At 39.7% G+C, this 254,547-nt stretch overlaps 1 protein-coding gene across 1 annotated transcript; it reads right to left on the bottom strand.

The window, feature by feature from the left end:
* Positions 1-31,158: 31,158 nt before the first annotated feature.
* On the bottom strand, positions 31,159-150,391 carry NXPH2 (neurexophilin 2). The gene is made up of 2 exons (XM_043894901.1): positions 150,205-150,391; positions 31,159-33,661 (listed from the first exon to the last, which is right to left on the bottom strand). Exons 1-2 carry the CDS (start codon positions 150,253-150,255, stop codon positions 32,918-32,920), a joined length of 795 nt encoding a protein of 264 aa, XP_043750836.1. The 5' UTR covers positions 150,256-150,391; the 3' UTR covers positions 31,159-32,917.
* Positions 150,392-254,547: the final 104,156 nt, after the last annotated feature.

The following is a 254,547-nucleotide window of genomic DNA, read 5'->3' as shown; positions in this document are numbered from 1 at the left end:
ATGGGCTGTGTAACTTTATTTAAGATACTTAACTTCTCTGAGCCTCAGTTTCATTCTGTAAAATAAAGGTAATAAAATCCATCCACTTCCTAGTTGTCATGAATTACCAAATGGTTGACCCCAGTAAAGGCCTAATGAAAGGAGGCTGCTCTTGAACCATTTGTCACCTGTGAAAGGACTTGGAAGATCATCAGAGCAAATGTTCCGTAAATGTCATTTAAAAAAATTAGTTGAGTCCTACAGCTGTTCATATTCATTCACTGAATTGAAGTAGAAATAGAAGAGAAAGAGAGCATTGGAGAGAGTTGGTTCTAATGTTTGGTTGGTTATGAATGTTTCTGCTTCCGGGCATAGTCTGAAATGTTCTGTGCCAAGAACATAGCTCCTGTCACTCTCTGACTCACAGTACAATGTTTTCCATCTTGCCTTGACACTCAAGAGTAAAAGCCAACTCCTCCCTCACGTGGTCTAGCATCCACTCCTACCACACTCAGCTGGGTTCCAGCCTCAGTCTTTGAGCTGCTCCTAGAACAAGCCAAGTGAATGCACTTCAGGGTCTTTATGATTCTTTGGTCCCCTCTGCCTGCAATCCCCTTTCCCCATCACCATGTTTACGGCCATCTTCCTGACTCCACTCCTTGGCCATTCTATTAATACACGAAACAGCAGCCTGCCACCTCTCCTCCTCACCCTGCTCTATTCATTTTCTTGCTGTTTAGCTAGAGCACTGTCTGTGTATTTTGTTATCTGTCTACTCCTTTAGCAAGTAAACTCCACAAGAGCAGTGACTTGGTGGGTTCACTGGTGTATCTAGAAGAGCGCTTGGCATATGTTGAATAATTAATAAAGGAAGGCTGGGAGTGAAAAGAGAAAGTTGAACATTTCCTCTACTGGGTCCTAAGCCAGGCTTCATAGTCACTCTTAAGGAAAGTAATGTCCTCACCATGGCACATGTGGGCTCCCACTCTGTGGTTGCAAAGTCACAATGTCCAAAGTCATCATCATGATCTTTCTCCTCAGCCGGCCTTGCTTCCAGAGAATCTTATCTCAGTGAAATGGCAGCAGCATCTTCTGAGTTGTTCGAATTAGAAACTGAGGGGTCTTCCACGGTGCACCTGCTCCTTCATTGCCTAGATCCAATCCATCACAACGTCTTACTGATTTTGCCTCCTAAATATCTCTCAGGTTCATCTGCCTCTCTCCATCTTTATTGTTAATGCTCTTGTCCAAGGAATTCTTATTTTTCACTTGGATTTTGCAATAGCTTCCTACATGATTGACTCCCCTTTTCTATGCTTTTTCCTCTAACAATCCATTCTCTTCATGGAAACCCGAGTAATCATCATAAAACACAGAACTGATTATACCCTGGCCTCCCTCTCTTGCTTAGGTACTGCAATGATTTCCCATTGTTCTTAGCATAACACCAATGTCCTAACCTTGGCTTACCTAGTTGGGTACCATCTTACCTCTCTTCATCAGTTTCCACTCTGTTTACTGTGTGCTGGCCATTGAGGCTTGGGCCTTGTTTATTACACTCCAGGTGCCTTCCGAGCTCCACCCATGTACTCTCATCATCCTTCTGCCTTGTTGCCTTGTGATTAACTTCTCATCCTTTAAGTTTCAGTCCAGTTATAGTTTGAAAACGTGTCCTGATCCCACAGACTACAGACTGATGTGAAGCATGATATAACAAGTGACTTCTCTGTCAGGGAGTGTGTCACATTATAACCAAGGGATCGTGAAATTTTACCTATCTTTCCTACTAGATTATAAACTCCTTGAAATAGCATCCTATACATCTTTTTAAAAATTTCACTGAACTTGTAGGAAATCATGTATATTTATTATTTTGTTTATGCTTATAGAAAAGATAATACATTAAGTTAATTTTATTTTTTATTTTTGATTGCCCTTGCAGTAGAAACTCAGAGTCTTAACCACTGGACTGCCAGGGAATTCCAAAATTTTTGTTTAAAGTACTTGAGGCTATGAATTAATGAAGATGAAGAAATAGCATGTACCAACTCCTTTCACATGCTGTCATGTTTAGTTCTTAAAGATGAATGAAGCTGGTTTCTGGCCCATTTTGTAGCTAGAGAAACTGAGCCTCAGAGGGGCTAAGTATCTTGCCCAAGATTCCTTATATACATTTATTTTATAGCTGCTTTTCCATCACTTAGAATCACATAGAGAAAGCGCTCAGTAAAAATCACTGAATTAATGAATGTGACCTAACCTTGAATGGTGGACCTGATGAGGTTAGATCCTGGCTTTGAACCTGAGGCTGTCCGACTCCTATTCTCACCAACATTCTTTCCAAAAGTGTCCCAGTCCAAAGCCTACCAAGGGCCAGAGAGGAGAGGAGGACTGGAGTTCTAGCAGACTGAGAAATTCTGCCTGAAAGTAGAGGTTGGGAGGCAGCCAGCTGTGGGGCCACTCTTGCTCCAGGTCCACCGAAGTGCTGTGTTCTCAGCCCTCATCCAGCCTCCAAGACTGGTTTCGATTCTCCTTGTTGGAGTTTACATTTGATTTCTCACTTCTCTCAGCTTTTGAAGCCGTGACAGAATATCACCTTTCAGGAGGCGCACTGCCTCATTTGGAGCTGTTAAGATAAGCTTAATTGATGGGAGAGAGACAAGACAGGTGCTGTGGGACAGCTGAAAATGAGGTGTGTGAGAGGCACCTGGATCTATGGTGCCAGCAGCAGCTCAGACAGGGCCATGCTGCTAAAAAGCAGGGAAAACCCAGTCACTTATTCATCATTCATTCATTCATTAGCAGCATTCACCATTCAGTACTGACAGAGCTCTTACTATGAGCTATGCACTGATCTAGCACAAGTATACACAAGGTATCTACAAAAAAAAAAATTAAAAAAAGAACAGCTGGCATTGTTCTAATGCGTTTTATATTTCAGTGTGAGAAACCGATAAACAAATAATAAATATATACCCACATTAGCTGATGATATACGCTTTGAAGAAAAGTAGTGTGTGGTAAGGGGATGGTAGACAGGGATGGAAGAGGGACTAGATTATTTTAGATGAGTAATCAGAAAAGGCAGACCTTTTGGAGTGGATGGCATTTAAATAAAGATGTAATGAATAGGCAGTATTAATACAGAAAGGTTTCAAGCAAAGGAAGTAAATGACACAGAAAGAAGTTTGTATCTGATTTAGTTAGGAGAGGACAATGCTTTAATAAATATCATTCATTCCCATCATGGAAACTCAGTGGTTTGATACAGGCTTAGTGGTTTAAAATAGGCTTAGTTCTTGCTCACAGCAGAGGCTAGGGTGTATTTAAGGGATGTGCTTTCATGTAGGGCTTCCCAGGTGGTGCAGTGGTAAAGAACCCACCTGCCAATGCAGGAGATGCAAGAGGTATGGGTTTGATCCCTGAGTTGCAAAGATCCCCTGGAGGAGGGCATGGCAACCCTCTCCAGTATCCTTGCCTGGAAAATCCCATGGACAGAAGAACCTGGCAGGTTACAGTGTATGGGGCTGCAAAAGAGTTGGACATGACTGAAACGACTTGGCATGCATGCATGTGTGCACTGTATAGACCAGGGAATTCTGCTCAATGTTATGTGGCAGCCTGGATGGAAGGGGCATTTGGGGGAGGATGGATACATGTATATATATGACTGAGTCCCTTCGCTGTTCTCCTGAAACTATCACAACATTGTTAATTGACTATACCTCAATACAAAATAAAAAGTTTAAAAAAAGTAAGTCTAAATGTTAAAAAAAAGAAGTTATTAGGTTAAATCTGTAGTTTTTCAGTGAAAACACCAAGGTTCAAATGATTAAATTGCTCATGTCAGATTCCATAATTTGTGCTGGCAGAATTAACTACTATCCAGATGCAGGGGCCGCTTGCCCACTGCTTCTTCATCTATATTATAGTCAAAATAATAATTTTGTAATTATCCAGTAAGGGATAAAAAGAAGAATCTATGAGATGAAAGAAAAAAAAGAGGGAAACAAAGTGTGTTTGGATGTTTCCCCCTCTATATCTGCTCTTCACCCTTCTAGTAGGTGCAGAGCACATTCTATGGAAAGGAAAGAGTATTCAATCATGTTTGTAATATTTCAACTAGGAAGGGACTGGAAGAGTCCTGAACAGTACCCAGTACCATAGTATTGTGTCAGGAAACACATTTCAGATTGAATGGGGAAAGTAGGATGAGCTATTGGAAGAAAATGAAGGAAAAACTCTATCTGTTACCCTTATATTGGGAAGCAGAAATTATTCTGGTTTTGCCTCTGCTTGAGAGCTCTAGACCTGGGCTAGATTTTTGGCTGGAGGTGAGGGAAGGTGGCTTCCATGGTGGCTCAGTGGTAAAGAATCTGCCTGCCAGTGCAGGAGACGTGGATTCAGTCTCTGGGTCAGCAAGATCCCCTGGAGTAGGAAATGACAACCTACTCCATTATTCTTGCCCGGAAAATTCCTTGGGCAGAGGAACCTGGTGGGCTACAGTCCATGGGGTTGCAAAAGAGTTGGACACAACTGAATAACGAAGTGTGCACGAAGGAGGGTACAAGAGGTCAAACCCATGGTGGAGGTGATGGACGTGGTGGCAAAGGGTAGGAAAGCTTCAAAGGGCAAGTCCCATTTAATCCGAGTGTGAAGAGGTCAAATTCAGGGGCTGAAAAATAACTGTAGATGATGGGAAAATAGATGGGACTGACCAAAAAACATCCAGAATAATAAATAAGGTACATATAGTACTTTATTACAAGAGAAAGATGAACCTCACCATGGAAGAGAGTGAGAACAGCCCATCTATCTATTTACCCAGTGGTGAAACCAGGCCGTGTCAGACAGAGATCTTCTAACTCCATCATCCCTTTTAGATTTACGAACTGGCGATCTACTGTAGGGTGGAATTTTCCCTTTTCCTCCATTTATTGATTTGTTTGTATCAGCATGTACTCAATGCTTTCCATTTTACTCAAGGAGTTACAGTATGTTACAGTTATCAAGTTTATATTCAAATTGACATGGGCTTCACCAGAGGGAACCTATTTAAACTGACTCGTGTGCCCTTCTGATGTCTCCATTATCCTTCAGCAATTCATTACTTTCTGGCACAAAAGGTATTAGTTTTATTATATATTTTTCTTGCTCCAGTCCTGGAGAGAGCCATTTCTTCAAGAAGCCCAGGTTCCTTTTAATGGAAAATAATATTAACAAAGCAAGATCAGTTTTCAGAGTGTTGCTGCTTCCAGGACCTCTGAATGTTTGTATCAATCACTGCATGTATGTACACACATACACCTATACCTGTTTAATCCATTATCTACCTGCCTACCTACTTATCTATCTATTATGGGCCAATTCAGGCCAGTCTAGCAGTATAAGTGATTAGCATTCCCATTTTCTTAATAGTAACTCCTTTATTCTACAATGAAAAACCTGGGTCCCCTTATTCTCAATGTATTTATTTGCTCAATCTCCTGACCACACCAGCTGAAAACTTGACCCTGGGCAACATGATCCTTCCCATCACACTTCAGCCCCACCAAGCACTCTAGCCAACAGCTTGGAGCCAATGAAGGGAAGGTACTTCTCTGCCTCTTTCCATCTCTTGGCCTGAAGGCCACTCAGCTTGAGCTCAGGAGTATCAGGTTCCACCAGCTTCTGGTTTTTACCCCTTATGTCTCCTCAGTACTTCCATTAAATAAACAGTCACATGAACAAAAGCAGTTCTGTTTCTGGTCCTTCCATTTTGCCACAGAGACGCTAGCCTAGTTTCTTGGCTGAATGCGGTGTGATGGTTTTCTGTTCCTACTTTCTTAGCACCTCCTCAGACCTTTCTCATCTACTCCCCACTCTTCTAACATTCAAATTTCACCCTCTTTTCTGAATAACAAAACATGCACCAACCATATTGATGGATATGAATATATCCAGGAGGAGAGAGGGTGGAGTGACCTCAGATCCAGAGCTCAGTCCACCCCAGGTGCCCATCTCCCTGATCAGACCATCTCGTGCTGCTTTCAGCACCCCAAAGACAGGCTGACAGCGATGCTGAAAGAAAGGGCTTGTCACCTCCCACATCCAGCCAAGCCCCGTGGTACTTTGGAGAGAAACACATTGTTCCAAAGCTGGGCCAGCCCTAAGCAACTCACACTACTACAGGGGGCCAGACTGCATGGAGCAACAGAGTAACATCCCCAGCAATGTGGGGATTGATGGATCATGCTTGGATTACACCATGAGGGTGGGTGGCTTCCAGGTCTCCTCAGTTTAAGACACAGTTCTGAGTATGTCCTGCATTCCAGATGTTGCTAAAGGGCGAGGTTACAGGGTCTAATATTAGTATTAAAAATAACAGGAAATAGTCCTTTTGATTGACATGTACACATTGCTGTATTTAAAGCAGATAACTAACAAGGACCTGTATAGCACAGGGACCACAGCTCAACATTCTGTAACCTAAATAAGGAAAGATTTTGAAAAAGAATAGATACAAGTATACACATAACTGAATCACTTTGCTGTGCACCCAAGACTAACATAACAGTGTTAATCAACTATTCTCAAATATTAAAAAAAAAATTAAAAATAAGTAAATAGTCCTTTTCCTCGAATGATTCACTACCTAGTTTAAGGGACAGGAAAATGAACAAATCATTGTAATGCATTGTATTTGGCGGGATGTCAGAGTATGATAGAAAGGTAGAACAAAGAGGAGCTGTCAGATTGGTGAGGATATGTGTTCTACACATGTTCATAAGCTCTGTAAGGGGAGTAACAGTAGCCGGGCTGAGTTTACAATGGAAACAAAGGCATGGAGGTGGCAGAGAATCTGACATTTGGTGGATGGGAAGGGGGGTGGGGTATGTGTCAAGCAAGGAAACTAGGAAACCAGCCCAGCCACACACTCAAGGTCTGCTGTAGAGTCCAAATTGGTATAATCTTCCCAGAGGACAATTTATATTTCAGTAACCTGGGTCTTTGACCCATTAATCTCACCTTTATGAATTTATCCCAGGGAAATAACCAGAGAGGTAGGAAAATACTTAAGCACAAAACCATGTTTATCTCAGTATTATTTATAATAGCTATTATGATAGATAAATAAAGTGCCCATGGTGAAAAGAAAGATGAACCTCGCAAAGGAAGAGACGGAGAATAATCACTGAAATAATAATATTTCAAAACATTGAAAATGACTTCTTTGTCTAATAAATTACAGTGGCATATTCATGGGTTCTTGAAATGTAACATTACACCATGGAGACTGTGAAGATATCAAATGCAATGTTTTAGCACAGGATTGAATGAGGTGGGGAAATGTTCACAGTTTATTACTGTAGAGATACAATACAGTAAGATGTGGTTTTCCAGGCATCCAGGTCTCTGCTCCTTCTGCCAAAGTAGCTTGCTCTTTCATTTATAAAGTCAATCCTTCCCTAGGCAGAGCAGCTATGGAGTTTGGGGAGAACTCCATGGGGAGTGGGCACTCCCCAGCTGCCCGCTCCAGGACGGGCTCTCATGGATTCAAGTCCATCAGCTTGCCCAATTTGTCACTTGGAGGACCACTTCCCCTCAGTGGGGCCTTGAGAATGAAGCTATGGGCTTCCTCTTAATGATTCAGAGAGAATTCTCTTGATTCCCTTCCGGATGGTGTGGAATATGGGTTCCAAGTTTGAAACAGAAATGGTTATTTTTGCTGCTGTAAACAATGAAGTGAGCCTGAGCATGAAGCCAGTCCATGTGAATGGCAGAGGTGATCGAACTGCAGAAAAAGGGAGCTGGATTTCTGAAAAAGCCCTACTTTGGGCATTTTCTATTATTGGAATAAAGAAATGTCTTTGATGGTTCCAGCCAGTCTGATTTGCAATTTTGGTTGCTTACAGGCTTCCTTGGTGGCTCAGAGGGTAAAGCATCTGCCTGCAATGTGGGAGACCTGGGTTAAATCCCTGAGTTGGGAAGATCCCCTGGAGAAGGAAATGGCAACCCATTGCAGTACTCTTGCCTGGAGAATCCCATGGACCGAGGAGCCTGGTAGGCTGCAGTGCACAGGGTCGCATAGAGTCGACACGACACTTTCACTTTCACACATGTAAACACCTTACCTGATACAATTAAGTGAAAATAGCAATAAATGAAGCTGCAAACACACACAATTAATTTGCTATTTTTGTACCTAGTGTGTTCCTCAACATGTTTTTAGAAGTCAAGTAATAGGAGGAGATGACATTTAAATGGATGCAGGAAGTTTTGATGTGAGTTCAAAAAGCAAAGGAGAAAAGGAAAGATATACCACCCATTTGAATGCAGAGTTCCAAAGAATAGCAAGGAGAGATAAGAAAGCCTTCCTCAGTGATCAATGCAAAGAAATAGAGAAGACAATAGAATGGGAAAGACTAGAGATCTCTTCAAGAAAATTAGAGATACCAAGGGAATATTTCATGCAAAGATGGGCTCAAAAAGGACAGAAATGGTATGGACCTAACAGAAGCAGAAGATATTAAGAAAAGGTGGCAAGAATACACAGAAGAACTGTACAAAAAAGATCTTCATGACCCAGATAATCACGAAGGTGTGATCACTCACACTCACCTACAGCCGAACATCCTGGAATGTGAAGTCAGGTGGGCCTTAGGAAGCATCACTACGAACAAAGCTAGTGGAGGCGATGGAATTCCAGTTGAGCTATTTCAAATCCTAAAAGATGATGCTGTGAAAGTGCTGCACTCAATATGTCAGCAAATTTGCAGAACTCAGCGGTGGGCACAGGACTGGAAAAGGTCAGTTTTCATTCCAATCCCTAAGAAAGGCAATGCCAAAGAATGCTCAAACTACTGCACAATTGCACTCATCTCACATGCTAGTAAAGTAATGCTCAAAATTCTCCAAGCCAGGCTTCAGCAATATGTGAACTGTGAACTTCCAGATGTTCAAGCTGGATTTAGAAAAGGCAGAGGAACCAGAGATCAAATTGCCAACATCCGCTGGATCATCGAAAAAGCAAGAGAATTCCAGAAAAATGTCTATTTCTGCCTTATTGACTATGCCAAAGCCTTTGACTGTGTGGATCACAATAAACTGTGGAAAATTCTTCAAGAGATGGGAATACCAGACCGCCTGATCTGCCTCTTGAGAAACCTGTATACAGGTCAGGAAGCAACAGTTAGAACTAGACATAGAACAACAGACTAGTTCCAAATAGGAAAAGGAGTACATCAAGGCTGTATATTGTCACCCTGCTTATTTAACTTATATGCAGAGTACATCATGAGAAATGCAGGGCTGGAGGAAGCACAAGCTGGAATCAAGATTGCTGGGAGAAATATCAATAAGTCAGATATGCAGATAACATCACCCTTATGGCAGAAAGTGAAGAACTAAAAAGCCTCTTGATGAAAGTGAAAGAGGAGAGCGAAAAAGTTGGCTTAAAGCTCAACATTCAGAAAACTGAGATCATGGCATCCGGTCCCATCACTTCATGGCAAACAGATGAGGAAACAGTGACTGACTTTATTTTTCTGGGCTCCCAAATCACTGCAGATGGTGATTGCAACCATGAAATTAAAAGACGCTTACTCCTTGGAAGGAAAGTTATGACCAACCTAGACAACATATTAAAAAGCAGAGACATTACTTTGTCAACAAAGGTCTGTCTAGTCAAGGCTATGGTTTTTCCAGTGGTCATGTATGGATGTGAGAGTTGGACTATAAAGAAAGCTGAGGGCCGAATAATCGATGCTTTTCAACTGTGGTGTTAGAGAAGACTCTTGAGAGTCCCTTGGACTGCAAGGAGATCCAACCAGTCCATCCTAAAGGAGATCAGTCCTGGGTGTTCATTGGAGGGACTGATGTTGAAGCTGAAACTCCAATACTTTGGCCACCTCATGCGGAGAGTGACTCATTTGAAAAGACCCTGATGCTGGGAAAGATTGAGGGCAGGAGGAGAAGGGGATGACAGAGAATGAGATGGTTGGATGGCATCACTGACACAATGGACGTGAGTTTGGGTGGACTCCGGGAGTTTGTGATGGACAGGGAGGCCTGGCGTGCTGCGGTTCATGGGATCGTAAAGTGTAGTTCACAACTGAGTGACTGAACTGAACTGATGGAGGGAAGTGCAGAGAGGGAGTGTGTGGACAGATGTGGGTTAGAGACCTTGGATGGGAAAGAGGTGGAGCGCAGGAGTGAAGTACAACCAGTGTGGATGAGGGGATCGGGTACCAAGATGGCCTGGAAGGCTGGGAGGTCAGATCAAGCCAAAATTATCCTTTAAGTCAGGAGGAGTATCAATTCTCAGAGCAAATGCCAAGCCAGCAAAGGTTTTAAAGGAAGTTTGGGGAGCAAAGACTAAGTGGATCTTGAGAGAGGATCCAGTTTAGATTTTGAAGTGGAAAGAAGATTCTCTCTGTAGAGTAGAGAATAAATTCAAGCGGGGAGGTCAAGAAGGAGTGAAGTGATTATTTAGTGCCCAGGTCAGTGCACACAGCTGTGGGTGATGGCTGTGTCATGGCATGGTGGGTGGATGATTTGGGAGTAAAATCAAAGAAACTTTCTCATCAAAGGAACATGGGGAGGTAAGAAGACTCAGTCTGGTGTGTACAATATTTAGTACTTACTATCGATACAGGCATACTGTTTTATTATGCTTCATAAAATTGAGCTTTTTACAAATCTTTAGTTTGTGGCAACCCTACTTTGAACATGTCTATGAGCCTTTTCTAAAAGCATCTGCTCACTTTCCATCTCTGTGTCACATTTTGATAATTGTCACAATATTTCAAATGTTTTCATAACTATATCTGCTTTGATGGTCTCTGATCAGTGATCTTTGCTCTTACCGTTACTGTTGAAATCTATCGATTTCAGCTTGCTGAAGGCTCCAGTGATAGTTAACATTTTTTAACAATAAAGTTTATTTTTTAAGGCTCAGTGGTAAACAATCTACCTGCAATGCAGGAGATGTGGGTTTGATCCCTGGTTGGGAACACCCCCTGGAGAAGGAAATGGCAACCCACTCTAGTATTCTTCCCTGGGAAACCCCACGGACAGAGGAACCTGGCAGGTTACAGTCCATGGGTCACAAAAGGGTTGGACACCACTTAGGGAAAAAGATACAAAACATGAAACTACATGGCAGGATATATTAGCAAAATTAATACACAGACTAGGGACAACACTGAAGCTGGAATGGAATAGGAGCTGGAAGGGTGCTATAGGCTTTAATGACCAGAGGGGTCTAGGGAGGAGGAGGGCCCTGAAGGAATAAGATAGTTCAGACAGGTGATGCAGCTATGTGTTTAAAATGCTGAACTCTACTCAATGCTCTATGGTGATCTAAATGGGAAAGAAATCCAAGGAAGAGGGGATATACATTGTAAACCAAACATAATTAAGTTAAATTTCAAAATAAATTATTTAAGCAATTGAAATTTAATTTTTAAAATTAATTAAAATGCTATTATACAACAGTAAAATAAAAACTTTTTCATGCTTAAATTAAAAAAAAAAGTAATGAACTTTTTGCTATCTCAAAGGGTTCAGAGAATGACTGAATATGAGACTGACTGAAAAAACTATAGAATCAGTCTGAAATTTCATCCAGGGGTGAGAAAAGAAAACAGTTTGTAGAGCAGACTGGAAGGCAGTGAGGGCAAGCATGAAGTTGGTTTCTGCTCAGATTCTACTGTTGAGCATATTCAAACACTGATAGCTTTTGGCAGAGGTAGTGACTTGTGGTAATCTATATCCCAGGATTAGTAACAAATCTGTTGGGATTTCATCTACAGCAGGGGTTGACAAACTGCAGCCCAAGAACCAAATCTGATTCACAGCTGCTTTTGTAAATAGATTCTCAATGGCTTCCAGCCATACACTTCTGTTTAGTATTGTACCCAGCGCAGATTTAGCAATACAGTGGGAGGGTTGAGTACTTGTGACAGAGACCCTTTGGCCTGCAAAGCTAAACATACTTCCTACTTGACCTTAAAGAAAAAAAGTGCTGATCTTCAATCTAGAGAAACTGAGAAATGAGAAGGTCACTTCCTAATGCAGCGTAATTTTAGAGAGAGATAGATATACTGATTTAAATGAAAAACAATTTCAAACAATTTTTTATTGAAAACTGTAAGAAGTCAAATAAGACATTTAGAAAAAAAGAAGTGAGGTTTTATCCGTATCAGTACTATAGTCTTATTTTACTATTCATTCCATCTTTCATTCATCTAATAATTGCTTATCAAATATATACCATGTGCCAGGCACACACAGCTAGCTGGGAAAAACCCCAGTCATATCAAAGCTTTATTCTTAGGAGTGGGTACAGAGGTGATGGAAAGATAAAATAAAAATGAAAGTAAAAATATGTAGAATGTTGATGGTGATGCATACTATGAAGAATAATAGAGCAGGAAAGGAGAAAAGTGAGGGTGGGTGGGTATTTAAAATAGTGTGATTAGGGAAAGCCTCATTAAAATTTTTTTTTAAATTGATGTATAGTTGATTTACAGTGTTGTGTTCGTTTCAGGTGTATAGCAGAGTAAATCAGTTATACACATACATATACCCACTCTTTTTAAGATTCTTTACCCATATAAGCCATTACAGAGTACTGTATATAATTCCCTATGCTATACAGTAGGTCCTTATTATTTATCTATTTTATAAGAGTAGTGTGTATATGTCAGTTCAGATTGCATAATTTATCCCTCATCTCTCCCCTGTTTTACCCTCAAGTAACTGTTTTTTTTTCCTTTACATCAGTGACTCTATTTCTGTTTTGTAATTAAGTTCATTTGTGCCATTTTTTTAGATTCCACATATAAACAATATCATATATTTAGCTTTTTCTGTCTATCTTCACTCGGTACGACAATCTTTGGGCCTATCCATGTTGCTGCAAATGACATTATTTCATTCTTTTCTTTGGCTGAGTAATATTCCATTGTATAAACGCACAATACCACATCTTCTTTATCCATTAATCTGTCGATGGACATTTAGGTTGCTTCCATGTCTTGGCTATTGCAAATAGTGCTGCAATGAACACTGGGCTACATGAATGCTTTAAAATTCTTCCCAGGTGGTGCTAGTGGTAAAGAACCTGCCTGCTAATGCAGGAGACATAAGAGACATGGGTTCGATCCCTGGGTTGGGAAGATCTCCTGGAGAAGGACATGGCAACCCACTCCAGTATTCTTGCCTAGAGAATCCCATGGACAGAGGAGCCTGGTGGGTTACAGTCCATAGGGTCACAAAGAGTTGGATACAACTGAAGTGATTTAGCATGGCACAGCATGTTTTCAAATTATATGCCCAGGAGTGGGGTTGCAGGATCATATGGTAGTTCTATTATTAGTTTTTAAAGGAACTTCCACACTGTTCTCCTTAATGATTGTACTAACTTACATTCCCACTAACATGTAGGAGAATTCCCTCTTCTCCATACCATCTCCAGCCTTTATTGTTTGTAGATTTTTTGATGATGGCCATTCTAACCTGTGTGAGGTGATACCTCGTTGTAGTTTTGATTTGTATTTCTCTAATAATTGGAAGGACTGATGCTGAAGCTGAAACTCCAGTACTTTGGCCACCTCATGCAAACAGATGACTCATTGGAAAAAGCCCTGATGCTGGGAGGGATTGGGGGCAGGAGGAGAAGGGGATGACAGAGGATGAGATGGTTGAATGGCATCACCAACTGGATGGACATGGGTTTGAGTAAACTCCAGGAGTTGGTGATGGACAGAGAGACCTGGCGCGCTGCGATTCACGGGGTCGCAAAGAGTTGGACACGACTGAGTGACTGAACTGAACTGAACTTAAATAAATAATTAGTGATGTTGAACATCTTTTCTTGTGCTTTTTGGCCATCTGTATGGCTTCTTTTCATATGGGATTTTTGTCCTGGAAAATCCCATGGACGGAGAAGTGTGGTAGGCTACAGTCCATGGGGTTGCAAAGAGTCGGACACGACTGAGCCACTTCACTTTATGGCTTCTTTGGAGAAATATCTATTTAGATCTTCTGCCAACTTTTTTGATTGGGTTGTTTATTTTTTTCATGTTGAGCTGGATGAGCTGTTTGTATATTAATCCCTTGTCAGGGGCTTCATTTGCAAATATTCTTTTCCCATAGGAAAAGCCTCACTTGATAAGGAGACATTTGAATTGAGACCTGATGGAGGTGGAGGAAGATTGTGGTGTGGGCTCTGAGGCTGAAGCCCCCAAGGAGGGAGCCAGAGGGCAAATGAACATGCCCACTGAGTTAGCAGAACCTGAGCAAGCAAGTGTTTCTGCTGTGGGGTGAAGCTAAGGGAAATAAGGTGAGAGGAGAAATAGCAAAGTCAGATGATGAGAGACCATTGTAGAGACTTTGGTTTTTCTTTGAATGACAAGGTGGGACTTGCAAAAGAGTAGTATGACCTGATTTAACGTTTTAAAGGCTTTTTCTGCCTGCTACTTGAGAACAGACCGTCAAAGCCTGGATAGATGGAGGAGAGCCAGGTAGGAGGCAATAATCCAGGCCAGAGGGGATGTGATTTAGAACAGGGTGGGCAGTTGAATGGGCAGCTCTAATAGGATTTGCAATTGGGTTGGATATGAAGTATGAGAAAAACGCACAGTACAAGTATGACTCCAAGGTTTTGGGGATGAGTGATGGGAAAGATGATGGAAGTCTGTGGGAGAAACCAATTTGGGTTGAAGATTAGGAGACTGAATTTGGATTTATTAAGATTGAGATGCCTATGGCATCCACATGGAGATGTCAAATAGATAGAGGGGTGCATGTGTCTGGAGTTCAGGGGAGAGGTCCCTTTTGTTTTAGTCCTGGATATAGCTGTTCCAAAAATTTAGGGAGACCACAGGTCTGAGAAGGGCAAGATGTTATTGAATATGATGAATTCAAAGACTTTCAGACTTAAGGTTAAATAAAATTTGACTTTAGACACCTAGAGGTAGAGATTTCTTTCTTTTAAAGGAACCGAATATTGAAAATCATTTAAAACTGATTTTACCCAACTACTATGTCTCAATAAATATGATTTCAATATCCTATTGCTTGACTTTTCCTAAGAGACTTTGTAGCTAAAAAGTTAAAGCAAAACAAACAAACAAGCAAACAAAAAACAAACCAATTGATGGCATTCAGGGCAGGCCATTCCCAAGTCTACCACTTTGGCATTTTGATTATTTTGAATTAAAGTCATTTAAGAAATAGCTGGTGCAAGGACACTCTGAAGCTCCTTTGTCCCCTTGAAAGTAGGAGATAAATCTCTCATGTGAAGTGCACGCTCCTGTACCAGGGGAGAGGAGTCATCCTTATCACCAGGGACAGGGAATTCAGGTCCTGGAAGACTCCATAAACAAACTTTGTTACCTTCTCACTAATTTATTACCCTAAGGTCAAACTTTTCTGTCTTACCAATTCTTCGCAAGTTTATTGTTCCTTTGTCTAAAAAGTATTGAAAAACTGCCTGCTTTGCCACTTCTTTGAGTCTCATATCTTTAATGTACATACAACATTAAATTAAATTTGTTTTCTCTTGTTAATCTTTCTTTCATTATGGGGAGGGGGCAGTCTTCAGCCAAAAACCTAGAAGTCAGAGGGGAAGTCATTTTTTCTCTCCTACACACCCAAGCAAAAACAAAAACAAAGTGCAGCTTTTAAAAATTAGTCTAAAGGGTTTTTGCAAAACTTAAATCATGTTATAAATTTCTCTTTAAAATGCAGAGTAACAACTTGCAGAGAACCCAAGTTTAGTAGTCCTTTTTCAAGTGAAAAAAGAGATGGTAAAGCATGGTCTGGTGAGTAATGTTTAGAAAACCATATAACATTGCAGTTCACCTGAATCTCATACCTTCCTCCCACCCTCTGTCTTGAATTAACTTCCTTCTTTCCTGCCCTCTGCCTGCCTCCCTCCTTCCTTCCTTTGAATTGCAGGTTCATGTTCATGGCAGATGCCGTATCTGGCTTTCCCCAATCCCAGTCTCCCCTTCAATTGTAGTGAAACAACTTCAGTTTTATTCAGGGCTCAAATTTTATTCACTTTATTCAACTTCAATGTTATTCATCTGCCAAATTAAACTACAACGACAACAGTATCAACAGTGGTTTTCTCAGCCCATCGTGCAGCTGCGTATGTGCGGTCCTAGCTAAGGAGATGTGGACTTCACAGGGAGGGGCTTCGAGGAAAGCCCTTTAAAAGGGGGTAGATAAGCCAGCTTGTTACATTTTTCTTCTGGCTTTGCCCTGTCTTTTCTCTTCGTCCTCCCTGATGTAAGCGTGCATTGCTGCAAGCCTTTTCACTGTGTGGTGAGGAGGAGAGGGAGGCCAACTGCAAAGGAAGGCCCAGCAGAGAGTCTGGTCCCTATTGGTGAGATTACATCATGATGCTTCCACAGCAGCTCCAGATTTCCGTACTTACCTCCAGACTAGTTTTACATGAAAACAACATGTTTGCTTAAGCCATTCTAAGCCAGGTATTTTTTTTTTTTAGGTGCAGCTGATGTGTTCTCTGTCTCTAATGATGAAGACTATATTTTGGCTATTAATGTAGAGGAGCTCTTTCGAGTTAAGAGGGTATAAATACCTTATTTAGTGAGTATTGGGAAATATTTTCTAGTTTCTCATTTCTTTAAATGTATTTTTGTATAGTCTGTTTTGATATTTTAAAAAATTCAATTATCAAATTTATCAGTTTTTTGTTTTATAGTTTCTGCCTTAGTGTTATATTTGGGGAAACTTTCTCCAGTACATGATTTATTTATTTACTTACGTTTTCATTTAAAACTTAGATTTCATTTTTTCATGTAAAAAAAACTATGATGGTATATCTGTTTTCCCCTGAAACACTCATGACAAACATTGCTAATTGATTGTGTCACTCATTCTTAGTGAGCAGCAAGGCAGGCTGCAAATCCTTTTTAACACCATTTCCTGGGCCTCCACTACCAAACAATAAAGTTTCAAGTAGCATAAAAGTCATCTGTCATCTCTGATTTACAGCATTTTGTATTAAAACAAATCTTTCCCTCTAAGACACTTTAAATAATTTTTTGGACAAGATGAAACATGAGTAAAGAGAAAGACTGATCTACTAGTACTTTTAATAATATTGGTCAAGCATCACTGAGGGCAGATGACCAGCTATTAATATTTCATAGACTAGAAAAGAAGCAGAGAAGAAACATTAAGAAAAGTTGTGTAGCTTCCAGTCTCAAAAGAAGTTAGTGCAACTCAAATGATGATATCCTTCAAATGACAAAATCACTGATCTATCTAAAGAAATCAACAATTATTTAGATAGTTTTTTTTTTTTTTTTTTTTGCCTCTCACTTCTAAAATATAGGCTAGTGTTTGGGTATTCTAAGCATTTGTGGGGGAGTCTAGGTTTCTGGGGTGTTTAGAACGATGCCAGTTTAATGGGAGGACTTAAGAGAAAGATGAACATCTTTGCACAATAGCTCCGAAATAGGGAGAAGTAACTCAAGAATTAGAAACAATAAATACACATCTTTAGGGAGCAAAAAGTTCTTCAGCAAGATTGAAGGAGCTAAAAGTAAGGGGGACATTGTGAGTGAACCCTAAAAATAAATTGTCAGAGGCCTTTGGGAGTCATGGTGATTTTTCTTTGACCTTCAGCTAGGCCCATTCCCTTCACGTTCTCTTGGAACCTGCCTGCCTCCTAACTAACAGAGAAGGTGTTGCTACCTATTATGACTTTCCTTCTTGCTCTGTCTGCTGAATGCAAACCAAGGGGCACTGCGGATGTAGATGCATGTAACATTGAAAGGAAATAATTCTTTAAAATATGCTTTCTGTAGTTCCTTTCAGGGTTTAATTTATATTATTAGATGCTGAAAGGAAATGCCTAGACAGCCTCTAAAATCCTCCCTCTAGCTAGTGTCTGCCACAGAGCTACTAACTGAAGATGAGTGGCTGGCCGCTCTGAGGTTATCGATGGTGATACCACAGCATAAAGTAGGAAGAAATAAATGGGACCGGGCTTCATTGGTTTAACCTCTAGAAGAATCATGGAGCTAAGAAGAGAGGTTGTGGGAGGGGATCAATAGTTGACAAATGAAAAGAGTCTCAGTCAGTTGGAAAGAGCATTTATTTTCCCATGATGTAGCAGAATAAATCACTTGTAGAATCCCACAACTCAGGATTGTCTTTTGCAAAATAACACTATTTTTTGTTACCTAAAATCTTTGAGAACCACAGTACAAAGTTTCTTTTTATTCTACATTAAGTAATAGGGAAAATAGAAATACAGCTCTCTAAATTCATGCTGGAGGAGAAGCAAATCTATCATTGCTGTCATTGTCCTGATCCAGTACTTATGTAATGTATAAATTATGGGTAACAACCTTAGGTACCATGGAATCAGCTTAGATAAAATATGACTCCTCCTCCTATCAAGTTATTTCCTTTCAATAAAGTAACTTATAGCTTACTAGTAACCTATGGTCTCTAAGTTCTTTTCTATTGAGAGAATGATCTCAGATCTTCATGTATCTCTCATTAATTCTTTGTGTAAGTAAAATTTATGTTTCACATTTGTAGGACTCTGGGCTATGTGACACATAAATATGTTTGAGTTATTTTGGAGTTAATCTATATTCTTTTTTCCATCCTTTCACTGCCATTATGGCTAATGGCTAGTTTCTGCCTTCTCATGTCGCTTTATGCTCTGGGGTGCTGAGCCTTCTGGACTTCTTTTCATGGGTCCTCTCACTGACTGACTTCTGGTTGACTTTGACAGTGGGAGATGCTGTCAAATATGAACAAGGATAAGAGGAGGGAGAGACCTGGATATTCATTTCTTTCCTCTGCTCTTCTTTGAGCAGTGGCTACATGTCTTGGACCGCAGCTTTTCCTCATTCCTGCAGCTTTCATTGGCTCTCAATATACTACTTCTTCCTTTATTTCTTAACGTAAGGTACTGAAAGCCTCTAGCTATTATCCCTCACTGTATTTATTAGTTTTTACTGTGGCAACAAACAGCTGCAAAGTTTCAGTAGCTTAAAACAATTTGTTGTTGTTCCAGTCGCTCAGTTGTGTCTGACTCTCTGCAACCCCATGGACTGCAGCACGCCAAACTTCTGTGTCCTTCACCATCTCCTGGAGCTTGCTCAAACTCACGTCCATTGAATCAGTGAAGCTTAAAACCATAGACACTTGTTTATGCTCATGTTAATGGGAGGTATGAGTCAGCTGTGGCTCAAATTCCAAGTGTCTTCTCATTTTAAATTCCAGATTGAAAGGGTATGACACTTTCATGACAGAGGGTAGAAACTCCAAAGACAGCCAACACAGCCCCCACAATTACATGGAAATGTTCTGCTTGGATAGGACAGAGGTCAAGTCTATCCACATTCAAGTGGCCAAAACATGTAACATGGCCAAGGCTAAAGTCAAATAAGTCAGGACATTTACTTCTTCCCTAGGATTCTCAGATGATCTGAGTGACCTTTATATCTTGCTTTGACTCTGGATAATAGAGTTATCTATAGGGGGAAAAAAGAATATTTATTAAAATGATACATAGTCTCTCTGAACTCAAAGGCAAGGATTGCAGGTAGCCCCTGGAATGAGCTGGAATTAGAGACTTGCGTGCTAGCTATTTCTCATCTCTGCTTCTTTCTGTTTGCTTACCTCTTTCTGTTTCTGTAGGACAGTTTCATTTGCTTCTTTACCTGCATGATGGAAACATCATGGCCAGCAGTCCCTAAGTGTCTCTAGGTCCTACCTTGTAAAGGTAGGACTTCTGACAGGCTTAGAATGCAAGAGGTGCTCATTTCCAGCACTATCAAAAGACTCCAACTGGCAGGACCATGTTGCACAAAATAGCTTCTGGGATTCAGCAATGAAATTACATTGATTATAGCAAAGTAAAATTGATAGGAGATGGTGGGGGTGGCAAGACCATCCACTAGGTGCTCAGTATACAAATAATGTTTTGGTCATAGGCTTTCCTTTAGTCATCAGTATTTTGTTAAACAGCATTTATAAATAAATAAAAATCAATTTACTTTTGCTTTATCTTTTATTTAGTGAAATATCTATTCCCTACTTAAGAAATCTGGACTTTAAGAATTTAGCTGTAGTTTGTTTTTAAAATTGACTTTCTCCATGCAAGGCACCATGTCTAAATATTCAACTTCTCCCAAAGAAAGAAAGGAAACGTCTTGAGTAGATATCTCTCCGAAGATGCCTGAGAAGTTCAACTACCTGTTTCCTGCATATATTGCTTTAAACCTGGTATTAAGGACATTTTCACTGATATACCAAGTATGTTAGAGGCAGAGATTTTGAATAAAAACAATGAAATATAATTATTTACACAGGCTTTGTTATGACGGCATTTTATAAAAGTAATAGTAACAAGAAAATAATAAAAAGAATGTTGTGCTTTAGGGTTCTTATTGTTCCTTATGTTTCATAATCTATGTGAAATTTACTTTCACCTCAACACTGCTGTGAGCCAGGTATTCTAACTCCATTTTGAAGATGAGAAAACTCAGAGAAGTTCAGCAAATGACTCAAGGGCATGCATGCATGCGTTTATGCTGTACTAAGTTGCTTCGATCATGTCTGACTCTTTGCAACACTATGGACTGTAGTCCCCCAGGCTCCTCTGTCCATGGGATTCTCCAGGTGACAATACTAGAGTGGGTTGCCATGCCCTCCTCCAGGGGATCTTCCTGACCCAGGGACTGAACCTGTGCATTGGTAGGCATGTTCTTTACCACTAGCGCCCACCAGGTCACACAGCTATTCAATGGCAGGCCCAAGACACAAACCTAGGCTGAACTGACTTCAAAGTTGGTACTTATTTGAAAAGTATCTAGGATGGTGTCAAAGCCATGTGTCAAGTTGCGTTAGTCATGTCTGACTCTTTGTGATCCCATGTACTGTAGCCAGCCAGGCTCCTCTGTCCGTGGGATTTCCCAGGCAAGAATACCAGGCCCATAGTAAACATCAATAAACATTAGCTCTCCTTTCCTGTAAAGACTCTTTGACTTTGTTATACTGTGATTTGAATGGTTCTTTCAAGAAACTAGTGGAGTGGGACTATGCTAGTGATAGACTGCATTTGCCTCATTAGTGCTAGTGGGGATCCAAGATTGAGCTTGCTTCCCAGACGCCATTGAGCTCAACTCTCTTAATTAAGGTTTGTAATTTCTCTTTGGCCAAGTTCTGCAAAATTGTTTTATGTTTTTGGTACTAGAATAATTCCATGGGACCTCTGTTACAGTGTGGATGACAAGAAAGAGAAAGTAGAGATGGTCCCATCACTCATACAATCCTGGGGTTATTCCATTTCTGAGGACATATTGAGCCATACAGCATTTCTCATATGATTTACTGAGGAAATGTATTTAGTGTCTTTATATTCCAGTCAAAAATTTTGTATATAAGATATAATGGCATATTTATCATGTTACCATACTGTACCTATAGCAACTACATAAAAACTGGTGTATACGCATGTATACACACATATCTCTATATATGGGGTACAGACAAGAAAAGTATATTTAATTTATTGGTGATGAGATTCTTATTATTTTAAGAATATTTTAAAATTAATAATACTTTTGCATTAACAGTATTTAATGTTTTTAAATTATATGGAATCTAGAAAGATGGTACTGATGACCCTATCTGCAGGGCTGCAAAGGAGACGTAGATGTAAAGGACAGAATTTTGGACACAGTATGGGATGATTTGAGAGAGTAACATTGAAACATATACATGACCATAAGTAAAATAGATAGCCAGTGGGAATTTGCTGTATAAGGCAGGGAACCCAAAGCTGGTGCTCTGTGACAACTTACAGGGGTGGGGTGTGGAGGGAGGTTCAAGAGGGAGGGGACATACGTGTATAGATCACTGATTCATGTTGATGTATGGCAGAAACCATCACAATATTGTAAAGCAATTATCCTCCAATTAAAAATAAAATAAAATGAAAAGTAAATTGATTTTTTAAATTAAAAATACTTGATATTTGAAAGTGATTTGTTAAATTAAAAAAGGAGACAATAACAAATAAACATCATAAAGCTTCAACTAAACAAATACACACAAAAGGGAGAATCTGGGGAAACTGAAGAAAACGTTTTGAATCGTTTAAAACACTTCTGAACGTATTCATTCATCTCTGCCAGGATACACATGGTTTTTATACAATAGTTTTCCTCTGGAGAGGAAGCAGAGTGGTGGGAGTGAGGGCTTCATTGTGTATCATGTTGATATCTTTGGAATTATGAATCTATGTAAGCGTGTCACTGACAAAAAACAAAGACAAGAAAGAAAAATATACTCTTCTTTCTTGTTTTATTAGGTGAAGTAGAATTAGCATGATTCTTAAAATGCTGTTTTTATTATCTTTTAAGAATTCTCCATCTTTATTTTTTTAATGAGTCATTAGAGCCAATGCTTTAAGTACATAATTTCCTATGTTAATTTATTATTTATTATTTTTATTTTTGTTTTTTAGATTTGCTTTGAAAAATCTTTTATTTATCTATTTTTTGCTGCTTAATTTTTTAAGAAATTAATTTATTTATTTATTTTACTTTACAACTTTGTGTTGGTTTTGCCATTCATTGATTTGAACCTGCGATGGGTGTACATGTGTTCCCCATCCTGAACCCCCCTCCCACCTCCCTACCCATCCCATCCCTCTGGGTCATCCCAGTGCACCAGCCCCGAGCATCCTGTATCATGCATCGGACCAAAGCAGTATAACATCAGATAGAAATCACTTAAAGGGCAACAACTTTATTTGGGCATTGTGGGACATTCCAAAAAAGTATAAAATGTGATCTCTGGCTTTGGTGAACTTACTTTTTCTTCTTTGATGATGGAACACATGAAATATAAACAGTAAGGCAAGACAAAAGTTGTGTGTATGAAATTATTACTGTAAAGCCTAAGAGACTGAAATAATTCAAACAGAGATCCAAGTGAGCACACAGATAGAGATCTCATGCACCATTTGTATTACTGTTACTGAAGAGAGTGTTATGTGTGGGTTCACACTGCTTTGCTGCTCAAAAGCCAATAAATATTCATTGATTAGCTCTAATAATTTTCTAGTGGAGTCTTTAGGGTTTTGTATGTAGAGGATCATGTCATCTGCAAACAGTGAGAGTTTTACTTCTTCATTTCCAATCTGGATTCCTTTTGTTTCTTTTTCTTCTCTGATTGCTGTGGCTAAAATTTCAAAAACTATGTTGAATAGTAGTGGTGAGAGTGGGCACCCTTGTCTTGTTCCTGACTTTAGGGGAAATGCTTTCAATTTTTCACCATTGAGGATAATGTTTGCTGTGGGTTTGTCACATATAGCTTTTACTATGTTGAGGTATGTTCCTTCTATTCCTGCTTTCTGGAGGGTTTTTATCATAAATGGATGTTGAATTTTGTCAAAGGCTTTCTCTGCATCTATTGAGATAATCATATGGTTTTTATCTTTCAATTTGTTAATGTGGTGTATTACATTGATTGATTTGTGAATATTGAAGAATTCTTGCATCCCTGGGATAAAGATCACTTGGTCATGATGTATGATCTTTTTAATATGTTGTTGGATTCTGTTTGCTAGGATTTTGTTAAGGACTTTTGTATCAATGTTCATCAGTGATATTGGCCTGTAGTTTCCTTTTATTTGGTGGCATCTTTGTCTGGTTTTGGTATTAGGGTGATGGTGGCCTCATAGAATGAGTTTGGAAGTTAACCTTCCTCTGCAATTTTCTGGAAGAGTTTGAGTAGGATAGGTGTTAGCTCTTTTCGAAATTTTTGGTAAAATTCAGCTATGAAGCTGTCTGGTCCTGGGCTTTTGTTTGCTGGAAGATTTCTGATTACAGTTTTGATTTCCAGGCTTGTGATGGGTCTGTTAGGATTTCCTGTTTCTTCCTGGTTCAGTTTTGAAAAGTTATACTTTTCTAAGAATTTGTCCATTTCTTCTGAGTTGTCCATTTTATTGGCATATAGTTGCTGATACTAGTCTCTTATGATCCTTTGTATTTCTGTGTTTTCTGTTGTGATTTCTCCATTTTCATTTCTAATTTTGTTGATTTGATTCTTCTCTCTTTGTTTCTTGATGAGTCTGGCTAATGGTTTGTCTATTTTGTTTATCTTCTCAAAGAACCAGCTTTTGGCTTTGTTGATTTTTGCTATACTCTCTTTTGTGTCTTTTGCATTTGTTTCTGCCATAATTTTTATGATTTCTTTCCTACTAACCCTGGGGTTCTTCATTTCTTCCTTTTCTAATTGTAGGATATAAAATTAATACACAGAAATCCCTTGCATTCCTATACACTAACAATGAGAAAACAGAAAGAGAAATTAAGGAAACAATTCCATTCACCATTGCAATGAAAAGAATAAAATACTTAGGAATAAATCTACCTAAAGAAACAAAAGACCTATATATAGAAAACTATAAAACATTGATGAAAGAAATCAAAGATGACACAAATAGATGGAGAAATATACCATGTTTATGGATAGGAAGAATCAATATAGTGAAAATGAGTATACCACCCAAAGCAATCTATAGATTCAGTGCAATCCCTATCAAGCTACCAACAGTATTTTTCACAGAACTAGAATAAATAATTTCACAACTTGTATGGAAATACAAAAAACCTTGAATAGCCAAAGCAATCTTGAGAAAGAAGAATGGACCTGGAGAAATCAACCTGCCTGACTTCAGGCTACACTACAAAGCTACAGTCATCAATACAATATGGTACAGGCACAAAGACTGAAATATAGATAAATGGAACAAAATAGAAAGCCCAGAGATAAATCCATGCACCTATGGACACCTTATCTTTGCGAAGGAGGCAAGAATATACAATGGAGAAAAGACAATCTCTTTAACAAGTGGTGCTGGGAACACTGGTCAACCACTTGTAAAAGAATGAAACTAGAACACTTTCTAACACCATACACAAAAATAAACTCAAAATGGATTAAAGATCTAAACATAAGACCAGAAACTATAAAACTCCTAGAGGAAAACATAGGCAAAACACTCTCTGACATAAATCACAGCAAGATCCTCTATGACCCACCTCCCAGAGTAATGGAGAAAAAAACAAAACAAAACAAAACAAATGGGACCTAGTTAAACTTAAAAGCTTTTGCACAACGAAGGAAACTATAAACAAGGTGAAAAGACAGCCTTCAGAATGGGAGAAAATAATAGCAAATGAAGCACTGACAAAGAACAAATCTCAAAAATATACAAGCAGCTCCTGCTCAATTCCAGAAAAATAAGTGATCCAATCAGAAAATAGACCAAAGAACTAAACAGATATTTTTCCAAAGATGAAATACAGATGGCTAACATACACATGAGAAGATGCTCAACATCACTCATTATCAGAGAACTGCAAATCAAAACCACAATGAGGTATACCATCTCACGCTGGTCAGAATGCTGCTATCCAAAAGTCTACAAACAATAAATGCTGGAGAGGGTGTGGAGTAAAAGGAACCCTCTTACACTGTTGGTGGGAATGCAAACTAGTACAGCCACTATGGAGAACAGTGTGGAGATTCCTTAAAAAACTGGAAATAGAGCTGCCATATGACCCAGCAGTCCCACTGCTGGGCATACACACTGAGGAAACCAGAATTGAAAGAGACACGTGTACCGCAATGTTCATTGCAGCACTGTTTATAATAGCCAGGACATGGAAGCAACCTAGATGCTCATCAGCAGATGAATGGATAAGGAAGCTGTGGTACATATACACCATGGAATATTACTCAGCCGTTAAAAAGAATTCATTTGGATCAGTTCTAATGAGCTGGATGAAACTGGAGCCCATTATACAGAGTGAAGTAAGCCAGAAAGATAAAGATCATTACAGCATACTAACACATTTATATGGAATTTAGAAAGATGGTAACAATAACCCTATATGCAAAACAGAAAAAGAAACACTGATGTACAGTACAGACTTTTGGACTCTGTGGGAGAAGGCGAGGGTGGGATGTTTCGAGAGAACAGCATGTATATTATCTATGGTGAAACAGATCACCAGCCCAGGTGGGATGCATGAGACAAGTGCTCGGGCATGGTGCACTGGGAAGACCCAGAGGAATCGGGTGGAGAGGGAGGTGGGAGGGGGGATCGGGATGGGGAATACATGTAACTCCATGGCTGATTCATGTCAATGAATGACAAAACCCACTGCAATGTTGTGAAGTAATTAGCCTCCAACTAATAAAAAAAAAAAAAAGAAAGCTGTGGTACATATACACAATGGAATATTACTCAGCCATTAAAAAGAATACATTTGGATCAGTTCTAATAAGGTGGATGAAACTGGAGCCTATTATACAGAGTGAAGTAAGTCAGAAAGAAAAACACCAATACAGTATACTAAAGCATATATATGGAAGTTAGAAAGATGGTAATGATTACCCTATATGGGAGACAACAAAAGAGACACAGATGTGTAGAACAGTCTTTTGGACTCTGTGGGAGAAGGCGAGGGTGGGATGATTTGAAAGAATAGCATTGAAACGTATATTATCATATGTGAAACAGATCGCCAATCCAGGTTCGATGCATGAAACAGGGTGCTCAGGGCTGGTGCACTGGGATGACCCTGAGGGATGGGATGGGGAGGGAGGTGGGAGGGGGGGTTCAGGATGGGGAACACATGTACACCCATGGCTGATTTTCATGTCAATGTATGGCAAAAACCACTACAATATTGTAAAGTAATTAGTCTCCAATTAAAAGAAATAAATTAAAAATTAAAAAAAAAAGCCATTTATTAAAATAAACAGGCCAGGTTTATGGAAAGGAAAGTTTGTTTTATTTCAGATGCCAGGAACGTGAGGGGGAGGGTGGTGGACATTTGTCCACCTGACTCTAACCCCCGCCCACAATAAAGTGGTGAAGAACATCGTGTGGAGCAGGGGCTACATGAAGAAACAGTACAATCATCTAACAGTCATCTTCAAATTGGTCATTAGTGGTCTGACCAGCATCATCTTGAATGTTTCAGGTTAATCTTCAGTTCCAGGGTCCATTTGTTCCCATTTCTTTGCGGTCACTTCTCAGAATTGTGGCTGCTCAAGTCCTCAAGTCTGGTCATCATGTAGTTAACTTCTTCACCTGAGGCTTTAGTATCTGTAAGACAGCTCACAGGATATGGCTCAGAATATTATTTACAGCCCTTGAGAAGGAACTAAATGTCTTTGACAATGCTTAATGACTACATTATTATTTAGTCTCCTTTGGCTGTTTTCCTTTGCTTCAGCATTTCTCACTTCTCAGATTAAACTTGTTCTTTGAAGTTTTCCACAGGCAAAAGGCAGACAGAAGACATGCGGGGTGTGTGTGTGTGTGGGGGGGGGGGTGGCATGGTGCAAGGACCATACAGTCCTGCTCCATTTCATTAGTTAACTCACGCTAAGATGCAGTAACAAATCCATCCCAGTAATTCAATGGCTTAAAGAATAACATACATGTTTATTTCTCCTGTAGAAGTCCAGGGTGGGCTTTTGGTTAGCTGGGTGGCTCTCCTTCATGGTTGGAAAGACACTCAGATGGACAGTTGCTTTGCCCCCTTTACTGGGCAGCATTTCAGGTCCTTTTAGTCATCTATCTGAAACAGTAGAAGGGAAAATAGCACGGACAGGCCTGATGTGCTTTTACATAAGTTGACACATCCCTTGCTCTCATATCCTACCAGCTCCAGCTCAGCAACCAGGCCATACACCTCACTGCTTGAGGGGTAGGGGCATGCAGTCTAGCAGGCCTGCCATACCGTTGACCCTCCCACTTCAACAGAAGAAGGCAGAGGTTCCATGCTGGTGGCCAGCTGACAATCTCTTAACACAAATATAGAACATCAGTGATTTGGAATAATAAAGAAGAGAAAGAATGGCTTTATCCAGGCAGGAAGAACAATTTAAATAACCAGGCTGTTAAACCTCACCAGGTCCCCAATTCTTTCCTTTCCTTCTTTTTTGGTCCTCTGCTTACTCCCTTTTTAAGAAAATGTTAATTAATTAATTAATTAATTTGGCTAAACTGCATGACATGCAAGATAGATCTGAACAGGGATTGAACCCATGCCCCCTGCAGTGGAAGCACAGAGTCTCAATCACTGGACTGCCAGGGAAGTCTCTCCAATTATCTGATAAACAAAACCTATTCTAAATCACTTCCAAACATGTTTCCATCTTTTACATTTCAGTGGTTCTGGGAGCTAGCATTCAATGGGTATCACATGATGCTGGGGCAGTTTCTTCATCTTGGAAATGGTGCAAGAAAATTCATGTTAGGTGGGTAAAGCGAGTCTTGAAAAATCACTGTTTTTTGTTGGAGATTTAAAAAAAATCAAGTGACAAATAATGATCAAGTATGTACTACATACCAGATACTTTGTCCCATGCTGTAGAGGGCACAGTCAACTCATTCCTTCTGAGAAGAGATTATAGACTATTTATGGGGGAGCTGAGTGGGATGATGAAAAGGGAAGATTACAAATGAAGCAGAATGGGATACGTTCCCAGGGTTCTAGACCTTGCAGTAGGGGGTAAGACATGAGGTGAATATTAAATGACCCCTGAATATATTTTACAGATTTTATGAAGGAAAAAAACCTCTAGCAAAAGTTTGTTTGCCTGTAATTTGTCACTGACAATGGGAGACATGAAATTTCCATTCATTGAAAGTTCTGATTAATTAACATGAGGTTAACTATAGTTTTAACTGCAAATAAAAATGCATGATGCCACCCTCTATTTTATAGGCAATGAATTAACTTAAGATTCTTTATGAAGTAAAGTTGGACCTTTAGGCTATGAAGGCATTCCACTCCCTTTACTTATTTCTATGAAAATATATTCTCAGGTGTTAAAATCTGTTGAAAATTCTGTCAACTCCCGTGCTCTACTGCTGTTAATTCTTAGCCAGTCATACCTTTAATATATCCCAGGATGCTCATCTTTGGACAAAATGGCCTTATTCTGACTTTACTTTTGTGTAGTTTAAGCTTTAAAAAATTTGTTTTCATAGACATATCACAATCCTGAGGATTTTGCAGAGAGAGTGTTTCTAGCCATTTTCATGCTTAGTTTTGGCTTCTGAGTCATGTCTTCTTATAAACTCACTGCAGTTATTTTTTGTTTTCTTTTGAATATCTGCTTCAAGTTACCTTTCTACTGTAACACAAGACCTGGGACAAGGAGGCAGGAGACTTACATTTCACTTGACTTTGTCACTTACTAAGTGGGCATGTCCTTGACTCTGATGGGGCCCTGGTTTTGCTTATCTGTCAAATGAGAAGTCTGAGCCAGAAGAGGCTGTCCTCTCTTTGAAACACTATTCTTCTATACATTAATATTGGTTTATTTTTCTTTATTTTGTTGTCAATCCACTCGATTAATTTTCATTTTTAAAAGGGTCTCTTCCTTCAGCCATTTTCAAAAGTATTGTCAGAAGCCCATTTGAACCACTATAACCAAAGGTTCTTAAGATGCAGATTTTTAATTCCTAATTTACTAACTCCATTTACTAAATCAGTTTCTAAGGAAGTACCTCTCAGTCTTTAATGTAAATACAAGTCATGTGGTGATCTTGTTAGAATGAAAACTCCAATTCAGTGTCGGAGGCAGGACCTGTGAGTCTGTATTTCCAACAAGCTTACAGGTAATACTGCTAATGTGACAACTGCACTTTGAATATTTAAGTTTTGAATCCCTAAGTCATAATGGCAGCTCCCACCCAGCAGAACCATGTCTCTAATGGAGATAGGATTAGCCAGTTGTGGAATGTACAGGATGTAGCAGTTGTGCCTAAAATGTAGCATGTAGCATCTGGGTCATATAAAGTAAAGAAGAAAGGTGTTGCAGAATAACAGTGTTGGAGAATAAAGATTACAGGACATAGTATGCTATGAATCAGGTTCTCTTATGAATAGTCATGTTGGAGAACCACACTCATTACTGCTGGGGTATTTTAGATCAGGAGAATGTGTTGAAATTCCAAGTACCAAGTAGAAGGAAGAAGGAAAATTGTTTTCTTTTCCTTGATTACTGCTGTGCTACATGGTGTCCAAAAGTTTTGTCTTTTTTATTTCTCTTCCCCAGATTTTACAGCAGCTATGGCTGGTATGATCACCTTGTTCATAGTCATGAAAATACAGCCTCTTTCCTGATTCTGTGTGGTGATGAGTAATAAGATTGTTTCTGTAGAGGGGTGAAAAGGTCTTAAAACTAGTTTGCTTTCTCATAAATAGAGAGATCCTGAGACGATGCCTAACATCTCCCTGAAGATTAAATTTCTGCTAGTGTTTTTTAAAAATTTTTTATTTTTTTTCATTTATTTTTATTAGTTGGAGGCTAATTACTTCACAACTTTGCAGTGGGTTTTGTCATACATTTAACAATTTTTTAAATTAATTGACACACAACATTATATTGTTTTCAGGTGTTCACTCTATTAGTTTAAATCTCATTTTAAAAGGGTCTGTTTCTTTACATTTTGAACAATTTGTGATTGGGCATAAAATTAGCTTACATGAATGTCCTTTTCCTCAACTGCAGTACTCTAGGGCAAAAATGGTTTTGTAGAAATGTGTGCATTTGCATGTTTAAATGGGATCTGATTTATATTGTGCCAAGCACCATTACTGACAATTATGTAGGCTCTGAAATGAAATTATGTCTAAAAAATACATGTGGCATATGTTCTACGCCAATTAAAAAACATGCCTGAGGAACTTTCTTTCTTTATTTTTTAATTCCACAAATCCTGCTAAAATCTAAGAATTGTGCAAACCGATTTAGTGTTTTTTTCTTTATATAGATATAGTGTTTATACCACTTAACTTTTGAACACTAGACAATTTAAAATCACCTTTCATTTGTAATAATAAATCTCAAAGGAAGCTCACAGAATTCTTACTAGACACCAAGCTATGTGCCAAGTGGTTTGTATGGATTATTATTTTCCTCTGCTTTACAAGCTCCATGGCCTAATTGCTCTGTTTAATATGAACATATGGAAGATCTGAATGCTCAGTTGATAATGCATACACACACGAGCACACACACACTAAACCATTGTGAAGAAAAGAAACAAGAACAATCTTTAAAAAAACAAAAACTTAAACTCATGTGACAGATTTAGGAAATTCTTTTTATTTACATAGAAATGTGTACACATACTTTCTCTGTACACAGAAAACCTAAGTGTATATACACATATGGTTCCCACATATTTTACAATAAATAGTAGTTTAATCTTGTTCCTAGGTTAAAATAAAATGATGTCTCAAAGTATTTCACACCAACCACAAAATTACAAAAGCACCCGATGAACTCAGAGCAAAAATTTCAAGCCTGTACTACCACACACTAAGCCTAGTACAATTTTTACAAAAGACAAAAAACACTGTGCAGGCATCACCAGCCAAAGGAAAGGACTAGAGATGCAAAATGGAGACAGGAGCTGTTGGCTTTTTGAACAACGTAGTAAGAGCATTTTACAGTAAGAGCATTTTGTTCTTCCTTCAGCTGTCAGTTCAGTGTTTTACTTTGATATTTTACAGATAAGAAGGGGGGAAAAAGTTGACGGCTATCGTAAAAGGAGTAACCATTCCACGAATCTTCCAGGTTCTACAAACATTTTTTTTTACTGGTCAGCCAGATTCTCTCTCTACACTAATTCGAAGATCATCCAGTTCTATGACACAGATGACATCTGACCCCCTCAGAGAAGATGAAGAGGATGTTGTTATGAGACAACATTCATTAGGAAGTTATCCCAAAAGCCTAGGGAGTCATGTGTCTTGGTTATTAGCATGATGATAATTAGCATTGTTTAAATATACTCTTTATTTCCACAATCTGATCCCTCATTTAAATAGCTAAATGCAAGGAGAACTTAATCTAACAGGCTAGAAATAATGAATACATCATCCTGGAATTTTCTCCTTCCAATTCCAATCTTTCTTCCATTATAGCTAGCCTAGGAAACAATTGCTTTCTCTCAATTTCAAAGTTGTTTTACACAGGTTTACAAAAATCATACCACCAAATGAATAGAATTAGGTTACAGGGGGAAAACAGAGTTGTGCTATTTTTGACAACCTCACATCATTGAATCTGGCAAAATATCTAAAAACATTCTGATCGTCATCATTGTTGAACTGACTTACAATACACCCAGATTTGCTTTTTTAATATACCAATATTACTACTCAGATGAGAATCCTAAGGATGGTGACCAACCCAAGGGTAGGTGTTTAAATCCCACTCCACTCAACTCTAGCTCAGATAATAATGTGTTTCATTCTACTGTGGCATTGTAACTTCACACATGAGTTTTGAAGCACATTTACCCCTTCATCTCTCATATCACTAACAGCACAGACATGGGGAAAAAGACAGCAATAAAAAAGAATTCAATGTCAGAAATGTTATTCATCTATCAAATACAATCTTTTCAGTTACTTTACTGGATCTGCTATTTTTAAGGTAACTTTCCAAAACATACTTCAAAGGCAGGTTCATTTCAAGAGCAATGTTTATCACATGCATTATTTGGTTCTTTCCTGTTCCATCTTGCTACTATCGACTCAGAGAAACAAGAATAGCTGAAGGAGTCAGCCTCAGGAGAAAGAGATCTTACGAGAGAATGATGGTTTCATACACAGTTTGACTGTTTAGATTAAGGTACTTATGATCATAACAAACACATTTCAACTTTTAAGATGTTTCTTTTTCTTTTCTAAATTTGAAAACCTTATAGGGAATGAAGGTTCATTGCCAGAAACAAAAGGGATCCTTTGCCATGGAGAGCTGAGCTTGGTTCTTGGTGGTTCTATTAATAATTGAGTATATATTTATCCTTCCTTTTTATTGGCCATGGGAAGATTCAGCCAGAAGATAAGTAGGGAGTCTCACTATGGTAATTGTAGTCAGGACAGACCTTTTGCACAAGTTTATAATCAACACTGTAAAAGGCAATGTAGATGCAAATGACCTTGAAGGGCTTGGAACACAACCAGGATACATGGCTCTGAGTCTGCTCCTGGTAGCAGATCTTGGATGGGTCAAAATTGCACAGGGCGGTCTTCTTGGCCCGATCTGTTTTTTCATACTCAATGCGACAGTTGAAAGATTTGGATTCCTTGGTCTCCAAGGTAGACTGTGGGGAAACTTCAAACTCCACCACTTTGGAGGGGGGTACCAAACTCACTGAAACATTGCCCAGGCCGGTGGAATTATGTCGAAAATAAACACTGAAGGTTCCATTTCCATGGTCAACGATTTTCCCCGTGATGAGGAGGTTGAGTTTCACAGTTTTAATGTTGGAATGGAAGTCACCCCATCCAAACATTTTCTTAAATTTTCCTGTTTTCACTATCGGCCTCCTTTTAGTTCTTGCCAATGGCTCCTGAACCTCCGTGATGTTGGCCAGCCAATCCCAAAAGTTCTCCATGCTGTCCGCATAGGCCAAATGTCCAGGCTTGGGGACTGGAGACTGTTTAACAAACAGGCGCAGAGGGTTGATGATCCTTGAGTGCACCACATTACCCACCAGGGTCCCTGCGGCATCTTTGTCTTCCCAATCCAGTCCCTCCGTGGCATGCACCACCTTCTCACTGTCACAAAACAGCTGTTCAAAAGGAAGAAAGAAAAATATACTTTAGGTTGGGCTGTGAGTCCACACATACCAAAGCCAAAGCACTGGGGCAATTCTTGTAGTATTATTTCGCTTCCTGCTAAATACCATTTCACATACACAGTTGGGCTCTGCAGTATAACAAAATGATCATGTCATTCGAGCAGTATAAATCTGTGAGTACAAACATGGAAATGATGAGATTAGGAAGAGAGGACAGTTGGTTATTTGTATACGCAGGTTCTGAAACTACTGGATTCAGCCAACACTGAATTGAAATTAAAACTAAACAGAAAATCCCAACTGCCCCCAACTCAAACACAGAAATTTCCAAAAAGCAAAACTTGAATTTGTCACATTCTGGCAATTATTTACATAGTATTAGGCATTATAAATAATCTAGAGAAGTTTTAAAATATACAGAAGTATGTGCCTAGGTAATATGCAAATACTAAACTATCTTATATAAGGAGTTTAAACATCCCTGGATTTTGGTATCCAAGGGGATCTTGAAACCAATCCCCCATGGATACCAAAGGATGACTGCAATTCATTTTAATGGGTTGATGTGGCTTTAGTCTCTGTCTCCTAATCTTTACAATTCTATCTTCCCAGACCAGGGGATATAGTATTTTTTGGTCTCTTATTGGATAAAAACATTCAATTTGTAAGGTCTTTTTTTTTTAAGTAGAAAATAACTCTAGTAAGCTGAGATTTCTACCATGGAGCTAGAAACCATCTGAATATAAGATATTGATAAGATTCTTAAAATATATTTGTAGATAGCAAGCATATTATTATATTCAAAAGCTTATGTCATATAATTTCATAACTTGATATAATTCAATTTTAAATTCTATAATTAAAAGTAGCATAAATAATAATATGAAGTTCCATAAAAGATTTAGTTGAAAAAATATAATTTCAAATTATCTGCCTTTATAGAAGCAGAAATAAATTGGAAATGTATATTTTGAATTAAGTAATTGTTGATAAATAAATTTTATTACAACTGAATAATACCCTGAAAGATAGGATTGCTAAGAAAGAATCATGTGCCTGTGTTTTATGGATTCCACAGTATTTTGATTCAAATCATTCCCCCTGAAACACAGTACTTTATTTGCATTTGATTTTCTTTTAACTCTCTTTGCAGTGTAAGAGTCCTCATGATTTCTAAAAATCATTTAGTTAAGTCAATATGAATTTTGAGAGACAGATTCATAATATATGAAACTGCTGCTTGGAGTGGATATTTATAGATGAATTATGAAGTCTGGAAAATAGAGGTTTCTCGTGGAAACACAGATAGCCTCTTATCTCTAACGGCACAAACCACTCTGGTAATGATTCTCTGGAAAACTGTCAGCGTGATGAAAAGGATGAGAAGGAAGTGGGGCTGTTTTTATGTACTGTTTCCCCAACCCTTTCAAACTTGGCGAAGTACCTGGTAAAACCAGTCTCAGATTATTACAAGAATTATTGCTTTCAATTCAGTTTTGAGAAAAAAAAAAACTGGCATAGCTTGGATTGTAAATATTGCACTTGACTATATGGTAGAGTTTAATAATATGAGGTTATATTTTATACATTCATAAAAGTTTAAGTTCTAATAGAGTTTCACGAGAAGTGTTTTCACCTATAACTTGTCCCTGAATACTTTAGAGGAGGAATGCAAGGACTTAAATGTATGTGTGTATTTTTCTTTTTTGTTTTTTGCTTTGGTGGGGATGGGGCACATAATATATACTTGATCCCTTTGATTAATTCTTGAAGGCTTTTCCCACTCATGTCTAGTATTTTCAAAAATTCTCTTCTCTACTTAAATTACTGAGGTTTGGCAGAAGGGCAAACTGATATTCTGCACATTCTTATTGTTTTGAGAATCTGAATTCATACTCTTTGTTCCTAGGGTCTCGCACATCCTGAGTCGATACTTCTTTCTCTCTCCTGGTGTTGAAGGACTGGCATAGTCACCAGAAAAAGAAGGATCATTACTCAGCATTTCTGGCTCAAAATATTCTGGGTATTTCTGATACTGTCACTAGTTTTCTGACTTTGAACATTCTTCATTACAACCTGCACAGAGCCTTATTGAGATCAACTGGTCAGACAGCCATGGAAGTCAGTACTGGCTACAGATAGGACTTGAGGTTGCTAAGAACTAATGCAACCTGGTCCAAGTGACTTGTCCTGTCCTCTCTCCAAGGAGACAGTTAAGGACACATGGACAGATAAGAAACCCCTTGCTGATCAAGGTCCAGTTTCTCTTCTCTGTGATTATGATTCTTGCTATTATTATTTTTCACCTTTTCCCAATATTTCACGAGATGTGCCTTGCTTGGTCAATGTTGACAGCCACACCTATCAATCCTGAGAACGGCCGGTACTAAAGAACTTAATTTCCTGATCTCTATTCCCCAATTTGTCCAATTTCCTAACCTCTTCCTTCACTCCTGTCTTTCTTCCTATCGTTTACAAGATAAATCCCTTCTAGCTTGCTTAAAAAAAAAAAAAAACACCTCAATTCTTACTCATACACAATATGCTTGTGCTCAAAGGCTTAGTTGTGTCCAACTCTTTGGGACCCCATGGATTAACATATACACACTAGAGACAGTGACTCTCACTCAGTCATATCCGACTTTTTGTGATCCCGTGGACTGCAGCCTGCCAGGCTCCTCGGTCCATGGGATTTCCCAGGCAAGAATACTGGAGCAGGTTGCCATTTTCTACTCCAGGGGATCTTCCTGACTCAGGAATTGAACCGCTGTCTCTTGGGTCTCCTGCATTGGCAGGTGGATTCTTTACCACATGCTTTAGCTCTGGGCAGTGCTCCCAATTAATACTGTGTTAGTAGAGTAAAGATCTATTTTCCATTCAAAAACACTTTTTTTTTTTTTTTTGGCACAAGTATGACAACACTCTGTACTACCAGCACCAATATGCTCTTTTTATCTTAAAATGCTTGTTTCACATTGCACATTTTTCTGAGTTTTCTCTGCTTGGGTCATTTTTCTTGATGCTTTGCCTGATTTTCTCCTTTTTCTGTTATTGAAAACCTATCAACGTTAAACTTATTGTACAGTGACAAGTTTTCAATCATGTAGAGTCTCAGGCTAGCTGATATTGGTGCATTTTAAAATACATGATGAGTTCTATCGTGAGATGGACATTATGAGATCCTTGGGCTTCCCTGGTAGTTCAGATGGTAAAGCGTCTGCCTGCAATGCGGGAGACCTGGGTTCAATCCCTGGGTCGGGAAGATCCCCTGGAGAAGGAAATGGCAACCCACTCCAGTATTCTTGCCTGGAAAATCCCATGGACTGAGGATCCTGGTAGGCTACAGCCCATGGGGTCTCAAAGAGTCGACACCACTGAGCAACTTCACTTCACTTTCTCTTATCTCTAGGACTTCTGATGTGATAGTTCTAAGATGACTCCATAATAATTACTGAAAAAGTCACTTGTTAATTTTCAAAAATACTACAGATTTTCATTGTAGTAACTGATGTTGTAACAATTTGACCCAAATGTAGGTAACTCATCCTAAGAAAGTGCAAAAAAAAAAAGAAAACAAAACTTACCAAACAGATAAATTAGATGTAATTATTTGCTTTTATAAACACTCTTCTATTCTTTAGGAAAGATTCTACAGATGACAATTGAAAATGAAATTTGATTCTTAAAAAGTATATTCTAGCACAATACTCTTTATTTTCAACTCTGCTCAAGTTGCCTTTGATTTTAAGGTTTGCCTATGTAAAAATAATGCAATTTAACTCTTAAGCACAGATCTATGACTGTTCTCTGTTTCAGTGAAAACTGTCATTGAGGATTCCTTAGATAAAAAGTTCCCTGGTGGCTCAGAGGTTAAAGTGTCTGCCTGGAATGTGGGAGACCCCGGTTCGATCCCTGAGTTGGGAAGATCCCCTGGAGGAGGAAATGGCAACCCACTCCAGTACTCTTGCCTGGAGAATCCCATGGAGGGAGGAGCCTGGTAGGCTACAGTCCATGGGGTCACAAAGAGTTGGACACGACTGAGTGACTTCACTTTCACTTTCTTAGATAAAAAGTAGATGTATACATCTTTTAATTTTTTTGCTTTGCCCTAGACTCTACTTTGACAACATTAAACAAATTGAGAAAACCTGGGTGATGGCAACCCGCTCCAATATTCTTGCCTGGAAGATCCCATGGATGGAGAAACTTGGTAGGCTACAGTCCATGGGGTTGCAAAGAGTCGGACATGACCGAGCAACTTCACTTCACTTCTTCAACTTATTTATTACTCTAAAATGTATGGGCAGTTCTTACAAGTACTGTTTTCCAAATCTAAACTCAAATTTCAAAAAGTTATTGGATGATGATGTATATAGGTAGAAGAGTGTAATTAAAAAAACAAATATATTTCTAGTTGTCTTAAAAAGCTGCTAGTTGTACCTCTTCTCCCAACTTCCTCTCCCTGGGGTATAACTTGTTCAGCCTTCTCCCTAGAATGCTGCTTAAACGCGTGCATCACTACTGAGAAGACATCCTCTCCTAAACAGGTCTACATAGATAGTTGTGTGACCAAGTTCCCAAGGCTCATGCTTAACCTCAAAAGACCTACTGAGGGATGACTGTGATTTGAATGAACCACAACCCCATCCACACTCATCCAATATACTCCCAATATGGAAGCAGCATGGTGGAAAAAGGATAGGACTTGCTGCCTGATGACCTCATTGTCCCTTGACATAAGCCCCAATTTTCTCACCTATACCTCCTTTGTTGGTTGATTGAAAGGACTAAATTTAAAAAATGGATGGAAATTACTGAGCCCAACCTCTGGCAAAAGACACTCAGAAAGTGATGGGTCTTACATTATCCAGTGGATAGTTCCATGCCTCCTATTCAAAAATTATCTTCAAAAGATGATATGGATTCTCAGGTCTCCAGGGAACTGATTAGTGATCAATCAAGCAACTTGTTCAGTGCCATAGGATAAATTAATGAGTAGAAATCAACCCTAGAGCATCAATCAAATGCTTCTTCGTGCTTCCCGTCTCACTGACATCTGAGTCATACCCAAATCACAGGGACAGGTGAGCATTCTTAGCTAACAAAATGTGTTTGTGGATCTTTGATTTCAGCCTACCAAATGAGTCAGCGAAGGATCTGAAAGTGCAGTGTCTGGCAGGACGCTCATTCCTCTGTAGACAATTTCAGTGATACAACATGCTGGGAGAGGACTGAGGTGGATCTGAACCTGTTGGCAAACCAGTCTGTCCAAGGAAAGGTTGTTAAATGTTATCTGCAAAACACAAGGCTGTATCCCCCACTGCTTTTGTACTTGCTGGGGTTCTCTATGCTACTATCAATATCATGGCTGTCTTTTGTCCCATCATATTACAATAATAATGCAAAAACATTTAACTGCTTGCACGAAATGGAGTTTAAAAAAGGGAGAAAAAGAGGAATTGCTGTGCTTTATCTGTTTGAACATTCCCTGATTTCAACACATTTATCAAAGCTTAAGTAATTTATGTCTTGGCAGGGTGTATCAATTTCACAAAGCACACACATTAGCCAGATACAATGATATCATATTAGCTTTTTCTGCATCTTACAGCGGAGCTCAAAAAGATTAATAAAAGCTCAAACCTTCATCAGTTAAATGAAACAGGTGGAAGGAAGGAAGTAAAGGAGGAAGACTGTCTTTCATTTCATTTCTTTTGTTTTTAGGGAGAAAAAAAAGTTGACAGGTTCAAATCATTCATCATAACAAGCTGGAGTTGAATTTCACTGATAATTAAATGCATTTTTTCCCAAGAGGCAGAGAAGCTGCAATGAATTTTATAGTAGCAGATGTGAGAACTGTCACAAATTATGGAAATAATTTATAAACTAAAAAGCATCTTTCTCTGCAAATACTATATCAGAAGATCTTTAAAAAATATATCTGTTATGTATTTTTCAGGAAAACATTTTATATTAGAATAGTTTTAGTTTACTGGACAGTTGTGTGGTACAGAGTTATAATACCCTAGTTTCCTATATTATTAACATCTTATATATCTTACACTTGTTACAACTAAAGATCCAACACATGCTTGCATGCTCGTTCACTTCAGTCGTGTCTGACTCTGTGACCCTATGGATGGTAGCCTGCCAGACTCTTCATTCCATGGGATTTTCCAGGCAAGAAGGCTGGAGTGGGCTGCCTTGCTCTCCTCCAGGGGATCTTCTGACCCAGGGATCAAACCTGTGTCTCTTATGTCTCTTGCCTTGGCAGGCAGGTTCTTTACCACTAGTGCGACCTGAGAAGCCCAAAGATCCAATACTTACACCTTATTGCTAACTAAAGTCCATGCTTTATTCAGATTTCCTTCATTTTGCCTTAATGTCCTTTATATGTTCCAAGATCCCATCTAGGATCCCACATTATATTTGGTCATCATGAATTGTTAAGCTTGTTTTGGCTGTGACCATTTCTCAGTTGTTCCTTGTTTTTGGTGACCTTGAACATTTCAAGGAGCCCTGGCTAGGCCTTTCAGTTTGAGTTTGTCTGATGTCTTTCTTATGATTAGAGTAGGCTTTGAGGAGGAAGAACACAGAAGTAAGGTACCATTTTCATCCCTTCAAGGGTACTCTCTAGCAACAAGACTTAATCACTGCTTATGTTAATCTCTGATTCAGGCAGAGAAGATCTGTTTAAGTTTCGCTTTCAGAATTCTCACAAGGCTTGTACATTTTTGTTATTGTAAGCTTAGTCTAATTTACATTTAATTCAGTGGGACTTGGTTTAGGATTGATTTTTTGTTTTTAAAGTCAGGAATTCAAGCATTTCAATTTATAATTCTTTACTGCATCACTGAATTCTCTCAAGTAACCTCAGAGTTGCTTAGGAATTCCTATACTATTTATACATTATTCTGGCACTATTATGTGATATAAGTATGTCTGTCATCATCAATTATTATTGTTGTTATTTCACATTCATTTAGTATTTATTTCTTAAAAATGGTGCTCATTTAGATAATTGATAATTCAATAAAGAAGAGCTTAGTCTATAAATATCTCACATGGAGTTGGAATTACCTGCTTAATGTATTAGATTCAGATATCCTCCTCAGTTTTGGATCAGGTCTATTGTCCTTGACTGTATACATCCAATGAGTCAGGATCAGCATTTACGTGGGGCTTTCTTTGCAGGTGGGTGATGAGGATGAAGCTAAGCCAAGCCTCACAAAGCAGTGTTCTTCACAGTAAACTGGGTGCTGTGGGGCCATGACCATTACTAGGGTTCCCTTGGGATCTGAGACAGTCAGACCTTTGCCATAATTATGGGATAATCATCTTCTACATGGGCTTCCCAGGTGGTGCAGTGGTAAAATCCGCCTGCCAATGCAGGAGATACAAGAGAAACAGGTTTGATTCCTGGGTTGGGAAGATCCCCTGGATTAGGAAATGGCAATCCATTCCAGTACTCTTGCTGGGATAATCCCATGGTCAGAGGACGCTGGTGGGCTACAGTCCATGGGGTCACAAAGAGTCAGACATGACTGAGCATGCATGCTATGCTATGATACATCTATATATCCATCATTGTGATAGCTTTGCTTCTTCTCTGTCACTGCATGTGGGGATGGGTCCTAAACTGCACGTGACGGGGCATGGGGGTGGGGAGAAGAGGAGGAGGAGATGACTTGTCTACACCCATAAGTAATACCAAGGAAGTGAAAGGCATTTAAAATGTGAGCTTATGGGGTTCAAATTCCATTCAATGTACACGATGCCATTATCAGTTCAGAATACCCTATCCTACTGCAGTCCCAACAGGGGGTGTTTTTATTATTTGAAGAAATACCTGTGGATGAAGTAAGAAAACCAGGCTTGCTGTTCTACTCCAGTGTTTATCAGTTCTAACTGACACATTTTATTTAGCGCCATTGACTCTTCACTTGCAAGGTTGGAGTTGCACTTTAAGGAGACAAAGGAGGCTTTGAGGTAGAAAGTGAGCTAGAGTGAAGTGGTCCACGCCCAGGAACATCTGTAACAAACACTGTGTAATCTAGGGGAGAAGTGAGGGGGTCAGGAACTTTGGTCATAAATTCATGTGTTCTCTTTTTTTGTTAAATTGAATTATAGCCGATTTACAATATTGTGTGGTTTCAAGTATTATAAAGTGATTCAGTTTTATATAATTATACATAATATATGTAATATATAATTTTTCAGATTCTTTTCCATTATAGATTTATTGCATGTGTGCATGCTCAGTTGCTTTAGTTATGTCTGACTCTTGGCAACTCGATGGACTGTAGGCTTCCAGGCTCCTTTGTCCCTGGGATTCTCCAGGCAAGCATACTGGAATGGGCTGCCATGCAGTTCCCCAGAGGATCCTCCCAATCAAGGGACTCAACCTGTGTCTCCTGCATCTCCTGCACTACAGTTGGATTCTTTTACCACTGAGCTGCCTGGGAAGCCCCATAGGTTTATTACAATATATCAAATACATAACCTTGTTATTTATCTCTTTTATATATAGCAGTGTGTATCTGTTAACCCCTCCCAACCTTCCACTTTGGTAAACATAACGTTGTTTTCTATGTCTGTGAGTCTGTATATTTTGTAAAACAGTTCGTCTGTGCCATATTTTAGATTCCACTTGTAACTGATATGGTATTTGTTTTCTTCTGACTTACTTCACTTAGTGTGATAATCTCTAGATCCATCCATGTTGCTGAAAATGGTATTATTTATTCTTTTTTATGGTTGAGTAATATGCCATTATGTATGTATGTTTGTATATGTACATACATACATATATATATACATATTTTATATATATACACCATATCTTCTTTATCCATTCATCTGTTGATGGAAATTTAGGTTGTTTTCATGCCTTGGCTACTGTGAATAGTGTTGCTATGAACATGAGGATATGCATATCTTTTGAATGCATTCATCTTTAATCACTGATTTAACATGTATCTATCACATGCCTTTTAGGTACAGCATCTGTGCTCTGGGCAGTGGGAACATACTGCTGAACAAGGTAGATAAAGTGCCTGCCTTAATGTGATTTACAGGAAATTAAGGAAAAGAACATCAAGATAGTCAGGTCATGGTGGAGAGGCCTGACAAAATGTGGTCCCCTGGAGAAGGGAATGGCAAACCACTTCAGTATTCTTGGGTTAAGAACCCCATAAACAGTATGAAAAGGCGAAAAGATAGGACAGTGAAAGGAACTCCCCAGGTTGGTAGATGCCCAATATGCTACTGGAGATCAGTGGAGAAATAACTCCAGAAAGAATGAAGAGACGGAGCCAAAGCAAAAACAATACCCAGTTGTGGATGTGACTGGTGATGGGAGCAAGGTCCGATGCTGTAAAGAGCAATATTGCATAGGAACCTGGAATGTTAGGCCCATGAATCAAGGCAAATTGGAAGAGGTCAAACAGAGGATGGCAAGAGTGAATATCGACATTTTAGGAATCAGCAAGCTAAAATGGTCTGGAATGGGTGAATTTAACTCAGATGACCATTATATCTACTACTGTGGGCAAGAATTCCTTAGAAGAAATGGAGTAGCCATCAGAGTTAACAAAAGAGTCCGAAATGCAGTACTTGGATGCAATTTCAAAAACAGAATGATCGCTGTTCGTTTCCAGGCAAGCCACTCAATATCACAGTAATCCAAGTCTATGTCCTGACCACTAATGTTGAAGAAGCTGAAGTTGAATGGTTCTATGAAGACCTACAAGACCTTCTAAAACCAACACCCAAAAAAGATGTCCTTTTCATTATAGGGGACTGGAATGCAAATGTAGGAAGTCAAGAAAATCCTGGAATACCAGGCAAATTTGGCCTTGGAGTACAGAATGAAGCAGGACAAACGCTAATAGAGTTTTGCCAAGAGAACGCACTGGTCATAGCAAACACCCTCTTCCAACAACACAAGAGAAGACTCTACACATGGACATGGTCAATACCAAAATCAGATTGATTATATTCTTTGCAGCTAAAGATGGAGAAGCTCTACAGAGCCAGAAAAACAAGACTGGGAGTGGACTGTGGCTCAGATCATGAACTCTTTATTGCCAAATTCATACTGAAATTGAAGAAAGTAGGGAAAGTCACTAGACCATTGAGGTATGACCTAAATCAAATCCCTTACGATTATACAGTGGAAGTGAGAAATAGATTCAAGGGATTAGATCTGATAGATAGAGTGCCTGAAGAACTATGGACAGAGGTTCATGACATTGAACAGGAGACAGTGATCAAGACTATCCCCAATAAAAAGAAATGCAAAAAAGCAAAATGACTGTCTGAGGAGGCCTTACAAATACCTTTGAAAAGAAGAGAAGCAAAAACCAAAGGAGAAAAGGAAAGATATACCTATTTGAATGCAGAGTTCCAAAGAATTAGCAAGGAGAGATAAGAAAGCCTTCCTCAGCTATCAATGCAAAGAAATAGAGGAAAACAATAGAATGGGAAATACTAGAGATCTCTTCAAGAACAACGGAGATACCAAGGGAACATTTCATGCAAAGATGGGCACAATAAAGGACAGAAATGGTATGGACCTCACAGAAGCAGAAGATATTAAGAAGAGCTGGCAAGAAAACACAGAACTATACAAAAAGAACTTCATGACCCAGATAATCATGATGGTGTGATCACTCACCTAGAGCCAGACATCCTGGAATGTGAAGTCAAGTGGGCCTTAGGAAGCATCACTACGAACAAAGCTAGTGGAGGTCATGGAATTCCAGCTGAGCTATTTCAAATCCTAAAGATGATGCTGTGAAAGTGCTGCACTGAATATGTCAGCAAATTTGGAAAACTCAGCAGTGGCCACAGGACTAGAAAAGGTCAGTTTTCATTCAAATCCCAAAGAAAGACAATGAATGTCAAAGAATGCTCAAACTACTGCACAATTGCACTCATCTCACACACTAGTAAAGTAATGCTCAAAATTCTCCAAGCCAGGCTTCAGCAATACATGAACCATGAACTTCCAGATGTTCAAGCTGGTTTTAGAAAAGGCAGAGGAACCAGAGATCAAATTGCCAACATCTGTTGGATCATCGAAAAAGCAAAAGAGTTCCAGAAAAATATCTACTTCTGCTTTATTGACTATGCCAAAGCCTTTGACTGTGTGGATCACTACAGACTCTGGAAAATTCTGAAAGAGATGGGAATATCAGACCACCTGACCTGCCTCTTGAGAAATCTGTATGCAGGTCAGGAAGCAACAGCTAAAACTGGACATGGAATAACAGACTGGTTCCAAATTGGGAAAGGAGTACGTCAAGGCTGTATATTGTCACCCTGCTTATTTAACCTATATGCAGAGTACATCATGAGAAAGGCTGGGCTGGATGAAGCACAAGCTGGAATCAAGATTGTCAGGAGAAATACCAATAACATCAGATATGCAGTTGACACCACCCTTATGGCAGAAAGCGAAGAACCTCTTGATGAAAGTGAAAGAGAAGAGTGAAAAAATTGGTTTAAATCTCAACATTCAGAAGACTAAATCATGGCATCTGGTCCCATCACTTCATGGCAAATAGATGGGGAAACAGTGACAGACTTATTTTCTTGGGCTCCAAAATCACTGCAGATGGTGATTGCAGCCATGAAATTAGAAGATGCTTAATCCTTAGAAGAAAAGTTATGACCAACCTAGACAGCATTTTAAAATGTAGAGACATTACTTTGCCAACAAAGTTTGGTCTAGTCAAATATACTTTTTTTCCAATAATCATGTATGGATGTGAGAGTTGGACTCTAAAGAAAGCTGAGCACAGAAGAATTGATGCTTTTGAACTGTGGTGTTAGAGAAGACTCTTGAGAGTCCCTTAGATTGCAAGGAGATCCATCCAGTTCACCCTAAAGGAAATCAGTCCTGAATATTCATTGGAAAGATGGATGCTGAAGCTGAAACTTCAATACTTTGGCCACCTGATGCAAAGAACTGCCTAATTTGGAAAGACCCAGAGGATGAGATGGTTGGATGGCATCACCGACTCAATGGACATGAGTTTGAGTAAACTCTGGGAGTTGGTGATGAATATGGAGGCCTGGTGTGCTGCAGTCCATGGGGTGCAGAGTCAGACATGACTGAGCAACTGAACTTAACTGAAGGAAAACAAACTTTACATAAATAATCATAAATAATATCCCACTGACATATTTCATAAGCGTCTGAAATATGTGTATATATAATATGTATATATACAGATAGATATAGATACATCGAGCAGGTGGCACTAGTCCTAAACAGGGAGGCAACAGAGCAGAGCGTGAGCAGAATTGAGTTTTATTTTGATGAGAAAAATTAAACCCAGGATGTATTCACTGATCGTTGAAAATGAATGAATTCATGACAAGGAAATGAATCGATCTTGGTATTTATATTCTTCTTTACCTAGTTCCAAATTGTATATTGATTTGTTTATAATTACTAATGAGTGTGATAGCATTATAAGACAATAGTTATATTTTTCCTAGTAGAAGACTCATTTTTTCTTTACTTTTCCAGCTTTATTGAGGTATAATTGACAAATAAAATTGTAATATATTTAAACTGTACAACATGTTTACATTGTGAAAGGATTCCTATCATCAAGTAATTAAATTAACACACCCATCCCCTCACATGGTTACCCCCTCCTTTTTTGAGAGTGAGAACCCTTAAGAAAGGATTCTTAGTAAATTTCAATCAGGACTTATTCATCTTATAACTGAAAGTACATGTACACTTCTCCTAATGATAAATAGGGTCCAAGGATCAGTCATTGCTAAATTTCTGACTTGGAGGTCTTGTGCTCAGGGTGGCAGCCCGAGTAGCCTTGTGTTTCACCCTTAAATCTCCTAAGAGCTGTTGAAGGTTATAATAGATATTTTTGGGCTCTGAGACAATCAAATCTTTGACATACTTGTGGTATAACCCTTTTCTATTATCTTATATAATTATTACAATGTATATTAGTATTTCTTGATAATGAACCACATAGGTTCCAGGTAAATAACATTTTGAATAATGTAGCTTGTCTGCATGTTTATGGGTGTGTTATGATATGTTAATAGACAACAAATCTGGCTTATGTCTATGATTTTCACAAGAACTGATGAATACTCTAAATGAAAGGTAAAACACAACAACTGAATTTTTTTCCCCCCCCGGTAATCAGAGCACTGAAGAGGCATCTATATCTCAAGTGGATGTTTTCAGTTTTTAGTGTTATACTGAATATAAGGTATTTATAGCCCATACTAGTTTTCTGTGACATGCTTGCCATAATAGAAATAACTTACCAAGGATAGATTGAAAAGATCACCTACCATTAACAAGAAGGCCACACCCTTAACTATTCTATAGTACATCAAAAATACATAGTCCTCTTGTCTGTCAAAGAAAAAAAATGTATGGTTTTCCAGGATCAAGCAGAATAAACTGAATGCTCCAAACTTGTGAATTTATATCAAGCTGGGAGGGTTTGCTTTTCCTTGATAACATGACTGGCAGATGTTACTAGAGATAAATTGATACAGATATGTACAAATATTTTTAAAGACGGCTGTCTTGCTCCACTTGGATATCCTGAAAGGATTTATTAACTTTTTTTTTTCCACAGAGATAATCATCGCTGAGTGCCAGTTTGGAAGAGTAACTGGTTTGTTTAATGGATCTGTTTATCACGTTCTTCCTGATGCACTCTGGATAGCTAGCTATTAATTATTTCACTGGGGGTATCAGTTCATGCTAAGAACCCCCAAAGTGACCAGTGTTATACAGTGTGGAGGTGGCCGGCAGATCCCATGCTAGCTGAACAACTGTAGAACAAGTAATGAAAAGCGATCTAAGGCTTCCTTTATGTTGTATATATATATACATACATACATACATACATATATATATATATATATAGCTTATATAATTGGACTGCTTTAACAATTCTGTCCCACATCCTGTAGTTAAAATAAAACAACGATCTGCTCAGCAGGAAGGAAAAAAAAAACTCTGTTATGATCAAACTTAGCTTCCCATTAAATTTTCTCCTTGTAAACAAATCTTGGAAAGCATTTTCTCTGGGTAGAAATTTTGCAGACTATCATCCCTGCTGACAAAAGAACACGTATTTCTGAACAACATAGAATGCTGTATTGGTGATTAGTAATATGGCTTGCCCTCAAATCATATTTCTGGGGCTCCATTACAGAACTGTCACAGCAGATTAAAAGAAGAATGACATAAAGGGGATGAAGAATGACAGAATCAAACATGTATCAATGTATTAATTGTATCTATTAATATTTTGTGTCATAATGTGGCAGTGTTTCAAAATTCATTTTGCAAGTTGAAAAACAAATGATTGCTTAGGAGAACAAAGCTAAACAATGGACAACCTTAGTGCTGAGAGTAGCAAATTCATTTTACCTTCCAGATATCTTTTAATAGCTGCCCTTTACATTTTTCTAAATTGATACAGGAACTAACAGGAAACATAAATGTGAAGACAGAAATCTTAGCAGTAAGAGCCAAAAAGCTAGATTGCGATGCTTGGCAGTAGTTTTATTGCTAAGGTTAAATATGGCAATTCTTATTTTATCTTGAAGACAGTAATCTGGAAAATCAATGACATAACCTCTGCAAAAAATCTTATACACAAGCACACATCCTGACATGCAGAACTATCATGTGTAAAAATGCATGTGTGCATGCACATACCATAATTTCTGTAAACATTTCAAAGAAATGGTGTGATACTAAGTGATGGAAGCCAGAGTGAGAAAGACAAATATAATATCATTTATATGTAGAATCCTAAAAAGTTGATACAAATGAACTTAAATCCAGAACAGAAACAGACCTACAGACATAGAAAATAAAGTTTTCTACGGTTACCAAAGTGGAGAGGAGGGGAGGAATGAATTAGGAGTTTGGGATTAACAGATGTATACTATTATATATAAAATAGATAACCAACAAGGACCTACTGTATATACAGAGCTATACTCAACACTTTGTAACAACTTATAATGAAAAAGAATCTGAAAAAGAATACATATTATATACATATTAATATATATAAGTGAATCACTTTGCTGTATATCTGAAACCAACACAAAATTGTAAATCAACTATATTGCAATAAAAAAATTGAAAAAAGAAATGATGTGGAAGAAAAAGATTTCATTTTGTATTTGCAAGCTGCATAAAAAGGGCTCTTTAACAAATTACAAACAGACTAGAAGTGAATGGTAAAATGCCCTGTGGTAGGGGGCTGCTAAATACTAGGCTACAGCCACAGGTTCCAAGTAAAACAGAGTCAGAGTGCAATCTCATTTAACTCGAGTTTTGCAAAGTCAAAAAAGGTGTTCTTTTGACCATCTAATAGAAACAATCCTTTCTCTGTTTAGGAATAAATGGCTCAGCATGGTAAGTGGCACTGTCTTTTTTCACCCCTTTGTCTTCGGACGCCCTGTCCAAGTCTTCAGTGAGAGAGAAGGGCTTTCCATGATAGGAACACAAAAATGACCCTAAAATATAATGGTCTGGGAGAGACAACATGCGCCTGTTTCTTGACCCCTAAAAGTTGGCATTTGAAAAAGAAAGTTGCAACAGAAGAAAGAGCAGTGAACGGAGAAGTGGAAATGGCAGATACTGTACTTTTAAGACAGCTTAAGCAGCTTCAATGCAGGATGAGGAAACGTGGACAGATGGGAGGGTGGATAGCGCAGGGCTTCGGAGAGGTGCAGTGTATATGACTTTGTACATTACCATCATATCCATTTGATAGTTCTATCTTCAGCTACCAATAACCTAGCAATTAGCACATACTGCCTGTGATGGGCAGTTTTAATTTCCAATTTGGAACGCTAGTACTCCGTGTTCAAACACTAGGTGCAAATTCCAGGTGCTGTGATGCAGATATTTTGTAGATATGGTAAACATTGCCAATCAGTTGATTTTTTTTTTTCAGTTCAAAATATCAGCACTTATTGATTACATCTTGCATCTAACATGACATTAAGTTTAAATATTTTTCAAATTGTCTTAGATATAGAGTGTGATATTTTAATTAAATGTAAACAATCATAGTCTGTTGGAGATTTTTACAGGCTCCTACATAAATGTGGTGCTTTATGATGACCCAATATAAGTATGTTTTGTAAGATCAATATCAGTTTTCCACACTATAAACACTTACTTAATAAAAAAGCCAATGTATATTGCTTGTGTATATGAAGCAGGTAATTGTGACAAAAATTATGTTTTGCAATAATCATTCCTGACATTTATACTGAGAATTATAGAGTCCCTGTAGCCTTAGAGAATTTAAGAGACTTGTCCAAAGTCCAAACATTGAGAGGCAGCAATAAGTTTAGAAATCAGGTCTTTCGTATCAAGTAACTGCTCTTTCCACACTAATACTGTAATATATTTGACACATAAAAAAGCTTGAGCGATGTAACATAAATAATAATACAATAAAAATAAAATAATAGAAATACAATTTTTTATCATTAAAAGAGGAAGATTACTTTAGCAAATGAAGCTAAGAAAACAGGAAAATTAAAGTCAGCAGTTGCTAATATTTTAATATTTATTCATATTTTCTCTCTATGTAATATAAATAATATATGTCATATATTATCTTTATTTCCGAGGAAAATACTATATTGTATTTTGTATTGTATTTTGCTTGATGGCAGCTTCTGTATCTTCCTCAGCTCTATGTCTCCAACACTCATAGTGCTTGTTTCACACTAAGTGTCTAGTAGAAACTGAATACATATATGTGACTGGCACAAATACACAGAGTCAGAAAGTACGCTGGTAGATGCCGGGGGCCGGGGGTAGGGGTGAATGGGGAGGGGTATGGAGAGTTACTGTTTCATGGGGATAGAGTTTCAGTTTAAGAAGGTGACAAACTGGGGAGACGGATGATGGTGAGAGTTGCACAACAACGTGAATGTACTTAGGGCCACCGAGATGCATAGTTAAATATGGTTAAAATAGAATGTTTTCTATTATGTGACTTTTACCATAATTTTAAAAAAACCTTAAAAAATCTGACTGGCAGTGTAGAGTATCCTGGACTTTTCACATCTTTTTATATCTTTAGGCTTCAAACAGGCCACTTGGGAAAATGCTTTACATCTCAAATAAAATGTGGTCAGTAAAGAAGTCAAGTAGGAAAGACAATGGAAATGGAGAAAAAAGGGTTACAAGTTGGGGGGATGGAACTAAATAATAAGTAATGATAATTGGATAAAAGAAAATGAACCTAAATTAAAACATTAAAAAATAATATTTGAAAAAGTAGCAATTATTAAAAGAATTAATGTATACAATGTTATAAAAAAAAAAGACAGAATTGTCTTATTTTCAAGAGGTCCTCATTCCTATGACCTCAATCTAATACCTATAGGCTGATAAAAATTCACAGGATCCCACCTTCAGCCCAGATTCTCTGAAGTTCACTATTCGGACATCTAGTTTCTTAACAGACAGGCTGACTTTAATTGAACCATGAAAATTATACAGCACCAGTTCTGCATTTTGTAAAACATAAGGTGATGCCTTCATGAGTGTGGTGGTAGCAGCTAACAACGAGGCTGGAAGGGGAGTCAGAAGACTTGAGTTCTTTGTTAGAACTCAACTGACCACGACGCTTCCTCATCCGACCTCCGGCCTCACCTTCCGTCTGCACAGCCCCCGGAACTGTACCTCGCCAACTGGCACAGCCAGGCATACATACTGGGGTCTCTTTTTCAGTCGTCTGATACTTGGCTAGGATCAATTGTGGCTTCTTTCTTGGCATCTACCAGCATTTGCAAACAAGATCAAAATCAAAGTCTCCCCTGTCCCTCTTCCCTCAGCGCCTCTGGGCACACTTGGTCCAGAAGTCCTGGGAAAGGTCGAACAGGACAGTCCTGGGATGAGGAGCTGGTTCCAGACCACAGGCAGTGGGCCAGGCTCTGCCTTGCAATCATTTCTTGTCAGACCACATCCATCAGGTATCTGGCCTGGTGAATTTTGTAAGATCTGACTTGTGAGTCTTTAAATAGCTTCTGATTACTCAGAGCTGTGTTTTCACACTTTCAGAGATACGGAACCTTTTCCCCTTAAAGTAAGCCTTTGTAGAATCTCAACACGTGCAAGAGACAATTATGCTATTTACATGCATTCTACAATTATACATGAGTTCACGTGTGTAACCATTATTATTAAAAGCTTCATGAGTGAGTGTAATATGGATCTGAAGACAAACATGAAATCAGTGGTAACAGATGATTGTTGCAGTCTTATCAGCCTCAAAATAGCTCATGGTAGCATCTCCTCCATAAAGTATCTGTGATAATCTGATGGACTGGGGTGTTCTCCTTTTGGGCCCCCCACCATTATACTCCTATAATAGCACCCAGAGTCGTTGGTCTCCCTTCACTAGGCTGAATTCTTTAAAGACAGGGACATTTTCTTATCCTTTGTTGTATACACAAGGCTCACCATGGTGTCTAAAATAAAGTACACATACTTGGTAAACATATGTTGCTAAAAAGGTGCAACCCTTCCCGTAAAGCACTATCATTTCAGTGGGTTTCCCCAGTGGCTCAGTGGTAAAGAACCCACTGCCAGTGCAGGAGATGCGGGTTCAATCCTTGGGTTGGGAAGAGTCCCTGGAGAAGGAAATATTAATCACTCCAGTATTTTTGCCTGGGACATCCCATGGACAGAGGAGCCTGGTGGGCTACAGTCCATGGGGTTGCAAAAGAGTCAGTCACAGCTTGGCAACTAAACCACAACACAACATAAATTTCAATACTGACTAAATGTCTTGGTTAAACTTCCCTTGAGATTTTTTTTTTTTTGATGTGGACCATTCTTTTAAACTTTATTGAATTTGTTACATTATTGTTTCTGCCCTATGTTTTGTTTTTTGGCCGAGAGGCATGTGGGAATCTTAGCTCCCTGACTAGGACTCAACCTGCAACTCCTGCATTGGAAGGCAGTCTTAATCACTGGTCCACCAGATAAGCCCCCCTCCCTCCTGAGATTTTTATATATTGCAATGTCGTTCCTGGCTTGTACCCAAATACCCATACAATATTTTTAAATTATTGGGAATCAAATACATCAAGTTTAATTGACTGTGGTTTCCGTAGACAGCCTGGATAGAAAAGCTATGTTTGAGGAAGGAAAATATGGGCTGCTACAAGCAATTCCTGAGGCATCCAGGCCACTCTGGCCCTTGGAGACTCAAGCATAATCCCAGCCTCTGGGATCCAGAGGAGAAGGGACTTGGTTGGGGAGCATGGTCAGATTCAGGAAGGGACCTGGAAAGTGGTGCTGTGGCTTACCCTATTTAAACAGGAAAAGGGAGAAGAAGATTCCTATAAAGGGTATCTTCCTGGGCATTGGGGGAGAATTAGTAGAAGATCCACTGATGTATCAAGGAGCTTGTATGTGAGCTCAGTAGTGTCTGACCCTGTGACCCCATGGACTGTAGTCGCCAGCCTTCTCTTGCCAGGAGGGATTCTCCAGGTAAGAATACTGGAGAGTGTTGCCATTTCCTTCTCCAGCAGATCTTCCCCACCCAGGGATTGAACCCGGGTCTCTTGCGTGTCCTGCATTGGCCGGTGATTCTTTACCGCTAGTGCCACCAGGAAGCACCCACTGAAGTAACAAGGAGAGAGGATGCTTTTTCAGGAGCAACCATGTCAAAGTAAAGAACTAAGGAAGATGTTATTCAGGTAAGTTACAGTGTTGTGGAAAGATCTGGTGCTTTCAGACTGAAAGTGATCTGAGCCTCATTCATATATATATTCCATTGCTCACTGTATTGTGTTTGGCTTTTGCAGACATATTTAACAACCCATTAAGTAAGGCAGAATACTTAATAACTCATGAAGACCTTTTCAGTGTGTTACTAGGGAAGGAGGATCAATCAGGATTCACTAGATCTTTATGTGCAAAAACCTGTTGAGAACTTTTCAGTCTGTTGAGTAACTTCGGTTCAGCTTGGTGCTTACTGAGCAACTAGCATGTGCAGATCATGCAGCTAACAGCCCCTCCTCATGAACTTGCAGTGGAATCAGTGGGGATGCTCATGTGGGAAGGAGCTTGTAGAGTGGCAGAGGGAGAAAGTGGTCAGAGAGCAAAGTTATCCAGAGGCTGAGAAACTCAATCCTCAACAATGTAAACTTATCCTGTAAACTTATCCTCAACAATGCCTATAACAGGGCCAGTTACACTTATTTCCTTTTTGATTTTCCTCCCACAAACATATTTCCTCCCTTTGCCACCAAATATCTTCATCTAGTTCTTCTCCAACCACTAGTCACTCATCCCAGCTCAGTTATTCTGAGCCCTTCCTTGTTCTCACCCTCCCACAGCTAATTCACCACTCATTCCTATAGTTTATTCCTAAATCTATTTTAAGTTTGTCTACCTGTCTCCATTTCCACTGTCTCCTCCATCAACAATGAGATCTCTCTCCTTAGGAACCTTGTGTCCAACCTTGCCCCTTCCATGGCTCTCTGTGTAGCATCAAGAATGACCTTTAGGCAACCAGGCTCAAACTTGTCAGAGAATTTCACTGCACTGAGAATAAAATTCAGACTCCTTAGATGGTGACCGAGGTCCTCTGGCTCTTCTCCTCCTGCCTTTCCAACAGCATTCCACTCACTCCCATGCAGTAAGTGACCTCTGCTACCTTCTTTCAATTCCTCTTGAAAACCACCAGACAACTTCACTTACAGTTTTCTAAGGGCACATGAACATTCTGCCTTCTTTTACCTCCTCTCCCTGGATTACAGGTGACTTTGGGTCTCCTATCACCTCCATTGTGTACATATTTTGGGGGTACTCCTGTGTTCCAAGCACTGGGATGCAGTGGTAGAAAAGAGTGACAACTCCCTCTTCATGGAGTGTAGAGTGGAGTGGAGGAGATGGACAGAACATGAGTAAACAAACACATTTACAAAATAAACACAAACTGTGGGGAGTGCAGAGAGGAAAACCAGAAGATTCACCAGAGGAGAAGGTGAGTCACTTGAAAGTGGGTAGCACGAGGGGGTGGCATTTAAGCTCACACAGACAGAATGAGCTGAGCTCACTGTAGGGACAGTGCAGAAGGGTGGTGTGGCAGAGGGCCAGCATGTGAAAGACCAGAGAAAGCTCAGGGAAGGCCAAGAATCAAATGAAGACCGTTGGTGGGGGTGGGGGTGGGGAGCTGGATACAAAGTGAGAAGTAGGCAGGGGTCAGATCACATGGGCATCAAGTTGAGCATCTCCCTTGTGGGAAGTGTTGAATAAATACTTGCTGAGTTTGTGAGATGAATATACTCCAGCTGCAAACTTATGCAGGTTAGGAAATTGAAGGCCTTAAAATTTAAAAAGATCTAGTACTGAGGTCTCCACACATTTTCCAGTTGAGCGCTCTTTCTGGTATCACTTGTTCAGCCAATAACTGAAACATGAAGAACCTGTGAAACTCTGTGAGGTGTCAGAGTAGCATCCATGACGTGCAGGTGCTAAAGAGACAATCATAACTTTGCCCAGGAGATGAGGTTGCATGTGGAGTGACTTGCAGAATCAACCTAGATGGTTCAGTCTGGAGCTGTTCTAATTTACGGATTCCACCTGAAGTTCTGGCTTCCCTGGTGGCTCAGTGGGTGAACAATCCACCTACAATGCAGGAGACACAGGTTTGATCCCTGGGTTGAGAAGATCCCCTGGAGGAGGGAATGGCAACCCACTTCAGTATTTTTGCCTGGAAAACCCTGTGGATGGTGACTGCAGTCATGAAATTAAAAGACACTTGCTCTTTGTAAAGAAAGCTATGACAAACCTAGACAGCATATTAACAAACAGAGGCATCACTTTGCCAACAAAGGTCTGTATAGTCAAAGCTATGGTTTTTCTAGTAGTCATGTATGGATATTAGCATTGGACCATAAAGAAGGCTGAGTAGGAAAGAACTGATACTTTTGAATTGTGGTACTGGAGAAGACTCTTGAGAGTCCATTGGACTGCAAAGAGATCAAGTCAGTCAATCCTAAATTAATTCAATATTATAGGAAGGATTGATGCTAAAGCTCCCATACATTGGCCATCTGATGTAGAGAGTCAACTCACTGGAAAAGACTCTGATGCTGGGAAAGATTGAAGGCAAAAGGAGAAGGGGGTGGCAGAGGATGGGATGGTTAGATAGCATCACTGACTCAACAGACATGAATTTGAGGAAACTCAGGGAGATAGTGAAGGACAGGGAAGCCATGAGTGCTGTAGTCCATGAGGTTGCAAAGAGCGGGACGTGACTTGGTGACTGAACAAGAACACGAAGCCCTGGGGTCTGTCTAAACTTTGCCTCCAGAATTTCACGGTCCTTGTTAAAGAAGGTTTTAAAAAGTCCAGACCCAATACCTGGGCTCTCCTGAACACAATGTCTGGAGTCCAGACTGCTGGTATGACTGCCAAAGATTCTAAGGTCATGGAACCAAATGTTAGATCTTCAGCGGCTACTGGTCATTTTGTAGATCTCAATAAGATTCAAGATAAGTGAAAGAGAAGCTTTTGTAACTATCCTCCAATGCTAAGTAACCATCTCTCTGTTTTGCTTTGCCTAATATTTCCTATGTTTTGGATCTTAACTGGGACTTTTTTGCCCTGAAGAAAATTCTTAAAGGTTAATTCTGAATTGACAGAAAAAGAGAGAGAGAAAAAAAAAGACCAAGAAAGTACTGTTAAGCTAACAGAAAGCAGATGAAATTCATGATTGTTGGTTTCTATTTACTCAATAGTAAACTCACAACCCTGGAGAAGGAAATGGCAACCCACTCCAGTATTCTTGCCTGGAGAATCCCATGGACAGAGGAGCCTGCCAGGCCACAGTCCTTGGGGTCGCAAGAGTTGGACACAACTTAGCAACTAAACCACCACCACCATACTCACAACCAACATCATTTTTTACACACAGCTTATATGATCATTAGCTATATCTCACTTCTCATCTTGATATGACGTAATTCTAAAGAATGGATGCCTCAGAATACTTGGAGATCCGTAATCTTTTATAAAGGAATCATTTCAAGGACAACAGAGGAGAAAACAATTAGAAGCGGTCTGATTTCTTAAGTCAGTTGTCAGAACTACACTGCCTTTTTTTGAATAGATTAAAATTTTTTCCTTATTACACAGTGCATATAAGTTATATTTCCATTTCATGAATATTCTTTTCATAAGAAATTTCCAACAAGGAATTAATTATTAATAATACTTAACACCTTGCTTGCCTCTTTTCCATATTACCTCCTTTTTAATAACTTTGGTTGATTTGCTTTCATGCTTTGCCTCATAAATGCACTTAAGCTTCTCAGGCTCTGTCTCTCATCACGGCTGAAACACTTAAGAGAGACCATCTGTTCTGGCCACCATGGTCAATTAAAAGAAGGATAAAAAATAGAAATGCTGATCACCCATTTCCTCACCAACTATGCACCTGTAGGAGAAAACTCACTGTTACAAAGTGTGACAGTTTATTACTAGGCTTTGCTCAAGCTAAAAGTGTAAGGTAAGGTCCCTGCCTTTGAGTTGCCACATACTTTATAGATCCTTACTTGTGGCCATTTCTTGATTTTTTTTTTTCAGCGAAATGTGACTGTCTCTAAACAGTGATCTGTGAGAACTGTTTATATCTGAAGGGTTGTCCAACAGAAGCCAGGTAAGATTTGTAGTGGTTTGTCCTGGGTATAAGTACGGAGACAAAAGGTAAGCAGACTGGGGGACTTCCCTGGTGGTCCAGTGGTTAAGAGTCTGGCTTCCACTGTATGGGACATGAGTTTGATCCCTGGTCAGGGAACTAAAATCCCACACACCACAGGGTAACTAATTTGCTCCCTGCGTGCTGTAATGAAGACCCAGTGAAGTTGAAGGAAGGGGAAAAAAAAAGGTTCGCAAACTATGGTTGGTATGATTTCCAACCATGAAGACTGCCCATCATTAGAACAGCCTACTCCTATATAGTGTTATAAGTTGAGTTGTGTCCTCCTAAAAAGATATTCTGAAGTCCTAACCCCTGGTACCTGGGACTATAACTGTTTAGAAAGAGTCTTTACAGATGTAATCAAATTATGGTGATCTCATTAGAGTGGGTCCTAATCCAAAATGTCTGGGGTCTTTACAAGAAGAGAAGAAAAAACACACAGGTAAAACACCATGTGAAGACAGAGATACACAGATGATCTCTGAAGATGGATGCAGAATTGGAGTTCTGCTGCCACTGGCCAAGGAACATCCGAGGTGACCAGAAGCTGGAAGGGGCAAGGAAGCCTCCTTGCTTAGAAGCTTCCAGGGCAGCATGCTCTCAACCAACAGCTTGATCATGGACTTGAAGCATAGACTGTTACAGAACAAACGTCTGCTGTTCTAAGCCTCCCAGTTTGTTGTACTTTGATATGGCAGCACTAGAAAACTAACACCGATGGTCAAGTTCCTTGTTTTCATCACTTGAGATGTTAAAACAGAGTATCTGAGGTTATAAGGAAAATTCAACTAAATAATAATAAATACTAAATACATAATAAGTCAACTAAGTATTCACCTAGACAATCTTTATGTTTCTTCCAGTCTCAGATTGCCTTCATTTTTAATATACTTTTATATGGTCTGTAAATGATATTTGAGGCTTAAATAAGATCATGTATCTACTATAACTATTATTATTTAATCCTATTGCTAGTGGTTGCTGTTGCTAGTGGTTGCTAGTGTAGCTGTTGCTAGCTTTAATCCCAAAGCTAGTGGAGGTGATGGAATTCCAGTTGAGCTATTTCAAATCCTAAAACATGATGCTGTGAAAGTGCTGCACTCTATATGCCAGCAAATTTGGAAAACTCAACAGTGGCCACAGGACTGGAAAAGGTCAGTTTTCATTCCAATCCCAAAGAAAGGCAATGCCAGAGAATGCTCAAACTACTGCACAATTGCACTCATCTCACAACCTAGAAAAGTAATGCTGAAAATTCTCCAAGCCAGGCTTCTACAATACATGAACCGTGAATTTCCAGATGTTCAAGCTGGATTTAGAAAAGGCAGAGGAACCAGAGATCAAATTGCCAACATCCGCTGGATCATTGAAAAAGAAAGAGAGCTCCAGAAAAACATCTATTCTTGCTTTATTGACTATGCCAAAACCTTTGACTGTGTGGACCACAAAAAACTCTGGAAAATTCTTGAAGAGATGGGAGTACCAGATCACCTCACCTGCCTCTTGAGAGATCTGTATGCAGGTCAGGAAGCAACAGTTAGAACTGGACATGGAACAATAGACAGGTTCCAAATAGGAAAGGAGTACGTCAAAGCTGTATATTGTCACCCTGCTTATTTAACTTATATGCAGAGTACATCATGAGAAACGCTGGGCTGGATGAAGAACAAGGTGGAATCAAGATTGCCGGGAGAAATAACAATAACCTTAGATATGCAGATGACACCACCCTTCTGGCAGAAAGCGAAGAAGAACTAAAGAGCCTCTTGATGAAAGTGAAAGAGGAGAGTGAAAAAGATGGTTTAAAACTCAACATTCAGAAAACTAGGATCAGGGCATCTCATCCCATCACTTCATGGCAAAAAGATGGGGAAACAGTGACAGACTTATTTTCTTGGGCTCCAAAATCACTGCAGGTGGTGACTGCAGCCATGAAATTAGAAGATGCTTACTCCTTGCAAGAAAAGTTATGACCAACGTAGAGAGCATATTAAAAAGCAGAGACATTCTTTGCCAACAAGGGTCCATCTAGTCAAAGCTATGGTTTTTCCAGTAGTCATGTATGGAATGAGAGTCAGACTGTTAAGAAAGCTGAGCGCTGAAATATTGATGCTTTTGAACTGTGGTGTTGGAGAAGACTCTTGAGAGTCCCTTGGACTGCAAGGAGATCCAGCTAGTTCATCCTAAAGGAAATCAGTCCTGACTATTCATTGGAAGGACTGATACTGAAGCTGAAACTCCAATACTTTGGCCACCTGATACGAAGAACTGACTCATTTGATAAGACCCTCATGCTGGGAAAGACTGAAGGTGAAAGGAGAAGGAGGATGAGATGGTTGGGTGGCATCAGTGACTCAATGGACATGAGTTTGAGTAAACTCTGGGAATTGCTGATGGACGGGGAGGCCTGGCGTGCTGCAGTCCATGGAGTCACAGAGTCAGACACGATTGAGCAACTGAACTGAACTGAAATGAATCCCGTTGCAGAAGTTCTGACCAATTCAATAAGGCACAAAGCAAAATAATCAGAAAAACTCCTGGCAATGAAATTACTAAATTATTATTACCTGCTAAGAAAAATATCTTGGATTAACAAGAAATCCAAGGAAATTAAATGAAAAAGATTCCAAATTGATACCAGTACAGCAAAATGACTAGATAAGAGATAAATAAGCAAAAATAAGTAGGTTTCTATATTTTAATAGCTAATAATATTAGAATGTAATTTGAAGAAGATGCTGTTCATGGTAACAACATAAAGTTTCACATATGTAGAGGTTGCCTCAGACTTCTTTGAGTAAATTTATAGAACTCTACCAAGAGAAACAAAGGAAGTCTACATTAAATGGAGATGTACCATGTGCTTGATTGGGAAGAATGGACAGTGTGAAGGTATTGCTCTACTCAAATAAACATATATATTTCATGTATTTGATCTAAGAATTCAAACAAGATTTTTTGGAGAACATAAAAAATTATTCTAAAGTCCATTCATAAATAAAATAATAAATGTTATACATCTCTTGATATTGGAATTCTGACTAATGAAATTAAAATGCAAACACAAACTGATAAACTATTTGCAATAAATACATAGTAGAAAAAAGCTTCATAACATTATTATGTGGGCTTCCCAGGTGGAGCTAGTGGTTAAGAACCTGCCTGTCAGTGCAGAAGATACAAAAGACATGGGTTCGATCCCTGGGTCAGAAAGATCCCCTGGAAGAGAGCATGGCAACCCACTCCAGTATTCTTGCCTGGAGAATCCCATGGGCAGAGGAGCCTGGAAGGTTACCAATTGATAGGGTTGCAAAGAGTTGGACACCACTTTGGCAACTTAGCATTCATGCACAACAATATTACATACAGAGATTTTACATATCACTAAGAAAAAGGTAAAAATCACAATGAAAACATACACAAAAGATAAAAACATATAATTCACAGGACGAGACATACAAATAGGCAATAAATATTGTGATACATACACAAATATTGATACACATATAAAGATATAAATGCACATTTAAAATGATGACATAATATTTTCCAAAAGTTAGGTTGGATTTTTTTTAAGGGAAACAACCAGGGTTGAAGTTTGGGGAAGTACCTGGAAAAACAAACAGATGCAATCTTTCTAGAGAGAAATTTAGGCACATGAATCTATAACTTTAAAAACTGTGATAATCTCAGTTTATCACAGCTCAAACCCAACATTCCATGTTTTTGAATTTACCCTAAGGTAAAAGAATGCCCCTCCCTGAAACCTAGGATGCCCTAATTTTCTGACATATAGAAAGATAAACAGAGCAATAGAACAGAATAGAATTTCCAGAAAAAAAAAAACTCACAAATATATGGTCAATTGATTTTTGGTCAAAGTGCCAAACTAATTAAATAGGGAAACAGTAGTGTTTTCAACAAATAGTGCTGAAGTAGCTCAATAGCCACTTGGAACAAATGAACCTCTTACACCATACATGAGAATTAGTACATTTAACTGCTGGATCCAATGGATCTTAGACCTAAATGTAAACTTTTAAACTATAAGACTTCTTTTTACAAAACAAAATAATTTTCAAGATCTTGGCATAAATAAGAGTTTCTTAGATAGGACTTAAAGTACAGGAACCATAAAAGATAAAAAGGTAAAATTGTACGTCATTAAAATGAACAATATCTGTGCTTTGAAATATGCTTTTGAGAAAATGAAAGACACAGACTGGGAAGACATATTCCTAATACATTTATCTTACAAGGGTTGTAGCCAGATTATAGTAAAAATCTCATTCAATTCAATAATAAGAAGACATAATTTCTTAAAAGAAGAAAAATAGTTGAGCAAAAGAAGATATATTTCACCAAAGGTATACAAATGTCCGATATACTCACTATAAAATACTCATTAGTCATTAGGAAGATTAAAATGAAATCCACATGAGACAGGACTACATACCCACTAGAATGGGGATTCCCAGATAGAGATAGTGGTAAAGAATATGTCTGCCAACGCAGGAGACTTAAGAGACATGGGTTCAATTCCTGGGTCAGGAAGATCTCCTGGAGGAGGGCCTGGCAACCCATTCCAGTATTCTTGCCTGGAGAATTCCATGGACAGAGGAACCTGGTGGGCTACAGTCCATGGGGTTGCAAATAGTCGGACACAACTGAAATGACTTAGCACACGCCCATGTACCCACTAGAGTAACAAAAATGAAAAAGACTGACAGTACGAAATGGTGGCGAAGATGTGGATTCGCTAAAACTCTTAAACACTGCTGATGGAAAAGTAAATCATAAAAGAGTGGTGAGAACAGATGAATAGGGTTCAAAGTTTAAATAGGTTCAGGGAGCTAGCCCAAAGACGGGTGAGAATGAAGGGAGATCTTGCCACGCCCAGTTTCCAAGAGGGATAAATGCTATCAAGAGGGGTATTTTCTGCTGGGATTAGATTGAGTCAGAGCTTTAACTGAGCAAGCATCCTACCTGAACCCAACCCCTCTCCTGTACTATGTTCTTATTAACAGTAGCCTTTAATTCAAAATCCTGCAGCAGGTCAAAATATATTAAGATACAAATTAAGGCTTGTGTGCTAATACGTGCACCCTTGTGTAATAAATGTAATGCTGTTCCATTCATGTGCGGGGTGTGTCCTTGCAGTGGCCGTGCATTTTGAGGACATCAATGAATTCTCTTTTCGTTATTTCCCAGTAAGCCAAGTAAGGGAAATAGTAATAATCTCATTTTGCAGATGAGACATCAGAGTACAGAGAGTTTACACAACTAATCCAATGTCCCCAAGCAAGTGAGCCCTGGAAAATAAACATAGACCGGCTCCCTTAATTACCCCTACAGGGATGCCTTTAATTGTCCATTTTAATCCAGCACTCAGATGACTTTTTAACATAATCTAAGCCTATTCTTTTAGTTGAGTAAATTGTAGAGTGACCAAGCCCATAGTAAATTATATGGTTAGCATTGTAAGATAACCAGGCCTTCCCTGGTGGCTCGGTCAGTAAAGATTCCACCTGCAAAGCAGGAGACCTGAGTTTGATCCATGAATTCGGAAGATCTCCCAGAGGAGGGCATGGCAACCCACTCCAGTATCCTTGCCTGGAGAATCCCATGGACAGAGGAGCCTGGTGGGCTACAATTTATGGAGTCACAAGAGTCTGACACAACTTAGTGACTAAATCACCACCACGATAAATGGTAACAACTCAACAAGCTTTCCCCCAACTCACATCTGGTCTCTAACATTTCTATTTTGCTGAAACAGTTTATGGTATTGCTAACAATTACTGTTGGGTATCAGACCACATAAATATTTAATGATGCCATTAATTTCTGAAAGGAAAAAGCAAAACCTTGACATCAGGTTTAAATGAATGAGAAATTTATTTCCCTGTATTTTGCGCTGATATTTAATTTGAGGTGCTGGGTTTGAAGCTTCAGATCTATAATTGATTAGAATTTGACACGGCCCTTTAGGTGTTTCTGTTCACCTTCAGACATGGACTTATCCCTGCCTGGTGCAGCACATAAAAACTGGACCACTCAGCTCTCCATCACATCAGTACCTGCTGACCATCCGTTCGCTGGATTTCTTAGTTAATGTCCTCTCTACTGCTCATTTCTTGAATGCCTGGGAGATTGCACTTTACATTTGCTAAGACTGGTTCATTAAAATACTAATTTTAAACTGTAATTATCTGTTGGTTCATATCGGTGGTTGAACCACAGTGGCGCTGATATCTTTAAACTGCAGGAGAATTTCACATCTGTTCTCATCCCCTGGAGCCTTCAGCAAGAGTTACCTTGGCATTCGAAAGAAAGCAGTTTGAAAGAGAGGGAGAGAGCCATGTTTCAAGAAAAGCAGCATAGGCAGGCAGGAAGAATTGTAAATATGGTTAATAGACTTGATTGTAAAACTATTCATGATAATACCTTCTGGGGAAAAACAAAAGCAATCAAATTGGAATCGTAGCAGGTAATAGCCCACTTCAGGCTGGGAGGGTTTTAACTGTGCAACAGCAAATCTAATTCCTAGAGGGTCTGCAATCTGCTGGCCCAATAGGTGGGAGCCAGGTGGGGGTAGGATGGGTTATTCTTTCTTTTTGGATAAAGGTCAATGATATCTTTAGCCTGGAACAGCATCAACCAGACAAGGGAATGCCCTTCAGTTGGCAGAATTGAGCACAATTCTCAGACTTAAGGTATAAACATGTGCGTGCGTGCTAAATTGGGATTAGCACTCTGTCCATCATGATTCTCCAGGCAAGAATACTGGAGTGGGTTACCATGCCCTCCTCCACGGGATCTTCCTAACCCAGGGATTGAAACCATATCTCCTGCTCCTGCATTGGCAGGCAGGTTCTTTACCACTAGCATCACCCGGGAAGCCCATAAACATGTGAGAAATGTGGGGAAAAGGCAAACTAAGTAAAATAGAAAGTGTTTTAAAAAGAAGACTAGGAATAAAAAGATGGATGGATAAAGTAAAGAGCAAGGGGAACATCCTAGAGAGCTGCTGCAGTAATTTTTGAGCATGAACTGCACATAAGGAGACAGGTTAAAGAGGACCATTCGCTGAAGGTTTGTGATATGCTTGGAGCTTTGGGCCTTTGGGTCAGATGGATAGTATCTACATTATACAGATGAAGAAGCTGAGGCTAGGAGAGATCGGAATCTGGGTTTGAGACCTTGCTTATCTAACTCCGTGTCTTTTCCATGATGAGACACTGTTCGTCAATATCTCAGAGAGGTACAGAAATGAATAAGACAGGAATCATTCCTTCACAGAGCTCATGGCCTATGAGGCATGCACGTGTGTTAAGTTGCCGTCATGTCCAACTCTTTGTGACCCTGAAGACCGTAGCCCGCCAGGTTCCTCTGTCCAGGGGATTCTCCAGGCAAAAATACCAGAGTGGGTTGCCATGCCCTCCTCCAGGGGATCTTCCCGACCCAGGGATCAAACCTGTATCTCTTACGTCTCCTGCATTGGCAGTCGGGTTCTTTACCACTAGTGCCACCTGGGAAGCCCACAGCCTGTGATACAACCTGTAAATCCAGTGTCATTCATATACTACAGAAACTTGCCTCATTTAACTGAGGGCTCTGACCTGCTTACATAGAATCTGTCCTAGGCTCTCAGGGAGATTCACCTGATAGCCTTTCATTTCTATATGAATGTCACCCCCACACATGGGCAGTTTTTGTAAGGAGCAGGTCTCTGGCTGTCCATGATAGAAAGGAGAAGCGAGGCAAGGTCTCTTACTCTGATGTAGGGCAAGGCAGGTATGGAGGATTATTGGGAGAAATTTCCACAACATGGAAGCTCCTTTGTCATTTTCTAGAGGCTATTTCTTTATCTTTTAATATACCCAGACGCAGGTCCTGATGAACGAAACTATAAAGTTGGCCCATAGAATCATATCACCTTCTGGTTCCCACCCACAACATCCACCACTAGAATGACAAGAGATTCAAAATTTTTCTTGAGCTACCTTCCAACTCTACTGCCTTCACCCCCACATCCTCTGAATAAATTAACCTGAGAAAAAATGAATAATGCTGGAAGCATAGCAACAATGCAGCTTGAGGGGCAGGCAACTTTGGCCGGGAACACCCAGTGCTTCAAATCCAGCGCAAAATTCTGCTGCCTTTGTCTACAAATGAGACGTCTCCAGGTGCTAAGAACAAAACAAGTGAAGGATCTTTTAAAATTCTGAGCAGACAAGTAAGAGCTGCAACAACGGCCAACCAAAGGGAAGATACAGAAGTTTAGGAGAACCAAAAAAAGAAACCTCTCCTTTGTTCTGAGTGTAGAAGGAGGTAAGGCAAGTGAGAGTTAAATCAAGGGATGCTCTATTGACAAATTAATTTGGAAATCATTTAAGAGAAATTGTGTTTCAACTCTTATTTATATCTGCTCGAGAGAATGGGCTATGATCTCTCCCCTGTGTTAAATAACAAGTATTTAACCCAGGAACTCACAGTCCATTTTTCTTTTATATCTCCAGGACCCAGGGACTGTATTGTTAATAATTTAGCTAATTGAGTAAAACCTAATGCTTCAAATCTTGAAGCAGGGAAATAAAAATTCAAGATTTCCTGTAGATATGGGATGCATAATATTTAATGCTTCAGAGATCATTAGTAAAAGAAAATATTACAGCCATACACACCCTCTGAGAGTCTAATGAACATCTCCCAGCTGCTGTTGAAAAATCATCAGCAGCATCGGTACCAATTTCAAGACAAAGCACAGCTGACAGATGTTTGAAGGGATAAATCAGGCTATACAAGGATTAAAATAATAAGTCCCCAGTGCCTTCTAAAGGCAGAGGTGCCTCAGCAGACTATTTTCAGCCACTTGAGTATGACTGAAAGATCCTAGGGGTCATTAGCTAGCAGTCCAGTAGGTGTCTGAGTGGTTTATTACTAAAACCCAGCACAGGTTCTAAGCACACATGATTTAAGTAAGAAAGCTTTTACTGTTACCTCTGTTTTAAGGGAGTCTCAAGGATTCTACTTCAGTTACAATGCTTAGGATTGAATGTGAATCATCAGCCAATATAATAAAACACAGGGAATTCCCTGACGGTCCAGTAGTTAGGATTCCATGCTCTTACTGCCAAGCGGCAGAGTTCGGTCCCTGGTCAGGGAACTGAGATCACGTCAGCTGCGTGGCATGGTTAAAATGTAAAGAATAAAATAAAATAAAAAATATATAATAAAACAAAACTGATGGTGATTCTTTGTGTACATTGTTAATGATGCTTATCGTGGTTATACAGCTATCGTTAAAAAAAGGATGGTAAACATGTACTCTTAATTGAGAAATGTGCACTTGTTGGGAATCGATTGTATGTGTATTCCTATTTACTATTTATAAGGTGGGTTAGTGAGACTTTATAACAAATATAAACCATTAGGACTTCATTCCAAACTATGGAACACTTTAGAACTCCAGGCTTCTACAACTCCCAGGATATGATGTTATTACACCATTTACTAAGCTGCACTGTAATGGTTTGAATGCAGGCTAGCTACACCCCCTTGCCAGATGTGAGCCTCTTGAGGGCAAAACCTGGATCCGAGTCACCTTCTGTCCCTCAGAGTCTTAGACAATGCCTGTAACACAACATATCTGGTAAAAGTCTTAGTTTCCTATGTGTCATTGTGTGATGGTTAATTTTCTGTTCTATTTGACTAACTCATGGACTGCTTGGACAATTCGTCAAATATTAGTCTGGGTGTTTCTGTGCGAGTTTTTTGGGATGAGTTTAGCATTTAAATCAGTAGACTGAGTAAAGCAGATAGATCTCCCTGAGGTGGGTGGGCCTTATCCAATCAATCGATGGCCTGAATAGACTAAGAAAATTGACCTTGCCTGAAAGTGAAAGTCACTCCATTGTGTCGAACTCTTTGCGACCCCATGGACTATACAGTCCATGGAATTCTCCAAGCAAGAATACTGGAGTGGGTAGCCTTTCCCTTCTCCAGGGTCCCTGAGTAAGACAGAATTTTTCCTGCCTGACAGCCTTCAAACTGTAACAATAGCTTTCTTCTTTGCCTTCAAACTTGAACTGAAATACTGGCTCTTCCTGAGTCTTGAGCCTGCTGGTCTTTGGACTGAAACCATATCATCGGCTCCTCTCCTGGATCTCTAGTTTGCCAACTCACCCTGCAGACCTTGGAACTTGCCAGCCTCCATAATCATGTGGCCCATTTATTGTAAGGATACAATAAATGATCCTGGCTAAAAAATGTCTTCAGGCTATTAAAGTATAAAATCTAAATAGTTACAAGGAAGGCAATGACCGACAGACAGTCCAGGCTCTCTAAGTCTGTGGTTCATTACTCTGGCCTGGTATTAGAATCAGCACTCCTCAGAGTATGATCCACAAACTGTGGCCAGTCCAAGATAAATACTTCTGTGTTTAGACACTTTTCTAGCAATTTGCCACTTGCAACAATGTCCAATCATGTGGTTTTTCATTTTACCAAAGTATCAGATTGGAACTTAAAACAAGCAACAACAGTAACAACTGCTTATTTACACAGATGGTTTGAGAAACACTGACCTAGAAAGCTTCTGCCACCTCAGACCAATTAAGTCAGAATGAGGGTGTTATGGAGATCGAGCATCTCCTGGGCATTAACCTTCTCAGGGGATTCTAATCTGGTGATGGCCACTGGGTCAGGTGCTCTGTTGTATCTGACTCTTTGTGACCCCATGGACTGTAGAGTCCCAGGCTCCTCTGTCCATAGGATTTCCCAGGCAAGAATACTGGAGTGTGTTGCCATTTCCTTCTCCAGGAGATCTTCCTGACTCAGTGACTGAATCCAGGTCTCCTGCATTGCAGGTAGATTCTTTACCATCTGAGCTATCATAAATAGAACTAACTGGTTCAGCACAGGTGCTAACTAATCAGAATGGTGGCCAGTTAGTGTCCACCAATCAGAACAGACACAGGCTATAAACAATCAGCCCTATAATACCAGCTGAAGAGCAACCTTTCATGTTAAAGAGTCCAAGTGGGCTGAATCCCTTGATGAAGAAGTCTGGGTTAATCTGGATTGATTCACAGTCACATGTGAAGGGAAGATATTTTTCTTATCCATATAGATGTGCTTTAAAGGGATTAAAATTGGAAATTTATGGGTACACACTGGCTGTGAAGTAGAGTAAAACTCCATGATGGAATGGAGCTAAGGTACAGCAGGGCTCATATTATGTCCCTCGAAATGTGACAGCTCTCGAGTTAAAGACTACCATAATGCGGTGTCTTGTCTCCTAATAAGAAAATAAGGAGATATCTATGCTATTAGATTGCTATCCTCTGACAGCTATAACCATGTCAAGTGGATTTTATTCAACAGGGTAGAATATAGCACCATATTTTTCAAAGTAAGCACTATTGAGCATAATCAACCTAATGTGCTTCTTTTCTAATTTATGTCATTTTAAATTCACATAACAAATTTTTGTAGAGAGGCAAAATAATCCTATCCCAGAAGATATTATTATTAATAATATTAGTAAGATCTGTGTTTCTTTCTCCTTGATTTGAGATGTGGAATTCTCATCCTGTAACAGCCTCTCTCTCCATATATATACATATATATGTGTGTGTGTGTGTGTGTGTGTGTATATATGTTAATACATATATATGGGCTTCCCTGGTGGCTCAGCAGTGAAGAATCCACCTGCGATGCAGGAGCCGCAGGATAAATGGGTTCAATTTCTGGGTCAGGAAGATCCCCTGGAGGAGGGCATGGCAACCCACTCCAGTATTCTTTCCTGGAGAATCCCAAGAACAGAGGAGCCTGGAGTCCATGGGGTCGGAAAGAGTTGGACACAACTGAAGTGACTTAGCATGCATGCATCAGTCAGCCAGTTCATTTGCTCAGTCGTGTCCGACTCTTTGCGACCCCATGAATCGCAGCACGCCAGACCTCCCTGTCCATCACAAACTCCCGGAGTTTACTCAAACTCATGCCCATCAAGTCGGTGATGCCATCCAGCCATCTCATCCTCTGTCATCCCCTTCTCCTCCTGCCCCCACTGCCTCCCAGCATCAGGGTCTTTTCCAATGAGTCAACTCTTCGCATGAGGTGGCCAAAGTATTGGAGTTTCAGCTTCAACAACCTTCCAATGAACACCCAGGACTGATCTCCTTTAGGATGGACTGGTTGGATCTCCTTGCAGTCCAAGGGACTCTCAAGAGTCTTCTCCAACACCACAGTTCAAAAGCATCAATTATTCGGCGCTCAGCTTTCTTCACAGTCCAACTCTCACATCCATACATGACCACTGGAAAAACCATAGCCTTGACTAGACGGACCTTTGTTGGCAAAGTAATGTCTCTGCTTTTTAATATACTATCTACGTTGGTCATAACTTTCCTTCCAAGGAGTAAGCGTCTTCTAATTTCATGGCTGCAGTCACCATCTGCAGTGATTTTGGAGCCCCAAAAAATAAAGTCTGACACTGTTTCCACTGCCTCCCCATCTATTTTCCATGAGGTAATGGGACCAGATGCCATGATCTTAGTTTTCTGAATGTTAAGCTTTAGGCCAACTTTTTCACTCTCCTCTTTCACTTTCATCAAGAGGCTTTTTAGTTCCTCTTCACTTTCTGCCATAAGGGTGGTGTCATCTGCATATCTGCATTACTGATATTTCTCCCAGGAATCTTGATTCCAGTTTGTGCTTCTTCCAGCCCAGTATTTCTCATGATGTACTCTGCATATAAGTTAAATAAGCAGGGTGACAATATACAGCCCTGACTTAGCATGCATGCATACATACATATAAATGTTATTGTTGCTGTTCAGTTGCCAACATATATGTTCCCTGTCTCTCACATATATGTCAAACATTAGATATCAGATGTTAGATATCAGACACCTTAATAATCATTATTCTAAAAAGAAAATGTGTTTTATTAAAGTTAAAATGAAGGAATGACACTTTAGACTGCCCTCATTTTGGCAATCTGATAGTCCAAGAAATGTCTTGGACATTTTAGTAGATTTTCCTCAGTTACTGATTCCCCTGCATTGTCATTACAACTTGAGAAGTTACTATTATCTAATTGAATTCCCCATTTTATTCTGAATGTGTTCTATACCATCACTGCCAAGTTGGTCATCCTGCCTGTGTTCAAACATGTCCAGTGACAGCTATCTCCCAAGAAAGTCCAGGTCATATTTAAATTCTCTATTTAAATTCATACTGATATGAGCTGAACATTGCCTGCCTATAATGTTATTCAGTGGTCTGTGTTCTCTCTCTTTCTCTCACATCTCTCTGTGGAGTCCTAGAGAGGAAGTTGGTGAATCTATATAATAAATCTATTAATAACATCAGCAGACATCCATATCACTGAAGCAACCCCTCTTAAGACTAAATGCCTCCACTGGCCTCAATCATAAGCCACCCTTCAGTCCCCATAATCATCCTGGTGATTTTGTCTTTATTGATCCTGTTTCACATCACACTGACTGTTCACCACCAGTGGGCTCTTCTCCTGAGTTGTATGTGAAATAGCTGTTTGTCCTCATCCTGTTGATGCCTCTCATGTTGGTCATTTTAATTATATAATTTAATACAATATTACATAAGCTGATGAAATATGAGTGAGAAAAGAGTTATCATTTATATGAAAATCAACTCGAATGCTTGGAGAAACTTGTTGCAGAAGAGTCTCTTAAAATATTTCTCCTGAAATAAGTGAGAGCAAGAAAACTGTAAAAGGAAAAAAATGTAAAAATTCTGGGAAGATTTGAATTGATTGAGAGTTGTCTTTAGGTAATTGCTCCATTAAAAAGGAAGAAAGGTGGGAGGGGATATATGTGTACATAGAGCTGATCCACATTGTTTAGCAGCAGAAACTAACACAACATTATAAAGCAATTATACTCCATTTCTTTTTTAAAAAGAAGCATCTAGAAATCTTAGATAATTAAGGATGGGGTTTGTTTAAATGAGAAAATGAAAAACTCCAGTCAGGGGACCCAAACGCAGGGGGATGATATTCCAAATATTATTATAAACAGTTGGAGCACACACCTAGCAAAAGAGAATGGAGACAAGCCACAAACCACAGATGTGGCCATACGAGGGCGTTCTGATGGAAGGTTGGCTCCACCAGCAAAGGAAAAGGCGTGACCCTACACCAAAAATTTTGTAAAGAATGAATATTCACAGCTGACGTTGAAAGGTTTACTCTACTTTTGATAGTTTTAGGAATCACTTATTAACAGTTGCTATGATAAGCTGGAAATGGGATCTGATAAATGGTTGTCTGGCCCCAAAGACCATTTGTTTGACATCTGTGTATATTGCCTGCAAATGCTTTATGCTATCACTTTTCTCTTACTAAATACCATGCTCTATTAATACAATCTAAGGTTGTATAAGCATTCTAGAAAACTTATGCACATTTGGAAAGCTGTCGCCATATTGATGTCTCACAACTTTATTTCAACCAAAACTTTTCTGTACTTGCTCATCATATATCCTTTATCCTCTGGTGGTGCTGTTCTTTTGTATCCAAGTGCCAGACCTCAAAATGATGTCTTTGAACTTTCTTCTTTGTAGCTTTGGCCCATCATTCTAGCCTGCTGAGATCCTTTTGAATCCTGTCAACCAACATAGCCCGCCCGGTCTCTCTGAGCCTCATGTCATCAGCTAATTTAATAAGTAAGACTTGTGTCTGCCCTTTTAGAATCTGACCTTGTCAGAAGGCTCCCTGGGCAGTCAAGCTGATGTCTATAGATACTTCTTCCATTTCTTTCTCACTGGAATCATTTGTGATTGCAGTCACTACTCTGGCTGTCCCAAGATGCCAGGGCTGTCTGTCAGCAAAGCCTCATATGCATTGCTTTCCCTTTCTTGTCCACAATTGCATTTAGTGTAATACACAGAGCATTTAACTTATTTAGATCAGAGAATTTCATTCTATTTCTCTGGCACAGAATGATAAGGAAAGCCTGGCTGGAAAAATAAAAAACAAAAACAGCTGCTACTTTCTCTGTCCATCATATACACAAACTGCTCCAAAGTGATCCCCAAAACCATGAAGCTAAACTTGGGAGAAGAATAAGCATCGACAAATTAAGATGTTTTAGAAACTCTCTGAACATAGAATTGAGCCAGCACTATTTCTTACATCAGGATCTGAATATTGCAAAAGACTGTATTGATGGCTGAAATCTAAAAATAATTTCATTAATGGAGGCAGATGTAATGTGATTTAATATGCAAATGATGCTGCATTCACTGAAAAATATTAAATAACCCCATTTAGCAATTTGATGGAAAATTACAAATAAAATTCAAGACAGCTTTGATTTCTCCCTTCACAATTTTACTGAAAACTCTTCAAAGACAATAAATGTGTTCTGAATATTTCACACAGAGGTCTAGAAATAGGCCCGAACTAATGTGAAGTAGAGCGCTTATTATTCTTTGACTGTTGTTCTAAATTAAGGAGACAAGCTGCAGAAAAGTTAACCACTATGAACTGGAAAACCTCCAATTAAGTGGCTGGATTCCAACCTCTCCTTGACTCAAAGGCTGGAGGGCATTATCAATGTGTAGGGAAATCAAGATAGAAAATAAGGGCTGGTTTAGACAACAGAAAACTCTGATTCACTCTCTCCATGTTGACAAAATTCTTTATGCCCACAAACCTAGGCTGTGTCCACATACACACATATCAATTAGAAACAAAAACAAGTGGAAGTGTTTAAATTTAGCCCAATTATGACAGTAAAAGCTGTGTTTGCTGGCATTCTACCAAACCCAAAGCTGCAGAAACCAGCACGGGTCCCTGTGTGTGTTCTAGCAGCAGGACTGGCGGTAGAGCTAGTTCCAATCAACGACAAAGCTACTCAGATCCCAGAGGACTGACTCCGAGAGTCACTGGGGAAGCTGGGATGTGGGCTGGCAGTTCCAGCTGTGGTCCTGCAGCATCTCAGGATGATAGTGCCAGCCGTGGGGCCCAGCATCCCTGAAGAAGAAGAGAGGGGGATGTCCCTTAGGAACTGCCTTTTACTCTCACTCTTAAGTCCTACAAGCAGCCTTTGCAGCTTCTCTCTTTTTTAAAATAAATTTATTTATTCATTTATTTATGGTTGCACTGGGTCTTTGTCGCTTTGCATGGGCTTTCTCTAGTTGGGGCGAGTGGGGCTGCTCTTCTTTGAGGGCTTCTCACTGTGGAGGCTTCTCTTGTGGTGCACAGGCTCTAGGCCCGTGGGCTTCAGTAGCTGCGGCTCCTGGGCTCCAGAGCACAGCCTCAGTACTTGTGGTGCACGGGCTTAGCTGTGCCTCAGCATGCGGAATCTTCCTGGACCAGGGATCGAACCCGTGTCCCCTGAATTGGCAAGTGGATTCTTCTCCACCATGCCACCAGGGGAGTCCACAGCTTCTCTTTTTAAAAAATATTTTTAAACTGTGGTAAAATATACATAACAAAATTTACCAGTTTAATGATTTTTCAGTGTACAGTTCAGCAGCATTGAGTACATTCCCATATGCTATCCAACCAATACCATTATCTATTTCCAAACCTTTTTCACTGCCGCAAACGGAAATTCTGAGGCCATTAGGCAATGACTCCCTATTTACTCCAAGGCCCTGGTAACTTACATTCTGGCTCTATGGATTTGCTTCTTCTAAATATTGTGTATAAGCAGACTTAGAAAATATTTGTTCTTTCGTGTCTGATTTATTTTACTTAGTATAATGCTTTCAAGATTCATCCATCTTGTAGCATATATCTGAAATTCATTCTTTTTTATGGCTGAATAACATTCTATCGTATGTATGTAACATGCTTTGCTCATTCATTCATCTGGTGATGGACACTTGGTTTATTTTCACCTTTGGTTATTGTGAATAGATTCTTCAATGAACACTGGTAGATAAGTATCTGTTTGAGACTCTATTTTCAATTCTTTTCAACTTTGTTTTTCAGTATCTAGAAGTGGGATTGCTGGATCATATGATAATTCTATGTTTAGCTTTCTGAGGAACTGCCAAACTGATTTCCACAGTGAATCCATCATTTTACACTCCAACCAGCAGTGCACAAAAGTTCCAATTTGCAGCTTATCTTGAGACCCAAGCAGAGTGGTTAGTTCAGCTAATGATTACCTTGAGGTTACCTGGCATCCTGATTTTTACCTAAGAGTCTAAGATAAATTATACTGCAAGCTACTACAGTTTACCCGTCCCAGACCTATGGCTGCCCTCTCGAGCTTCCTTCACCAACACGTTTTTTTCCTATGCTTTAGTCTAATTACTCTCCCATTAACATAGCCTTCATTCACTCCCTCTCTGTCTCCCTCTCTGCTAAAACAGTCCAAACTATCTCTGACTCGACCTCATCGAAACCACCCAAGACTTACCCAAGTTGGCATCCCCACCACCCATTCCTTAGCCTCTGCCTGACCCCACTTGGGCCCTTAGTGCTTCCTGTTGATATCCTCCTTCTTTAGTGGACGTTCCTCTTGCTGCCATCTTCCGAGGGCTGAGTCTCTACTGATTAAGAAGAGGTGAGATGCTGCTTTTAATTTCATGGAGTCTTATGACTGGCAGGCTGACTAATTAATGGACACTCCTATAGGAATTTGCTCCACTTTTTTCTAGCATTTACACTTTCCTTTCAGTCACCCATCTGCCTCCATCCCACTTGAGGCCAAAGTTATCTCATGACAACAGCTTCCACACTCGTCTAAACTTGTCTTGCTGCCTCTCAATTGCACCTCAGTTGAATCCATCTTGTCAACTGCAATCACAGTACAGTTCTAAAAACACAGCTTCTTTTACTCAAACCCTTTGATTGTTCCTTTGTTCCTACTCCAGATGATTCAAACACCCGATTCCAGCAGGTCAGGCCTCCCACGATGGCCCAACCCACCTTTCCCACACCATCTCCCACTGTTTCCTAGTAGCTCTTGTCTGTGCACCTTCCTCTGCCTTTGGCTTAGGACTTGGCCTCTGGGTTCTCGTTCACCAAGGCCCTTTGCCTAATAAACCTCTGTCTATGTTCAAGGATAGTTTCCATGATGACTCCAGCTAGGTGTGAAATGTATATGCCCTGCTGGGTATTGTGTAGTTTATGGCATTTGGTTTCTATTTTAGTTTGGTCTGAGAAAGTATTCAGTGAGCTTGGGGTGTCACTAAAAGAAGGCAGATCACTCACTCAGGTCACCTTGGGACAGGCTCTAATCCTCAGGCTGGTAGGGGGGAACCTGACTTGGAACAGAGTATGCTGGGCAGAATTTTTTCTAGGAATGGACACACATGACCTAAGCTCATGGAACTAGTGTGTGTGTGTATGTGTGCGTGCACACATGCGCATTGTAGGATGCCATGACATTAATTAATTTGCAATGACGACTATAACCTACATGGATAGAAGAATGTATGTCACACGAGTAGAAGCCTCTCTCCCTGATGGATAGACTGAAACTAGAAGCTAATTGCTAACCAGAATATTAAATGACTGTAGAATCAAAACAAATGGCTGGTTAATGACTCAAAATGGAGATTCCTTTGTCTCAGGGTCTGAAATGTTCATCTCCTTAGGCCAATAAGCACTTACTCCTCTCTGGCCTGATGACCTTCTATTGATTCAGCTTTACTTCAAACAGCCTGAATACAATTCACCGCAATTTCACCTCCCCCAGCCCTAGCATGTTCCATGAGACATTCAGGCAGCTGTGAGTGGAGTTTTACTTTTCCCCAAATGTGCAGCAGCTTGGCGTCTGTGGTTTAGACCAAGTTCAACTGCTGTGAATCTAAGTGTACCTTCCTGGTTTAACTCTTAGAAGGCAAATCACCCCCCACCCCCAACACAACTTTTTCTAAGTTCTTAGGAGGGACTTCGCTGTTCTGCCTTGCACTGGTTATTTTGTGGCAATGAGGACTAATTTAATCCATAAGCACTACAAGTACTTGGACTCATCCTTTATTTCCACATCTGGATGGAAAATTCTTCGAGGACTAGTCCAGTGTCTTGTAGGTCTGTCTATGCCTTCCATGGCTTAACCACACAGCAAGTATTCTGCTAATATTACTGAGAAAAAGAGGGCTTCCCAGATGGCACTAGCGGTAAAGAACCCGCCTGCCAATGCAGGAGACGTAAGAGACACAGCTTCGATCCTTGGGTCGGGAAGAGCCTTTGGAGCGGGCATGGCAACCCAGTCCAGTAGTCTTACCTGGAGAATCCCATGGACAGAGGAGCCTAGCAGGCTACAGTCCATAGGCTTGCAGAATTGGATATGACTGAAGATACTTGGTATGCATGCATGCATTGAGAAAAGGAACAATCTTACAAATACTCTGTGATAAATTCCCTGCAACTCTTCCTTCTCTCAGCTGTGTCAACTATGTGTGATTGTCTTAAGACAATTTTATTTTTAAGAAAATTTACTTATTTTTTAACTGGAAGAAAATTGCTTTACAATATTGTGTTGGTTTCTGCTGTATGAGATGAGTTTAAATGTTGGTTCTTCCGAAAATGCTCTGAATGAAAAAAAAAAATTATCCAATGTTTCCAGGTCTTCAATAGTTAACTGTAGAGGAACAGTCTCTGCTAAGTTTAAAGGGCTTCCTTTGGGGAGAAAATTGGATTTGGAAGTTACTCAGGACCTGCTTCTGTAACCAAAAGTGGGGTCCAGCTGCTTGTTGCTCAAAAGTCATTAAAGAGGCCAGTTGGTGGAAAGGAAAGTTTCCACCACTTTAAATGCTGGTGACTAGAGAGGGGGCAGATAGCTGTATAAAGGCTGACTCCTCCCCACTCCCAACAATCAGAGGGCAAGAGCTTTTCTAGGCTGACGGAGAGGGCAACGTGCAGAAACAGCACAGTCAGCTCTGACAGTCATCTTGAAATTGGTTATTGGTGGACTAACCAGCATCGTTTTGACTCTTTTAAGTACAGTTAATCTTTAGTTCCAGTGGCAGTTTGTTCCAATTTCCTCAAGACCAATTCTTGGAATTGTCAAGCTTATGTCATGGCTGCAATCTGGGAATCATGTAGTTAACCTCTCTACCTGGTGAGGGTTTTTGTATCTATAAGACAGTTTGCAGGAAGTGCAGCAGGATACGGCTCAGGATATTATCTATAGCCCTTGAGGAGGAACTGAAGGTCCTTGATTATGCTTAATGACTAAACTATTATTATTTTGTCTGCTTTATTTTCCTTTGCTTCTGCATTTTCTCACTTCTCTAAATCTTTTTCACAGGCAAAAGGCAGGATGAGGACATGGGAGGCAAGGACCATAGGGTCCTGCTCCATTTCACTTCCATCCTCACAGGTGGCTCTTACTTGGAGCTGGGACTAGGCTCTTGACTGCTGTTGTGAGAATCTGACCTCTGTCTGCAAGTCTCAGAGTTACAGGGGAACGTGGTGAATTTCTGTGGCTGTGCTGCTGACCCTAGCTGACTGAGAAGGAATACCTCTTCATTGGGAGTAATGGGTATTTTTACCCCCTGCCATCTTTAGATGCTTCAAAGGCAGGGAAGCAGAATACAAACAATGAACGTGGCTCCCAGCTTTGCTGCCCGGTGCTGGGTGACCTGGGGTGCCAGTGCTCATCTGCTGATGCCCATGAGGGAAAGGGGATGAATAGGAAGGGAGAACATGGGAAACAGTCCTTTCTAAAGGCTGGGTTTCCCTGCATTAAACTCAACTGTAGAAACCTTTAAAAAAAAAAAGGCAGCAAAATTGCTGCAAGTAAAATCTCCACTTGCCCATCTCCCAAGAGAAATGCTATCTGGTAGCATGTTCCATGATGAGGCTGTGGGCCAGACAATGGGCCTGGGACTGAACAGTAGCCACAGGGATGCTTGCCAGCCTTTTGTTTCACACAGACGCACAATGGACTCATCAAGGGAACCCAGTGTGTTCCTTATCGAGCCTTTCTCTTTGCAGTGTGAATTACCGAACAACCCTCCAGATACTGATTTTTATCTCCTCACAAGATAAATTTCAGCTTCTACTGACACATTCCTATTCAGTGTGCTGTTCTCAAATTATGTTTTTTTTTTTTTTTTTTTTTAAAAACACAAAAAAAGCCTACAGTTAGTGGAACAAAATAGGCCAGAAAAGTCAATGAGAAGAGCTTCTTTCCTTTTTATTCTTGTTAGAAACTGTAAGAGCTTAAATATATGTCCTAAAGTAAGAGATCACTCCTTTGGATTGTAATTACTGGTTATTTCTGGCTTCAAAATCATACTGGAATAAATTAAATTTATTTTCTGTTCCTGCTTCTTTCTCTTTTGTGTATATATATGTGATGGGGGGAGCATATTAAATGAAAAAGCAAATAAAATCTCATCATTAGCTCACTTCTAGGATGGTAGTTTGATATTATTGGTTCCTTATTTTTAAAAGTATAGCCATTCATTTTTCTCATTTAGTCAACAAATATTTATCAAGTGCCTGTCATGCATATACCTCACTTGATGCTGTGTATACCCTCATTTGGCTGATCTTCCTATCCTTAATTTTTCTGAATTCTTAGAAATGAAGTAACCCTTCTCACATAAATATAAGGCTTCCTTATTCAGAGCATGATAGGAAGTACGTTGGAGTCTTTTTGAAGATGATGTGCAAGGTGAATGCTAGATTCTTCTAAACACTGAAGAATCACTTGTGTTCACTTCCCCACACCCTGAAAATAACACACCTTGCCGTCAGTGAAAGTTGCTCAGTTGTGTCCGACTCTTTGTGACTCCATTTCATGGAATTCTCCAGGCCAGAATACTGGAGTGGGTAGCCTATCCCTTCTCCAGGGGATCTTCCCAACCCAGGAATCTAACCGGGGTCTCCTGCGTTGCAGGCGGATTCTTGACCAGGTGAGCTATCAGGGAATGCTGCCAATGGCCAGATTAAAAAATTTGATATGAGATAGTAAAGAACTAGGTCCACCTCTGAGATACTGGTGTTAAGACATGAGAATTACTTTATTTATGTCATGTTTTCTCCCACCACAGTATCTAATTTGTTTCAATGCTGTTGCTGCTGCTGCTGCTGCTGCTAAGTCACTTCAGTCGTGTCCGACTGTGTGACCCCATAGACGGCAGCCCACCAGGCTCCCCCGTCCCTGGGATTCTCCAGGCAAGAACACTGGAGCGGGTTGTCATTTCCTTCTCCAACGCATGAAAGTGAAAAGCGAAAGTGAAGTTACTCAGTTGTGTCCGACTCTCAGCGACCCCATGGACTGCAGCCTACCAGGCTCCTCCATCCATGGGATTTGCCAGGCAAGAGTATACAAAATAGCATAAGAACAAGGCCTAGAACCTGAAAGAAATTAGACCACATGCTAAAGCAAACTACTTCATGCCAAATATTATAACCTCTAAAAGCAAATACATATACAAGACAAATAGATAGATGCTGATACTTTTTTTGAATTGTTGCTGTTCATTAACATTAGCTCTGTGATTCCTTTATCCAGAAAAATAAAGAAAATCAGAGAAAACTTACATATGTGCAATAGAGCCAGCAAAATTACTTGTAAAGTTAGTTAAAGGCTTATTAACACATTTTCCTCACACTTTTTAATGAAAATCCATAAAACACTGTGGCTAAGAAAATTAATTTAGGATTTAATTAGAGATGTTAGAAAATAGATTCTGGACTAATACAAAGATATCAGAAAGAAACTTCTTATTTTCACTGTATTAATATGATAACCAGCTTATTACAGTTTATCTGGACTAACCAAACAGACTATTTCATCCTCTGCTCATTTACTTTTGATATAATCACTAATGGCCTCCCAAAACATTGCTAAAGCTATTTCATAATGATAACTGAACCAGTGTTGTTGTGAGGGACCCTTCTGCTGTAGAAAAGAACCTTGTGGGGGCATGCTTTCTGATTGTAATAAAAACCCAAACCATGAGATGCTCAGAATTAAGAGTAGAGGGAGGGTACAGGTTTGCCCTGAGGTCTGATGCCTACAGAGGTGCAGTAAGTTTGATACTGAACAGTGGGCCAACAACAACACTGGCAGGCTGAGCCTGAGAATCCTATCTTGAATTGTGACTCTTAGAAGGATCAAATTGTCCTGACTGGTGCAGACTCTTACTTTACAGAAGAAGCAGAAACAAATACTCTTCTGAAGAAAGCATCCCCTTAGGATTCCACTGGTGAAGAATAAATAAGATTCTCCAATTAAAGATGGAAAACAGGGACTTTCCTGGCAGTCTAGTGGTTAAGATTCATGCTTCCAGTGGAGGAGGTGTGGGTTTGGTCCCTGGTTGGGGAACTCAGATCCCACATGCCACAAGGTGCAGCCAAGAAAAGAAAGAAAGAAAAAATCCAAAAACGTTATTCAAAAGTAAAAAGAAAAAATCAACAAGCAAAGAGAAGGCCAGTTCCATGAGTGAGAGTCAGAGAAATGACAAGGAATAGATCTGGACCTTCAAGGATGCAGACACTGATACTGTCGGATATAAAGTTGAAAGTTACCTGTAAACAATTCAAAGAAATAATATAGAAACTAAAAATGCAAGCAAGAAACAAATCATTATCAGGAATGACCACATCAGTATGTAAAAAATAAGCTTTCTACATAAAATCAGATATAAACTCTAAAAATGGAAAATTTGGAGTTCAGTTCAGTTCAGTCGCTCAGTCGTGTCTGACTCTTTGAGACCCCATGAATTGCAGCATGCCAGGCCTCCCTGTCCATCACCAACTCCCAGAGTTTACTCAAACTCATGCCCATCGAGTAGGTGATGCCATCCAGCCATCTCATCCTCTGTCATCCCCTTCTCCTCCTGCCCCCAATCCCTCCCAGCATCAGGGTCTTTTCCAATGAGTCAACTCTTTGCATGAGGTGGCCAAAGTATTGGAGTTTCAGCTTCAGCATCAGTCCTTCCAATGAACACCCAGGACTGATCTCCTTTAGGATGGACTGGTTGGATGTTGGGGGGACATAAAAGGCAAAAGTGCTGCTTGGGTAAAGCTAAAGAGGGCATTAATGGACAGAAAGATCTGACGAAAATATCACAGATAGATAAGAAGATGGAAACATGAAAGTTTCAAAATATGAAGTGAGTGAAAGCTCTAGCATTTGTTTAATTAGAATCTCAGAAAGAGAGTAGAGAGAAGATGGAGAAGAAATTTTTGAAGAAGTAATGCCTGAGAATTTTCCAGAAATGATAAATGATATCAATCTACAAATACTAATCCAAAGAGGACAAGTAAAACAATTCCATAAGTAGACACATTGAAATTCCTGAACACCAGTGACAAAGAGCAGATGTGAAATTTGAAGCAAAATACAGATTATTCACTGATTACATCAGTGATGGAGATATTGGTGTTCTGTAGATGCTGGATACCCTCATCCAAAGAAGCTGAAAAGGATTCCATCGCATTGTAGGTCTGCTACAGGCACTCTGCTTTTTCACTGGAGTCCCTGTACATTTATTTATTATAATTGACTATAAGCTAATAGCTTTCTTGGGACAAAAGTTGTTATTAATCAAGTTGATGTAGAATTTGATTTTTCATTCTAAACTCAATTTTAAAAGAGCAGAGATAATTTTATACTGTGCTGTACTTAGTTGCTTACTTGTGTCCAACTCTTTGTGACCCTATGTAGCCTGCCAGCCTCCTCTGTCCATGGGGATTCTCCAGGCAAGAACACTGGAGTGGGCTGCCATGCCCTCCTCCAGGGGATCTTCCCAACCCCGGATCAAGCCCAGGTCTCCCGCATTGCAGGTGGATTCTTTACCGTCTAAGCCACCAGGGAAGCCCAACAATACTGGAGTGGGTAGCCTAACCCTTCTCCAGGGGATCTTCCCTACCCAGGAATTTAACTGGAGTCTCCTGCATTGCAGGTGGATTCTTTTTACCAGCTGAAGTACACAACTATTCAATTTAGTTGTTCAGAGCACGGTTTCTCAATCCTGGCTGCGAATTAGAATTACTTAGTGAGGTTTTTTTTGTTTTTGTTTTTACATTTATTTGGCTGTATCAAGTCTTGGCTGCAGTGTGAGGGCTTCTCTAGTTGCAGCACAAGGGCTCCAGAGTGCAAGGTCTCAGCAGTTCCGGTGTGTGAGCTTAGTTACCCCACTGCAGGTGGGATCCCAGTCCCCTGACCAGGGATCAAGCCTGTATCCCTGCCCTGGAGGGCAAATTCTTAACCACTGGACCACAGGGAAATCCCCACTTCGTAAGTTTTTTGATGTATATAATATTACACAAATTTTACATGCACAGATGGGTGAATTATAACAAAGTGACACACTTGGGGTGCAGGCTGGTTTTACCAAATGCTTTTTCTCCCAAACTAGAGGGCAGAATTAATCAGTGACAGTGCTCTGGTCTGTTTACAGTTCCATGCTGGTTTGGAGCAGACAGGATGCTGGGAAACCACAGCGGTCAAGGGAAGAAGCCCTTACTCTGGTGGTAGAGGGCTTTCCTGTTTTTATCCCTGGACAGAGCAGTCTCTTATATTTCCCCTCACTCTCTGAAGTAGAGGTTTGCATGAGTGCATGCTGAGTTACTTCAGTCGTGTCCAACTCTGTGTGACCCTATGGACTGTAGCCCTCCAGGCTCCTCTGTCCATGGGATTCTTCAGGCAAGAATACTGGAGTGGGCTGCCATGCCCTCCTCCAGGGGATTTTCCTGACCCACAGATCGAACCCACGTCTCTTAAGTCTCCTGCAATGGCAGCTGGGTTCTTTACCACTAGCGCCACTTGGGAAGTAGAGGTCTAGGATTATCTAACTTTTCATATTTTTTACTCTGCAGGTCCAGTACATTTTCTGGGACCCTTTCCCTATCTCATTAGCCATCTAGTCATCAGAGAACTGGTCTTCAGGACTAAGGGCAAAATGTTCCCCAGCTAGCCTGTGGACTGGTTCCTCTAAATTGAGTTATCAACTTAAAAAATACTGGTGTTAATGTTACTCTGCTACTGTGTCACACCTTCCCCTTCTTCACTTGTGTCCACTAGTTAGTTCTCTACATCTGTGTCTCTACTGAAACTATTCTGTGAAAAATAGCTAGTTAGTGGGACGCTGCAGTAGAGTTGCTCAGTGCAATGCTCTGGGATGACCTAGATGGGTAGGATGGAGAGGTGGGAGGAAGGCTCAGTAGGGAGCGGATATACGTATACATGGGCTTCCCTGGTAGCTCAGCCGGTAAAGAACCCACCTGCAATGGAGGAGATCCTGGTTTGGTTTCTGAGTTGGGAAGATCCCCTGGAGCAGGGTTAGGTTACCCACTCTAGTCTCCTTGGCCTTCCCTGGTGCCTCTGATGGTAAAGAATCCTCCTGCAATGAGGGAAACCTGGGTTCAATCCCTGGGTTGGGAAGGTATGCTAGAGGAGGGCATGGCAACCCACTCCAGTATTCTTGCCTGGAGAATCCCCATGTACTGAGGAGCCTGGTTGGCTACAATCCATGAGGTCACAAAGAGCCGGACACGACTGGGCGACTAGGCACAGCACAGACGTACACATACAGCTGGTTCCCTTTGTTGTAGAGCAGAAACAATACAACATTGTAAAGCAATTACGCTGGTGCTGGTCGTGGCTTCGTTGCTCAGTGATGTCCAGCTCTTTGCAACCCCATGGACTGCAGCTCACCGGGCTCCTCTGTCCATGGGATTTCCCAGGCAAGAATAGTGGAGTAGATTGCCATTTCCTTCCCCAGGGGATCTTCCTGATCCCGGGATCAAACCTGGGTCTCCAGCATTGCAGGTGGTTTCCTGCATTGCAGATGAATTCTTTACTGACTGAGCCACCAGGGAAGTATGAAGCAATTTTACTGCAATTAAAAAAATCTAAAGAAAACCTTGATGTGTGCCTGATGATCTACTCTTTCCTTTGTCCTAACTGTACTTGTAGTTTCTTTGGACACCGTCTGGAGAACTGCTTATTTCTGGTGTTTCTGGCTGTCTTTCTCCAAAATTTCCTTAAATATTCTGGGCCACCGCCAACTTCATCTTTATTTTGTTTTGCTTTATTTTCATATCATCATTGCATTGTCTCTGTAAGTATATATCTTTTTAAATTGTTTCATGAGTCCATGGAAAATGGGAGGTAGCTCTTTAGTCTTCCAGATACCAACTCATGATATCATGAATAATCTCTGATAATCAGTTTCACCAAATCACCAGACATAGTTGTAGTGCTTGTTCATTGGACACAGGGAAAGAAGTGTCATATGGTAGAAAAAATGCAGGAGTGAGTGACACAAAGCACAAAGTTCCATTTCACATACTGGCATAAACTTGTTAGGTGGCCATGATCAAGTCATCTCACCTCTCTAGGGCTGTTTCCTCCTGTTTAAAATGGAGCAACAATTTGTCAATATTTATCAAAATTGAAAATACATTTAACTTTTCAGTCAGGATTCCATATTTAGAGAATTTATTTTGTAGGTATATAAAATGATAGATAAGATTATTCATTGCAGCATTACAGGAAAAATTCTTCACCCTAATATCTGAAAAATTGCAAGAGTTTCACATCAATAGGGAAGTAATTAAATAGCTATGGTACATCTACACAATAGAATACTGTGAAGCCCTAACAAAGGAAATAGTTTTTTACACACTGATAAGGATCTATAGGACATGTTATTTGTCTGAAGAAGACTAGGTGAAGAAGCCCGTGCATAATCATTACCTCCATTACCTGGTAGAAATACTTCTGTGTCTTTATTCCACATGAGAATCATCCACAGAAATTTTAACAATACTGATAGCATAGCACTTCAGGTCAGCCTACACATTTCACAAATATGAACAAATAGCAGAATATCAACAGAAAAGTGAGGAAACAAAAAGGATCGCAAATGACCTTAAAAATTCTAAATATTATCTGTAGAAAAATTAGAGAGGTTATTATACCTACCAAACAAAAGAGAATTTTAAAACATGATTACTGAGATAAAAAAAAACTCAATGGCTCACTGCACATTATATAATAGAGTTAAAAACTAATCATTGATTTGGAAGCTCAAGAAAAGAAATTTCTAGCAGCCCAAAACAACAAACAAAAATGACATGAGAAATAAAAGACAAGATTTAAAAATACAGAGAATGAGTCCAAGAAACTCAATTGTTGACAAAAATAAGCTCCAAGAGAAAAAAAAACAGATATGAAGGCCAGGGGAATAATAAAAGAAACAGTGGAATAAAAATATTCCAGACTGAAGAAACAAGATCCTTCATATTGAAAGTCTCATTGAGACTAAGTGAAGTAGATGGGAAAAAAGATCTATACTGAAACATTCTCTGTTGAAATTTCTGGAAAGACAATTTAAATAATGTCCAAAAAGAGAAAAAAAAATGAGGTCATCTATAAAGGAAGGAGAATCAGATTAATGGCATTTTTTCCATTAGCAACACAGAACACTAAAACTCAAAGGAATAAAAACTGTCAGAAATATTTGCTAGGATAATGATTCTGGATTTAGAATTCCATATTTAAACTATTATTTTATGTAACATCTTCAGTCATACCAGTTCTCCGAAAGTTTATCAACCTCACAAGCTGTCCATAGCGTTACCCAATAAGGCTCTCCAGCAGATCAAACAAAAAAAGATAAATTTAAAAGACCTAATTAAACTTAAAAGTTCTTGTACAGCAAAGGAAACCATAAACAAAATGGGAGAAAAAATTTGCAAATGAATGGCTAACAAAGGATTAATCTCCAAAATATACAAATAGCTCATACAGATTTATGTCAAACAAACAACCCAATCAACAAATGAGCAGAAGATCTAAATGGGCATTTCCAAAGAATACATACAGATGGCTAAAAAGAACATGGAAAGGTGCTCAACATCACTAATTATCAGAGAAATGCAAATCAAAATTATAATGAAGTATTACCTTATATAGGTTAGAATGGTCATCATAAAAAAATCTATAAACAATAAACGCTGGAGATGGTGTGGAGAAAAGGGAACCCTCCTATCATGTTGGTGGTAATGTAAATTGGCACAAACACTAAGGAGAACAATATGGAGGTTCCTTAAAAAACAGAGATATAGTATGATCCAGGGCAATTCCACTCCTGGGCATATATCCTGAGAAAACCATAATTCAGAAATAGACAAGCACCACGGTGTTCACTATAGCACTATTTACAATAGCCAAGACATGCAAACAACCAAAATGTCCCCTGATAGAAGAATGGATAAAGAAGATATGGTACAATATACAATGGAATATTACTCAGCCATAAAAATGCTGTTTGCCGCAACATGGATGGCCTTGGGAGATTTTCAGACTAAAGGAAAGCCAGAAAGAGAAAGACAAATATCATGTAGAATCACTCATCGGTTCAGTTCAGTCACTCAGTCATGCCTGACTCTTTGCAACCCCATGGACTGCAGCATGCCAGGCCTCCTTGTCCATCACTAACACCCGGAGCTTGCTCAAACTCATGTCCGTCAAGTCTGTGATGCCATCCAACCATCTCATCCTGTGTCGTCCCCTTCTCCTCCCGCCTTCAATCTCTCCCAACATCAGGGTCTTTTCAAACGAGTCAGCTCTTCGCATCAGGTGGCCAAAGTGCTGGAGTTTCAGCTTCAGCATCAGTCCTTCCAATGAATATTCAGGACTAATTTCCTTTAGGATGGACTGGTTGGATCTCCTTGCAGTCCAAGGAACTCTCAAGAATCTTCTCCAACACCACAGTTCAAAAGCATCAATTCTTTGGCGCTCAGCTTTGTTTATAGTCCAACTCTCACGTCCATACATGACTACTGGAAAAACCATAGCTTTGACTAGATGGACCTTTGTTGGCAAAGAAATGTCACTCATATATGGAAGTAGTATCACTCATATGTGGAAAAGTAATATCACTCATATGTGGAATCAAAGTAGTCAAAGTAATATCACTCATATGTGGAATCGAATTTCTAAAATGACATAAATGAACTTATTTACAAAACAGAAACAGACTTACAGACTTCAAAAACTTATGGTTACTAAAGATGAAGTGTGGAAAGGGGGAAGGATAAATTAGGAGTTTGGGATTAACATACACACACAACTATATATAAAATAGATAACCAACAAGGGCCTAATGTAAAAGCACAGGGAACTCCACTCAAATATTCTCTAATAACCTATATGGGAAAAGAATCTGAAAGAGAATGAAAATTTTATATGTATAAATGAACCATTTTGCTGTACATCTAAAACTACCACAACATTGTAAATCAACTACATGCCAAGAAATTAAAGAAAAAAAAAGTATACCATGAGCCTCAGGAATACCAGCTGAAATGACTTAAAAGAAAAGAAGAAAACTCAAAAGAAATTAGAAGAGAAACCACTACTGTCAGGCTTGAAGCATCATCCTTTGAGTGGTTGGAGATTAGTGTCTTAACATTATATTTCTTTCTATCTAAATCCAATAACATAACTGGGTTGTGCAGTGAATATTTATAAGAGCAAAATCTTATTAAATCCTCTTAAATTGGGGTTAAAAGTTTTGCATTAACCTATGGACTAAACATGCAATACATAGTCATAGACACAGAACAGTAGATGTAGGGAACTAGAGGAGATAAGAGACACACTCTCATCAATTATACAATCTAATGAGTGTATAATTTCCATACCAGGAGGTCAACAGCTACTCTGTAAAACTGATCCCCTCCTCAAAAAAAAAAAAGAGAAAAATTTTATGTATTTATTCCTAGAGAAGAATATTTGAAATCTAGTAGAAAATATCCTGACTTTTCATTTTTGACCTTCTGTATGATTTGACTTTTAAAAATACATTAAACATCTCCTTTATCAGAAAGGATTACTTAAAGAATTTGAAGTGGAATCATCTAGAGAAATACTGGATGGCATTTGGAAAGAATGAGATTTGTCAGTATATGTTTTTATGCAAGGTTGTCCACAATTGCATGTTTTATGTAAAAAAAAAAGAAAGGAATTTTCAAAATAGTATCATGTCACCCCCACTCAAGTGAAAAAAGAAAGTCAGTGAGCATGTATATATGTAAATGTCAGGGAGGAGAGTCTATAAACTACTACTACTAGGGGAAGGAGGGAATCTTTCAGTGTTCACTGTTAAAACTTTTGGACTGTTTTAATGTTAGGAATATGTAATCTATAATATGGAATATTAAATATTACTTATTACAAAGGCAATATGTGTTAGAACAAGCAAAATGTAAATTTATAAATGTATAGTGTTCTTAACTTTCTTCATCTAAAACCAAATTGTTTAAATATATCATAGCATTCAAACTGTTTTTTTGCTTTGATAGCCAAATACTGCCAATATTATTTATTAGATACATTCTGATTCCCATGACATAGAAACACCCTCATTATCATACAGTAACATTCTACATTTACTTATATGTTTCTCAATTTGATTCTATTCCCTGCTATGTTTGCTTTTTCTTGTGCAAAGAGCATTTTTTTTATTACATTAGCTTTAAAGTAAATTCCAGTACCTCATACTACTGTACCACCTCATTATTCTTTCTCCCTCTTACATTCTTGAGAATTCTTGCATTTGTTTTTCCATATGAACTTTTAAATCGTTCAGTTCAGTACAAAAAATAAATCTGTTGAATTTGGGGGAGATTACATAAAACATGCATTGTAAGTGTAGTAAGAAAAAGTTTTTAATAAAAAAAGCAGCATGGTTAAGTCAATGGAAGTCATTTCCACCACAGGGCAGACAACGTAAAGCAGGTCTCCTACTGACTGTATGAACAGTACAAGGAGGGATGGTAGAGGACCCATCTTCACCCGTAAAATCCAGGCTAATAGAAAAGATAAGTATGGCTGTAAACGTCCTTACTGGCAGAGAGTAACAAAACAGAAGTGCATGTGGATGGCCGTAGTTATCTGAACTGAATGAGTAAGCCTCAGTGAAGGACGCAGCTTTTCTCAGCCAGCTTTGAATGAGTGGTGAGGCACAAGAGCACGTGGTTAGAGTAAGGGCTAACTGGTCTAAGACTGCAGACATAATTCTCAGGGTCTTTTACACAGACAATGAATCCTATTTATGTAACTGTTAAATAGATGACCCAGGTCACGCAGGCGCTATAGCTGCCAAAAGGAAAAAAAAAAAAAAAAAAGCTGTCACTGGGAAAGAAAAAAAAGAAAAAACCAACTCTGTCACTGGGGGGCTTGCCATCTCTTAGAGGAAGATACTGTCACAAGGGTGGATGCGTGGTACCCAGGACAGTGGGAAAATGATGGTCAAGGGAGCCATGACAATGACTCGGATGCCTGCTCTCCCGCTGTGTAGTCATGGGGTCTTGGACTCTCTTAGTTTCAGTTTCTTTATCTGAAAAGGTGGACAGAAATGCTTGTGAGCAGGACTGTTGTGAGCATTAAACAATATATTAGGTTGGCAAAAAGTTCGTTTGGATTTTTCCATAAGATGGTTTGGAAAAAAGATGAATGAACTTTTTTGGCCAACCCAATATAAAGCACCTTGAACAATACCCAACATGTGGGCTCTCAGTAGATGCTCGATCTAAAGGACAAGCAGAAATGTACAAGCGGCAAAAACCGGGCAGAAGTGGCAATATTTCAGAGTGTCTGGAGCAGCAAAAAGTATTTAAATGTGAAGCTGAATAATGTATGTGAGGCATTATTAAATACTTCCGCATTGTGAAATTAAAAGTTGCCAGAGGGGAGCATAGGAATTCAATTAGAAAGGGCCTCGTAGGCTTGTATGCCAGGTTGAGAAATCATGATTATGCCGTATAACATAGCAGTTTGTCTTTTTCAAAATGGAGTGAAATAATAAGATTCATGTTTTATAGAGACCTTCCTGATAATAGTACGGAGGATGTGCTAGAGGAATTTAGAAGCAGCGCTGGCAGTAACACTAAGGCCAGGAGGATCACATTATTTCAACAGAAGCACTGGACTTATTTTTTAAGTTGCAATGGGCGAGATATGATGTGAGCAGAAAAGAGCTAAAAAAAAAAAAAATTCGTTGAATAGCTAGAGAAGTGACCCAAACTCCGGGAGTTAAGGAACCCCTTGTTAAGCTCCGTCTTTCTCTCTTACCTTTTTTCCCTCTCCTGCAAACCTAGGAGTGACAGAGGCTTAAACTTCCCGACGCTGAGCAACCTTGTCAGCAAGCGGATAATGCCTGTAAGTTTGCAGGATTTAGATGCAGCAGGTAGATAGGAGAGTGTAACTGCGCTTTGAGCATTCTGTCTTTATTGATGTGCAGACCTGCAATAGCAATGGATGAAGCTTGATTCTTTTTGCTCCAATCCCTGGTTGATTTAGCAGAGACAGCAGGGGCAGCAGACAGTCTGACTGGAGGTTGTGGTCTAGTTACTCATTTACAGCATGGGTAAGTGAGTTAATTTCACCCAGAGACTCAGGCTCATCTGTGAGTGTGTCTCTCATGAAATCTGTGTACTAGTGGAAGCAGAGGTGACATCGATAAGCAAATACATTCCAAAGATGGTATGGGTAGTAAAGAAGAACACAGCAGCGCCAGAGCATAAGAGAGTAACTTAAGCTTTTTTTCTTAAGATGAGCAATGAAGGCGTCCATGATAAATAAGGTTTTGAGCACACACCTGCAGGAAGTGAGGGAGTAGCTTTGAAGATCTTTGAGGAAAAGAGAATTCTAGGCTTAGAATGCAGCATGTACAATGGCTCTGATGCAGAAATAAGCTGGGCAAGGGGAAGGCATGTCAAGGAGTGGTGGGTGTGGTGGGAGTAGAAGAGCAGTGGAGATGAGACCAGGGAGGTGGTGCAGGTCAGACCACAGTGGGATCTGCAGGCGGCATGGAGACTCAGCCAGGAAACACAGGTAGGCATCCAGACCAGCGTCTCCTCTGAGTGCTCAGAGATGGGAAGGCAACCTGGGCGGAAGAGAGGCACCATCTGACTTACTTGAGCCTCACAGGGCTTGCAGTGTTCAGTACAGACTGTAGGGGGCGTCAGGAGCAAGACCAGTCCCACAGTGAGGAGACACAGTAAGGACCGTAGAGAAATGCAGAGGGTCTAGATTGGACTAGGAGGTAGAAGAGTTGTGGAGTGGTTTTACTCTGGATTTTTAAAGAGCGTGGTGCTTACAGGATTTGCTGATGGACGGCCAAAGTGTGATCTTTGGCTCAAGAATTTTTGGCTGGTATTATAAGAATGTGCTGTTGTGTGCTATGTCACTTCAGTCATGTATGACTCTATGTGATCCTGCCAGGCCCCTCTGTCCATGAGATTCTCCAGGCAAGAATATCGGAGTGGGTTGCCATGCCCTCCTCATTATAAGAATAAAGCAAAGTAAATACAATGCCTAGATTGTGATAGAGGCTCAGAAATGTGAGTTCCCTTCCACCTTCCTTTGAGGTTCTTTAACCTCTCCAGCTGCTGGGCCTTTGAAGAACACAGTCATGAGTGGCATGGGGGAAAATGGATAAAAGAACAGTATGAAAATCTGTACCAACCAGATCTGGGTTAAGATTTTTCATCAGAAGTTCGCTCCTCATCAGTAAATCCCCAAATCATAAGTGACATGGGAGAGAAGAATAAAATAAAGAGGGGCAAAAGGTGTTTCTACTATACTAAATAGTAGATTTAGTATAAATACTAAAGCTATTATCTACTGCTTCTGTGCCCTTGATTACTTGGTTTTTTGGTGAACAAAAGAAAAGGTTAAGTGCCACATTATTTTATAGCTATCGCCAGGGCAAGCAGAGACAAGAACTCCTTGAAACGAGATATTTTCTTTCTCAGAACAGCTCTGAGGAGATTCATTGTGGGTTTTCACATTAAAGCAGAGCCAAGCAACAGAAATAAACACACAAACTGTGTTTCTCAAGACTCAATGCTTTACTCCAAGTTGTTTTAATGAAGCCTTGAAAAGCAACAATCAGCTGTGGCAGAGAATTTAGGTGCAGAAGGAGCAAAGAAAAAAAAAAATTCATTGAGCATCATAAATACTGAAAAATGGAAAAAAAAAATGGATGGAAAAAACTATGGTTAAGTGTACTTACCAGAATACCTGGCATTTGAGGAGAAACCAACCCTTTTGGCCCAAACCTGTCCTGGAAATCTAGTTTTCAGTGATTAAGCTGTAAGACCTCTTTTTTTTTCAAGTGAGGTTTTCATGTTAGGCCAAGTGTTAAGGAAGTAGCCTTGGTTTTTTTAGTATCCTGCTTTTTCTAGCTGACTCTGCACATAAAACACTGTACCTTGCCCATTCATTTCCTAGGGTCATGCATATAAAAGACTTAGGTTTTCTATCATGAAGGGAAACCAACTTTCATTGGGCCTTGGAACTCAGTTTATCTCTCTCAGTATTGCTCTGGGTTGATTATTGTTATTTCTAATTTTCACAGGTGGAACTTGAGACTAAGAGAGGCCAGGTCACTCACCCCAAGCCCACAGGTGTGACATTATGAAGCTGCTGTCTTACTGAGCTGAAACAGACCACCAGGCTTCAGATGACCTTATCTCTCACTGGCTAGCATTTACAGCTCCTGGATTATTTCATCACTACTCCTAAACCATTAATTACATGGCTTATTAACACTTTTATCAGGAACAACATTAGGTAGATAGAAAATTTTTACTATCTTTAGGGAATATGGCAAGTTCCCTACATACAAATCTGTTCTGATCTGAGAGCATGTTCGTAAGTTCAATTTGTTCCTAAGCCCAACAAAGTTAGCCTAGGTACCCAACTGACACAATCGGCTATATAGTCCTGTATTGTAGTAAGTTTATAATACTTTTCACAGAAATAACACGTTACAAAAACAACAAATAAAGAAATGTATTTAATCTTATGGTATAGTACCTTGAAAAGTACAGTGGTACAGTACAAAAGCTGGCATACAGGGGCTATAGCATGGAGTGAACAGACAAGAAGAGTTACGGCCTGGAGGAGGGAGAGAAGGCAGGATATGGTAGAGCTGAAGGATTGTCAGCAATAGGAGATGGAGGGCAAGCTGCAATTTCAGTCACATCTGATGTGATTGAATATGTGAAGGTACGTTCTCATCTTTGAAAATTCACAACTTGAAGGTTCTCATGTAGGAGACTTACTGGACGGCATCACACGGCATGATGGTTTTCCTCCATGTCTTCAGAGTTGACATAAGTGATGAAGCTATAGCAAGGAATTAACTCAAGTCAGACCTAATTTTACCAAACTCCTGCTATGCAATGGGCTGACTGTGTGTGTACCTACAAACATTGTATGAAGCTTTCTATACAGCTGGGTGGGCAGAGTTCAGATCATTGCTTACTGTTGGATACTTCTCCCTTTCATCCTAACCATTTCCCCTCTCATATTATTTATTGGTATTTTTGCCTTTAAGGAAAGCATAACCTCACCAAGAAGAAACATGGAGTAGCCATAATATATGACTGCTTCAGTACTTAGATAACTTGATGAAATAGTACAATTCTACCAGATAATTTTGTGTGTGTGTGAGTGCTGTGTGTTTTGTCCAACCTGGTCTGTTAATGCCTTGAGAAGAGGAATATCATAATTGATGAATTAAACAAATAGCAACAGAGTGCTTATTACACAGAAGACACTATGCTACACGCTTCCTTCAGAACTATACCGTCTTAACACAACAGGATTACACAGAGTTGAGAATTAGTCTATGAGCGGAAGACACACACTGACCGCAGTCACTGGGGTTCCCACTGTTATTGTAACAGAGCCCTTCTTCTGGAGTTCCATACATGGACAGCTCACTGTGTGTTGTGTTAGCAAATGGCAGTGGTGAAAAAGATGAGCTCAGGCATAGCATGATTAAAATACGATTTGCATTTGCTTTGAAAATGTAGTCTGAAATATAAACATGGATTATGTCAAGCCCATAACAAAAGAGTGAAGAGGCCAGTTCATTATTGGAATATTTTATCCCGCTACTTCAAACCTCTGTAAGTTTTAAAATGTGCAGGCATTTGAGGTAATGCACTACAAATATTTACTAAGCGGTTGATTTCTAAATTTTTCATCTGATGCTCTGCTGAAGGACTCTGCATCCCCAAATAGATAAGACAGGCTTGCATATTTACCCACCCTATGAACTCAGATTTTACCTATTTACTAGTGTCCCAATCATTGATAAATATCAGGTCCTTGGGGAGGATGGAGAAGAGATGGATCCACAAAGCTATGATTTCTGATGTGATAAGACTGTCTGATTCAGTAAACGCTTGTTCACTGAACACTTTTTTTCAAAGCATTTCCATTTTTTTATTTTTTAAATTTATTTTTATGTATTTTTAATTGAAGTGTAGTCACTTTACAATATTGTGTTAGTTCCAGGTGCACAGAAAAATGATTCAGTTATATATCAATAATTTTTCAGATTATTTTTCATGGGCTTCCCTCATAACTCAGTCAGTCAAGAATCTGCTTGCAATGCAGGGGACCCAGGTTCGATTCCTGGGTCGGGAAGATCCCTTGGAGAAGGAAATGGCAACCCACTCCAGGATTCTTGCCTGGAGAATCCCATGGACAAAGGAGCCTAGCAGGCTACAGTCCATGGGTTCACAAGAGTCAGACACAACTTAGCGACTAAACCAACCATAGTTCTGTGTGTGTGTGTGTGTGCGCGCGCGCGCGCGCGCGCACAGGCGCGCACTCATTTGGTGCCATTGTGTTCAATTCTTTGTGACCTTATGGTCTGTAGCCCACCAGGCTCCTCTGTCCATGGGGTTTTCCAGGCAAGAATACTGGAGTGGGATGCCATGCCCTCCTCCAGGGGATCTTATTGACCCAGGGATTGAACCCAAGTCTCCTGCAGCTTCCGCATTGCAGGCGGATTCTTTACTGATGAGCCAAGCCCATAGCTCCCTGGCTATATAGTAAATCCTTGTTTATTATCTATCTTATGTAAAGTAGTTTGTATCTGTTACTCCCATACACCTAATTTATCCTTCCTCCCCTCTCTTTCCCCTTTGGTAACCATAAATTTATTTTCTACACTATTTACAATAGCCAAGACAGATGAACACTTGTTTATTGAAGGCAAATAATTAATAAACACCTAATTGTGACTTCATTTTACGTAAATTTCATGCAAGTTTTCTTTCACAGATATTTTTAATTCATGATTGTGACAACAGGATGTTACAGATATAACTTATGTTCTGTAATATTTGGCATTATAAACAAATTGCTTCTGATTCTTGAGTTTAACCCACATTTGTCCCACCAAACTATGTATATAGTTGTTCTTTGTATTTCAAAATAGACTTCTGACAATGAGTTGTATTTTCTAGCTTCAATGATCAGTGGCTTTCTCTGACTGTCTGTGCCTTTTTTATTTTCTTGCATTAAAAAATCCATTTACTCTGTGTAGAGAGTTTTCCAAAGCACAGGTAAGAAGTATTATCATTGTTCCAGGATGCCTGCTTCTAGTATTTACTGCCATTCACATTATCTCCATTTATATTCTTTCATAGATGTATGAGTTTGTCTCATCTGGGCTACAATTTCCTGACTATATCTTGATATTGTAACTATTTGCATATTGACTTTTCCTCCTCAGCACCATTCATAATATCTCTCTTGGTACCGCCAACTTAGAGTTTAATTAACATAATGCTGATATAGTTCCCCCTAGATTATTAACCAAGATGTAGAAATCTCATTGCTGAAATGAACTATTATTATTACTGCAATACTTTCCTTAGGATTTCTAGAGATTAAAAATATTCAATCCAAACTGAAGTAAGCTGCTTAATTTGTATCAATTTGAAATAAAGAAGAATCAGACATGCATAAAATATCTCTAACACAGCACCAAGACCAAATTTTATTGGTTGTGTATATGAGGCATGGTTTTATATTACTTGACCTAGATAAATTTCTGCCAACTGTATTTACTCCTAATTGTTGTGTACCCTGCCAAGGTTTCCAAAAGACAGAAACAGATGTTACTACCATAAGGCTAAGTGAGTGAAAATATAAGAGTAGTTGGAAACCTAAGGCTCTGTAGTCAGGCTGCCTGGGTTCCAAACTTAGCTGGAGTATTTCCTGGGTATGAGACCCTGGTAAGTCCCTTCATATCTCCGTTATGCCCCGCATTCCCCCAGAATTCTAGGTTGAAGCTCTAACTCCACAATGTGACTGCATTTGTAGAAAGTGAAAGTGAAAGTCGCTCAATCATGTTCGATTCTTTGTGACCATGGACTATACAGTCCATGGAATTCTCCAGGCCAGAATACTGGAGTGGGTAGCCATTCCCACCTCCAGGGGATCTTCCAGACCCAGAAATCAAACTGGGGTCTACCTGTATTGCAGGTGGATTCTTTACCAGCTAAGCTACCAGGGAAGTTGTTGAAGCTACCCAGTCTATGATATTCCTTCTACTGGGGATGAGGTGAGAAAGTAAGGGCTTGGGGGCTGGAGGTGATCTTCCTGGTATTTGTCTTCGATCGTTCCAGGTAATTTCTTTCCACTCTGCTTTTGTTACATGAGAAAACTGTGGATAACATTTAGGAATCCTTTTTCATTTCTGTATTATTGTTATAGGGGAGATTTGCCAAACCTCATTTGAGGAAAGTTCAGAAGATAAGTTGGATCCAAAATATAACTTTTGATTTGTTTTCCTCTTCCTGGCCCAATCTCTATATCCTTGGTTTTTCCAACCCCCAAATTTTACCCTTTGTTTCTAAAGCCAGAACCTGGTAGTGATCCTTTATTCCCTCAGTTCCCTCCATTAGCACATTCAGTTCTTCCTCAAATCTTGTCAGTTTCACTTACAAACCCTACTTTGTGTCCATCCATCATCCTCTGTCATCACTGCCACCATCTTTGTCCAAGCCACCAGCTTTATCCACCAGACTGCTCAGTTAGCTTCAGAATCAGATATTCTACTTCTTCTCATCCCCTTCCTTACAGTTACTTTAATGCCTTTAAAAAATAAAAACCAAAACATCACCTTCCCAATTAACCTTCTAAATCTTCCTGCTGCACTTAGGGCACACTCTGGATTGTTTGTATGGCTAAAACAGCCTCAAATAGTGGATCCCCTGCCTACCTTCTGATTTGACTTCTTCCCCTGTGACGCCTTGTCCACTATGGCCTGGCTTCACTGGCCTTTTAGTCTCCCCAACGGCCAACTTGATTTCAACATGTCACAGTTTTAAAACATGGGTTCCATGACATTTGCTACTCCTGCCATGAAGAAGTGGGGTCCATGGCTTGCCAGTTTAACCCTGGGTGGGTTTGGGACTGCTCTAACTGATAGAATGTATCAGAGGTGATGGTCTCTGATGTATGAGTATGCTCAGGATGCCTAACAAACACCATAGGCTGGCTGACTTAACCAACAGAAATATTTTCTCATAGTTCTGGAGGCTGGAAGTCTAAGATGGTTTGTTCTGAGGCATCTGCCTTTGGCTTAAAGACAGCTATCTTCTTAATTGTGTCCCACATGGTCATCCCTTTGTCTGTGTCCTAACTTCCTCTTACATGGACGTCAGTCATATTGGAAAGGTGCACCCATAAGATCTCATTTTACCTTAATCACCACTTTAAAAGTCCTACCTCCAAATACAGTCACATTCTAAGGTACTGACAGATAGGACTCCAACATATGAATTTTGGGGGATACATTCATTCCAGGGTATATTTTAGGGCTTCCCTGGTGGCTTGGATGGTAAAAGAATCCACCTGCAATGCAGGAGACCCAGGTTTGATCCTTGGGTCAGGAAGATTCTCTGGAGAAGGGAATGGCTACCCACTCCAGTATTCTTGCCTGGAGAATTCCATGGACAGAGGAGTCTGGTGGGCTACAGTCCATGGAGTTGCAAAGAGTCAGGGATGACTGAGTGACTAATACAGGGTATATTTTATACCCTTATACCCTTCTGAGGCCAGGGTATAAACGGTTAGCCATCATCCACGGTTCACTCTCCAGACCCTGATCCACTAGGTAAGAAATGTGACTACTCTGGAGCACCATGCTAGGAGGAAGACCAAGCAACAGGCCAGGCCATATATAGATGCTTGGGTTAGTGACCTCAGTTGAATCTAGCCTTTTCATTTTTTATTGATGAGAAACCCATTTACAACTTTGTGTTATTTCTGGTATACAGCAAAGTGATTCCGTTATATATTATTCTTTTCATATTCTTTTCCATTATGATTTATTATAGGATTTTAAATATAACTCCCTGTGCTATATAGCAGGATCTTCTTCTTTATCTATTTTATATACAGTAGTTTGTCTCTGCTAATCCAAACTCCTAATGTATTCCTCCCCCACTTCCCCTTTGGTCTCCATAAGTTTATCTTCTATATCTGTGAGTCTGTTTACCTTCTGAAAATATGTTTATTTGTATCATACTTTAGACTCCACATATAAGTGATATCATATATTTGTCTGTCTCTTCCTGATTTACTTCCTTAGTATAATTTCTAGGTCCATTTATGTTGCTGCAAATGGCATTATTTCATTCTTTTTTATGACTAAATAGTATTTCATTTTATATATGTACCACATCTCCTTAACCCATTCATTTAGGGCTTCCCTTGTGGCTCAGCTGGTAAAGAATCTGCCTGCAATGTGGGAGACCTGGGTTTGATCCCTGGTTTGGGAAGATTAGCTGGAGAAGGGAAAGGCTACCCACTCTAGTATTCTGACCTGGACAATTCCATGGACTGTATAGTCTATGGGGTCGCAAAGAGTCAGACATGACTGAGTGACTTTCACTTCACTTCACTTCACTTCATTTAGATTGCATCTATATCTTGACTATTGTAAATAATGCTGCTGTGAACGCAGCCTAGTGTTTGAGTCATGCTAACATAAGGGTCAGACATGGGAGTGAAGTCTTAATAACTCTGACTGATTTCAGTCTCTAGAGATCCAGTTGTCCAGATAGTTTGAATCTTCTCTGATGATGCTCCATATTGTGTGGAGCAGAGACAAGCCACCCCAGATGCACCTTATCCATATGACTGACCCATAGGACCCATGAGCACAGTAACTGGTGATGTCACTAATTCTGGGTTAGTTTTTATGCAGCAAGAAGTAGCTCTAATCCCATCTTGGAGGGAGGGATTCACACGGGCTCCTTTCTTTCCCTGGAGTGGTCTTCCTTCGGCTCTTTATCAGCATCCTGTGATTCTTGCATTAAATATCACCTCCTTAGAGAGGTCTCCTCTAACTACCAATGTAAAGCATCCCTTTTCATTTGTCTTAGAGTTCCCTGTTCTCCTCCTTCAGAGTTTCCATGAACAGTATCTAACTCTTAATTTTAATTTTTCAGTCTCTGTTTCCTCCATGACACTACTTGCTTTTTAAGAGCAGGAACCGCTTTTCATTTGTTCCCTGAGCATAAGATATGCTCTGTGTGCGCCTAATAGGAGGATGGGGAATATCTGTCGAATCGATAAATGACTATGTGTTCAGTTTTGCTCTGTTCTTGTTGAAAAAAAAAATCACTGAAAGTAAACTGATCAGATTTAGGAAGAGGCTTGGTTAAATTTAAGCAGTATGCTTTTACCAAGCACCTGCTCTTGCGAGCTCTAATCTAGGAACTGATGAAGCAGTGACGACCAAGGAAACTTACACGTTAAATAAATCCTGTAGGGGAGAGAACACTGTGGCAACTCACAAATAGTCTGCTTTTTGGCATAGTCTTTCCAGGGCTTTGGCAACTTAAGATAGAAGTCAAAGTGATGAGACTACTGGGCTAAAAATGCTCATCTCTATCTGTGCTTGGTTGGTGAAGTTGTTTCTACCCTCTCCCATAAATGCCAGGCTGAGACTTTAGAAGTCTATGGAGACACTAAAGATGAAATATTTAAGCAATCTTGTAGAGAGATCTGTTAGAAACCAGGGAGGTCAGCCCATGGTGGGGAACTGACGCTTAGGGATCAAGGACAGGGCTGGAGCCTGGGATCCAAGATCAGCATTCTGGTCTACTGGGAGCAGAGTCATCAAACCATCATGAGGAGGAGGTTGCAGTGTAGCCTTGACAAGCCCAGCTTCACAGTTTCTAAAAGTCACTTCCTTTCAAAACAGTACCTCTTTTTTGCCCCAAAGTTTTACAGTTGTTTCTAGTTATTCCTCTCAGCGCTCATGAGTTATACCCTGCCTCAACCTGTGATCTGCGTGCATGCACCTCTGCCAAAGTCTGAGCATGATGTCTGCGTCGGCTGCTCCGAGTGGGCAGGTGTGGATGGAGATGAGAATTAAGAGGAAACAGAAATAAGACAAATGTGACTAATGTGGCAAAGTAGGTTAAGGAACTGGCTGATTGCTCTCAGAAATCTTGGTTTAAATCCGGAGTGTGTCAAATTGGAAAGAAGGAACTACAGACTTCACTGCTTTCCAAGTCTGCTGATCTCATACACGCTGTGTCAGAAAGGGGGGCTCTGGGATTAGGGGACATAATCATCTCAGGCATCAAAAATATTTTCAGCATTCGGTAGAGAAGTCTGGTCCATTGAAGGTCATAGAGAAGAGGAGGGGGCGGGCGGCTCCTCAGGTGACCTGTCATGCAGATAGCACTGGAAGAAGAGGGAAAAGACGCTGTCATTCCAAAGTCCCCAGTGGGAGGATGGGGACTTTTTTCACCAGAATTTCACGTAAAATTCTGCAATGTTATCCTGTAGTCTGGGGACCTCTTTCCTACATGAGAGGAGCTCCTCTGGCTCTCTCAGGTCTGGGGGGCCCACCTTCTGATTCCTGCCCCTCCAAGCTTCCCCTGACCTTGGCTTTATCCTGTGCTGTAATAATCTTTGACCTCTCTTTCTGAGCTTTGGGTCTTTTTAAAGCTTCCTTCTGCTGGTATACTGATTCTAGTTTGTGGTTTTAACCTTTCGTTTGAAGTCCTAATAACCGACTCCTCATAGTTCTGAATAATGTGGCTCTTCCTGGCTTCATCGCTTATTCTTTTTATTTTACTTTTAGAGGTTTGCTCACTGCCATCGATTGTATATGTCAGGGGACTGAAATTGCTGGTATACTTACTAATCAGTGTCTGTAAAATATTGGCACGATTTTCAGGCATAACTAACAAGTAGAGGACTTCTTTGGATTATTATGTGGTGTGTCATCTTTGGAGAAGAAAATGGCAACCCACTCCAGTATTCTTGCCTGGAGAATCCCAGGGGCAGAGAAGCCTGGTGGGCTGCCATCTACGGGGTCGCATGGAGTCGGACACGACTGAAGTGACTTAGCGGCAGCAGCAGCAGCAGCATCATCATCTTTGGAAAGACACTGTCAGTCTATTTTGTGAGGAATAACCAATCCAGGAATCAACACAAAGGAGGTATTCTATCGTCTTGTTAAATGGAACATCTTCATTCTCATAAGTAGACATAGTCCAGTAGAGGTTGGATAAGGTTTGGGTTCCAAGTCTGACTTAATTGCTTTCTGAAACTTATTTTCTTTATCTGTAAAATGGGAATGTTATGTAACTAATGGAACTTTTCTTATAATTAAATAAAATGAGGAAGAAACACGTTCTTGAAATAATACAGAACATTTAGTGAAAAGTGAAAGTGTTAGTTGCTCAGTGGTGTCCCTGACTCTTGGCGACCCCATGGACTGTAGCCCACCAGGCTTCTCTGTCCAGGCAAGAATACTGGAGTGGGGTGCCATTCTCTTCTCCAGGGGATCTTCCCAAGCTGGGATCAAACCCAGGTCTCCTGCATTGGAAGTGGATTCTTTACCTTCTGAGCCACCAGAAAATATCCCTAACATTTAGTGGACTCACCCCCCATATTGTAATTACAATTTCTAATTTTATTTTGGAAAACATTGTGTTCAGAAATCTTTATTTAGCCTTTAGAGATGTAACTATTACTTTGGTCCACAAGGATAAAAGACTAAGAAAAAAAATCACATTGTGGTTATTCAAAGGACAGTCATGACACTGATAAATCGGTCCTTTGTCCAATATAGATTTCCTCCATCACCTTGGTGCTCATTGTAGAAGCACCTCTGTTCTATTCTCTCTTTTCCAGTTTTGTTCCAACAGTAAAGGAAATCAAAGCTCCCAAGTTCAATGCAATGCAGTGCAACTTTGATCTAACTACATTGAAACAAAGAGTCAGAACCCAGGGGACTGTCTGAATTTGCTCCCCTTGCTCTGCCAGGCTAGTTCTGCTTATGGGAAAACATGTTATCGCTCAAGGCATATGTGTCACAGCATCAAAGGGGAACAGAATCGGGTGAATTGGGAATTTTATCTCTCATCAGCTTCTTTGGGGATGGACAGGCTTATAACATCATTATCAGAGACCTTGTCTGCTTGCAGCTTATAGGCACTCTAGACAGTACAATGAAAGTTTGCAAACCCTGAAAGACATCTTTGCTCTAATAATTAATGAACTCATGGGAAATAGCATCTATTTTTTTTTTTAAGAGGAGTCCAATACTTAGTCACTCAGTTGTGTCCAACTCTTTGCGACCCCATGGACTGTAGCCCACCAGGCTTCTCTGTCCGTGGGGATTCTCCAGTCAGGAATACTGGAGTGGGTTACAATGACCTCTCTCATGAGACCTCTTCCCAATGACCTCTTCCCAACCCAGGGATCAAACCCAGGTCTCCTGCATTGCAGGCAGATTCTTTATCATCTGGGCCACCAAGGAAGCCCTTTATAAGAGGAGAAACTGGTTAAAACCACGGGTTTAAGTTCACATTGGATGTAGGATGGTGAATAAGACTGCAATTATCATTACCATGGGAGTGTTTTATCCCTTGAGGAGCAGAAACAACAAAGCACTGTATCAATGATAAAATAAAACATCCACAATAACAACCATAACAACCACTACCATCATCATCATCATGTGCTTTCATTCATACCACAAGTACCTACTAACTTCCATCTTTGAGTCCATACTACGTTGCTGTGCTAGGAAGCTCTGGGAAGAAGGAGGACACTGCTCCTGGGTAATGAAGCAAGTGGACATATACAAACACCTTCAATAATTGATGCCAAAATTTCATACATGCACATTTTCAGAAGATGGAAAAGTAATTACTGATCATGATGATCAAGAAAGGCTTCACATGGGAAAGAGCAGTGCCACGTGGAGAGGAATCATTTTGGAAATACTGAGATGAGCTAAGTTACAGAGGGCTTAAAGGAAGAGGAAGGGAACAGGTGAAGGAGGAAGTGGCAAGAAACCCCAGGTGCCCACCACACGGGGCGCCCACAATGGGCTCACGCCAGGCAAGGTGGGAGGAATATTGCAAGAGCAGGCTACAGAGCAACCTGGATGCCAGGCTGAGGGACTGTGATTCTCTCTGCAGTCTAGTTGATGGGAAGCTATCTGCTCTCCAGCAGGGAAATGACATGTGATCAAAGGTGTGGCACAAGATGAACCCAGCAGTTGTGAAGCTGCCTTGGGACCTGTTATGGAATGAGACAGGCTTCCTTTGGTAGCTCAGATGGTAAAGAATCTGCCTGTAATGGGAGAGACCTGGGTTCAATCCCTGGGTCAGGAAGACTCCCCTGGAGAAGGGAATGGCTACCCACTCCAGTATTCTTGCCTGAAGAATTCCACGGACAGAGGAGCCTGGCAGGCTACAGTCCATGAGGTTGCAGAGAGTAGGACATGACTAAGGGACTAACACTTTCACTTTAATAAAGAAAGAAGGAAACAAATATATATGTAAAATATAGTGGCACTGTACAGAATGAATTATAGTGAAAAGAGGAAAAACAAACAGAAGCAAGGAGAACAGATAGGATGCAGATGGAAATACGTAGTTCTTGACTCTAGAATTATCTGGATGGACACTGTCTCCAGTGTTTTTGTAATGACTGTGGTATTTTTGCCCTAATCCATCGATAATCTTCACTATAACTCTCTCGTGTGAAATGCTGCAACTTTGCACAATGGTAGTCCATATCCCCAGAAGAGCATCATGCAAATTGGCCCGTGCTGGGCTCAGGCTCACACTCAGGTCTTTGTTTTAAGATGTTTATGGTAAGAAGGAGCTGAGCAGCTGGAGATCAGCTGCAACACTGCAGCGGAAGAGTGTGGGGGGCAATTCAGGAACCAGGGGAGATGTTGGTAACTGGGTTCTAGTCACCTTAAGAAGAGAGGGACCAAAACCACAGAAGTCTTAGATGAAATCTGTCCTTTAGGGGGAAAAAAGAGTTACGAGCATAAGATAAAGGATTATTTTCAATTTTCCTGCTGGAAATGCTCTGTTTTTCCTGTTTCCTCCTTTACCCACTCCACTATTCTTGCCTGGAAAACTCTATGGACAGAGGAGCCTGGTGGACTACAGTCCATGGGGTCACAAAAAGTCAGACATGATTGAGCGACTGAGCATGAGCACTCTTATTAAATATGCCACACGGGCGTCCAGTTGTTCCTGAACTTTGCTTGTTTGCTTTGAACACCTTTTCAGAAAATTATCAAAATGCGATGAGGGCTTCTAGTCATCCTGAAATAAATCTGCTAATTAAATTAATTTTATCTCGGGTATGCTGCTCAGTCCAATTAAGTTACTAAGCCAATCACATCAGAAAAAATCAACCATATTGTTACATAATTCTTTTTAATAAACAGAGTTATAATTATATGGAGGCAATTCTGAGGATACCATATGCTACAAAGCAGGGAACCTAATTTATTTCCTTGATTTGGAGAGACAAACTCACTCATGTGTAATAACTTTTATCATCCAAATTTTAATTCTTATTGCATTATAAAGTTTAAAGTCTCCTGCTTGCTTAATAGATCACAGTAAGGATTTTGTTCACAATGGGGCTTGAGGGGGAAAGGGAGGCTATGTTACAGAGCTGAAATGATGGGCCTAACTGCATGCTGTAAACTCTGTTGAGACAGTGTTGGAAAGAGTGCTCATTCTTCCTGCACTTTAGAACAGCCAATACAACTCAAGCTGTGAGTAGGGGGCTGGGTGGGAAAAATACCTCTTGAAATAGATCCTTAAAGTGAAGAGCCATGTTGGGACAACCCTCTTCCTGCTCCCTGCCCCCCCACATTTTCCTGGCAAGTCACATGCACTATATTCACTCCTGGTGAAAATGACTGATTTTTAAAATATAACAGAACAGAAATCCACTTTAACAGATCAGAGAAAGGGAATGAAAACACCTTTCTTTGACCACTTGGCCGGACTCGCCATGAATGCTGTGGATGTTTCAGCTTTGTTGCTCATGGGGACGAGTGAAGCCAGCAGGAGGAATCAGTCCACAGAAGCATGATGTTCACAGGCAGTTGCCATCTCAGGCCAAGAGAGTGTTGGCTGAGTCCTGGACACCTCTGGTCCAACAGATGGATGGCCTGCGCAACCTCGAACACACTCATTCATCCAGCCACTGAGACAGGGATGAACAGGTGAAGTTCAGAAATGGTAGAGAAGGATTAGGCCAACTACCTTTGCTTATCTTCTCTCTGAAGTGATTTTCAAAAATACTAGAAAGATAGGAAATCATCCCCAACTCCCCTTGCTCACATTTCTCACTAATGAAGTTCTGAAATGGTAGGATCTAAATCCTAGTGATTTCTGGAAGAGATAAACAAATAACCTGATTTCTCAATTGGGGATGGCCCTTCTTGTCACTTAACTAATTTCCTTGTCTGCAGAAACAGTACTACTCATAACGTACCTGGAGTCCTAAGATGAAATAAACTAGACACAAAGCAGAGTACTAACTACTATGGCAAAATGAAATAATCTAGACACCAACATCCAAATTTAACTAGAAAAAAATCTAGATTAACGTAATATACGCTGACTTGAAACCAAGGTACTTGGTGTATTATGTACTTTCTGCAGTGACTGCACCTCATATGACCCTGGATTGCTGCTAGCGTGTGTATGCTAAGTCTCTTCAGTCATGTCTGAGTCTTTGTGACCTATGGACTGTGGCCCACCAGGCTCCTCTGTCCATAGGATTCTCCAGGCAAGAATACTGGAGTGGGTTGCCATGCCCTCCTCCAGGGGATCTTCCTGACCCAGGGATCAAACCCAGGTCTCTCGCGTCTTCTGCATTGCAGGTGGATTCTTTACCGCTGAGCCACAGGGGAAGGCTGTATCCACCACATTCACTTCTGTTTCCTTCTGCCCTTATATAATTAACTGGATGCAGAACAGATAGAAGCAGAGGATCTCCAAAGCAGAGAAAGTCCAGTACTGGGCTTGATTTGAGCATTAATGGGGAGAATACTGCCATGGTAAAATAAAATGCATTATTGCTAGTTCATGGTTACACCTTCCACAGAATCTTAGTGGACTTGCAAAGTCAATCCCGTGCCATCATTTGCCCATAATTTTGGCCAACTGTCAGTATTCCAAGTGAAAGAGATCAGCATAAAATTTGGCTCAAATTGAACTTGTTCATTACTGAGGTATTAATCCCAGGAATAATGAGTCTTGGGCTCTGGAATCAGATTGTTTTATTTATCCACAACAACTTCAGAGCTGGGTGTCTGACAGTCTCACAGATGTGAGATGATTCTATCTTCAGGTACTTTGCTCCTTTGATGAGGAGCTGGAACCCTGAAACAAGTGTGTCTGTGTGTTTCTGGCACCTACAAATATTGAACTATTAAGGAATCCTGAAATAAAGTGAGGACTTTTTAATAAAGCATATTGGAAAAACAAGCAGTGGCTTTTGATAATTAAGAGATGAATTTGAGTCTTACTAATATTTTTGGTGAATATTCATTTGAAAATATATGGTACTATCATACAGTCAGATAAGAAGAGAGGAAAGGTTTTGCCCTAAGGTTTCCAAAACAACATGAGCATCCACTGATGATGGTGGATCTCATGATGTATGTGTGTGACAGGAGTGTATGTGAGACCCCAGCAGGACACATGCAGGAACAGTGCAAATCTCCCAAATAGCTGAAACTACATTCACTCCTAGTGAGCACACATCTGTCCTTGATGTTGGGCCCAAGCAAGTCAACTTTATTAGATGAACTCAAATTTTAAAAAAGTGTGTGTGTGTGTGTGTGCTCAATCACGTCTGACTCTGCGATACCACGGACTAAAGCCTGCTAGGCTCCTTTGTCTGTGGAATTTTCCAGGCAAGAATACTGGAGTGGGTTGCCGTTCCCTTCTCCAGGGGATCTTCCTGACCCAGGGATCGAACCCACGTCTCCTATGTCTCCTGTATTGGCTGGCAGACCCTTTATCACTAGTGCCTCCTGGGAAGTGACTTACTATAAATCTTGACTCCAGTTTTGCAATGTCAACAGTGTTTCTGAAGTACAGGTTCCAAAGATATCTAGGAGGCCTAGAGACTGACCTTGAACAGAATGATTTATAGGACAGTAGAGATAAGGTAGTGGTGAAAAAAACCCCAGTATTACTGGGATATGGCAAACACAAACATCAATTATGTTTTAACCTATATTTTCACTTCTAAATCCGTGCATATTGGTATACTTTAGTGAGGTCATTTCTTATTTGTAGGACTGTCCTTTCTTGTAAATACCTGTAACTCACATTTCAAAAAACTTGCAGAAAGAAAACATTAGCAAATGCATTTCAGGAAAGTTATGATAGTGTCAAAGTAGGTGTGCTTTGACTGCATGTGATAAAGGCATTCTGCACTGATTAAATGAGTCTTCCCAATGCATGGAGAAACGGATTTGTGTGTGTGCATGCTTAGTTGCTCAGTTGCGTCTGACTTTTTGTGACCCCGTGGGCTGCAGCCTGCCTGTTTCTCTGTCCATGGGATTTTCCAGGCAAGAATACTGGAGTGGGTCGCCATTCCTTCTCCAGGGGAGTCTTCCAGCCCCAGGGATTGAACCCAGGTCTCCTGCATTTCAGATATACCATCTGAGCCACCAGGGAAGCCTCTTTGAAGTCAAGGTCATCTGGGCAGGATCCAGTTCTAGTAGAGATTCACTGAAACTAATGTCCATCAATTACTGAATGGATAACCAATGATGTATATATTTATATATTCATATGATGGACTATTATTCACTCATAAAAAGGAATGAAGTACTGATACATGCAACACTGTGGAAGGCAAACATTATGCTACATGAAGGAAGCCAGTCACAAATGACCTCATTATCATATGACCCCATTTGCATGAATGTGCAGAATAGTATGAGAAGTAAATTCAAGTTGTCTAGGGCTGGAAAGGAGGGAAAAGATGGACATATGGCATACCCTTCAGAGTGATGAAAATGTTCTAAAATTAAGATTAGACAGTAGTGATGGTTGCACAAGTCTGTGACTACACTAAAACCCATGAATTGTACACTTTGAAAGGCTGAGTTTTATGATCTGTGAAATATATCTCAATGAAACTGTTATAAAAATGACTGAAGCTATCCTGTTAATTTAATTTATTTATTTTTTGCTATGTCTGTATCCTACTCTAAGAACATTATCAGGAGAAAACTGAACTTGCTATAACAAAAACTATGCTTTCAGTAGGCAGAATATTATGAATTTGTTGTGACCATTAGAATGTGGGGTTTTATTTTTTTAAGAATTTTCTTTCCATAAATAAAATAGGTAACAAGTTTTCCCCTCTGATTAGTATAGACAAATAATTTGTGAATTGATGAGTGGCTTAATAATTTAGGATCTCTTTTTTGTCAATATGAAGGAAAGTTACAAAGAATAGGGCAAAAAAAGAGGCTTTTGCAAAGGGAGAGAGAGGCAGGGGGGTACTTTATTGTCATCTTTGGTACTGATCCTACTATTTCACATTAGTCCTTTGAGGCTTGTAATATAAACTGACTATTCTACGAGTGTCCAAAACCACCTTTTAGACCAATTTTCCCTTGCTTAGCTCAATGTTTGGGCAGTAGTGGGTGTCCATTTGATCTTCCTGACAGTATTACTGATGCCCTTAACGTGCTACCCGTTGTTGCTATCTTCCCTATGTCTCCTTGCTTCAGGTTGCAGACCTCCTTCCTCTTCTTGAACCTTCTTTACTTACTTTTTTAATTAATTCATTTTGATTGGAGTAAAGTTGCTTTACAATGTTGTGTTAGTTTCTGCTGCATAGCAAAGTGAATGAGGCATACATATATGTATATCACCTCTTTTTCAGACTTCCCTCCCCTAGAGCTCACCACAACACATCAGGTAGAGCTCCCTGTATTATATAGCATGTTCCCACCAGTTGTTTATTTTATTCATAGTGTCAGTACTGTGTACATGTCAATCCCAACCTTTCAGTTATGCCCACCCCACCCCTTTCCTCTTTGGTATCTATACATTCATTCTCTATGTCTGTCTATTTTCTGTTTTGTAAATAAGGTTATCTATACATTTTTCTAGACTCCACGTATGTGTAACCTACAACATTTGTTACTCTTTCTGGCACACTTTACTGTGTATGACACTCTCTAGGTCCATCCACGTCTCTATAAATGACCCAATTTCATTCCTTTTTATGGCTAAGTAATAACCGTTGTATATATATACCACATCTTCTTTATCCATTCCTCTCTTGATGGACATTTAGGTTGCTTCCAGGTTCTGACTATTGTAAATAGTGCAGCTCTGAAACCTCCCTTACTTTAACAGACCAACCTGAACATGCTTCCCAGTGACTTTCTCTTGGGTGCAGTTCTGGTGCTTAAGCTCTGGCTTCTTCCACAGTGTGAGGGCAGGAGTTCATCCTGGCTCCAGACTCACCACATGAGAAATGAAAGTCTAGCTTACCTCTTCCCTGGTTGGGTGAGGGATCTCTGAGTGCAGACTGCTGCTTCCAGAGGCTTCTTCCCATCTCCATCCCTTATGCAGTGGACAATTAAGTGGTACGTGTTCCTGGAGAGTTCAGGACTCAACCACACAACGTTCAGGGTGCACATGGAGAAATTGTGTGGCCAGCTGTTACCTTTCCGCATGTGACTAGAGGAGCTAGGGGGATGGCTGAAGCTGCTGCAGTGCTGACAAGCAAGCCTCAGTCCCACCCACACCCGGACTCTTGCAGCTCCAAAAACTAACAGAGGAAATCCTCACACGGCCCTGTTCATTGCTCTGCATGCAACTGGAGCTGGGCATGCCAGACACCTAGTATGCTGACCAATTGGAATGGACAATGATTCTTCTTATGCTAGAAAGAGGAGGCAGAGAGAAGACTCATCCTCTAAAAGTGGACCAAGGAAAAAAAAAGGAAAAAAAAAAAAAAAGTGGACCAAGGAGATCACAGGGTCTGCTCTGGACAATAACCAATTATTTTCTTAAGTGTTTGCTCCAATTTACACTCTTGAGAGTAGTGCTTCAGAGTGTCAATTTATCTGAATTCTCCCAACACACAGATGGATATGGAATAGAATCTTCTTGCCAGTGCATATTAGTCTGGTTGAAAATGCTTTCACATATGTACTGACCACTGCAGCTTTCGGTTTTATTGATTGTTCAAGTTTTCACATTCTTCATTACCTATATTCTTTATTTTTTAAACTGAATTCTTTGGATCTGTTAGGGATTTGAAATCTCATGTAAGGAAATTAATTGTATAATACTTTTGAACTGAGAAAAAAATAAGAGAAACCTGAAGGTGAAAGAAAAATTCTTGGAAACATAATATTGGGTTAAACAGTTGCAAATGAACATTCATTGTATGACATGATTTATGAACATTTTTAAAACAACAGAGAATAGTCCTAAATATTATAATAAACTTATTTATATGTATTAAAGCATTTAACATGTCAGGAAAAGTCACTCTACAATTTCAGGAGCAATTTCAGTGCTATTACATTTGGAGTGGGAGAGGAATTAAATTACAAGGTGGTAGATAGGAGCGGAGTTTGGGGGAGAATGGATACATGTATATGTATGGCTGAGTCCCTTTGCTGTTCATCTGAAACTATCACTCTATTCTCAGTTAATTGACTATATCCAAATTTAGAGTAAAAAGTGTAAAAAAGAAAAAAAATTACAAGTGGAAGCACGGACAGTAGAAAAGGGCTTTAATTGTATCTATAATGTTTTAGTTGATATACTTCATAATTATAAGATGATTAAAGGATCATAACTCCATTTAGTGTTAGCGTAGGCATCTGACTCACATGGGACAACTTAGCTGGCAGCCTACTCCAGCAAGAGATGGTCAAATCTTTACTGACCATGTAAAATTCTGGTGAAGTCATGGGGATTGGAGCGAGGAAGGTGAAGCCACAACAACTGGGTTTCCTTCTTGTGTGGCTGTCTGATTGGATGAAGGTGGCACTTAGGGCCCATTCTATAAAGGCATGAAGGTGATGTGTGCTGAGCCTGCTGTAACAGCCAAGCCCACCAAATTCTCCAGTCTCATTAATTTCAACACAATAATAAGAGATACCCCTGGGAACCAATGGAGGCCTCTTCGCGGGCCCCATCAATCCCTCTGACATCCGCCTATGTTTATCCCTCACTGGGATCTCAAGAAAGGACCAGCTATTAGAAGAACCACCCGTGTACTGTGAAGGGACAGTTCAGTTTGTCTGCAAATACCTGGCAATACAACTTGCACAACTAAGAGCTCCCCTTGGGGAGAAACTGGCTAAGATTTTCCAACTCCCTCACTGTAACTGACTCATCTTACAGAGAATAAAAGGTGACCTGTGTCTGACTGTAGGGTGATAGCTGTTGCTCTGTGATAGCCCTTGGGGCAACAGGGAGCTTTGCTAGTTAAACGCTGCCCTCTATGCCCGACTGCCCGAGACTGCCCCAGTGGGCAAGGATGTTGTTGCTGTTCTCCATCACTAAGTCGTGTCCAGCTCCTTGCGACCCAAAGGACTGCAGCACACCTGGCTTCCCTGTCCTTCACAGTCCCCCAGAGTTTGCTCAAATGCATGTCCATTGAGTCAGTGATGCTATCTAACTGTCTTATCCTTTGCCACCCCCTTCTCCTTTTGCTCTCAATCTTCCCCAGCAAGAGGGTCTTTTCCAATGAGCTGGCTCTTCGCATCAGATGGCCAAAGTATTGGGGCTTTTGCTTCAGCACCAGTCCTTCCAGTGAATATTCAGGGTTCATTTCCTTTAGGATTGACTGGTTTGATCTCCTTGCGTTCCAAGGGACTCTTCCAACCCAGGGATCGAACACTGCATTGCAAGAGGATTCTTTACCATCTTAGCCACCAGGGAAGCCCCGTGAGTAAGGATATTGTATTACCAATCTTTCTTGTAAACAAAAATATTGAACTAAGCAGATGGGAAAGCAACAAGAGACTACTGCCCTCTTATTCACCCCTATTCACCCTGCCCTCTCTTACTTAGAGCCCTATGACTGGATTATCTCTGAATAATTCCCACCATTAATCACATCAGAATTCTGTTGCTAGCATTGTCTTTACCTCCAAGAAGGGCCTGATGCCACTACATTACTTTCTTTAGCTCTTCCCCTGACCGAAGATTTCCTACAAATAAAGATGTTTTTAGACCAGGAGACACTAAAGATGAGTAACTGTGATAGACACAGTGCTCGGCCCTTCCTTGTAAGAAGTTTCTCTTTAAATTTTATAGATGCCAACCTATTTCAGGGGTTCATTAAGCACACTATATTCTCTGCCCATGTAGGGTTAAATACTCCACTATGAAGATAAATCTCAAGTTATCTGAGCAGTCTCTTGTTGAAAATTGTTCCTAATTATTTGCTGTCATAAATAGTGCTGTGATGAACATTCGTGCACATTTATCAAACGTCCTCAAGCTCGACAAGGTTATGACAGTTCAGTTTCTATTAAGTCTGATGGAGATCTGGCAGGGAGAGAAAAATGGTGCCCTTGCCTAACAAGCCTCACTGAAATAGTGAGTGTCTTGGCGCTGGTTGTGCTGGGTGCAGAGTTTGTGGAGGGCCTGGTTTACCAGGACTGTGCTCTGATAACATCTGGATGGAGCACTCTTAAGGACCACTGAAGGTCCAACTGAAACTCTTAAATACAATCACAAAGGCTGCTGGGGACCCCCACATGGTATACTGGGCCCCAGATTATGACCTTTCCTCTGCCATGACCGTGAGACCATCAGGGTATTGATGGATTCTCTCTGGAATACGGCACCATTGCGATATTGGAGGCCCTGCTATGCCCTGGCTCGCTCAGGAAAGAGTGGGTCAGAAAGGTGGCTATACATCTCATCACATACACAGATCAGCATATTTCAAGAGATTTTACTCGAAATCAGGCAAACTCTGGCTGGGTCCATCCTTCCTGGGACAGAAGCCTGACAAGGAAGGATGGGACAGTAATTCCCCTGCCTGAAGTTGACCCAGCTTGATCACACAAAACATATGCCAACCACTCATAAAACCACAACCATCTCCAGAATTTGTTGAGACTATCTTTTTTCCAGTTTCAACTGATTGCCTTCATCTATCCTGACTTGGACTTGTTTTCGCCTGTGCATCTCCCCTTGTTCTTTGTCCTCTGCCCCTCCCGCTCCCATCTTTGTATCTGGGCTTGTAGTCAGATACCATGGATTCCCTTATGGCTTTGTCATTTACTGGGGCAGGCATCTCCTTAATGCTTCATGGATGCTCTTATGCGCCAGGCACTGTACGAGGTGCTATCGACACTGCAGAGTGTCAAGAAGGAAGAAGGATGACGAACAGTTGCATGCTCAGTCGCTAACTGTATCTGACTCTTTGTTACCTCATGGACTGTAGTCCGCCAGGCTCTTCTGTCCATGGGATTCTCCAGGCAAGAATAATGGAGTGGGTTGCTATTACCTTCTCCGGGGGATCTTCCCAACCCAGGCATTGAATCTGGGTCTCCTGCATCTCAGGCAGATTCTTTACTGTTTGAGCCACCTGGGGAGCCTGATGAACAATTAACTTTTGCTTAATCTCTCTGACCTCAGCTTTCTCATTCATTATACAGGAATGAAATGGCTATACTGATCTCAGAGGACTGTTGTAAGGACCGCTGTGAACCACAGTGTTGAGAGTGAGTGCTCATTAAAACTTAGTTCAGTATCATCATTTACATCCTCCACAGGTCAGCAGTGCAACAAGGCATCTTGTTACACAATAAGGCCACTTCTGGGCTGCCTCCCCATCATAGTCCAATCATTGTACAGCAGAAACAGCAAAAAGGGGGGCCAAAACTATAATACAAGAGAGAAAGATGTCTTACTGAAATGGATAGAAATGGGCCAGAAAAGGAAAATGCATGCATTTGAGAATCACAAAAATATACATGCATGTGTGCACGTGCATACACACAATAGTATACTGTGGGCAATGTATTTATTGTGGGAAGAAGAAGAAATTGCCATAAAGAGCGGAGATAGGAATTTCTACTTACTACTGGATTTGTTTTTAGAAATCAAAGATGGCATGTTATTGTACACTAAGAATAAGAGGAATCAATATACAAAACAGCACCTAAAGTTAGACTAAAAGTAGCACTTTTTCCGGAGAAGGCAATGGCACCCCACTCCAGTACTCTTGCCTGGAAAATCCCATGGACGGAGGAGCCTGGTAGGCTGCAGTCCATGTGGTCGCTAAGAGTCGGACACAACTGAACGACTTCACTTTCACTTTTCACTTTCATGCATTGGAGAAGGAAATGGCAACCCACTCCAGTGTTCTTGCCTGGAGAATCCCAGGGTCGGGGGAGCCTGGTGGGCTGCCATCTATGGGGTTGCACAGAGTCGGACACGACTGAAGAGACTTAGCAGCAGCAGCACTTTTTCAAAAAAAAGAAAATTGTGCATTGTAGTAAACAAGCTTAAGGACTACTCTGGGATTATGTAATAAAATAGAACAAAAGAAAAATAGTTTTCCGTTATCACTTCTACAGTTACTTGTCTTATCAAAAGACCACAATTTCTTTTTTTTCTTTTAAGACAACAATTTCTTATGACTTAATTCATTTTGTCCTAAATTTTCAGGTTTTATTAATAGTTATTAATAATGATACTACCTTATATATTTCTTTATATTCATTAAATCCCTTTCAGACACTTCACCCTATTCTATCAGTATGTTCTTAAATTTTCTAATATGTATTTTGAGCATGTAAGACATTCACAGAATAAACTCTCTATTAAAGGAAAAAAAAAAAAAACCAAAATTTAGTACAAGTTCAAGAATTAGAGTTTTCCCTAGATGTTATCTTTTAACTGCCTCTTTATCCTCAGCAGAATTCTTAGTTTAAAATTAATAAAACAGCCAGAAACATTCAAAGGTTTGAGGATGGTTGCCTGAACTACAGAAAAAAAAGATAGAGTGATGATTTTATTTCACAAATAGTTAAGAGTACAGTTTATAATGTCAGGATAAAATAATAAATTCACTGACTGCAATATTTTTTCTATGAACACACCACAGTCTAAGTTTTGTTCCTCATAAAGGATGAATTTAAATGAGCAAACATCCCTCTACCAACTTAATTTAAGACCAGTGCAAGCATTTCCTGGTATCTAAATCAAACCAATAGCACAGAATGTTTGGCTTACATAAAGGCCTTGTTTGGTTTTTCATTTCAAAAAATGCTTAGAAATCAGGCTGCAGCCAGGAACCCAGGGCACCTGGCTTGTATTACCTGTGGGTCTCAGGGAAGGCAAGAAAATAGCATACTAGGTGTATTTCACTGATTAGAGGGCATTTCAGTTGAAATAGTGTTTCCTCTTGGCCCTAGACAGAAAACACACAAGTGATACACACACGATGATATTCAGAGTGACATGAGGCTTCTATAGGAGAAAAATAATAATGCAGTCTTTCGTTGCCTCCAAAATACAGGTCTCATTTTTTTCTTTTCCATGGTGAAGACTGAAAAGATGTTTCTTTTTATAGTTCACCATTTACTATGTTCAAAAGAAGCATTTTGTGAATGCGAAAGTCCTGGTGGGCTCTGCTTTTAGTGTTTTTCATAGATTAAAAAAAAAAACACTTGGAATATATGCAAATAATTTAATTCTAAATATTAATATATAATCCAAATATAGCCAGTGATACAAACAACTGAAGTATTAAATAATTCATCATTTTGGGGATATAAAATAAAAGCAGCTCATGAAATAAGAAATAGTTCTATTTAGAGTATCTAGATGTTACAAATATCGTGGATCTGGCCCAGCAAGCAAAGCTGTCAATGTGGAGCAGCAGCGTGAAGCCTCATTCATCTGTCTAGTCATTCCTTCACTCATTCATTCATTCAGTAAACATTTATTGGGTGCTGCTGCAGGGTCATGACTTCTGCTTATATATTAGAGAAATAAAGGTGAATAAGACATAGTCCTTGAGTATGAAGGCCTTATAGACAAGTGGATGATGAGAAATCTACTGGACAGTAACATGACTTCAAAAATTAACTTAAATAGGAAAAGGAGATGTATGCACAGTCCCAGAAACTATAAGACATTTTTAAAAAGTCTAAATATTACAGGCTGTTTCACACTGGCATAGGATAGCTCTTTTGATTAAAGGAGCTGGCAAGTCTGATTGAGTGAGAACATTTTGTGGTGTGGCCAAATGCACCCCCCTGAACATGATGAAAATAACTGGAAAGAAAAACATATGTAGGTTGTTAAGAAACTAACCTAGAGTTAGTTGATACTGAGTTAAATTAAACCAAGTTTATTTTATTAAATATTTTCTAACAAATGCTCTGTTACTTGCAAAAAAGTATAAAGTAAAGTAACTACCACCAACACCCCCCACCAAGAGGGCTTCCCTTGTGGCTCAGCTGGTAAAGAATACAGCTGCAATGTGGGAGACCTGGGTTCGATCCCTGGGTTGGGAAGATCCCCTGGAGAAGGGAAAGGCTACGCACTCCAGTATTTTCACCTGGACAATTCCATGGACTGCATAGGCCATGGGGTCGCCAAGGCTTAGACACAACTGAGCGACTTTCACCTCCCACAGGAAGCACTGGGTTTCTCTCTTAGAACTGCAGTCAGCTTGGGAATACATTTATTTGGTGAATGACATAATCTTAGAGTAATAACACAAAGCTTTCTAATTCTAGGAAATCTGTTTCAAAATCTAGCCTGTTGCCAAATTAGGCAAGAAGCCCTCCTAAAATACTCCTTTCTGGGGACTCCCCTGTGGTCCAGTGGTTAAAATCTGCCTTCCAATGCAGGGGACACAGGTTTGATCCCTGGTCAGGGAACTAAGATCCTACATGCCATGGAGAAACTAAGGCCATGCGCTGCAACCTACTGCACCCATGCACACTGCAGCCTGTGCATCATAATTAGAGAAGCCCCCATGACCCAAAACTAGAGAAAGCCTGCAAGTCACAATGAAGACCCGTGCAGCCAACAATAAAAATTAAAAAAAAAAAAATGCTTCTCTATGCTAACATCTAAACCCTGCCATTGGCTATTCACAGATTATTTTCCTCATTTTATCTTTTAGTTCAGAGATGATTTCCTGTAAAGAAATTAAAAGTATAATTAAAATTACCATACATTTTACTTTTTCTTATAATGATAGGACAATTACTATGTTCTTTGAATACTGCATTTCAATATTATTCTTAGCTTTAAAAAATTTATTTTTAATAAATTGCTTATTTATGTCTTTCAATCCATTTTTTTTTTTAAAGAAGAATGTATGTTCCCGTGAAAGTCTTTCTCATCTTATGGAAAAATATTCCAAGAAAAGCATAAGTCTATTTACCTCTTTCAAAGACACAGTCTCCAGTTTTATTAACCTATGCTTTCAAAAAGCTGCCTTGTAACAACCTCACCATCATCAAGGGGAGGCAAAAAGGCACTTGCTGAACCAGACAATGTTAAATGGTATCACACTAGACAAGCCTTAGCATCCTTCCTTTGAAATTTACATCTTACTATTTCAATGCTGCTATTCAATCTCTTAATACCTAAAATGGGAAGTAATGGGCATCAGTACAATTCTGTACCTTCTTCCTGGATACAGATTCTCTCTCCCCAGGTATTCCCATTTCTGGCTTCTTCATTTCACTCTGGTCTCTGCCCAAATGTCACATCAGACAGGCCTATCTATATATCCATATATACATACATTGCCTCTTAGCTGTCCAAGATACTCTCAAAGTGAAATAGAATTGGAATATATTGCAATACACATGGACCACATTAGAATATCATCTCAAATAACTATGTATAGAACTGCCATTTATTGATACTATTATGGCTCTCCTCTTCAGTCAGCTTTTATTAGAAATATATAAATTTTATTTCTGTATTAGCTGTAAAGCTATTGTGAACACTTATTTTACCCCTTGAAATACTCTAAATAATAAATTCTTTCAGAATCTGGAACATGGGAAAGTTTTGTTTTGCCTCTCTAAGAAATTGGTATTTTCCTTCTTTAAAGGAAACATAATTTGATCACATTCCTTGTCTTCTTGGCCACCGGGTAAAACAGTGGCAGCTTTCGCGATGAATTTTAACAACTGCATTAACTTTTATGGTTAGAGTGTTTGTTTATCCTCTTGTAATTCTGTTTAGATGTTTTCAAATTAATTTTATTCTATTTTTCTTTCCAGGGTATCTTCAATTCTTATTTGAAAGGTTGTGAGGAATATTAAATTTAAATTATAATACAAAATATTACATTTAATACTCAACAGTAAATAAAACTAAATTGAGTAACACACATCATTGAAATTGTGAGGCGATAACTTGGAATAGTTGAGATGCCTAAATTACTTTGAGCTTGGTCTCAAAGATATATTAAACTATGAAATGGAGCCCTGAAGGGATTAAAAAATAAATTTTGAGAATAGAGTAATAAAGAATGATTTAATTCTAGCTAACAATATGGTTTAAAAGCCCTCCTGAATCTAACGATGTGAAAAGGAAATGTAAAGGGAACAAGTCCACTCCAACCTCACTCATGAGCTAGGGATTCTGAAAAATCCCTTAGTCTCTTTCTACATTAGTCTCTTTATTCACAGATCTGAAGCAAAACATTATCTCCTTAGGGTTATGGTGTGGACTGGAAGATCCATCAGGTGGAATCCCCAGTCCTGAATCAATAGCAAAGGTTTCGGGAGAAGGCTTCTTATCTGAAGAGATCAGGCCTGGCACTCGACCAGTTCAGGAAGCATCTCTATTTGAGACGTGTACACTACATATCATGCATACCTTAAATATTTTTTTAAATAAACTTTCTCCCCTAAACTTTTTATTTAATATTGGAGTATAGCAGATTAACAATGTTGTGATAGTTTCTAGTGGACAGCAAAGGGACTCAGCATTCGTATGCATGTATCCATTCTCTCTCAAACTCCCCTCCCATCCAGGCTGCCACGTAACATTGAGCAGAGTTCCCTGTGCTATATAGGGACCTTGTGGATTATCCAAAAAATGAACTTTCTAAGCAACATAAATGAACTTCAGGATTATCATACTAAATATGTCAGACAGAGAACAACAAATATCCTACGATATCACTCATATGTAGAATCTAATTTAAGAAAATGACATAAAGACTCACAGATTTTGAATACAAATTTGTGGTTACTAAAGGGGAAGTGTTGGAGGGAGGGAAAAATTGGGAGCTTGAATCCAGCCCCAACATACACACTACTATATATAAAATAATCAACAAGGACCTTCTGCATAGCTCAGGGAGCTATGCTCAATATTCTGTAAGAACCTAAATGGGAAAAGAATTTTAAAAAGAATGGATACATGTATATGTATAGCTGAATCACCAAGCTGCATACCTGAAACTGACACAACTGTGTAAATCAATTATACTTCCATAAAATTTTTAAAAAATTAAAGCAAATTTATCATCTTAGAACATTTTTAAGTTTACAAAAAATTGTGGCAACACCTAATTTCCCCTATTATTATCACCTTACATCAGTATGGCATATTTTCTGTAATTAATAAGCCAATATTGATATGTTGTTATTAACTAAAGCCCATGTTTTGTTCAGATTCCCTTAGTTTTCCCCCAACGTCCTTTATCTGTTTCAGGATTTCATCCAAGATACACAGTGCATTTAGTCCTCATTTCTCCTTAGATTCCTCTTGGCCGTGACAGTTTCTTACACTTGCTTTGTTTCTGAGGACCTTAGCAGTTTTGTGGGGTCCTGGTCAAGTATTTTGAGAAATGTCCCTCTACTGGAATTCGCCTGATGTTTTTCTCATGATTAGACTGTTTTTTGAAGGAATACCACAGAGCTAAAGTGCCCTTTGTGATCCCATTATATCAAAGAATTAGACTATCAACATGACATCACTGTTGATTTTTCCTTTGGTCACCTGGCTGAGATGGTCTTTGCCTGGTTTCCCCACCACACATGCATTTCCCCCCATTCCATGCGATTTGGAAGGAAGTCACTTTGGGCAGCCTGAACTTGCATGCATGCATGCTCAGTCCCTTCAGCAGTGTCCAGCTCTTCGTGACCCCATGGACTGTAGCCCGCCAGGCTCCTTTGTCCATGGGATTCTCCAGGCAAAAATACTGGAGTGGGTTGCCATACCCTCTTCCAGGGGATCTTCCCAACCCAGGGACTGACCCAGGTCTCTCATGTCTCCTGCATTGGCAAGAAGGTTCTTTACCACTAGCGCCAGCTGGGAAGCCCCCAGCCTGGGCTTAATAAGTGGAATTAGTCTCTCCCTCCTTGAAGGTGGAGCACCTCTACAAATCATTTGGAATTCTCCTACCTGGGAAATTTGTTTATTCTCCCCCATTTGTTCGTTCAGTAATTTATATCAGTAAGGACTCACAAGCATTTATTTTAAACCTTGGGTTATAACCAATACTAATGTACTTTATTGCTCACATCATCTAGCTTTGACCACTGGAAGCTCTTCCTGTTTAGTCAAATTCTAAATAATTTTTAAAAATTTACATGCATGAAATTCACTCTGTGTGCTGCAAAATGGTATGTGCTTTAACAAATGCATTACGTCATGTACCCACCATTATAGTATCCTGTAGAACAGTCTCACTGACCTAAAACTTCTCTCTCATGCTTTATCATTCAAACTCTCCCTTGTCCCTTCATCTTCTGCCTGTCTCTATAATTTTGCCTTTTCCAAACTGTCATATAATTGGAATGATAAAGCATTGTAGCCATTCAGTCTGGTTCCTCTCACCAGTAAACATTTAAGAATCATTCATATATTTTCATAGCTTGATAAATCTACTTTTTATCACTGAATAATATTTTATTATAGGGGAGTGCCAGAGTTGGTTTATTTGTTCACTTAACTCAAAGATGTCTTGAGTGGATCCAGTTTTTGGTGATTATGAACAAAGATGCTCTAAATATTTTCATGCAGGTTTTTGTGTGCAGATAGGTTTTGAAATCTGTTGAGTAAATACCTAGGAGCTCAGTTGCTGAATCATATGATAAAACTATATTTAACTTTGGAATAAACTGCCAAACTGTCTTCCAAAGTGTCTGTACCGTTTTACATTCTCATAGCAACAAACGAGGGTTCTTGTTCTACAATGTCCTTGCCAGCAATTGGTACTTAGAGTTACTTGGATTGTAGACTTTCTATAAGATGTGTAATGATATTACATAGCTGTTTTGATTTGCAGTTTCCTAATGACAAAGGATGTGAGCATCTTTTCATATGCTTATTTGCCATTTGGATGTCTTCTAGGATGAAGTTCAAATCTTTTGCCCATTTGAAAATTACTTTTTATTGCTGGGTTTTAAGAGTTTCTTGTGTATTTTGAATATAAATTCCAAAACATTCAGATACATATGTATCTGATATGTTTGTATCAGATGTGCATTCAGCTAAATATTTTCTTTCAGTTTATGGTTTGTCTTTTTATTTCTTATTATTCCATCAAAAAGTTTCTATTTAATAAAGACAAGACTATCAATTTTTTCTTTCATGGATTGTGCTTTTGGTTTTATATCTAAAAACTCACCACACTAAGGGTCACTTAGGTTTTCTCTTCTACTATTGTTTAGAAATTTTATAGTTTTGCATTCTACATTAGGTTTATGATTCATTTTGAGTTAGGTTTTTTTTTGAAAGATGTCTGTGTCTAGGTATATTTTTGCAAATGAATGTCCAATTGTTCCAGCACCAGTTGTTGAAAAGACTGTCCTTTCTCTGTTAAATTGGTTTTGTTCCTTTATCAAAGATCAGCTGACTATATTCATGTAAATCAATTTGAGCTCTCTATCTTCTTCCATTAGTCTATGTGACCGTGTTACCAATTCTACATTGTCTTCATTACTATAGCCTAGTAGTAAGTCTTAAAATTGAGTAGTGTGAGTCTTCAAGCTTTGTTATTCTTTTTCAATATATGTTGGTTATTCTAGATCTTTTCCGTCCCATGTAAATTTTAGAACCACTCTGTCAATAACTACAAAATAGCTTGCTAGTGTTTTTTTTTTTTTTTCTTGCTAGGGTTTTTAACTGGTGATGCATTGAATCTGTAGACCAATTTAGAAATGACATCTTAACAATACTGAGACTTCAAATCCACAAACACAGCATATTTTCCCATTTATTTAGATATCATCTTTGTTTTCTTTATCAGTGTTTTATAGTTTTTTCACATGTAGATCCTGACATTTTGTTAGACTGTTACTTAAGTACTTCATTGTTTTTGGTGCTGTTGTAAATAATATTTTTCAAGAAATTTCCAAGTCCAATTGTTCTTTGTTGGTATATAGTAAAGAAATTGACTTTTGTTAGTTCCAGGAGTTTTTGCCATCACTGTTGTTGGCTCTTTAGTATTTTCTAGTTATACAATAATTTCATCTTCCCTGGTGGCTAAGATGGTAAAAGTGTCTGCCTACAAATGCAGGAGACCCAGGTTCGATCCCTGGGTCGGGAAGATCCCCTGGAGAAGGAGATGACAACCCACTCCAGTACTCTTGCCTGGAAAATCCCATGGAGAGAGGAGTCTGGTGGGCTTACAGTCCATGGGGTCGCAAAGAGTCAGACATGACTGAGCAACTTCACTCACTCGCCTGTGAATAAAGACAATTTTATTCATTCCTTTCTAATGTGAACACCATTTACTTATTTTCCTTGTCTTAATGCATTAGCTAGGATTTCTACTATAAACATTTTAAACTTTGATCAGAACATATACATATGTCAATCTTTCATTTTAAGACCAAGAAGACCTTTCTCTGAGAATGGACCCAATGATGGGAGTTAGGCATCATATTTCTTTTAAAAACCAGTTTTTCTAAGACTTCCAGTGCCAAATTTATAAGTACCCTCAAAGAACATATTTGCAATGTAATCTGGATACAGAATCTGCCTAGAGTTTCAGGAAACCTTTTTGCTTTTTTTCTTCATCTTCTATTTTTTTGGCCATGAAGCACAGCTCACGGAATCTTAGTCCCATGACCAGGGATTGAACCCGTGGCCTCGTGCAATGAAAGAACAGCGCCCTAATCACTGAATCTCCAGGGAATTCCCTGTGCTTTTTTACCCCCAGTTGCCTTGCCCAACTTATTTTTTCAGTGATTTGTAAAACTTAGTCTTTATTTAACTTTATTAAGGCATTTAACTATTCAGAAATAAAATCTTCACTTGATTTTTATCAGTTTACAATAATAATTAATTAATTATAGAATCACACTAAAATTACAAGGTGGCATGAATAAGTTGGGTACAAAAGAAAACTGACTTGATAACAGCAACTCTAGCATACTGAGAAAGTTCTCAGAAAGGTATCTATTGGACTCAAACTCTCAGTGCTGTCTAGGACTAGTAAGTTTGACAAAGAGAGATGAAGCCACTAGTGAGACTGGCAAACCAGTTAAATGCGTTAAAAGGTAATTTCAATTATTGTTGTTGTTCAGTTACTAAGTTGTGTCCAATTCTTTGCAACCCCAGGCCACCAGGCTTCCCTGTCTTTCACTCTCAGACTGCTTAAATTCATGTCCATTGAGTTGGTGATGCTATCCACCCATTAATGTATTAGATTACAGCCTTAATTTTGGACTAATGAACAAAAGAAGCTGCACTCAGTGGGCCTGTGATCCACTTGTTTTAATAACTAAACTCGTACACTAAGCAAAGTGATATAACACATAGTCTTCTTTATTTCATGGAAGTGTGACTGCCTATAGGAAAGACTGAACAGGGTTTAAATACCCCACAAAACAAGTCTCCCTGGGAAAGGGAACTAGCAGCTTACAAGAATTATGCTGAGCACTTTCACACCGAGATCCCCATTCATTTGAGCAAGTCATAAAGTTCCTGGGGACAAGAAATAAGCTGTATACGTTCTCATTTTCCACAGTGTTGGCTGCATAATGGGTCATTTGGACTAGGCTGGATGGCATTGCTCAGAATTTTCTTGAAGCTGGTTAAATGGGTCACAAGAGATTCTTGTGAGATTTGGAAGGCAGAGGGAAGGAAAGGGACATTTTATGGCTCACACTTGTTGATCTCCTGCACTGAATAAAGTAGCAGGAGGGTCTGCAATCCATCCACCTTTCCTTGGATTCTCTCCCACCTTCTTTCACTCCTGAGACAGGTATGCATGTTTAGCTTGTGCTGAAGGGCCATGGCTTCTATGGAAGAGCCTTGTAAGCAAGGTCAGGGTTAATGAGAGCTGACATGGACTGTGGTCCACCCTCGTGGGGTTGCAGTCCATCCTTGCTGGTTCTACCTGGCTTGTCATTTCCCCTTCCTGACTTCCTGTGTGGCTCTCCTTCACGCTCCAGCCTCAAGTGCAGAGACAATAGACTTAACAGAGACGGCTCACCCAGCCCCCAAACCACAGAAGGCCAAGTCCCTGTAATAAACTCATTTATGTGTACACACACACAGATAGATCTCTCATGCATGCGTGTGTGCTAAGTTGCTTCAGTTGTGTCTGCTCTGTGTGACCCTATGGACTGCAGCCCGCCAGGCTCCTCTGTCCACGGGATTCTCCAGGCAAGGATACCAGAGCGGGTTGCCATGCTCTCCTCCAGGGGATCATTCCCGACCCAGGGATCGAGCCCATGTCTTTTACATCTTCTGCACTGGCAGGTGGGTTCTTTACCACCAGTGCCCGGGAAGGCTTCTGCCTGCTTAGTTGAACCCTAATACACACAACAATGAACTTTCTCCCGGAGTCATTTCTGAATGACAAAAGTGATGGTCCAGGCAGAACTACTGTTATGATTTCACCTTCAACAAGCTGTGTGATCAGAGAAGGGAGAGGCACAAGATAAATCAGGGATGAATCTGACTGTCAGATTGATTCAGACTTTTAGCAAAATTTCTATTTCCTAAATCCATAGACAACATCTTATGAAAGAGACCAAAACCCTTTTTAGACAGAGAAGTTCAGAAAAGTGAAAAATCAAAATTGAATAAGACTGTACCTCTTTTGAAATTGCAAATATTATCACCTGAGTTATACCTATAATAATATTCAACAGTATTACTAAGGAGCTATCCAGGGACCTAGGAGGCTCCGCTTCAAATCTGCTCTAATCCAAAGGACCATGTTCCTCTCTCCTTGTGTAATTACTATAGAATCATAGAATTTCATGTCTGAGCACAACTTTAAAGTTCATATAATATTTACAAGGGAGAACACTGAGGTTTTAGTGATATTGTGACTTGCTCAGATTCACATAGCTGGTCAAAAAGAACAGTTCAACTTTAAATTTCCTGTCCCAAGCCAGAGTGCCCTACACAATTCTATTTCTGTGCCTGACTCAAGGCTCCACCTGATCAGCCCTGCAGACTCTCATACAAGCCTTCTGGCTGAAACGTGCCTGCCTCCCTTATCAAATGTGTTATGTTTGTTAAGTCATACACTTACATGTACACATTTCAGTTCCCAAAATCGAAGGACCCACAATTAGAGACCATGGCTGAGAGATCTATTTCCCTGATGGTTTACCACGTTGGGAGAATCCTCAAGTCATCAGACTTTGCTTTGTAACCTCACCAAGAACAACAGCCAGAAGTTCACTCAAAAATGATTCCAAAACATTTTGTTCTTGGTCTGCCATTGAGGGGGCGGGGGGCGGGGGGCGGGATGAGAGCTGGTTTAATCACAGTACATTTAAGTCACGAAGTGTTTACTCTGGAAACACTTAGAAGATAAAGGAGTCATCATCTCAGGTCCTGAGACATTCTGTGCCCTGCCCCCTTCCCACCTTGAGTTATAAAGCAATTTATGACCATGTATGCTAGGAGAGGAAAATCATCATTTGGAACTTCTTGTATCTCCTGAACCCCGTAAGAGTTTGGTGTGTGGGTTTTAAGGATTTTCTTTCTTCCTTTTCAAAACAAACATGTCCCATTCATAATGGTTTACAGCTATTTTTGATAATGGGTATTTTTATTAAGGTAACATATTTCACAAAATGTATTATTATCTTATATCCACTATGAAAGCATGTGGTTTTAGCTAAAAACTTAATTACCACAGTAGTTTAAATAGGCAGAAATTCAAGAAAAAGATGTCCTGAGACAGGCAGGCTAGGGCTAGTACAGATGCTTGGCAAAGCCATAAGAAACCCAGGCTTTTCCATTATTCCTCTTTGCTATTCTCAAGATGTAGCCCTCTGCCCATGCTTGCTGCCTCATGTTCACAGGATGGTTACTGCATCCCTTGGCTACAAGTTTATAATCTAGGTAGAAGGTGGAAAAGGGGCAGAATGCCAAAGGGCATTCCAGCCAAATTTATCCTTAATCAAAAAGGCACACGTTTCCTGGAAGTAGCTCTCAGCAAATTTCTACTCGTATGCCATTGGCCATACCTAGGTCTCACGAGTCACCCTGTGCTGGAAGTTTACAAGGAACAAAGGTTGTAGATGGTGACTATGAACCCAGCCAACGGTGTCTGCCACAGACCTCTTTGCCACTATTCTTCTGTAACATGTTTAAATTAACAATTATTCTGAAAAAGTCTTCATGTTCATAACCTGAAACTTTCTTGTTCTAAATCAAGAAGTGAAAACTCATCTATAATCTGTTCATTCTCAAAGACAACTGGGAAAATTAACAAACCCAACTCTACACTGACTAAATATCTATACATCTTAGTGACACAGCAGTAAGGTAAGTGGGCCACCTGCCCCCCAACCACTACAGGGTAATAATAAACTCATCTGCAAACCATTCTCCTTCTACCCTGTTGCATGTTCTGAGTCTGCCTCCATACTCAACATTTGTTTAAACTTTAAGATCACTCAGCCTAATCTTTTAAAGTGGAAAGAGCGGTCTCTTAGAAACATGCTTACCAACAGTGACACCCTGAGAAGGTACATGTAGAGTATGGGGAACCACATCTTATCCACTGCATGAAGGGTCCCTGCTTTGGAAGAGAACAGCTGTCAGAATCCTTAGGTAACAGTCCATCATTAAAAGTCACAATGCCCTTAGAGGAATATTTTCTAAAGCAAAGTAGAACCAGTTTCCGTGAGGCTAGTGTTTCTCAAATTGCCTCTAAAATCTGTCTTGGATGCCATGTAAGATGCTGCTTAAAATTCAGGTTCCCAGGTCCCACCTTCAACAACTAAACATATATCTACCAGGTATCTACCTCCTGATTATCAGCTCAAGTCTGTGCATTTTTAGCAGTCTTCCCAGGCGGCTGCAAACTCAACGTTGAGAACCACTTTCTCAGGTTGACATAGCAGAGTCATGGGTTGAGTGGGCAGGCTGGCAGAGCTCTCAGTCAGGCCAACATGGACCTTCTGAAACAAAACGCTGGTAGGAGAACAATAATTTCAATTCTTTACAGAAACCATCCTCTGGACAAAGGCCTGACTACCTTTGCCAAACAAATATCCATAGCGAGAGTGGCCACCTGACTAAATCAGGCTCTGCACATTCAAGTGTCCAACTGATTAATATCAGGACCAGGGAAATATCTGTTCTGAAGGGACTTTCAGGATGCTGGAGCCAGCTCTACCTGAAGCTCTGAGATCCATAAAGGTCCAAAGCTTTTGACCTTGTGCCAGACCTATTCCTGCCATCTGCCTCAACCCTCCCCTCCACAAGAGATGATCTGGGCCATTCTAGTCTTCCCTGCCTGGGCTCTGCTGAACTTCAATGTATAACTTCACCAGAGTTGTCTCTAAATGTTCTCTGGCTGCCCATAGCTAATCCCTCTGTCAAATATCCTCTCTGATCTGTATTCCCTGACCTCACCAATCCCCTGTGGCTGATAATTGCTGCAGCAATGGGGGCAACCTTGACACCCAGCTTCTTGGCCAATAGTTGGGTCACAGCCCACAGCCAGTCACACTTACGCATCAGAGATCGTCAATGCTAGGTGGCTGTATTTCTTTATAGTTTGGAAATTTCTCTGATTTACTAACACATCTGCTGTGCCTCCAGTTGGTTTTAGCAAGAAGCCGAAGCATGTTCTGTGGCAACAGAAATGAGTGCTATTCTGAGAGTATGTTGGAAATCTGAAAGGGGTTTCCTGTGCCATTTGAAGCTGAGAAAGGAGGATCCTGGCTGGGGCGTTAGTACCCAAGTACATCTTCCTCCACCCCCAAAGTTCACTAAAATAAAGTTGGGAAAGTGGTTTTCCGGCCGCTTGCAGATATGAGAATATTTAACTTTCAAAGATTCTGATTGAAGTACCTATCTGAAGCAAAGTACGTTTTATCGTGCACATTCAAATGTATGTATCATCTGAAGATAAAAAAAAAAAAAAAAGGCTGGCGGATTCAGCTAAAGAGAAACCCAGCAGTTCTGAAATTTAGAAAATTAAAAGCCAGGCATCTGAAGCTAACCATGTAAAAGTGCTTGTAGGTGTTCAAAGAGGATGTCATGGGAGTAGTGCTAAATGTACAAAAAGTCATCATGTTTCAGAGTATAGTGTGGCAAACGTGGAAATCCTAGATTAAGTTTGTTAATCCAGAGTAGCATAAGGGTCAGACACAACTGAAACTGAAGAGGGTTTGGTGACTCAGACGGTAAAGAATCTGCCTGCAATGCAGTAGACTTGGGTTCAGTCCTTGGGCTGGGAAGATTCCCTGGAGAAGGGAATGGCTACCTACTCTGGTATTCTTGCCTGGAGAATTCCATGGACAGAGAAGCCTGGCAGGCTACAGTCCATGGGGCTGCAGAGAGTCGGACATGACTGAGCAACTAACATACTTTCTTTCCCAGCTTAGAGAAGGATGGTATGTACAAAACTGGGAAATAGCCAGCTCAACATGGGTTCCCAGAGAAAGAGCTTAGAAGGCATTTCTGTTGGAAAGCATATTAAGCAGATTCAAAGCTGAGAATATGATACATCAGATGGGAGAAGGGAGCATATGTGAGGACAAAGGCACGACTCCTGCTTCTTTTATAACAGCATACCCTCTAACCTCCCTCTGACATCTGGAGATGAGAACCTTGAACTACACTCTGTTATGTCACCAACAAGGTCAAGTTGAGATCACAGGAGTCCATGAGCTATTATAGTCGTCACAGCACCAAAGGAACCAGACTTCACGCCAATACTTGCATGACTTTCCCCATCATTAATGCTTCACCTAGAAGCCTCAGCCATCCCAGAATTCCTAATAAACACTTCAAATTTCTCATTAATAACATTTGAAGCTGACAGGTTTTGCTCACTGCAGGCACACAGAAAAAACTCTTCTTCCATTGTAGGCATTTCAGCTAGGAACAACTGGGATATAGAGGCTTTGGTTCTACATCGCCCCAATGTAAATCCAAAGACAGAGCAAAACCAAATATAGAAGGAACGCACCTAATTACTTGGTCACATGCCTTCACTCTATCTATTTTTGGTCTACTAACTCAAATGTTTACAGCATATTAAGAAAGGCTCATTATACTCTGATATTTTTATTGTCCAGAACTCAGAAGAAAAATCTTTTCCTGGATGAAAAGTCCCTTTTCTGACAGCCTCTATGGGGTTGCTGTGGATAAACAGAGGATGCCTTTGTCACACAGGGGCTTCTGGGCAGTGTCCTGCTTAGAACAGGAAATACCCTTCAGCTGAAAGTAGATCTGCTCCCTTATCTGCTGGTGTGCAAGCATGCTTAGTTACTTAGTCATGTCTGATTCTTTCTGACCCTTTGGACTGTAGCCCACAAGTCTCCCCTGTCCATGGGATTTTCCAAGCAAGAATACTGGAGTGGCTTGCCATGCCCTCTTTCAGCGGACCTTACTGACCCAGGGATCGAACTTGTGTCTCCTGTGTCTCCTGCATTGTAGGTGGATTCTTTAGCCACTGAGCCATTACTTATCTGTTGGAAACATGCTTATTTAGTATGATGAGAAAAGGGCCATTCCCTACTGAGCCACGCTTGGTGCCTCAGGGCAGGCCATGCCCACTTACATGTACCATCATGTTAGGATTTATCTACTTTTATAGAAGGTGGGACATATCTCATTGTTCTAAGAAAGTTACAGTGCTTTTTGGTAGTAAAGTGATGACTGTTAAAACCATAGCTGGTCTTTGAAATTTTTAAAATAATCTCAATCATGAAATAATCACCTTAATTAACACTAAATGAAAATCTGATCTGCAGTGATTACACTTTGAAAAGAATAAATTGAGCTATACTAAGAAAAAGCCCTTAGTATATAAATGTAGGCAAATTAAACCTATGACCTTACCAAAAAAAAAGAAAGAAAGAAAGAAAGAAGGCGCTTTGTGTAGAAAAGCACTAAAATATCAGAATTAAAAACCAGACCAGAAATCTTGATCATAAATTTAAAATTGTTGAATGTTTAAATTCTTATATTCGAGGTATTTTTCTACCTAATGATTGACCATAAACTTTAGAAACAGTTTTTCCTATATTACTTATTTCTCTAATTATATAAATATTGGTATATTAAAAAGGACAAGAACATGGCATATTGTACTAGAAACAATAATGATGAGTCAATAATGATAGGAAGAGATTGTAAAGCATTACAAAGTGGATATTTGTGGATAAACATCAAATTTTATGGTTACCTGTATTTCTTTCTAAAAGGGTAAACAATGGAACAAACCAGTTACTTGGCTACTGAGAACAACCTTTCTTTTCCTAATATAAGAAAACAGACTTAGTCTTGACAGAATCAGAGCAAATAACAATCTATTTTAGTTTGGCTCTTTAACCTAGGTGTTGGGAGAAGGCAATGGCACCCCACTCCAGTACTCTGCCTGGAAAATCCCATGGATGGAGGAGCCTGGTAGGCTGCAGTCCATGGGGTTGCTGAGGGTAGGACACGACTGAGTGTCTTCATTTTCACTTTTCACTTTCATGCATTGGAGAAGGAAATGGCAACCCACTCCAGTGTTCTTGCCTGGAGAATCCCAGGGACGGGGGAGCCTGGTGGGCTGCTGTCTATGGGGTCGCACAGAGTCGGACACGACTGAAGCGACTTAGCAGCAGTTAACCTAGGTGTAGAAGTTTTGTCCCAAAGGAGTCTTTCGATACTGCTAAGAACGAGACAAGTTAAGGGCCTTTCCCCACATAAATCCAGAGCTCCAAAACAAAGGGGCCTCAAGTACACTTTGAAGGAGGTCAGCGAGACTGAACCAGCAGACTGAGGGCTTAGAGTTAATTTGTTACTTAAACTTCCCTGTAATCGATCACGGGTAGTATTCCATTGACTTGGAAGCACAGCCTATCAGGGACATTTAATGAGTGATTTCTCTCAATGGTTCACTCATTCATTCATTTGAGCACTTACTAAATGCCTACTACGTAGTTGTCTGTGGTATTACACAGATTGACATCCACATATCTCTATGCTCATAGATTTCACTTGGATTAAGTGAAACCTATGTGTGTGTTTTACACACTATGTGTGTAAAACAGATAGCTAGTGGGAAGCTACTGAATAGCACAGAGAGCTTAGCTCAGTGCTCTGGAATGAGCAGTGGGATCAGGGGGTGTGGGAGGGAGTCTCAATAGGGAGGGGGTATATGTATATTTATAGCAGACATTTTGGTGTACAGCAGAAGCTAACACAACATTGTAAAGCAATTATACTCCAATAAAAGCAACTAAGTAAAAATACAAGTGAAAAAGAAAAAGAACCAAAGATATGTACCTGCAGCTACAACGCCATGAGATAAATGCTACAGTAGAAGTGTGTGCAGTGCGCAGGAGTCCAGAGGATGCCCTTAACACAGAGGTATCTTTGGAGGGCAGATGTGAAAAGCTAGGTGACCCCTGGTGACCTAAGGCATTCTCCCTCCTGTGTCACTGGTAGCGTAGTTGGTATAATTCACAGCTCTTTCCCTCGGGGCTGGCTTACATTCCACTCGCCAGGGGCCAAGGTTCCAACAGCATTATAAATTCATAAAGCCAAAGAACATCTAAGAGCCCATCCACTCTAGGGGTTCCCAAGCCTGGCTGAGCCCCAGCATCACCTGGCGCCTTGGCCCCAGCCCAGAGACTCTGATGTAACATGGTTGGAGGCCCTGACAATGCTCTTTTGCTGTGGTTGTTGCCGCCGGCCCATGAACCAGCATTTGGGAAGCCCGGACTCCATCCACTTCAATTTTCAGAAGGAGAATTTTAGAGGAAATTCATACCCACAGAATTGAAATGACTCCATCAAATTTCAGGCACATGAGGACAGCAATGATGGAACATCTGGGCAAATAAATTTTGGGCCCAAACACTTCCAAAAAGCATTTCCAAGGTGCATGATATAAGCCATATATTAATAAAACAGAACCATTTGTACAAAGTCATGGACTGTAAAGCAGGAGAGAAAAAATATCAAGAAAACTGGATTTAATAAAGGTATTTGTTGCAATGAGCTATAAATTACCACTGTTCTTCCTGATAGAAAAAATGCAAAAGGAAACATATTGAGTTGAAACTCCCATTCTCTAAATAAGGATACTTTATCAGAAAAACAGGTTTCTGTCCTTAGGAATACATTCTAAGGAAAAGCTTATTAGCATAGTGCCATGCCTACAGTAGACACTTTAACTATTGATTGAAGGAATGAATGAAAATATGAATGTGTGTGTGTGTGTGTGCGCGTGCATGCTTAATTGTGTCTGACTCTTTGTGACCACATGGACTGCAGCCCCCCAGTCTCCTCTGTCGATGGAATTTTTCAGGTAAGAATATTGGAGCAGGTTGCCATTTCCTACTCCAGGGGATCATCTTGACCCAGGGACTGAACCCGTGTCTTTTGAGGTTCCTGCATTGGCAGGAAGATTCTTTACCACTGTGCCACCTGGAAAGCCTGAATATGTGTCATCAAGAAAATGTGTTTCTATGGCCACAGCCTACATTAATCTTTGATGGAAGCTCAGAGTATATTAGGAAATAATGTCTTATTTAGGCATTTGTACAGAGTGACAGAAGAATAATACAGGTCTGTAACTCTCAAGGTAGAGATGAGACAGCCTCTTGCAAATGAAAAGGTACTACTTTTAATGTAGTGGGAGAGAGTCATCTATGTGCATGTATATGTATAAAGGGAGGGGCTAGAATGCAGGGCTCTGGCCCTGGGGATCCATAACACATCCACTCTGAAATCTACAGGAGCCAAGGCAGAGACCCATCTCCCACAGACATAAAGGGATAAATCCCTTCATATACCCATGCAGCCCAGATGCAGTCCACTGGGGTTCTCAGATTTTATTCCAATAAGTAAGGTCATTATTTACATATAGCTTTAATTTCACGAAAATATACTCTATTTCAAATTTTAACAGCAGCTGGGGTTCTGTTTTCTTTTTTATTACTATGTTTATCTCTGGGGGAGAATACGCAAGTTTTATAGTACCTTTATAGATACAATTTTTTACAAAATGAGAATTGCCTAAAAGGGGAAACTTAATTAAAAATGCATGTGATGGAGAAGACGGTGATTCATATACCATTTATAAAAAATAGAGAAACTCCCATTTTACATTGGTAGACTTGAAAATCCCCAATTTTCAATAAAAAGGAAATGCATTCTAGTCCCCTAAGAGTTGAACTGCATAGTTTTAGGCTACTTATTAAAATCTCAAAAACTGTATCAAATTTCCCATTCAAAAGTGCAGATATCCTTTTGTGATATCCATAGTGCAATCTGGATTTGTGATAAATTCTTTGAAGATTGTAATCCCACTATATTTTAATTGTAACAAATATGAACATCAAGAGTGATTTAGTTCCCATTTTTACTAACCATTATTCATGATTATCATTTTCAGTTTTATTTGCCGTCTTCTACAAAGTAATGTTTTCTCATTATTGCATTTTAAAATACAGAAATTTGAAAGCTTTACTAAAACTCTCAGAGACAGCCCTAACAACTAGTAAAGATGTGTACCTGAGGTAAAATGAAATGTGTGAACTATTGGAGGGAAGTCCAGGAGAGGGTATCAGCGGGATCACTCATCAGTCATGTCCCTCAAAAAGGAAAATTTGTCAAATAGAGATGCATGCACCAGGCATAGTGCTTGGTGGAATTGGCATTCAAATACATTGACTGAATTAAACTGAACTGAAGGAAACTTGCCTGAGATGGAAAGAAGTATTAAGAAATAAACTAGGTCTTTGCAAAATGCTGATCCCTTCCCAATAGTTCAAAGTATTTAATTTGTTGTTCAGTCACTCAGTGGTGTCTTGACTCTTTGCAACCCCATGGACTGTGGCCTGCCAGGCTCCTCTGTCCTCCACTACCTTCTGGTTTGCTCAAATTCAGGTCCATTGAGTCAGTGATGCCATCCAACCATCTCATCCTCTACCGTCCTCTTCTCCTGTTGCCTTCTTTCCCAGCATCAGAGTCTTTTCCCATGAGTTGGCTCTTCACCTCAGGTGGCCAAAGTATTGGAGCTTCAGGATTAGTCCTTCCAATGAATATTCAGGATTGATTTCCTTTAGGATTGACTAGCATGATCTCCTTGCAGTCCAAGGGACTCTCAAGAGTCTTCTCCAGCACCGCAGTTTGAAAGCATCTTTGGTGCTCAGCCTTCTTTATGGTCCAACTCTCACATGTGCACATGAATAATGGAAAAACCATAGCTTTGACTATGCAAACCTTTGTCGGCAAGGTGATGTCTCTGCTTTTTAATATGCTGTCTAGGTTTGTCACAGCTTTTCTCCTAAGGAGCAAGTGTCTTTTACATATTTAATTGGAAGAGGCCAAAGAGCTCACCTGTGCAGCTTCTCAAGCCAGGAACCCCCTTCACTTGTGGTTCTCAGTTGGGGTATGTTTGCTTCTCAGGGAACGTTTGTCAACATCTAGAGACGTTTTGTGTTGTCACAATTGGGAAAGTGTGCTACAGGCGTCTAAGAGGGTAGAGGACAAGGATGTTGCTGAACATTCTACAGTACACAGGGCGGCCTTCTCTCACCCCTACCCTCCCACACAAGTAATTGTTTGGCCCAAATGTCAACAGTGCTATGGTTAAAAAAGCCTCTAAGGGATGACCCAACAGATCACCTCTGCTTATCTCTTTTTTTAAAAAACCACTTTTTTGAGGAATGATAGACATAGAAAAAGCTATTTAATGTATACAACTTGATGAGTTTGGAGATAAGTACATATCTGTGAACAAATCATCACCGCAATCTACAACATAAACATAACCATCATCTCCTAGGGAAGGTACACTCACAGCCATGCCCTGAGCACATCTTTAAAACGTTGGCAGTAACCTCCAGTGAACAGACCTCCTTTATTTTGAAATTCACACATGAATAACATTTGCCAAAAGCACTACAGAAGTACACAAATACACAAATCACATATTAAAGTCAAATGCCTTTTCCATATTTTAAAAACGTATTTATTTATTTGACTGTGCTGGGTCTTACTTGGGGCATGTGGGATCTAGTTCCCTGACCAGGAATCAAATGCAGGCCCCCTGCACTAGGAATGACTGGACCACCAGGGAAGTTTCTCCATGTTAATATTATGTTTTCTAATCTATTTAGATGATAGAAATTAGAGTACACAGTAAATAAATTTACATGCTGAATTTTTGCTGGTTGTGTCATTTTTAATTCTATTATTTGGTAGCTTTTAAGGCTTCAAGTCTGTATCTTTTTTTTCCCCATGAAGATTTTTTAATTTTGATTTTTTTCACTACTATGTTTCAGATTAAACAATATTACTGATTTCTTTTTATGAAGGGTGATGACTATGTTCATCTCTCTCCAATTCTTGGTTTTGGCTGGTTGTGTTATTATTCTTAAGTCTATTTCTTAATATATTAACATTAGACAGCTTAAATTCTTATGAAAAACAAGGAAACTGGTATGCTCACATAGCTTCAGCTCTTGTATTCCCTTTACTTCCAATATTTTATTATTTTAGTTCATTAATATTTATTATAGTTACATTCCATTCTTAAACTGTACTTAAATCACTCATGCTTTGTGTACAAATCCATTTCAAAGACAGCAGATGAATAAACAGTGTTTATAAAAGTGAAATGGCTTAAATGAAATCCCTAGTAGAGACACAGTGTGTTGGGACCACAGAGAAGAAAATAGAACCCACATCGTCCCCGGGTGAGAGGCTAACAGACCCGTGTCTAGCTTCCTTCACATCTTCTGAGTCACTCTTAGAAACCATGCTACCCATCATCCCCTTGTGTTACATTCTTTCTTCCTTTTCTGATGTACCTCTTCAAGGATTATTCCCTACGGAGTGAGTGAGAACTTTCCTGAAACGCTTGCATGCTCCAAGTGTCAGTGTTTATTTTCTCTGATTTTCTTTTTTTCCTCCCTTTTCCTTCCATGTTTGACTGATAATTTGACTTGGTTCAATATTCTTTAAAACATTCAGAAATTTGAAGGCATTATTCCATTGTTTCTAACATCCAGTGTGGTTAATGAGATGTGTTTGCTTTGTGAGTCACCTCTGAAAGCTCTTAGGGTTTTCTACTTTCTCCTTTCGAGTTCAGGAATTTCCATTCAACACCATTCCTTTGACAGTGTTCCCTTCCTCAGGGCCTCCATTACATGTTTCTGGGGCTCCTCGAAGGATTTTCTGGGTTTATTCTCTACGTCTTGTCACTGTTCTTCCATATTTGCTGTGTTGGTCTTTTGGTTCTGCCACGGCAGGTTCCCTTGACTTCACCTTATAGTTTGCCAGCACATACTCTGGCCCTGTTCTTCCTAACCATTTATCAGTTATATACTTCATTCGAAGAATTCCTTCTGCTTATCCACTTGATCTTTTCTGCATAGCAGAAAGCTATGGAAATATGAAATATGAAAAGCTCTTATTTTCAGGATTCTATATCCCCTTGACTCTCTGAGAATCATAACTAGGAACATTTAAAATTGAAATCTGTCCCCTGTGTTACTTGTTTCTTCTTGAATAGGTCCTACTAGTTTCTGTCTTTCTATTTTGCTAAAGATTTTGCTTAAATGTCTGGTGATCTTACTGTCCCTATCTATTTATGAGTGAAGAACATGATTAATATGAATTGGAATGGGTCTTCTCTGTGGGTGCTTGGGTCTCTTTCTCTAACTGAACCCTTCCTATGTGGGTGTTCTGATCACAAGTACTTTAATAGGAGCATACAGTGTTGATTCCCTAGACTGTGTGGAACTGTTCATCAAAGGGTCCCAAACTTCCCAAGTTAAGTTATGTGACCCAAGCCATTGAGGCTCTCTCAACCAGAACATGACATCTTAAATGAAGCAAACAAAAACTGAAGAAGAAAAAGACTGACATTTATTCATCATCTTGGCTAACTGACACTTTGCTGAAACTTAGACCCTTAACTTCGCTCTGGACAAGCCTGATTCTCCAACCTTTCCTGTGAGCTACTCTGTTGTCATGAATTTTTTCTCTGCCTAAGTTTGCCAAAGTCAGTTTCTGTAGCTTGCACACATAGAAGCTAAGCTGTTGAAGGTAGAAAGGAAAACTGATCTTTGTTAAGCTAATGTTAGGTAATAGGCATTTCATATTTTTGTATATAATCATCACGGTGATGGTTTAGTTGCTAAGTTGTGTCTGGCTCTTGCAATCCCGTGGACTGTCGCCTGCCAGGCTCCTCTGTCCATGGGATTCTCCAAGCAAGAATAGTGGAGTGGGTTGCCATTTCCTTCTCCAGGGTATTTTCCGAACCCAGGAATCGAACCTGGGTATCCTGCATTGCAGGCAGATTGTTTACCAACTGAGCTATGAGGGAAGCGTGATCATCGTAATGCTAAGAAATAGCTATAATTACCATTATTTTTTGGGAAAAAAAAAAAACCCACTGAAACTGAGCATATGCATTCTTTTGTCCAAGCCACCAGAAAAAGCCCTGGAATCCAAGTCAGCCTGACAAAGTATTCATGGAGTATGATACAGACCTGGCTGCAGTTAAGAGGATGGGAAGGATACAGGATGAGAGATTTAAGGCTGGAAAACCAGAAAGAGAAATTTAGACTCAATGTGTTAAGGAAGAGGGAATCACAGTCTCATCCTTAATAGTGGAGTGGCATAATAAATCAAAGGAGAATTTAAGAAAGATGATCTGTGACATGTGGAAAGCATTTAGAGGGCTCATGGTGGAATAAAATAGACCAGCTAGGAGGCTGCTGCAGTGATGAAATGGCAGCAGGTGGAGAGAAAGAGACAGTTTACAGATGGATTTGGAAGGAAATTTCACAGGATTTTGTGACTGAATGGATATTGTAGGGGATGAAGAAAGATGAGCCAAAAATGACTAAAAGATTTCGAGTTGCAATGAGGAAAGCTGAGTGAATGTATTCTCCTTGTCTCCCTCCCAGATTTCCAATGAAATAAACTAGGAATGCAAAAACAAGAATGAATACTTAATGGTGTGACAAAGAGGAAATAATGCTAAGGGTCCACAAAATGTTAGACTCTCTGGAAGATGTAAAGAAGAGTGAATCAGAATGATGGAAAAGCCAAGAGTGCTGAGCAGCCAGGAACCAAACAGAGGCAAAAGAGAACAGCCGCTGAGCAGAGGGTTACCCCTGCATCCCCAACAAGGTCCCCTCTTCCCACCACCAAAAGTAGTGCAGGCAGAGTTGGGAGTGCAAGCAGGTGCAGGGCGGCTACTGGAGGAGGCATGTCCTCCACTAAAGCAGAAAGAGAGCTGAGGTCCTGAACCTCACCTCTTAACTCCAGGCTTCATTCAGCTTAGATCACTTAGTAAATTAGCTATGGAATCGGCCACAGGAAGCTTCTATTTACAGCAGTAGACTTAGAAAGAAAATAAGGCAGTTCCTTAGCTACTACTGTACCAAAACAACTAACACAAACTTGGGGGAAAATATAGCATAAAGCACAGGTATGGAGCAAATTCTTAAAAATTAAGGTGACAGTATTGTAATTTTATGCTAAGTAGATGTGAAGATACATAAAATGCATGATTTTCTTTAAAAATTAATAAAAGAGATTCATATAAAGGTTGAAGAAAAAACCTGAATGGATAAGTAGCCATAAAGGAAATGATGTATTTTTAAAAGATCTCCTCTCCTAAAACAAAAAGGTTCAAATGGGTTAAAACCCAACAGCCTTCTAAGCCTTCCAATTCTCAACTATTTTAACTTCTCCCACAACTGAGGGGAAAAAAATAGAAGTCTTTCTAATTATGATCCTAGAATAAGCCTGATGCAGAACCTGACATGTTTCACTTTTGCTATATTTTACTTATGAATACGACATCACAGTCCTAAATAAAATACTAACAACATAAAACACAGTATATAAAAATACACATCATTTAACTTTGTTTAAAAAGTTTAGTATTAGGAAACCAATTCATAAATAAGAAACATAAACAGGTTAACACTTTCAAAATCTATCATCATTTTGAGGGATGTTAAAAATGAATATGAACTCAATCTCTATGATCAACATAAATTTATTTTAATATATAGGAAATATAAAAGTATATTCTTAATTTGCATAGGTTATTTATTAACAACTAAAGCGAACATTATTTAGTAAAATCTACACTAAAATTGGAAATATGAAAAAATATTCACTTTCACAGTATTAACAATATTCTGAAGGTTCTACCCAGTACACTACAGGAATAAATTTTAATTTAAGAGGCATAAATGTTTAATTAGACAGAGCCAAATATAAGATTGTTTACAGGTAATTTAATTACCTATACATAAAATTCAAGAGAATAGAATTAAAAATGATTAAAACTAATAATCCAGTTCAGAAATAGAACTGATACACTAAAATAAATAGCTTTCTTTAAATTTCAGCAAAAAACAATTTTAAAATGTCAGGCCTAGAAATGGTAGTCACAACAACTCCATAATATATAAAATATCCAGGAATGATAAACAACAATTGTGCAAGAGCAATATAAAAAAGAACTATAAAATTTAAAAGCTATTAAAAGAAAATCAAGAAATGGGAAATTATTTAAAAAGAAAAAAATCACAAGATAAATTCAAAGGGTTATTAAATATAAGAACACACCTCACCTTCTTAATATATAATACATTTTAAAAATAATGAGGTGTTTTCCTCTAATAGATTGAGAAAGTTAAAAAAGTATACCATCAACTAGATAGGGATATAGGTATGCATATCCATTGTGAATGGTACCATATTTTGGTATAGTCAGTATACTAAATTTATATTTTCTAGTGAGGTGGATGAACCTAGAACCTGTTATACAGAGTGAAGTAAGTCAGAAAGAGAAAAACAAATATACTACATTAACATGTATATATGGAATCTAGAAAAATGGTATCAATGAATCTATCTATAGGGAAGGAATGGAGATACAGAGGCAGAGAACAGACTTGTGGGCACAATCGGGGAGGGAGAGAGTGAGACGAATGGAGAAAGTAGCATCAACATATATACACTATCAGGTGTAAGATGGATAGCTGGTGAGAAGTTGCTCTGTAGCAAGGGAGCTCAGTCTGGCGCTCTGTGATGACCTGAGGGTTGGAGGGACAGGATGCATGTATAATTATGGCTGATTTGCATTGCTGCATGGCAGAAACCAACATTACGTTGTAAAAATTAAAAAAAAAATTTTAAAAGCAAGGTTTAGAAAAAAATTCATATTGTACAGTCCTAGCCTTGAACCAGTATTTTTGATTCTAGGAATTCATTTTATAAACATACTCACAAATGTACTGAAGAAATTCAAGGCAATCAACATATTAGACCATCAACATAATCAAGCCCCAAATTATTAATAACAAGGGGCTGATTCAATACATTATGGCACATCAATTCCAATAAATACTAAAAATCTTCAAAATATTAAGCTGCTCTACATTGTATAAAAATGGTCATAATATATTACTGTAGTAAAAACACTTTTCAAGACATTACGTTATGTTGATATAGTTATGATGAAAGCATACACAGCCATAATTTCTGGAAAGAGACACATTAAACTAGTAATAGTGATTATCTCTTGGTTAGCAGGCAGAGGTGAGAATAGCTGCTTTAACTATTTCTGAATATTGAAAAAAAGTTAAACAGACACCTTCGGTTGTGTTCCACAGAAACAGACACCAAGAAAAGAATGAATGCAAGTGATTTATAGTGAAGAGCATGCAAAGGAGTCTTGTCGGGGAGTGGGCAGCGGGCCAGTGAACAAGAGGAAGCTGTGGACACGTGCTGTGTTATCTCAGGCGAGGTTCCCGTTGCCTGAGGGAGCTTTGCCACACTCCAGGGTGTATTCCTTAAACCTGTGAGCAACGGAACTGAGCCTTTCATGCTCTGGCACCCGTCAGTCATTTGTCAAGAGCTGCCCCAGAAGGAATGGAACCAGAGTCTGACTCTGAGTATTTTCTGGCAAGGGGGAATCCTCTGAAGGAGAGTTACAAGTGCCCAGTGTTAGAAGGGAAGCCAAAAAACGGCAGGGTGTACAGAAATACATAAAAAGGGATGGTAAAAAGGGATCTAAAGGGATCTGGATGGAGAGCCAACAACATCCACTATGGTATACTATTTCTATAATAAAATATGCGTGCGTGCATGCTCAGCTGTGTCTGACTCTTTGTGACCCCATGGACTGTAGCCCACCTCGTTCTTCTGTCCATGGAATTTTTCAGTCAAGAATTGCCTGGAAAAGGTTGCCACTTCCTACTCCATGGGATCTTCCCAATCCAGGGATCAAACTCATGGTTCCTACATCTCCTATGTCTCCTGCATTGGCAGGCAGATTCTTTACCTCTAGGGCCACCTGGTAAGCCCATAATAAAACATGCATTTTCATAAAAAGTAAGAAAGGGAGAGAGGGCAAGAGCAAGAATGCAACTTGTAAAGCAAAATTTTCCGTGAATGCTCACAAGTTCCACATGAGTGTCAGAACCAACTAGATGCCCTCCTGCCCCACTGGTTCCTTCTCATAATTCTATCTGTCTATTAAAAAACCAAGATTAAGTAGCTCTTCATAGAAGTTGAGGCCTTTTTCTCTCTTCTTGTTCACCTTTTCCACCTGAAGTGAGATAGGTTGAGATCTTGAGGAATTAGAGGAACTCACAAACCCTCTGCTGACCCTGACTAGAGCCACACGACTCAGCCATTCACTTAGCCTTAATGCTGCAAAAGCTGGAGCGCCTGGCAACTCGATTCTGAAGCTAAAGTCTAAACAGAACTCCCAGTTAAGGGACAGGCTCTAAGAATCTGTTTATTCTGTTCAACTTGTTTGACTTCATGACAAATTTGTTTAAAACATTCCTAAAATGAATGAGTTGAGGTTTCTGCCTCAGCGTGGTCACTGAGGAGAAAAGAATGTCTCAGAAACGTCCCTCAAGCCTTATCACTCCTGGTGTCTCTGAAGGATATCACAACCTTCTGCTAGAGACAGCTGCTGCCTTGGCCTCAGGGCTGGACCGGGCAGACAATTCAAGTTGCGCCTTTTGTGAGTCTGGAAACCTTCCATGCCTTTGTTTCTGCATCTTTAAAATGGATGCAGTAACTATTGCTCTGTTTACCCTCCGAGCTGATGTGAAGATGAACCATGAGACCACACACACGAAAGAATCTTGTAAACCATATAATGATTTATACCAAGTCACTTGTTTCAGCACAAAGATACCAGATATTAAAATGGGGGAAGAAATAGGGTCTTCAAGATCTGAATCCATGAAAGTTGGGAGGTACTTGTTCAGGAAAGGTGTGTGTGGCTGTGGATGTGTGGAGTGTGAGTTGGCAGTAAAACATCCGAATCAAAGAACACTAAGCTATGGAGAGAAGACCTGGGAGCCTGAGCAGTAGGGTAGGAACTGAGGTGCAGATTTGGGAATCATCAACACGGGGGGAGGTGAATCCATGACTGTGGAAAGCACACCTTTGAAAATTTCACCTCCCTTTTTGTTTTTGTAGCCATATGATTCTTATACTGATCCTAGCTGTCTTTTGTTGGGGTTATCAAAATGCACAACTTTATTAATAAAAAATGATTGCCTTCATTGCTGCAAATTGTTAAATGGTTCTTTTGAGTCCCTATTCTCTTACTATATACATTATCCATTCAAAATATCATGCAGATCATGGGCTTTTCATGACCATATAAACTACACATGTGGTCTCTTCTTTCATGTAACCTAAACTATTTCCTAAGTTACTGTTTTGAGTGCATAAATATACCTACCATATAATTTAAGGTAAAAACAGTGAGATTTAAAAATTGTCAATATATATGGCAATGCTTGAAAATCACAATTTTGCATATTCGTGAATAAAGAGATTTACTTAAGTGTTTTTATGACCTGAGAATCCCTTTATTTGGCCCAAAACAGCACTATTGCAAAGTCAAGGTTTTTTTTTAAGACATTTATGTTGTTTGAAATGTAGCTGGGACTGAACTCCAGGACTTGTCAGTTTGGGTCAGTTGCTTTTTCCTCTGATGCTAAAACCATTAACAGTTTCTTCCACCTTTGACATTTCTCACATACCAATTCTTTGTTGGTTTTCTTTTTTAAAATTTCATACCATTTACATTAGAACTCTTGAGACCTTTGTAGTTAGTTAAAAGTATTCCTGCTTCAAATAGGTTAGATTCTACTGAGACTACAAAAGTCACACATTAGTTTTCTGAAGTACAGTATTAAACTGCAATGTTGCTTATCTTAATAATTAGAATTTACCTGACAGCCAATTTACTTTTTATTTAAATTAAAGGAATGAGTAGATGTTAATAGTTCACAATTTAAAAATGGTATAGACAGGGAAAAGCCCTTTTTGCACCATTTTAACTTAAATTTTATTGATTTTGCTGATTATATGTGTTAAATACGTATTCATTAATTCCCTTTGCCTAGTTTCACTAAATTTTCCTTTTCCATAAGAAGATACATTAATTAGTCTTACAGCATTTTAAATCTCTAAATATGTGTGTCATTTGTGATAAGGTTAATAGCACAAACTTCATGTAAAACATACTTAGAGCTATTATGTTTGTAGGTAAGACGTACTTTAAACTGTACAGTAACTAAAGATGTACATAATTCATGAAAAGAAAAACCAGAAACACCGTACATTAAAAAAGGACAGAGATATTAGAAATCATTTTTCATTCCCTTTATCATTAATGACGTCATGGTACAGATGAGGGATTTGAAGTTGTTAAATGACCAGCCCAAGACACACAGAGACACGCGTGTATGTATGTACACACACACACACACACACACACACACACATGTCCTTAGAGCAGTTCCATCTTGTTTACTGCTATGTCCTCAATGTCTGCTACAGTCGCAGTGTAAAGTCAGGGACAAAACAGTAAATATTTGTTGAAAATGCAATTTATTTATAAATAAAACTCAAATCTTTGCATTGTTCTTTCCAATACACAAATGGAAACATTTAATATGTCATTCTTGCAAATTTATTGGGAGAACAGAATTGATAAACTGTGTGAAAGAAGAAATAATGAAAACAGGTAAGTACATGCAAATCTAAAGCAGCATTATTACTGCAGTTTAAATTTATAAAATCTCCCACTTTTCTTACTGTAGGTCCATAAATCTAAGAAAAGCAAAATTTACAGGAATGATAATTTTAAAGACAACTGTTTTAATTTCTTGAATGATCTGGCTAGGAGAAAGCTTTTGGGTCTAATTAGTGAAGTATTCATTTTTAATGGTAGTTGTATAAAGGAAAAGAATTCTTTGTTACCTACTAATCTTACAGCATAACAAACGAAGCAGTTATTTGAAGATTTTCATCTAGATTTTCATAAATTAAAAATAACATCAATTGGAAGTTTTCAGTCAATCCTATCTTAGAATTCTTTCTATAATATGAAAATCTATACTGTAAATTGCTTTATATCCTTTTCTATTGAACATAACTTTGGAGTTGTCATCAACACCACTGGTCATATGACAAGTAATAAAATATTCAAATAGATTGTTAGCAAATAAAGACATACAATTGTTAGTAAACAAGGACTAAGGCATCTGAATTGGGCACAATTAAAATTATGTATGATGAAACAGTGTTTCAAAATCTTACAGTGGTTCAATAAATAGGTTAACTGGGAAGAGACTATTGAAAAATAATTTAAACATAGTACAATTTAAATTATAACCAAGAAGAGTATAGAAACTAGTTTGTTAAATCATCATTACACATACTATAAGAATATCTAGAGAATGAACTCACATGGATGAGTGCTCAAAATCATTTGGACCAATTTTTTAAAGCAGCTTTAATATAATTGACTCCAAAATCAAGATATTAAATGCCAACTTCTAACCGGCAATAATGCTTATGGCTAAGATAGAAATGAGATTCTTTACAGAAACGCTGACACAGCCCTAACTGTAGGCACTTGAGTGTGTGGCTATAATTCTTTTTTCAAATCTTACCCAGCAAAGCTTCAGGTAAAAGAGTCCACAGAATATGCAAACAGTAAAAGACAGCCCTGGAGCCTTTACAAAGCCACAGACCTGTGACACATTTATATTCATCTCTGATTGCTTACTACTAAATAATGAAATCATTCACAATGTATTGATTAGCTTTTTAATAGATAAAAGGTGGGCCGTGTATTGTGAAAATCAACATTTCTTAATTCACTAGGTTTGCAAGAGCTACACATTTTAGGCTGACAGTGTAAAACCTCTAAAAGGTTTTTCAAAAAAGCCTTGTGCCTTACTTAGCATTTTGACCACTAATCAGAAACAATGAAAAGAAAATTAAGGAAAAAACTACAGAATGAAAAGTAACAATGCCTTTCTTTTCCATTTGGAAATCTATTGAGCTATAAACTAAGTTCCCAAGAGGAGTCAGTTTCCCATGTGGAAAGCATTTAACACTGAAGGACACAACATAATCTTAAAATTAGAACAGGCCAAGGGAACACCATTTATACTGGGAGGTGAGTGGCTGGAACACAGGGTCTAATTGTCTAATACTAATTCTCATTTTTAAATAATGTCTAAGATAATGATGCTTTAAATGAGGAGTCCATTTTAAAGCCCAGTCAACTCTAAGTTGTAACCATGATATGGTGGTATTTTTTTCTCCTCAGCACTGTCATCTAGGCAACAGACAATTTTTGATCCTACACTAGGAAACACTGTTTTGATGTTTATTGATCAAAACTATATGAGGGAAATTGTGATTTCTGAATGGAAGACAGTCATGAATTATCACTTCTTGTAAATACAGAGCTGTGGATAAATATATGTTATGACTATCACACTTAATAACTATTAGAATTAACAATTTGTTAAAATAAACAAAAATAACAAAATAAGCTCATGCGGGATAATACTGTATAATGATGAACTTAAAACTGTAACACTTTGCATCACAAAGTATTCTGATTTTATAGGTTTCTAAAAATTTGCTAAATTGCATCGCTTTTTTAATTTATATTTTACTTGATAAACTCATCATTGTATCCCAGAAAAACAAGTTGAAATGTATAACAAACTAATTTTTAAAATCACCACTAAATTTTATCTTAAACTCAAGTTAATCATCCATTTAAATTCAAATTTAATCTTTTTTACAATCTGCATTTTACTTAGAGGCAAAAATCACACTTATTACAAATAATCATGCAAATCTGCAAGAAGTTGTCAACTGGCAAAGTTTTTACCTTGTATCATGTCACAAAATAACACTCATTTTATTATAATGTTAACTCCAAATGCTAATATTCTCTTCATTCGATGGCAGATGAGAAATAATGTGCTATTAATGTTTTTATAAAGAATATGTTGCTGTACAAGAATTTCAAAGAAAATAATACATTTGGGATTGCTACTTAGATTCTGCAAATGCCTAGTAATCTTACTTTAGGCATAACAAAACCCTGAACACAGGCCAGGAAAACTGGGCAAGGACAGTTCACAGACACACATACTTCATAGTTTACCTGCAATATTTATCCATTCAGCTAATGTTTTCTTAAAAATTATAAATATCTCCCAAGTAAGTAAAACCTGTACCAGTGTTACATCATAGTGACTTATTTGGTCTGAACTCCCTCTGACTATTTTCATATGAATCAGACAAATTTCTTAAAATTAAAATTTCAATATCCCCAAATGAATCCACTACTCATTTAAAAATATTTAGCATTTTATGATGGCAGTGGGAATGGAAAAGTAAAATCCATTGCCAACAATAATCCAGCCTTGTTCCCTCTGCTTCCCACCAAGGGCAGATGGACTAAGTCCATTTGGTTCCTAGAAAGTGAAAAAATTAGTTTTCAAACATTTGATCCACTTGCTCCTGGGATTTAGCAAAGAAGTTCAATATTAGCTGAAAAGGTAGAGTAAAATTAGAAGCCATTTAAAGTGCCAATGTATTACTTTTTTTTTTTTTTGATACTTGCTGGGGTGGGGTGAATGTTGGGATTGCGGGGTGTTTCATTTAGATCTACCCAGCTCAGCCATTCTGTTTTCCTTTCACATTCTAACCCCCTTGTGTTACAAGGCTGGAAACAGCTATAAGATTGTGGAGAATGTAAACAGCTTTTTATTGTCCAAAAGGATGGCAGTGTAAGGAATGTGTGCTTATCACCCAGCTGCAGCTCCCCACCGCACTTACCATGATAAAGTGCTCCAGGAAAAAAACATTACAACCCAACTACAATCCAAAAATGGATTAGAATTTGACATACACTTCCTTAAAAACTAATCAATCAATCCATGCTGTAATATTAGAATCTAGCTCTTAAGGAAGGTATATAATCCTGTCAAGATGTATTTCTTATTCCCTATTGACTCTGGTGGTGTGGAGGAAAAAAGAAATCTAACATTCCCCATACAGTAGCTGATAGGAGAACTTTTCCCAACACATCCCCCAATACGGTCCCTCATCTTTAACAGTCTAATACAGTGGAACAGATACACAGTTGATGATCACTGAATGCAAAGTTAAATGAATGAAAAAAAAAAAAATGAATGAACTAAGAGATCCTTGAAGATCCTACCTAAGTAACCTAAGTACCTGATTTCCCCAGGCTTTTATAGTTTCACTTAATACATACCATACAAATGTGCTTTGTTAGATCATATTGTATTGGCATCCAGATCAAGCATTTTAAAAAACAAATGATACTGAAGACTAACGTGAAAAATACGTGGCACGCTTAACGCCTGGAATGCAAAATATATTTTAACATGCAATATTGTATATAGCCAGTATGTGCTGGCTCATTCAACGACAACGTGGGAGCATCACTACATTTTCTTCTTGATGCCATTGAAGAATTTCTTAGTTAATGTTGCGCAGGTGAAGCTCATCTCTGTTGTACAAAGAATGAACAGGCCTTTCGGTGTTCTCGCCCCATTCACTAAGAGATTTTCGAGTTCCTTCCATCCCTAAACTTGCAAATATCTCTGCGTCTACAATATGATATGTATCATACAGAAACTTTAATAAGTTACTTGATTTTTCCCTCGGGGAAGTGGGAGAGAGGGAGAAGAAGAAAAGATGGAAGAAAGGGAAGAACAGATCATCATGCTTGTGTTCCTTACCCCTGTTTTAACAGCCCAGATTCAACAACTGGGCAAAGTCTTGAGTATGAGGACCAAAGAAGCCCTGGCTTCTGGCGAAAGCCCTCTTAATAGCACAGTATTAAGTGCCAAGAGAGCAGGAGAGACCCATCTCAGACGTGGACTGAGCCACAGCAATCTCCTTACAGAATTTTATTTTAAAAGTTGTCTTCTTGAAGATTTTACTTGGGCTCTCTCTTAAAGAGAATTATCTAGCAATCCATACAGCATACAAGTAATTCGGAAGGAGGAGAGCCTGGCGCCAAGCCTCCAAGCAAGGAGAGATGAGAGTCACCCCTGGAGCTGTTGCCTGGCTGGCGGACCCTGCGCCACCTTCTAATTCCCTTCCTATTCCCCAGCTCCCCCCGAGCCGCCCAGAACCGACGGGAGAGGTCTTTGGGAACAGAATGCTTAGAGATGACGGGGTGGCGTTGGACTTGAAAGTTACATCCTGCCTCCCCGTCGGCACAACACCCCATCCTAGTCCCCAGCGCCAGATTGGAAAACGAAGAGAAATACAATCTGTCTCCCAAATCGGTCTTTTGCCTAAGTTTTTCCCCACCAAGGAGCCACTAATCGGTCCTGAGAACGAGGATGCACGATGCCGTGGTTTAGAAGTGTTTGCGGGCATCCGTGCAAAATACCACGTGAAAAATAAAAACCACCAGCCTCTCAAACTCAGGGTCTTTCAGCCCATTCTCATCACGTCCGTCTAGCCTTCTCCCTTCCTTCCCTCCTCGATCGCTTCTCAATAAACCTCTTCCTTCTCTCTGCACCTTCTTTCCTGCCACTTTCTGCCCTTTTCACTCCAGTCCTCCAGTCTCAACCCAACAAAAGCCCCTCAGCCGCTTCAGGGTCCTCTTTGAATCCCACTCCTGATTCTTCCGCTTCAACCTCTAAAGCAAAGCCCCAAACTCCCTCCGCTGCGCGCGCCCCCAGCCCCAGGTCCCCAGCAGCCCCAGGTCCCCAGCAGCCCCAGGCTCCGCTTCTGAGTCGGCCACCGGCGCGGTTTTCCCGCCGAAACGCCGCCCTGGCGCGCCGGGCGCGGGGCGCGGGGCGCGCGGCGGGACGGGCACTCACCAGCTGCAGCAAGCCGGGGACCACCACGAGGGGCAGCGGCCGCAGGCGCATGGTGCCGGCTGGCGCGGCGTCTCACGAGCTGCGCGCCCTCGCCTGCCACTCGCGCATCTCCACTTCGGGGAGCAGGACTGAGGACGCCGGGGACACCGCGCGGCGCTTCCTTCCCGAATCCGAGCGCAACGCCGCCGCGCCGCGCGGGTCGGGTGGGCGGGCTGGGGAAGGGGTGGGGGAGGGCGAGCGGGAGATGCTTCTGGGGCCCCCGCGCGCCCCTCCTTGGAGGGGGCCGGAAAAGGAGCGTGCGGGGCCGCTGGCGCTCCGGCGTGCTGCGAGGGGCTCCAGCGGTGCCGGGGGCTCTGGCGTCCCCGGGTCGGGGTGAGCGCGGGGGGCCTCCGCGGGCGGGGAGCTGCGGCTCCGGCGCTTTGGTGCAGGGTTCCCTCGCTGGGCTGCTCCAGGCGGGCAAAGCGGAGCGCGCCCCGGAGCCCAGCGAGGCGCGGCTCCTTCGCCGCCCCCGCCCAGCAGAAGGCCAGTCCGGGTGGCTCGGTTGGGTCAGGCGCTCTGCCCACTGACCAGCTCTTCTTTTGCAGGGGAAGAGGCAGCGGGGATGGGGTGTGGGGAGGTCTCCCTTCTTGGATGCCGAAGTGCGCCCGGAAAGCCCCCAGGGAGTTCGAGGGGAAGGCGACGGCAGGGTCCTGAGACGGGGCGTGGGGGAGCTGCTAACAGGAGAGCCTGTGGTGGGTGGTGGTTGAGTGGGGCGCTGGGTCGGGGGGCTGGATCCCAGGACGTCTCTGAAGGGCGCCCCAATTCGCGGCAGCACTGGCTCTCGGAGTCCAAGGCAGGGGCTCCAAAGTGTAGCTGGCGGCTGGAAGAATTTGGGGAGTGGAAAGTAGTGGAGACCTAGAGGGACCTTGAGGAGGGGTAGCGACAGGACTGGGGGAATCCGAGCTAGCAGTAGGCGTCCAGGCTCACTCGGGTTTGAGGATGCTGTGAGCTGCTTGGCGTCCAGGTTACAGATAGAGCCGCGCCCGGGCGCCTGAGGGCAGGACTTAGAAACGGAGACAGACCCCGCTGCAGCCTCCCCATCGACAAATCTTCGAGAGGGATATTTTTGAGGCCAAAGCTGGGCAAGACTACAAATCTGCTGCCTGGCATCCTCACCCCCATGTTAGCACGTCTCCATCTGAGAGATCCTTAACCTTTAACTATTTCTGTGCTAGTCACTCAAGTCAAGGGCCAGTGGGGCTCAGGGGCTCCCACGTTTACGGTGGATGAAAATTTAGACATCATCCATCAACCCCTTAATGAACAGATGGGAAATCTAGGGTCTAAAGAGGTAAAACCGCTTCTCCAGAGGTAAGTCCCTAGGCAGCTACTTCAAAAGAACACGCAAGGATAGCTCCTACCTCTCCTGGAAAAAGAAAAACACGTTGAGGCGAGGGAGTGGAGTTGCCATTGATTTTCAACCTTTAAAAAATAAAACACAACAAAGTGAAATTTGAGTTGGAATTTTAGGGGAGAAGTGTTTCCATCTTCTCCTGGCACCAGGACTGCGGTGGGTCGGCAGGGTCCCACCCTTCTTTTCTTTGGGTGTGTCAAGATTTTGCCGACGGTGTGTGTGCTCTGCGCAGTCGTGTCTCACTCTTTGAGACCCCATGGGCTGTAGCCCACCGGCTTGCCTCCCTCCATGGAATTTTCCACACAAGAATACTGGAGTGGGTTGCCATTTCCTCCTCCAGGGGATCTTTCCAACCCAGGGATCAAACCCTCCTCTCCTGCGCTGGCAGGTGGGTTCTTTACCACTGAATCACCTGGTGCAGAGGGAAGGAAGGTCTTTCCAGAGTGTTCTGGGCCCCTGTGTGACTTTGAGAGGTGTTGTCCCTGAGGCTGTGGGTGGGATATACAACTCCATTCCCTGTGGAGGAAGAGGCAAACAAGGGTTATATATCCTTCCTAACTCTTGGCCAAGCCTGACTGGGGGATTCTAGGACCCATGCAAAAGCTGCAGTAGAAACAACCCACTTCTGCTTGTCCTCAGACTCAAAATCATTCTTTGCATATCTAAATATATAACTCACCTCCCTATAGTTACCCTTCTCCTTCACAAAAATTCTTTACCAAGACTGGGAGCTCACTTCTAGAAAGTTATTCTATCCTGGAAGCAGAAATAAGATCATTGCAAAAAATGGGACAGATGTAGGTTGATTGGCTTGTCCAACTTTGTCTCTGCATTTCATTTACAGACAATCTTTGGAAAGTGATGAATAGGGAACAGATTGGCAGACATTAGAGGAACCCCTTTATGAAGAGGGGCTGCTAGAAGAAGAAGAAAGGCAAACAGTATTGCAAGAGGCAGTACCTCCTTTAGATTTGGTGTTTCTGCAGGAGCCCCAGCTGACTCATCTCTAAAACTAGAAGGTGAGGTCCCTTCTTTGATTTAGTAGTTTCCAATTCTGTTATCACTAGCTCTTTCAGAGGAGTGCATGACTTAACACACTATTGAAGTGAATAAGTGATTTAATGACTGGAATATTGCACTCTTTTCTTTAAATTTTGTCCTATTCCTTAGACCATTTCTGCACTTTTTGGAAATTTATGCATAAAACTTTGAAGTGAAACCTCAACTTGGACATGTGTCCTAAAACTAAGTATTCTTATAATGGCACTTGTGTGTTGGATTCCAAGCTAAGAGCTAAGGGACACAGGAGAATGTGTGTGTCCTGTTGCTTAGGCTGTGGAAGAGAAAAGCACCCAGGATCCCCCAGTCTGCTATTACTGTGTTTATTTATAAGGTGATTACTGCTAATTTAGTGTATTCCTGAAATTTTATTGTACATATTGTGGTAAAGTAAAAGGAAGGAAGAAGGGAAGGAAAGGAGGGAGGGGAGCGGAGAGGGAAGGGGAAAAGGTAGGCAAGAATGATAGACTTTGCTGGCAGTCCAGTGGTTAAGACTCTGCATGTACAGAGCAGGGGTCATGGGTTCAGTCTCTGGTTGAGGAACTAAGATCCCACATGCCTACACAGTGTGGCCAAAAAAAATTTTTTTTTAATTAAAAAAAGCAGCACTGAATGTCCTTCAGAACTGTCCTTCAGAACATGCAGTGTAAATAGGAACATGCCACAAACAAGACAGTCCGGGAGAGTTGAAGTGTTGCCTAGGACAGCTGGAGGAAGGGCAGATCCTTGGAAACCAGCATGACTGCTTCATAGCAGAGATGAAATGTGAGCTTCTGAGAATGGCCAGATTTAGTTTCTGTAGGAGAAAATAGGGAAAGCCATTCCATGTGGGAAGAACGACATGAGCAAAGGCCAAATGGAGGAACTTCATGTGACTTCACTGATGGATGGAAAAGATGGTGGACCAGACTGACTTTGAGGAAAATGGAGAGAAAAAGTATGTTATAGGTGAGATGGTAGGGATCTGGGAATGCCGTGCTAAATAGGTTAACTTGGTCTGCAGGAAATAAGGAGTCTTCCAACTTTTTGGAGTAGGAAAGTCAGACATCAAGTGGCACAGAGATCTATGCAGTGGTAACAGACAGGATTGTCTAAAGCAGGAGACTGCAGGAGGAGATGGTCATGGTTTTTGGAAAGCAAAGAAAGAAGAAATGTGGTGCAAGAGCTGCTACAGAGGAACAGGGAACTGAACTGGGGGTTGGAATATTGTGAAAGTGTCTCGGCATATTAGAGGAATTTTTTTTTTTTTTTTAACATTGTCCCTTTCTCTCTTAGAGGCAATTTAACATCTAGAGAATCAGATCATTGCCTTTTTCATTTTGCAAGTGTGGTTTTCCCAGTGTGAGGGGAGTGAAAAGGGTCTTTTCATGTAGACAAAGTAGCAGAAAATAGAACCTACCAAATTTTCCTGCCATATGATTCCACTGTAGTCTTTTAAAAAGGCAACTTATGGGGATATTGTCGATGCTTTGAAAGCCAATCTGTCAACTTGTGGCTCCCTTGGACAATTCGCCTTTTCCTTGTGCTTCTCCTCTGCACTTACTTTCTCACCATTTACTGTTCATTAGCATCATTACCAGAATGTGTATAAGAACAACATATACCATATAACATTTGAGACAGTAATCACCTTATAAATAAACACAGTAATAGCAGACTGGGGGATCCTGGGTGGATATCAGACACTAACCAACTTTATCACTTTTTATTTAAGGAAATGGAAGCTCAAAAGGTTATGTGACTTGCTTCAGGTCATCTGGAGAGAGGCATGGGCACATCTGAAGCTTGATTCAAAGCCTTCAGTTTCTTTGTGCAGAGTCTTTCCAATTCATCACTCTGCCTCAGGTAGTTTTCAACTGACCAGCAGTTATAAAAGTTGTGATGTAGTGAATGAATGAACCTTTAGTGAGTTAAGAGTTGTGGGAGTGATCTATGGATGCTAAAAGCCTCAGAGTCTACCTTATTATCAGGAAAAGAGGTCTGACAGTACCAAGCCTGAAGCATTGATGAGGTAATAATTTTAGAAGGGTGAGAGGATACAGAGAATTGCGTGGCACGTGGCCCTGCACCCCTCTGAGGAGGAGTAATCAGGACTCAGGAACGTGGCAGTACTGTGCCAAGGATATAGGGAACTCTCAGGGAGCCTTTGGACCTCTCCGACCTCTGTGGTAAGAAGCTGGTGGGCTTTTTGGTAGGAATTCGGAACAACAAATCCTTTTGCGTTGCCACTCTTGTTGAGTAAATGAATATTCTTTAGTCACCATTTTATTAATATGATGCTGTGTTACACTGACTCAACCCCGATGGCACCGGGGCCTCTAACCTCTTTAAAAGTGGACTTGAACAGTGATATTTTTCACCCAAGAGATTTCACTATACAGCCATGGTTGAGAATTGCTGCTCTACAGAAACTTATTTTTTTCCCTCCCCTTCCTTCGCCCTCCCTCCCTTCTTCTTCTTCTTTTTTTTAATTGGAGGGTCATTGTTTTACAGTGTTGTGTTGATTTCTGCCTTACAACAATGCAAATCAAATCCTTCCTCTCTTCCCTTCCCCATAGAAATATAGCCTCCACATTTGGAATGCACTAAGAACTTATTTATATTCTTAGTTCTATGGGACTTTTCAGAAGAGAACTGGACTTTTTCTTGGTAGATGGTTCAGCATGTTTGGGGGATTTATGAAGTTTTATCACATAAATGTTATCAGATGCCCTAAGTCCAAACACAAATCAAAGAGTTCTTCCACAGTGACTTTTTTTTGCCACAACTATATCTCTTCACTTGAATGTTAAAAGGTGCTACCAGCAAAGTACTGGTGGCTGATGCCACCATCAGCCGCCAAGAGGAGAGGCTGGAGGGAGGGGAAGAGAGGCAGCCTGTGGGTCCTCGTGAGTCCTGTAATGATATGGGTGAACATCACTCAAGACTGACAAGGTGGGAGAGCGCATCTCTACCAATCAGAGTGAGTTTTGTAAAGTTGTCACTAACTTTCGATGTGTGTTGCCATGCATTGTTCATATATGCATGATTATTTGACTGAATGGTCACCTTTTTTTTACTGGTATATCAAGTATAATGGATGTCATTGCTAGGAAATCAATTAACCTCCTTCAAATGTAGCTTCCTATATGGAAAGAAGGCAGGAGAATAGAGCCGTAGAAGATTAGAATTGGAGCATCTTGCTTAACCCTTCAGTTTATAGATGAAAAAATGAAGCCCAGAGATGGAAAGTGATACTCTCAAGGTCACACAGCCAGACAATGGCATAGGAAGGTTAGATTCCAGGGTCAGTGCTAAGGGGAGCTCACGCCAACCTCTTTTCATCCCAGAAGTCTTTCTTCTTCCAGGAACCCTAAATATTCTCAGATTGAAATCTTTTCCTTTGATTAGCTAAGGTAGTATTCTGTAAATGTGTTTTTCCCTTGCTTTCTTTCTGTTAATCATTGTGGACCAGGTATTAGACATTCCACAGCTCCATCCTACCCCCAGAGTCACATCTGACTCTTTGCAACCCCGTGGACTGTAGCCCGCCAGGCTCCTCTGTCCATGAAATTCTCCAGGCAAGAATACTGGAGTGGGTTGCCATTCCCTTCTCCAGGGGATCTTCGTGACTGGGTCTCCCACATTGCAGGCAGACTCTTTACCATCTGAGCCACCAAGGAAGCCCAGAGTAAGCCTAGCACAGTCAGAAAAGCCTTTGGGTTTTAAATACACAAACATAACTGAACAAGTTGAACCATTACAACAGAGAGCTATTTAATGACTCACAAGGAAGTTCAAAGGCTGAAGGTAGTTTCAGGCAATTTGAAATGAAATTCAGAAATTTTTGAGTGGGATATTGGGTCAGCCATTCTGAGTGTGTGAATCTGTTAAAATGGGCTGGGGGCAGAGCTGCAGAAAGCTTAAGGTTGGACCCTAGAGAGCAGGGGTTGAAAATCTCTCCTCCAAGAAATTAGCTCTTTAAAGAGACTGACCACCTCCCAACCACCAACAATTTTCTGCAGAAGGAATTTGAAGTTGTTTTCTTTAGTTTTTCACTGATTTTCCCCTAGATATCTTTTTCCCTTGACATGGTCTTCCCTTGCTCAGATGCCTCCAGTTTTTCTTTCCTGGATATTTGAATGACTGTCATCTCCTAACTTCTTATACTCCAGCTTTCTGTGTCTACTTGAACAGCACCTTGATGACCCTCACCTCGTTTAACACAGACCCTGTATCAGATGAACTGAGCTTGAAACATGTGGAAAATTGTTCAGAATCACAGGACCAGGGATTTCCCTGGTGGTCTAGAGGCTAAGTCTCTACACTCCCAATGCAGGGGGCTTGGGTTCAATCCTAGGTCAGGGAACTAGATCCCACATGTTGCAACTAAGAATCCTACATGCCTCAAAAAGACTGAAGATGCTGCTTGCCACAGCCAAATAAATAAAAATAAAAAAACCACAGGAGCATCCCACTTACCACTTCCTGCTTCTAAAGTAACATGAGTTGATTCTTTTGTATGATGGAAGCCATTGCTTATAAAAGCATAATGCCAGTTACCCTTCCTAGTAGCTCTAACCACGCCAAGGCACTGTCCATTGGCTTCAAGGAATTGCAGTTCATTTTTTTGTTTATAGCCAGGTTCTTATTTTTGTAAACATTGCATTCTGAAATACAGGTGGCTTTTGAACTAGCAGAATGAATGAGGCACAAGAAAGTTTTGCTTTTTGAGTTCTTCTGTGCAGTGCAACCAATGTGTTCTACCTGTGGTTTCTCTGGACGTCAACATTACTATCCAAGTGCTGCTTTCACGTTTTATTTCAGTGTGTCAAATGAGTGCTACTTTCCTTGTCTTCCAACAGAAATTGTGTTAGGAAATGAGTGGGCTACTTTTCCTACCCTAATTGGTATAGATTTATGTTAAGTGGCTGCTGGGGTTTGGTACAAAACTCTCCATTTCTAGGTGTTTGGGGCATCTCTTTTTTCCCTCTGCTGATCTAAAATGAACTTGTCTGACTTTCCCTGGCAGAGTAATAATTGCACGGCGAAGCCTTCTCTCTATTTATTGGAACATCTTGAGTGCTATCTACTGGTCAAATGTGGCATTGCCTCAGAAAGTGCGCTTCAGGCAAATTGTCACGGGTCTTCTAAGGATAATTTTTGTCTACTGGCTGAATATATGCTGAATATATGCCGTATGTTTTAGCACATCCTGAAACATACTGACTAAGAACCTGCATTCTTAAATTATACTATTGCCAGGGAATCACTCATTGCCTTCTGGATCAAAAGACCCCTTGATTAAGAGGTGTACAAATTAGAGTGTAAGTGCAGTGTAACCAGTGGGTAGGTGCCCGCTTGTCCTTCCTTGAAATGAGTAACTGAGTAGTTTAAGTCTGATTCTCACTTTGCTGAGTAATGTCAATGGATAAAAATAAACCTTTAAAATGAGCTTTATGGAGTCAATCAATAATGCTTTGTCTTCATGTATAAAAAGAAAGACCATTTGCACTCAATACTAGGTAATAAGCATATGCCAATACTAATAATATTGATCAGAATGCTTAAAAGATAACAGTCAATATTTAGTATGAGTTAAAATTCATCCAATTTATGCTAACCAAACTATATTTTCTGTCCAAGGTCTTTTGTTTCAAACACCTGGTAACTTATCTAGAGAGGCATATTATGCTTTAGTCAAGATCCCAGAAAAGAACGTATGAGGAGGAAGTGCAAAGCATTGTACAAGCGAGAGTCAATGAGAAGTGATCTGAAAGTCATGGTCAAAAAGCCAAGGGGTCTTCTTCTTGTAGCAAAATGAATAATTGTTCCATTTAGGGCAAATAACTAAAGGAAAGACCAAGTACAGGAGATCATTATTGATTATCAGGAAATAATGAAGAGAAGGGCTAATGTGTTGACATCATTTAGGCAAAGATCCAGATGATGAAGCTGTGGTTAACAGGAACTTTATGGAGACACATTGATTTAACAGTATACAGGGAAATAGACAATCCTATCATCATTTTTAAGTTATTAAAATGCAACTTATGCTGCCTTTCACTTATTTTAAATTGTTATTCGGTAATTTGGCATGATCTATGTCACTTCATATTAATACCTATATATTCTCCTGAAAATTATAATTTTAAAAATTGAATATCCTGGATTTTGAGACTGTGTGGTTTTTGTGACATATTCGGTTATCTGTATGCTATTAAATAATGACAGAAACATTTTGATTTATAATGAAAAAGAGAATGAGTTAAAATATGTAGCTAAAATTTAAAACCATTCTGTTTCAGCAATAGAATATTTAAATATATATATACATTTATAGGCACAGGCAGGAATCTTACTAATACTTATTTTTCAATCTTTCCTAAATTTAGCTTTCTCTTTTTTTAACACCAGGTGCTGTACATATATTATCACATATAATCATTACAACGATTCTGTAAGGTGGGTATTATCTGAAATTTGTAATGGCAAAGCCGAGGAATACAGAAATCAAGTGTTTTGCCCAAGATGACTTAGCCCTCATGTAACAGAACTCAGGATTTGCACCCGGCAACTCCAGAGCTTTCTCTCCTAACTGTGACGCAACACTGTCTCCAACTGTGTTGCTGTTTACATCTTGTCAGTAAAGTTCCAGGTCTGTCCAAGCTCTTCATGATTTTCCTCTCACTGTAACCAATAGAAATGAGAAAAAATAGCATATGGTGTGTTGTTACTAGAGAAGTTGTGTTTATGTGTGTGTGTGTGTGTGTGTGTGTGTGTATGTGTGTGAAAATATTTGGCACCTTGCCTGACACTGAGTGGGCTTGTTAAATCTGAATCATGTCAATGCTGTTTTCAAACTGAAAGGAAGTAAGCTGTTTTTCATTTTACTAGTAACCCCTGTGGACGTTTGCTCTGTGTAATGCCATCGAGCTGAGAATGACATTTCCCAGTGTCCTTTTCCCTGTTTAGTTGTGTTGGGGTTGGCCAAAGAGATCTGATCTGCATGAGATCTAGGAGGCTGCCACTAGGAATGGGCCAGCCATTCCTCTCTGAAGCTCCTCAACTTTCAATGAACAGCTGCAGATTGGACCCAGCCGTTCCAGCCTGTCCTTGCTGTCTTCCATCTTCCTAAGGGCTGTGCCTGCCAGCCAGCTACTCCAAGCCCACCACTAGATGCTTCGGGTAGATCCACAAGACAGGTGGTCACACAGACACTGCATCACCCTCATGAGTTCCTCTTCATGCTTTCATTTAGATTATCAGAGTATCTTGACTGAACCTCGGCTGACATCATCTCTCCTTTTTTTATTTGCCTAGCCGAAAATGGTCACAACTGGTCCGTAAGCACTGAAGCTCTCAGCTCTCTTAATGTCAGTTGCTTGATCATTTGTAGTGGAAATGCCTTCCTCCAGAAGGTCCATGACCGCCCTCCACCCCCTCACCCCACCCCCACCCCCATCTAGTATAAAACAGTACAAATATCATTGCTGAGTTTTTCCTTCCTCTGCCTAAAGAGGATTCTGCCTGGGTCTCTTGATTGTCTTCTTCTCTTTTTCTCTCTAAATATGTGGTGAATTTGAGGTTCTTGCTTCGTTGCAAAAGCAGAGATGAAGTGATAGGTAAGAAGTGGATTTAGTTAAAGAGAAACACACTCCAAAGACAAAATCTTGGTCATCTCAGGAGGCAAGTGAGGTGAAAGTCGCTCAGTTGTGTCCGACACTTTCCGACCCAGTGGACTATAACAGTCCATGGAATTCTCCAGGCCAGAATATTGGAGTGGGCAGCCTTTCCCTTCTCCAGGGGACCTTCCCAACCCAGGGATTGAACCCAGGTCTCCCGCATTGCAGGTGGATTCTTTACCAGCGGAGCCACCTGGGAAGCCCAAGAATACTGGAGTGGGTAGCCTGTCCCTTCTCCAGTAGATCTTCCTGACCCAGGAATAGAACTGGGATCTTCTGCACTGCAGGCGGATTCTTTACCAACTGAGCTACCAGGGTAGGCCTCAGAAGGCAAGAGAGCTCCGAAATAGGATGTGATTAGTTTTTATCTGCTGGGTAATTTCATAGGGTGATGAGTGGGAGGATTATTCCAATTATTTTGGGGAAGGGGCAGAGATCCAGAAGTTGAGACACCATCCACTTTCTGGCCTTTTATGGTTAGCCTTAGAACTGTCATGGCCCTGGTGGGTGTGTCATTTAGCTAATATATTATTATAATATATTATAATGAGTATATAATGAAGCTCAAGGTCTAGCGGAAGTGGAATCTTCTGCTCTCTTGGACCCAGTTGGTTTTAACCAGTCTTTGTCATGTCCTATGTCTATATCATTCTTTTAAAGGTTGTGCCTTGCCCACTTCCTTCCTGTTTCATGAGGAAAGTCCTACTTCTTGAACCTACTTGAACCTCAGCAGTGGCAATTCTAGAATAAATGAGGAGTGAAGAAGAACCAGAGGACATTTGAGGTAGCAAGGGTTGGAGCATCCTTTCAGGTGTGGTTGAGAAGAGAGAAGTGGATGTAGTTTTAGTATACAAATGCAATGGAAAGGGGAAAAGGGGGATTCTAAAAAATATTGCAGGGGCTGTACAGTCCTTTCATAGTAATTAAAATTAAGAACTTGAGTTATTTTGAAATTAGTTTTAGTTGCATGGATTTGGTTCTTTAAATTGTGACCCCTCTTTGGAACTGGACCATGTGGACTCTGGCTTCGTAAGGGTTATGTGTATGAAGAAATATTCATGAATATCACACAGTCTCCAAATTGGCAGTAAAAAATTTCACCCAAATCTGTCAAATTTCTCAAGATTTATCCACTTTTTCTGAATCTAAAATTAATCTTTTAAGTATTATCCGAAGTGTTAAAGTGTATTCCAACATCTCTAAGTGTTTCTCAAAGTGTATTTTTACTAAACCATCTCTGAAAAAACTTAATATTGGATATTTACATGAAGAAAAAAGTCTCAGTTCAACCGTGTTTGGGAAACACTATGTGAACCAAAGTTAAATAGATTGATTTACTCAAAGCCCTTAATTTTTTTCTTAGAACTTCTTGAGTACCTCTCTTGGGACTAACATAATCAAAAATACACTTCAGTTCAGTTCAGTTCAGTTCAGTTCAGTTGCTCAGTCGTGTCCGACTCTTTGCGACCCCATGAATCGCAGCATACCAGGCCTCCCTGTCCATCACCAACTCCTGGAGTTTACTCAAACTCATGCCCATCGAGTTGGTGATGCCATCCAGCCATCTCATCCTCTGTTGTCCCCTTCTCCTCCTGCCCCCAATCCCTCCCAGCATCAGGGTCTTTTCCAATGAGTCAACTCTTCTCATGAGGTGGCCAAAGTATTGGAGTTTCAAGAGAAGCATATAGTAACCCTGTCTTCCTGCACACAGGAACTCCTTGGGACCATTGGCATGATGCCAAAAGCTCAGCTTCTATGTACAATGATGCTGGATCCAATCTCAGAGATAGTTTTGGGTGAAGTCGAAAACGATAGCTTTATTACTCTGCCAGCAAAGGGGGCCACACTGGGCTCCTGCCTCGAAAAACTGTGGGTTCCTACTTGGAGAGGATAGTGAGAAGCTTTATGTAATGATTCAAAGAGGGCATGATCAGCTTGTGGACATTATTCTGATGGGTTGGTAGTGAGGTAAGTAGGAGTCAGCATCATCAGTCTTTAGGTTCCAGCTGGTCTGGTGTCCACTTGCCTGTGGGCAGCATACTCTGGTTAATTGTTAACTTCTCCCACCTGAAGGTGGTTTGTTTCAGTATTCTGCAAAATAACTCAAAGGTATTGTTGTGTGCATCTGTTGATGGGGAACCAGGACCTTGCCTAAAGGGTGTACTATTGTTTCTCTTGACTATTTGTTTCTTCCTAGTCTCTCATCCCCTCCCTTCCCTAATTAGCAACTGCTTAAATATGCTTAAATCCCTGAGTTGGAATTTAAATCCTGAGTTGGAAGGTCGTGGAGGCTGAATGAAGCCTATTTCTATAATCAAAGAGATGGGGGACACAGAAAGGCTTTGTGCCTAGGAGTCCCACAGGGCCCTGCTCTATCAGGCAAAGATTTTGTTCTTTTCTTTCTTGGAATTTCAGACTTGTCTATTCTACTTCCCTTGCCTTCATACATTTTAGAATCAGCATGTCAGTATCTACCCATAAAAGCTTTCTGGGATTTATATTGGGATTGCATTTTGAATCTCTGAATCAAACCTGGGGGGAGAGATGAGGAATGGAGTTTTAGTCATCATTTCTTGACTAAGATGACAAACAAAACCCAAACCCTTCTTCCTATTAGAAAGTAAAGCTTGAACACCATAGCTTAGCACTGAACGTTCTCTATCATTCAGCCACTGATTTTCCTCAGCCTTATACTTTATAACTTTTCAGCCTAGATTTTCACCACCAGCCAAAACAAACCACTGCCCCTCCAACCTACAATGGCATCCTTCTGCCCATTAACTCACTCTTTTACCTCCTCCAAAATCCTGCCTCCATGTTTGTTTCAAATTCATTTTCAGCATTTGATGCAAGTGAAACATTCTCTGCTTCATTCAACTGAAAGTTCTCTCTCAGTTTCTGAGTTCCTTCCATAGATTTCTGTGAGCACCATTCATTAGATATTTCTCAAACCTTGTGGTGTATTGTTAGTGTCATTTTTGCCTGAGAATGTAATTTCATCACAGGCGTGAAATCCAATCTTGTTCTGAAGTTCCATGTATTCAAGGGGAAGATTATACGATGGTCTTGTCTTAGAGAACTGTTTTCCAGAGATATGGAATGTGGGATGTGGATGAGAACAATGTAAGGGATATGCATGAGAACAGTCACTGGAGCATTGAGAACAAACTAACTTTCAATGTTTGCTACACCAAAAGTAAAATATTAAGGCTTCTGATATGACTCCAAATTTAAATATTTAGCCTGGGAAGTGTTTAGCCTTGGCTTTTGCTTATGTACTTCATCTTCATAGTTAAACTGTTATTTCCTCCTCATACTCTTTCATCTCCACCCCTCTCCCCCACCCCTTGTCATTTGGGTGAGTTCACCTGGTACTTGAGAAGTCCCATGGGCTAGGTTCTCTGTGTAGAGCCAAGTTTTCTGGAGCTTTGCTTATTTCATTTCTTTCTTTTTTTTTTTTTTGTATTTTTAAAAACTATTTTAATATTGTAATTTTTATTTTTTGCCCATGCCATGTGACACATGAGATCTTGGTTCCCAGATCAGGGATTAAACCTTTGCCCCCTACGTTGGAAGCTTGGAGTATTAACCACTGGACCACCAGAAAAGTCCCTTATTTCATTTTTTGATCAAACATTTTCCCTCAACTGTGCTGTGTACTCAAAGTTCTGTTCCTTCCTAAGTAATATTTGGAGATCTGAAAGAGAGAGGAGATTTTGATCTCAGGGGTTAATCTTTGATGGTACACCAACAGAATTCAGATTAGAAATTGTAGTGAAAAGTACCAGGTCTTTGACGTCAGATAGTCTTGTATTCAAATCCAAACTCTAACCAGTTACATCCTGTGACCTTGGGTGAATTGTGAAGTTTAATTAAAAGCACATATAACATTTTTAGAACATGAGGAGAACAATATACATTAGTTTCTTTACCCCTGTTTTTCTATAGTCCTTCCCTCAGAATACAGTAATATCTTTTATTAATGATTTAACATTTTTTATGTGCCAGGCACAGTGCTAAGAGATTTACACACATTTTGTCATAATCCTTAAGGCAACCTATTTTCTTTTTTTTATTTTTCTTTTTTTAAGTATTACCATATACCATTTTTTGCAAGAACAAGCAAAGACTTAACATTTTGTAAGGTTATTAAATAAAAATGAGTGACATTGGTCTTTGAACTTGAATCTAATTACTTCTGAGACCTAGATTTTTAGTTACTATCCCATATTTTGCTAGTTATATGCTTGTATCGTCTTAGGGATTTCATGGGTGAGGTCAAGATGGAGAATGTTTACCACCTAGCAAACTTGTGGGAAATATGTTTTAAGTTGTATAGACTTTTCATCTGTCCTTTGGACCATACCACAAGAAGCAGTTACTGTAACACTAATTTTTAATTTGAAAAATATATGTTAGTTGGGCTAAATACATTTACATATTCATAACACTCTCTTGGGCTTCCATGGTGGCTCAGACAGTAAAGAATCTGCCTACAATGCAGGAGACCAGGGTTCAATCCCTGGGTCGGGAAGATCACCTGGAGAAGGGAATGGCTGCCCACTCCGGTATACTTGTCTGGAGAATCCCCATGAAAAAGGAGTCTGGCGGGCTACAGTCCATGGAGTTGCAAAGAGTCAGACATGGCTGAACAACTTTAACTCACTCACTAGCACTCTACTGGACTCTTTCTACCCTGACTGGTTGTAACTCGTTAATCAAGAAGCACTGTGAAGTCTCTCATAACACTGTTGCTGATGGTATCTCCACTGACACTTCACATATGGTCCAGTTTGATTAGAACAAGGCCTCCTCTCTTCGCGTTAAGGTGGAGTTGGTGGTGGTGGGAAGGGCCTTGGCTATTCATGGTCAGAGCAGTGCCCTCATTCCTGCAGCAGTTCTTTTCTGGATTCTTTCCCTTCCAGTGACCCTTGTGGCTGTACTTCCTATATCCCTGGAAGCTGCTGAGATAACAGGCATCTCTGAATTGTTAGCTTCTAGAATCTGGTTCCTTCTCTGCCCAGCAGAGTAGTGACTTTTGCTTCTTGTGACTGACTTTTACCTCAGATTTTCAGATAAGTGCGATGGATGGTTCCTTATGCCATAGTTCTCTCTTTCTTCTCCTCCTCCTTCTAGTGCTTTTTAAATTGTTTTGCTTTTCTCAAAGATCAGATACTTTCAAAAGCTTACTTGCTATATAAGGTTCGTTACGGAAAACAGTAGTCTCATGCTTTCCTATTGCCTTGTTATACCCCCACATCCCCACACTCAACCACTTCTGAGTTTATCTGAATATTTGGTATTTATTTCTGTTTCTTTTTATTTTCTATTTTTACTATTTTCTCTATTTCTATTTTTGCCATCTCATTTTTCTTAAATAAAATGATTACATTCCCATTCCTTAATTTTCCTATGGTAGCCATTTTCTATTGACTTCCATCAGCTCTATAGGTTTCTTTTGCTATTTTGCATCCTTTTCCCCCTTTATTATAGTTATATAAAAGCATTGGGTATGTACTCCATTTTTACACTATTATGACTATTACAGTTGATTTTTGTGGGTAAGCTATGTGGAAGACCGTGATTACCTTTTCTTCCTTTAGGGAAAGCATGTTGTTTTACCTAAAAATAATAATAGTGTCAGATCAGATTTTTGTTTAAATTTCTATGTGTTTAATGGCAGTCCAACCACAAATTTTCCTCCAATAGCTTTATCTTTTCTCTGTACAAAGACAGTTATAGGAATTCACTTGCATTTTCTTGGGAATGCCTCCCTGGGTGTCTTGTGACCTCTTCCATATGCTCTTTCCTCTTTTCCTATGGCACAGAGGGCACCCTGGGGTCTCCCTTCCTACTGAACTGGGAAGCCTTCAATTCTTTCTTACGATACTATTTCTGTTTCCTTCCTATTTCCTGTATGCCATGCCTTTCTCTTTCTTGGTTTACTATCCTTCACTGGTAGAACCTGTCTTCCAGTAACTTCCTGAGAAAATGTGTATGGAAGGTAAAATATTAGTGTGTTAAATATCTGAAACCTAGAAAGCATATTAAAAAGCAGAGACATTACTTTGTCGAGAAAGGTCCGTCTAGTCAAACCTATGGTTTTTTCCAGTGGTCATATATGGATATAAGAGTTGGACCATAAAGAAAGCTGAGCACCTAAGAATTGATGCTTTTGAACTGTGGTGTTGGAGAAGACTCTTGAGAGTCCTTTGCACTGCAAGGAGATTAAACCAGTCAATCCTAAAGGAAATTAGTCCTGAATATTCATTGGAAGAACTGCTCCTGAAGCTGAAGTGCCAATACTTTGGCCACCTGATGCAAAGAACTGACTCACTGGAAAAGACTCTGATGCTAGGAAAGTTTGAAGGCAGGAGGAGAAGGGGATGACAGAGGATGAGATGGTTGGATGGCATTACTGACTTGATGGACATGAGTTTGAGCAAGCTCTGGGATTTGATGATGAACAGGGAGGCCTGGAGTGCTGCAATCCATGGGGTTGCAGAGTCGGACATGACTGAGCGACTGAGCTGAACTGAACTGAAATATCTGAAACTTTTTAATCATCATGATGCACTGATCATTTATCAGAGTGTAGAAATCTAAGGGGAAGTGAGTTCCCTTCAGCATTTTTAAGGCATTGGCCTGTTGTCTTCTAGCTCTCTATGTTGTGCTTGAGAATCCTCATGTCATTTTGAGTTTTAATTTTTTATTTGTGACTTCTTTTTGCATTCCCTGGAGGCTTAAAATGTCTCTCTTTGTCTCCATCATATCATGATGGTGTGCCCTGAATGTGGATTTACATTTGCTCACTATGCTGAGCACACAATAGGTTCTCCCTGTTGTGGGAAGTACACCCTTCAGGGCTAGAAATTTTTCTTGAATTGCCTATTTTATTATTTTTTCCTTTTTTTTCTGTTTTATTTATTTGTTTATTTTTCTCTCTGAAAGGCTTAATTTTCAGATGTTAGTCCTCTTAGGCTCTTATGTTCTCATCTTATCAATTCTATATTCAATCTCCTTGTCTTCTTTCCTTTAGTCTTTCAAAAATTTTCTTAATTTTGTCTTCTAAACCTTCCACTGAATTTTTAGTTTATATTATACTGCCATATTAGCTCTCATCCTGTTCTGGATGAAATAACTTCCCTTATTTTTCTGAGAATATGGTTTTATTTTTGAAATTATCTTCTGCCTGTAACATTTCTGGTTTTCCCCAAATTGTTTTCATGTCTTTCATGGAAGAGCTTCCCCAATGGCAGAGTGGTCCTTGACTGCCTGCTCATGCTGAGAAATGAGTCCCTGGAAAGCTCATTGAAGCCATTGCATATACAAGGTGTGTTAACTCTCAGCTTCACTGAAAATGAATTTGCCATGACCATTTCCTTGGAGAACCCCAAAGTAAAAATCTTTAGCAATTTACTTTTGGCCCTGTCAGGATACTCAGAGAAGAATTTTCCAGTCTTCTTCATGGAGGCCACATGCCTTGCTTCCACTGTTCTAGTAGCTAACTGGTGATCAGAGCATGCAGGGAGTGGTATCAACATTTAATATGAGAATTTTCACTTAATTTCTCTGTGCTGGTTGTGTGTCTCCCAACTTCCAGGGTGTCTGATAGTCTCTGGTCCAGAGACTCTCTCTTTTATAGTTTTCAGGTGTGTAGAGGGGGAATTTACCCATCAACATGGAGATGGGGAGAGGATTTGAAGAGTATTTGTTTTTTAAACACATTTTCAACTGATCTTCCTGTTTTTTTATTACATTTCCTGGTCAGTTCAGTTCATTCGCTCAGTCGTGTCTGACTCTTTGTGACCCCATGGACCGTAGCACACAAGGCTTCCCTGTCCATCACCAGCTCCCAGAGCTTGCTCAAACTCATGTCCATTGTGTTGGTGATATTTCCCAGAGCCATCAACTCCTGAGCCTTTTTGGAGAACAGTGAATCCTTTTTTCCTTCTTCTTTAACATGATCGACTTGGGGTTCAACTTTCTCAAGTCTATGGCAGTGGTTATTACAAGTCCTTCTGCTTTTCCCCAATTTGTGTGTTTAAGCCTCCCTTCCCCCCCCCCCTTTTTTTTGACCCTTGAAATTAGCCTTTGAAATTTTCAAAAAATTATCAAAGATTCCACTTAACAGTTATTTTAACAGGGATTTGGAATGGAGGCGAACTAAGTGTATGTGTTCTGTTTGCCTTTTTTTTTTTTTTTTAAACAAAACTAGAATTCCACTTTTATTCTTTCTTGTCTCATATTGTCTTCTCAGCTGAACCTTGTTATTCTGTTCCTTTCAAATCCCAGACCAGCTGCTTAGTCTGGCTTACTTTGCCAGGCCCCTTCTCTGATCTGACTGTCTCAGGGGCCCTATTGATGCTCCTTCAGGTGCAATTTCTTCTGTTTGTGTCTGAACCCCAAAGAAGCACTGGGTTCTTTTCCTCTCCTTCAGAGCTCCTGGTTCACATGATCCAGAGATGGCCTCTTAATGAGTGACCTGTTTCCATATCTCTAAGCATTCTATCAGTTTGATCTGCAAAGTGTCTGGGTCTCCCAGAATAGTAGATGAAATCTGCCAGGGCACACGGAAGACAGACCAGCTCCAAAGAGTCTCATCTCCTTCCAGGTACATTCTATTAGTTAGATAATTTTCATATATGGTGTCTTTATATTTACTGGGGTTACCATTTACAGTTCTAGAAATGTCTTTCCCACTTGGTCACATTTCTTTCTTTACATTTTTTCTTTTCTATCTTTTAGGGAAAATTTTTGTCTGATGTTACTGTTTTATTTCTGGTTGATATTTCTTTTTTCAAATAACTCTACTTTTTGTAATTCTAGCACCTTACCATATTTATATGCTCTTTTAGGGTATATATAAGGTAACTCAGCTCTTTACATGAAGCACAGCTTTTACTTTTAAAATGTGTTACTATTTTTCTAACTGGGCTTCCCTGATAGCTCTAATGGTAAAGAATCTGCCTGCCATGCAGAAGACCCCAGTTCAATTCCTGGGTCGGGAAGCTCTGCTGGAGAAGGGATAGACTATGAAATTAACGTATATTCATTGTGAAACATGAAGTTCAGTGAAATTAAGTAATTTGCCTAAAAGTTATCCATTTAATTAGTATCAAATCCAAATGATTAACACTCTGTTATACTATGTTTGATTAACCTAAGCTGTCTTTTGCAACAAAAGAGGCATCTAAATAGTCATTGTATATAAATGATTATAAAATTCCATCAAAGTGATTTTCTTTTGGTCTTATTGATAGTCAAGTACAAAGCTTATTATACAACAAACCAGTATTTTCTCAGAATAGTTAACTTATTAATGAATTATTTCAACATTTGATAGATATTACATAAGCACCTACTATGTTCCAGACTGTGCTAGGGGTTGGCCAATCATTGGGAAACAAGAATTTTAGGGTGAAAAGTTCTTGATTTTCTCATTTTGGATTTTGCACATGGGGTCCTCTTTATCTTCTCTACTCAGAAGAGAGATTCTTATTAATAAATGCCAAGAGTTTCTTTAGCTGTGACATTGGGAGGCAGTTCCTTTTTCAGTCTCTCCAGTCCTGCAAACTCATGATAGGCAGTCTACCAGCAGGCACTGCTAGAAATGACCTATGAATTATGATAAGTCTGGCTTAGGAAATCAAACAGATATCTTAAATCAACAAGTCTTTGGCTGATTCCCAGCTGTAACAGGACTTGTTCCAAATCATCATCTGTAGTCACTAGTGAAAAATTAATGAGCAGCTCACTGGGATATGTAATGAGGGGAAAGACATGAGTTGAAAGGAAAACAAACAATAGAAACATTCAATATTTAGTGTGAAAGAAAATCAACTGCCTACAGTGTTATCAGCAATGTATAGTCTTAAATCTATGTACCATCTTGTTATTTAAATTAGTGCCTTCCTCTAAAAAACTAACATAACAAGATACTTCTCAGTCCAGTAAATTTTGGCTTACAGACATAAGGAAGCAGGCTTAGTTTGTGCTGCGGCCTTTATGGTTTTGCCAGCATGTGGCGTGGGCTTTTCTAGGGGTAAACATGTTCTTTCTTACATTATTTGTGAAAGAGTAACACAGAACTAGCTAACAGATTATTATTATTTTTTTCTACTGAACAACTGTGAAACAGTTACATTTTGCTGAAACATCAACCTTTGGGGAACTTGGGCTTGAAGCAGTAATTTGTAACTGACTGCACTTCAGAATCATCTGTAGAGGGTTTAAAAACTTCAGGTGCCTGGGCTGTGTCCCTGGATGTTCTGAAAAGTTCACACATGAATGATTCTGTTGGTTCATTGGGACTGGGGAGCCCCAGGCAGCAGCATGAACCCAATTGGAGGGAGCTATGTCAGGGGTCCCTGAGGACCCTGAGAGTTGGGTAAAGACCAAACCAGACACATCCAGATAAAGAGAACAAAAATGGAGAGCTCAATTCATGCTGGAAATGACGAGAAAGGATACAAATGCCTTTAATAAATGATGCAAACAAAATGTTAATTTAATATGTCTTAAAAAAAGATCTAGACCAATGCTGTCCAATAGAAACATATGTGTAGGGTGTATGCCATTCAAAATTTAAAGAAAAAAAGAGGACAGAGGCAGAATTAATTTTCATAATATATTTTATTTAACCCAAAATATCACAAATATTATCACTTGAAAAGTTAACTATAGGAAACATTATTAATGAGAATTTTATTTATTTATTTATTTTAAAGTTCAAAGTTTCAAGGTTCAAACAACTTTATTTATTATTTTTGCCATACCATGAGAAATGCAGGATCTTAGTTCCCTGACCAGGGATTGAACCCGTGTCCCACTACAGTGGAAACACAGTCTTAACCAATGGACTACCAGACAAGTCCTTGGTAAGATATTTTAATTCTTCTTTCCTGCAAGGTCTTTGAAATCCAGTGTGTGTTTTACACTAACAGCACATTTCAATTTGGACTCCTCCCATTTCAAGGGCTAACTTTGAAGGTCACCCATGGTTTTCATATTGGACAGTGCGGGTCTAAGTAGATGAGTGCCCTAAATATATTGCCAAGTAATGTCAGAGCTCCAGCAGAGAAGATAATCTGACCTGGAACTTAGACTTTTCTTTGGGAAGTTCTCAGGGATCTAGGCCTTAAGGAAGAAGTTTTGGAAGATTTTAGCTAAATGGAATTGTTGAGAAAATTAGTGAATGAAAGGGGAACCTGGTCACTCTGCAACCATGCAGTAGAGAAGAAACAACTTGTTGTAGCCTGCCAGACTCTTCTGTCCATGGAATTTTCCAGGCAGCAATACTGTAGTGGGTTGCCATTTTCTCCTCGAGGGGATCTTTTGGACTCAGGGATCGAGCCAATGTCCCCTGCATTAGCCGGCGGATTCTTTACCACTGAGACACCTGGGAAGCAGTCTACCTTCTCTCTTCTTCTTTGTCCTACAGTGAGCTGCCTTTGTCATTTTTAACCTTTTTTTTTTTTTTTTTTTAACTGGGGTATTATTGTTTTACTTTCATTTCTGATTTAAATTGTTGTTTTTCCCCTTAGAGAAAAAGGGTTAGAGTAGGATACTCTATTCTCTATCCTCAAACTCTGCTTTTTGCCTCTCAGAGTATTGACACTTCCTAATTGACTTTAAATCTTATAAAGTTCCATCTTACTGCACTGCCTAGGTATGATTTATTACTGAATCCAAATAGTTATTGATAACTTCTCAGGCCTGAAAACCATAAACAAGCAAACAACCCAAACAAATAAAAACAGATAGTATATCTCAACTGTATATTGTAAGGACAGTTGATTTTTTTTTTTTCCTTCTGAATTTGTTGTGCTTAAAACCCAACAGTCCCCAAGATTCTTCTTTTTTGCACTGTGGGTAGTTAATACTAGATAAAATTCCAGCATAAAGAGATGGATAGATACTAGGCTTTAAGCTGGGATGTCTGCTAATTCTTAAGTAGTTCTTAAATTCTAATTTAAAGTTAAAAGAATGGATCTTTTTATATAACCTCGCACTATCAGATGACATGCTTGCCTATTTTGAAGGGCATGTCTCAACATCTCCATTAAACATGTTCTCTTGGGCCCAAGCACTCTCAAAATACACTGTATGTTCCTGAGTTACCACATGCGAGCAGCAGACTTCTTGAAATCATTCTGCAAAAGTGCACGGAGAAGGAATTAAAGTGTGTATTTGTGTGTTACGGAACAGAGAACTTAGTAAAATGAAGACAAAGTTAAGCTTCTAAAAACACTGGAGGGAAGAAAATCAGGAAAGTGTTTTGATTGTTTATTGTTTGTTCTTATAGTTACTTTTAAATATTTAAAACCAATATGTATTTTAAAATTTCCATTGATGTGATGATATACTTATGAGTTGCCATAATATTACTACATCTGGTTTTTCAACCACTCTCAACCAGTAAATTCCTAAGGAATGCATGTTCCTGAGCTGATACCATGGGCCACTTTTTTGGTTCTCTTCGACCTTGGATTCCTTATGTGCAAAGCAGGTGAATAATACCAGAACGTAGGATTGTTGTGAAGGTTAGAAATAACATGTATAAGTGGTTTGTCACGGTATCTGGAAGGCAACAATGGTCAATGGGAGTTTCTTTTTTAAAAAAATGTTTGATCTAGTTGGGCAGATAAACATGTACAAAAATAATACAAAGTAATGATCAAAATTCTCCAAGCCAGGCTTCAGCAATATGTGAACTGTGAACTTCCAGATGTTCAAGCTGGTTTTAGAAAAGGCAGAGGAACCAGAGGTCAAATTGCCAACATCTGCTGGATCATCGAAAAAGTAAGAGAGTTCCAGAAAAACATCTATTTCTGCTTTATTGACTATGCCAAAACCTTTGACTGTGTGGATCACAATAAACAGTGAAAAATTCTGAAAGAGATGGGAATATCAGATCACCTGACCTGTCTCTTGAGAACCCTGTATGCAGGTCAGGAAGCAACAGTTAGAATTGGACATGGAACAACAGACTGGTTCCAAATAGGAAAAGGAGAATGTCAAGGCTGTATATTGTCACCATGCTTATTTAACTTATATGCAGAGTATATCATGAGAAGCGCTGTGCTGGATGAAGCACAAGCTGGAATCGAGATTGCTGGGGAAAAATATCAATTACCTCAGATATGCAGATGACACCACCCTTATGTCAGAAAGTGAAGAAGAACTAAAGAGCCTCTTGATGAAAGTGAAAGAGGAGAGTGAAAATGTTGACTTAAAGCTCAGCATTCAGAAAACTAAGATCATGGCAGCTGGAACCATCACTTCATGGCAGATAGATGGGAAACAGTGGCTGACTTTATTTTTCTGGGCTCCAAAATCACTGCAGATGGTGATTGCAGCCATGAAATGAAAAGACACTCCTTGGAAGGAAAGTTATGACCAACCTAGACATCATATTAAAAAGCAGAGACGTTACTTTGCCAACAAAGGTCCGTCTAGTCAAGGCTATGGTTTTTCCAGTAGTCATGTTTGGATGTGAGAGTTGGACTATAAAGTAAGCTGAGTGCCGAAAAATTGATGCTTTTGAACTGTGGTGTTGGAGAAGACTCTTGAGAGTCCCTAGGACTGCAAGGATATCCAACCAGTCCATCCTAAAGGAGATCAGTCCTGGGTGTTCACTGGAAGGGCTGATGCTGAAGCTGAAATTCCAATACTTTGACCACCTGATGCAAAGAGCTGACTCATTTGATGCTGGGAAAGATTGAGGGCAGGAGAAGAAGGGGACGGCAGAGGATGAGATGGTTGGATGGCATCACTGACTCAATGGACATGGGTTTGGGTAGACTCCGGGAGTTGGTGATGGACAGGGAGGCCTGGCATGCTGTGGTTCATGGGGTCACAAAGAGTTGGACACGACTGAGCGACTGAACTGAATTGAAGTGTAAAATAAGACATCAGAGGGAAGAGAAAACTAGGGCTTGGGTTGATGTGTATCTCCCATGCTAGTTGTCAGGAAGCATTTAACAAGAGGCTTCCTGTGTGCTGTTTTGGATCTGTCAGGAATCCTCTGGTCTTATTAATTCCTGAATATTCAGGAATTAAGCGGTCAGGAATTAAGCGGAGAGGCACGCCTTTCCCGGGGCTGAGGAATCCAGGAATTTCTCATTACGGCGGTGATGGTGATAAGTACCCTCTTCCTTTTTATGGACCATACGGTAAAAAGTGATTGTTTGCAACTGTCTCTTTGATAGGGATCGCGTTATGTTTTGTAAATCTGGAATTTTAATCTTTGTCTTTGCTGAGAATAACTTCCTTGTAAGACAGTATATATGCCCACACCATGTTGATTAAAACACCTTTGCTCCATCAGAGCTTGGGTCCCCGTGTCTTTCTTTCTTTCTTTCTTTCCTTCTGTCTCTCTTTCAGGCTAATTCCTTGGAGCGCAGAGGCCCGCTGAGCTCACTTTCCTGCCCGGGCTTCTAAGACCCTCTCGAGAAGGGTGCCTTCTCCCACTTGAGTGGGCACCTGGTGCCTTCTCCCACTTGAGTGGGCACCTGGTGCCTATGTGCAGCAGGGCGAGCTCTAAGAACAGGACTCTATTGGCTTTCTGCGTAAACCAGGGGATATCAGCCTCTTTCTCTCTCTTACTTTCTTATTGTCGACTCCGGACCACGAGGTTCTGGCCCATTAAAGGACCAACACTAGTCTGTAAGCTTTATGAGGGTGAGTCCTGCCCTGGTTTGTCCATCCTTGTATCTCTAGCACCTAACACAGGGCGTGGCTCATGGTAGATGTTCCATCAATATATTTGGGCAATAATGCAATTTGGGGATTCATAAGAGCACCAGGTATTGTTCCCTGTTTTCAGTCAGGGCATTGGGAAATATAGGAAGGGCAAACAGGCTAAGGAAACCCAGGGAGGCTTCATGCAAGAGGCATCTAGAAGGACGATAGAGTTTAAAGAGAGTGAGTGGCTCAAGGGCAATTCATGCAGGAACAAGGGTACAAAAGTTAAAATAGTTACATTTATTGGGTGATATTACATAAACCAATTGACTGGAAGAGATTTATGTTAATATTTATGAAGAGGTAAGATTGGTGGATATTTCAGGTGAATTTCAGAGAGTCTGGAGTGCCAGGCTTAAGTGCAGTGGGTAACAGAAATTACCCTTTGAAACCGTTCTAATCCACAACCACCTCACACTGGGAAAGCCCCTAAACAGAGAGGAGAAACCTCCCTATCTGTTAGCCTGCCCTCATTTACATTATAAAACAATTGCTGAAGGTCTGTAAGCAAAGATGTTGAGATGCTGCCTGTTTTGCACGGCCTGATGCCAGGAAATCTTCCAGCCCAGCTGGGAGCCCTAGTCAGAACAGATCGCCTGCCTTTAAATGCACAATCAAAGCCAGGTCAAATGTATTCCAGAACAGACTGAAAAACGTGAAGCCAAATATGATAAATTGTGGTGAGTAAGTTGGCTGTGAAAGAATTTGGCTCTGTGTGTTTTTTTTTTCTACACATGGTTCAAGGGGGTGGTTTGTTGTTGATTGTTGGGTGCTATTTAGAAGCAGAATCCTGTCTCTTCCTACAAAGGTGGCTGATAACTCATCTCTGTATGCCGCATTATTCCTTAGCTCCAACAAGGGGCCAGTTAACATAAGCATTTGGTATTGTCTGCATTGGTCACAATTAGGTGCAATCCAATTTCTGTTATACTAGCTGGAAATAACTCAGTTAACCCCTCACCTCCTCTAATTCACTTTTTCAATTTCCTTTTTATTTCTCTGCTGTGACTTGATGTCCTAAGCTTTCTTCTGGATACCACATGCTTCCAAATTCTCTTCATTCTATTCTTTCTTTTTTGTTTTTATTTTTGTTTATTTATTTTTAGCTGATTTTATTGATTATTTTTGGACGTTCCAGGTCTTCATTGCTATTGAGGGTTATTCTCTAGTTGCGGAAAGGGGGGCTCCTCTCTAGTTGAGGTACGTGGGTTTTTCAATGTGGTGGCTTCTCTTGTCATGGAGCACAGGCTCTAGGGCATGTGGGCTCAGTAGCTGTGACTCCCTGGCCCTAGAGCACAGGCTCAGTAGTTGTGGTGCATGGGTTTAGCTGTTCTGCAGCATGTGGGATCTTCCCGGATCAGGGGTTGCACCCGTGTCTCCTGCTTTGGCAGGCGGATTCTTTACCACTAAGCTACCGGGAAGTTCTGTTTTTACTTTTAGATTATAACTTTATTTATGTGTTTAAAGAGCCTTTATGTGAGAGTTGCAGCAAGTGATTATGTAGAACATTGTAACTTTCTATTTATCTAGATCTTGGTTGGGTTGTCATGTAAAACTAAATGTGAGGGACATAATAATTTTAACCTATATGATGCTCATCCTCAGCGACACATTTCAGAGTGTGCCCTGAAAGATATTTTATTGGAAATAAAATAAGATTAAATTGATCTGGGATAGATGAATTTAAAAACCTGGCATCTACCTTTCTTAACAGCTGGAAAACTCTGGCAGACCTACTTTTGGATCATTAGAAGTATTTAAATATACAACAATGCCAGAACCTGGCTGTGCTTCTCTGCCCCCATGCTAATAAACTGATATTTTGGACAGCTGCTACTGTTTTGATAGTAGAATTAAAAAATTACACATCATTTTAAATGCAGATAGAGAGAAAAAATCATTTATAATAAAAAAAAAAGAAGGGTTGAAGAACACAGAAATAAATGTCACAGAAAAAGAAGGGACTAAACCTCAAAACATTATTTAGAATATTTAGTTATTTTTAACATAGGTATCATATATTCATAGTTTATTTTCCCCATTATTTGTAGTCATTCTCAGCAGTGATTTTTATTTTCTTCAATATATATTTCTAGATTTTTTTTCACATTCTCTACAATAATGTTGTGTTTTATAATCATAAAAGTGCAGTATTAAGCAAATCATTAGCTCTGTGAAAGTTCTGTTAGGTTTGGTGCTTTGTGTTGGCACTGTTCCTTACCTGTGATGTTGGGGCTAGGGAGTGAGGAATCTTACTAAGTTAAGAATAATCATGGTTAGATGACCTGAAGCAAGTCATTTAAACTTTCTAAAGCTGAGATTCATTATCTCAAATTAACTGAAGCTTCTCTGTCTGGTATAGTACACACTACTCACATTAGTGAATGAACACTTGAAATGTCTGTGGGTAGGCTGTACTCTTTCCTGGAAAATCCCATGGATGGAGGAGCCTGGTAGGCTGCAGTCCATGAGGTCATGAAGAGTCGGACACAACTGAGCAACTTCACTTTCACTTTTTACTTTCATGCATTGGAGAAAGAAATGGCAACCCACTCCAGTGTTCTTGCCTGGAGAATCCCAGGGACAGGGGAGCCTGATGGGCTGCCGTCCATGGGGTCGCAGAGTCAGACACGACTGAAGTGACTTAGCAGCAGCAGCAGCAGCAGGCTGAACTGAGATGTTATGAATGTGAAATACACATTGGGTTTCCACGATTTAGTATAAAAATGTAAAATATTTTTTGATAACTTTTTATATTGTTACAGGTTGAATGATATTTTAGACATACTGGATTAAATGATGTATTAAAAATTAATTTCACATGCTTCTTTTTCACCTTCAAATATGACAACTAGAGAATTTATATTTACATATGTAAATTTTATTTCCATTGGACAATATTAATCTAGAGGATGTAAGTGTTTAATTATCTTTAAAATTCTTCTAGATTGACCATTCTGTGAATTGAGAAGAGCATATAAACAATGTGTCAAGATATAAGGTAGGATAAATGTGGAGCATATTATCTTGGGGTTAGTGCAAAAGTAATCCTTGGATTAAATTTTGGTAATAGGAATAGTGTAACTTTGCATAGTTGCATGAAACTACCTGAGGAAAAATATAAGTGTGAAAAATTGTTGTTTCTGTGAAAAATCAGTTCAATGCTTTAAAGCCAAGTATTAAAACATGATATCAAGATACGGCTAGAAGTTTTGGAGGGAACCGTAAAAATCTACAAGGATTCTGTACTTAGTTTGCTTTGCAGTGTTATCAAGAGCTATGAAAAACCTAGAATCTGTAAACAATACATTATGAGGTAGTTTATGCAGGAAAGAATGGAGAATTCTAACTGTTTTTATATCAAAAGATAATCTATCTAAGTAGATCTATATGTCTGTTTTTGTGCAATACCATGCTATTTTGATTATTGAAACCTTGTAGTATAGTCTGAAGTCTGGATGAGTAATGCCTCCAGCTTTATTCTTTTTTCCTCAGGATTTCTTTGACAGTTTTGGGTCTTTTGTGATTCCATATAAATTTTAGAATTATTTGTTCTAATTCTGTGAAAAAATGTCATGGATAATTTGATAGGGATTACATTAAATCTGTAGATTGCTTAGGGTGGTATGGCCATCTTAACAGTGTTAAAACTACCAATCCAACTGTGTGGGATAGCTTTCTGTTTTTTGAATCATCTTCAGTTTTATCAATCTTTTATAGTTTTTAGCATATGGGTCTCCTTGGTTAAGTTTATTCCTAGGATCTTTTTTTTTTTTTGACGTATTTTGAATGAATTTTTCCTTTTTTATATTCTCTTTGTGCTATTTCATGGTTAGTGTAAGGAAATGCAACAGATTTCTGTATGCTAATTTTATATCCTGCTACCTTGCTGAATTCATATATTAGTTCTAATAGTTTTTGCGTGGAGACTTTAGGGTTCTCTAGATAGAGTATTGGGCTTCCCAGGTGGCACAGTGATAAAGAATCCTCCTGCCAGCACAGGAGATGCAGGAGACATGGGTTTGATCCTTCGGTCAGAAAGATTGCCTGGAGTAGGAAATGGCAACCCATTCCAGTATTCTTGCCTGGAGAATTCCTGGTGGGCTATAGTCCATTGGGTTGCAAAGAAGCAGACATGACTGAGCATGCACAGATAGAGTATCTGGTGTGCATGCATGCTGAGTTGCAGCTGACTCTTTGCGACGCTGTGGAACACAGGCCACCCGGCTCCTTTGGCCGTGGGATTATCCCAGCAAGAATACTGGAGTGGGTTGCCATTTCCTCCTCCAGGGGACCTTTCCGACTCAGGGATCAAACCTGCATCTCCTGAGGCTCTAGCATTAGCAGGTGGATTCTTTACCACTGGGAAGCCACCTGGGAAGCCCTAGAGTATCATATCATCTACAAATACTGATGACTTTACCTCTTTCCTTCCAATTTGGATAACTTTTATTTCTTTTTCTTGTCTAATTGTTGTGGCTAGGACTTCCAATACTATGTTGATTAGAAGTGCTGAGAGTGGGTGTCCTTGTCTTGTTCCTGAATATAATGGGAAGGCTTGTTCAGTTTTTCACTGTTAACTATTATGTTGGCTATGAATTTGTCATAAATGGCTTTTATTATGTTGAGATATGTTCCCTTTGTACCCACTTTTATTAATCTTTTTATCATAAATGGATATTGAATTTTGTCAAATGCTTTTTCTGTGACTTTTCTGTCTTTCCTTTTGTTAATGTGGTGTATCACATTGATTTGTGTATGCTAAACCATCCTTATGACTCTGGGATGATCCAGTTTGATCATGGCGTATGATCCCTTTTATGTATGGTTGAGTTCAGTTTGCTAATGTTTCATGGAAGAATTTTTGCATCTACATTCATCAAAGATATTGGTCTATAATGTTTTGGCACTGTTTTCTCAGGTTTTGCTAGCAGAGTGACAGGGCATCATAGCATGAATTTGGGAATGTTTCCTCCTCTTCAGTTTTTTGGATTATTTTGAGCAGGTTAGTAATTCATCCATTTATTTCTATACATACTTAATGCACACATGTCATGTTATATAATTTCCTGCTCCAACCACTTTTAAAATGTGACTAAGTATTGCTTTGGGTCATGTTGACTAAGACATTTTCTAATAGTCTTTAATTGTTCTCATTCCCCTTGATGCTCTATAAATGATTACTCCCCACACCCAATCATATTATCACCAGGCCTAAATCTGTGGTGTTTCTCGACAGCCCTATCTTGTGACATACTCAGTGTCCGACTGTTTGCAACCCCATGGACCGTAACCCACCATACTCCTCTGTCCATGGGATTATCCCATCAAGAATACTGGAGCAGGTTGCCATTTCCTCCTCCAAAGAATCTTCCTGACTCAGAGATTGAACCCAGGTTTCCCACAACTCCTACACTGGCAGGTGGATTCTTTCACACTGAGCCACCTGGGAAGCCCCATCTTGTGACAGACTTAACTTTTCATTCTAGAGCCTGAATCCATCCTAGGCATGATCTAGTCTCAGCTTAGTGCTGCAGCTTTATTCCCTCTTCAGCTCCTCTGTCTTCCTGAGAGACAAACTAGTTGCCATTAGTGTGCAAGTCCTGTAATTTCCTGTCTTTGCTCCTCTTACCACATTCACATGGCTAGACTATTCTTATCCCTTCTCTATTATTTAGGATTATACTAGTTGTCAACAGTGTAACTTTGAAAACATCACCCGTCCTATCTGGTAGGATTGTTATGGGGGAGAATGAGGTCTTGTGTATAATCCACCCAACACTGTCCCTGATACATAGTGTTGTTCCCAAGTGTCACTTCCTTTTCTTCTAGGATGAGGATTTCCCAGTGGAAGGAATTGTCTCTTTAACTCTCTCAGCATTTTATCTGTATTAATGTACAATGTATGTCTCACTTAAAGTGGCAGAAATTACTAGGTTCCTATTCCAACATCTGTCCCCCTCCTTCTTAGTAATAGAAGCAGCCTTGCATGATTAAAAGCCCCCTTTTGCATAACTGATCTTATAACAAAATTCTGTCCAAGGCATGTATGCAAAAATGTTGTATGAGACACCTAAGATCTATATAAAAGCCAGGAGGCAAGCCATTCTCTGTTACTTTTTCACTTGTGCTGCCCATGAGGTATTTTGGACTAGGAAGTGACTTTGAGACCTCTTTTGGTTAAAACACAATTATTTTGATTTTGTTCATAAGAAGATAAACTTTAATTGATGATTGCAGAAAAATTCTTGGTCTAACTCAACTTTATATATTTAATAGCAGGATTTCTCTAATTTTCTACAATGAGGCACAGTCTTCTTGTATCCCTGTCCCCTGCGACCCAAGTCCAAACCATTAGGGATGGGTGCTAAACTAAAAATTAATTGCTAGAAAATGAAAGAAACAAAACATATAAAATGCAAGTCCCAATTTCTTATTATTAGATTTAGCAGGCAAGATGGTAGTTTAATAGCTGTAATTAGAAAAAGCAACATAAGAAAAAAGAATGAAAATTGAAAAACTGTACACTGTTCTTTTAAATGTTCTTCTTATAGTGTGACACTGTTCTTATAGTGTGGCTATAAGATGATTTATATAGAAAATCGCTGTATGTTTTTATCTTTTGGTCATTTTCCAACATAATTTAACATAAAGTTATGAATAAAATGCTGACTTCATATATAAAACTGTAGTTTATTCCTTTTGAATGGACACCACGTATATCATGGTGTCCATTCAATTTTGTCCAAACAAATATTTAAAGTTTTTCATATGGCAAAGAATCTTGCTTACTAATTTATTAAATCTAGATTGAATTGATAACAATTTTTAGGAAATAACATACAGAAGAATATTGATGGGAATGGAAAAAGGAATTTTAAAGCAAATTTTATTCAATTGTTCACTCAGTTTTTTTAGTTGGGGTGTAATTGCTTTACGGTGTTGTGTTGGTTCCTGCTGTACAATAAAATGAATCAGGTATATGTGTCCATGCGTCCCCTCCCTCCGGAGCCTCCCTCCTGCCAGCCTCCCCATCCGACCTGTCTATTTAGGTCATTACAGAGCACCAAGCTGAGCTCCCTGAGCTACACAGCAGTCTTCCATTAGCTATCCGTTTTACATATGGTAATGTATATATGTCAGTCCCAATCTCCCAGTTCATCCCACCCCTCCCATTGTGTCCACATATCCATTCTCTATTTCTGCTTGTCCCTATTCCTGCCCTGCAAAGGGGTTTATCTGTACCATTTTATAGATCCCATATATATGCATCAATAGCTGGTATTTGTTTTTCTTTTTCTGACTTACTTCACTCTATATGACAGACTCTGGGTCCTAGTTCTTTTTTTTTTTCTTTTTCCTATTTCTTATTATAAGATTTAACAGGCAAGATTATAGTTTAATAACTGTAATTAGAAAAAGCAACATAAGAAAGAAAATTGGAAAACTATACACTGTTCTTTTAAATGTTCTTCTTATAGTATGACACTACTCTTATAGTGTGACTGTAAGATGATTTATATACAGTATCACTGAATGCTCAGTTTCTTTCTTTTTTATGGCTGCTCACTCTATTTGTAAGTGGAACTTTGCTGTTGCCTACTTCTTGGTGTAGTTAAAGCCTGGGTTCTGGAATCAATTTCTTTGGCTCATACCTCCATACACTTCCCTTTCTCCTCCTGCCTTCAATCTTTTGCAGCATCAGGTTCTTTTCAAATGGGTCAGTTCTTTGCATCAGGTGGCCAAAGTATTGGAGTTTCAGCTTCAGCATCAGTCCTTCCAATGAATATTCAGGGCTGATTTCCTTTAGGATGGACTGGTTGGATCTCCTTGAAGTCCAAGGGACTCTCAAGAGTCTTCTCCAACACCACAGTTCTAAAGCATCAATTCTTCGGCCCTCAGCTTTCTTTATGGTCCAACTCTCATATCCATACATGACCACTGGAAAAACCATAGCTTTGACTAGACGGACCTTTGTTGGCAAAGTAATGCCTCTGCTTTTTAATATGCTGTCTATGTTGGTCATAACTTTTCTTCCAAGGAGCAAGCGTCTTTTCATTTCATGGCTGCAATCACCATCTGCAATGATTTTGGAGCCTCAAAAAATAAAGTCTGCCACTGTTTCCACTGTTTCCCCATCTATTTGCCATGAAGTGATGGGGCCAGGAATACTGAAGTGGAAAAGGTCAGGTTTCTTTCCAATGCCTAAGAAAGGCAATGCCAAGAATGCTCAAACTACCGCACAATTGCACTCATCTCACACGCTAGCAAAGTAATGCTCAAATTTCTCCAAGCCAGGCTTCAGCAATATGTGGACTGTGAACTTCCAAATGTTCAAACTGGTTTTAGAAAAGTCAGAGGAACCAGAGATCAAATTGTCAACATCTGCTGGATCATCGAAAAAGTAAGAGAGTTCCAGAAAAACATAGTTCCAGAAAAACATCTATTTCTGCTTTACTGACTATCCAAAGCCTCTAACTGTGTGGATCACAACAAACTGTGGGAAATTTTGAAAGGGATGGGAATACCAGACCCCCTGACCTGCTTCTTGAGAAATCTGTATGCAGGTCAGGAAGCAACTGTTAGAACTGGGCATGGAACAACAGACTGGTTCCAAATAGGAAAAGGAGAATGTCAAGGCTGTATATGGTTATCCTGCTTATTTAATTTATATGCAGAGTACATCATGAGAAACGCTGGGTTGGATGAAGCACAAGCTGGAATCAAGATTGCCGGGAGAAATATCAATAACCTCAGATATGCAGATGACACCACCCTTGTGGCAGAAAGTGAAGAAGAAATAAAGAGCCTCTTGATGAAAGTGAAAGAGGAGAGTGAAAAAGTTGGCTTAAAGCTCAACATTCAGAAAGCTAAGATCATGGCATCTGGACCCATTGCTTTATGGTAGATAGGTGGGGAAACAGTGGCTGACTTTATTTTTCTGGGCTCTAAAATCATTGCAGATGGTGATTGCAGCCATGAAATTAAAAGATGCTTACTCCTTGGAAGGAAAGTTATGACCAACCTAGACAGCATATTAAAAAGCAGAGACATTACTTTGCCAACAAAGGTCCATCTAGTCAAGGCTTTGGTTTTTCCAGTAGTCATGTATGGATGTGAAAGTTGGACTGTTAAAGAAAGCTGAGGGCTGAAGAATTGATGCTTTAGAACTGTGGTGTTGGAGAAGACCGTTGAGAGTTCCTTGGATTGCAAGGAGATCCAACCAGTCCATCCTAAAGGAAATCAGTCCTGAATGTTCATTGGAAGGACTGATGTTGAAGCTGAAACTCCAATACTTTGGCCACCTGATGCGAAGAACTGACCCATTTGAAAAGACCCTGATGTTGGGAAAGATGGAAGGTGGGAGGAGAAGGAGATGACAGAGGATGAGATGGTTGGATGGCATCACCAACTCAAAGGACATGAGTTTGAGTAAACTCCGGGAGTTGGTGATTGACAGGGTGGCCTGGCGTGCTGTAGTCCATGTGGTCGCAAAGAGTCGACTGAACTGAACTGATGGGACCAGATACCATGATCTTAGTTTTCTGAATGTTGAGCTTTAAGCCAACTTTTTCACTTTCCTTTTTCCACTTCCATCAAGAGGCTCCTTAGTTCTTTGTTTTCTACCCGAAGGGTGGTGTTTTCTGTGTATCTGAGGTTATTGATATTTCTCCCAGCAGTCTTGATTCCAGCTGGTGCTTCATCAGCCCAGGGTATGTCACATATCTTCATTACCTCCACCGTAGTTTGACCCCAGGTAAATAACAGGGATGAACACAGCCCCACCCATCAACAGACAATTGGATTAAAGATTTACTGAACATGGCCCTGCCCATTAGAACAAAACCCAATTTCCCCCTCAGTCAGTCTCTCCCATCAGGAAGCTTCCATAAGCCTCTTACCCTTCTCCATCAGAGGGAAGACAGAATGAAAACCAGAATCACAGGAAACTAACCAATCTGATCACATGGACCGCAGCCTTATCTAACTCAATGAAACTATGAGCTGTGCCATGTAGGGCCACCCAAGACGGACAGGTCATGGTGGAGAGTTCTGACAAAATGTGGTCCACTGGAGAAGGGAATGGCAAATCACTTCAGTATTCTTGCCTTGAGAACCCCATGAACAGTATGAAAAGGCAAAAATATAGGACACTGAAAGATGAACTCCCCAGGTTGGTAGGTACCCAATATGCTACTGGAGATCAGTGGAGAAATAACTCCAGAAAGAATGAAGACATAGGAGTCAAAGCAAAAACAACACCTAGTTGTGTATGTGACTGGTGATGGAAGTAAAGTCCAATGCAAAGGAATAGAGGAATAGAATGAGAAACTACAGTTCTCTTCAAGGAAATTAGAGATATCAAGGGAACATTTCATGCAAAGATGGGCACAATAAAGGACAGAAGTGGTATGGACCTAACAGAAGCAGAAGATATTAAGAAGAGGCAGCAAGAACACACAGAAGAACTATGCAAAAAACATATTAATGACCCAGATAACCACAATGGTGTGATCACTCACCTAGAGCCAGACATCTTGGAGTGGTGTAAAGTCCGGTGGTCCTTAAGAAGCATCACTACAAACAAAGCTAGTGGAGTTAATGAAATTCTAGTTGAGCTATTTCAAATCCAAAAAGATGATGCTGTTAAAAGTGCTGTGCTTAATATGCCAGCAAATATGGAAAACTCAGCAGTGGCCACAGAACTGGAAAAGATCAATTTTCATTCCAATCCCAAAGAACGGCAATGCCAAAGAATGTTCAAACTAGTGCACAATTGCACTCATTTCACATGCTAGCAAAGTAATGCTCAAAATTCTCCAAGTGAGGCTTCAACAGTACGTGAACTGAGAACTTCCAGATGTTCAAGCTGGATTTAGAAAAGGCAGAGAAACCAGAGATCAAATTGCCAACATCCATTGGATGACTGAAAAAACAAGAGAATTCCAGAAAAACAGCTACTTCGCTTCATTTACTATACTAAAGCCTTTGACTGTGTGGATCACAACAAACTGTGGAAAATTCTTAAAGAGATGTGAATACCAGATCACCTGACCTGCCTCTTGAGAAACCTGTATGCAGATCAAGAAGCAACATTAGAACCAGATATGGAACAATGGACCAGTTCAAAAATGGGAAAGGAGTACGTCAAGGCTGTATATTGTCACCATGCTTTTTTAACTTCTATGTAGAGTACATTATGCTAAATGTTGCGCTGGATGAAGCACAAGCTGGAATCAAGATTGTCAGGAGAAATATCAATAACTTCAGATATGCAGATGATACCACCTGTATGGCAGAAAGTGAAGAGGAGCTAATGAGCCTCTTAATGAAGGTGAAAGAGGAGAGTGAAAAAGCTGGCTTAACACTAAACATTCAAAAAAAATGAAGATGTTGGCATCTTGTCACATCACTTCATGGCAAATTGATGGGGAAACAATGGAAACAGTGACAAATTTTATTTTGGGGGGCTCCATATTACTTGGGATGGTGATTGCAGCCATGAAATTAAAAGATGCTTGCTCCTTGGAAGAACTGCTATGACAAATCTATACAGCATATTAAAAAGTAGAGCCATTACTTTTCCAACAAAGGTCCATATAGTCAAAGCTATAGTTTTTCCAGTAGTCATGTATGGATGTGAGAGTTGGACCATAAAGAAGGCTATATGACGAAGAATTGATGCTTTTGAACTGTGGTGTTGGAGAAGACTCTGGTGAGTCCCTTGAACTGCAAGAAGATCAAACCACTCAATCCTAAAGGAAATCAATCTTGAATACTCATTAGAAGGACTGATGCTGAAGCTGAAGCTCTAATATTTTGGCCACCTGATGTGAAGAGCTGACTCATTAGAAAAGACCCTGATGCTGGGAAAGATTGAAGGCGAGAGGAGTAGGGGATGGCAGAGGATGAGATGGTTGGATGGCATCACTGACTCAGGGACACGAGTTTGAGCAAGCCCTGGGAGATGGTGAAGGACAGGGAAGCCTGGTGTGCTGCAGTCCACGGAGTCACAAAGTGTCAGACACGACTGAGCAACTGTAGCACAACGAAATGATCTGTCTCTTATTTTCCTTGTGAATAAAATTAGAGTTTGTAATAACCTCTGTGGAGTTGTCCTCAGGACAACTAAGTTAATTTATATGAAGAATTTTGAAAATGTTCTTCCAATTTTTGCTCTTTTATCAGAGTCTAAATGCAGAAAACTGCACCTGATAGCATCAAAAAATAAAAAAATGGGGGGGGGCAGAAAAGAGAAGTTTTTTTATTTTTATTTTTTAATGTTTTATTTATTTGGCTGCACAGGATCTTAGTTGTAGCAAGTGGGATCTTTAATTGAGGCATGTGGGATCTAGTTCCCTGACAAAGGATTGAAACTAGGCCCCCTGCATTGGGAGTTTGGAGTCTTGGCCTCTGGACCACCAGGAAGTCCCAAGAAGTGTTTTTTATTTATTTTATTTTATTTTTGGCGTATGGTTTTATTTTTTTTTCCATTTATTTTTATTAGTTGGAGGCTAATTACACTACAATATTGTAGTGGTTTTTGCCATACATTGACATGAATCAGCCATGGATTTACATGTGTTCCCCATCCGGATCCCCCCTCCCACCTCCCTCCCCATCCCATCCCTCTGGGTCTTCCCAGTGCACCAGCCCTGAGCGCTTGTCTCATGCATCCAGCCTGGGCTGGTGATCTGTTTCACCCTTGATGATATACATGTTTCGATGCTGTTCTCTCAAAACATCCCACCCTCGCCTTCTCCCAGAGTCCAAAAGTCTGTTCTGTACATCTGTGTCTCTTTTTCTGTTTTGCATATAGTGTTACCGTTACCATCTTTCTAAATTCCATATATATGCATTAGTATACTGTATTGGTCTTTATCTTTCTGGCTTACTTTACTCTGTATAATGGGCTCCAGTTTCATCCATCTCATTAGAACTGATTCAAATGAATTCTTTTTAATGGCTGAGTAATATTCCATGATGTATATGTACCTGTTTTTTAATGAAACTCTTCTAGTGTATTGCTGGCACTGCAGTGAAAACAAGGAGGAAGACTTCCTTCCTCCATCCTTCCCGTGTACTTGTTGACCATGGGAGGGCCCTTCAGTAAAGGACAGTGGGAGGTCTGTTTGTAGACCTCACTAATGTGCTGTTCTTCCTAGTCCTTCCTTGGCCTGGACCACCTCCAGATGCCGTTCCTCCTCCAGTTCTCTCACTCACCAAGAAGCTTTCTGCTTTTCCTTTGGTTTGCCTGGGACATCTTAAAATATGATTTGCTCTTTGTGGAGTCCTACACCAAGGTCACAGGTGTGGAGCCCTGTACCTAGGTCTCAGGACAAAAATCTCTGAAACTGACCAAGCTCCATAGCAACTGTTGCCATGAGCCTCCTGATCTAAACCAACCTGTTCCCTGATCCCATGTTAGGTAAAATACCCACCCTAATATCCACCCTATAACATCCTAACCAATCCCCTAGTGCCACCATTCCAGTAGGAATTTTCTCTGTCTTGAGGCTATAGAAATTGGCTACTTGCCTGCAAAAGGAGCTGGCTTTGCCTTGAGCTGGCCTGCTGTTCTAACAGCGTTTCCCACTCTAATAAATTTTATTCTCCCTTCATTCTGCCTCATGTCTGGAAATTCTTTTCCAACACACACACAGACGATGATAATCTTAGCATCGGTTTTGTTAGGACTTTACATCTTTTGTTGAGTTTGTCACTGAGTTTACAGCCAGTGGGTGCTGAGAGACTGAACTCTGGAGCTCTGACAAGTGATGCTGGATTTCTCATTTTCTCTTCCATCCTGGATGGTCTCAGCCCATGTCTGCCAGATGTCTGCTTCCTCCTTGTCTCCTGTGCTCCTCATGAGGGTGTTCTGCCAGCCTGATCTGAGCCCCAACTCCCCACCTTGGTCTCTTCTCTACAGTCCGTTAAAAGTGTTGTTGAATTAAAATGTACAATGTGAAAGTTGTGAGTTAAGTTTTATTTCAGGCAAAATGAGGACTGCAGCCTGGGAGAGAGTGTTTCAGATAGCTCTGAGAATCTGCTCTGAGGAGGCAAGGGGGGAGCTAGCATATATAGGAATTTTGCAACAAAAGGCAAATAGTTAGGAACATCAAAAATGACTGTTAATTAAAGACATAGTTTATGTCAAGTTAAGGAATTTAGTGCTTTTCTGTGTCTGGGACGATGCAAGAGTCTGGACTCACTGAAATAATTCCTTTGATATTCACTTCAGCTATCTGGGGCCAGAATCCCATATTTTCATATCCTCAGTTTCTTCAGGGCTCACCCTAGAGTATGGCTATAGTCTGATTGCTGCTATTAATAGAGGGTAGGTATTCTTTCCTTCCTGAGTTCCTTCAGGGCTCACCAGCTCATCATCCATGGTGGCTGCAATCGTTGATGGCAGTGACATCCTTTGTTTACTGATAAGGCAGGAAATAGTCTATGTGTCAGTGTGCATGAGGTTTCCTTGGGATGTGACTTCCTGATAAGGAATAATAAAGAACCATCCAAGTAAATATCAATACAAAGTCCTTGCAGATTTGCCGTATCTGACTGATGGGAAGTCCATTTTTTCCTGCGGACTACTTGAATTTTGGAAGCCACTGGCAGACTGATGGGGAATGGTGAGTGCTACAAATCCGTATCCTTAGACTTCCCTGATAGATGGACTTCCCTGGTGGCTCAGTGGTAAAGACCCCACCTGTAATGTAGGAGATGTGAGTTTGATCCCTGGGTTGGAAAGATCCCCTGGAGGAGGGCATGGCAACCCACTCCAGTATTCTTGCCTGGAGAATTCTATGGACAGAGGAGCCTGGTGGGCTACAGTCCATGGGGTCACAAAGAGTTGGACGCAACTGAAGCGACTTAGCACACTTAGCATACACGCACCATCATAGATCATGGATTACTCAGGGTTTGACACTCGTGAAATTGTGGCGAGTGTCTCTGAGTGTGAGCGGTCAGACGGTGACTTTATTGGAGATTTCTTCCACTCAGGAAGCCCCTGTATCTTCTTGAGGCCTGAGTGGCCCGACCTTGGCTGGTGTTACAGGCCCTGTTGTTTTTGATGTTGCCTCAGTCCTCTGTCACCTGTTTAACATGATTAATGTGATTATGTTTTGATTACCTGGAGCTGTATTTATAGACACTGGAAACAACCCTCTGATTAATTCAGTCCCCAGACCTGACCGCTTCCATGAAAACATCTGTCAGCTGAATTCATCTAGTTCTTCCAGGTTTCCACTCAGTAAAAATACTTCTCATTTATATGGGACTTTCAATTTAGAAATACATAATAAATATTTGAGTCAAATGTCATTCAAATCCCCCTATTTATTTTAGAGGTGAGGAAGCTTGAGACTTTGAGACATTGTGTGATTTACCCAAGTTCATATATACGGTTTGGAGAAGGAAGTGGCAACTCATTCCAATATTCTTGCCTGGGAAGTCTCATGGACAGAGGAGTCTGGGAGGCCATAAGGAGGTCACAAGAGTTGGACATGACTTAGCAACTAAACCAGCACCACCACCATATAGATGGTTAACAGCAAGGCCAGAACAAAGTTCATATTTCTTATCAAATAATAGTCAAAATATATTGAGCAGGGAAAACAGACTAAATATATTCTAGGCCTATAAGTTAGTTCTTACCATTGTGTATGTGTGTGTGTGTGTGTGTGTGCATGCATTTAGCCATTCAGTTATGTCTGAGACTTTCAACCCATGAACTGTAACCTACCAGGCTCCTCTACCCATGGGATTCTTCAGGCAGGAATACTGGAGTGGGTTGCCATTTCCTTCTCCAGGGGATCTTCCTGACCCAGGGATCAAATGTGGGTGTTCTGCATTGCAAGTGGATTCTTTACTGTCTGAGCCCCCAGGGAAACCCAGTTCTTACCATTAGATCTGTATTTTAGTGGTGATAACCACGCCTTAGAGAACTCGAGTAGTTTATACGGAGCTGAACAGTTAATGGCCTGGAATTGGGTTCAAGCCTTCAGTGATGGCTGCAGAACCCACCATTGCATTACCAGACTCTGTTGCCTCAGTTTACCTCCTGACACCTGGTACTTGCTCTTAGTTTTTCCCCCAGTCCTCACCACACTTCTATAAAGGAAGCATAGAAGGACATCTTATTGCTATTTTACAAGTGAGAAAGTTCAGGGCCGGAAAACATGACCATAAGGGAAGAATCTGCAGGTCACCCCAAGTCTCCTGGCAACAGATTTTAGGGTTCTTGTTGTTTCGAGCAAGAGGGAAGATTCTACTCTCAAGAATAATAAAGAAATGAGTCTCTATATCCAGTGCTAACGGGTCAGGCAACTTTCTGATAACTGGGGGCTCCAGTTAAAAGTTCTGGGAACCAAGTAATCAGCAGGAAGCACTTAGGCATCTAGTTTCTTTCCCCTAACTGATCAATAAAGAGCGTTCAAATTCACAAATGTCCTTTTTACTGCTTTCCAAATGATGTTGCTGAGCTAGCCAGTGGGTAAAAAGTGTATTTGTTTTCCTTTAATTTGCTGTTTGCAGTATTAGTTTTCACTCTGAACAACCATTGGCTGATGTACAAGATGTTTGGAAATATTATATTTGTTAGTTGGGTTAAACTTCGCTTACACAGCCAGCTCAGATTCTGTATCAGAGACTCCCTACTGTTTTATCAGCATTGACTGCTCAGCTGAAGTGAAGGTACATCCTTGAGAATGGTAGCTGTATGCTGCCATCTGCTGGAATTCCAGAGAAATGCTTTCCTTGAGAATTTATTAGAAAATGCTGTAAAACAATTATTCAATAGAGAGCTAGAAAAATACAAAGAAAGAAACAAATAACAGATGTTTATGGACTGGAGAAATAAGCTTGAGATAATTTCAAAATCAAAATGTAAGTAAAAGTAATGAAGATATGCTATACTTTCATTTTCTTTTCAACATTTGTTGTGCTTGCTGTTAGAAGCTTTGGATTGGAATCAAATACCGGCTGTAGTACTGAATCAGACTGAAGTTGAGCATTATCTCCTGAAGATGTGCAATTTTCTTCTTGGCTAAAATCAATTTAAAAATAATAAAGGCAATAGGGAAAAAATTCTTCCAAGATTCAGCAGAGAAAGATCATAATAAAAGGGAATTCCTGAGATAAATGGTATTTGCAGCCATTAAGAATGGCTCAAAAAACACTGTACTTGCTATGAGTCACGGTGTTACTAGAGGTTTCATCTGCTGATTCTATAAGAGAATGAGAGATTTAAATCTTTTTCAAGTTCGGGACACCAAGAATATCAAACAGTTTGGGAGCCCTTTTGTTTTGAGGCTCAAACCTCAGAAAACTGAAAACCCCAAAAAAAAGAAAAGAAAACTGAAAACCAAGCTAACTGGAATTTAAATTTTTTAAGATTTCTGTTTAAGGTGGAATCAAATCATAAAAGTTAAGTGCAACCAAAATGTCATTTAAAAGTCATTGTAAGTATTCTTTCTTCCATTTGGTTTTTGGTTAAACATCAGTTCCCCAAGTAAGTGTTGCCAGCGGAAGGAACTCTTTGTCAGTTGTTCACTGCTTCTATAGCTTTGAACATAGTTGTCTGTAATGATAAATAGTTATTTGTGTAATATTTTGTTAATCCCTCCCCCAAAGTCATATTTGTTTCCCATGCCTAGCAGAGGATAGATATTCAATAATTACTATTTTTTTTAATGAATTAATGGTCTTTTGGTATACGTACTGGGGTCATTATTACTCTGCTCCAATCCCTCTCAGGTTCCTCATCCGTATCCATGGATAGTTTGAGTATCTGTGACAAATTCCCACCCACTAGTTCAGCTGCGTTTCACGAACACCTGAAGTAAGGACTAAGATGGGAAGTTGATTCATCCAAGTTCAAAGAATTCCAACCGTACGGGTTGAAATATCAAAGGTTCTTGGAGAATCAAAAGTCCAGTAAAGCGAAGCATCCTGTCCCCTGGGATCTGGTTCACAGAGCTGTTAAGCAGATCCCCTCCCCAGTGCTCAATAAAACGGTGTCTCACCCCCAGCTGACGTCAGTGTCAGATTACCGTCAGCCTCCAGTAAGAACGCATTGGGTCTGCATTGTCCGTGGTGCTGTCCTCCCCTAGGTCCATCATCCATCATGGACATTCTTTACCTTTTGAGGAAGATATGTCATCTGAAGCAGCGTTCGAGACCCTCTGAAAATCCACAGTACCCTCCCAAAACACAATTTCGTGTTAAAACCAGTACAGTTAGCTGTCTCGATCGGGGTCAGGTGGATAAGCTGCCAAAAGCTTTATCTTTTCTCTGGAAGACTTGTGTCTTGCTAGTCAGGGCAGCTGGTCCTCCACTGGGGACACACCCAGGTCTCTGTTTCAAAGTTGTTGATCAGACTTAGTCTGTATGTTGCTTCTCATTCAGCTTCCAAGTGCGCGGCCGTCACAGACCTGAAAGTACATTGGTTCTTGCAGGGTGGTGTTTATTTTTGCTTCTGAATAGCATGATGGACATTTGAAACTCTGTGTACAAAGAGGTCCAGAAAAGCCCATAGCTTTGTTTGAAAGCGTGTTCTGATATTTGTCTGACTTTCCATTTGATTTCAGGTCCTTACTGAAGTGAGCTTGGTTGGGTGGTTTTCTGATTCTCTGGCAGGAAAAATAAAACAGAGTTACTCACTAAATAAACTTGGGCATCTGAATAGCCATCACATTTTGACCGCTGAAGTCCCCTACAGGTAATCTCCTTGACCCCATTGCAGCGGTGTTGTTCTCTGAGTTTCTGGAGCTTAAAGGACACCAAAGAGGTTGACTGCTTCAGAGGCTAAAGTCAAGAGGAGGTTAGGCTATAGTTTTATGAATGTGTACCTCAGAGAATAAGAAAAATAAAAATGATGCAGGCAGAAGAGTGTTTCATAGTGTTTTTGTTTGCTCACTCTTTTTGATTTTTTTCTTTAAAGGAAGGAAATAATCCCATTTATCCTGTTACAAGATGGTTGTCTATTAAGGCTTAGTCCACTAGACAGTTGCTTCTCCAGTGTGGTTTATTTAATTTATTTTTAAAAAATAATTTAATTAATTTTTTCTTTTGGCTGTGCTAGGCCTTGGTTGCTGGTGGGCTTTTCTCTATTTGCAGTGAGCAGTGGCCACTCTCTAGTTGTGGTGTGTAGAGTCTCATTGCTATGGCTTCTCTTGTTGAAGACCACTGACTCTAGTGGGCATGGGCTTCAGTAGATGCAGTGTGTGGGCTGAGTAGTTGTGGTTCCTGGGCTCTAGAGCACAATCTCAATAGTTGTGGTTGTTCAGTTGCTAAGTCATGTCTGACTCTTTGCAACCTCATGGACTATAGCACCCCATGCCTCCCTGCCCGTCACTATCTCCTGGAGTTTGCTCAAACTCATGTCCATTGAGTTGGTGATGCCATCCAACCATCTCATCCTCTGTCATCCCCTTCTCCTCCTGCCTTCAATTTTTCCCAGCATCAGGGTCTTTTCCAATGAGTCAGCTCTTCGTATCAGGTGGCCAAAGTATTGGAGTTTCAGCCTCAGCATCAGTCCTTTAATGAATATTCAAGATTGATTTCCTTTAGGGTGGACTGGTTTGATCTCCTTGCAGTCCAAGGGACTCTCAAGAGTCTTCTCCATCCCTGCAATTCAAAAGCATCAATTCTTCAGCCCTTAGCCTTCTTTATGGTTCAACTCTCACATCCATACATGACTACTGGAAGAACCATATCTTTGACTATGCAGACCTTTGTTGGAAAAGTGACATCTCTGCTTTTTAATACACTGTCTAGGTTTATCATAGCTTTTCTTCCAAGGAGCAAGAGTCTTTTAATTTCATGGCTGCAGTCACCATCTGCAGTGATTTTGGAGCCCAAGAAAATAAGGTTCTTTTTCCGCATCTATTTGCCATAAAGTGATGGGACTGGAAGCCATGATCTTAGTTTTCTGAATGTTGAGTTTTAAGCCAGTTTTTTCCCTCTTTATTCACCTTCATCAAGAGGCTTTTTTAGTTCCTCTTCTCTTTCTGCCGTTAGAGTGGTATCATCTGCATATCTGAGGTTGTTTATATTTCTCCAAGAAATCTTGATTCTAGCTTGTGATTCATCCTTGGGTTTAGTTGCTCCACAGAATATGGGATCTTTCTGGGCCAGGGATTGAACCTGTGTCTCCTGCATTGGCAGGCAGATTCTTTATGCCGAGTGACCAAGGAAGCTCTCCAGTGCAGTTTAGATGATGGGGGTTTGCCCTCATATTGATGCCTTGTATTCCTCCAGCTTAGCAAAAGCTGGCAGCTCCTTCATCATGCAGGACCTTTGCTTTTAGCTTTTGTCTCTGAGCTGTCTCCAGTCCTGTGATGATAAATTTTTTTTTTTTTTTAATCAACTTGACTGGAACATGGGACAGCCATTATTCTGGGTGTATCTGGGAGAGTGTTTCTAATGAGATTCACCTTTGAATCTGTAGATTGAATAAAGCAGGTGGTCTTCCCCAGTGTATGTGAGCCTCATCCAGTCCTTTGGAGGCCTGAATAGAACAAAAAGCAAAAGGAAGGGAGAATTCAGTCTCTGAGAGTTTCTGAGTTGGAATGTTGGTCTCCGGCACTCAGAGTGGAATTTATACCATCAGTTCTGGTTCTCAGGCCTTTGAGCTTGGACTAAATATGTTCATCAGCTCTCTTGGATCTTCAGCTTGTAGACAGCAAATCATGGGACTTGTCAGCCTTCTCAGTTTGTGAGCCAATTCCTTATAATAAATACCAGTCTCTCTCTCTCTCACTATACACACACACATACAGATATATATACGGAATATGCAGAAATGCAGGCGTGAGGATTAGAGCTGGAGCAGCTATCTTGTAATATTATGTGAAAGGAACATGTAGAGAAGGTGTATATACTTTTACACAGAAGGTGTACATATAGCAACAAAGGAGAAAGACCTGCATTCCTGATGCTCATGGGGCTGCCATGTCAGCCCTGGACCACCTACATGGACATTTACATAGCTGAGAAATAAAATAACTTTGAAGACACACCATAATTTTGAGGCTTTCTGCCTTATGTTATAGTTTCTGGTCTTACTGGGTATCTGATCTTACTGGAAATAGATACTAGGCTGAGGAAGGTAGAGTTATGTGAAGGTTAATAGTGCAAAGAAGACTTCTATTCAATTTTGGCTCTGTTGCTTGCTGGATCTGTACACTTCAGCAAGGTATACTTCATTCAACACTAAATCTCTGTGACTCAATTTATCTCATCTGTGAAATGGAGATATGATAGTACCTAGTTTACAGGGTTTATATTGGGTCATATGAGACTATATGAGAAAATTGCTCCACACATTGTAAACATTCAACTGATATCTGCTATAATTACTATTTTTCAATTCCTTTTTTGACTGGCTATCAAACATGCCTTCATATGTAATTTGCTCTCTTACGTATAGTGGTACCCTCTCTGTAGCCAATTTCCATTTTAAATTAAAAGATTGGCATTCTAATATTTAAATAAATCATTTGTTGGTTTGGATAGTGTGAAACAAATAAGCTTTTGTATGTCTTGCAAAGATGAAGATCAGGCCATGAGCTAGGTGATTTTCTAGTAAATCAATAATTTTGTGGTTAACAACGATACCAAAAAGATGATAATAATAAAAGTAATAATAATAAGTAAAATTGATTGAGGACTTTTGCATACCACACTGAGTACTAACTTTTTAGATGTGTTATCTTCTACAGTTGTATAACATTGATATTATTATACTCATTTGAAGGGTGAGAGAAACTGAGGACAAGTTAGTTACGTTCTTAGTGCCTTAGCACTTAACCATTAGGGATTAGGTGAGTAATCTCAACTCAGTTATTATTATTAATATTTTAAATTCCAAAGCCTAATTATTTTCCATTATGTCACTGTGAACTCCTTGAACTCCTGTGCTAGGAAGCATTCAGTCTGTCTGCAGGGTTTCCATTTACCAGTTTCCCACTTTTATGTTTATTAGACATTTTGAGATTGCTTCTAGGCCTATTATTTTATCCTATATATTAAATACACTCTTTTTAAAAAGATAAGAATGAAATTGCTTTAAGCTGGGATTTGCGTAAGATGAAGAAAGTCTCCTTTTTTTTAAATCTAGTAGATGACAGGTTGGTTGTTTTTTAGGGTATTGTAACACATATTTCGGGCTTCCCTCGTGTCTCAAATGGTAACGAATCTGCCTGCAATGCAGGAGACCTGAGTTTGATCCCTGGGTCAGGAAGATACCCTGGAGAAGGAAATGGCAATTCACTCCAGTATTCTTGCCTGGAGAATTCCATGGACAGAGAAGCCTGGAAGGCTACTGTACATGGGGTTGCAAAGAATCAGACATGAGTGAGTGACTAAACTTTCCTTTCAGCATATATTTAATAAGCCAGCTGATATCCTAATAGGAAATAGAAACATAAGGAAGGTGGCAAGCTACTTCTAAACTCTGGGCCTCAGTTTCCCCATCTGAAAAATTAATTTGGTTGAACCAGATTATTTCCAGCTATTCTATTATTTAAGTAGAATCTCTCTCTCTCTCCTCCCTCTCAAATTTCTACCTTCCTTCCTTAAATTTATCATATTAAAATACTTTACTTAGCTTTAATCACCCTGAATGGGCCATCTGCTTCTGTATTTCATCAAAAAGCGGAATATGATCATGGCTGCTAGAGAATATTTGCATTATTTATTTCATAAGCAAATGAATCTGACATTTATACCACCATGGCCTAAATTCTCCTAAATCTTGCCTTATATGTGAAATGTGTATGATATGTAGAGTCTTAGAAAGCTCTTAAGAAGGTTTCCACAGATGGACAAATCTCTTTGATCTTCTTGGGATTTGAAAGCTTCAAGTATAGAATACATGAATATTTTTGAAATTCTCAAAATTACAGGTAATTCAAATTGAGTCTCAGGATTTTAATATGATGAATGAGTGATGTGCATATCAGGTGGTTGTCATTTAACTGTTACTGTAATGCACTGAATCTACCAAATTAATCCTGTGAATATTTAATTATTATACAAGATTAGAAAAAGACTCTCCTTGTAGAGTCAACTGTAGAAAATATGATACAAGTAAATTTATGTTTAGACAATTCAGTGTCATTTTAAAAATGACTGTTTTTTTAATGCAGTCATTTAAATAGTTCACAAAATTTCACATGATGAGTTTAATTCTATTTAGTTTATTTAATACCCTTCCCTTAGAGAATAAGAATTTACTGAGAACTAATCCTGAACAGAATCTTTTGCAAGATTCTGTATATATTTGTTAAATGTGAAGCTGGTAGAAAAGGGAAGAGATTAACAAAAAGGATTTGTTGACTCTGTCCTTCAAGTACTTAAAAGAGGTGGCGGGAACAGCCATGTGGCAAACAAATGGCAGAGAAATATTATAAAGGAATACATAAATGTGGGCAAAATACATGTTTTTTACAGATGTAAATATACTCACACTTACCTGTGATTTAAATTTTCAAAAAAAAAAAAAAAGGAAAGGAGAAAGAAAGGAAGGGAGAGAGGAGAATGAGAAAGGAAAGAAAGGAGGCTGGCAGATAGGTAGGAAGGAAGGAAGGATCATTTAAAGTCATTCACACCCAAGTCACCTCTGTTATGGTGTTGATGAGGCTCCCCAGGGAAACATTTCAGAAAGAGCTCCTCACCTATGTGTTACCCAAACATGAACTTGGGAAGTGAACAGCCCTTACCTTTTGATGTATTTTCTTTATTCCTTCTTTACTTCCCTTTCATCTTCATCCTTAGAGTAGATTTTAAATTCATGCTGAAATTCATAAGTCTCTTCCTTTGAAATACCCTTGGATCTTGTATAACTAAGGACTAAAAGCATTCTTGGGGTACTGAAAAATATTTGGATACAAGGCCAGTGAAGAATCTGACAGATCCTTAAAAATATGGTAAGTAAATGAATATATTGGTAATTCATTTTGGAAGTTAATTTCCTATAGGAAACTATGCAGTGGCAGACCCAGAATTCTGAATGTACTTCTGTAAGTTGCTGCTTTTGGTCTTTATTTTTATTTTTTTTAAATTTTTTATTAGTTGGAGGCTAATTACTTCATAACATTTCAGTGGGTTTTGTCATACATTGATATGAATCAGCCATAGAGTTACACGCATTCCCCATCCCGATCCCCACTCCTACCTCCCTCTCCACCCGAATCCTCTGGGTCTTCCCAGTACACCAGGCCGGAGCACTTGTCTCATGCATCCCACCTGGGCTGGTGATCTGTTTCACCATAGATAATATACATGCTGTTCTTTCGAAACATCCCACCCTCACCTTCTCCCACAGAGTTCTGTACTTCTGTGTCTCTTTTTCTGTTTTGCATATAGGGTTATCATTACCATCTTTCTAAATTCCATATATATGTGTTAGTATGCTGTAATGTTCTTTATCTTTCTGGCTTACTTCACTCTGTATAAGGGGCTCCAGTTTCATCCATCTCATTAGAACTGATTCAAATGAATTCTTTTTAACGGCTGAGTAACATTCCATGGTGTATATGTACCACAGCTTCCTTATCCACTCATCTGCTGATGGGCATCTAGGTTGCTTCCATGTCCTGGCTATTATAAACAGTGCTGCAATGAACATTGGGGTGCATGTGTCTCTTTCAGATCTGGTTTCCTCAGTGTGTATGCCCAGAAGTGGGATTGCTGGGTCATATGGCAGTTCTATTTCCAATTTTTTAAGAAATCTCCACACTGTTTTCCATAGTGGCTGTACTAGTTTGCATTCCCACCAACAGTGTAAGAGGGTTCCCTTTTCTCCACACCCTCTCCAGCATTTATTGCTTGTAGACTTTTGGATAGCAGCCATCCTGACTGGCGTGTAATGGTACCTCATTGTGGTTTTGATTTGCATTTCTCTGATAATGAGTGATGTTGAGCACCTTTTCATGTGTTTGTTAGCCATCTGTATGTCTTCTTTGGAGAAATGTCTGTTTAGTTCCTTGGCCCATTTTTTGATTGGGTCATTTATTTTTCTGGAATTGAGCTTCAGGAGTTGCTTGTATATTTTTGAGATTAATCCTTTGTCTGTTTCTTCATTTGCTGTTATTTTCTCCCAATCTGAGGGCTGTCTTTTCACCATACTTATAGTTTCCTTTGTAGTGCAAAAGCTTTTAAGTTTCATTAGGTCCCATTTATTTAGTTTTGCTTTTATTTCCAATATTCTGAGAGGTGGGTCATAGAGGATCTTGCTGTGATTTATGTCGGAGAGTGTTTTGCCTGTGTTCTCCTCTAGGAGTTTTATAGTTTCTGGTCTTACATTTAGATCTTTAATCCATTTTGAGTTTATTTTTGTGTATGGTGTTAGAAAGTGTTCTAGTTTCATTCTTTTAGAAGTGGTTGACCAGTTTTCCCAGCACCACTTGTTAAAGAGGTTGTCTTTTTTCCATTGTATATCCTTGCCTCCTTTGGCAAAGATAAGGTGTTCATAGGTTCATGGATTTATCTCTGGACTTTCTATTCTGTTCCATTGATCTATATTTCTGTCTTTGTGCCAGTACCATACTGTCTTGATGACTGTGGCTTTGTAGTAGAGTCTGAAGTCAGGCAGGTTGATTCCTCCCATTCCATTCTTCTTTCTCAAGATTACTTTGGCTATTTGAGGTTTTTTGTATTTCCATACAAATTGTGAAATTATTTGTTCTAGTTCTGTGAAAAATACCGTTGGTAGCTTGATAGGGATTGCATTGAATCTATAGATTGCTTTGGGTAGAATAGCCATTTTGATAATATTGATTCTTCCAATCCATGAACACGGTATGTTTCTCCATCTGTTTGTGTCCTCTTTGATTTCTTTCATCAGTGTTTTATAGTTTTCTGTGCATAGGTCTTTTGTTTCTTTAGGTAGATATACTCCTAAGTATTTTATTCTTTTTGTTGCAATGGTGAATGGTATTGTTTCCTTAATTTCTCTTTCTGTTTTTTCATTGTTAGTATATAGGAATGCAAGGGATTTCTGTGTGTTAATTTTATATCCTGCAACTTTACTATATTCATTGATTAGCTTTAGTAATTTTCTGGAAGAGTCTTTAGGGTTTTCTATGTAGAGGATCATGTCATCTGCAAACAGCAAGAGTTTCACTTCTTCTTTTCCTATTTGGATTCCTTTTACTTCTTTTTCTGCTCTGATTGCTGTGGCCAAAACTTCCAACACCATGTTGAATAGTAGTGGTGAGAGTGGGCACCCTTGTCTTGTTCCTGATTTCAGGGGAAATGCTTTCAATTTTTCACCATTGAGGGTGATGCTTGCTGTGGGTTTGTCATATATAGCTTTTATTATGTTGAGGTATGTTCCTTCTATTCCTGCTTTCTGGAGAGTTTAATCATAAATGAGTGTTGAATTTTGTCAAAGGCTTTCTCTGCATCTATTGAGATAATCATATGGTTTTTATCTTTCAGTTTGTTAAGGTGGTGTATTACATTGATTGATTTGCAGATATTGAAGAATCCTTGCATTCCTGGGATAAAGCCCACTTGGTCATGGAGTATGATTTTTTTTAATATGTTGTTGGATTCTGTTTGCTAGAATTTTGTTAAGGATTTTTGCATCTATGTTCATCAGTGATATTGGCCTGTAGTTTTCTTTTTTTGTGGCATCTTTGTCTGGTTTTGGAATTAGGGTGATGGTGGCCTCATAGAATGAGTTTGGAAGTTTACCTTCCTCTGCAGTTTTCTGGAAGAGTTTGAGTAAGATAGGTGTTAGCTCTTCTCTAAATTTTTGGTAGAATTCAGCTGTGAAGCCATCTGGTCCTGGGCTTTTGTTTGCTGGAAGATTTTTGATTACAGTTTCGATTTCCTTGCTTGTGATGGGTCTGTTAAGATCTTTTATTTCTTCCTGGTTCAGTTTTGAAAAGTTATACTTTTCTAAGAATTTGTCCATTTCATCCAAGTTGTCCATTTTATTGGCATAGAGCTGCTGGTAGTAGTCTCTTATGATCCTTTGTATTTCAGTGTTGTCTGTTGTGATCTCTCCATTTTCATTTCTAATTTTGTTAATTTGGTTCTTCTCTCTTTGTTTCTTAATGAGTCTTGCTAATGGTTTGTCAATTTTGTTTATTTTTTCAAAAAACCAGCTTTTAGCTTTGTTGATTTTTGCTATGGTCTCTTTAGTTTCTTTTGCATTTATTTCTGCCCTAATTTTTAAGATTTCTTTCCTTCTGCTAACTCTGGGGTTCTTCATTTCTTCCTTCTCTAATTGCTTTAGGTGTAGAGTTAGGTTATTTATATTACTTTTTTCTTGTTTCTTGATGTAAGCCTGTAATGCTATGAACCTTCCCCTTAGCACCGCTTTTACAGTGTCCCATAGGTTTTGGGTTGTTGTGTTTTCATTTTCATTCATTTCTATACATATTTTGATTTCTTTTTTGATTTCTTCTATGATTTGTTGGTTATTCAGAAGCATGTCATTTAGCCTCCATATGTTTGAATTTTTAACAATTTTTTCCCTGTAATTGAGATCTAATCTTACTGCACTGTGGTCAGAAAAGATGACTGGTATGATTTCAATTTTTTTGAATTTTCCAAGACCAGATTTATGGCCCAGGATGTGATCTATTCTGGAGAAGGTTCCGTGTGCACTTGAGAAAAAGGTGAAGTTGATTGTTTTGGGGTGAAATGTCCTATAGATATCAATTAGGTCTAGCTGGTCCATTGTGTCATTTAAGATTTGTGTTTCCTTGTTAATTTTCTGTTTAGTTGATCTATCCATAGTTGTGAGTGGGGTATTAAAGTCTCCCACTATTATTGTGTTACTATTAATTTCCTCTTTCATACTCATTAGCGTTTGCCGTACATATTGCGGTGCTCCTATGTTTGGTGCATATATATTTATAATTGTTATATCTTCTTCTTGGATTGATCCTTTGATCATTATGTAGTGTCCTTCTTTGTCTCTTTTCACATCCTTTATTTGAAAGTCTATTTTATCTGATATGAGTATTGCGACTCCTGCTTTCTTTTTGGTCTCCATTTGCGTGAAATATTTTTTTCCAGCCCTTCACTTTTAGTCTGTATGTGTCTCTTGTTTTGAGGTGGGTCTCTTGTAGACAGCATATATAGAGGTCTTGTTTTTGTATCCATTCAGCCAATCTTTGTCTTTTGGTTGGGGCATTCAACCCATTTACATTTAAGGTAATTATTGATAGGTGTGGTCCCGTTGCCATTTACTTTGTTGTTTTGGGTTCACGTTTATACAACCTTTCTGCATTTCCTGTCTAGAGAAGATCCTTTAGCATTTGTTGAAGAGCTGGTTTGGTGGTGCTGAATTCTCTCAGCTTTTGCTTATCTGTAAAGCTTTTGAATTCTCCTTCATATCTGAATGAGATCCTTGCTGGATACAGTAATCTAGGTTGTAGGTTATTCTCTTTCATTACTTTCAGTACGTCCTGCCATTCCCTTCTGGCCTGGAGGGTTTCTATTGCTAGATCAGCTGTTATCCTTATGGGAATCCCTTTGTGTGTTATTTGTTGTTTCTCCCTTGCTGCTTTTAGTATTTGTTCTTTGTGTTTGATCTTTGTTAATTTGATTAATATGTGTCTTGGGGTGTTTCGCCTTGGGTTTATCCTGTTTGGGACTCTCTGGGTTTCTTGGACTTGGGTGGCTATTTCCTTCCCCATTTTAGGGAAGTTTTCAGCTATTATCTCCTCGAGTATTTTCTCATGGCCTTTCTTTCTGTCTTCTTCTTCTGGGACTCTTATGATTCGAATGTTGGGGCGTTTCACATTGTCCCAGAGGTCCCTGAGGTTGTCCTCATTTCTTTTGATCCTTTTTTCTTTTTTCCTCTCTGCTTCATTTATTTCCACCATTTTATCTTCTACCTCACTTACCCTATCTTCTGTCTCCGTTATTCTACTCTTGGTTCCCTCCAGAGTGTTTTTGATCTCATTCATTGCATTATTCATTTTTAATTGACTCTTCTTTATTTCTTCTAGGTCTTTATTAAACATTTCTTGCATCTTTTCAATCTTTGTCTCCAGGCTATTTATCTGTAACTCCATTTTGTTTTCAAGATTTTGGATCATTTTTATTATCATTATTCTAAATTCTTTTTCAGGTAGATTCCCTATCTCCTCCTCTTTTGTTTGACTTGGTGGGCATTTTTCATGTTCCTTTACCTGTTGGGTATTTCTTTGCCTTTTCATCTTGTTTAGATTGCTGTGTCTAGAATGGGGCTTCTCTCTCTTTTTTTTTTTTTTGTAAGGTTATAGTGTATTGAAAATGAAAATTAAGGAGTAGTAGAGGAGTACTAGAGGACTTTAAAAGAAATAAGAGAAAAAGAAAAATAGAAAATAGAAGAGAAAAAGGAAAAAAAAAGAAGAAAAAAAAAAGAAAGAAAAAGAAAAAAAAATTTTTTTTCCTAATTAAAAAGATCGTAAAAAATCTATGAAAATGAAAGTTAAAGAGTAATTTGGGAGTAATAGGGAATTTTAAAGGAAAATAAAAGAGAAAAAAATAAAAAAATTTTTTTTTCTACTAAAAAAAAAAAAAAGTAAAAATATATCTAGGAATTTCTCTGGAGCTGTTGCAGTCAGTGTGGGTTTGGCTCAGTTTCAGATAGCTCCTCGTTCCAGCTTACACTTCTCGGTATCTACAGGCCCCTTCCGGTGTAGTCAGTGTTTTCTACAGGGATTTTAATCTGTTGCACAGGTCCCTTCTGAAGCGGTTCCTTTTGTTTATTTGGCTTCTATTTGCTGGTCTCTTCAGAGCCTCATTTCCGCCCTGACACAGGCGGGTGGAGGTGGATTCTTATTCAGGTAGCTAGTTCCGTCGCGCTGCGGGGAAGGGCTGGCACTGCGGGGGAGGGGCTGGCGCTGCGGGGAGGGGCTGGCGCTGCGGGGAGGGGCTGGCGCTGCGGGGCGGGGCTGGCGCTGCCGGGAGGGGCTGACGCTGCTTTCTCTGTCTGCGCTGCTCAGGCTCCCGGCTGCTCTATATGGAGTGCGCCCCACACTGCCGCCCTCGGGTGTTCCACAGAAGCGCGGTACAAAAAGCTGCGCCTGCTCTTTGTGCCTTCCCCGTCAGAGCGGTCCAGGCAGCCAGGGGCTTCACGGGCGCGCCCACTCCCTTCCGCGGTCCCAGTCTCAGTTGCCGCTGGCGCCAGTCGGGTGCGTGCACCTTCTGCCCTCGCTTCTCCAGCCCCAGTCCCCGCCTGCGCCAGTCGGGTGCCTGCGCCCTGTGTCTCGCCGCGACCCTCCCGGCAGATGTCGACCATCCAGAATCTCAGGAGGTCTTTGATTAGAAAGTGGAGGCCTGTTTGCAGTGCGGCAGGGATGCGGTCCTTGGGGCCGAGCCTGCCCCCTTCCCCTCCCCCCTGCCTCCTGCCTCCGGCGGGGCTGGGCCGGTCTGCAGCCTGCGAGCTCTTCTCTGGACTTTCTCGGTCCCTTTGTTCTGCGAACGGCCGGCAGTGTGTTCCGGCCGGTTAATTTTCTCTCTCTCTTTTGCTGTCCCACAGTTTAAGTTGGCAACTCACAAAAGCTCCCTCCGATTGTCCTCAGGGCACTCAGGCCCGACCCTACCCCAAGCAATGCTGCCCGCTCCTCTCCGTTCTGCCCCCACTTGCTGGTGGCGGATGCGGGTGTCTGGGGTAGTTTTCTGCTGGGAGTTGCTTTTAGGCTCGTAATCTGTGGGTTTTATTTATTGTTTCCCTCCCAGTCAGGTTGCCCTCTGAGATTTAAACACTTGCCCCAGGCCCGCCAGTGCGAGGGTTTCCCGGTGTCTGGAAACGTCCTCTATTGAGACTCCCTTCCCGGAACGGATCTCCGTCCTTCGCTCTTTTGTCTCACTTTTTATCCTTTATATTTTGTCCTACCTCCTTTCGAAGACAATGGGCTGCTTTTCTGGGCGCCTGACGACCTCAGCTAGCGATCAGAAGTTGTTTTGTGAAGTTTGCTCTGCATTCAGTTATTCTTTTGATGAATTTGTAGGAGAGAAAGTGGTCTCCCCGTCCTACTCCTCCGCCATCTTGGCTCCTCCCTCCTGCTTTTGGTCTTTAGGCTAGTGAGAGGATAAGGGCACAGACATCAGTTGGGGTGTGTGTGTGTGTGTGTGTGTGTGTGTGTGTGTGTGTGTGTGTGCGTGTGCGTGTGCGCGTGCGCGCGTGCATGCATAGAAGATCGTTAACATGAAGAGGTCCACGGTATTGGTCACAGAGGAGAGGACAGGGCAGTCTTGAATTGGTAGCCAAATAGGAGCGAGAGGGCTCATTTTGAAAACCTGGTCGTATTACCACCATATATATTTTTTTCCTTATTTGTAGCCACTGTTGTAGATCTTTCTTGATTTCCAAGCTTTCTGTTTCTGTGACCCTTACCTAGTCCAGTAACAGCATTTTTCACATGCTGGCAGGTTAGGACTAGACAGTGAAAGCTGGTTGAAAAAGAATGAACCATAATTTTCTATATTAAACAGACTTCTGCAAGGAGTAAGGGGAGAGAACTAGCACTTTTAAGTTATTTTTCCTTGCTTGTTATTTCTTCCATTTTTTGGGATGTACAGTTGTATCTCCCAGACAGTGGGGACAACAATGGTGGTCCTTAGATCCTATATTAGGGAACATTTCCTCTGACCTTTTTAGTATTTTTAGTATTTGTGTACAACGTGGGCACCAGAATGAGAGTCAGAAGAAATAGCGGTACACTTTGCTCAGGTTTTGTTTTGTTTTGTTTTTAAATCTCAAGTAAATTTCAAGTGCATCACTCTAAGCACTTGCTGGGTTGAAAGTATAAAAATGCTAAGGCTCACAATAGTTATGTAATTCATGGACAGGGGAGGGCAAGGCAATAGGGAGATTTGATTTCCTCTTTGTATCTCCTGAATTCTTGAGAGACACGAGAATCGTATGACAGAGCTTATGTTAGTCCAACAGGCTGGCTAGTCTTTCTATATATTTATCCCCAACATTTATGAAATAAGACCATTTCTGAAAGCACCCAAGAAGTTGATTTTTAATATAAAAAGTAAATATTTATTTACTGTTTATTTTTTGTCCTTTAAATTTTTGATTGGTTTGAATATTTTTATGTATGGAGAAGCTCTGAAAATGAATTTCTACAACCAAATAAAAATAAAGGAAATGCAGTTAAATAAATGTTTAAATAATGCTTATGGTGATCAATGTAATACAAACACTTAAATTGTTTTGATGATAGACTGATTTTTTTCACTGTTTATAAAGATGTTCAGTTTTCTGTATGCATCCCTCATAGACTTTAACAGCGAGATGCCACTTAAGTCTTATTTGTAGGTTTGTGGACAGGCTGCCTGGGAGAAGGGAAAATGACAATGGGAAAAGAAAGTTGAAAAGTTTTGAAGGCTAAATTTTGAAGTTTATGTTTCAGTGGAGTTTATTATTATTGACTATGGAGGTATACTTCATATACCTCCAATGTACTCACACACATTTAAAATGTGTAGTTTAAGAGTTTTGATAATGGTATAAAACACCCATAAAAACACTACTGCAGTCAAAATATGTCCTATTTTGACAACCACAAAAGATTCCTTTGCCCCTTTCTAGTCAAGTTCCTTCACACTGCGATTCCTAAGCAACCACTGACCTTCCTTCTGTCATGGATTAGATTGTCTTTTCTAGAGTTTCAAGTAAATGTAATAGTATATGCTCTTTTGAGTCTGGTTTCTTTCACTCCACAGGGTGATTTTGAGATTTAGTCATATTTGTATGTATTTGTTGTTTCATCTTTCTTGTTGCTGAGTACTATATCATTATATGTACATACATTACCATTTGTTTATCTGTTTCCTGCTGATAGACATTTGGGTTATATCCAGTTTGGAGTAAGGCTGCTATGAACAGCAAGTCTCTGTGTGGACATATAGTTTGATGTCTCTTAGATAAATACCCAGAAATGGAAAGATTGGATCATATAGGAGGTATATGTACAACTGTTAAAGTAACTTCCTAGCTATTTTTTATAGTGATTCAACCATTTCAGATTCATGCTAGCAAAGCTTAAGCATTCCATTTGCTTCACATCCTTGTCAACATCTGGTATGATCAATCTTTTTAATTTTCTCTACTCTTATAGGTATAAAGTCAGAACTTATTACAGTTAAATCTTGCATTTTCCTGATGAATGGCAAGCCTCTTTTCATGTCCTTAGTGGCTACTCAAATTTATTACTTTGTGAAGTATCAGTTGGAATTTTTTTGTGCTTTTAAGTAAGTCATCTGCTAATAGAGAAGGAAGGTTTCTGCATATATCTTAGACATGAATTCTTTCTCATATATGTGCCATAAATATTTTCTCACAGTAAATGATTTCTTTTTATGGTGTCTTTTGAAGAGCAACTGTTTCTAATTTTGACCAAATCCAATGATTTTTCTAATATGCTCTGAGTTTTTTTATGCCTACCTCAAGATAACAGTGTTTCCATCCAAAACTTTTATAATCTTCTTACCTATACAGCTATGATTAATTATTATGTAGAATTAATTTTGTGTGGAATGAAGTGAAAATTGAAGTTATTTTTTTCTAGCTGTTCCAAATCATTTGTGGAGAAGATATTCCTTTTTCATTGGTAATTTGTGAAAAATGAATGTGTAGATGGAGCCTAGATTCTGTTCCATTTGTCTATTTTTATATCAATACAACATTGTCTTGGTTAGCATAGCCTTAAGTAAGACTTGAAATTAGAGACATAAGCATTTAAACTCGGTAGTTTAAAGTGCAAAGGACACTAAAGTGCAGGGAATGTGAGTTTGATCCCTGCTCTTGGAAGAGTTCACATCTGCAGGGCAATGAGCCCATGTGCCACAACTACTGAAAGCCCATGTGCCTAGAACCTTTGCTTTTCTTGAGCCCGTGCAACAAGAGAAGCCACCGTAATGAGAAGCCCAAGCAGGGCAACTGGAGATTAGCCCCTGCTCGCTGTAACTCAAGAAAACCCATGCATAGCAACAAAGACCCAGTACTGCCAAAAATAAATAAATAAAAATTTAAAAAACAAGCAAATTCAGGGTGTTACCTCTCCTCTGAGCTTTATTCTAGTAAGGGGAGGCCTTTTGAAAACTGTGATAACTCAAATTCTTTTGGATGGTAAAAATCAGGCCATTTGCAAATAGGCACCACCAGTGTAAGTTTGAGAAAAATAAGAAATATTTGGTAGCAACTGAAATATTGATGTGTATATAAAGTTATCCCAGTAAGGATAGACTTCTTTGGTTATAAAAAGCTCGATTAAAAAGCTATGAAGCAGTGACTCAGACCAACTTTGGTAAATCAATTTATAGCACATTCCCAGCCAGAACTGGCTCCTGTTTGGTCAGGAGTGTTTTTATCTGACTTATTTGAAGTTGAAGCCAGCAGTACTCAGGATTTCAAAGGCCCCTAATGTTTCTCCACACTGGAGCAAAGCCTGGAGCTGTCCACAGATGGACCAGGTTCTGCAATAACAAAATAGTCTGCTAGGAAAAGTTTGCTTTTTTTTTTTTTTTTGCATGGACTGCTAGGCAAGTCTTTCCTTTCCTCACACAGTCACTTCATACAGGGTTCCTACCTTTTAAGCTTATTGTCTCTCCAGAACTATTCTTTGGAGACTATTGATTTACATAAACTCCCGATGAATAAGAATGGCATTTTTTGAGCATTTAAAGAGTCGTAAGCTCTTTAAATGAGTTGCTGTGTTTCATCCATACAGCAATCCTTTGAGTTACGTATTTTACTATTTCTTCTTCTAGGAAACTGGGACTTAGAGAGGATAAGTAACTTCCCTATAGATATCAAGCAAGTGACAGATTCAGGATTCAAATCCAGGGTTCTGGAGCACCAGAGCCTGTGCTCCTAAGTGCTACACACACTATATGTGTGGAACCAATGGGTCCTGGAGTTTCCAGTTCATCTAGAATCAGGATGGTCATATTTCCAAAGTAGCAGAGTAAATTATTGGAATTATGATACATAGATATATCAATACACATATATTAATACACACATATCAATACACATATATTAACAAACATACACATGTATACACTATATATATGTGTGTATACACACACACACACAGACACACACAGATGTCCATAGAACTACCCATGAAGTGATACTTCCATGGTAGCCCCCTGCCTCTGTTACTTCTTGTAGCCTTCCAATGTCTTTGCATAAATTGGTGTTTATATCAGGACTTTCTTTTGTTCTTTCCATGTTCAGGTAGTTCACCTCTCTACAGATTTTAGGTTCAGGTAGAGCCCTTCATAAACTTTGGAATAGGTAAGGTAAACAAAGAAAGATTGCTTTCCTGTCTCTAAGATATAGCGTGTTTAAAATAAGGGTTTTTGGCCCCTACGTCCTGTCATAAAAGGGCTCAGCCAAGTTGACATTCAGAGTCAACCATCGCAACTTCTAAGGCAGATGGGTACACTTGTCATCTGACAGTTCTTTGAATGTTGGCCAAACATACAACAGCCACAAAACAATGTGTTCATGTGTTTTCCAAAAGGAAATTCTTTAGCCAGCTCTACTTACTCTCTTTGTCTTGGGCTTGTATGATGTCCACCCTGCCCTAGGAAGGGTGATCAATCAGATTATGATTGGTTGCTCTACTCTGGGCACTGCCTCCAATGCCTTTTAATGACATCAATCCTTTCTTTCACTTTGTTGTTCTATGTATCTCTGAGCCCCAGAGCAGGAGCTGACATTCCAATTCTTGTATCAGGGAAGGGATACAGAATGGGGAGGTAGATAGCTGTTAGTGGAGATGGATTTACAGTCCACTTATCAAATAGCTCCTCAGACTGCAGATGACCTCTCGTGAGGTGATAAGCTGAAGGAGGTTTGGATCTAGCTTCCTGGGACCCCGCCCCTTCTCACCACTTCCTCTCCTGCTCTTACTTGGCCAGTGTTATGCAGTCAGTTGACTGGAGAATGGTTACACAATCAAGGTGAAGTTGGAAGTAGAAACAGTTGTTCTCTCCCATCCTTGCTTCCAAATTCTGTACATTCCTGGGTGTCATTCCACCTTGGTTCCTAATTCATCTCTCTGTGCAGTCCATGGCTTTCTAGGGTCCCATACTGTGGGCCTCCGTAGGTCTTGAAGTTCACGGGCTCCAAACATACTCCTTACTCTTCCCAGTTAGTCTCTATCTGTGCTGTGTGTCTGTCATTCCACTAAGGTGGTATTCCCACCTGGGCCATGGATAAATGGATTCAAAAGGAAGTGTTAATAGCCTATAACAGCTCTGATGGTCTTCCTAGATCATACATAAAAGGGCTGTCTTCAACCTGGCTTTGCCTATTTGCATCTCTCTCTCTTTTTTTTAATATTAGAAAGTATATTACTTCTGATTTTGGATGAAATCTCTACCAGTTTCCTTTTCATTCAGTATAATTTAGCACAAATCTTCTGAGTGCTGAAAGCGTATCTATTATCACCATACTTAGAGCTGTCTGAGCTCTGGAGGTGACAACACAAAACCACGCCATCAAGAAGCTTTTACTTGAAAGGGAAGTGTAGACATGAATACACAGATCTGTGTAATCCGAGGGGAGGTTTAGTGCCATATTAGAATTACAAATGGCTTTGAGATCCCTGAGGAAGGAGTCATTAATTCCAGCTGGGATGAAAGCTCCAGTTCTACAGGTTCCACTGAGTAGAATCTGAAGTATGAGAAAATATCTGCCAGATAAAGATATGCCTATTTCAGAGCTGCTTCTGTACCATACACTTAATATGCAACTTTTGTGCTGCATGTTGTTGAGAAGACATATCCTTCAGTCCTCAGTGAGTGGAAATGGTTCACACCACTTCCTGGGTAATTCAGACTAGGTTATTCAGGGCAAACTTCCTAAACAATAAAAACAAAATGCAGGGTTAAAGCCACTACCACCATCAACAAAAACAAAATCCGTTTCTTTAAACAACAATGACAAGTTAAAAATATAATGGCTAGCTGCCAGGCCAGTTTTGGAAAGACGTTGAATCAAATATGTAAGTAGGATATCCAAGTACCAAAGTCATTTGTTTGGGAACATCTGTCCCTGCTGCACACGTAGGTTTTATCAGCAGCCTTGAGGTAGAAGGGACCATCAGGACAAGTATGGATAAGAACTAAACCTATTATTAGAATTGTCAGATAGGATACAGTTCATTCAGTTAAACTAATTTCAGCTAAATAATTAAATTAATTATTAATTATGTGCCTTGTAATATTTGGGGTATGTTTATATTTTTAAAGTGGTTCATTGTTAATGTGGAATTCAAATGTAACTGTGTGCTTTATTTATGAATGCTAAATCTGTAAAACCTCACCAGTACCTGACCTCGAACCTTGAACTTCAAATAAAGCTACCCTGCTTTGAGTAGAGCAGAAGAAGAACAAAAGAAAAGTCATCTTTAGGGTTTTGTGGCCACAGGTACATGGCTGGAGTTGGTCAAGGAACTTCTTCATGAGCTTAGTTGAGAAGGCAACTTCTGTTAGGGGTCCAGGGTACCTTAGCAGAAGCAGACACTATCTCAGTGGCAGAAGACAAAATAAATTCTGGTCCCAGAAGACCCTCACAAATAATTGTCCAGGAGAAATAATTAGCAAGCTATGAAAGAAAACCAAGAATACAAGAAAACAGGCAACCTGAACAAGAACCAGCAGAAACAGGAGTGATGTCACCAGGATGGCAAACTAGGAGACCCCAGCCTCCATCCCTCCACAGAGATCAACAATTAGACAGCTCTGTGAGAAATTTCAGCAACATAATGGAACAAAAATGAGAATAACTGTATAAAAAGGGAAGGAAGAACAGCTTCATTTTGTTTTGCATCATCTCATACCCCAGACTGGCAAAGGAACTCTCCAACTGTAAGGAGTTCTCTTTGCCCAGAAAAGTAGAGGAGGATATGACCAGCTTCCCCAGCTTTTGGGGCACTACATGAAAGATCTGCCTTTTTCCTACCCAGAAACCTGCAAAGCTGAGAAGTGTAGAGACAGCTGGGAATGAGGAAGAAGAGCAGGGACACCAATATTAGCCACATTGCAGAAGCAACCACAGTTCTTTGGTGACTTGCTCTCCAGAGTCCTGGCAACTTTTACTACTGAAGAAACCAATGCCTAACATGACCACTCTGGACTCCCTGCAGATTTCACCAGTTTTACCCTACAGGTGTTTGTATTCACAGACATCAGCCCCCTGAGTCCCTCCCAACTCTACCTCTCCACCTCCACCCCTGCTGGGATCTATACTGGCCACCAGCTCAGGCCTCTGCCACTGCATGAGTGCAAGAAGCCAGCTTAGACTCCTGTGGCTGACGTCTCCACTGTGTGTGGATCTGGGGCTGTCCATCTGCCTGCTTCTGGCCTGACTCCTGTCACTGGCCTCTGCTGCTGTGTGCCTCCCAGTGTTGAGATCGTGATGCCATGGGAGCTTACAAGGACAGCCAATGCCCCCACAAATGCCTGTGGGTCTAGATTTGGCCCCATCTCTAGTCCTTGGCCTGTACCATTGGGCTGGTCTACAGCTAGCCCCTTCAGCGGCACATCCCTGGCCTGATTCCCTTCACTGCGTCCACTGCCATGCATGCACCAGTGAGGAGACCCTGCAGACCCTGTAGGAGTGCACACCTGCAGCCAGGGCCTCCGAGCTTCCAATGTGCCAGAATCAGACCCTGGTCCTACCTCTGTGATCACCTGCTAGCTCACACCACTATGTAGGTGTCTGAAACTGGCCTTTGCCACTACACAGCCACCTGTAGCTAGCCACAACAGCAGGTGCGTGTAAACCACCAGCTCCGGACAACACTGCTGCCTGCCCAGATCCCTCACCACTGGACCTGAACTTGCTGTTGAGGACCCCAACAGCCCCTGCAGCCACTGTGGATCCCCTCCAGTGCTACCAAGAACCACCCAGTTGTTGGAGCTGTGAATCCCAGCAGCCTGCACCAATGAGACATCACAACCCCCAAGACCTGGAGCTGCCACACACCCCTGCTCTTGGTGTCCTCCACCATTAGACCATGGGTTACAGCATATTCCAATATGCCCAACCTTCAAGAGAAGGTTTTTTCTTACTGAAGTCAGTCTATAAAGTTGGGAGAAGGTGACAGCTTCTTCAAATGTGCAGACATCTGTGCAAGGCTATAGGGATCGCAAAACAATCAGGGGAAGGTGATACCACTAAAGGAGCATGGTAAATCTGTAGTAACTGAACCCAAAGAAATGGAGATCTCAGAACTCCCAACAAAGAATTCAAAATAATTATTTAAAGATGCTCAGAGAGCTACAAGAGACACAGATAAACAACTTACTGAAATCAAGGAAACTATGTAAAAGCAAAATGAAAAGTTCAACAAAGTAATATAAAACAAAAAGTCCAAACCAAAATTTGGAGCTGAATACAATGGACTGAATTGAAGAATTTAATAAAGAGTTTCAACAGCACACTGGACCAAACAGAAGAAAGAATCAGTGAGCTTGAAAACAGGTTATTTGAAATTATCCAGTTGGAAGAGCAAAAAGCAGAAAGAATGAAAGGATAAAAGTGTTTAGGATTTATGAGACACCATCCATAAAGCAATCTAGGCATCACTGGAGTCCCAGTAGAAGAGAGAACTTTTTTAAAGATAAAATTTCCAAGAATTTCCTAAATCTGGGGAGATTCCAATTTCCTAAATCCAAGTTCATGAAGCTAATAGGTCATCTCATAATTTCAATCCAAAATGAACTTCTCCAATATATATTATAATGAAACTGTTTAAAACTGAAGCTAAGGAGAGAATTTTAAAAGCAGCAAGAAGAATTCTCTCATACAAGGGAAAACCACCATAAGGCCTTCAGTGGATTTCTAGCATAAACCTTGCAGGCCAAGGTATGAGTAGGATTATATATTCAGAGAAAAAATAAAAAACCCACCAAGAATACTTTAGCCAGCAAAATTGTTCTTCAGAAACATAGGTGGGATAAAGATTTTTCCACATGTGTATCCAAAAGAAATGAAATCACTATGTTGAAGAGATGTTTGTTCTCCCACATTGTGCACTGCAACATTATTCACAATAGTCAAGACATGAAGACAGTCTAAGTGTCCATTGATGGATGAATAGATAAAGAAAATGTTCTTTATATATATATATAATACATACACAATAGAATATTATTAAGTCATAAAAAGAAAGAAATCCTGCTATTTGTGACAACATTGATGGACAATGAGGGCATTATGCTAAGTGAAATACGTCAGAGAGAGAAAGACAGACCCTGTATAATTTCACTTATAGGTGGAATCTAAAAACATCCAACTCAGAAATTGAGAATAAAAATGGTGTTTGCTAAGGACTAAAAAGTGGGAGAAATGAAGAGATGTTGGTCAAAGAGTACAAAGTTTCAGTTAAAAGATCGATTAGTTGCAGGGATCTAATATATTCCATGGTGACTATAGTTAACAATATTGTATCCTATACATGAAAGTTGCTATAAGAGTAGATCTCAAATGTTCTCACCATAACAACAAAAACAGTTGGTAATTATGTGAAGGGAAGGATGTGTTAACTAACCTTATTCTGGTAAACATTTCTCAACATATGCATGTATCAAATCATCGCATTGTACATCTTAAAATTGCACAATGCTATATGTCAATCATATTTCAATAAAGGTGGAAAATAGAGAACCTGCAGAAACAAAAGGCGTTAGAAAATGCCTGATGTATAATTCAAATGTTGGAATTGTCATATATAGATTTTGAATAACTCAACTTATTGTATTTATAGAAAAATTGATGAGCTTTAACATATTTTCAAGGTGACTTAGCAAATTTGGAAAAAAGAACCAAATAGAACTTCTATAAATGAAAAGGATAACATTCAAAATTAAAAGCTGTTGGACTGCAGATTTGACTTAGTAAAGAAGATAATTAGAAAAACTGAAATCAGGTTAGAAATGATCAAATTTAGCCCAAATCCCACATGTATCTGCATTTGTTCATCACTGTGACTCTCAAAAAAATGTGCCAAATTGGAAACATAGAGGCATTCATCCCCCAAAGAGTAACTTATACCCAATCTTAATAAAACTGGTCCACAGTTGAGTAATTTCAATGATAGAAAAAAATTCTTGAAGCAAAATTTTTACAAAGGTAGAGGCTAATTATCCTTATTTTCAAGGAGTCTGATCCTTGATCTAAAAAAAACACTGAAACCTACTATTAATAAATGAGACTTTAGTAAAGTGATTGAGGCAAGTGAACTATACTCAAATCAAGAGCTTTCTGATATATTTAAATAACCAGTTAGAAAACCTATAATGTGTGTACTAATGTAATTAATTTGGCATTTATGAGAACAATATGTGAGAACTACTGAGCATCATGCATTTTATGTTTTGAGGTAGAAAGTATAAATAGTGTGAATATTAATTTTCTACAAATAAATCTGTATTTTTAATCTAAATCAAAATTTCAATTTTCAGTCAGAAAAAGATTATTTATAAATGTATACCTATATATTTGTGTATATGTGTGTATAAATGTGTATGTATACATACATATAAACATACATATATACATGTATGTATATATGTTTGTAAATAGGTATATATATGTGTATATATACATATATATATAGAGATCGCTGTTGTAGGAATATATGAAAGTTAGTTAGTGACAAAAGAGGCCATTCAAATCAGCGGAGAAAGATTGAATTTGTCATTAGATGAAGCTGGTACAGCTGACAAACCATTTGTTTTTAGAGAGAAAAAATCATTTCTCTCTCTTGCACTTTTTAAACAAAAAGACTTATTATTTGGCTGCACTGGGTCTTAGTTGCTGTATGTGGGATCTAGTTTCCTGACCAGGGATCGAAACCCTGCTTTGGAAGCATGGAGTCTTAGCCACTGGACCACCAGGGAAGTTCCCCTCTTTCTTGCACTCTTACATAAATGAACCAAATATTAAAATTTTTAAAAAAGTCTTTGGTTTTTATTATTATTGTTTGCTATTACATGTTTTTATACAATTTTTTATAACCTTAGGGTTTAGGAGAACTTTCTAAGCCTGATACAAATATTAGAACAGGGAGACTCTTTTATAGATGTTACTATATAATAAAAAATCAGAAATAAAAGATGAAAAATGGAAATTTCCATATGTATAACCGACAAAGGGTTATATCAGTTACATCATGCAAAATGCTGAGCTGGATGAATCACAAGCTTGAATCAAGATTGCCAGGAGAAATATCAACAACCTCAAATATGCAGATGATACCACTCTAATATCAGAAAGTGGACAGGAACTAAAGAACCTCTTGATGAGGGTGAAAGAGGAGAGTGAAAAAGCTGGCTTAAAACTCAACATTCCAAAAACTAAGATCATGCTATCTGGTCCCATCACTTCATTGCAAATAGAAAGGGAAAAAGTGGAAGCAGTGCCAGATTTTATTTCCTTGTGCTTCAAAATCACAGTGGACTGTGACTGCAGCCATGAAATTAAAAGATGTTTGGAAGGAAAGCTATGACAATCCTAGACAGCATATTAAAAAGCAGAGGCATTACTTTGCCAACAAAGGTCGATCTAGTCAAAGCTATGGTTTTTCCAGTGGTCATGTATGGATGTGAGAGCTGGCCCATAGAGATGACTGAACCCCGAAGGACTGATGCTTCCAAACTGTGGTGCTGGTGAAGACTCCTGAGAGTCCCTTTGACAGCAAGGAGATCAAAGCAATCCATCCTAAAGGAGATCAGCCTTGGATATTCATTGGAAGGACTGAGGTTGAAACTGAAGCTCCAATACTTTGGCCACCTAATGTGAAGAGCTGACTCATTGGAAATGATCCTGATGTTGGGAAAGATTGAAGGCAAAAGGAGAAGAGGGTGGCAGAGTATGAGATGATTAGACAGCATCCATCACAGACTCAATGGATATGAATTTAAGCAACCTCCAGGAGATAGTGAACAACAGGGAAGCCTGGTGTGGGGCAGTCCATGGGGTCACAGAGTCAGACATGACTTAGTGACTGAACAACAACAACAAAATAAAATCTTCTTCTAATTATTGAGAAAAAGATATACATATCAACAGGAATATTTTAAAGATGAACCAGAAGTACTTGTAAACATAAAACTAATATTCAAGTTCACTTGTAATCAAATAAAAACATTTTACAGTTTGGCAAAATAGAAAACTATTTTAATAGTTTTAAATATAAACTATTTTGATAGTTTGGCAGTGTTGGGATATGGTCATTGTCATTCTCATTAGTGTGGTGACAGAAACCATCTAGGAGTTGCTTTGATGATATGTACCAAGCTGTTAAATATACACACATTTTGCTCAGGACACCCTACTTCTAAGAATCTGTGTCCTATGGGAATACCTGTGTGCAAAAGGCATGTGCGAGAAACCTCTGTGGACACACTCGATAGCCAGATCATTTACAATAGGAAAAACTAAAAACTAACCTAAAATCAATATTCTTGTTTAAATAGATTAGGGAAACTTTTGAAACCTCTTTTTTTCAATGCCCATCATATAATGTTTCACATATAAAGCGTGTCACCAAACATCATCAATATTAAATAGTACTTTTAAAATTGTTTTATTCTGTGTATTAATATCCATGTATGTAAAAGTGCCTGGATGATATATCTAAAGTGTTAGTAATGTACTTAGGTAATAAGATTTTATCTATTTCTTCTTTTATCATGCTATATGATTTATTTTTTCCCCCACAGTGAGCATGTCTTGCTTTTATATAGAAGAAAATGTAGAAGAAAATTATGTAGAAGAAAACTTTAAGTTAAATAATAAAGCAGAAAATGAGAATTAGGGCTTTAGGAGGTAGACCACAGTTATCTGGAAAATTCATATCCCAGAAATCTTGTTTGCTGACAGTGGTTAAATTAATAAAGCTTTATTGTGTTTTGTGTGGATAGAACCAGCTACTGAAATAAAAAAATAATATGCCTGCAAGAAATATTTTCAAATAAATATCAGGTTAACAACTTTCCAAATATTTCTTGGCTTTTTTTTTTTAGGAGAATCACTTTAATTAAAGGCCTCCCAGAACCCTTTGCATATCCGTCTTCTCAAGTATATGTAACTGTCTGCTTTGCATCAAGGTTTGTTGCATTTGTATCTTTCTATCCTATTGAAATGTCACCTCTTCACCTAGTAAATGAATAAATAATACAAGTATAATACATTTCCCCACTATAGTCTATGTTAGGGGCTTCCCAGGTGGCACTAGTGGAAAGAATCTGCCTGCCATTGCAGGAGATATAAGAGATACAGGTTCTATCCCTGGGTTGGAAAGATACTCTGGCGGTATCTGGCAACTCACTCCAGCTTGCCTGGAGAATCCCATGGACAGAGGAGCCTGGCAGGCTACAGTCCATAGGGTTGCAAAGAATCAGACATGACTGAAGTGACTTAGCACGCACATTTTATGTTAAGGCATTTGCCTTGAAGCTGAAATATACTGTCCAGGGAAATGGAAGGTAGATTCTACCCAGAACAGAACAGTCTTGTTAGTCTTTAAGTTCAAGTAGAGTTTTTAGAGGTTTAAGCCCATAGCTAGATAATAGTCTCAAATTCATGCTTTTGATTTTTAGTAGCCAAGTTTCATTGGGAGCTGTGGTTTCTATTCTAAAAGCCAAGCCAGAGGGAAAGGAGCTTAGATATTTCTAGACATAGTGTAGGCAGAGAAATATTAGGTATACATTTTTTCTTACTGCTTAATAAGGACTAAAGCAATTTCTGGGTATGAGAGAAAAAGGAAAACTAATTATACCCCTATGTCTTAGCTTCTTTTTTTTTTCTTCTTCTTTCAGAGTTACAAATACCTGTCATGGTATTTCCTCCTCTTCCTTGAATGGGTTCTTGATTTCCAAGGTCTTGATTTCCTCAGCCTTTGGGAGGCTGGTCAGAAATTACAATGTCAGGAACCCTCAGATCTTTTTTCACTGATTGTGAATATCTCATCCATATACTTCATAAATAAGACTTTTTATATTTGTGTTTTATAAATACAACTATTTTCAATGAGTGCGAAATGAGCATGACCCAAGAAAGATGGGGAAACACTGCCCTGTAGAAAAATAAATGTGAACCAGTTTAATTTTGTGGTTTAGTTTTTTGAAAGGTTATTCTGTCAGTCTGGTGTGCACTGACTAACATATAAGGATATAGGGAATTTATTAAAAATTTCAAATTCTTGGTTCCATATAGTGATGAAAGGAGCAAGGTGAGCTGAAAATTCTTTTGCTTCAAAAAAATTCTCATGCAATTGGATTCCCTGTCACGTATGCTTGACTTCATCTACCTGGAAATGAATTTTCACCTGATCCTACCCAAGAATGACATCATTCCCATATTTAATCTGAAAGGAACCATGTTGTTGATGTTCAGTTGCTCAGTAGTGTTTGACTCTTTGCAACCCCATGATCTGTAGCATGCCAGGCATCCCTGTCCCTCTCTATCTTCTGGAGTTTGCTCATATTCATGTCCATTAAGTCAGTGATGCCATCCAACCATCCATCCTCTATTGCCCCCTTCTCCTCTTGCCCTCAACTTTCCCAGCATCAGGATCTTTCCCAGTGAGTTAACTCTTCATATCAGATGGCCAAAGTATTGGAGTTTCAGCTTCTGCATTAGTTCTTCAATGAATATTCAGGGTTTATTTCCTTTAGGATTGACTAGTTAGATCTCTTTGCTGTCAAAGGGACTCTCAAGAGTCTTCTTCAGTACCACACTTCAAAAGCATCAATTGTTCAGCACTCAGCCTTCTTTATGGTCCAACTCTCACATCCATATATGACTACTGGAAAAACCATGGTTTTGACTAGATGGAACTTTGTTAGCAAAGTGATGTTTCTGCTTTTAAATATTCAGAAGGCTATTTTCCAGAGCCCTCGAATGAGCATTCTACTTGAAAAATGTCATTAAATCAAGTTCTTCTGCTATGTCATAGTCTTCATCAGGAGGGGGATAAAAGGTATATTCTTTTTTTTCCCCCCCAAATAAAACTCCTGGCTTGGAGGTCTCAGCCAGGGGTGCTGCAGATTCACTGTGGCACTACTGATATTCACAGCTGCACGTGGAGTATCACAGATGAGTAATCACTACTGTACTTCCCCTGCAGATGTGTGCTTCTCAAGAAAGCTCTTCTGAAATTTGGTTTACTGTCACTCTATGGGTGAATTCTTTTGTGTCATGGGAGATTAGGCATCTGTGGATTTCTAACAGCAAGATTAAAACTCTCTTTACCTTTGCAGACTTTGTAGAATGCAGGAATCTGGGTTAGAGGTGTCCTTTAGGGTTTTCTGTGGGTAGATACTATTTCTTGAAGTGATGAAAATGTAATCTAAAATCTGTAAAGCACAAAGTTTGACTTATCCTCTATTTTGCCTAATGAACATATTGAGGGCTTAGTTCAGAACCGGCCCCATGTGTGACATCTCTGACTTCTTTAGTCTGTGATGATTTTTTAATTATTCCAGGTTGAATGGATCCCTGTACAGGTTACCTGGATACCTCTAGGGGTTCTCCTTACATTACGTGTTTTGTACGTGTGTGTGTGATGATTGCTTAGTTGTGTCGGACTCTTTGCAGCCCTATGGACTGTAGCCTGCCAGCCTCCTCTGTCCGTGGAATTCTCCAGGTAAGAATACTGGAGTGAGTTGCCATTCTCTTCTCCAGGAGATCTTCCTGACCCAGGGATTGATCCCAGGTCTCCTGCACTGCAGGCAGATTCTCTGCCATCTGAGCCTCCGGGGAAGCCTGTACTTTGTATATGATTCTTGAATACTTGGGCTTGCCTGGTGGCTCAGTTTGTGAAGAATCTGCCTGCAGGAGACCACCTGCAATGTAGGAGACCCGGGTTTGATCCTTGGGTCAGAAAGATCCCCTTAGAGAAAGAAATGGTAGCCCACTCCAGTATGCTTTCCTGGGAAATCCCATGGACAGAGGAGCCTGGCAGGCTACAGTCCATGGAGTCGCTAAAGAGTCGGACACGACTTAGGGACTAAACCACCACCGTCACACCCTTCTACTTGTATTTTTATGTAATATATATCAGACAGCAGTAAGATGGTCCCTGTAAGAGGCACAATTTTCTAATTTACACAAAAGCAAAATATGGACTGCTTTATTCTGACTTTTTATAGTACTTGGAATGTGGATAACAGGATGCTACATTTTTTCATTTTAAATCAGGAAATTTGTCAGTTTCTTTCTCCATCGAAAGTAGAAGTTTCTTATATTAGAAGATTACATTACACATATATTCTCTTTTCAGGCACAAATAAAAAGTGGGAATGTAGTATGTTCTCAATAAAAGATTGGTAAACTGAATAAGAGGCACGCAGAGGATTCATGGTAGAAGAGACATCTGTAATGCCCAGATATTTAGACTTTCTGAGATCAAGCAAAGTGAGGAATTCTGAGGAGAAATGTTTTTACTTTACTGTCTTTGATTTATAGTTAGAAAACAATGTAGATTTAATTTGTGAACTTTGAGTTTTTCTCCGGGAATTTATTAATAAAGATCGTATTTGTCACATTTTGGACATTTACTAGCCTGATAATATATTTGATAGGCATTGTTTTTAGCTCTATATAACAGACACCATATGGCAGTAGTTTAAGAAAATAGGGATCCATTTTTCTTGTATCATAAGGACTGGGGGTAGCCACTTCATGGCTGCTCAGCTGTTTAATGAAAAGTCTTCTTTCCTGTTCCTGCTCTGTCATATTTAGCATGTGGGTTTTGTTCCCATAATTGCAATATGGTAGTTGCAACAAAAAGTATCATTATCATGCTGCAATCCACACAGGAAAACTAGGAAGAAAAGAAAGAAATGAGTTGGTCGGTTTTAAAAGGATATTGCCAGAATCCACTTTCAAAATCTTTCACTTAAATTTTGTTGACCAGGACTAGGTCATATGACTAACCCTCTTGTGAGAGTCTGGAATGGTGAGGATTTTAAATTATGCGTATTAGAGTTCTGTTGGAAAGGAAGAGAGAAAAAAATGGATATGTGGGAAGCATGTTCTGCCCTGCCTGATATTAAGCTTTATTTTTTTTTAATATTTATTTATTTATTTTGGTGGCTTAGACAGTAAAGAATCTGCCTGCAATGCAGGAGACTGAGGTTCAATCCCTGGGTTGGGAAGATCCCCTGGAGAAGGGAATGGCAATCCACTCCAGTATTCTTGCCTGGAGAATTTCATGGACAGAGGAGCCTAGTGGGCTAAGATCCATGAGGTCACAGAGTCAGACACAACTGAGCATTTGCACACACACATACACACTTAATTTTTTTAGAGTGATCTTTTTGTTTATTTAATTATTTATGGCTGTGCTGGGTCTTCCTTGCTTTGTGCTGGCTTTCTCTAGTTGCGGAGAACAGAGATACTCTTTGTTGCGGTGCGCGAGCTTCCCACTGTGGTGTTTTCTCTCATTGTGGCTCCCCGGGCTCTAGAGCTCAGGCTCAATAGTTGTGGTGCATGGAATTAGCTGCATCTGCTGCATGTGGAATCTTCCTGGACCAGGGATTGAACCCAAGTTCCCTACATTGGCAAGTGAACTCTTATCCACCAGGTAAGTCCCTGGCTGGGTCTTAATTGCAGCGTGTGGGATCTCTAGTTGCAGCATGGGAACTGTTAGTTGTGGCATCCGAGATCTAGTTCCCTGACCAGGGATAGAACCTGGGCTTCCTGCATTGGGAGTGATGAGTCTTAGCCACTGGACCACCAGGGAAGTCCTTAGTATTACAGCTTTTAAATATATTTTTATGATGTAGTTTGAGCGTATCTTCCCAGCCACATTATAGGTATTTGTTGGGTTAGACAGCTGTCTAGAGGGAATTTGAATGACTGGGGAGTAAATCTTGGACAAGAGAAAAAGGTGAGCCAATTCATAGAATGAGTTTGGTGATACTACTATATTGGGTTGGCGAGAAAAACCCAAAGAAACTTTTTGGCCAACCCAGTAGGTAGTAGGGCCCTTTGGCAGGCCCACTCAGAGAACTCTCAGGAAACATTGTGTGTCTATCTGTGACATGCCTTCAACTACTTATTTAATGGAAATTTCCCATATCCCAACTACATGTACATGTCAAAGATTTGAAGCTGATGCACAGCTGGCCAATGGAAATCAAGACAGTAAGACTGGTTGCACTGTTTACAAGACAGGGAAAACCTTCTACTACATACAAATTTCAATCATTTTATTTTTACATTTCGTTTAAACTTCATTTTCTTTGTAACTATCTATTATGGGAAATTTCAAATAAACAGAAAAGTAAAAGGATATAGTAGCACAGTAAACCCCCATGTGCTCATTACTCAGTATCAACAATTGTTAACTTACGGCCAATCTTGTTTCATGTATAGCAATACCCATTCTTTTCCCCAAATTATTTTGAAACAAGTTTAAAAATCTTATTATTTTCATGAATATTTTAGTATGTATCTCTAAAATTTAAGGATCTTTATACAATCTGTGGGCTTCCCAGGTGGCGCTAGTGGTAAAGAACCCCCCTGCCAGTGCAGGAGACATAAGAGATGCAGGTTCGATCCCTGGGTCAGGAAGATCGCCTGGAGGAGGGCATGGCAACCCACTCCAGTATGCTTGCCTGAAGATTCCCTTGAACAGATGAGCCTAGTGGGCTACAGTCCATAGGGTCTTGTAGAGTCAGACATGACTGAAGTGACTTAGCATGCATGCACACATGTTTACAATCTGTGTTCAAATTTCTCCACTGTCTAAATTTTGTCCAGGTATTTGGAATCCAATAAGAAATGTACATTTTAATTCATTGTCATGTTTCTTAAATTTCTATATAGAGTGTCTCTGCTCTTTCTCCCTTGCAGTTTATTTGCTGAAAGATTCAAACTCAACAGTTTTCCCCATAGTTTGCATTTTCCTCCCAGCATCTCTATGCACATGTTTCTTTTCTGGCTTGTTTATCTTGAAGCTGGTTGTTAGAACTGAAGGCATGATTAGATTTACATTCAAATTTAATAATTTTTGTTTTTGAGGAATTAAAATCATTCTATAAGAATAAGTTTAACTATTAGTTTTTCCACATAAAATGTTCTTTGCAGCTTATGCCAGCTTATACATTAAAGAAAAATACTTTGAGGGAAAGGGTAACCATCTCAATTCTCAAGCAGTTTGAAATTTTAAGTCCATATACTGTAACTTTATTATTGGGTTTAATTTTATTCTTGGTCATACCCAACAGATATTTTCCAAATAAAACAAACATTATGATGATAAAATATTCTTCTTTTATTTTTTTAATAGAAAAAAAATCAGAACAGTTTTTCTTCCTAATTTATTTATGGCTGCACTGAGTCTTTGTTGTGGTTCATAGGCTTCTCGTTGTGGTGGCTTCCCTTGGGGCCTAGCATGGGCTCTGGAGCATGGGCTCAGAGTTGTGGCGCATGGGCTTAGTTGCTCTGAGGCATGTGAAATCTTCCTGGACCAGGGATCAAACCTGTGTCCCCTGCATTGGCAGGAGGATTCTTAATTACTGGACCACTAGAGAAGTCCTAAAATATGGTTTTTTCCATCCCTCCATTTAGGGCCTCTTAACACACTGTGGCCACTCATATCAGATGAAAGTGAAAGTGAAAGTTGCTCACTCACTTCCGACTCTTTGCGACCGCATGGACTACACAGTCCATGGAATTCTTCAGGCCAGAATACTGGAGTGGGTAGCCTTTCCCTTCTCCAGGGGATCTTGCCAACCCAGGGATTGAACCCAGGTCTTCCGCATTGCAGGCAGATTCCTTACCAGCTGAGCCACAAGGGCTGATTTTGTCTGTTTGATTATATTATTGTTGTTGTTCAGTTGCTAAGTCGTGTCCAACTCTTTGCGACCTCATGAACTGCATCATGCCAGGCTTCTCTGTCCATCACTATCTCCCCACGTTTGCTCACACTCATGTCCGTTGAGTCAGTGATGCCATCCAACCATCTCATCCTCTGTTGCCCCCTTCTCCTCTTGCCCTCAATTTTTCCCAGCATCATAGCTACGTACTTATTCTAGTATCTAATTTAGCCCATGCTTAGGTATAACTAATTCAGATTGAAGTGATAGAAGCTTACTCTCAGTAATTTAAAAACTATCCTGCATTAGACATACTGAAATGTCTTTTCATTTTATAAAAACTAACTATACATATACAACTGTCTATTAACAATAAAAAAGGGCTCATCTCACTTTCTTTAATCAAAATTACTTGTATGCAAAGGTAGCCTGAATCTGAGTCACTCTTAAATCTTCTCTCTTGACTACTCAGTTTTTTTCCTTGCTGAACTATTTTATTTTCCCCACACATAGTGAAAAGGTCAACGTGATCATGATTTGAGCCTCAATTACCATAAATTATCAGTGTACGTGCTCTCTATTCATCCAACTAATATTTAGGTGTCTTTAAGTGACATTTGTACTTTTTTTCTAGTTATAATTTGGGTCATTTTGTGTAGTAGTCTGCAAACTTTTTTGAAACCATGGAATCTGTTTTATTTTAGTTAAATATATTGTAAATATAAAAAATATAATGTAATACAAAAATATACTGTAAAATATAATATAACATAAATAGAAAAATGCAATATAAATATAAAATGTATCTGTATATAAATATAAAAATATAATACAGTATAAAAATAAATATAGGGAGAGCAAGTCTACTTGAAGTAGGGGCTGGGGGCTTGGTGCCCAGTCCCTTTGGTAGCTCCTGCTCCTCTGTAACTACCCAGAACATTTCATATACTTCCTGATGCTTGCTGGAGCATCTTTTGAAAATAATGCCTTGAGGCATCCTGGGCACCATGTTTCTCTGTTATTTTGGATGTGAGAATGAATGGAGAGTGTGGTTGGAGGAGACACAGTCAGCCAACGAGACAGTAAAGGTCTAGGGCTTTTTGTGCTGGGCTCATCTCAGGCCTGAACTTTCTACGTATTTATTTCGGAGGAATAAGGCCTCCTAGTGATATCTGCTTTCTAACCTCTGCTCTAGAGTTAATTATGAAATGTAAATTTGAGGTTGCCAATCTTCTGAGATATTTTATGTAAATTCTAAAATTAGTTGTGATTCAGAAATTCTTGTTTAATGACATGTTTTGAATGCTCTCGAATGAATTCATCCTGTAATACCCTAGAGAAAATCTCCATAACCTGGTTGTCACTGTGCATTGTGAGTTTAAATACCCGTCAGGACTCTTTTGGTCAGCAGGCCCAAATTAAATTAAGCAGCCTTTCTAATTAAGACAGAAAGGCAGGGCACTTCATGTAATTGGTGACTTGTAACTGAAAAAAGATAATTAAATTTGAAGTCCATCTCTAAAATTGAACTGGCAAGCTTCGATTCCCCACATTTGAACTTAATCCATTTGATTCCCCACATTTGAACTTAACACATTTTGGATTTAGGCCTTCTTTATTTCCAGAGCTACTCAGCTCCCTCCTTATTTTATATTTCTTATTTGTATTTAAGATTTTCTCCTCTAATTTACTCAGAATACCAATTTCAAAGAAACTTTACTTTTAGTTAACAGTATTTTTACGTTGGATTCCTTTTAGCTCCCTATAAGCAATCAGACCAAATTTAAGCTTTCTTAAGAGTGTGTCAGCTGGCCTTATACTCAGATCTTAGATTCCCTTATCATGGGTCTACCCTTCCACTTGCCTGATATTCTTTTTTTCTTAAGTTGTGCCACATAGCTTGTGGGATTTTAGTTCCCCAACCAGGGATCAAACCCCGGTCCTGGCAGTGAAAGCACCAAGCCCTAACCACTGGACCACCAGGGAATGCCCTTGGTTGATAATCATATTGGTCCAGAAGTGATATCTAAAATGTTTAATAATAAGCATAGCATGGGCACTGAGCAATCAGAACAGACACTACTCATAAAATTAGATCATTTCTGGCAGGCCAAAGAGGCTAGGGTTGCCCAGGCAGCAGAGCTGTGGCTGATTATATCAGACACAGTAAGAATCTTTCAGTATTTTAACAACTGGTGTGGTGGATGCATCTGTGAACCTTTTCAGGGATTATCTCAGTTGAAAAGAGCCATGTCTTTCTGGGATTGTTGTTATTGTTCAGTCACTGAACTGTCCGAATCTTTGTGATCCCAAGGACTGCAACATGCCAGGCTTCACTGTCCTTCACTATCTGCTGGAGGTGGCTCAGACGGTAAAGAATCTGTCTGGAATGTGGGAGACCCAGTTTTGATTCCTGGGCTGGGAAGATTCCCTGGAGAAGGAAATGGCAACCCATTCTAGTATTCTTGCCTGGAGAATCCCATGGACAGAAGAGCCTGGCGGGCTACAGTCTTGGCGGTTGCAAAGACTTGGACACAACTGAGCAAATAACACTTTGACTTTCCATGTCCATTGAGTTGGTGATGCCATCTAATCATCTAACCCTCTGTCGCCCCTTCTCCTCTTGCCCTCAAATGTTCCCAGCTTTAGAATCTTTTCCAGTGAGTTGGCTCTTCGAATCAGGTGGCCAAAGTATTGGAGCTTCAGCTTCAGCATCAGTCCTTCCAATGAATATTCAGAGTTGATTTCCTTTAGGATTGACTGGTTTGATCTCCTTGCTATTCGAGGGACTCTCAAGAGTCTTCTCCAGCACCACAATTCAAAACCATCAGTTCTTTGGTGCTCAGCCTTTTTTATGGCCCAACTCTCACAGCCATACATGACTACTGAAAAAACCATAGCTTTGACTAGATGGACCTTTGTTGGGAAAGTGATGTCTCTACTTTTTAATATACTGTCTAGGTTTGTCATAGCTTTTCTTCTAAGGAGCAAGCCTCTTTTAATTTCATGGCTGTAGTCACCATCTGCAGTGATTTGGGAGCCCAAGAAAATAAAATCTGCCACTGTTTCTGGGATTGCCCATATTCAATGACTGAAGGGTTCTGTAATTCACATGCCCAGCCTTGTTTTGCTCCTATGCGGGATAACTCTGAGTGTGGGTTCTGATTCAAGAGACCTCAATGGTACAATTGTCAGAGTATCATTTGATCTGTATTGTTAGTTTTATTTTTCCTTCTGCCCAATCCTGCTTCTTTTCCCTTAATTCCACAAGTATGATCTCAAGGGCCTTCCCTAGGGAATGACTTGTCTGTTAAACCCCATCTCTGCATCTGCTTCTCAAGGAACCTGACCTGAGATAACTGGTATGGCAAACCATGTCTACATAATATTTGGACTGAATATAATCTTGTAATGAGTAGTGAAAAACGGGGGCTCAATCATTTACACAATTGAGTTCCTTGGAATAAATCATCTTTCTAATAAAGTGTTTCACTATTTTGTGACATGGTGATAATTAAACTGTGTCTCTGCTGAGTATCCTGTTTGTGCTTATCGTGGAAGATTGTTTAAGATAAAAAACTGCAGTGGCATGATTAGATATGTTTATTCATGGGGCAGTATAGACAAGGGGCACACTCAAACTCTTTATTCCTAAGAATCCTCTCCATTGACCTTTGGAGAACTGGCATTTCTGTCATCTTGGTCTACTCACATTAAGTTTTGTACATTCTATGATCTTGGGTAAGTGCGTATATCTTGGGAGTTATCTTCATTGGCGTTGTCAACATTTTCCCTCATGTGAAAAAATGGAGTTCAATCTAGCCAAGTTCTAAAGAAAAAAGTTTATACTGTTGAAATAGGGATCTTCTTTGGAGAGTCTGGCCTGTGTGGGATGTCATGATTCTATCACGTGATAGCAAAGAATAGCCAGCTTCTGGAGTCAAAGAAATGAGGGCCAGAAGAAGAGAGATGGAAATAGAGGGCATTAGTTATAAATGGGCTGAGAACCAGCCGAGAGTGTGGTCATAGATTAAGAGTCTTATTGGAAGATTAAGAGAAGAAGGGTTATAGGATACAAGGCTGGAAGGATAGGTATCACCAAAGCCAGCTTCATGGACATGTGATCTGTGCAGTCGCATGGGAACCCTGATTCAAAGGAGCCTCACCTTGAGAAGGGTTCCATGGTCAGAAGGGCCCCAGGCTTGGTTTAATGCTCTTCTCACCATCTTGAAGTTCTTAATATTTTTTAAAACAAGGAGCCCCACATTTGTATTTCGTTCTGGACCCACATAAGGTGTTGAGTGTAATAGGTATAGCATCAGTTCTGTTCCATGAGAATGAATGAGACTCTGTCCCTATGGACAAAGGCCACCGGAGCCATACTCACCCCCAAAACACACTCCAGCATTGACAATCATAGCAATTAAATGCCTGCTTTACAACCTGGAATATCTCCTGCCAAGAGGCTCTGTATTACAATTTGCCTGTAATTTTTCATCAGAAAAATGAGATGGCAAATTGCAAAGAGCCTAACTTCATTTTAAGTTGCCTAAGAAAGCAAACAAAGCTTTAATTCTTGTTGTCAAAACATGGGACTTCTTTATGCAGAAAATATCACCTTTTGGGATATGGCCAAATGCATTGCTTTTTATAGCCGAAGGCACAGTGTGTTAAGCTTACATTATTTTTACTCCCCTTTCTCAGAGAGGGGGAAAAGCCCCACTGCCATCTCTCAGTTGCCCTGAGGTATGGGAGCAGGATGCTTTCAGGACAGTTTTCTCTCTCTAGATGACCCCTGTCTGCCTGGGTTGCTGCACCCACCAATGGGTTTATCACATATTCGTCACCTTTCTCTAACATGTCAGGTTTACAAAATATTTTCATGCTATCTAATAAATGCTCCTTGAATTGAACTGGAATATTTTCATAAACATTTTAGAGTCTGAACTTTCAGGAGAAACTCATCTAAGTTCTGCTCAAATTACAGCCAAGGTCTATAAAGCAGCAAAGATTTCAGACTCCAGAATCACTTATGATTTGCTATCAGCCTATGAAATAGTGTTTTGATGATTTAAAGCCCATCTATCTCCTACTCCTCAGGGCCTTTGAACTTTTTACAAATGCCTGGAGTTTCTGAAGTATGAAGACTTCAGTATTAAAAGGCCACTTTTCAGTTTAGACCAAGTAGAGAGGGAGAGACTCTACTTCCCATTGGGTTAGGTGCCCAGACGTCTTCATTTGGGTTTCTTCCCCGCTCTGGTGAAGTGATGGGAGAAAATGATCTCTTCCCATTTGCCAAAAGGATGTCTTCTTGGACGCTGCTTGATTCTGTAATAATCAAGCAGGTAAGGTGAGAAATATCATGCTCATTCTTTAAAGAACATGTGTCCTTTGTCATTATAGAAATTTGCAAAAAAAAATAAAAAAATAAAAAAAAAAAAAAAGAAATTTGCAAATAAAGAAAAGTCAGAAAAAGAAAATGACTTACACCTAGCTCGATCATCTAATGATCTAAACATTGTTGATCTTTTGGTGATTTTTTCCTGACCCTTTTTTCCCTAGCATAACTTTTCATATGTATTGTATACTTGTGATTATGTTCTTTCTCTGTGATTTTATATTTGTTTTATTTGTCATTGAACCAAATATATTTCCATATTATGAATTATTTATAAATATATTTTATACGATTATACAAAATCCTTTAGATTGGTGTTAACAAGGTTATTATGCATATTCCACTGTTTGACAATTCAGTTATTCCAAAATTTTGCCATTATAAACAGATATGCAATAATATACTTTTTTAGAAGGATTTTTTTCTTTCCTATGCATGTCAAGTAACTAAGGATAGATATCCCAAAATGGGAGCTGTTATGACAAAGAATATTGTCACTTTCATTTGTATTCTTTATAGTCGTTACACTGCTGTTTTGCTGATATTATATTTTCAACTATAAAATATGAAAATATAGCCTTCATATCACACTTTTAATTCTGAGTATACTTTTTAATTTTTGCTAATTTGGTAGGTGAAAAAATAAGCAAAGAAAAAACCAAAACTCTCATCAAAATGGCATTATTCAAACACGGTCATGCATCTTTTTTCAGCACTGGCAACTCAGGCTTTTGGTTTTGAAAACTTACATTTATCTCTGAAGTAGAGAGAAAGGGAACACAAGCATTAAAGAAGCCAAAAGTGAACCCTCAGAGGTCATTTGTATGTTTAGCGTGGGTACAAAATAAGTTTCTTATTGCTGTTTCCAGAAAATCTCCCAGCGCATGGGACTTCCAATCATAACAGATCACAGGAATGGATACATGATCTAGGCTTGATGAATCACTGAATCTTTTCTCCCAGGAAAGAGTGTTTGACTTAAGTGGTAGTTTGTATAACCTATGCATATGAATCAGTCCTTTCCTGAAATTCATACCTGAGCACAGGAACAAAAAAGCTCTTTTTCCCTCCTCTTACTAGAGTTGCCAAAATAAAATCAGAAAAGCCTAAATTATCTAACTGTCATCAATCTTAGCTGCATGGAAGAAGCATATCTATTTTAGAAAAGAAAATGTCCAACACCAGTATTGGCATTGATAGATAAAGAGTCATGATGATGTACTTTGTACACCTAGATCGGTCTATACCTGAAGGTATCACCCATTGACTTCCATTCTTCATGAGTTACTACATCTTTTTTCCCCCTTTTAGTTTCAATAGTTTCTGTCATTTGCAATAAAGTTTATACTTATACATTGATGCATCTAATTATATCTAGGGGACTTACATTAAAAAAAACTGATAAAGCACACACACAATGGATGATTTTTTTACATTAATCATATCATAGGTAACTGTTAATTAGATAAGGTTTGGTGTGAGCTAATTTTCTGCTATTACTAGTGTAATTGCACACACTTTTCTGCCACCCAAGAAAGTAGCAAAAAAAAAAAAAGACTTTGAGAAAACTTGTGTTGTAGGAATAAACTTCCATCTGTTTTAATTTAGAAAAAAATCATTCACAAATTAATGTATTTTATTAACAGATTCTCTACGACACACAGATTAATTGAGCTGTCCACACCTGTGTTGTCACCTTCAGGCTGGGATACTCTGTCTGTGTTATAGTGTAGCCCAGGGGCTGGGGCTCTCAGCAATTTTGGTTTGAGGGTCTGGGCAGACAGGCATGTGGGCATTTTTCAACTTCAGACTGATGTGGCCTTGATACCATATGGTAGGGGCAAGCTGCTCTAATGTGGGAAATTTAATCCCGTTTGCTCTAAAATTCAGAGCTCTGCATTCTTCTGTGTGTGTGTGTTCAGGTGTATATGGTAATTGAAGTTTTTAAACTTAGTTTTGATTTTTATCCAAGTTATACATGAACATGATTTATTCTACAGAACATTTTTGATGGCAAACTCCCAAAACATCTTTTATATTTCCCACTCTTTAAATGTTTATAGGATTTTAATCTATATCTCTAATAATCTATATCTCAAATAATCAGCCTCTTAATTTTTCTGTTGAATTACCTGTTGACTTCCATTGCTAAAGGGGATTTAATTTTCTCACACTTGTGACATACCCCACCCCCCACACACACATACACACACACACACACACACACACAGACACCTGTTTTCAATTATGTCCAATAAATTCCCATTATAATTATAATTACACTAATATGCAGGATTGGCATTATTCTGACTATGTAAATACGATTACTAACTGAGCTCTGTGGTAGACTATGACGACTATTCTAGTCTTCACCAACTTTTATGTCTCTAGAGTAGTAGTTTTCTTGTTTTATGTATTTTTATTTATTTTTTATTTATGAAGAGTAATTTATTCCCCTACTCTCTCTCAGATGTATAAGAGCAACCCAGTACATTCAATCATCATAAATACTGTTATTTTCACTTTCTCATGATTTGCTTCCCGAACCTTCTTACCTGCTCCAATCTGCTCTGACCTTTTCTAGTCTCTGCATGCTAAGCCGCTTCAGTCACATCCGACTTTTTGAGACCCTGTGGACTGTAGCCCACCGGCTCCTCTATCCATGGGGATTCTCCAGGCAAGGATACTGGAGAGTGCTGTCGCCCTCCTCAGGGGGCTCTTCCCCACCCGGCGATGGGATGGGATCGCGTGTCGTGTGTGTCCTGCATTGGCAGGCGGGTTCTTTATCGCTAGCGCCACCTCCCGGGCTTTCCCCTCAGGTCTTCCTGAAGTTTCCTCTCTCCTTAATGGATGTCCTGTTGCTTGAATCCGATGTGTTCCCCTTTCTTGGGTTTCTCCTGAGCTAGAGTCCTGAAAATGAATGCCTGGTAGGTAAATTTTGAGTGTTTGCACATCCAAAACCATCTTTTAAAAATCACTGCCACATTTAATTGTGTTGCTGACCGTTACATTCTAAGTTAGAAATGATTTCCTCTCAGAATTTTGCAGACATTGCTCCTCCGTTGTTTTTTGGTTTCTAGTGTGGCTCAGTTCTTTGTATAAAATACGTATATTTTTCTCTAGAAACTTTGAAGATCTTTGCTTCCAAGTTCTGAGATTTCTTAATGATGGACTGGTGCGTGTATGTCTATTTTCACTCACTGTGCCGAGTGCATCATATGGGAGCATCTTACGGTGGGTTCTTCCCTTCTGTAAGCACAGGTCCTTCAGTTCCTGGGAACTGACTTTATTAATTTTTGGATAAAATTTATTCATTCTGCTTTTTATTCTTTGTTGCTTCTGAAATTCCTATGACTCAGATATTAGGCCTTGAGGACTGATAATCTATTTTCCTTTTGTCTCCTACTCTGCCTCCCTCCTTACTTCTTTCCTTCCTTTCTCTCACCCTCCCTACCTCTCTCCCTTTCTCCCTCTGTCCCTCTCTCCCCACTCTCACTGCTCTTTTCTTTCTTTTGAACTTTTTGGAACAGTTACTCAAATTCCTGAACATTCTCCTGAGTTTTTAATGACTTCACTTTATTTATTTATGTCACTTTATTTATTTTTTTAAATTCTTAAATCTCAATTCTGTTCTCTGAATGTGGGTATTCTCTTCTCTTATGACTGCAATGTTTTCTTATCTCTGAGGACAATAATAAGAATTGTTTTATGTGAATCTTCTGTCTTCATACTAAGTATTTTCTTCAGGTCTTTCCCTCTTTCCTTGTTTAGGCTCTCTGTCTGTAATATTTGCCTCCTCCTGAAATTCTCAGCCATTGTGTAGTCATACTTAAGAGAGAATCATAAAAAATGCAGTTTGTGTCCATGCCTTGGGTGGGCTTCCCAGGTGGCCCTAGTGGTAAAGAACTTACCTGCCAATGTAGGAAATGTAAGAGACACAGGTTTGGTCCCTGGGTCAGGAAGATCCCTTGGAAGAGGGCATGGCAACCGACTCCAGTATTCTTGCCTGAAGGTCCCCTGAACACAGGAGGCTGGCGGGCTGCAGTCCATAGAGTCTCAAAGAGTAGGACACAGTTGAAGCGACTTAGCATGAACACACATACACATGGGGTATTTTGACTGTAGTCTTTGCTGTCGATTGATTAAACCAACATCTTTCATTGTTGAATCTTCAAATCAGAATCTTTATACTTTTTATTTTTCTCGTGAGCTGACCCCTGGTGTTCCCCATCATAATGTTTCAGATTTCAGTAACATTAATTAAATATCTGGCTTCAATGTAGCATCCTTGACCTTTATTATCTATTTGACCCACTTCAGATCATAAATTTCTAGTATTCTGCTAGGGTTACAAGGAATAATCTCTTAAAATGAATGTATTTTTTAAAAGTAGATAGATAGTAGATAGTAGAAGAAACACCTTATTGTGATATGAACACTCACACAATGACAGTCAGCACCGAAATGGATTTACTTTTGGCCAAGGCTAGGATTAGGGAGCCTTTAATGTACAATTTTAACTATTTTGAAGGATTGGTTGGAAGAAAGTCAAGAAAAGGACATCAGAGGATGGTATGAGACCAGAAAAAGACCATAGAAACAGTCAAAATCCTTGTGTTTTGGGTAGACTGTGAGGACAACACTTAGAGTAGAGTAGAAGAGTTAAAATATGACTCATTTGAGAATAAGTGCAAATAGGTGAAAAAAAAGTGGAAGTGTTATCATTCAGTCATGTCTGACTCTTTGCAGCCCCATGGACTGTAGCCTGCCAGGCTCCTCTGTCCTTGGAAATCTCCAGGCAAGAATATTGGAATGGTTAGTCATTCCCTTCTCCAGGGGAATCTCCCAGACCAAGGGGTTGAACCCAGATTTCCTGCATTTCAGGTGGATTCTCTACTGTCTGAGCCTTTACCGAGGGAAGCTATTAAGTCTAGATAGGTAGTTGTTTTCTAATGCCAGGTTAAAGATGCCACTGAACGGTTTTCAGTAGGAAATCTCATGGTACAATACGTACTTTAGGGAGATTCATTTGGTAATAAGGAGTACAGATGGAACTGAGGAGAGGGGTGATTAAACCAATATGCATGGTATTTCCTCACCCAGACTTAAGGTGATAAGGTTCTCCAGACATTTCCTGACAGTGGGAAGGGGAAGTTGTGAATGGAAGGATTATAGCAAAGGCAGAATTGACAGGATTTGTTGAGTGATTTCTTAGGGGGAGACTTAACCCCTCCTGCCTCCTTGCAGAGGGAGGCAGTCATTCCAGGGAGCTGCCACACTTGAGTTATTGTGTGCTGGAAGCTGGGCAAATTCCAGCTAGAGGTTAGTTTGTCCTCCACTGGTCTGAGGCAGATTACCGCAAATTAAATTTCATGCTAACCTGCTCTAAGCCAGGGACACATCATTAACTTTCAGGGTTATCTAGTTGATCACACTAAAGAAAATCTATTTCCACTGTTCCCTTGATGACAGTTGTGAAAATATTTTAATCGCAGTATGAAATCATTTGCAATATTTCACCAAGGCAATTATGCACCCTCTGAAATGCAATACTGAAAGAGGCACATGGGATGAAGCCATTACTTCTTGGTTAGCAGAATGCTCCAATTTCTAGGAATGGCCTTGACAGGGCTGCTCAAATCCAAGTTCATCCTTTAAGTCAGGTCTGTACCAGTTAAGTGAGGTGGAGAATTGAATTACCTTGGTAGAAAATTAATACTCTCCTCCCTCTCCGTCCTCCTATGTCTATCTTGATCTTTCTACTTCCAGTAAAATTTGTACTGCTCTGCAGGGTCAGAAATATTGGGGCCAATATGAGTTCAAATGGTGACATGAGGGAGACAGAGAAGAATCAGAGCCAACATGTGTATATGTTTACTTGGAGATAACTGAAGAATGCAATTGGCAAGCAATACTCTTGACATTTAGTCAGGGATTTAAAAGTTTACTAAGTGTTTGCCTTGATGTTCAGAATTCATTGTTAAGACTTTGCCTGAAACCTATCTGAAAGAATGCAGTGGGGAAAAATTGTATGATGCTCTTGTAAAACTGTGAAGAAAAAGGCAAATGATTACTAATTTGAGGATCAAGAAATCAAAGCCAGATATTTTTTAAAAACAGTATTTATTTATCTTTTTATTTATTTGGCTGCAGCAGGTCTTCCTTACAGCATGCAGAATCTTTAGTTGTGGCCTGTGGGATGTAGTTCCCTGACTAGGGATTGAACCCAGGATCCCTGCATTTGGAGTGTGGGGTCTTAGCCACTGGGCTACCAGGTAAGTCCCAAAGCCAGGTATTAAAAAAAATAAAAGAAAAAGAAATCAAAGCCAGGTGCATCAAAAGGAAAAGAGAAAATACAAGTGATCTGATGAGGAAGACACCTTGAGAGGATGAAGCGTCTGTGTTTGTGTGCCCTCCTCTCGTAGGTCATAGATGGGGTGGCCCTCCTGGATAGATAGGCAAACACATATGACCAAGTCATGGGCAAATGAAGAGCTATGGAAATATCAGAATTCATTTAGCCTCTAAATGACTGTAAATAGTGATTAGAGTCAATATACCCAGATTGTATTAGACTGTTAGGAATGCCAAAATGAAATTCCACAGCCTAGGTGGCTTAAGCAATAAGAATTTATTTTTTCACAGTTTTAAAGACTTGAAGTTCAAGATCAAGGTGTTGGCAGGTTGGTTCTCTCAGGACTCTCTTCTTGGCCAGGTAGCCACCTCCTTCACCTGGCCTCTTCTCTCTGCATGCTTGTCTCTGGTGTCTCTAACTCTTATTTTAAGGACACTGGTCTGTTTGGATTAAGGCCTCACCATTATGATCGAATTAACCTTAATTGCCTTTTAAAGTCCCAATTTCCAAATACAGTTAATTCTAAGGTACCAGGGGTTAGGGCTTCAACATATGAATTGAGAGGGGGCACAATTCAGTCCCTAACACCAGAATTCTTATTCGTTTATTTACCTACCTACTTACTTGCTGAAGTATAATTGACTCAAAACACTATGTTAGTTTCAGCAATAAAATGTAGTGATTCGATATTTCTTTCCATTATAAAATGATCATCAGGAGAAGTCTAGTTACCATCTGCCACCAGTCACATTTATTATAATACTATTGACTATATGCCCCATACTGTGCATTTCATTTCCACGACTCGTTTATTTTGTAACTGGAAGTTTGTACCTCTTAATTTCTCTCTCTTATATCACTTTTTCTCCACACCCCTCTCCTTTGGCAGTCACATACATATTTGTTCTCTGAATCTATAAGTCTGTTTCTGTTTTGTTATATTTATTCACTTGTTTTGCTTTTTAGATTCTACATGTGAGTGAAATCATATGGTATTTGTCTTTCTCTGACATCTTTCACTTGGCATAATAACTTCTGGGCTTATCCATGTCATCAAAAACAGTAAGATTTCTTTTTTTTTTGGCTGAGTAATAATCAATTGTATATATTAATACATACATAAAATCTTTATCCATTTGTCTTTCAATGGACACTTAAGACACTTATGTTGCTTTCATATCTTGACTATTATAAATAATGTTTCAAAGAACACAGTGCTGCCTTTTTTTTTTTTTTTTGTTAAGTATTTTTGCTTTTTTTTGGAAAAGTACCCAGATGTGCAATTGCTAAATTGTGTGGTAGTTCTATTTTTAAATTTTTGAGCAACCTCTACTGTTTTTCGTAGTGACTGTACCAGTTTACATTCCTCCCAGCAGTGTATGAGATTTTCATTTCTCCTCATTCTTGTCAAACTTGTTATTTGTTTTCTTTTTGATAATAGCCATTCTAATAGGTGTGAGGTGGTATTTCATTGTGATTTTCATTTGTGTTTCCCTGACGGTTAGTGATGTTGAGCATCTTGTCAGGTATTTTTATCTGTATGTCTTCTTTGGAAACATGTCTATTCAGGTCCTTCTGTTGTGGTGAGGCCAACTCCTCTGGGCACGCTGCTTGGCAGAGCTGACTTCATCCTAGCTGTCTGCGAGGCCGTATGTTGCGCAGAGGCTTCTGGATTGCTGGTGGGTGGGGCCGTGTCTTGGTATTGATGTTTTTGGAGTCCAGAGGGCCCAGGGTGGGCATGAGCCTGCTGTAGGTGGGTAGGCCCTTGGTCCAAACAGGCTAGAGAGAAAATTCCATAATGGTTCTTACTCACTCCGGTCGCCTTGTGAGCTCCCCAAAATTGCTGCCACCAATGTCTGTGCTTATATCAGGAGTCCTTTACCTCTTGCCCTTCGAGGGCTTCAAAATCAGCATGTGGATGTGACCCTGGCTCCTTTCAAATAGCTGCCTCAGTGCTGAGGCATGGACTATGTGATTTTGCATGCATGCTTTAAGAGGTGAGCCTTTGTTTTCTGCAGCCCCCCAGCTGTCCTGTACACAAGCTCTGCAGTCATCAAACCAGTCATTCTGGGGGCTCATTTTCCCAGGGCATGACTCCTGGGATGGGGAACCCAGTGTGGAGCTTGGGCTTCTCACTCTTTTGGGAGAGCCTCCGTGATTGTGATTATCCTCTTGTTTGTGGGCTGCCCACCCAGAGGTGTGGGTCTTGACTGTACTGTTTCTGCTCTCCTACTCATCTTCTGTGGTTCCTTCTTTATACCTTTGGTTGTGGGAAATCTTTTATGCTTGCCTTCAGGTCATTCTTGTTGATAGTTGCTCTGTAAATAGTTGTAATTTTGCTGTGTTCATAGGAGGAGGTGAATTCAGGGTCTCCCTACTCCACCATCTTAGCCACACCTTCTTAACACCAGTATTTTGAATTTTTCTTCCCCCCAAAGAGCTCCTTTCCTACGCTTCACCATCTGAATAAATGGAATTTCATCCTTCTAGTTGCTTAGGCCAAAAATCCTCACTTCAACCCTGACTTCTTTTTTATTCACAGTTCCCACATCTCATAAACAAATCCTGTTGAATTTATCTTCAGGATACATGCAGAATATGATCCCTTTTTATCACCTCCAATGTTCTAGACTGATCCATCTCACTGGATGATGGCCTCTTGAAGTAGTAACCTTTTTTTAAAAATAAGTTTTCAACCCATTTGTAATTTGTAGTTTTTAAAAAATGTTTATTTATTTGGCTGTGCTGGGTCTTAGTTGTGGCATGCGGGATCTAGTTCCCTGGCCAGGGATCCAACCTGGGCCTCTTGCACTAAGAGCTCAGAGTTTTAGCCACTGGACCACCAGGGAAGCCTGGTAGCCTCTTAAATAGTCTTCTGTCTCCTTCTCTTGCCCCTTTCAGTCTCATCTCCGTGTGGCCTATATAAAAACCAGACATTGACAGTGTTTTATTTCACTATCGATCACTTCCTAGTACTTTTCAGCACTTGAAACCTATGTGTGTCTGTGCTTGTGTGTGTACATAAATATGTATGTAATTTTTATAGTCTCTCTCTCCACCAAAATGTGAGCTCACAAGAACAAGAGTTTGTCGTTTTGTTCCTTGACATGTTTCTACTGCCTTGAACAATGTTACACTAAAAAAAATCATGGTCAGTAAATATCACTTGGATGAGTAAAACGAACCCGTGCCTGTATCTACATACAATGTTAGCTACATTTAGCTTCACCTCTCCCACTTCTATCTAAGTTGGTGCCTCCTGGAATAAAAGGGCCATTAAAAAATACATCAAGTACCTACTATGTGCCAGAGGCTGCAAGAAATAAATATAAGATGCTGGTCTAGTAAGGGGAAGAAAGAAATGAAAGTAGAGGTACAAAAATACATAAATGTCAAGGAAATAGAAGGAAGATTAAATATGTGGTCTTTGAGTGAAGGCTATTATTATGGGTCAAAGAACACTTCTCAAAATAGAAGCTGGATTGAAGAAGGAAGCCAGATGGGCGAAGGAAATTAAAAGTAATAAAAAAATGGCATGTCTTTGTGTCCTTTCCTAGGCTTCTAGACATGAGTATTTGGAGAGAATTCCCAGGCTCAAGACTGATTTCCCAAGTTGCAAGAGACAAACACCACCAAGTCTGTATTATTTGTAAAAATATCTTTGGAAACATACAATTTAGCAGGAGTAGTCACATTATTGTGTAGAGCATTACATTTCATACTGAAATATTGATTGATTTCAAAGTAAACGCAAGGAAAGGAATATTTCTTCCCTTGATCTGTTTTAAGGAAAACAAAAGTAATTGGAAGTAAACTTTCACTGTAGTTAACTCAAACTTTAAAAAATTAAGTTTATGGAATACATCATTCACATATACCTAAAGAGGGAGAAATTGATGGACCTTGAGTTTTGTCAGAAGAAAAAAGTATGCACAACTAGTTTTGATATGCACACATCCTTTATTTTAAAGCTGCAGATATAAAAATACCTGAATTGGTACAACTGTACAGAATTAAAAGTTTTAAATCAATGACAATGGCTTTCTGTGTAACTCAGTTGGTAAAGAATCTGCCTGCAGTGCCAGAGACCTGGGTTCAATCCCTGGGTGGGGAAGATCCCCTGGAGAAGGAAATGGCAACCCACTCCAGTATTCTTGCCTGGAAAATCTCATGGACATGGGAGCCTGGTGGGCTTTAGTCCATGGGGTCGCAAAGAGCTGGGCATCATTGAGCGACTAACACTTACTTACTATAGTTTATAAGTGCATATTTGCATATATCTATAAATCTGCATATTGAGTTTCTCTACAAAATTTGAAGACACTGAAAGTATTAATAGAGTGAAAGAACTAGTAAAATTGTTTACTCAGAGATTAAATTATGTTGAAGGTGATATTTTGTCTTCTTCAACTTTGTCTTTCTATCAGTTAACACTGTGTTGGCCTGAAGTGGGTCCTCAATTAAATGTTAGTGCAATTGAAATTGAGTGATAGTAGATGTGCTTCTTCAAGTCACATTTGAAAGGGGCATTTTAGTACTTATCTAACAGGCAGCACACTGCACGTATTATGAAGAGAGTGCAAATACTATGAAGAGAGTAGTATTATTGCTTCTGATTTGTAAAGAAGAAAAATGAAGCATAATGAAACAGAAAAATTCGTATAGCTCAGCAGCAAATCAACAACAATAATAACAAAATTTGGAGGGACGTTTTTCAGAATATCTAGTAATGTCTCCTCCTGATCCTATGCGATAATAAATTAACCCTATTTTACAGATCAGAAGGATGAGATCAAAGACAATATTCATTACCTGAGGATAAATTAATAATTAGTAGAATGAGGCAGGGCTGTGTGGAAGTAACATAGTTTTTCTGATATGAATTTTAATCCTCTTTCTATTGGAGCACATCATGTCTTTTGCAAATGACATTTCTCCCAATATTCTATTTTTCATACTTCCTAGGAATTAATATTCTGTGTTTGTGAGGATGTGCACTGCAGCCAGATATGTATGTACTTTCTTCTTGTTAGACGTAAAGTTAGGAAAAGTATTATTGTTGTTGTTGTGAGATTCCATGGACAGAGGAGCTTAGTGTGCTACAGTTCATGGTGTTGCAAACAGTTGGACACTACTTAGTGACTCAACAACACAACAAAGCAAAAGTATTATTGTAGCTCTTCTAATACTTTCCTAAGATTAGAAGTCTTTAAAGGTATATGTCATCATAGATTTTCAACACGAGTTACAAGGCCATTCAATGAGAAAAGGAATCTTTTCAACTAGTGGCATTAGGAAAACTGAGTATCCACATACAGAATAATAAAGTTATAGTACACAACCATTAACTCCAAATGTATCAAAGACCTAAGTGTAAGAGTTAAAACTATGAAATTCATAGAAGAAAACCTAGGGGTTAGCTTTATGATTTTAGATTTGGCAGTGATTTCTTTGTGACACTAAAGCATAGGCAACAAAGAAAAATTAGTGAAGGTGGACTTCATCAAAATCACAAAACTTTTTTGTCAAAGGAGGCTACCAACTGAGTGAAAAGTCATGGGTGAAAATATTTATAGCTGATGAGGGATCAATATTCAGAATATTTAAAGAACTCCTAAACTTAGCAACAACCAAAAAAACCAAATAATTGGATTAAAAAGTGGACAGAGTACCTGAATAGACATTTCTCCAAACAAGATACGCAGATGGCCAAAAAACACACAAAATGAACCAGAACATCACTAATCTTTCAGTTCAGTTCAGTACAGTTCAGTCGCTCAGTCATGTCCAACTCTTTGCGACCCCATGAATTGCAGCATGCCAGGCCTCCCTGTCCATCACCAACTCCCGGAGTTTACTCAAACTCATGTCCATCGAGTCGGTGATGCCATCCAGCCATCTCATCCTTTGTTGTCCCCTGCTCCTCCTGCCCCCAATCCCCCCTAGCATCAGAGTCTTTTCCAATGAGTCAACTCTTCGCTGATCTCCTTTAAGGAAATGCAAATCAAAAGCACAATGGGATGACACTTCACCCCCATCAGGAAGGCTACTTAAAAAAACACAGAAAATGACAACTGTTGATGAAGTTGTGGGGAAATTAGAACCTTTGTGCATTGCTGGTGGGAATATAAAGTGGTGCAACTATTGTGGAAAAGAGTGAGGTGATTCCTCACAACAAACATGAACATAGACTTGCCATTTAATTGAGAAATTCCATCTCAGTGAATTAGAAAGCATTGAAGAATAGAAATCAGAAACTTGAATAGTTATTCATACCAATATTCATAGCATCATTACTCACAATAGTGAAAAGATATAAGCAACCTAATTATCTAATGAATAAGTAACTAGTGTGGCTACAATGGAGCCATGAATAATGGAAAGTTTTTTAGTCTTAAAAAGGAATAAAATTCTAATATGTGCTACAACATGGATGCATCCTGAAGTCATGCTAAATGAAATAAGCTAGACACAAAAGGACAGGTATTGTATGATTCAGCTTATATGAGATTCCCAGAGAAGCCAAATTCATAGAGGCAGAAAATTGAAAGGTGGTTGCAGGGCTGGGAGAAAGGGAGAATGGGAAGTTATTTAATCAGTACAGAGTTTCAGTTTGGGAAGATGAGAACTTTGGGGAGATTCAGAGTGGTAATGATTGACGATGTGAATGTTCTTAATGCCAATGAATTATATTCCTAAAAATGGTTAAAGTGGTAACTTTTACATTATGTATATTTTGCTACAATAAAAAGTTTATGCCATTATAAGGAGAACCTAATTTTATATTCTAAACTCTATGTTATAGAGACCAAAGGATACATTCAAACGCAGACAAAGTTTACTTTATAGTCAACCATAAGCCTATATCTGCCATAATGGAGACTGAAAATATTATGTAGATAATGGCCAATGTCTTTTAGCTATTAGTTTAAAGGCCTAGTTTCACTCTTCAGTGATCAGTGGGAGAAATTAAAGTAGCCTTTCTTCTTCTGTGCATGCTCTGGAGGAGGAACAAGCTTTAGCTGCTGTTGAGCAACTGTTCAGGAAGGGGAGGGGTGTTTACAGGTTACTCCTTTCTTAACTGGTTGCTTCTTGTTCTCTTTATTTCTGAATCTCAGTTCCAAGAGTCAACATGCATCATGTCCCCTTGCCTCCCTCTTCTCAGATCGGGTCTTTGACCAATGCAGCAGTCATGAAACCCCCAGGCCATCCTTCATAGTGGAGAGCCCAGAAAGGATCTGGGCTCCTTTTAGGGGTAAAATCAATAGTAGCCAGTAGACTTCATCCACTCCTATATCTATAATTTTTTACTGAGGTACAGCCAAGTGATATAGAATGTTCCTTCCATAGTCATTCTATGACCAGAAGAACAGTTTCTTTCGGTTTTATAACATAGCGTAACTTAAAGTTACACCTTCAGCCTTCAATCTTGCAATCTGTTTTCCATATCTTCCCTCCGCATTCTTTCTAAACTGCGTCTTGGATTATGTAATCTTTTCCTTTTGGTAAATGGAGTCTAAATTCTTGAGCACATGCTCTAAAGCTTTCTTGATTAGGGCTCTTCCTGCCTAGCCTAATCTCTCATGGTTACCATGATGGTGTCCCCATTCTCCAATGATGCTCAATGCAGCACAGCTCTCTAAATGTGCCTTAATTACTGTAGCTCCCACTTTGCCTCTGGAAATGCCATTCTCTCTATGCAGACTACTCAGCCTCCTCCAACACCATGTCACCTCCTCTGTGAAGCCCAACTGCCCACACCAAAAAGAATCAGCTGCACTTAACCCTTCTGCTTTCTCAGCATCTTGTATATCTTTATCACAGTACTGATGACATTACTTCATTTGATGATATACCTGTGTCCCCTAGTGGAAAATAGAGACGTTTCTACCTGTCTCATCAGACACATAAACTGGCACGCTTCAAGATTTTTTATTTTTAGGAATATTTTTGAATGGATGAATGAATAAATGAATCTTTTTCCCATTGCCTGATTCTTTAACCATAGCAAAACTGGAGTTTATGGGCATCTCGTAGCCAAACAATAAGAGAAAGAATTTTAATAATGGTAGCAAAAATTCTAAAGGGGTGACATTAGTCAAGCCATCAGCAGCTATTAACAGAGTGTCGGCTATTTGTTTATTGGTCTGACAGGTCACCACTCCTGTACCAGCTATGTTTTGTTTATCTACACCAAGTGGACGACTGAGAGAATACAGGATTCCACTTAAGAATGTGCCAAGATTCTTAAGATTATAATAGAAAGTCAGGTGATTGTTACTAAAATAATTTTCTGATTTCTGAAATAGAAGCTTTGAGCAAAAGTGCTTTCCTTTCTCAGTTATATGGTTTCAGTATCAAATTGGCTACTTGTGCTCCCCAGACCATTGCTCAATTATACTGACCTATTCAGTAGGCTGAAATTGACTTGCACTGGACTGGGACAAATTTCATTACCTTCTCAAACTCTCTGGTATCATTTCAGCAATTCTAGGAATATTAGTGATAGACACTGCCCTGGTTTTGTCTTGATCCCATTGAATTTCATTCAGGGAAAAGACTTTTGGATAATTTGCAGATTCATATAACATTAGTACTAGAAAGAGTCCTTTGTGATTATCTTTGCTCAGTGCTCTCATTTGAAAGACGGGGACCCTGAGTCCAAGGTGGGTCAAGTGATTGCTGAGAGTCCCAAAACCAGTTGGTGGCAGGCACGCTTTAGAATTTGCTTTCCTGTCTGTGAGGCCAGTGTTCTGTTCATCCCCCTGTGCTGCCTCTCACAAATGAGTCACGACTTTATGTATTCAATCCAGAGCAGTGCAAGTATATGCAACCAAGTGTACACTGAAGGCTTTCAAATTATATCTTCAAAATTGAAGTTAGTTTAAGCCCAGGCTTTGAATTTATTCACAATTTAGGAGAATAGATGAATGTGATATTCTCAACTCGCTGAACCGTACTCCTTCTACAAAATACTAATGAAATACACAGTGTGATCCAGCTTCTCATTTCTCTCCTCACCCTGTGCACCCTGCTTCCACCTGCAGCCCTTTATCTGAAGGCAGTGGCATGCACGTAGCCCCTTCCAGATCATCTTCATTAGAAAACGGGCAAGACAAAGACCCCTTGGCCCTGGGAGCACCAATCAAAGGACTGCAGAATAAGATCTATCACATAGAAGAGCTGAAAAAAGATGAAAGCAGAAATGCGTGGCAGTTTAGAAATACCCATCTAGAAAGAGAGCTGAAAGAAAATAAATCCAAGAATATGTATAATTTTAGTTGACACATGAAATATAAAGCCCACAATGTCTCAATACAAAGGAGAAGATGGTAACTGAGTGTCTGAAAGATCCTTAAAGACCAGGGCTCATTGGATTTTGGAGCAGTTTGAGTTAAGGAGGTGGGAAGGGCAAACAATGATGGGTGGAGAGAGTAGATGGCTAGGAATCCCATGCTGGAACTCAGAGCTGGTATGCTCCTTGTGCACTGAGCAATCTAAGCCATTCGGAAGGTCGTGAGCCTTGAGTTAGGAGACCTGTGGTTGACAGCGCTTTTGCTTTGGCTGTGGATGCTCACCTGGAAAATACTGGGGCAGGATCAAAGATCTGTATAGTGTTTGCATTCTGGGCTTGTGGAGATTGTACTTCCTCTGAGTTCATATAAGGAACATGACAAATGGAAATATGCTAGAAGCGTTGCTTTGATTAATTCCTGGTCTTGTATTATTTACTCTATTTAGCCCTTAGGTTGACGGGTGGGAAGTGGGAACCACAGAGGAGGAGCCTAGAGTAGTTCTTCCTCTATCTACAGGACGACCTAATATAGTCCTTCTTCAAATATGCCGTTAAGCTTACTTCATACTTGCCTTGTCTGAAATATTGGTACTTAGCAACTATGGACCTTGGACAGGAACTTTTTGGATCTTTAAAGTGAAGTCGTTGTTGTATCCGACTCTTTGCGACCCCATGGACTGTAGCCCACCAGGCTCCTCCTTCCATGGGATTCTCCAGGCAAGAGTACTGGAGTGGGTTGCCATTTCCTTCTCCAGGGGAATCTTCCTGACCCAGGGATCAAACCCAGGTCTCCCACATTCCAGGCAGACGCTTTAACCTCTGAGCCACCAGGGAAGCCCACAAAGAAGCAACTAATTCATAATTCTAAAGACTTCTGCTTTCACAGGTGACATAGTAACCAACCCAGCTAGTTAGTAAGGGCTACCAACCTTTCCTCTTAATTTAGAACTTCTTTATTGTTAGTATTTACTGAGATCCAGAATTCAGGACCCTGCTCATAACCTTGTTGCAAAGTTTCTGGGCACAGATTGCCATGCAGAAAGTGGAATGGCCTTTTAGGTGTTAGTGGGGCAGCATCAGTATCATCTTGCCTCAGTGATGATTTTCGATGCTGTTTTTGCTTTGAATTATAAATTACCATTATAGCATCACCATTTAGTTCATGTGTAGTTAATCCTTTAGCATATCATGCACCTTTTCTAAATGAAATTCTAAACTGTATTTGCACTTCTGTTCTGCCCACATCCAAGTTTCTAAAGCAGACATACTCATGATGCTCCTATACTTGGCTTCTGTTTTGACAGTTCATTGGCAATTGGCTGACTGAATACTTTGCCACATACTATCAAAGCAAGCCTTCTGAAATTAACAGCTAACCTTAAGTTCATAGAGTTATTATTCATGTAATATCAGTGTATATACTACTATAACTTTTAAATCAAGGATAGGCACACTTTTTTTTTCTGTAAAGGACTTGATAGTGAATATTTTATGTGTTTGATCACCACTACTCAGCTTTGATGTTGTTGCACAAAAACCACCCCAGACAACATATATACAAATGGATATGGCTGTGTTAAAATAAAAATCTTATTTACACAAGCAGTTGGTGAGACAGTTGGGCCTATAGATCGTAGTTTGCTGACTCCTGTTTTAAAAAGTAAATGATAAGCATTTGTGTATTGTTATTGTTCAGTGGCTAAGTAGTGTCTGACTCTTTGTGACCTCATGGACTGCAGTATGCCAGGCTCCTCTGTCCTCCACTGTCTCCTGGAAGTTGCTCAAATTCATGTCCATTAAGTTGGTTATGCTATCTAATTTGCGTGTTGAGTGTCCTCTCAAATTCTTTTTCATGCTGTTCTTTTGCCACTAGAATGTGAGGATGAATTCAGTATTGGATGAGTTGATCTTTGCCCAGTGTAAATCTGCTATGTTACAAGTACTTAGAACCACTAATATACACAAGGCAGAGTCCAGCTGTTTCCATTCTGCAAAAAGCCACTTTCATTTTTAACCTGAGTATTGGAGGCTGGCATTTGTAAAACCCCCAAAACACATTTCTTTCTTTTTTTTTTTTAACTTTTTATTTTGTATTCAGGTCCAGCCAATTAACATTGTTGTGATAGTTTCAGGTTTAGAGCAAAGGGACTCAGCCCTACATATATTAATATGTGTATCTATTCTCCCCCAAACTCCCCTCCCACCCAGGCTGCCACATAACATTGAGCAGAGTTCCCTGTACTATATAGGAGGTCCTTGTTGGTTATCCATTTAAAACATAGTAGTGTGTACATGTCCATCCCAAACTCCCTAACTATCCCTTCTCCTCACCCTTTCCCCCTGGAAACCATGAGTTTCTTTTCTAAGTCTGTGTGTCTGTTTTTGTTTTAAAAGACACATTTCTTTTTAAAAAATATTTATTTTAATTGGAGGATAGTTACTTTACAGTATTGTGATTTTTTTGCTATGCATCGATATGAATCAGCCATAGGCATACATGTGTCCCCTCTATCCCGAACCCCCTCCCACCGCCTTCCCCACCCCATCCCTCTAGGTTGTCACAAAGCCCTGGTTTGGGGTGCCCTGCATTATACATCAAACTCCCACTGGCTATATATTTTACATACGGTAATGTATATGTTTCAGTGCTATTCTCTCAAATCATCCCACCCTCTCCTTCTCCCACTGAGTCCAAAAGTCCGTTCTTTATATCTGGGTCTCCTTTGCTGCCCTGGATATAGGATTGTCAGTGCCGTCTTTCTAAATTTCATATATATGCATCAATATACGATATCTGTCTTTCTCTTTCTGACCTACTTCACTCTGTATAATAGGCTCTAGGTTCATTCACCTCCTTATAACTGACTCAAACACATTCATTTTTATAGCTAAGTAATATTCCATTGTGTATACCTACCACAGCTTCTTATCCATTCATCTGTCGATGGACATCTAGGTTGCCTCCATGTCCTAATTATTGTACATAGTGCTGCAGTGAACTTTGGGGTACATGTGTCTTTTTAAATTATGGTTTTCTAGGAGTATATGCCCAGTAGTGGGATTGCTGGGTTGTTTGGTAATTTTATTCCTAGTTTTTAAGGAATCGCTATACTCTTCTCCATGGTGGTTGTATCAGTTTGCATTCCCACCAGTAGTGTAAAGAGGGTTCCCTTTTCTCACACCCTCTCCAGTATTCATTGTTTGTAGACTTTCTGGTGATGGCCATTCTGACCAGTGTGAGATGATATCTCATTGTATTTGCATTTCTCTAATAATGAATGATATTGAGCATAAAAGTCACATTTCTTGAGGTATGTTTGGAAAGGAGCTATGAACAGAAGGATTTGGGAGGCAGCTGATTGGCCTAAATAATACTCAAAATTTAAATATCTGTTTATCAGACTATAACAGAGCACTCAAAAATAATGATAGAATTTCTTTAAGAAGCTACTTATTAAATAAGAAGAAAACTACATCAATTCTGTGGACAAGAGATTGAATTATAAATGAATATGCATCTTTAATCTACAGATAAGACAGAACTATTTATTTTATTAATATAATATGATTTTCAACAGAGAACATTTGTAGTTTATAGCCCACACTTAAGCCTTAAGTATATAAAATTGTAGGTTTTCTACTATACATATGAAAACATAAATCATATGATATTACTAGTCGCTTAGTGTTGCCTCAAATAGAAATAAATGCAAGCTGTTATATTGTATAATGTTAGGATCTATATTAATGCATAGTATCTGATTTCTGTCAGCATAAAATTGTTTTAACCTTGAGCAACATTTATTTATAACTGATACAATAAATTAGAAAAAGACTTTGTAAAAGTTCCAACCAAGGTTAAAATGAAAAGAACACTAAGAATCATACTTCTGACTAAAATGTGAGCAAAAAAGTTAGAATAGATGCATCTGAAAATGTCTCATATAAATTGTTTTACAGATGAGTTTATTAAAACTCTGATATAGTGATAAGCACCTTCTAAGAGTCCTTATTATCTTTGGCAATAAGGTAGAAATCTAGTTCAGGGGAAAATGTAGCCCTTATGGTGATTTTGCACAGTTGCTGTTTTTAAAGCAGTGTTGCAGTTTTGCTTAGTTAGCAAACTACTTTACAAGCCTTGTACATTATCTATATACCATTGAGATTTCCAGGCTACCCATCAGTGGAAAGAACACTAGCAAACATATCAGTAACAGCTTGGGCCTCTACAGCTCTGGAGACCAGAGACAAATACCCTGGTCTAGGAGCAGCCCTAACAAACCCATGCTCCAGCCAATTAATGAGCTGACATAACAAAACACCCACCAAATTCTAACTGGTGTGATGAATTCTTACAGAAAGACATTGCCTTATTTTCTGTGTTCTAGTATATGCCAATTGTCCAATCTTTGCTTAGGTCAGGTATTGCAAAGAACTGGATTTTTTTGTCTTCAAGTGAAAATTAGTGATTTAACTGTGAGGCTAAAATTTTTTGATGTCTACAAATTTTCTACAATTTGCTTGTGGTTTTTTCTTTTGTTTTTTTGCTTGTGGTTTTTTCAATCCTTGAATCTTTGTTTCTTATTTATTTAGTTAGTTTATTTATTTATTTTTTACTGTACTATAAATCAGTATAGTTGATTTACAATGTTGTGTTTCTGCTGTAGAGCGAAAAAAGTCCATTATACATACACATGTATTCATTCTTTTTTAAGTTTTATTCCCATGTAGGCCATTTTAGAGTGTTGAATAGAGTTCCCTGCACTGTACAATAGGTTCTGAGTGGTGATCTGTTTTATGTATATTTGTGTGTATATGTCAGTTCCAATCTCCCAGTTTATCCCCACTCCCCTTGCCTCTTAGTATCCACAAGTTTGTTTTCTACATCTGTGACTCAATTTCTGTTTTGTAAATAGATTCATTTTTTAAGATTCCACATATAAGCATATAGTAAGGGATTTGTTTTAGGTCATACCTGAATGGTCTAGTGGTTTTCCCTACTTTCTTCAATTTAAGTCTGAATTTGTCAATAAGGAGTTCATGACTTGAGCCACAGTCAGCTCCCAGTCTTGTTTCTGCTGACTGTATAGAGAGTCTCCATCTTTGGCTGCAAAGAATGAATCAATCTGATTTTGGTGTTGACCACCTGGTGATGTCCATGTGTAGAGTCTTCTCTTGTGTTTTTGGAAGAGGGTGTTTGCTATGACCAGTGCGTTCTCTTGACAAAACCCTTGCTAGCCTTTACCCTGCTTCATTTTGTACTCCACGGCACAATTTGCCTGTTACTCCAGGTATCTCTTGACTTCCTACTTTTGCATTCCAGTCTCCTATAATGAAAAGGACATCTTTTTGGGGTATTAGCTCTAGAAGGCCTTGTAGGTCTTCATAGAACCATTCAACATCAGCTTCTTCAGCAATACTGGTCAGGGCATAGACTTGGATTACTATGATATTGACTGGTTTGCCTTGGAAACAAACAGAGATCATTCTGTTGTTTTGAGATTGCACCTAAGAACTGCCTTTTGGACTCTTGTTGACTATGATGGCTACTCCATTTCTTCTAAGGGATTCCTGCCCACAGTAGTAGATATAATGGTCATCTGAGTTAAATTCACCCATTCCAGTCCATTTTAGTTCACTGATTCCTAAAATGTCAATGTTCATTCTTGCCATTTCCTGTTTGACCACTTCCAATTTACCTTGATTCATGGGCCTCACATTCTAGGTTCCTATTCAATATTGGTCTTCACCGCATTGAACTTTACTTCTATTACCAGTCATCTCAATAACTGGGCATTGTTTTTGCTTTGCCTCTGTCTCATCATTCTTTCTGGAGTTATTTCTCCACTCTTCTCCAGTAGCTTTTTGGGCACTTACCGACCTGGGGAGTTCATCTCTCAGTGTCCTATCTTTTTGCCTCTTCATACTGTTCATGGGGTTCTCAAGTGAAGAATACTGAAGTGGTTTGCCATTCCCTTCTCCAGTGGACCAAACTCTCCACCATGACCCATCCATCTTGGGTGGCCCTACATGGCATGGCTCATAGTTTCACTGAGTTAGACAAGGCTGTGATCCATATGATCAGTTTGGTTAGTTTTCTGTGATTGTGCTTTTCATTCTTTCTGCCCTCTGATGGATAAGGATAAGAGACTTATGGTGGCTTCCTAATGGGAGAGACTGACTGTGGGGGAAATTAGGTCTTGTCCTGATGGACAGTAAATCTTTTAACTTTACTGATGTTCAGTAAATCTTTAATCCAATTTTCTGTTTAGGGGTGGGACTGTGTTCCCTCCCTGTTGTTTGTCCTGAGACCGATGGTGGAGTTAATGAAGATAATGGTGACCTCCTTCAAAAGGTCCTGTGCATGCACTGCCTCACTCAGTGCCCCCGACCCTGCAGCAGGCCACTGCTGACCCACGCCTCTGTCGGAGACTTTTGGACACTCACAGGCAAGTCTGGGTCAGTCTCTCGTGAGGTCACCACTCTTTTCTCCTGGGTCCTGGTGTGCACAAGGTTTTGTTTGTGCCCTCCAAGAGTCTGTTTCCCCAGTCCTGTATAAGTTCTGGCAGCTCTATGTTGGGGTTAATGGTAACCTCCTCCAAGAGGGCTTCTGCCACACCCACATCTGTTACACCCAGAGCCCCTGCCCATGTGGCAGGCCACTGCTGACCTGTACCTCTGCAGGAGACACTCAAACACAGGTCTGGCTCAGTCTCTGTGGGGTCTCCTGGTATGCACAAGGTTTTGTTTGAGCCCTCCAAGCACCTCTGGTGGTTATGGGGTTTGATTCTTTACACAATTCCACCCCTCCTACGTTCTTTCTGGGACTTCTCCTTTGCCCTTTGTTGGGGTCCTTTAATGGACCGGAACCTTGTGGTATGGAGTTGACGATAAGAAAGTAAAAGAGAGAAAGAGAGAGAGAGAGAAAAAAAGACCCGGGGACCTAAGCTCTGATGGAGCAAAGGTGCTTTAATGATTTCTCTATGAGTATATATAGGCTGTGGTACAAGAAACTTCTTTTGGGAATGATAGAGATCAGAAAACCAAATGTACAGCAACCGTTACCAAGGGAACAAGGGGTAATGTTAGTCACAAGGTCAGGACACAATCCATATCTCAAGAAAGGGGAATGAGACTAAGCAGTTTTGTCCTAAAGAGAATGTTTACTAAAGGAGACCCAAGCCTGCTTCACACAATGACCTCAGTCCCTGGGAGCAGCGTGCTGTTCCGCTTGAAGAGGGACAAAGGACTCATGAGAGACAGCACGTAGGAATCCTCCTGTCAAACATTCCCTGACAGCCCTTGGACATGGGGTATCTTATTTTGGTGGGAGCCAGCATTCTCCTGTCATTGGTTGTTAAGCAGCAAGTTGTAATTTTGGAGTTCTTGCAGGAGAAGATGAGTGCACATCCTTCTACTCTACCATCTTGTAGCTTAAGAAAGAAAGTAGGGAAAGTTATTGAAGAAAGTAGGGGAAACCACTAGACCATTCAGGTATGACCTAAATCAAATCCCTTATGACTGTACAGTGGAAGTCACAAATAGATTCAAGAGATTAGATCTGATAGACAGAGCACCTGAAGAACTATGGATGCAGGTTTG

The sequence above is a fragment of the Cervus elaphus genome, chromosome 33, assembly GCF_910594005.1.
Source record: "Cervus elaphus chromosome 33, mCerEla1.1, whole genome shotgun sequence".
Lineage (NCBI taxonomy): Eukaryota > Metazoa > Chordata > Mammalia > Artiodactyla > Cervidae > Cervus > Cervus elaphus.
The sequence above is the reverse complement of the archived record's forward strand: the minus strand, read 5'-3'. Positions and strand labels throughout refer to the sequence as shown.

Excerpts from the sequence above, each read along its gene's own strand:
- NXPH2 (XM_043894901.1), bottom strand. The coding sequence starts at position 150,255 with ATGCGCCTGCGGCCGCTGCCCCTCGTGGTGGTCCCCGGCTTGCTGCAG. Across the intron at positions 33,662-150,204 it reads TCCCCGGCTTGCTGCAGCTG|CTGTTTTGTGACAGTGAGAA; the intron begins GTGAGTGCCCGT and ends CCTTTTGAACAG.